This window comes from Callospermophilus lateralis, chromosome 1, assembly GCF_048772815.1.
Source record: "Callospermophilus lateralis isolate mCalLat2 chromosome 1, mCalLat2.hap1, whole genome shotgun sequence".
Taxonomy (NCBI): Eukaryota; Metazoa; Chordata; class Mammalia; order Rodentia; family Sciuridae; genus Callospermophilus; species Callospermophilus lateralis.
The window spans coordinates 150,085,050-150,369,191 of NC_135305.1; the positions used below are offsets into that span (position 1 = coordinate 150,085,050).

Consider the following 284,142-nt stretch of genomic DNA (forward strand, 5'->3'; position numbering starts at 1 on the left):
CCCATGCTCTGCTTCCTGACTCTTCTTCTCCCCAGGGGGGAGGTGACCCCTGTCCCTGTCCCCGAGTCCCCTGCCATGTGCCCTCCCCACAAGGTCCTGGGGCTGCTTCTCCACTGCCACGGGGCGGCTTCTTCTGCCCTGAGATGCCGCGGGTGGGTTTTCGGGACCAGCTGCCAGTGGCGGAGACGCAGGGCCGCCTGGAGAGTCGTTAGCAGATAATTAATATTTGCAGCACGAGCTGCAGCTGCAGGGCTGCTCCCGCCCACGGAGCCGGCCCAGCCCTTCCCTGGCCAAAGACCCCGGACCCTCAGGACAGCACCTCCTCGGGGCAGCAGGAGGGCCCTGGACGCAGGGGCCAGGGCACGGCCCGCTGGGGTCTGTCTTTGGGGCTCTGCCTCCAGCCAGCGGCTGCAGCCGGGGAGCTCAGGAGGCCGGAGGCTGGCACGTCATCAGGGCTGGTCACAGAGGGCACCAGGGCCAGGGCTCAAGGTGGACGTGGCTCCTTCCTCGCACCTGAGGCCAGCTGGCCTTTGGCGGTTGCCATGGTGATGGTTTTCCCCGGCATTTGGGCAAGGACAGTGCAGCCGCGGCCTCGGCCCCCTCCAGAGCTCCATCTGTGACGCCGGGCAGCTCACCGCCCCGGGTCCCCACGCTGGGCACCTGCCTTGCGCAGCCGGGCCGAGCTCTGAGCTCTCGGCTGACCGCACCCTGCCCCGGCCAGAGCCTGACACTCTCGGGGCACGAGCTCAGCGGCTGCAGGACCCCGGCCACGATCCACCTTCCTAGAGCCTCAGTGTCCAGGCCTGTGAAATGGGCCAACCCCGGGGGCGCGGGCTGCTCTCTCTGACAGCGGGTACCGGAGGTCTGGGAGGGAAGAGGCTTCTCCCTCCACGGCATGGATTCCCCTCACCTGTGGAGCGCCGACTGTATACCAACCCTGCGCTCAGAGGAGACGCACATTCCTTCATTCAGGGGCTCCTTTCTGGCCGCCCGACTCGCGGCCTGTTTCTTTCTCACGCGGTTCAGGCGAAGTTGGCCTCCTCGTCCCCACCAGGCAGACGGGAAACCAAGGCTCTGGAGGTCAAGCCCCCTGGATCCTGGGGTGCTCATGGCCAACGGGCTCACAGCCCAGACCTACCCTTGGTCCCTCCAGCTCATCCTCACTGGCCGCCCGCATTCCAGTCCTGAGTGCCCCCCGCAGCCTTGGGAGCCTGCAGGGCCTGCCATCCGGGTCCGTGTGCAGGGGAAACCGTCTGGGTTCAGGGCTGTGTCCAGCCCCAGCTCAGGCCCCACGTCAGCATGGGGCAGGCTGGGCATTCTGGGGTGTGGGCTGGCCTGTGTGGCCAGGGGACAAGCCCCACCGCGAGGCGGTGGCAGGAGGCCAGCGGTTCTGGGTTCTCAGTGGGCCTCTGACGCCCGCCCGCTCCGCCTCACAGCACTAGGCCGGGTGTGGGAGCGTGGAGGGCGGGGGAGCTCCCTTCCTGGGGCTGCCGTCTGTCGCTAGACAAACACACGCACAGCACCCACGCTCCTCGGAAATGGAGCGAGGCGTTAAATACAAGCAAGCGGCAGAGGCTGAGGCGCAAGGGCGCCTCCCTGGCCTTCCCCAGCCCAGCTGGCCGCTGCTCGGGAAGCCACTCACGTCCCCTGGTGCCTGTGCCACCCGGCAGGCTTCAGAGAGCAACCCGAGGTTCCTGTGGGCTGCACGGTTTGCCTGGCATCTGCTGCTGCCCAATTGGAGCATGGTGAGGGACCTCCCCGGGCATGGTGGGGGTCCCCGAGTCCAAGGGGTACCTCCAGGCACAGGACTGGCTTCTTTCTGTCTCCTGCTGCATGGCTTCCCAAGCACAGCTTTTGCCCCCCACGACCCAGGCTCCATCACAGTGCAGCCTGGGGAGAAGCAGGCTGTGCACCCCCACTCTGCCACTTGGATGCTGTGTGACCCTGGACAAGTCTCTTCACCTCTCTGAGCCTCCCAACTCTTCCCTCTGTTAAATGGCAGTGCCCTGGGGTGCTTTTCTCTGGCAGATTAAGGAGGATGGGCCTCATCAAGGGTATCAATTAGGATGGCCATTGTTTTTACTGTGTGATCTTACACAAGGGACCTCAATCTCACTTTCCAAATCTGACCCACGAAGGTAATCACACCCTTCCCTTGAGGGTGGTAAGAAGAAGAAATGGCCAGCCAGCGTTGCCCAATACATTTCATTCAATTGGCGCGTTGGGGAGCACCTGTACTGGCTTAGGCTTGCGTTATCCAAGAGGTATTTCTCCGGCTATTTGAATTAAAATGATATAAAATATAAAAACTCAGTTGTCTGATTTTAGTTTCTTAATTTCAAGTGGCCACGTGGGCTAGTGGCCAACAGGCAGGGTGGTGCTGGTGAGACACTTTTCTATGGTTCTAGAAAGTTCTTACGGATGTGCACAGGAGCCCTGGAGACTGGGGTCTGACGCAGATCTGGGTCAGGAGACCTGGGGTGGAGCCTGCAGCTCTGCAGGTTTGAATATCTTCCAAAGTCTGGGGACTATACCTTGAGTAGCACCAGTCTGGGGTGGGGCTACTACTGTGGTGGCCACCGATCACAGGACACTACGGGGCCCTGAAATGAGGTGAGTCCAAACTGAGATGCTCCTGCCTCAGCAGCAGCAGCCTGAGCCTGTGCTGGGGAGCACTCCCTCTTTCGCTCAGCCACGTGTCTTGAAGGGGGCTCGCCCTCCTGAGCGCTGTGATTGGCCGTGTGGTCTGGCCAATCAAGACATTCCATCCCTAGCTCGTTGATTGGGTCAGAGAGGAACATGTGATCTGAACCAGCCAATGAGAGGGTCTGATGCAGTCAATCTGTGAACTTTGTTGGCGGAGGAGCTTGTGGGACGGACTCGGGAGGATGGGGACCAGGCGTTCAGAGCCGCCCTGCTGCCTGGGAACTAGGACCCTCCACCGGGGAGAGCTAGGTGGAAAGAGGACTTCTGCCAACTCCTGAATCCTGCATCCAGCCCTCTGGGGCGTCTGGCTCCTTTCAGCCCCCAGGACACTGAACATCTATCATTGAAGAGAGCGGAGTGGGGTCTCTGCTGTTGGCCACCAGGAGGCTGCCTAGGTGCCCAGGAGGGATGTCCTTGAGCAAAATAAATGCTGCCCTTGCTCCGTACTCTTGCACTTGACCCAAGACCTTTGTCACATGGCCCCAGGGCCCGAGCAGTCCCTTCCCACCCTGGTCGCAACCAGGGATTGGCTAGTTTGCGGAGTCTTTTCTAAGTGTATGGCAGGTCCCCTTGGTCCCTTTGCGTGGCTTTTGTGTTCACCACCCACCGTGCACCCTATTTCCTGTCTCTAAATTATCCTTCCAGTTGCCTTCACATTTGAGCTAATGATGACCCTGTGGGTTGATTGTCCCTATTTGGCAGATGAGAAAACAGAGGCTAAGAGAGTGACAGAGGTCACTCTGTACCCTGCTGCCTCACCCTGGACCTAGCTGCGTCCTCCTGGGTCACCAGGCAAATCTTCTGGCCTGCCCCTTCCCAGCTCTTGTCCCAGTGGCTAATGAAGCTCTCTCCCTGCAGGGTCCCTCCCACTGTCAGCTGCTCTGCACAAACCAGCTCCCTGTTATGGCCCCCAGCCTACCCCCCCCCCACCCTGCGGTCCAACTCCAGGCTCTGATGTCCTGACACATAGCTCCACCCCAACAACGGACATAGTAGGTGCTCAATTCACCGACTTGGAACACACCACCTGACCTCTCTCCCTGTGAGGAGAGCAGCTGGGGCTGGATGGGCTGCAGGATGGAGGAGGGAGTATGTAAGCACCCCCCAAACATGGTTCATACTTGGGCACCTATTAGTCAGAGGCAGAGGCATGGAAAGAATGGCCCCGGGCCTTTCTTCTTCAAGTTCAGAGCCTCCATGTGTGGGAGGCAAGGACCATCCAGGGAGTCTCAGGATGAGACCTTTAAGGCCAGTGGCCTCCTGGCAGCCGGGGACATTTCCAGGTGTTGCTGACGTGCGTGGTCGGCCGGGCCAGCTCCGCGGCAGCTGCTGGAGCTGCAGGAGGACAGGTCTCAATGTCCCTCATTATCCCTGGAACATTGAGTGCTTCTGGAGTGGAGGGCGAGGCTGGCCCATCAGACAGCCGCGAGCCTGGGAGGCTTGGCCACCTGAGACCCTGGCTGATGAGGCCCTGTGGGCGGCACTGACGTCCCCTGACTTACCTCCCGATGGCCTCCCGATGGCCTCGGCCGCCCCCTCCTCGCCCCTCCCCAGCTTCTCGCATTTCCGTGCTCACCACGACCCTCCCAGAGGCCAGCTGAGTGCCCGGCTGGCGAAGGTCTTGGTGACCCAGGCTCGGTCCACGCCAGGCCTCCTACGTGTCCCCCTCAGGCAGGTGCGGTGGGCTTTGGCGGAGGCCACCAAGCCCAGGACTTTCCCGAGTCAGAGCTGGTCACACGTGTGCCTGGCGTGACCCTGGGCAAGTGACCTCCCTCTCATCTCTAAAAGGGGTCGTCACAGCACAGGGCGGAGGGTCCTTTGGAAGATTGTCCTGGGAGACCCCTGGAAGCAGAGCCTGGGACAGGGACGAGTGCCTGGGATCTACCAGGGGACTGAGCTCAGGACAGCCTCGAGGGGAGGGTGAGTCCCTGGTTGTGGCCTGGCCCCGAGGGCTCTGGGGCTGACCCGCTCTGCGGGGGCCGAGGGTCAGCTGGCTGCCCAGGGAGGAGTGGGCCGTAAGGGACCAAGAGTTGGGTCCTGGCTGTGAGGATGATTCTCTGAGAAGGGGGTGGCCCCCCTGCATGTCCACCATGATGGAGCAGCACTGTCCCCTGGGTGCCCAGCACCTGGCCAGCACCCTGCCACCGAGGCTCCGGTGGGGTTAGCCCACAGCGAGTTCTCAGCCCAGAAAGACGCCTGAGACCGCGGGCGGGTCCTCACCTCATGTCCCCGTGTCCGTGTCCCTCCCCTGCCCAGTCCCCTGAGGTCTGGATTCTCCATCAGAGCCCAGGAGCCCAGCATGGCCCTGTCCCCTCGGGGTCACATGCTGGGAACTGGGGTAGTCTAGCCAATAGGATGGGATGGGGACACCCTGGTCCCCCCACATGCACCCCACGGACTCCTCCGTGGCTCTCCTTTGTCTCTGGGCACTGGTCATCGAGCCTCTAATGGACTCCCTGACACCACAGCTCAGGGCCTTCGCCTGGATGTCACAGGGGACAGTGGTTTGCTGGCCATTCCCCGGGAAGGTGGGGCCCGTTTGCCATGAGGCGAGAACCTGGGAGCGGAACCTGAGTTCCCGTCAGCTCCATCATCCTGTGCAGCATCAGGGGCAGGACGACTTCTCTGGGCCTCCATATCCTCGTCTGCCAAATGGCCCCAGGTGACAGGGGTAGAATGAAGTCCTTGCCATGGCCCCTGCCAGCCTTGAGCAGCGGCTTCTTTTGCAGCTGGTTCACACCCTCCTGTTTGGGTTTGGAATGTCCCTAAAGGCTTGGTCCCTAAGGTAGCAATGTTTGGAGGGGGGGCTCTCCTGAAGTGTTTGGGGCGCGCGGAGTTCTGACCTCATAGCAGATTACGCCATTGCTGAGTTCATGGATGGTGACGTGGTGAGGGGTGGTGGGGTCTGGGGGGTGGGCTGGGCCTTGTTGGAGGGCGTGGGTCCTGTCCCCAACCCCTCCTCCATCCTTCTTGGACACCCTAAGGTGAGGCTTTGCTCTGCCACACCCTGTCATCGTGTTCTGCCTCCCCACAAGCCCACAGCAATGGGGCCCAGGCCACTAAGCACTGAACCTCCGAAACCATGAGCCAAAATCAACCTTTCGTCTTTTCGGCTGATTGTCTCGGGTGTGTTGTCACAGTGACGAAAGCTAACCAACACACCGCCCGGAATCCTACAGAAACAGATAGGAGAGCTGCCGGCCCATTTTGTGGGTGAAAAACTGAGGCTCAGTTTTTCATGTTTGTGCAGCTGTCCCAAGGCCATCTGGAGATCATTCCCCAAGGACCTAAGGAATCCTGAATTTAAATTCTGCTCTGCCCTGGGCCCATAACTATCGGGTTCTCCAAACATCAGTCACCAGCCCAACACAGGAGCCATCACAACACTCTCTGAGAGGGGTCTGGTGTTCATTTCTCATCAAGAAATTGAAGCCCAGAGAGGCAGAGTGATTTTCCCAACGTCACACACCCTTACCCCAACTTCTCCAGCAACATCCCCCTTACCACAGTCCCCGCAGGGCTGCTAGGTCAACGAGGACAACGAGGATGGGAAACTGGGTTTTTATTCAGTGTCCAGCCTGTGCTTGGAGTCCCCTCTCTCCAGCTCGGTGACGGCCCTCAATAGCGACGTGATTGCCTGGGATGGGGTCAAGAGGAAGTGCCCGGGGCAGAGAGGGACAGTGTTTTGGTGTCCTCTCATTTCTACCCCCGGTGGCTGCAGATGCTGCCATGAAGCACTCACTCCGACCATGTCTCTTGGTGGGTTGAGCTTGGGTGACCGGAGCTGCCTGTCCCCGTGTCCCCGATGGTGGCCTGCAGAGATCTCCCTGGTTCCTCAGTGGTAGAGTCCGGGGTGCAGTTCAAGCCTCAGGACTCCCTGGGGTCAGGCTGGGACCAACTCTACCTGCACCCCATCCTCCCCGGGCTCCTCCCCTACCCGGTCCTGCCCCTTAGTCCCTGTCTGGGTCACCCAGAGCCTTTTCTGGGTAAGAATCCCCCTCACAGACTCCCTTTCTGGGGTGCTGGTCCAAGATTCCCTGAGTCCTTCTGCAAACCCTTGCAACAGAGATGACAGTCGGGCGCCGGGGGTCTCATGGCCGTGCTGACCCTTCTGTCATTGCAAGAAGCCCGGAGAGGTTTGGAGGCTCGGAAGCAGCCGTCCGTTGGAACCTGGCGGGGAGAGGGGTGTGCGGTCAGTATTTGTCTAGTAAAAGCCCCGGATGCACGAACAGTGCGGGTGCCCGGGGCCGGGCTCCGGAAAGATCAGGAGCGTGAGCGGCCAGCGCCGGTGGATGCCCAGCCTTGGGGATGCTCAGGCTCGGCAGGGCGGCGGGGCCTGTTGGTGGGGCCTGTTGGTGGGGGGTCAGCTGCTTGGATATTCATAGCAGCGGCCGAGGTTTAGCCTGAGAGGCCCCGGGGAGCCGAGCAGCCGTGATCACAGCGGAGATTACAGCTTGTTAATCAGAATGGCCCCAGGCAGATGGTCAGCCCCCAGGGCCCCCGGGAAGGAAAGCCCCTGCCCACCGGGAGTCCCGCCGCCTCCGAGCCCGAGCCCGGAGGACACTGCCCTCCGTGTCCACATCGGCCACAGTGAAGCCACCAGACGTCTCCTGGGCCCTTGGGCCACCTCCACTCCCACGCGCCCTGCACCCACCACGCTCCTGAGCTCTGAGGAGGGGTCACCAACTGGCCTGGTCACCCTGGCTGCGTTCACACCCCTTTGCCGGGTGACTTGGGAGATCTCAGCCCCCACGTGGGGAGGTCACCGGCTTTGGCCAAGGGACTCTCGGTTGGTCCATGTGACACACAGAGAAGCTGGAAAATAGTTTGCACAAGTGCACTTGACCTTTGGCTGGAGGAACAGGGCCGAGTCACCCTGTCACCCAAGACCCGTACCCCCCCCCTGCCATGCAGAAGGGCCCCGGGAAGAGGCACAGGGCTGGCCGGCCACCACCCTGACGTCCGTGTTTGTTACACAGCAGGCCGTGGCTGTGGGCAGCTGGTACACGTGGGATGCCCTGTCCCTGAAGTTCAAGGTCATAATCCGTTTTGGCTCCACAGAAAGCCCTGAAACGGGGGTGGGGGCGCTCCTCTTCCTGCCACGTGGGTCTTTTCCATTCTTTGATGTTTCTATTTACACCACTTCTTCAAAATTAGTCACTCAGTGATTTCTCCAGACCCCAACTTCTCCAGCAACGCCCCCCTTACCACAGTCCCCGCAGGGCTGCTAGGTCAACGAGGACAAAAACTGATACTGCCAGTTAGCGCTGACCATGTGCCGGGCACTGCTAACCCTTCTACCAGCCCCATCTCATTTAATCAGCACGGGTCCCTGTAAGCCAGGTGCTCATGTTGCCATCTCCAGGGTACAGATCGGAGGCTGACCCCAGAGAGGGTGAGACGGTTGCTCAAGGTCACACAGCAAGCACTCTCCAGGGCTAGGATTCAACCCCCTGTGCTCCTGATGGCTCTCCAGATTCCGGGCTGCAGGGAACCGTCCTGCTTGTCCAGGGTCACCTGGCGAGTCCCCGAGTGGGTGTGGAACTCGGGCTCTCCACTAACTCTTCTCTGTCCCAGACTCACACATCCCACCTGGTCCAGGGGAGGGTCTTTCCATGCCCCATCCCGCCAGCCCCTGTGGTGCGCGAGGTTCCTTCCATGCAGAGCGGACGTTTGGGAGAGGACAAGTGTCCCTGGGCTCCTGGGCTCTGAGTCCTCCCTCCTTCTCCCCCTGCCCGGGCCCCCTCTGCCGGTGAAGCAGGAAGGACGCGCTCTGGACCTCGACTCTGATCTCCTGCAGCTCAGGAGGACGGGGCTTCACTAACCGTCCAGGTGACCAGCTCCCCATGCTGGGGTCGGGCTACCGAATGACCAGAGCCGTGTCGGACTGGACCTGGAACCAGGGCTTCGCGGCTTCACTGGCCGTGTCTTTGAGGGGCCGGGGCCGGGAGCACCACCAGAGTTGGCCTGGAGCACCGGGGCTCCCACCCCGGGGACCTGACGCGATTGCACCGCTTCTGCAACTGCTAGGAGGCTGTGAGGGAGCTTCTGGCTAGACACAGGGGACACAAGGACACAGGGGGCACAGGGGACACGCTGGGTGAGGAACCCAGCCTGGGGAGGGCAGGGCTGGGGGCAGCACCTGCCGCTGTGTGGCATGATCCCCCCTCTGCTGGGCCCACACAGAGCCCCTTCTTCAATGCTGATGCGGGGGAGGCTTCCTGTGGTGACAAGGACACGGTGCAGAGCATCCCACTGTCCCAGCTTCTTTCTATGGGACCAACCAGTGCACTCCAAGTCTGATTTTTCCACATTTATCAGACGTGCATCTCTTTGACAAGGTGGTACTCTTCAACCTTGAAGAGTTTCCTGCTGTCCATTTACTGTGTGACCTTGGGCTGGTTCCTTGACCTCTCTGAGCCTCCCTTTCTGGATGAGGACCAGCTAGAGCCACAGGGCTCCTGTGGGGACGGCGTGAGAGACCCCTTCCTTCTCATCCCTGTTTCTGTCCCTCCCTCCCCTTCCCTCGCTCCCTGGTCAAATCCTGGGCCACGAGACCCGGCTGTTTTGTAGGCACCACAGTTATTTTAAGAACCCAGGGTGCCATGTGGGCACGGGCTTTCCAGCCTCAAGGCGAATGTGTCCCAGGGACGAGGTGCCAACTCCACACTGTGGCCTGTGGACACTTCTGAGCTCATTCTCAACTGGGGTCATTCACGTAGAGCCGGGGCCAGGATCTCCACCCGTGCACCTGTCCCCTGGTAACCCGATCCTCGCTGTCTCCGTGGCCTGTGGATGCCACCAAGGTCCCGGTGACAATCTGCTGTGGCCACGCACCACGCACGCTGTGCCTTGTTCTGTGTCGTGTTTGAATTGCTCTTTTCCTGAACCTTAAATTCAGCTTTAATCTAAAGAATCCGATCCAGGGAGCCAAGGTCCAGCTGATCCGCCACAGAGCCCTCCCTCGGCTCTGAAATGTGACCTTAGGATGTTTGCAGGTGACATCAGAGCGCCGATCACTCGTTCTGCCCCAGCCACGTCCACACACGCCAGAGCTCTTCCCCACCCTTTGTCTGAGAACCTTATTTCTCCCCAGCCTTCATTATTTGGCCCCGAGCTCGCCGATCCCAGGTACAGAGTCCCAGGTTCAGTGGCTCTAGATTTCTTTTCCGCACACATTCAAGTGACCACGAGGTTTGACCACGGGCCACCCAAACGCATCACCGGGTCCACCTCAGTCTCACGGCAGCTGGCCGGTCCACCTGCTCTTTGATGGACAGCTTCACACTTACCGACTGCTGTTTCCCAAGTCTTCCGGTCACCTACAGGCGCAGAGAGGTCAGCGCCCTGTCCAGAGGGACTCTCAGACCCAGCCCCTTCCCTGTACGGGGCTTGAGCTTGGGGGCCCCCTGCCTTTCCCTGGGCCTCTCCTCTCCTGGCTCTGGGAGGCACACCAATGGTTAACACCCCTCCCCCATCTTCCTGCCACACCCCACCCTGGGTCCCGCATCACCGCCAGCTTCCCTTGAGCAGTGACCTTGCCCCCCACCGCGGGGGCCACCAAGAGACAGATATAAACACCTCCCAGTTCCCAGCTAGAGGCCTTAATTGGCACCTTTCTGTTCTGCTTTAAATTAATCAAAGCCAGTCCGATATTAATACTGTAGGGGGAATTAAAATCATGCAACGCATTAAAGATGTAATTTAAAATTAATAACTCATAATTATTTATCATGGCGTATCAGCGGAGCTATGAATTTTCCCTTCTAACCCGGCACACACTCCCCTGGCTCTGCTTTTAATAGCATCTGGACCATTACCGTGCCCAGCCTCGGTTCCCGCAGACACCCAACCTGAGAGACGTAATTCATTTAATTTAATTTTGGGGGGGCTTAATTGTGGTAAATCACTACTTAAGAAAAGACATCTATTTGAAAGGACAAATTGGGATAATTTAATAAAAGCTGAAATGAAGAAGCCCAAGGACTTAATGATGCGCTCTGGGTTTTGACCACAGAAACCCCCTCCTCTTTTGACTCATTTATCGGGAGATGCCGAATTCTATGGCAACGTCTTTAAAACAATGGCAGCACCCGAAAAGGTTTCACAAACAACGGAAGTGACCCACCTGTCCACCAATGTGAGATCCAGAAAATAAGCTATGTCTTTTCCGTCCAGGGGAATACTATACAGTCATATAAAAGAATGAAGGCAGACTGTGTGTATTCGTACAGAAGAATCAGCAGGATGCTTCCAGTGAAACAGAGCAAAACAAAAGCAGCGATGATGTTTGCTATTATGACAAAATTCACATACATAGATTTATGTCCCTTACATAACATGGTCTAATAGTTGCGTACAATCCATGCATATCCTCCATGTACTTTCAATATTTCTAGATGACTTATCATAACTACAGTGTTGACACAATGTAAACTGTTGTTATACTGCATTGTTTAGGGAAGAACCACCAGGGAAAGTTGGTATGTGCTCAGTTCAAGTGCCATTTCCCCCAGACACTTCCGCACGCCACTCATGGGGAGCAACATTGGCCAGGGTTTCTTTTCATGTTTTAAATAATATTTCAAACTGCAAAGAACACAGATCCCAAGTTGGCCACCTGAGGAAGCTGAATTCCTGCAATACAAAGTCCCATAGCAAGGCAGAACATTTCCATCTCCCAGGAAACGGCCTCGTTCCCCTTCCGAGTCAATCCCTGAAACCCTCAGAGGCAACAATTCTATTTTTTTTTTTTCTACCGGAGATGAGTTAGACCATTGTCAGACTTCATAGAGGTGGAAGATCTGTCGTGACGTTTCCTACACCACGGGTCTGTTTCTTTTGATCGCCGAGTGGCCGCCCACTGAATGGACATACCACAATGTGTTTATCTGCGTGGTGGACTGCTCAGGTTGCTTTATGTACTTGTCAACATTTGGTATTGTCCGTCTCAGATTCTAGGCATTCTAGGCAGGCAACAGTATCTCTCTGCAGTTTTAACCGGCACGAATGACTGGCAGAGTTGAGTGACTCCATGGGCAAGGTCAGAAAATGGAGGCTCAGAGAGGTGAAGTAATTGGCTCAAGGCTGCACAGATTGAAGAGTCAGAGCTCAAACCCAGTGCTATGGTAGGAATATTTGTGTCAAAACCTAACCCCCACTGAAATGGGGTTGGGAGGTGAGGTCTTCAGGGAACTTAGTCAGGAGGGCGGAGGTCTCCTCAATGGTATTTGTGCCCTTATAAAAGAGGTCCGGAGAGGTCCCTCACCCTGTCCTCTGGGTAAAGGAAGGGGCCATCTATGAACTAGACAGCGGGTCCTCACCAGACACCAAATCTGCCAATGCTTTGCTCTTGGGCTGCAGTGCCCAGAACTGAGAAATGAATTTCTGTTGCTGGTAAGCCACCCGGCTTGGAGTGTCTTGTTATAGCAACCCGAGTCAACCAATATGCGCCCTGCTCTTGGCTTTGAAACCACTTAGCTCAAAACCATACAGCGGAGCTGGGTGACTCCTCCAGGGGCCGGTGGGAACTCTCTAAGACATTTCTAACACCATAACAATGATGAACAAACGAACAAACAGAAACAAGGCAAAAAGAAAAAAAAAAAAAGACAAGAGTCATCCCCCGCCCTTTTTAAATCTTTTATTTAGAGACAGGGTCTCACTGAGTTGCTCAGGGCCTCGCTAAGTTGCTGGGGCTGGCTTTGAACTCGCGACGATCCTCCTGCCTCAGCCTCCCGAGCCATCTTCCTGGCCTCTATGCAAGTTCTTGACTGCGGCTGTATTCTGTGGCGCATCCCATGTGGTTTGGGGGTGCTTCTTGGCCCCACTTGGAGGTAGAGGGCCGGTTTGGATGACCTCCTGAGCCCCTCCTGGCCGGGCAGGGACTGCATTGCGTCACGGTCGCTGGCTCTGCAGCTTGCAGGATGCAGGGCGCCCTCCCCTCGGAGCACCCTCCTTGCTGTTGCATTTCCGTGGCGGGTTCAAACCTGGCAGGGCCCCAGATGGCCTTGGGGCTGATGGCTGAGCTCCGACTTCGCAAAGCTGTGTTCCTGGCGCAGCCTGTGTTTGCAAACAACCCAAGCTGTGCTGCCAAGTGTTCCCACCCTTCAGGCATCCTGCGACCTCCGGGCTCTGACTCAGGAAAATCAGCAATTGCAAAACTTCGCGGGGCAATTCAAAGTGTCCCCAGAGCGTCGCTGGCCAGACGTGGCCGGGGACCCACATTCCTGTTTCGCGGACACACTTCTCTGCCCGTCTTCCCCGGGAGGACCCTCCTTCCTCCCAGCTCCGCGGTTCAGGTGCAGCTGCCCATCAGTGCCAGGGGCGGGCCGAGACCAGCCTCGTCCAATCAGAGCACTTCATATCTCATCCTGTAGTGATTGGCTAAAGGATCCACACGTGACCCATCTGAGCCAATGAGATTCCACTCTGCTACTCCAAGAAGGGGCCTCTGGCTGTTGGTTGGCTAAACCGGGAGGACGTGGGTTTGAAGCTCTGGGTGGCCATTCTTGCCATCAGGGTGTGCAGTAGGTGCCCAGACAATGCTGCAGGCAAGAAAGACAGACGTAGCCAAGTGGGTGCCGGGAGGGGCTGGTCCATCACTCTGCAGAGCCCCAGGGTGCCCGTGCCAGGCAGCCAGGTCCCCGGAGCCTGATTCGCCCTCCGAGTCTCTTAGGCGACATGGACGCGCTGTGTCCTCTCGACGCCCACTGACCGCGGCTGGAGGTGGAGAAATCGATGTAAAGATCGGCCTCGGAGGCGAGGAAAGGAAGGAAGCCCTCTCTCCTCCACTGAGCCGGCTGCCGCGGGAGGGTGGGGGTGCCCGGCCGGTGGCAGGGTTCAGCCCGGCCTTCCCAGCCCTGTCCCCTGAGCCCCGGGACAGAGTCCCATTCCCAGACCTCGTCCAAGGGGTGCTCAGCTCCCAAGGCCTGTGGAGTTTCTCCAAGGCCACATTTTCTCTGCACAGAATTTAGGATGTATCACAGGCAAGAATGTGTCATGGTCACCGAACAGGTCGGGGTGAGGGAGACAACACCCCTGCCCCCATGGGACAGACACCCAGGACAGAGCCGGCCAAGGAGACCAACACTTCACAGTTGCATGTGTTTGGTGGCTGAAAACATGGAGGAGATAGACAGACCAGGAAGGGACAAGAGAGGTTGGTGTGGAACTGCAACAGGCGGCATTTTGGGATGGAGAAGGCTTCATGGTTTTCTTGAGAAGGAGCCCGCGGGGAGATAGAGCAGCTTCTGCAAAGGCCCTGGGGCAGAAACAAATCCTGAAGGACATTTTGGTTAATGACAGACAGCACATGTCATGATGGTCCTAGACCACAAGGAAGCTCAAGGATTCCCATCCGCTAGAAACACGGTAGCCATAGTAACAGCACAGCACAGACTCAGGTGGGTGATGAGCAGCCAGCTGGCTTCAAACTCACGTCTCACATTTTGGAGCATGAAGAAATTAAAACTCGGCAAAGGGGATCAGGGTCACCACGGATGAGAAGCAAAGAGATGCCAGGGTGGCTTTCAGTGAGGCTCTGGGACAGAAGGAAGGGTCCAGACATGGGCCTGGGGTGGTGTTTTGTCTTGTTGGGTGCTGGATGGAGCCCAGGGCCTCGCACAGGCCAGGCAGGTGCCCTACCTCTGAGCTGCACCCCAACCCCAGGCCTGGTCTTGATGTTGACAGAGGAGGCCCCAGAAACCACAAAAACGCATGGACTGTCCACTCAGTGGCAAGCTGGGTATCCAAGAGGGACCAGCAGTGAATCCCTACCTCACACCAACATGCTCACCAATTCTAGGCAGGTGAAGAAAAAAGCGAGACGTTGACATTTAGGACTTCTATGCCACCAAAGATACCACGGGTGACATCAACAGAGTGAAAACACAAGCTTCAGACTCGGATGCACGTAGTGACAGTGTAGGATGCAGGTGCTTCTGGGTTGGGATGCAGAATAAAAAGAATCACATGCCGATAAAAGAGAAAAAAGAATAAAAAATCAACTCAATAGAGAAGTGGTCACAAACAGGCAATTTTCAGAAGAATCCCGGGCAGTCCACACTGTGAAAAAGATGCTTCATCCCCTTGGTAGGCAGGGTGGGTGCCGATTCAAAGAGGGAGGTACAGTTTCCTCCCCCATCCGATTGGCTAAAATGAAAATGTTGACAATACCAAGTGTTGGTGAGGAACGGAGCCAGGTTGGCAGATGGGAGTATGAACCGGCAGATCCACGTTGGGGAAGATCTCATCAGCGTCTAGTAAGACTGCAGATGCTCATACCTACACCCAGCAATCCCCGCCTGGAGAGTCTGAGAAAACCTCACACTTACCAGGCATTTGGGGTAGTTGATCACAGCAGGGTTGTTATATTCTAAACACTAGCAACACTGTAGCATGCACCAAAAGAAGGGTAGATATGATGTATTACATTATGTCATCCTTGGGCAACAGAATGTCTACATCGGCAATGAACAGACTACAAGTAACCGCTTTATCATGAATAAATCCCTTTTTCCACATTTTTCATTGGTGCATTATAGTCGTACATAAGGCTGGGATTTGTTGCTACCCCTTTTTATGTGTGTACGATAGAACAAGATAATTTGGCCAGAATCACTCCCCAGCATGTCCCCCCTCCCATCCGCTGGCCCCTTTCCTCTAGTGATCTCCCTTTGATTTTTAAGAGTTGCACCCCCATTTTCCTCTCTAGCTTCCACATATGGGAGAAAATATATGACCCTTGACCTTCTAAGTTTGACTTATTTTACTCTAGTTCCATCCGTTTCCCTGCAGATGACAGAATTTCGTTATTCATTTATGGCTCAATAAAACTCCACAGTGTATATATACCACGTGTTCTTGATCCACTCATCGGCTGGTGGACGCCCAGGCTGGTCCCGTAGTTTGGCTGTTGTGACTTGTGCTGCTATACACGTGGGTTTGCATGTGTCCCTGTGGTATGATGACTTGGATTCCGCAGGGTAAATACCAGGGAGCCGTGCAGCGGGGTCCCACAGTGGACCATGCCTGGTCTTTGAGGAACCTCCATATTGATTTCGATAGTGGTTAGACTGACTTTTAGTCCCACCAACAGTGTGGAAGTGTTTCTTTTCCCGCAGCCTCTCCAACTTGATTATTATTTGAATTCCTGATGACGGCCTCTCTGACCGATGGGACAGGAGAGCTCTGTGTAACTTGGATCTGCGTTTCCTTTCTTGCTAATGATATCGAACATGTCTCACATATTCGCTGCCCATTTGTATTTCTTCTTTTGAGAAGTGTCTTTAATTCCTTGGCTGGTTCATTAACTGGGTTATTTGGTGTTGGAGGCATGGAGTTTTTTGAGTTCTTTATCTACGCTAGATGCTAACCCTCTCTCAGGATAGCAGCTAGGCAAGGTTCTCCCCCAGTCTGCAGGTCTGCACTTCACATTCCTAATTGTTTCCTTTGCTCTGCAGAAGCTTTTTAATCCGATACCATCCCATTGATTAACCCTTGGTGTTATTTCCAGAGCTTTAAGGTCCTGTTGAGAGAGCCATTGCTGGAGTGTGACCCCACGTATCTTCTAGGAGTCGCCTAGTTTCTAATTCCGAGGTCTTTGATGCATCTGGAGTTGATTTTTGTGCAGGATGAGAAGGAAGAGTTGAATCTCATTCCAGCACCATGTCTTAAAGAGGCTGCCTTTTCTTTAATGTAGGTTTTTGCTCCTTTGTCCAGGGTCAGATGACTGTACCTGAGTGGGTTTGTCTGTTTCTTCCATTCCACTCTGTTGGTCTATGTGGCTGTTTCTAATGCCGGTGCCATGCTGTCTGTGCTACTGTAGCTCTGTCGTATAATTCAGAGTCTGTTCTTGCAATGTCCCCTGCATTGCTCTTTGGGCTTAGAATTACTTGGGCTCTTCTGGATCTTTTATTCTTCCAAATGAATTTTAGGACCATTTTTTTCCAGTTCTGTGAAGAGTGTCCTTGGTATTTTGGTGGGGACTGCATTGAATCTACAGATTGCCTTTGGTGGTGTGGTCGTTTGAACAATATGGATCCTGCCTATCCATGAACATGGGACGTCTTTCCATAATCTGAGGTCTTCTTCAATTTCTCTCCGCAGTGCTCTATAGTTTTTGTAGTAGAGGTCTTTCACCTCCTTGGTTAGATTTAATCCTATGGATTTTTTGTTGTTGGGTTCTATTTATTTATTTATTTTTTTGAGGGTATTGCGAATGGAATTGTTTTCTTAATTTCTTCAACAGATTCCTTGTTGGATCTAGGGAAGCTGTTGGTCTTTATATGCTGATCTTTGATGATGCTGAAGTAGGTTCCTCTCGTCCCTCGTTTCTTTAGTGTCTTTATCACATGCTGAGTTTTGCCAAAGTCCATTTCTGCATCTGCTGAGAGGACTCAGTGATTTTTGTCCCTCGTCTGTTTATGTCCTGAGTCACGCTGATGGGCGTGCGTGTGCTAAGGCACCCTGATGTTTCTGGAACCAAACCGAGTCAGTCCTCATATGTCATGTGCTGATACGAAGAATTTTGACATCGAAGTTCATCAGGGTCGTCATTTTCCTTCCTTGATGTGTCCTCGTCTGGTTTGGGTACGATGAATGAACCCTAAATATGTCACACTGAGGAGACAGAGAAACCGCAGGACAGAGCTGTGGCCCTTCTACTGATCAGAGGCCACTGGAAGATGAACGTTGTGGTGGCCAAGGGCACGAGCTCTGGGACCGAGTGCGCCCCCTTCTCCCGCCTCTCCCAGGCTGTGTGTCTTTGGGCAAGTGAGGGACCTTCTCTGGGCCATGCATTCTTGCTGTAGATGGGCATCATGGGGGTGCCCTCTTCCAGGGGCATCCCTATTTGGAGGTGCCTTTAGCATATTCAACTCCTGGGATCTCTTACAGAAAATAAAATGGAATCATGGACACAGCCCAGGTACAGAAGTGAGTGTTTATTTAAAAGAGCCGAGCGGAGCCCTGAAGTTCAAGTTTGGGAGGCGTCATGGTCAATGCTGCGGGCTCAGTGCTGCCCACCTCACAGGGTCGGAGGGAGGAGTCTTAAAAATCCAGAGACAGGGTCTCACTGAGCTGCTCAGGGCCTCGCTGTTGCTGAGGCTGGTCTTGAACTCAAAATCCTCCTGCCTCAGCCTCCCGAGCTGCTGGGATGAGAGGTGCGCCTCTGCGCCCAGTAGGCACACTGCCTTACCCACCTCCCCTGCCTGCTGGGCCTGCAGCTGGTCCTCAATAGGCAGTAAACTGCTCCGGGTGGCAAAACAGCAGCAATAATAATAACAGCAATCCTGACTCTGAGCCCGAGGGGGCGCGGTGGTCTCCACGGAGACTCCAGCTGTGGACTCCTGGGCTCGGGGTCAGATTCTGGCCCTGGCACCTGGGCATGCTGGGCGCCACAGGGAATCCACTGTCCTGCTCTGTGCAGATCACTTGTCATTGCTGTAGAATGTCTGAGTGGCTTTTGAAATAGACCAGGCGCAGTCACGAAGTCCTTTGTCCCCTCCAGGCGCTGGCTCTGGCTTTCCTGGGACCGCTGGTCTCTCGGGCTCCCTCCTGGGTTTCGGCAGCACTGAGTGTCCCCAGCAGAGCCCGTGATGCTTTCTGTGGTGGCTTGGCTTGGCTCGCGGGTCCCATGGGCCTGAGGCAGCTCTGCGCCCTGACATTCAATCTTCCTGCTGCATTCATGCACCCAAGAAACGATTATTGAGCACCAACGGTGTGCCTGGCCCAGCTGGGGGGAGGGCATCAGTCCCTCTGTGGTCTGCTGGTGTGTCCCTGAGGAGAAGCGGGGTCAGAAGTGGAGTCCCCCGCTCTGCTTTTTCTCAGCCTCTGGTAACCACGACCATGACCCAGAAATGACATCCTGTGATTCCAGAAGCTGGGTCCTAAACTGGATCCTATGCTGACGTTCAGAGATGTACAGTCATTTCCCTGAGGTCACACAGCAAGCAGGTGGCAGACCCAGGATGCGCACGACTCCAGGTTCTTTAAGCTTTCTCTCTCTGCTTCTTTGCTGGTTCTGTCTGTGGGACCCGAGAACCAGGACGGGAGAGACCCCAGCCCACGTGGGCAGGGGAGGATGGAGGCCAAGCTCTGGTCGGAGGGGAAGGTACTTCTCAGGTTGGTGAAGGCAGCAGATGAAGGGACGGTTGGAAAAGTCTCTCCAGGGCAGAGAGGTGGCGGGAAGGCCGGTTAGCAGGCAGCGCCCTCCCGAGCTGACCTACTTCCTGCACAGAGGGACCACGTGCAGGGCTCTCGCCGTGCGGAGAAAAGCTCATCAACGACGAGCATCGAGCTTCTCAGGAGCTGCGTCCCCTGGGGGCCCAGCGACCAGCGGTGGAGCCCTCGGTGGAACCCGCCACCTTCTGCATGGGACAGGGCCGGCGTCCCAGGGTGCCCGCTGCAGCCATGGCCAGGTGGGCGCCTGCCGCAGGCCAGAGCTCCGCCCTCATGTGCGAGCCCAGGTGCTCTCTGCTGCCTCCTCTGGGCTCGGCCACCGGCCCTGCACCCACCGCTTACAGGCTGTCCTCCGAGGATGTGCCCCTGCCCTCATCTGCGGGGGAGCTCATGCGGGCAGTGGTTTGGCAGAGTGGCCCCAGCCCTTGCCCCCCGTATCTCACTTAATCCCAGCAACACCCCCACAGCAGCGGTGACCTCGGACACCCGTCCAGTTGCCGCTCCTGGCTGGGTGCGTTCACAGCACCGGCCGTTCTGAGAACATTCATGGGAGGTGTCGGAGAGTCCTCGCCCTTCCCATTTTGCAAGATGTGGGAGGGAAGTTGTGTGGCTAAGAAGTGGGCTACAACGGCAGCGTGTGGCATTCAGGTTAGCTTCAAGAAGGACTTCCTGAGAATCTCATGGGTCCTGAGGAGCGTTTCAGGGGTGTCCCTGGAAGAGTCAGGCTGCTCATTCTGGGCCAGCTTGAAGGCAGGGAGACCACCTCTGTCCTCTTGTTTGTGTGTGTCTTGTGTGGGCCGAGCCTTACGCCTCACGTTCCTCCCCTTGTTCCTCTGAGGTCTGCTGGAGTCCTGTCTGGCTTTCTCTCTATGGGGGCTTGAGGCTGGCCCGGCCCTCTCCCCAGGCCACACCTCTCTGTGCCCCTCATGCGTCCCCTCTCCTCTCCACCTCCCAGGGAGCTGCCCATCCCACCCCCACCTCAGAACACTCCTGGCACCCAGGGCCAGGTGCGGCTCCGGGAAGGTCTTCAAAAAGAAACTTTAAAGAACGGAATGAGGTCAGCCTCAAAGGTCCCTTAGTCATTCAACCAACACTCTTAATGGAGAATCTGCCAAGATCAGGATGCGGGCCCTGGAGTGCCCAGGGAGCTGGCTGCGTCTCTACGCACAGGTCAGGGCCACCACCGAGGCACGGCAGGAGTTCAGCCTGTTGGTGAGTTTGCGCTGAGGGAGGAAGGGAGCAGCCAGGGCAAAGGCCCCGGGTGGGGAGAGGAGCAGCCAGGCAGCTGGAGGCAGGGGTGGAGGGGGAGGGGAAGAGTCAGGGGGCCAGCAGCAGAGGACCAGGGCCCTGTGAGACACGGAGGGGCTTGGCTGCCTCTGGGAGCCTCCGGAGAACTCTGTGCTCTTAGTAGTTTGGCAGGAGCCCTCTGGTGGCGGTGGGGAGAATGGCCAGAAGGGGCCATGGTGGGAACCCTGGGACCCACCAGGAGGCTACTGCAATGGTCCAAGCTGCGTGGACCAAGGCGGCGAGGAGTGGGCCTCACCGGTCGGTTGGGATGGTCCCTGGCTCCTCATCTGCTCATCCCGTTCTCCAGACAACCCATGTGTGCGTTTGGAGGATCGAGTCTTTGCCGGAGGTCGGAGCCACCCAGCGCCAGGTGACGCACACCCAGACCCTGCTCAGACCAGGGGGAGGTTTGGTGGGGACAGAGATTAATTCAATAAGCACCAAATGAGCATTTCCTTTACACACTGCAAGAAGCACCAGAAGGGACGGGAGCAGGGGGCCAGGACAAGACTGTCATCACAAGGCGCACAGAGGACATGACCGGTTCAAGGTCGCACCGCAAGTTCCCGGCAGAGTTAGGAAAAGAACCCAGCCCGCATCTCCTCGCCCTGGGCCTCCCCGACGGTGGCCTTCAGTCCCCATCACGGATCCTCCAGCCTGGGCCTCCCCCGCTGCAGCCACCCGTGGTGTATGACCCCCGGGGGCTTCTCCAAGTGTCTCATCAGCGAGGCCCTGGGCCACAGGGCCAGGCGGGTCCCCGCTCGGGCCCAGGCGGCAGCGGATCGATTGTGCGTGTGCCGCCCCTGATACTCCATCTCATTAGGCCCCGGTTTTCATCTCCCGGCTTCCTGGCAGCCTTCAAATTATCCCATAAAATTTATTTACTATTTCATGAATACATAAGCAGCACAGGCAGCTCTTTATATATTTACACTGTATATATTTCACGGGAGACTTATAGCTGTCTCCAAGGCAGAGCGGGGAGCGCGCGCCAGCAGACGGAGCAGCAGCTGGCGGGGAGGCAGGGGGCGGGAGGCAGGCGCTGTGGCGCAGCCACAGAGCCCACGGCCATGGCCACCCGGCTGGGCTGACCCCAAGCAGCTGCGGGCGGAGGGAGGGAGGCTGCGCTTTGGGACAGACCCATCCTGGGAAGCCAAGCCAGGCATGAGCCAGGCTCTGGGGGTTGGGGCCGACTGGATGCTCTGGGTCAGTGGTCCTGGGTGGAGCAGCCTGGGAAGTGTGTCCTGAGGGGTAACAGGGGACTTCTGACCCTGGCCTATGGCTGGAACCTCATCCTGGCTCTAAAGCAAGCCCTGACTCTACTGCAGCCTGAGCCCAGATCCCAGTCAAAGCCTGAAACTCTGACCCTTGTTAAGGCCTGAGCCCTGAGTAGTCATAGATTAAACCATTACAACCTGAGCCCTGAGCCTGATCACAGACTGAGCCCTGATCCGGGTTACAGACTGAGCCCTGAGCCTGGTCATAGGCTGATCCCAGATCCCAGTTACAGACTGAACCCAGATCCAGTTACAGACTGAGCCCTGAGCCTTGGTCACAGACTGATCCCTGATCCTGGTGACAGATTGAGCCCTGATCCCAGTTACAGACTGAGCCCTGAGCGTGGTCATAGACTGAGCTCAGATCCCAGTTACAGAGCCTGGCCGCAGAAGCCCAGAGACTGGTCACAGTCTGATCCCTGATCCCAGTGACAGACTGAGCCCTGATCCCAGTGACAGGCTGAGCCCTGAGCCCAGATCCCAGTTACAGACTGATCCTTCACCATAATCCCAGACTAAGCCCCAAATAGAGTCAAAGATTGAGTGCTGACCCTCATCACATGCTGAAGACTGACCCTTGTCCCAAGCAAGCCCTAACTATGGTACAGACTGAGCTCCGACCCTCATCCCAGATTAAAGCCCAGCTCTGCTCACAGACTGAGCCTTGACCCTGATCCCAACCCTAGACTGAGCCTCAACCCAGCCCCGCCTGCCCCCAGCTGGGCCTGCCATCTCTTAAAGTTCTGCTGTGTGCACAGCAGCCCCATCTCTGCCCCATGGGTCTGCACGGTGGCCTCAGGGTAGGACTGCCTTCCCCATCCTTGTCCCTGGGCCTGGCTCCGTGCTTTGCTTTGGCCAATGGAGGTGAGCAGAAGTGAAGCCTGGCAGTGCCAGGTGGGTACCCTACAAGTGTGCTCCTCCACCCCCGACCCCTGCCAGAGTGACCAGTGCTGTTCCATAGGGCGAAGCCTCCATCAGCCTGAGCCCTGAGGAGTCGCCCTCACCAACCACACTGGACACACAGCCTGGCCCCTCTGTCCACCTCTCAGGTGCTGAGATTTGGGGGCTGCTTATTATTGCGGCACAACCTGACTGATACACCAAACCCCCCACCCCCAGGAAGGCAGACCCAGCCCTCAAGGGTCTTGCCTTCTGGCTCCTTGTGAGATCAGGCTGGTCCTACCCTCCACCACTGATGGGTGTCCCGTTCACCGGGCTGGTGTCCCCGTGTGGTGTCATCATCACTGCTAACGTGCTGGGCACGTGCTGGGCACCAGGCCCACACCATCCCTCGCCTTCACCCCTGATGAGCCTCTGAGGTCACTCCTACCCTTTCCTCTGGTTGGGGCGTCCTGCAGCCCTTCAGCCCCTCAGCCATCTCATCTATCCCTGGCTGCCTGCCCTCTCCCCCACTCTCCCTTCCTCCCTGCCATTCATCCAACAGGCAGTCCCCAGGTGGTCGGGGAGGAGTGCTCAGGGCCTGGACGGTCCTGCCTCCGATCCCAGCTCCATCCTTGCTAACTACTGGGTGGCCCTGGACACGTCCATCAGCCCCTCCGCTCTGGTCCCTGCAGCTGACAAATAGAGAATCACGAGTTTTTCCCTCCAAGGTCCGCGCAAACATGCAAAGACACTTCAGGTCCCGCTTGGCACAGAGGAGCCAGCCACGCCCGCCCGGCATAGTCAGAGTCACCGACTTAACCCTCAGGTACCAAGCTTCTGTGTGCTGGCCTCCAGGTGTCGTCAGTGACAGGAAAGACACGGGAGGTGGATAATGACGATGGACGCAGGAAGGTCACATGGGCAAGGCACCGGGCACTCGATTCAGTCCTCTCAAAATCCCCATGAGGCGTACACTACTGTTATCATTTTGCAGATGAGTGAATTGAGACCCAGAGAGGTTAAGTGACTCATCTGAGGACACACAGCTCATGGGAGGTAAAGTGCCGATTGGAACCCAGGCGGCCCGGCCGTGGAGCATTCATGCTAACCCACAGCCCCACGTGCAGAGAGGTGCCCTATAACTGTGCAGGGCTGGACCTGTGGGCAACATGGCCACCTGGCCACTGCCCACAAGACCTGGGCTCCTGGGCAGGCATGGCTTCCTTGAATCTACTTCACCCAGTAACATTTATTATTAGTGATAATAATAGTTATAATTAATATCAATCTTATTGATCTCTCCCGGTGTTCCCAGCACGCCACCCAGCCCTGAATTTGGGTCACTGACCAGCAGACTTACAAAGCTAATAGCCCCAGAAATGCATTGCACACAGCTGGTGCTCAATAGAGACCCAGTCATGTGACCCAGTCTGCACACTCAGTCCCAGCTTGCCATAGATGCACACGCTGCCGCAGTCGGTGCCAGACACACGGCCACCCCGGTCAGCCGCCCAGCGTCCGTCTCTGACCCAAAGGAAATTATCACTTGCTTCATTCTTTCAGCATTTGCCTTGGACCAAGAAAGTGCTGAGGTGGAATGTAAGTGAGATAAAAGGAAGACTAGGAGCCGGGCGCGGTGGCTCACGCCTGTGATCCCAGTGGCTCGGAGGCTGAGGCAGGAGGATCGCGAGTTCAAAGCCAGCCTCAGCCAAAGTGAGGTGCTAAGCCACTCAGGGAGACCCTGTCTCTAAAAAAAATACAAAATAGGGCTGGGGATGTGACTCAGGGGTGGACCGGCTCAGTGCCCCAGGATTGTCAGGGACAGTGCTTCTCAACCTTGAGCTCGCCATGTCCTGGCACCTCGCTGGACGAGACTCCAATTAAGGAGATCTGGGGCCTGAGTCTCTGCATGTATTTTATTTTTATTTTTTGTTTTGGCTCTGGGGATTGAACCTGGGGGCACTCTACCACTGAGCCACACCCTAGCCCCTCATATTTTTTATTTTGAGACAACACCTCTCTAAACAGCTGAGATTGGTCTCAGACTCTTGATCCTCCTGCCTCAGCCTCCCAAGTAGCTGGGATGACAGGTGTGGCCAGTGTGCCCAGCAAAATACATTTCGGACAAGCTCTGGCAGACGCTGAGGCTGTGGGTCTTCAGGCAATGCCCTGAGTGGTGGGATCTAGTTGAGGACTAACAACGTTCACCTGCAAAATAAATGAAGGTCATGAGGGGCAGAGGGAGAGGTGGGGCTCGGCACAGGTTTCGGAGTTTGGTGATTTGACTAGATATTTTGCTGTGTGGCTTTAGTCAAGGGATGTTACCTCTCTGAGCCTCAGTTTCCTTGTCTTTAGAAAACGTGGATGATGTTACCTATTGCAAAGCGTTTAATGAGATAATGGATGTGGAAGCGCCCTGCACAGGGAGATACTTCAGACTCTCTCCTCCCTCCCTCCCTTCTGTCTGTGTCTCCCCACAGTTCTGTTCAGCACATGTCACTTAAAACCATTAAAATGTTTCAAATCCTGGCCATTTTTTAAAGGGACGGTGGAGCTGAGGGGGATGGTTTGGAAGGACAGGTCTGGCCGGGGTTGGCAGGAGCAGCCGGGAGGACACCATTGGAGACCGCGGCAGAGGCTGGGATGTCCCTGCCCGACCACCGAGCTCGGAATTCAGAATTCACCTGCAGCACCACGGACCTAGAAGTCCCTGAGCTGCCCGCTGCCCCCCGACCCCAGTGAGCGTCCGCGACACCCCGCTTCTCCCCAGGACGGCTTTCTCCAAAGTGCGCACAGGGACGCCAGGAAATGCCGCAGATGGGCCACCCCCGGGGGCCAAGGACGGGAGGTGCAGAGAGGCATCCCAACCTCAGTGGCCCTCAGAGGGCGGTTCTGAGGCAGGTCCTGTGAGGGTCCAGAGGGTCCCTCGGGACGAGCCCCCACTCCCCAGGCCATCACTGCTCTGCCACAGGAACATTGCTGCCTTTCCTCCTTCTCTGCCCTGCTCCCCTCCTCCAGGGGAGACCACTGCACCAGCGCCCGTCTCAGGTCTGCTCGGGGGGGACCCCAAAAGGTAGACCTGGTGGGCAGAGGGCAGGCTCCAAGGGCTCAGGGCAGAGAGCACCATGGCTGATCTGGCCACGGCTCGCTCTCCCTGGTGCTGATAATGTGGGGCCTCTGTCCCCTTCTGTCCTCTCTCTCTCCCTCCCTCCCTCCTTCTCTCTCCCTCTCTCTCTACTCCCTCTCTCTCTCCCTCTCCCTCCCTCTCTCTCTCTCCCTCTCTCTCTTTCTCTCTCCCTCCATCTCTCCCTCCTTCTCCCTCCCTTTCTCCCTCCCTCTCTTCCCCCCTCTCCCTTTCCCTCTGCCTCTCTCTCTCCCCCCTCCCTCTCTCTCCCTCTCTCTCTCTCCATCTCTCTCCCTCTCTCTCTTTCTCTCTCCCTCCATCTCTCCCTCCTTCTCCCTCCCTCTCTCCCTCCCTCTCTTCCCCCCTCTCCCTTTCCCTCTGCCTCTCTCTCCCCCCCTCCATCTCTCTCCCTCTCTCTCTTTCTCTCTCCCTCCATCTCTCCCTCCTTCTCCCTCCCTCTCTCTCTCCCTCTCTCTCTCTCCCTTTCTCTCTCTCCCTCTCTCTCTCTCCCTCTCTCTCTTTCTCTCTCCCTCCATCTCTCCCTCCTTCTCCCTCCCTCTCTCCCTCCCTCTCTTCCCCCCTCTCCCTTTCCCTCTGCCTCTCTCTCTCCCCCCTCCCTCTCTCTCCCTCTCTCTCTCTCTCCATCTCTCTCTCTCTCCCTCCATCTCTCCCTCCTTCTCCCTCCCTCTCTCCCTCCCTCTCTTCCCCCCTCTCCCTTTCCCTCTGCCTCTCTCTCCCCCCCTCCATCTCTCTCCCTCTCTCTCTTTCTCTCTCCCTCCATCTCTCCCTCCTTCTCCCTCCCTCTCTCTCTCCCTCTCTCTCTCTCCCTTTCTCTCTCTCCCTCTCTCTCTCTCCCTCTCTCTCTTTCTCTCTCCCTCCATCTCTCCCTCCTTCTCCCTCCCTCTCTCCCTCCCTCTCTTCCCCCCTCTCCCTTTCCCTCTGCCTCTCTCTCCCCCCCTCCATCTCTCTCCCTCTCTCTCTTTCTCTCTCCCTCCATCTCTCCCTCCTTCTCCCTCCCTCTCTCTCTCTCTCCCTCTCTCTCCCCCCCTCTCCCTCTCTCTCCCCCCTCTCTCTCTCCCCCCTCCCTCTCTCTCTCTCTCTCTCTCCCTCTCTTTCCCTCCCGTCTCACAGATGTGCCAACTGAGCCCTGGAACAGCTTGGCTCGCTTGGGGTCTCCTTCAACCAGTGCGTATTGGGGGCTGCTGTGTGCCAGGCACTGTGTTGGACGGTGCCTTGGACGGGGCTCCGGGCTCCTCCAGCGTTTCTTGGACATCACTGGGCACCTTGGTCCCTCTGGGGCTTGTGGAAGGGCATATCCCCAGCTTCATCCCCCAAGATGGGGTTTCAGTGGGGGCAGTTTGGGAGAATCCCGTGTCTCCAGAACAAGCCCCCAAGAGCGGCAGGTGGCTCCGGGCCAAGGGTCTCCCGGTCACACCAGGAGAAACAGATTCAGAAGGTTGGGTCTGGCCAGCGGAGGAGGCGCAGGACCGGCTGCTTTGGGGCGCTGGTGCCCTGGCCGCGGGCTCCTGGCCTCCCACCACAGGGAGCTCAAGGCCCTTGGTTGCCAGCTGCGGGGAGGAGGCCTGGCGGGGACCCAGGCCCGGTGAGGACCCAGGCCCATCTGTGCATTGTTGTAGCTCCTTCTCCAGTGGACAGCACTCTACAGTTTACAAAGTGCTTGCCATGTTTTGAGCAGCATGTGACGGACTTTCCGGAGCTCCTCGTCCCCACCGCCCCTCAGCACAGGCTCGTCCTCCTCGCCCTTCTCCGGCTGAGGGCGGAGTCGAAGGCCCCGGCCCAAGTCCCCACAAGTCAGCTGAGCCCAGCGCCCTGTGCTGCACGTCCACGCCCAGGGCCCTCGTATCAGGAGACCCCCGAGGGCGGGGAGTAGCTCAGCTTCTAACCCCCGAGGACCAAGCCTGCCACCGCTGCGGGGAATGTCCCATCCCGCTGTGACCTCCTCTCACCCAGGGTCCTCTATGCCTGGCACAATGGGTCCCGGTCACTAGATGAGGCCAGCGGCCCGCATGTCCTCCCCAGTAAGTCTCCCTCCACCCTCAGACAGCTCCACTAGCGCTGACGCCTCCCCTCCGCTTTCACAGAAGGGAAAACAGAGGGCCCAGGAGGTCCCCGCCTGAGCTCACTCCTGCTAAACCGGTGTGACAGACTTGAATCAGGTCTTCCTAAGTCCTGCCTCCGTGCTCCCTGCGGCTGGGCTGTGGTCTCTGCCATGTCCTCGGAGCCTGGAGCCCTCCCACATCCTCGGTGGGCAGACACCCGCAGGCCCTCGTCCACCCTGTCCCCAGAGCAGAGGGAGGGGCTGCGTCTCATTATTCAGACTGCCACCTGGTGGATCCCACCTTGCTGGGAGTTTGGGGACTTGTCACTGCCGAGTCCTCTCATGATGACTTGCCCAGGTACACAGGGGGAGGGGGACGGAGGAGGAAGAGACCCAGAGACAGGCAGGGACAGGGACAGGGCGGGGTGGCTAGCCCAAGAGCCCTTTGCAAGATCCTGCGTTGGCACCAGGGGAGACGGGACCCTCCAACCTGCTGGGCCCATGCTCAAGAAATGGCCGTAGATAATCCTGGAGGTCCGCTGGGGACCCATCAGATGCCCAAGGCCACCAGCGGCTCTGAGCCAGTCCTGGGGGTCAGACGAGGCTGCCATGTGCAGAGGGGCCTCGGGCCCTGCAGAGAAGGGCCAGGTGAAGGGGACTCCAGCAAGGCTCTGGCCACACACACCTGTAAGATGGGGCACAGAGTGTCCTGTGGGCTGATGAGGGTCCCGGTTCAGAGCGGGGCAGGACCCTGTGACCAGCAAGGGATGGGGGCTCCCCCGGAGCCAGCAGGAGTCTGCACAGGCTCAGCCTTCCCAAGGACAGGGGAGCCCGGCCTCCCCCCAGGGAGGACACAGACCACCAGGGGAGGCCACGGTGGCCACGTTTCCTAAACAGTCGCATCAGCTTAAAGGTCTAGACAAGCCACTCTTGCCAGGCGGAGGCCGGTTATTGGCTTGATTTTCTTCTTTTGGAACGAGGCTGCCCTTCCCTCAGTCTTGATGGGGGTGATGTTTGAAGCGGATTTTATTTGCATTGGAGATTTTCCTTTGGAGGCTCAGAGTGTAGTGAAGCAAGTCTTCCCAAGCCTCTGGCTGCTTGAAATCCATCCCTTCATCCTTCCATCCATCCTTCAGTCTATCCATCTGTCCCTCGTCCGTCCATCCATCCATCCATCTATCCATCATCCATCACCTATCCATCTCTCTGTCCATCTATCCATCCATCATCCATCCATCACCTGTCTATCCATCCATCATTCATCTATCACCTATCTATCCATCTGTCTGTCCATCCATCCAACACCTGTCTATCCATCCATCCATCCATCCATCCATCCATCACCTGTCCATCCATCCATCCATACATACATCATCCATCCACCCATCTACCCATCTATCCATTATCCATCATCTTTCCACCCACCATTCATCCATTACCCATCCATCCATCCATCATCCATCCATCCATCTGTCCATCCATCCATCTATCCATCATCCATCCATCATTCATCCACTCATCTATCCATCTACCCACCATCCATCCATCCATCCATCATCCATCCACCCACTTGTCTATCCATCCATTCATCATCCACTCACTAACCTATCCATCCGTCCACCATCTATCCACCCATCTATCTATCCATCCATCCATCCATCTTCCACCATCCGCCATCCATCCATCCGTCCATCCAACAAACACATTCATCCATCCATTGACTTAACCCTAACCCAGTGAGCCCCCCACTGTGCCCCAGGCCCCTCTTGTCACTGGGGATCCAGGGTCGGACCCCTGCCCTTCAGGGGCTGCCATACCCACGGGGAAGGACAAACCAACTTGGTCCACACCAATGACCACAGCCCAGGTACCGTGAGGGGCTTGGAGGGCATGCCTGTGCACGGCGCCCGTGTGGCCAGGGAGTGTCTCCGAGGGAGCGACTCCGACATGGGACCTGCATGACAAGCAGGACCTTCCGTGGAGGTGGTCAGCCCACGTCCGAGGGGGACAATATGGTGCTTCAGCACGACCAGCATCAAAGCCCAGGAGACCTGGAGGTGTTCACAGCCGGCTCTTGAGGGTTGGGAGGTCAGCCTTGCAAGGTGACAGGGAATCCTGCCTGTTCTTTGGTGACCTCCTTGAGCTGACATCAGAAGACATGTATCCATCATATAGACGACCCTCACATCCTCTGTCGGAGGGGTGGGGGACAGTGCCATGGGAGGGTCGAGGGGACCGCCTCCCTCAGCTGCTCTCACTTCCAATCCCTTCCTTTCAAGCTCCAGGCCCTTGGAGATCTGAGCAATGGTTCTAGCTCTGCCATCTGGAAGCTGTGTGACCTTGGGCGAGTTACATGGCCTCTCTGAGCCCCATTTCCTCATTTGAAATGGAAACTTCCCTGTGTCCTTGATTGTAAAACATGTACAGCCCACCCACCCCGGGTCCCCGTGTATTTTAATGACTCGGACATCATCAAGGTTTTGTGATCCGGCCTCATGCACTTCAGCATGCACAAAAATCCCCCCGGGGTGGGGAGGTGGTTAAAATGCAGGGTCCGGCTCTGCACTGCCCCCACTCTCAGGTGGTAGTCCGCCGACCACCCTTTGAGTAGCTGAGAAGCTGTCGACTTACACGTTTCACGTGGCTGTTACCAAATCGAGGGGAAAAAAAGAAAAAGCTCCGGTTATTGGAATTTTCGATTTCAGGAAATCACTGGTCAGTGCATTTCTTTCCTTCCCCCAGAGTCACCTCATAAAAATGTTGGTGGAACGCCGGCCCGCGGCCCGGCCCGGCCCAGCCCGCTGAAAACGTTAATAGATGTGGGCTCGCTGCTTTGGAAAGCTCCGGAGCCCGCGCAGGATGTGAAGGCGGATGCTGGACTTTGAGGTCCATCTATAATTGAATGCGATCCCCATGAGGCCACAGGCAGGAGGGGGCGGGAGAAATGTTAATTCCTCTCTCCATCCTGGTCCCCAGTCCCCAGCTCGGGGACGTGTTTGATCAGGCCTGCATCAAACGACACGTTTGCACCAAGACAAAACCCATGCAGGGGACAGGAGCCTGTTTGAAAGGCTCCCACCCATCCCCCCCTTGTTCCCCCTTGCCCCCCCGGCCCCACCCACTTCTGATAGACACGTGCCAAGTGCCTGTTCCAAGCCACAAAAAAAAAAAAGGGACAAGCACCCACAGTCCTGCCTGCTGTAGGAGCAGAGAGGCGGGCGCGGGAGAAGGGAGGCTGGGTTTCATGGAGGAAGGAGCCTCACCAACAGCACAGTGTGGTCTGCACCTAGCGATTGTTCCTCCGCCTGACCTGGGCCGCTGCACCAGGAAGAGGTCGTTGGGGACACTTTTTATCTTTTAGTTTTCAGCAGAGGCCACTGGGACTTGGGGACCTGTGTGGCATTACCTGCTGGCGGTAATGCCACACAGGTCCCCAGGTAGAGGCCGGGTTTGGTAGAGGCAGGTGTCTGGGTGAAAGCCTGAGACCCCACGCAAATGAATCAAACTCTTAACAAGAGGAGTTAGGCTCCTGCACAAGGAAGCAGCCTCCGTTTAGGGGAGGAAGGTAACGTGCAGAGTGGCCATGACCAAGACACCATCATGGGTGTGGCAGAGGCAGGATGTTGGTGGCCAGGCTTGGTACCACACTCCCATCCCTCCTGGGGGTCTGAGAACAGGTTGCCCCATATGCCTATAAATGTGGTGAGAAAGCCAGGCCCAGCTTTCTCACCACATGCCTGTAATCCCAGCTCCTCGGGAGGCTGAGGCAGGAGGATTGCAAGTTGGAGGCCAGTCTCAGCCACTTTAATTAGAGAGACCCTGTCTCTCAGTTAAAACATAAAAAAGAGCTGGGGATGTAATTCAGTGGTAGAGCACCCCTGGGATCAATCCCCAGTGAGGAGGAGGAGGAGGAGGAGGAGGAGGAGGAGGAGGAGGAGATCAGCCCCAACTACAGCATGGATAATGAATACATGTTTCTGGTGTATCTTCAAAACTTTGAAACATACCTGTACGAAAACAAATAAATGCATTCATTGTCTAAATTTGAACTTGGCCCTGTCCGTCACCTGGCAACCGTCCCTGAGCAGCTTTAGAAAATACCATGGCCAAGCCCCACCCACGGAAAGTCCCAAGGGGTTTTGGTGGGCAGCCAGGAGTGGAAATCTGCTGATTTGAAGGAAACCAAAGATACGAAATCGACAGAAAGGGCCTGCATCACTTCTGTGACTCCTGTGTTCCATTTTTTAAAAAAATATTTTTTATTTGTTATTGATGGGCCTTTATTTTATTTACTTATCTTGAGCTGAGAATCGAACCCAGTGCCTCACGCCTACCAGGCATGCGCTCTACCCCTGAGCCCCAGCCCCAGCCCCTGTGTTCCATTTTTAAGTGGTTCTGGGGTTAAATCTCTTTAGCCCTTTGCTGCTCCTTCATAAGAACTTCTGCTGGGTGCCACCTGTGTCCAACAGCCACCAACGCCCAGGTCCATATCCATGCCATTATTATAGCTAGTATTTGTTGAGTCCCTCCTCTGTGCCAGGTACTGTGTTGGGCACTTGTAGAACATGTTGGCAGTTTGTGGATCCACCTCCCAGCAATCTTGTAAGATCACCTCAATTACAACGACCCTTTCATAAATGAAATGACAGCCCAGAGGGGTTAAGTCCCGCACCAGAGGTCACACAGGTGTGAACATCCTTCCTGGGACAGCCCTACATGGCGGTGTGGTGGGAATCTAAGGGGAGGGAGGCATGTGAGTGAAGTTGATCTACCAGTCTTAAAGTTGCGATGGCTGACCCTCGACGTGGGGTTTCAGTCCTTCCATTTTATATCTTACTTGATTTCCTTTTTATTACCATCACCGTATCGTTATTTACATAATTTTAAAATAATAAAGGTGTCTCAGGTGACAAATCACGTTTTAAAGATTGTTTTAATGAAAGACGATTCGATTCCCCACCGCTGACTTCCACGAGAGGCTCTAATTGGCTCATCTTGGGTCAGGTGCTCCACCTGGATCCAATCGGCTTTGGAGGCAGGGTCACATGACACCAGAGATTAACAGAATGAGAAGCTCTCGGAGAAGGGAGGTCAATTACGCAAAAGTACCAATCACGCCATGTTTGGGGTCTGTGAGAGAAGACCTGAGTGTGGGTGATGATCACAGTCTGACCCCAACTTGCCCATGAGAGGGGAGGGCCTCGGCCTTGGGTCTCCGAGGGCTGCTGAGATGACCAAAAGGGTGCCCGGGAGGGGTGCAGCTAAGGCAGCGTGGGGAAGGGTAGGAGGAGACTGGAGATGAGGACAAAAAGAGGGACGAGAAGGACCAGGAGGGACACTGACAGGCAACAGGGGAAACAGGCCAGAGCCAAAGAGAAGGGGAGGGGCAGCTGTGCCCTGAGCCAGGTCTCCGGAGATGTTCAGTCCACCCACGTCCTGGCCAGGACTGGGCACCAGGCTCCCTCCTGCAGAGGCTCAGAGCCGTGAGGGTCAGAAGGACCGTGTCCAGCCCTGCTGTGCCTTACCAGTGGGTGACCCTGACCGAGTCATTTAGCCTCTGAGCCTCAGCTTCAAAGTGGGGACAAGGGCGATTGCCTCCAGGGGCCCTTGGAGGAATGGGGAGAGGACATAAAGCACTTAAAAGTCAGGAAATACCAACAGGTCATTGTCACCCCCTTCTGAATGGCGGGGACACAGAGCTACACAGATGCGTCATTGACTAAAGATCATGGGACAGGTCCTGACCATGACAGGCACCCCACGGAGGCCCTGGGTCCTGGATATCACGGGAAGAGGGAGGGGAGGGAGGGGGGGAGCTAGGAGAAACAGCAGGACGGAAAGACACTCCTGGGGCAAATCAGGAGGGAGGGATGGGGAAGGAGGAAAGGGCAGAGAGAGAGAGGAAGGCGGAGGAGCAGGGTGGGAGAGTCAGCAGAAGCCCCAGGAGCAAGAAAGGGGGACAGATTGCTAAGGAGACAGAAAGAGACCAGGGCAGAGGGGACAGGAGCCGGGTCGGAGCTCTGTTCCTCCCCCTGGCCTCTGCCCAAGCTGTTCCCTGAACCTTTAATGCGCCTCCTCACCCTCCACCCGCGCCCTCCACCCCAGGCCAGGTGCCCGCTGCCCAGCGTGGCCCCTACCTGCAGCCCAGGCCTCTGCCGCCATCTGTCTCTGAGCCATCCAGATCCTAATGACCCTAAGTACCGTCAGCCATGCCGACCTGTCCACTGGCCCCGCCAGCCTCCTCCCGGTCCCCCCTATCGGCCCATCAGAACTATAAATGTCCTGCTGTCACCGGCTATCTGTCCACCGCCCCTCCTGCCTGGGCCCAGGACAGCTGGGACCGCAAAAGGAGACTCACACAGTAAGATCCGATCCCTAAACCGGAGCCGTCCCTGTCCATCTGCCGAGGGGAGAGTGGGCAGGAGTTCTGCTGCAGCCCCCGGGCTCCGCTGTGGCCCCCGCTCCCGGGCAGTGGTGACGCAGGGCGATCTACACAGCGCAGCTCGATACTCCTCCAAGTGGATCCATCCGCGCCGGGTGATGTATAGGTCCATGAAGGCGCCACTGGAGTGAAGACTGGGCCACCTCCTCCCCCTGGCCCTGGCCCCTCTGGCAGGAGGGAGCGTGTCAATCCGGCCAAACAGCTTCACTAGCCTCTGCCCTCCAGCGCCCCTGCCCGGGACCTCAGCTCAGCTGTGGCCGTCACGGGAGGAAAGTCTCCCAGGCCCGCCCCTGGCCACTGGGCCGTGCACACGCAGGAGGGCTTGCAGGGGAGCTCAGGAGACACGCGCACCTACGGTCTGCCGGCACTGCTGTGGGTGGGGACCCAGGGATCAACCAGACACGGTGGCCGGCTGCGAGGAACCCGTGTGTCCCAAAGCCAGTCAAGATGCAGGCAGAGCGAAGCGAGGGTCCCCTCGCAGGCCATCACCCTTCAAATATACAGTACGGAATGGCCATGGTGACTTCTGTGCTAACCCACTGACCGCTGGGGAGAGGGACTGGGCAAACCGGGCCGAGCCTGGTGCCTGGGGGCTCCTGCAGTGAGAACCGCCGACTGGAGCAAAGTGGTCGCGTGCACGACCCCGTGGACCTTGGGCAAGTGCTTCCTGCCATTTACTTCGGCTTCCTCACCTGCAAAATGGGCAGAAGGCAGGACGCCCTGACCAGGTCCCAGTTCTTAGGTGAGTAGGTGCAAGCCCCGGCACCTGCGTCCTGCCCAGCCAGAGGGTGGGAGGGCACGCTCTAACCCTGGGCCTGGGAAGTGGCACAACCGCAGGCCCCTCCTGGGGCGGAAGGAAAGAGACGCCCTCTCACGGGCTCAGGCTGGGCTTGGTGCTCAGCAGGCACTAGATGTCCTCTGGGGACAAACGCAGGTGTCAAGGTGTCACTCATGTCTGCAACCCAAAGCTGACATTGGCCGTAATGAAGGTTTGACTTCCCGACCTCCAGGGGAGCTTCATCGGGTCGCCTTTCAGCTGTGGCCACCTAAAAAGCAGGCAGTGGGCTCCTCCAGCCCTATGTGTGTCTCCTCTTGGGGTGGAGGGGACTTCCGCACCCGGCAAGCCTCCTCTCCTTGTGTCCGTTTCCTGGTGAGCCCCAAATGACAGAAATATATGCTCCCACAGTTCTGGAGGGTACAACTCCAAAGTCAGGGTGTCAGATTACTTGGCTCCTTCTGGAAGCTCTGAGGGAAAATCTGTCCCCTGCTCTTTTCAATCTCTTTTTGACATCTTTTCTTATTTCCTGCTTTCTTCCTTTCTCTTCGTTTCTGTATTCATTAAGACTCAATCCATCTCACATTCGAAAGGGTATTTGTAGGCTCAAGTAAGTGCCAAGTCCAGAGGACTGCTTCAGGGACAGCTGGATCCAGGGGCTCAAATGATCTTTTCAGGTATCTGCTCTCCCCGTCTCTCAGTTCTGCTCTCCTCTGATGGGCCTCAGTTCAGGCAGGACCCGCCGCCAAGGGACCTCTTTCAGAATAGATTCAGGCAAAGCCCTGGATGTCCCCCATGGGTCTGGCTGGAGTCACAGGCCCCAAACTGCACCACTCACTGTGTGTTGGGTAGCCCAGGCAGGGGACCCGCATTCACTCAGTCATGTGGCTGGGGGTAGGGACATAGGGGTGACAGGGAGTTCGTTTTCTGGTCTCCACTCCCCTGCGAACTGGCATCATCTGATGGGCGCCTGTTCTGCAGCACCCAAGCCTTGCCTGCAGGAGGCGCTGTTCCAGAGAAGGGGCGCTATTGTGGAGGGTCCCTGGCCAAAGGGGAGGCACTTTCCAGGCAGAGGAGGAGGGAATCCTGTGCAGCCTCCGATTGACTGAGGAGGAAGTACGTTCCACTCCTGGGCAGAGACGGCAGAAGCTGCTAGAATGTCCAGGACTGAGGCCAGGAGGGCCTGAGTGGGGGGTAGAAGGGGACCGGGAGTCACAGTGCTCAGGAGCCGCCTGGAAACGCAGGTGTCCAGCTGGGCAGTGTGCACCTGCCCCAGGTAAAGGGAACCCAGGTGGCGAGTGAAAGCACGGGTGTCCCTGTGTCCAGAGTCACCACGTTGTGCCTCCTGGATGCCCAAGATCTTCAGCTGTCAATCCCAGCAACGAAGCTGGGAAGATCAGTGACACACTGGAGGGTAAATCCCAAGCCCCCGGGGCCTGTCCATTTGGGGCACCCACTGGGGATGGCAAAGCTGGTGGACAGAGGGAGACCTGGGAACTGGGGCAGTCCCTTCAAGTGGGGTGACATTCTCTACCGTCCCTCTGACCTCCACGCCCAGCCCGGCATCCTGGAGTCCATGGAAGGAGGCCAGGCCCCACCCACAGGGCAGTGACCGCAGGACCCCCTGGCTGAGCATGGCCTCAAAGCCCTCCCAGTGCCTGGTCTCTGGGGCTGGGTTGTCACCCCTGTGTCCCAGCCTGGCCTGCCTGGAGGGGCACCTGCCACATTTGCTTCCAAGCACCCTTGCTTGGTCCATCTTCTCCCCCCACCTCCCCGCAGGGCGGGTGCTGGGATTCAGACCTGGGTGCACAGGTGTCCTTACCTGCAGCAAATCCCCGACTCCCAAACAGGAGGCTGGTTCTCCTCTCCCACCTGAGCCAAGGGGCAGCATCCCTGCCGGGGGCTCCGGGAGCTGCCTGTGCCCTGTGGGTAACAGCGACGTCCCCAGTGGGGCCTGGGACCTCCCCTGGCCACGGGAGCTTCCCCTGCACCCCACAGAGCCTGCGCTTCCCTCCGCCCGGATCGCCAGTCCCGGGTGCCTCCTGCGCCCTCCCCTTCTCACCCCTGAGGTCCCTGCCACCTGCTCAGTGCCGCCCTCGCCTCTGTTCCCACGGTTGGCACAGCCCCACAGGCTGCCTTTGGGTCCCATTTTTCCCATTTGTCTAGAAAACAGGGACAACGATGGCCCCTGGGGATTCCAGACAAGAACGTGATGGAACCTAGAGATGCTCCTTCCAGCTGCGTGGGGACCCAAGCCAGGACCGCGGGAGCCAGGGGTCCCTTCCCTCTCCACGCCTCTAAGCCTCTCTGCCAGCTGTGCCCCAGGGGTGCGTGGAGCCGCTGACAGTGTGGTTTATGACACCCGTTCGCCCGGGGTCGAATCAAGCTTCTTCCTGGTCATAAAACCCTGGGACGTCAGAGCTGGCGGGCTCCTGGGGCCGCTGGGGCCCCGAGGCCTGGCTGAACGGCGTCCAGACGCAGCTCCCCAGAGCCCACCGACCACCTGGGCCAAGTGGGCTCTGGGAAACAGAGGCTGAGACAGGCCTGGGAGTGCAAAGGACCCCACACCCGGGAAAAGAAGAAAGAGGGAGCAGGAGCGGGCAGGGATGCCGTGGGCCTCAGTGCCCATCAGACCGTCCTCTGCCAGCCATGGGGACTGCAAACACAGGAATCCTGAGCTGGGCAGGAGTGACCATGGCCTTGTCCTGCTGACAACCTGGGAAGAGCAGGACCTGCAGAGGCAAACTTGAGTCACCCTGAGCCCCAGCCTTGCCACCTGAAGATGCGTTAGGGCTCCTGACCAAGGACAGCTGTGTCCCCAGGAGACATTTTGGTGGTCACAGCTGGAGCAAGATGTGCCTCTATCATCTAGCAGGTGGTGGCCAGGGTGCAGCTATGCCCTCTGCAAGGTACAGGACAGCCCACCACAAAGAATCCACAGCCCAGTGTCCTCAGGGCCCAGCTGGGAAGCGCTGCCCGGGGACTCTCGGGACCGTGGCCGTGGGATGTGGTGGTGGGTGTAACTTTTTGACTATGAGCTGTGACCCGGCCTGGGCCAGGGACCTCTGTTCTCCGCTCTGGCCTGAAGGAGCCTTCCGCCGCCCGAGCGCGCTGTCCCGCTCCCCGGCCTTTGCACTAGCTGTTCCTTCCTGGGATGCCTTACCACCGCTGGCGCCAGCCTGGCTCTGAAGTGATCGTGGCTATTAATTTAGAGACGTGGGAACAGAAGCACAGAAGGGTCATGCGACTTGCCCAGGGTCACACAGGGAAGGACAGAGCCAGAAGCCCAGCTTGGGCAGGCCCTGGAGCTCACGGGAGGAATGTCCTGCCCCTCAGCAGTGGCCTGCCTTTGTCCGTCAACACCCCCCGCTGGGCTCTGGGTTCTGGGCTCACAGACTTGGTGCCTGGCCCAGCCCCTGCCTCAGAAATGAGCCAGGACTGACCATCGGGCTCCTGAGCCCCATTGGGTTGAGACGGGAGACGGATGCATTGGAAGACATCTGCGCTAAGCCGGGCCGAAGTCACAAACCTGTGTGTGTCACTGTGACTTGACGTCTCATAGCCCCGGAGGCCGGAAGTCCACAGTCAAGGTGACCTCAGGACAACCCCCTCCCAGGCTCTGCGGACAGTGCTCCCTTGTCTCTTCCCGTTTCTGGTGAGTCCTGACGCTCCTGGACCTGTGGCTGTGTCCCTCCCCCTCTGCCCCGCCCTGGCCTCCTCGGTTTCTCTCTTACAAGGACCCTCATCGCTGGACTTAGGGGCCACCTGGTCCTAGGATGATCTCATCTTGAAACCCTTAATTATATCTGCAAAGAACCTGTTTCCAAACAAGTTAGGCTCCCAGGTCCCAGGGCTGAGGACTTAGATGTGTCTTTTGGGGGCCACCATTCAACCGAGGGCCGTGGTCAGCAAGAGCGCTGACCCTAGAACCCACTCACTCCCTTCCCTCCGGTCCCCAGGTCACCCAACTCACTGAGGACCCTTCCCAGACCATCTTATGTGATCCTCCGCCAACCCTGGCTCTGCCCCCGGGGGACGGAGTGGACTCTACCCACTGCCTCGGTTTCCAGACCTACCCGTGCCTCTCGCTGAGGGCGGGAGCCATGGACCAGCTCCTTATCCACAGAAGGCCCCGGGGTGAACCCGGGATCGGCGTCTTCTTCAAGTTCCCAGAGGGGGTTCGGCCCAGTGAGTCTGCGAACATGCACCGGTTCCCAAAGCCTTAGTGGCTTAAGACACCCACTGAATTTTGCTTTTGTGGGTTGGGAATCTGGGAAGTGCCCCTTTGGATCGTTCTCCCTTGGGGGCCTCATGCGGTGGCCGTCACGGCTGGTTGGGGGACAGTTGTGGAGGCTGAGCAGGGCTGGCTCACCTCTGTGCCTGTAGGTGATCTGCCCCTGCTCTGAGGCTAAGACCATCCGCCCACAGCCTCTTGGGCAGGGTGGACTCTGGGTCATCGGACACCCCAGACACATGCCCAGGGACCCCGGCATGAGGCCACACGCCACTGTCTGCTCCACCTTCTCGGTTATAACAGAGGTGTGAGTCCCCCAGACTCAAGGAGATATAGCGCCCACTCCCAGCCTGGCCACGTGCTGCCCCCCCATGCCCCTTTCATCTGGCTGAATGTCCCTTACGGCAGGTTCTGTCAAGATGGAAATCTGCCTGGGGAAGGGAGAGCAAATCCTGTGCAAAGACCCCCATCCTGTCCTGCCCTGTCCCACCAGGTCCCCACCCCCACAAGATTAGAGAAATGTCCCTTAGTCCCCAGGGATGGGGCAAAAGGAAGAGGGAAGCCTTCTATGCCAGCCCTGACCCTCTCCTCCCCGTCCCACCCACGCCGTCTGCTCTGGTCTGAAAGCCTTGTTCCGATGCTGAAATCGCAGCCTCTAACATGATGGCATCAGGCGGCAGGGATTTGGGGGTGATTAGGCCATGAGTGTGGGGTTGTCTTGAATGGGGTCCGTGGCCTATAGAAGAGTCCCCTTGTCCCTTACACTCTGTGTAGACACAGCTAGAAGGCGTCGTCTGTGAACCAGAAGCAGCTGCACCAGACGCTCAATCTGCGGGCATCTTGACCTTGGGCTTCCCAGCCTCTGACTGTGAGCAATAAACTCCTGTGGTTGATAAGCCACCCGGCCTCTGGCGCTTTGTTACAGCGATCCCCACGGACTGTCACCACCTCTCACTATGGGAGACGGAGGAAAGGGGGTGGCTCAGAGGACTAGGATGAGTCAGCTCCAAGAGGGACCATGGCATCTGGCTCTCAGAATAATGACAGGGCTGCTGCCGCCTGCTCCTTGCCCTCCACAGACAGCCCTCCCCCACTCCAGCTTGCCAATCCACCTTGCCTGAGGCTGCCCCTCAGCCTCAGTTTCTGTACTGCAAAGTGGCCAGACTGCTGCACAGTGGTCAACTTGCCAACGATGACGTGTCCCCTTCAATGTCTTTAATCTGAGTGGGCCACCATGTTTAAAGACCCCAGGGATTTCACCTGGAAGTCAAGTCTGGATTTCGGCATCTCTGAGAGGAGTGGGTGTCTGCTGCCTTGAGGTGGTAAGCTCGGCTGCCATGGTCAGCTGCCAGCCAGCTCACACTGCTACGAGGATCTGAATGAACCCAGGGGTGAAGCAGCCCATGGCACAGGGATATGTCCCAATTCTGCCATTCACTAGCTGTGTGACCTTGGGTAAGTGACTGCACCTCTCTGAGCATCAGTATTTTCATCTCTAAGTTGCCACCCAAACGGGTGCTTACCTCAAAGGGGCGTCATGAGACAGTGGTACACAAGCCCAACACACAGTAGGCCTCGTGAATGTCAGCTGGACACTGGGCCCCCGTGGGCTGCAGGGGGGCCCGGGGGGGTTGGGAACTCCTCCCACTGTGAGGTGGAGTCTGTTTTCCCACAGTCTGGCCCAGGCTGTGTCTGGCTTCATCTCTCAGTACGCGGGGGACAGGCTGTTGTCCCAGCCGTAGCGTCCTTGAGTGAGGAAGCCTGAGGCAGCCATGGAAAAGAGTATCCCTGTCTCCTGCTGTCAGCCAGCCAGCCACCAGGGGGGCGAGCGAGGCTGAGATCACCGGCCGCCATGCAGCCCGCGCTGCCTACAGACACAGGAACAAGCCCAGCTGGGTCCAACCGGGTCCAGCCAGGTCCAGCAGAGTCCAGCCGGGCTAGGCCCTGCCAGAGCCTCACCAGCCGACTGACTCATCATGAGCAAGATCATCAGAGGCTCTTTGAGCCCTAACTTTTGAGTGTCTCGTAGTGCAGTAAACACCAACGGCCCCTCACCTCCGGTAGGCCAGGCTCCTTCCTGGGGTCCAGCTCAGCCTCCCACAAGTGGCCACATCCTGACCCCCCGGACCTGTGAATCTGTCCTCACCTGAGGTGCCAGGGACTTTGCAGATTAAGACCCTCGAGATGGGGTGACTCTCTTGGGTTATCTGAGTGTGTCATCGTCACAAGGGTCCTTAAAGGAGGAAGTCAGAGGAAGGAGGCGTGGAGAGATGGGGGTGTGTGGGTGGCCTCCAACAGCTGGAAAAGGCACAGAAACAGACTCACCCAGGAAGCTCCAGGTGTAAAGGAATAGATGTGTGTTCTTCTAAGCCACTGAGTGTGTGGTCGTGTGTTGTAGCAGCAGGAAGAGACTGATACTGCCTATCAGGTCTCCCACTGGGCATGAAAAGCAAGCTGGGGAGTCTTTCCCTCGTGACAGATGACCATGCCAGGTGACAAGTGTGAGGAGTCACAGTGAAAATATCAATCCTAATTAATGATCATAGCGAAGGAGCCCTTAACAGGCACCAAGCGCCTCAGGCTAAGGGTGTCCTACTTGCTATTTCATGGTATCTTCACAAAAGGCAGAAGAGAGAGCCCTCTTCTCATCCTCGTGACACAGACAAGAAACCTGAGGCTCCGAGACTTTACAGAATGTGCCCAAGGGACACCACTCGACTGGAGCAGGGCTGCCATTCACATCCAGGTCTGTGTGGTCCCCCACAATCGATGTCACTCAGACCTTCCCCGGGCTCAGCTCCTGCAGATGGAACCCCCTTGACTCTCCCCACTTCTGTTTTGCTCCTTTCCCAGGGGCCCCCAGCCCCCTCTCCTTCTCCCCAGGCCTCCACAAAAGGCGCTTTCTCCTCCGGGCGCCGCGATGCGCACGGCACAGACGGGCTGGCGACTCTGAAAGGAACTGGGTTTCCGTTTGGCTCCCCCCCAGCTCTGCAGCAAAGAAAACTGAAATTGCAAACATATAGACAAGTTATCCCGAGAATTCCCTCCAGCCAGGACGGGCTGGCACGGCTGACTGGCACCCCGCCTGGCTGTCCCTCCTCCAGCTCCAGGGCCCCCCTCACTGGGAGGCATCTTGTCCCCCATCCTTGGAGAGATTCACATAAAATTAACAGCACGTGATGGACTCACTGCTGGAGGATGCCTGTGCTTTTCCTGTGGCCCCTTCCCTTGTGAAAGCACCCCGATATTCTTTAGGGGAGTCACAGTCCCCCCCCCACCTCATGCCCTTAATGAGGCTGGTCCCGCCCCCAGCTCATAGGACAGGAAGTGACCAAAGGCAGGCCAGTGAGAACACCATATCCCCTCCCTCCAAGGTGATTGGTTCAGGCAAAGGCAATTGACAGGAGATGAACCAATCAGAGCTAGGGAGCGAGGATACCTGGTGCTTTCGCTGGCTACTGGGTAAAGGCCACTCTCATTCTTTTTGCGGTGGTTAAAGCCATCTTTGCCAATGTATGAGGAGAGGCTGCCTGAGGATGAAGCCAACCCAGAGGAAAGCACAGCTGAGATTTCAAAAGAGAAAAATCCTTGATTGGCTTTGCTTGAGAACCTGGATCCAGCTGCTCCTGAAGTCCTAGATGTGACTAGGAACTTTTCCATCAATAAGAAAATAAATTGGTTTCTTTTTTGCTTAAGCCACTTTGCTCCAGGTATCTCTCCCACTTAGCTCCACCGGTGTAATAGGTGACATTGATTGAGGACTGTCTCGGTTTGGATCTCTTGAAAGCGGAGCCTGAGACAAAGTTGGGTACAGGTAACTTATTTGACAGGTGATCTCTGAGCAGGAGGCAGGCTGGGAGGAAAAGCGATGTAAGGGCTCATCGCTTCCCTTGCCACCACACACTGGATGTCCCTGGAACCTCTGAGCATAGAGAACGTTTTTCCAGAATTGCCTACTGCATACCGGGAGGCAGCGTTGCTATCCACTGGCACATGCCCTCCACGGCTTAAAACAGTGACCCTGGTGGCAGGTGGAATAAGAGCCCAAAGCTGTCCGAGTTTTAATCCTGGAGACTGGGGAACACTAGCCACAGGGCAAAGGGGAATCCAGGTGGCAGCTGGAGATCAGGTTGCTACCAGCTGGCCCCCGGTTAGGGAGGTGATCCTGGATTCCCCGGCGGGTCCCACGCACCACGAGAGCTCTCTCAAGTGGGAGAGAGGGGGGTCCAGAGGTGGCAACAGGAGAAAGATACAGCCCAACCCTGCTGGCTCTGAGATGGAGGAAGGGACCGTGAGCCAAGGAAGGTGGGCAGCTTCCAGGATCTGGAAAAGGCCAAGAAGTACGCCCGCCCTAAGCCTATAGAATGCATGCGGCTCTTGATCTTAGCCGGCGAGACCCGCATTCCAGTTCTGACCTCTGGAGCTGAAAGGTATCAGTGCAGGTCTAGGTACTGGTGTCTACCCCTCCCTAATCACACTAGCTCTTCTTCCTGTACTCATTAAACCTCTATTGAGCACTTCCTGTATGTCTGAGGGGGACTGTAGTTTGCTCAGACTCTGGGGTCACCGGCACACTCAGCACCCAACACGGTGATGACTAAGGGGTGAGGTCTGTAAGCCATCTGTTAGCAGATTACTAGAGCCATAAGGACCCGGAGGTTATCTGCAGAGTCTGAAAGTTGCAGCGCCCACAGTGGCCAGGCAGGAGCCATGAGCAGACATGAGACAGTAGGGAGTGGTGGGGACTGCGGTGGACCAGAGCCCTCACACTCTGCCTAAAGGAGGGACCGCTGTGCGACCTCCAGCAGGTGGTTGACCTGAAACAGCGGTCCAGCCGTCCAGCATTTCTATTTTTAAAGAAGAAACTCTGAAATTAACCAGGTCTGTGACGTGTTCTGATTTTTTTTAACGTTGGCAGCTAAATTGCCTGAAAAATAAAAACTGAACAGGGAAGACAGCTCGTCACCCACAGACAGAGCTGACTCGGAGGTCGCTTTCTGCAGGTGGGGGAACCTGGGCGCTGGCAGCCAAGAGGCTGGCCTGAGATTTTAGGTGGAAGCTCTCGGCTCAGCCTATTTTCTTTGGGATGGGAAGCCAGGGTCACCTCTTCTCCAGGGTCACCAACACCTGCCTTGGAGCTCCAGGCAGGGACACCCCTGGGGGAAGCCAGCGCATTCTCCAAGTGTGGGGAGCATCTTGGGGACCATATTCATTCCTGGGGTGCTTTTCAGAGGGTGGGAAATGATTTGGAGGTGTGGGTGCTGGGACCCTCATCTGCCTCTGTCTCTGCATCTCTCGGGCTCTCCTGCTCTCTCTCTCTCTCTCTTTCTCTCTCTCTCCACCCCCCCCCCTCCGTTTTTGACTCTTGGTTCTTTCTCTTGGTCTCTCTTTGTTTCCTCTCTGCAGCCCCCTTTCCTTGGTCCCCGTCTTCCTCGCTCTGTTTCCTACCCCCCCAGACCCCTCTTTCTCTCTCCTTCTCTCCCCGTCTCTGTCCCCCACCCCTCCCGTCTCTGCCACTCTCCCTCTGTCCCCTCCCACGCCTGGTCCCCCCAGGCCTCTCCTCTCGTGCCCTCTGAGTCCCTCTGGCCACCGCAGAAAGGTTACAGTAAACGGGAATGAAGCCGAGGGCAAAAGTAATCAACCCCGGGGCGCCCGCGCGGGGTGGCCAGGCTGGCGCGCGGGGGTCGCCCGGGCTGTCGCAGGCCGCGCCTGGCCCCTCCCCCGCCGCGCGCCCCTCCCTCCCCACCCCCAGGTCCCCTCGCTGACAAAAGGCCTATCTTCTCTCTGCCTAAATGATTTAAATTCTAATCAAACATCATTTATAGTACATCTCGGAGCCGTCTCCTGGGAGCTGCTCCCACAGGAGGCGTTGCCATGGCAACCGGGGGTCTTGCTTCAGAAATGTCAGATTGTATTATTGTCTTCACACTTCTCTGATAACCTGGTGTCTCTCCCGCTCTCTCCCGCTCCCTGGCTCTCACCACCATCCCGGGGATGCGATTCCCCGGGCTCGCTCCCCTCCTGCCCGACCCTCCATCCCGCCCCCGGGACTCTTCCCAGGACCCCCGCCACCTCCGGCCCCCGGGGAGGCGCCCTGATGGGCTTGGTCCCCACCTCTCGGCGGCCCTCGTCCCCTCGCCAGGGTCCGGGCCTGGGGCCTCCCCGCCTTGGGAAAGGGGTCTCCCCCCTGCCACCCCTCGTCTTCCGCAGACACACTCCCCCTGGGGCTTGCTGGAGGCGTCTGGTGTCATTTTATTTTGCTAGATATGAAAATGAGACATAGATTTTTCCCGGCGATGCGTGTGTGAGGGTCTAATCCGGCTTCTCAGATTTTTTTTTTTTTTTTTTCCCTTTTCGGGGACGGGGGAGTGAGTGGTGGCAGAAGCCAGGCTCCTGGCAGGACGCAGCCCGAGAGCTGAGCGCAGGGCCAAAGGCACGGTGTGCGCTCAGGTGCGCCCAGGACTGTGCGTGTGCTGACGTGTGCCTGATGCAGGTGATGCCTGCCCCAGCCTGGTTGGTGACGCCGAATGGGTGGCCCTGACAATCTGGGTACCTCCTTGTTCCTCCTAAACACAAACGGGGACTTGGGCCATGATGGGGTGCTCTGCAGGGCTTCCCATGGCCCTCACCGGGCACCTCCAGGTCCGAGTCTGAACGTCCCTGCTGCGGAGATGCAGTAGCCCCGCCAATAGCCCAGAGAGGAGTTCTTCCTGGAACCCTCTCCCCATTCCACAGATGAGCAAGCTGTAGCTCCACCAGGCTCTTTTGGACAGCATAAGGCTCATGGTGAGCCAGCCACTGCTCAGGGCATACAAGGATTATGTCACCGAACTCTCAAAACCACAGGGGGAGAATTGTCATTATCCCCATTTTGCAGATGAGAAAACTGACACAGGAGCAGCCCAAGTCTGTAGGACCAGTAAACAGGAGAGGCAGGATTTGAACCAACCCTGTGACCCCCAAGTCCACCTATTCCATCACCTGCCCCCAGCACTAGAAGATGGATTTGTCCCTGGGACTCAGAGGATCCTGCCACAGGAGGCAGAAGCAGCAGTGTGAGGGGAGGACCCAGGGTTCAGCAACCAGACAGCTAGATTGACGTGTCCCAGGCTCAGGGAGGGTCAGGGACTTTAATGGACGCGGTGACTGAGTGGTGGTTCCTCCTGTGTGACGGGGCGCTAGGATACTCAGTTGACATCCCAGCTCTGCCCCCCACTGGCTGAGCGGCCCTGAGATCGTGGCCTGACTTGCTGGAACCTCAGTTTCCCCATCTGGGGATCAAAGTCCATCCTAGCTTCCCGCCTGGGGGTCCCTGGAGTGAGTCCCCATGAGGTGCCTGGCAGGTGGCAGCCCCGGGTGAGGCTCTGGGTGCCGTGACCACTCTGCAGCAGCAGCCCCTGCTCAGCCCAGACTCGGCCTCCCCTGGGGTTCCTTTCTTTCCAGCTGCTGCATCTGGCCAGAGACCACTGCCCCCCAGGAGTCCCCAACACTGGTGCCCCGGCCCTTCAGGCATGTGGGGTGACATCCTTAGGAGATGCCAGTGTTGACCCTTTCCTTTTATTTGCCCATCTCCCCAGCCAAGCGGCCCAGGAAGAGCAGGGGTCCTCTGCAGGGCTTCCCATGGCCCTGGCCCGCACCTCGGTGAGAGCTACACACTAGCCAGAGAGGGACATGGCTCTCTGTGGCCGCAGGGCCCTGGGGATGCAGGAATTGGGGGATTCCTAATCTTTTGAACAAGGAACCCCACATTGCCATTTTTCCTTGGGTCTCAAATGCATGTACTGCACCCTGTCCAGACCGAGATGAGCTAGAGGTGCAGAAAGACAGCGGGTGTTCTCTCTGGTCACTCTCCCTGCTTTCCTGGGGCTGTCTCTGTTTCTCTGTGTCCCTCTCCCTACCCCTCGTCTCTCTGGTCACTGACTCCCGGGGCCTGCCTCTCCGTCTCTCTGGGCATTGGACCGACTCTCAGGGAGAGAGAGAGAGAGAGAGAGAGAGAGAGAGAGAGAGAGAGAGAGAGAGAGAGAGACCCGGGGCCCAGGCCCAGCCAGCGAGTCAGGGGCACCGGCTGCCACCTCGACGCTGTTTGTCCAGCGCCCGGCGATCGATCTGCGCCGCCCGAGAAGTCCCGGCCGCGGTAATGAACCTCCCGCTCGACGCTCGCAAAGCACACAGCAGCCCTGGCCCCAGCGGTTAATATTTAACTGAATAAGGGCCATAAATATGGAAAATGGGACTTTTAATTAAATAAGCAGCTTTTAAAAGGGCCCTTGGGCGGGAGAGGCTTTTGTTTAAATATGATTGATTGGACGTGTCCTCTCGCTCTCCAGCTCCCTTCCCACGTTAACTCTTGGCCCCGGCCCCGAGCAAGTGGGCGAGGCCAGGCCCTGTCCTGCTGGAGGAGGGGCTCCCCGCGGAGGGCGCATGCGCAGGGGTGGCCAGGGGGTGCCCAGGGACCGGGGCTAGAAACCCTGCTGCGGGGCCTTTCTTAGGGGTGCCCCCTGAAGCCCCCGCCGGGGACAGGCAGTCTCATCCTTCTGAAGGACTGGTGAGATGCCACCCGAGCTCAGGGTGCGGGGCCTCTGCAGAACCACGACACCCAGCTGTGTGTCCTCTCTTTGGAAGTCCAGTGGCTGCTGCTCTCTCGGTGCCTCGGTTTCCTCGTGTGTCACTTTCCAAACTTCAAAACAAAGAGAAACCCGATTGTTGTGTATTTAATAATTAGGAAGCACGTCCTAGTTCATGATTCCACGCACGCCTGACCTCGGAGCCCCCGTGTCCTCCCCACTTACTGGGAGAAGAACCTGATGCTCAGAGAGGTCAAGTAATCAGCCTGGTGTTGCCCAGCTAGGGAGCAGCCTCTTTGCCCCCAGCACCTGTGTCTCAAGCCCCACATAGTCCTAGACTGTCCAGGCCTAGGTCCTGTGTCTGCTCTTGTCCTGGAGCCTGTTAAAGGAGGGTGGAGTCACCTCCCGTCACCTGGAGGGAGGAAGAGCCTCCTCATTTAGCAAGACTCCGCCCCCTGCACTTCTTCCTGCAGGCCGCCTCTTACGGGAAGCCTTCCCAGATGCACTCTGCCTGAGGGCAGCACTGGCCGCCAGAGGGAGGGTCTTCCTGTTCTCCATAGCGTCACTCCGCAATGGCTCATCTCTTCATCATTTACACCATTGATGACCGCTTATTGATGACCTATTGCTCCAATTTTAAGACCAACTCTTTTTTCTTTTCTTTTTAACATTTTGATTATGTGAATAACACCCACTTTTATTTGTTAGAAATACTACGACCAAACAGATGAGGGTGCCTTTTACAATCGATGACATTTCCAGACCGTGGAAATGAGAGTTTGGGCCCAGCCCCTGTGTGCCCAGTGTCCGGGAAGGCTGGGGTGAGCACCCCTTTTTCTAATTCCCCAAATATCCAATCCTGACACTCTTTGACAATTTGACTAAACTCTGAAAGTCTCCGTGGCCAGAACTCTGTCCCTCTCTGCCCAGGAAGGGGAGATGTAGGTGAAGGGAGTGTCCATGGGCATTGTACCAGGTGCTGTTCTAAGGAGTCCCGTGTATTATCTCATCTAATCCTCACTCAGGAAGCCAAGTGCCGAGGCTCAATGCCTGTTTGAAGAAGAGCACGTGAGACCCAGAGATGTCCAGTGACTGACTCAAAATCACACAGCCAGCGTGTGTCAGGGCCAGTCCCATCCAGGTGGTCTGGCTCCAGACTTCGTTCTTTTGACCCTTCCTTCCCCAAGCCCACCCTTGAGCCCAGGCTGGTCATGGAACATAGCTTCAGCCAGGGGTCAGTCAGGGCTCCCAGCCTCACCACCCTCCCAGCAGCAGAAGGAGGAGCCCAAGGAAAACAGTAAGGGGACATCTCCCAGAGGGACTGCACCCGCAGGGGTCACGTGGAGAACCAAGAGATCCGGCCAGAGGTGAACTGGCCTTTGGTGGCACGTCAAGAGCCAAGTGCCCCAGCGCCAGCCCCGAGCTGCTGCCAGTTCCTGCCCCCTCCTCCAGGGTCAGCCGGGGGCTGGGCACTGGTCAGCAGGGCTCTCTCTCTGCACCAGCAAATGTGTTGCCATGGCAACTCCTCCCAGGCATCCCCTGGTTCGGGGTCTGAGCTGGACTGAGCTCAACCCTGGGGGACACATGGGGCTCAGACCGGTGCTGGTTTGGGGAGGATACAGTGGGCCAAAGCCACCGATTCCAGTCGTGGGGAGGTGACAGGGTCCCCAGACTCACTCACTCCTTGTGAGCCCAGCGCAGTGGGTCAGATCCCCACCTGAGCTCTCCTTGTCCCCCCCGCCCCCCGCTCCTCCATCCCCTCCCGGTCTCCCCCGTGGCCCCACTTCCTGCCTGTCCCAGCCCCGCTCCCTCCTGGGCGTCCACTGTGAGCTTTCCTCCCTCAGAAGCCGGCTGCCTGGCCTGGCCCATCCTGACCGCTCTCGGCCGCCCCGCCCTGGGTCCAGGCCACATGACATCCATCAGGCCCAGGGAAGGCGGAAATCCAGGAGGCAGGGAGCAGAGGTCAGGGGGAGGCCGGCTGCTTCTCGTGTCAAAGGAGATTACGCGTCCGGCTCTCAGGGCTGAGGCCGGGGCCAAAATGAGCCTGTGATCCCAAGTGAGGCGGGGTCAGAGGTCGCCAGCTGGCTCCTTTGTGTGTCAATATTAACACAAGAGCCACCTAATTGGGGTGGGTCAGCCGGTGGCCCAGCCAGGACACACCATTGAAAGGGGGGTGAGGCTCCCTCGTGCACGGTGCCAGGCACTTGGCGGTCCCCTCGGACATCACGTTAACGTCCCTGCTGATGACACTGATGCAGAAGCCACAGAAGAACAGCAGCCGCCACAGATCAGCGCCAGGGGATGGTGGCCTGGCTGTTGGCATCTGGTTCACCAGGCAGGCTCAGCCTCCGGGATCCACCTCATCCCGCAGCAAGAAAGCCAGGCACAGGGGGCAGGGTCACGGGTCCCTGGAGGAGCGGGCCTTGCACTCAGTCAGTCTGTCTTCTCCCAGTGCCGGGAGCAGAGATGACCATCTCTGTTTTATTAATGGGCTCAGAGAAGCATCAAACCTGTCCAAAGCCACACAGCACGTCCAGGCAGAGCTGAGTTATAGACGCAGGGTTCTCTGCCGCAGAACCCAGGACAGCACAACTTCTCTGAATTTTTAATCTCATCCTTTCCAGGGGTTCTTTGAAGTCCCCTTCTCCATGTATCATCAGTCCTGTCTTCCTGGACCCAATGAACAATGACCTTTCCCTGTCTAATGGACATGCAGCTGCCGCCATTTACTTGGCTCAGACTAACCCTGTAGAGACTGCGGTTTGGCTCAAATGAACCCACATGGACATGCATCAGAATCCTAGAGCCATAGTCTAGGTCTGTGTGTTAAAGACTTGGACCCCAGATCTTGGCATTATTGGGAGGTGGTGGCACTTTAAAAGGCGGGGCCTCTTGGGAGGACTTTAGGCCATTGGGGGGTGTGGCCACAAAGGGGATCCTAGCCCCGCCTCTTCCTCCCTTCCCTCCTGCTCTGCCACACCCTGCAGTCCAGGCTGCCCACCACAGGCCCCAACCTACTGGGCCACCTGATCATGGACCCGAGCCTCCAAAACCACAAGCCCAACAAACCTTTCCTCTCAAAGAGCTGATTTATCTCGGGAACTTGTTATAGCGATGGAAAGCTGACAAACCCACACAGCGCCCCAGAAACTTCACACCCTCGCACAGGTCCCAGAACTTTGCGGTGAGTAAAATCCAACACTTCTCTCCACCCCCAGAACCTATGCTCCAGGGTGAGAGGTGGACAGTAATCAAATAACCCTGCCTGTCATAACTCTGGAGTGACAGGCCTTGGCCAGCAAGGTCTGGAGCGCTGACAAAAGCACCCTTACCTTGGAAAAGATGAGCGCAGGCAGAGTCAGCACAGAGCCAGGAAGGGTGTTCCTGGGGGAGGAACAGCACATGCTAAGGCTTGGCGTGCATCTTCCCATTGCATCACAGTGAGAGGGAGGTGGAAACCCCATTTTACGGATGAGGTAGCTGAGGCTTTGGGAGGTAAAATCCCTTGCCCCAGGGTCTTGGGTAAGTAGGGAGGGGCAGGGCCTTGATCCCAGCCCAGGCCTGTCTGACATCATGCTTGAGGATCTTTCTGCTCTCCTGCATGGTGCTTGGAAATGCATCACATGGTGACAGAAAGAAAGCGTCCCCTAGGAAAACTGCAACTGAACCTGAGGTTTGTGTCAGACAGAGGTTTTCAGTTGCAGCGGTAGAAACTCAGCCCGCACCAAATGCAGCAAAAAAGGAAACTCATTATTTCAAGTAATGAAAATCCAGGAGTGGATGGCTTCAGGCTCAGCTGGATCCAGAGGCTGAAATTGTGCGTGCGTGTGTGTGTGTGTGTGTGTCTCCTTCCCTGATGCTGCTTCCTGGGCATGGACTTCATTCTCAGGCTCTGCACCAGAGCCCCCCAAAGTCCCCCACTCTTCCTTCCTCCCTGTCACAGAATAATGAGAGACTTCTCTCCACCAATCACATCAGAAGCATGGCTCTCAGTTAGTTCTAATTGGACCAGCCTGGTCACGTGCCCATCTCAGAACCAATCAGAGTATCTAGGGGCTGAAATATTCTGATTGGCCAAATCCAGGCCAAATGCCCCTCCTGGAACCAATCAATGATGCCAGGGGATGGAATACTTTGCTAGAACATGGAGATGAATTTACCAAAAAGGCAAAAAAGCTCCATGCTGGATCCCCAAAAGAGCCCCAGAAAGAAACAAAAGAAACAGCCTTCCTCACTGCTTCAAAGGCAGCTGGGTTTTGAGATTTTTCCTTTTGGCTGCTTGGCCCAATTCACGGACTGGGATGAGTTTATACACATCTTATTCTATCACAGTACAGATCAGAAGCTTCCTCACACGTGGCCTCGTCCAGCCCTTGACAAGCAGAGGAAATGTGTTCATCATACGTGAGAATCAGACTCATCAGGCCCAATAGGTATCAGTCTGTTCTGTGTGGCTGTAAGAGAATGCCTGAGGCTGGGTACTTGATAAAGAGGTTTATCAAGCTTTCAGAGCAAGGTCCATCACGTGGCAGGCATGAGTACAAGAGAGGACTGTGCCAACCAGTCCAGTCCCAAGTGCCCTCGCGACCTAATTTCCACCTGCCAGGCCCCATCTCTTAAAGATCTCACTTTGCAACACTGCCACACTGGGGACCAAGGAAGGGACAAATCATATGGAAACCATCGCAGGCACCTCCTATGGATCAAGCCCAGGAATGACACCCCAGTCCTCGAGCAGCCTGTGAGGATGCTGAGGTCATGCCCATGTTGGAGAGGAGGAGGGCAATCTCAGAAGAGAGAGTCACACCCAAAGCCACAGGTGAGTGGCAGAGCCAGGATCTGAACTCAGGTCTGTCCCCACTGGACTCTCCATGACCACGGTCCTCTCTGGCTGTCTTGGCACAACGGACAGTGGGTGGATTCAACGAGCCTTTATTGAGCATCTAAGATCTTCATTAGACCTTGTAGGCAGAGCCTGAGACCAGGGGTCACCCCAAGTCTTTGAGGGTGACCGCGTGTGCAGGGGAGGCATCTGGTCTCCTCCAGGTCCAGCCTCAGCCTGGTGCGTCATGGGGACGGGGCACTGCTGCCCTGAGGACGGGGCTGGCCTTTGGACCCTGTGTCTACCAGGCAAGGTGACCTGCTCCCGGCAGTGCCCGTGAGCAGAGCTGACCGCTCCCGTGGTTGGACGGGGTGAGCCAGCAGTCCCTGCCCGCCCCTGTGGCCCTGCTCCCCCGGGGAAGCCCCATGCACAGGGACAGGCTGTCGCAAACCTCCTGGCGAGAGGCCGAGCTGGGGGTGGTCGGCCTGGAGCTTGTGCAGCCCAGAGCCCAGCTCCTGGCCCCCACCTGATCCCAGCCCACGGGCTCCTCCCACCCCCCTTTGGAGAAGGTCAGCAGAGAGGTGGGACCCACGGCCAGCAGAGGAGAGAGTTAATGGCCCCGGCACTGTCTGACATTTGGGCTTCTCTCTGTGGGAAGTGCACTAATTACTCCCGATCACTCAGAACCTGGCTTAACTACCACTTGGATTTTATGGAGTGCTTTGGGGCTGCCATTTCTGGGTGACCTCTCGAGACCACAGTGGCAGAAGCCAAACCCTCTGGTCTTCCGCTGGCGCTTGGTGAGGCTGCTCTGCCCACACGCTGTGCCTGACAGTCACCCACAGACAGCTGCTCCATCCTCCTGGCCCCGCAGGGAGGCACCACAGGTCCTTCCTACCTGGCAGATGAGAAAACAGAGGTTCTGGGAGGCTCCTAGGCCAGGAAGACTGATGCAAGAGCAGGGGCCACCGTGAAGCTGGACTCTGGTTTGAGACCAGCTCCCAGCTGCACATGGCCTGTGGGTGACCTTTTCCTCACCTGTCAGGGGTGACACCAGGTGCTGAGGTCACCAAGGGGTGAACAGGAAGCGCTGGTACCTGCTGGTGACTACAGGGACTCCAGGGTCATTAAAGGGCACACTGGCAGGTCCCCACCCCACAGGCTCTGCCCCTCCCCAGTTCCAAGGCTTTACCCCAAGCAGCCCCTGCCCTTCAGAAGCCTTCACTTCCTCAGGGCTGGGGACCACTGAGACCGCTCCTTAGGGACAACATCAGGCCAACACAGGTAAAGTCCTGGAAGGCACCTGGGGTGCCCCCAACCTGGCCCGTGTCTAAGACCAGCCTTGCTTCCAAGGAATTCAGGGATGAGGGCCCGGCACCCAGACAGTTATCCCTGCGGTAAGTGTAAGAATTACAGATGAAACGGAGGCCCAGAGAGGTGAAGTCACATGCCTGAAGTCACACAGGAGATGGTTGATATGATACAGAATCCAAACTTAAGCTCCACCTATCCAGAACCCTGCGCCTGGGTGAGGGACAGTCCACCTCCGCCCTCTGCCCCTGGCAGGCAGGGAGTGTGGGGGCAGGGAATGTGGGGTGCCCGGAGGCTTTCACTCTGGAATGTGGTGCCCGGATGGGCAGCAGCCAAAGTCCACCCCAGCCTGAAGCTTCTTAGCGGACCCCCCACCCCCTCCCGGGATGGAATTGAAGCCCAGCTCGGGCCTTTGTGTGACCTCTGAAAAGAGGGCATCCCGGCCCTGGGGAAGCCGGCCTTAGGCTCCACCCCTCCCTTTCGTGGATTCCGCTTTCAGGCCCCGCTTGGCCCTCCGGGTTTGTAGGCCGGTCCTCCCCTGTGGTCAGCCGGGGCAGTGATAACAGGACTAGCCCGGGAGGTAGATCTCTTAATTAAACTTGGAGAGCGAGGCCCGTCTCTCCTCGGTGGGGAGGACAGGGGGTCCTAATGGGCCCGCAGAGGGACCACGGCCCCCTGCAGTCCACTCTGCTCAGCCCAAGGCGTCCGCCACCATCCTGCCCCGTTGCATAGGCCATCAGAGACTGAGCTCCTGGCTTGTGTGATTGCCCAGGAGCCCAGGAGGAGGGACAGACTGGCCCCTTTTCCACCCTTGCCTGCCAGTTCTTGTCCCCTCATCTGTCCTACGTGGTGCCCAGAGACCTGGCATCTGTGGCTGCAGCGCTGACCCTTGCTGGGCCGCCCCTTTTGCACATGGCCTTTGCAGCCCCTCCCACTGAAAGCTGGACTTGCTTCCCAGCTTTGAGTCTGAGCTGCTCTCCTGACTTGACTCGGTCAATAGGATGTTGGTGACTAGTTTGAAGCCACAAAGTATCGGGGTGTTTTGTTTCCCAGCATGACCTGGGCATTTGCTGACTGATACAGCTTCCAGGGGCTTCCCTATGACGTCCAGCTCCCTCTGGATCACCATCACCTGCCTCTCTTCCCATGGCCCCCTCCCTTTGCCTCCTTGCCTTTATTCCCTTAGGAAGGCCTCAGTGGTCACCTGCTCCTGGGTCCTCCCAGCCATCCAGCCGGGCACATGGCAGGTCCTCACTAAACACTTGCTGAATGCATGAGTCAGAGGAGGGATGAACACACACAGCCCTCTCTGCTCTCATGGAGGAGACGATGGGGAGCCGCAGCTCAGTCTGGTTTCAAGGAGAGAATCGAAGGAAGGGGCAGCAGCGTTAGGAGACGTCCAGGAAGTGACCCCCGAGCTGAGACGCCAGGGTGAGCAGACATCGGTTAGGGGGGGAGGGCAGGGAAGGGCATTTCAGGAAGAGGGAACAGCAGATGCTAAGCTCCTACAGGAGGCCTTTGGAGCCCCGTGGGGGTCGCCCCCTTCTCTTTCACACCCCGCCCCTGAGAAGATGGCAGCTGCGCCTTCCCACTCTTCCTGGCCCACGTGGGGAGCGGGTTCTGAAGATCCTGGTCACCGCCTCCACCTCCGCAGCTTCTCTGGATTTGCAGGACCCACCCTGTTCCACTGAGCGCAGAGCTTCCCAAGGAGGCCATTAGGAGCCCAAGGTGGAGCCAGTGGCCACGAGAGCCCCCATTTCTGGAGCTCTTGGCAAGTTCCTGGCGTGGTGACAGGATTTTGGAGACACTTTGTCTCAGACCTCAGGACTCCTGCAGAAAACAGCCCCGGAGCAGCCATCCTCTCTCCCTGTCCAGCCTGGATGGCAGCTAGCTTTCGTCGCCAGAGCCACTCAGCCTGACCGAGTGGCCGCCTAAGTGGGGAGATGGTCCTGATGGACTAGTGATGTCTGCCTCGGCACAGGAGTGGACCTGGGGGACGCGGGCTCTCTGTATCTGCCACTGTGCTTTAGGTAGCTCTCTGGTCGTTCTTGGTGTTTGCGCCGACTCTTGAAGGTCAACTCCAAACTGTCCAGCCAGGAAAACAGGCAGAGCTTTCTCCCCAGGAATGACATCAAGGGACAAAGTTCTGGGGGGGTCACAGAGCCCAGCCAGGAGGTGGGGCCTCAGATGGGTGCCTGGAGACAGGTCATGGAGGACTCCAGTGCCAGCCTGAGGAGAGGGGACGGGACCTCCTTCCCCAGGCCCAATGCTGCAGCGTCCAGGGGCGAGGCTGGCTCCCACGTGCTGCTGGGGTGGCCTCCTCCTGCTCCCTTAGGCCACGGGCCCCTGTCACCATAGCTCACTTTTGTGACCCAATGTCCTCAGGACAGGGGACACCACTTGTTTATGTCTTGTCCACGGCTGCCTAACTCCTTGGCCCCCAAACTAGACATTTTCACACGGAGCCCTTGGTTGAAGGAGCCTGGGGTACCTGTGATCCCTGTCCTGGGCAGGTCACACGTGGGGACTCCAATCCCAGCAGCCTGAAGAGCTGTCACAACCTGCTCTGTACAGATGGCCCAACTGAGGCCGGCACAGGGGTGTGAGTGGCCCCAGCCCTCCTAGGCACAGCCCTGGATTTGAGCCCTGGCTTGTTGGGGCGTCCAGCCTGCTGGCCTCCTGAGTCTTGGTGACCAAGGACGCAGTTCCTGCACTGCCCACTCTCCTGGCCCGGGCCCTGCAGCTTCCTTGGGTGCAGGTGGCCTGCAGAGGAGTGAGCTCTTACCTGTCTCCTTGATTGAGACACTGAGCCCGAGTGGGAAGTGGGCGTGTCCGGCTGTTCGTGGGAGGGACGGTGGCCCCCCAAGGGGTGCGGGGACAGTGATGGCCTGGGCTGCCGGCCCTCAGCCCACCTGGCACCTCGCGCTCCCTCCCCACTTCTCCTGCCCACCGATGACAAGTGAGAATGTCGCGACCTGGAGAAATCACCTCCAGTCCCTTCACAGCACAGCCCCTCCCCATCTGGACAAGCTGGTGACTCTCAGCTACAAAAAAAGGGGTGGAATTGTCATTCAGGGAAAAAGTAGACCGCAGACAGGCTGTCTCCCGGGTGAAAATGAGAATCTCCATCTTGTGAACTCGGGGGACGGGGGTGGGGGTGGGGGGGCTCGCACCCACTGGAGGGTGGCGAGCGCCAGAGGGGGGCCGTGCCCTGCCTAGCCAGCTCCGGGGCTGGAGGCTCCCATCAGAGATTTTTTTTTCCATGGGGGGGAGTGTTCCTAAGGTCCCCACCTGTGGGTGCCCACCTAGAGGATCCTGGGACAGAGGCAGGTACCCAACACCCCCTGGCTCTGTTCCCCGGGGAGCTCTTGGCGCCCAGTCTGTGACTTTCTGGAAGTTTCCGTCCCCTCCCCCTTCACACAGGCATGTCCAGAGCCTTCCACAGGTTGGCAAAGCAGAGGTCTGTTTTGATCTACTTTCTCTTTCTGATTTAAGATTTCAAACGTTACAAGAAGTGGTTCACCCAGGACAGACCCAGCTATCTTCCCCGCTCTCTAGGTAACCACTGCTGAGGGGGTTTGGTCTCCAATTTCCCAGAAGTTTCCATGCAAAACCAAAATTTTAAAAATGCACATGCGCGCGTGCGCGCACACACACACCCTCAGCTGTTTGATCCTCACCCAGCACCACATTTATTATATGGCCTTAGGCAAGTTCATTAACTCTCTCTCTCTCTCTCTCTCTCTCTCTCTCTCTCTCTCTCTCTCTCTCTCTCTCTCGGAACTGGGGATTGAACTCAGGGAAACTCGACCACTGAGCCCCATCCCCCAGTCCTATTTTGTATTTTATTTACACACAGGGTCTCACTAAGTTGCTTAGGGCCTCACTGAGTAACTGAGGCTGGCTTTGAATTCTTGATCCTCCTGCCTCAGCCTCCCGAGTCGCTGGGATTTCCTTGTCTGAAGGATGAGCTCAGTTAACCTATTGCAGCCTGCAATAAAAATCATATAAATTAGCAAAGAGTGCAATGTATCCACAGAGAGTCCAGAACACATCAGCTATTAGTTTTTGAGTAACAGACTATGAAGTGGGGTCTCTGTTTGATTGGGGACCTCGGGTGGAGGAGAGTGAGGGTTGGCATGCACCCTTCCTACCCCAGCATTTAATCAGACCAGGATCCTGGGCTTCACATCTTGTGAGTTGTTTGGGAAAACAATTCTCCTGCTTAAAACAAAACGTACCCACACACCAGTTTTAAGCCACGAGCTCTGGAGTCTGGGCAAGGCTGGTGTTCCCAGCAAGTCCCCTACAGAGCGGATATGCTGCAGTTCATGGCAGAGCCGCTGAACATGGCCACTAGGGGGCGCTCCTTCCTGCCACCCTCCAAGGGAGCGGATTCCTTTAGTGGATCTTTTTGCACCAAAGAGAGGCACCAAATTATGGGTTTATACTGGGCAGAAAACTGGGCTGATTACAAAGGGAGAAAATGTAGACGCATGTGGGACCAGTAACGAGGCAAATAATGGCTCCTGGGCAGGAAAGAACCTCATTGTCATCAGAGTGAGCTTGTGACATTGTTAAGACGAGAGGTCCCAAGGGAGAGCAGAGATGCCCCATGAGGAAAAGATGCCAGAACCGTCCTCAGGGGCCACAGGAAGACGAATACGAGTCTCCGTGGGAGGCAGTGGCCGTGGGAGAGGCGGGTTCCTAGTGCAGATGCAGCCAAGGATCCTGGGGCTCCCCTGTGCTGGGCCCCAGGGCTGTAAGGCCGTTGGACACAGAGGGATGAGCAAGCCACACAGGGCTCCAGCCTCCAGCGGGAAGGGCAACCATCAGAGGCCTCTGAGGATGGCTCCCAACCCTCAGCCCTTGCTTCCAGAACATTCCAGAACATTCCTGTGTTGCGATCTGTGCACAGTGACTGAATCTCCACCGGGAAGGACTGGTATTGAGGGTTTGATGAAGGGATGAACGTGTGCGTCCAGAGACCCCAAAGAGCAGAGCGCAGCACCTTGGGGGCTGGCGACAGCTGGAGCCATCGCTGTCTCTGCCTGGAAGAGGCCTGGGTGGGGGACAGAGCTCATGCCTTCTCAGTGGGGTGGACCCCACCCCTGCAGGGGGCAAAAACTGCCTCCTGGAGATGAGGCCAGCCTTGCTCCTTTTATGTATGAAGCGCAAATGCAAACAGAACATAGTAGGTGTTCAGGGTCTCTGTGGCATTAGGTTCACAGGGGAAAGGGATTAGGAAGAAACAATCCGAAAAACCTCCTTGAGGGACAGAGTCAAGAAGAAGTCTGAGAAACTTCGCTGCGGTGCAAACCGGTGGTCGGGAGCCCTGGCCTCAGCCAGGGAACTAGGGTGCAGGGCGCACTACCGCGTGTCACCAGCAGGGGCCGCACCAGCTTCTTCCGCTCGCCAGCGCCTCCTGCTGGTCACACAGGCTGAAGTTGAAAGGGCAGCGAGCAGGTGCACAGGCAGGAAAGTAGAGCCCCAGGGGCCTCCCTCCACCCAAGTGAGGTTTGAAAGTGATGTCAATCGTGATATTTGGGGAGCTTAAGGTTGAACTAGAAGGCGGACATGCAGAGTGCAGTTGATAGTTGGGGGACCTATAAAGATTGTGTGACGTCAGGAAGAGGTAGTAGATGGTCCAGGGAGGGGTCCCCCTGGGGCTGGGCTAGGCCCAGAGAGATGGCTAGCGCCCTTTGCGCCACTGAGCCCGCTTGCCTCTGTGCCTCCGTTCCTGCCATTCCATGCCAGATTGCTTATCCTTCCCCTCTCCACTTGATTAAGCTGGAGGTCCACCTCCTCCAAAACATGCCTTTTCTTCCCTGAATGAGGTCTATACCGACTTTTTTCTTGACATTTCTTAGCGCTAGAGATGCTGTCAAGTGGGACGGTGACATTACTAACTTCTGTGGCCTGGGCCACTGCATGGAGGGGACCACGCTGTGCTTTACACAAAACACACATGGGTTTGCCACAGAGCAGCCCTGGCCACCCCCTTCACCCCGGCAGCTCCTGGCTGCAGGCCTCCCTCTCAGGACACCTCCCTGAGGAGGTCATTTCCACCAGTCCTTCCTCTTTGCCAGCTCGGGACGTCTCTCTCCCAAACCCCTGCAAACCCTCCTTTACTCCATTTTTGCCTCTGGAATATTCTGGGCTTGGAGCGCGTCAGTTACACAGGAAGGAAGAACCGAGGGGTTGGGAGTGTGTGGAGCGATAAGTGGGGGCCAGTCTCTGCAAAGGTGCTGTGCGGATCCCCTCCAGGGCCTCTGGGCAAAGCCCACGCAGTTCTCCACCCTGTTTCCTCCTGGGATACCCCAAGCAGCAGGCTGGTGTCCTTCCTGTCTATGCACAAGGACCCACCAGCCTTCTCCTCTTGGTGATGCAAGATCGGTGGACCCAGGCATTTAACCCCGGGTACTCGACCCCTGAGCCGTATCCCCAGCCCTGTTTTGGATTTTATTTGGAGACAGGGTCTCACTGAGTTGCTTAGGGTCTGGCTTTGCTGAGGCTGGCTTTGAACTCTCGATCCTCCTGCCTCAGCCCCCTCAGCCGCTGGGATCACAGGTGTGCACCAACACGCCCAGCTCACGCTTGCTCCTCGGAAGCCGGTCCTCATCCAGGTTCTTCTCCAGCCCCACCTCTGAGCCTCCAGGAGGTCCTGGCCACCTCCATCCCCTGGGGGTGGGGAGTCTCTGGGTGCAGAGGGCAGCTGTCAGGCACTGCAGACACTGCCTGCTCTGCACAAGGGCGGGATCCGCCTCTGCAGCAGGTCTGGTGGCCCCAGGGGACACCCGTGGGTGATGGGTGATGCCTGGGCGCACCAGCTCCGGGGATCCATCCTGGCCTCGGCCAGAGCCTGGGAAGCCAGAGCCTTTTCTCCTCAGTGGTGCGACCTCAAGACCAAAGAAAGAATCTGAAGAAGAGGAGCCAGGACCAGCGCCTCCCCCACTGTCGACAGGAGACGCGTCCGCGGTGGTCGCTGTGGTACAACCTGTTCCTGTAAGAGAGGGTCCTTGGGGAGAGGGGCCGGCGGTTTATCAGCCTCCTACACGTGTAAGCAAGTTAGCTGAAAGGCAGGGCCCACTCCCGGGCAGGGCGGGGGAGGTGGGCGGGACCTCGTCTCCCAGGGTCAACTCAGGGAGGCACAGGGACGGGGACCTCAGACCCATCAGCAGGAAAGGCCTCGTGGGGGACGGTCTGGGTACAGAGCTTAGAAGGAATTTTTTTTTTTTTTTTTTTTTTTTTTTTAGCATTTAGAAATAGGAATTGGATCTACACACAATAGCTTAGAGATGAACAGGGAAGAGTTGAAGCCATGCAGGAATGGGTGACTCCAGAGAGGGGACCCACGTTTCTCACCCAAGGGCCACTTCCCACTTGGGGCTTGGAGATCATTCTGCTTCTGCAGGATCCTGGCAGGTCTGGCTTCCTCTGGGCTGAAGACCCCTTGTCCTCCTTGGGGTGGGAGGGCCGGCGGCTGTGTCAGTGTTCCATGTGCAAACTCGTCTCGGCTCTGGGCAGCCTTCTTCAGGGACCTAAAGTATGGAGGGGCCAAACATTCGCTGTCCCCAAGAGTGGAGTGATGTCCCTGGCCTTGCAGATAGTCACCAGCCCGCCTGCCCAGGGACAGTGACCACCAGCCAGGTGGGTCCTGCAGGAGGGGGCTGACTGGTGTACCTTGCTTGGGACACTGGTTGGGGACAATGTGCAGGGGGCGGGGGGACACCAGCTGTACACGGGGTGCAGGAGAGAGGCCTTCTGCAGGCTCCTGGTCCGAGAGTACGTGGCCAAAGGCAGTGGCCCTGTGGTCAGATGGACAGAGGGGACTTTGCAACAGCTCTGCCCAACTCCTGGGTCCTGTAAGTTCACTCAGAAGTTTGTGAGACCAAAAAAATAGAAAAAAGAAAGAGAGAGAGAGAGAGAGAGAGAGAGAGAGAGAGAGAGAGAGAGAGAGAAGGAGGGAGGGAGGGTCGGAGAGAGGAGGAGAGGAGAGAGGTGAGAACGCGGGAGCCCATCTGGGCCCTGCATCACATTGAAATTGCCCCGCATTAAAAATTCACCAGCCAGTGAATTTCCAAGGGATTTGTAGTAATTAGATGACAAAATGCTGGAAATCTCGAGCTTGCCAAAGATGTTACTCGGGGGTCAGAGACTCGACACTTTCGGCTGGGTAATTTGTAAGTGTCAATCACTGGGGCCATCAGAGAGAAGGCAGGATCTCAGCCTGCCTTCCACAAAGCCAGGCCCTGCCGCCAGCGCAGCCCAGGCCCTCTGGCCACTGGCCCTTCCTGCGCAGCGTGGGCGGTGGCCAGGGACCCTGCCAGCAGCGCAGCCCACCCCAACTTCTGCCCAACTTTCTTCCCTTTAATCTTGTTTTGCAGGCAATGCTTCCTGCCACTCTCCAGCTGTCCCTCCTTCCTGGAGGATGGCCCTGTCATGCCAGGGGCCCTGGGGGCTCTGTGCAAGGTGTCCCTTGTGGTGGACGCTTGGTCCTCCACCCTGCTGACCGAGGGGTGCTGGGCCCGTTGGGCCTCGGTGTTCTCCTCTGTGAAGTGGGGGCAAGATGACGCCCCTCAAGGGCTCTGGTGGCCCAGGGTGGGGAGCGTGGGCTCTGTCACTCTGAGTCTGGGTCAGCCATGACCAAGGTAACACACCACCCTCATGGAACCTTCTAGCTGGGGGAGGGATGAAGGGACCATAAACAAATCAACACAGAGGACTCTGGGGGGTGCGTGCTGGGGAGGAGATGGGGCGTGAGGGAGCCTACTGAGGAGGAAGCCGCGGGTTCTGCAGAGTCTCGGTGCCTTTGATCTGAGGCTCCCAGGAGCTGGGCTTGGTCAGGCCAAGGAGCCCCAGAGGGAAGGGGAAGCACCCAGAGGGGCCACCCACAGGCTGGGTGGGGCAGGACCTCTCTCCTGATCCTGGTGCTGATTGACAGCAGAGGGGCTGGAGAGCCCAAGGGAAGCTGACGTCACAACTGCCACAGCTCATCAGAGAACCTTCTGGAAAGAGCACTGGCTTTGTGATCAGACAGATTTAGAGCCTGAAATCTGCCATTTGGGGCTGTCTGACGCTGGGCAAGTCACCACCCCTCTCTGAGCCTCAGTTTTGATCCTGGAGAACGGGCACAGAGCCACCCACATGTCACGGATGGGCATTGTCCCCGGGGAATTCGGGCAAGGGAGGCTCCAGGTCTCCCATAGCCCTGAGGGGAAAGGTGACCAGACTCGGGCGGGGGCCTGGGAGTACCCCAGAGGACAAAGGAACTCCAAGGCTGAACACACCCCACATTTCAGGGAACCGACCCGGGGACAGACCTCTGTGGGAACAGGGCGTCTGTGCAGTTTGCTGCCCCATTTCCCAGACAGGAGTCTCGGGGGGCTGCTGGGGCTGTGTGTCCCTGTGTTTGGTGACACTCCTCCCGGCTCCCAGGCCATAGCCAGGGCCAGCGTGGCAAACCCACCCTTTCTCTGGTGGGGGCAGGGCGGGGAGGGTCCGGGTCCCCTCTGCTCCTGGGGCCTGCTCTCATCCTGGGCCCTCGCTGCGGGTTGAAGGGGCCGTGAAACCACTCGAGGGGAAAATGAGAAACTGCCCGCTGTCACACAGGCAGCCCCAGCTCAGTGGGCAACCTTCACCGTTCACGGCCACAGAACGTGACCAGGGGACATGGAGGGGAACAGGACCAGACTAGCAGGCAGGGGGTGGTGCCCGGGGTCCTGGCTGAGCTTCCCCAGGGCACGGGGCCATAGTCCCCTGGAGGTCACGTCCACAGGAGCAGGAGCAGCAGGTGCCTCGAGGGTGCCCAGGGCCTCAGAGCTGCCACCTTGGCCATCCTGCCTGGTGCCTCTGTCTGACCCAGCGCCAGCCTAAGCACCAATGGGAGAACACAGAACAGCGCCAATAGACCCCCTGCACAGGCTGCGTGTAGTAAGCACTTACTGTGTGCACGCTCCGTGTGGATAGGCCCAGGCAAGCTTCCTCTTGGCTTGTCCTTACAGAGCACAATGACATTGGTGGCACGACTGTCCCCACACCAGCGAGGCTGTCCTGGTCTTGCTCCAGTGTCCAGAGCCTCTCTCAGCCTCATCACGTAGATCTTACTGGGTGTCTGCCTCTTTACTGGATGTTTGTCACACTGGGGTGTGACAGGGACCTGCTCTGTCCCCACTGCCTGGTGGCCCTCAGTTCTCACTAAGTCAACGGATCCCCACTCTTCAGAGGCTGGACATGGTCACCAGCTCCCAGGGGCGGGCGGGGCAGGCCGCAGCCAGGTCCTCGGGCTTCCCTGCTGAGCTTGGCCTGTCCCTCCATGTTTACATTTGGTCAGGAAAGAGGACACTGGCCCACGTCCTTCCCCCGAGATGGAGCCGGCCCCTCTGGCCAGCTCATCCTTCCGGAGTGGGAACCTGGCTGCGGCCTGCGTGAGCTCAGATGAGATGCTTCCCAGTGTGTCGGGAGCCTGCTGTCCCTCTTGTTCCAGGGTGGACCTCAGGCCGCTCTACCTCTGAGCCACACCCTGGCCCTTTCTGTCTTTTGAGACAGGGTCTTGCTGAGGCTGGCCTCAAACGTGCAATCCTCCTGCCTCAAGCTCCTGGGTGGCTGGAATTACAGATCTGTGCCATGTCATCCAACTGAATCCTATTACTTGATGGGCTCTAGAACCAAGGGACAGATCAGGGCTCCCTTGGGAGCATGCACAGGCGTGTGATGCCACACCAGTGTCACCATGCGGTGGTCCAGGGCAGGGGCTTGGGAGTGACTTCTCCAGCTCTAATCCCCATTCTGCCCAGGGAAGCTGTGTGGTCTTGGAAGTGGCACAGCACCTCTCTGTGCCATCTCTCTGTCTGGGACACCACCATCTGCCTCCCACGGTGGTGGTGACAGTAGATGGGTCCATCTCTGTGAAGGGAGCACAGGCCCAGAGTGTCCTCACAGGGTGAAGGAGATGCCACTCCATGGTGCAGGAGGGAGAGGCTGGGCCACCTGAGCTGACCCCAGCATGACCTGGGCCCCAAACACCGGCCTCACCTGAGTCCAAATACCACTGTGGCATTTCCCAGGGGCCACTAGTGGGGTCACACCTGGCCCACTGTGTGACCACCCTCCCACACATGGAAACCTAGCTCAGAGAAGCACAGCGTCTGGCCGGGGCCACACAGCCACGTAGTCATCCCAGTGACTCCTGAGATGGCTGTTGCCCAACTCATTGTACATACGGGGAAACTGAGGCACGGTAGCTCTCAGAGGTCACAGAGCTGGTGAGCAGCAGTGCTGGGGTCCAGCTGTCTGTCAGCTGCCCTCGGGTCCCCTGCGGTCCTGGCTGTGGGGAGGATGAGGGTGCCCAGGGTCCTGGCCCTCCCGGGGCAGAGTGCCCAGGCAGCCCACCTCTCCTGGGATGGCGGGTCGGGTGAGCAGCTGTGGTCAGGAGGAGCTTGGAGAGGTGGCCCTGGCCCTTGGCTGGGGTGGGGAGGACCCTGCAGGGCTCCCCCATGGCACACGCCAGCCGGACCCCAGGGTGGGCACCAAGCATCCCCCAGAGGTCGCACCCCGCCACTGTCCAGATGGCCTGCCCTTCCCCCCAGGAACCCCATGCCCTCCGTCCCCCTCACAGGTAGGACTGAGTTGAAGGCTTCCCTTGGCTCTGCCTGCCTGAGGGACCCTGCTCCCCAAGCTGCCTGGTGGTCCCCAGGCAAGTACGGGCATGGGCACGGGCCTCCTTGTGGCGAGCAGCTCCCAGGAGTCTTCCCATTCTGGTCACGTCGTGCCCACACCTGGCGACTGCCCGGCGCTGCTGCTACCCCTCCCCAGACCCAGTTTGGGGTGAAAGCTTTGCTTATTAGTCAGTCTGGGTCCCCTGGCGGGGCATGGCGGCCTGATGGATTTCAGGAGTGGATTCAGCCAAGCCCCAGTCGACTGCACGTGAGCGTCCCCGCCTCGGGATGCTGGCCCAGGACAGGGGACAAGCAGCCTCACACACGGCCTGGGGCCTCAGGGGGTCTCAAAGGTGGCCTGGGAGCAGCCCTGGCTGATGGCGCTCCTCCCCTGCAGGTGCCAGCAGGGTTCTGCCGCGGGGTGGGGAGAGAGAAGAGGGGCTGGGGCTCCTGGCCATGTCCCCTGCAGGGACTGCGTTTCCCCCGCAGCCAGAACATTGCTTCCCGGAGCTTCCTCATCACCTGCTCTGGAGGAGGCCTGGCCCCTCCTCCACGGCACACAGCGCTGTCCCTCCACACCACACAGTGTCACCACTGGTCTGGGGATGGGTCCACGGCGCCTGGACTTCAGCAAGTCCATGGGACAGGGGTTCAGATGCTCCCCACGGAGCTCAGTGCACAGCCCTGGGTCCTTGTCAAGGCCCCAGGAGGCCAGTGTCATTCCCAGGTGCAAAGACTCGTGGGAACCCAGGGGCCAGATCCCAGGCAGGCAGAGTTCCCAGCCTGTGCTTCCGGGTTGAAGGGCAGAGCCTCATCTCTCACTTGGGGACTTGGGTTCCTCAGGGGTGATCTTGTCTGGGGGCTGCTGGCTTTGGCTCTAGAAGCAAGATTCTCAGATGAGACGCGACCCAAGCATCTGGGGTCAACTGTGAAATGTCGGCTCTGGCTGGGCCCCGTCTCCTGACCCCTCTGCATTGGAACTCGGCTGGGGCCAGCAGAGGCAGGAGAGAACGGGCGTGCACAGGCCCCAGACGGCCCTCCTGAGTCAGGGGAGCGACTGGGAATTGGGGCTGCTTTTCAGACACTGGAGGCTGGCGGCTTCTGGGGGCTGGAATGAGGAGGAGCTGGTATTCCCAGGTCCCCCCAGGAAGGAGGCAGCCAGGCAGCTACCGCTGGGGGTGGGGGCCAGGCAGGGCGGTGGGCCTCCCTGATTTAGCACTCAGAGCGAGGGCAGCCGGCCTGGGGGACTGGAGAGGAACCAGGACGCTGAGAAATGAGGCTAAATCCCAAAATCAGATTTCTCAATTCAAAGGTTTCCCAGGGAAAATGGGGTTTGAAACGACGGAGTCGAGAGGATTGGGATGAACCAGATCCAGCTGTTGTGGAACCCTGGGGCACCTCTTAAGCTGGGGACAGGCACCGTATCCAGTCCGCAGCGAATCGGGGCAGGCTGGGGTGGGGAGGCGAGTGGGCAGGAGCACATGGGCTGCCCGGGGTCACCGACTGGCCTGGCCACTGCCTGCCAGAGGGACTCTGTGACCTGCAGGTAGTTCCAGGTCCACTCAGCAGCAGTAACCAAGCAGGGTGGCCAGAGAGCAGAGGTCCTTCTGCCTTCATGTCACGGTCACTCTGAGGAACACCATCTGGGTCACCTGGCACTATGCATGCTCCTGCAGACGACAGGTCACGGGGGAGGCTGGGCTTTCTCTCACCCAGAATCTTCCTGGTTTTGGGGACAAAAAGCCTCTGAATGCCTTGTTTCTCAAGGGGACAGGTGAGGGCTATCAAGGGGCCAGCAAAGACAGGCCCCTGGCCTCCAGGAGCAGATAGCTGGTGACAGTCCAGAGGCCACAGTGCAGGGAGGAGGTGCCTTGTGGTGCCAGACCCGGCAGAGACCAGAGGGCGGGCACCTGGGTCTTGGGGGTCCAATGGAGACCACTCAGAGTGGGGTTGAGACCTGATGGGCCAACAGGCGGTAACTAGAGGAGAGGGGCAGGGAAGCACCCTCTAGGTGACAGGTGCTGCCAGGTCATCAGAGTAGCCCTGAGATGGCTGCCTCATTAGCCCAAGGCCGAAGCATGAGTGGCCAAGCTGGGGACTCCACCCACCTCCACAGTCCTGACTGAACACAGCCTGGAACCACAGGGTGCGATTTTTAAGCAACACTATTGTGGCAACACATAACACAGAAGATGAACTGGAAGTCTCAGGTAGATATTTAAGGGACTATGAATTTCCCTCTAGGCATAGCTTTGGCTACTCTCCAAAGCATCGGTGCCGGCCTTAGCCTCTTGAACAGCTGGGATTAGATGTGCATCCCTGCACCTGACTTCAGGGTTTATTTATTGTGTTACCATTTTTCTATTTTTAATTTTTCCACATTTTTAAATTGGCACATTAGAATTATACATCATAGTGGAAACCTGTTGTTAATTTCACTTTTTGACTCAAAATTTTTGAGGAAAATGTTTCTACGATGACTATTTTGAAGTAAGTATATTCAATGCTTACAGCAAACAGTTCAATGACCTAAGGCAGAACATACACGTCTGCTTCATAAAAGTGTACCCAAAACCAGGACACAAAGACCAGGGGTGGGGACAGGAATGGGACGCTTGGTTCCATGCAGCATTTTGTCTTGAATCTATCAAAACAAATCTAGCTGGCACATGTGGCCTGGTGTCTGTACCTGGGCAAGGTCACCACCTCTCTGAGCCTGTTTCCTCCTCTGTCACATGGGGATATCAGCCCATGGCTTCCAGCTGTTGTGAGGGCCACCTTGTTTCTGATGTCTGGTTCAAGCACGTCTCCTAACAGTGACAGTCACTGTGGGGATGGATTCCTGTGTTTCCTCTGGTGCAGACGCTGGAACCAGTCCCCTGCTGGAGAAGCAGACACCTAACTTTCTGTCTCTCACTACATAACTAGAAGTGACAGTACAAGTGAGCGCCACGCCCCCTCAGTCCTGCAGGTCAAGGCCTCCCTAGTTTGCACACTGATCACTTAGGCTCAAACATTAGGCAAGGATTCTGCAGCTCAGACTGGCCAGGGCTGTGCTCTGCCAGGCGGGGTCCCTGCTGAGGGCTCCCCACGGTGGGTGGGAGGAGCGCCCTTGGACGTCAGGGTGCGGGGCAGGAGGCACAGTCCCTGTAAGCTGGACACTGCTGCTCTCCTGCCTGTGGACCTTAGGGGGCTCCCGCTGCCCTGGGGTAAAGCTGTCCCTCAGTGTGGCCACTACTGACCTACTGGGACTTGGTGTAGAAGTCACCTGAGAAGCCCTCCCTGACCTTCCTTGGGATCTACAGCCACTGGCACGTCCCTCTCCTCTTGGCACCCTCATCACCTGGTCCTTGACCAGCCCCTGGGTGGGCTGTGCACCATGAGGCAGGGGCCACTCTGCTGTGCCCATCACCATTCCCTAGCCACTGGCTCAGGACTGGCGGACAGGAGCCCCTGCAGGATGCCCAGCAAGCCCAGGGTGACCACAGTGGCTGGAATGATGACCCCTCCAGAGACATGGACCTTTACCAAATCGTCTTATTTGGAGAATGAAAGCGTCTCCTTTGATGAGATCAAGTCAAGGCCCTGGGTCACGGTGCCTCCTGGGGTGAGGCACGTCCTTACTAGGGGAAGGTGAGGGAGGTGGAGGGACGCGTGGGGGCCACAGAAGACAGAGCCGGGGCGGGAGCAGTGTGCGCACAGGCCAAGGGACACCTGGGGCGGAGGAGGCAGCTCACCTCCGACTGTCACCTGGGGGAGGACCCCTACCCTGTGAACACCCCCTGACGTTGGGGTCTGCACAGGGGGGAAGAGGCAGGGCGGGTCCTCCCTGGAGCCCTCTGACGACCTGACTCCACACTTCTGGCCTCCTGACCGGGAGAGAATTTCTGTTGTTTGAAGTCACTGGGGTGGAGTCATTTGTTCCCGTGGTCACAGAAGACGGACACACACACCTAGTGCAGGCCCTTCTGATCATCCAAGGACAGCAAAGGCTGTGCAGGGGACACCCTGAGGTGCACTGGCCGCTGTGATGGAACCAGCAGCGCAGGTGAACTTGGGTCTTGCTCCCCAGCCCTCGGGGGACCCCTGGCTCCCTGTGTCCCCACACGCCCTGGGGTTCGCCCTGGATCAGCTCTGGCTCTGGGGGGTCAGAGGGTTGGGAAATGCTGACTGCATTGGACTTCTAGAACCTGCTTCTGTGGCTAAATCCTGAAGTCGGCTCAAGAGGTGGAAATCAAGGTCAGGTTGACTTTGAAAGCACCCAGAAGAGCCCAGGCAGTGGAGGGGGCCCGCCCCAACGCTGCTCTCCTGCTCGCTCTTTAGCCCCAGGAGCTCCTGACAGCGGACCCACGGCCTCCGGGTGTCGTCTCCACTTCCCACGTGAGGATGTCCCTGCTGTGTCCCGAAAGCTACGGCTCATGTCCCTCCCCCTGGTGCTGGATGGCAGGCAGCCTCTGGGTCGTGTAGGGAGACCAACTTTTGTGTCCCATGACACAGCCCCGTCAGACCAGGCACGTTCCCCTCCTGAGTGTCCCCTGGGGGAGAACCCCCCACCCCGTGCACACCCCCTGGGTCTGCACAGCAGCTGACCACACTCTGACCTATGTGCTGTCTCCCTGGGGGCCACCACCCAGGGTCCCCGGCTCAGAGCAACCCGCTGTTGTCAGAGACCTGCCTTCTGGTTGCATTTTCTGGGACCTTGGTCCGGGGGACTGCTCATTTCCCGGAGCCTCAGTTTCCTCACCTGTGCAAGGGAGAGTCAGCCCCGTCTCACGACCTTGCCAAGACTTAACTGAGGGAGGGACTGCCGAGGGGCTGCTTTGTGTGGCGGGTGCGGGGCGCCACGTGGGACCCCAAGGCCCGACAGTTCCCAGGATGCACGAGCAGCTGCTGCCTGAAAATCTGTGCAGGAGGAGGAAGATCTGCTGCTGGCGCGAGCCCAGGGCTGGGGCTAGGGCGCAGCAGCCCCGACGGATCGTTTTCATGAAAGCTGCAATTAGGGGAAGTGGGGTTCATTAAGGGAGCGGGAGGGACGAGGCCCTGGCTGCTGGCGAGGCCATAATGAGATGCAGTCTCTTCTGTTGGGCTGCATATTCAGAAGACCCTGGCCTGGGGCTTGAGCTGGATGTTCCAGCCTCCCAGGGGCCGGAGGGGGGGGGGGATGAGGAGAGTCTGCCTGGAGGTGGGGCACAGCCTTGGTGCGGGGGTGTGGGTGACAGCAGCCCAGTAGAGCTCCCGTGTGGCAGGGACCTCCAGGTCCTCGGTGTCCCACCCACTCAATGCCCCAACCCCAGTGCACCACAGAGAGGACCTAGGCACAGAGAGGTCCTGGAGCAGGTCAAGGTCAGGCTGCAGAGTGGCCCTGCTGGTGGGTGAGCAGCGAGGAGGCCTGAGGCGAGAGCCAGAGAGAAGCTCAGCTGCAGTGACCTCGGACAGGCAACTGATATTTCGGGGTCTGGATTTCCAATCTGTCAAACTGGAGGCTGAGACAGGGCCCAACCTTGGATTCAAAGGGCCAGGGGGGATGTCTGGCAGGCTGTGCGTCCTGCCTCTGCTGGACCATTCGATCCGCCATGCGGCAACCTGCCTCAGACAGTGTGTCACCAATAAGCACGGCTGCATCCCAACAAGTCACAAAGACTGCAGCTCCTCTGGCCCGTGGCTCGTGCTTGCTGCCCCAGGACTTCAGTCAGGCTCCTTTGTTCCTTTGTCTGGTTATAGTCACATTCCTAATGTTCCCCCCAGTTCAACTGGCACTCCCTGGAGCGGGTGACGGCCACGGACCGGACGAGCCAGCCATGGATCTGCACTTGGGGCAATTGGGAAAACGAGCTCCTATATGACTTTCTGTTTTGAAAAAGGGCTCGAAGTCCCTCCAAGGGCTTGGAGGCTGGGGTGCAGCTCAGAGGCAGGGTGCTCGGCATGTACGAGACGCCGCCCCTCCATCCCCAGCGCTGCAAAAAACACCAGCAAACAAACCCAGAAGACCTTGAAACCCAGCTGGGTGGCCTACGAGGGCCGAGTCCCCCACTCCGCCTCTTAGTTCTTAAAGCAGAGGGACAGCTTCCCCTTGTGCCCTCTGTCTAGGCCCTGCACCTGACTCTCACCTGCCCAGGGGTCTCCTCCTGATGGCCCTGGTCGCCTCCAACCCACAGTAGTTAAAGCCCAGAGCTAGCCTCCAGCGCCGCCTGGTGCTGCTCCCCAGCGCTCTCTGAGTGGGGGTGCTGGCCTCGGCCCTGCTCCCCTGGCCCAGCCTTCAACCCACGCCCTAGGCTCCTCTTCCTCTGTCCAGGTCTGCCCACCCCTCGCCCACAGGCACCTCCTCAAGAACCACTGCCGTCCAGTTCTCTCCTGGTTCCTGCAGGTGGAAGCTGTCTCCTGCCACAGGCCACAGGCCCAGCACCCATGGCGGAGCCTGCATAGGGGACCCCCTGCCAGCACCAGGTCTGCCCTCTGCGGCGTTGGGTGGGAAGACCACCACCTCTCAAGGCTGCTCTACCTGTCCAACCGACTTGCCCCCCTTAGCTCCTGGAAGACGGGACCTGCACAGTCACGGGCACTGCCGTGCCAGGGCCTATCTACATCAGGGGGATGGGACAGATGATATAACAGGGCCTGGAGGTAGCAAGGGGGTACCAGGTATCACCAAAGCATCTAAGGGGCCAGGCATGTCCCATGCGGAGCTTGGGAAGATCACCTGCAGTGAGGCGCCCGCTTCAACATCCAGGGCAGTGTGGGGGACAGGCCACCAGGAAGAAAGGCTGTGCCAGGCTTTCATCACAGATGTGGCTGGAAGACGACCAGATGCTCTAAGTGGATCCCAGCAGGCAGACGGACGGAGTGCCCACGGGAAGGAGGGGCGCGCCTTTCCCACAAGGCACACCAAAGGGTTAAAGTCGTTTTCATTAAAATTTAAATTTCAGCAGGCGCCCTCTCCCTTCTCTGCTTTGAAGGTCTGACTGGCAGCCATTTCCTATTCCACTCTCGGCAGAACAAATTGAATTAGGTGCTGAAACCGAGCTCAGCTCTGCTCACCAAGGCCTGCGTACCCAGCCTGGGTAATCTGTCCCCTCCTGACGCTGCTGAGCGAGGGCCGCTGAGGACAGCTCCCGCCTGACTCATTGGGGACCTGCAGCCAAGACGGCCTCCCTCCTGGAGGTCACAGGCCCCTGACGGAGGAACGACCCTCTCCTGCCCTGCACTGGTCACCTCGGGCTCAGGAGGCCCCGCAGCTGCTCCAGCCCAGCCCTGCCCAGCTGCCACCCTGGGCTTCACCTCAGGGCTTTCTCCCTCCGCTGTCCCCCTGTCCCTCCAACTCCACCCAGCCCCCCTGGGAGACTCCCTGACCTGCTCCCAGGGACAGCAGTACTGACCCCTCCTGCCACATGGCTGAGCCTCCCCACCCAAACAGCACCCACTGGACGAGGCAGGCTCCTGGCCTTGGCCCCTTGGGAGGGTGAGGAAGCCCCTCCTCTTGGCAAAGGGAACCCAGCCCGGCTCCCCCTCACACTGGCTCCGCGACTCCATTCCAGTGACCCCGGCAATGGGGACAAAAGCCACAACCATCCGGGGCTTCCTAATTGCCCGAGCACGTGTTTCAGGGCCCGGGCCCAGGGTCACTCGGGCCCCTGTTCAGAATCAAGGCTGTCCCCGGCACAGAGAGCTGTGGCTTGGGAACCAGGCCCAGGGACAGAGGCAGGGCTGAGGCTGGGCGGGAGGGGCTATCCGTGCAGGTGGTATTTAGACGGGCTCGGGGGAACAGGAACAACGCGGGTGGGTAGGGACCCCAGGCAGGGCCTGAGCCTGGGCCGGAGGTGACCTCACTCGTGGGGGGAGGTCAGACTGAGTTGGCCTGGTCCAGAGCGCGGTGCCAGCAGGTCACACTGGCCGCCTGCAGAGGGGGGTCTGCGTGGGTGACAGAGGCCGGGGGCTCGGCAGCCTGGGGCCTCCGTGGGGAGTGAGTTCCTGTTTGTCTAGGGGTCTGTCCCCTCTGGCAAAGTGAGGTCGGGAGGCAGGGCCTGGGCCAGGCCGAGGACAGTGTCCAGCATGCCCACTGCCCCTGTGGCTCTGAGCAGGCCTGGTCGGGGCCGCACTCTCCTTGCTCTGCTCCTGTCTCGGGGTCACTCAGGCCTGGCCTGCGTCCTGCCAGCAGCCCTCACTCGCACTGGGACCCCAGACAGGTGCCCGGCACTCTCTGGCCTCCACAACGGGGCTGCCGTCCCCATCGTCCTGCTTCAGCAGCGAGGAGGGGACAAGGGGGCCGTGGCGCTGGGTGGGAGCCGCCCTGGGTTCAGTGCCCCGTTGCACTCAGGGCCGAGCCAGGCTACTGAGCAGAACCCACGCCCACGAAGCGAGATGAGCGCTGGGGAGCCCTCCTCGGGACCCAGCCACCTTGGACACTGGACAAGGACCAGAATCTCATCCCCACAAACGTACAGAGCGAGCTGATGAGAGCCCAAGGGGCCCTGGGCTCACCCGGGTCCTCGCCCAACGGCCCCAGTTAGGAAGCAGACGGAAGTGCGGGAACGTCCTGAGCTTTACTCCTGGGCTCACTGACTGTGGTCACCCCCAATGACAGAGCAATGACCATGACTCCAGGGTGCCCGGGCCTGTGGTCGCGGGCCAGGGTGGCTGCTGTGACTCAGGTGCAGGCTGCAGCCTGGCCGTCTCTGCTGGGCAGCGTCTTGCCCGCTGGCCGGGACTGGTGTGGCCCCACCACGGGAGCTCCCCTCAGGCTGCAGCGGGAGCGGACGCGCTACACGCAGGTGCCCGGCTCTGGGCAAAGCCTGGGGTCGCTTCTGGCCAGGAGTGAGGTTTGTGATGTGTCCACAGCCCTGCTTGGGAGTGGACGCTGCTGGCGTTGGTGATAGGCTCGGCTTGGAGCCCGAGGCCTCAGTAGCTGCTCGGAGATGTCCCTGGAGGAATCCAGGGTTCCTGGTCCCACAGACGTGGACAGCTCTGGGCTGCCTGCTGCTTCTGCTAGTCTAACTGCTCACTGGACAGACACAGGTGGGGATTCTCGCACAGCTGCCCTGGCGGGAGGAAGGACAGAGGCTCCTACCTGTTCAGCCCGTGGCTGACCCTTTCATGGGCCGCCACCAGGAAGCGAGGTGGCATAGGGGTCAGGGGGGCGAGGGAACTAGGAGGGGTCCTCCAAACTGAGCTGGGGGTGCAGGGTCCTGGCTTCGTGTGGCTGTGACCCCTGCATGGCTGCTTCCGCCCCTGCACCCGAGGCACAGTGTAGCTGTGGGCTCAGTGTCACCCGCGAGGCACCTGCCACCAGGATACCCAGGTGTGGGCATTAGGCCCTGGCCCGAGGCTTCATCCCCCTCCACCCTGGACCTGTGAGGAGGGGCACAAAGGGGTGGGGACGCTGTCCCAGCCCAGCCCCTGACCACCTACCTCTGTGCCAGCTCACAGCTGAAGTGTCTGCTCCTCGCCGTCATGGTCACTGTCCTCCAGCTGCTCCAGGATCCCGTCCAACACCACAGACCGCTTCTTCTTCGGGGGCTCTGTGGGAGCCCAGATGGTGCAAGAGGAGGATGCGGGGGCGGGGAGACGCAGGTCCAGGAGGGCGAGAGACATGCGCAGGGAGGAGCAGGGGAGGCGAGGTAGGGGACATGGGGAGGGAAGGAGGGGAGAGGGAAGGAGGCGTGAGGAGAAGGAAGGGCAGGCGGCCTCTGGCTCTAGCCTCCTTGGCCTCCACCGCCTCCCCGCCCCCCCCCCCCCCCCGCGTGGGCCTCCTCCCCTCCCCGCAGGTCCCAGGCCAGCCAAGCACGCGCCAGGGCTGAGGAGACGAGCAGAAGCCACTCTTCTGACTGGAGGCCAGACGCCAATGGCATAGGAAGTGTCTGGCACACAGTAGGAGCTCAATAAATGCTGGGTGCACAGCTGTAGAACCCAGGGACCCCAGGGACCCCAAGGGCAGTGCAGAGTGACAATGAGGAGCGGCTTTGGAGAAGCGGGAACATCTGGCTTGGGCTTTGATGCAGGCTCCCCCTGATGGAGCACCTACTGTGTGCCATGGCCCTGCTCCTCTCAAAGGCCCACAGTAGGTGTGTGTGTGGGGGAGAGTGAACCAGACGGGAGAACTAAGGCTGTCCTGCTAGGAAGTGGCAGAGCATGGACCTGACCTCCAGTCACACTTAAGTCACATCCTCTCTGCTTCTCACGACTCTGGTGCTGGCCAGAGAAGAGCCGCAGCCGGAGCAGGGGTGCTGGTTCCCTGGCCCTCCAGTTAGGAAACGGGTCAGGGAAGCTGGGCTCTGGGGTTCTTACTCTGTTAGTCCTTCTGCTAGTCTAACCACTCATTAGTGGCAGCCTCACTCAATTTAAGGCTTTCTTTGTACAGAGGCAGCCTGAAGAACCTCATGTGCTCCCACTCCTCCTCCTCCTCCTCTTGAGTCTGCAGGGGCCTCGTCCCCCCAGAGCCCTGGCCTCCTTCCTTACTGGCCTGGGGACTCCCCAAGGGTGGTATCACAGTGCTTGGCCCAGGTGGAACGTCTCGGTGCCCTTCCAGGGGCCCAGGGGCACTGACTGAGCCACCTCCCCCGTTTTACTGTCTGTCACTAAAGGGGACGTGGCCCTTCCTGTCCACTCCACACTTAAGCTCCTGTCACCTTCTCTCTGGGAACCCCAACCTCCTGGGACCCCTCTGAACATGTGCCCCAGGCATCTGTGACCTAAGAGACCCCACGTCCTCTGGGCATCGCCTGAGCTGGCCCAGGCTGCAGCAGGTGCCCACCTGGGGCCCTCGCCCAGCTCCCTGCCCACCCTGCCCAGCCCGCCCACCAATGCGACGGCCTCCTTTGTCCTGTGCACCTCTGCGTCCCCAGCCAGCACCTGGCACTGGGTAGGCTCCCGAGTTCCCTGGGGTGAGTGAGTGGGCTCAGGTGGGGACACGCTGAGCTGCCCATGGAGAGGCAGAGGAGGGCCCAGTGGCTGCACCGTCACTGTTGGCCAAGGAGAGGGAGAGGGGACAGGATGCGGGGCTGGCGGCCTCCTCCCACTCCCTGCCGCTGCTCAAGGCCGGGGCCCCGCTGATCACCAGCCTTCGAGGTGCACAATGGCCTCTGAGATTGGATCCGTGGGCAGGTAACGGGCACCAGGAAATGGAAGGTGATGACACAGACTGCGGCTGCCGCCCACGCTCGTGGCTGCCGGGGGCCGAGGGTGCCCGGGGCCTGCTCTCCTGGCCAGGCCTGGCCAGGGGTCCCAGAGCTGCAGAAGTGGGCACCGACTTCGCCTCCCCAGTGTCTTCTGTTCTCTCGGCCTGAGCCCGGCAGTAGTGGCAGGGACAGTCCCCTCTGTGCGTCAGCTCCTTCCCCCCCGCAGCCCTGATCCAGCAGGGTTCCTCTGCTGTACCAGCCCAGGGGGCGAGGCAGGGGAGGTGGCGGGGCCAGACTTCAGGCTGGGACATGCACCCCAGTCCTCAGACTCAGGGGCCTGCCATCCTGACTATGGGGGCCATCGGTAGCCTGCAATCCCTGCCCCTGGGGAAACTGGGCACCGGGACATGAGGTGTGGTGCTGTGGGCCAGGCACCCATGCTGTCTGGTCAGGAGGCTGGCTGGCCACCCCTCAGTGCGGTGCTCTGCCAGGTCCCTCCCTGGTTCAACCCTGCAGCCCCCCTAGGCGGGTCCTCCAGGGGCTCCTGGAGCAGGTTCCTGTCTGTTCAGGGGACAGCACCTGCTCTGCTGGTCTCCCGGGCCTCCTGGGTCCCCTTTAGTCCGCCACGGCAGGCATTTTATTTTTGAGCACTTGCTGAGTACCAGGCTCATGCTGGGGACAGGGCAGGGAGCAAGTGGAACCACTGGCCTGGGGCCATGCAGGGGCTCAGGGAGCTGGCGGAGGGCAGCTGAGCTCTGCCCCCTGGTGGTCCCTATCTTTTCTGCCCCACCTGGATGACTCCTGCAGTGATGGACCCCTAACAACACTGCCTACAGAGGACTCAATGACAGGTGGAAAGGCCCTGAGGCCAGGGCAGCTCCAGGAGGTGCTGAGGAAATGTTAAATGTAAAACCAAGGGGACCTGCAAGGCCACTTAGGGGTTATGCAGCACCCAGCAAGGGACCCAGCTGCCCAAATTAAGGCTGCAGGGTGCAGAACAGGACCAAGCCCCCAGGTACCCGCGGGCTCTGTGTGAGTTTCCTGTAGAAATCCCATGAGCTGGTGACTACTTTTCAGATAAGGAGGCAGTGCTCTAGGCTCTGGGGAAGTCATGTGACTGCAGGCCCTTCTCCCCCACCAAGCCCAAGGATGTGCCCTGTGGCGGGCTGCACCAGCCTCACTCCCTCAGGAAGGGGGACGCCACAGGAAAGGTGCAGGACAGACCAGGTGGTGGCTGCACCCGCACGGGGTGGAGTCAGCGGGGAGCCAGGCTGCCTGCGTCCTGATCCTGGGGGTGGGCAATGGGGGTCACGAGGCCACAAACACGGCCATTGCTACCTGGGTGTGAGGGGCTCTGGCTCCTCGGCCCAGCATGGCCTGGTGAGCTTACTTGGGACATCCTGGGAAGCAGGGGTTTGGGACGCTGGACTGGCCACCAAGAGACCGGTGCTCAAGGGTGGGTGGAGGCACCCAGCCTGGATCACCAAGAGCTTATCCAGAGGCAGGGCAGGGGGTGCGGGCCAAGCCTGGGGCCTTCGGGCTTGGTCCCCTGGGCATTCGCAACAGCGACAGGGCTGGGAGCTTCCCTATGACGGGCGCTTGTGCAGGGGGCAAGGAAGGTGGGCCAGGAGAGGTTGGAGGGCACCCACCATCTGCTCAGGCCTTGTGGTCCTTCAGGGCTCAGGGCTCATCAGCCTGGGTCAACGTCTGCTGCCTCTGCAGGCCCTGGGTGGGGGCAGGAGATGGCAGATCTCCCTGGGGGCCAGGTGGTGGGGTGGTGGAGTCAGACAGCCCGGGGCGGCTACAGAGAGGACTGAGGACTGAGGCCAAGGGGAGGCTCTTGCCTTCCACCAATGGGGGCCCCTCTGCAGGCCGAGTGCCCTATGGAGGACCAGGTGGCCAGACTCGATTTTCCAATACAGGCCAGAACCTTGGTTTTCAGACCAAATCTCTCAAGAGTAAAACACTGGTCATTAATTCAAAGTCTTTCTGGCTTTCCTACCTGTAGGTGAGATTCAGATTTGTGGGGGCCCTCGGCTGGGACCATCCGGCAGCCCCTGACCCGGAAGGTCACTACGTAGTCATAAAACCCGTTTTCTGTGGTTTTGTCCATCCTGGCCTGGCCAGCTAGCAGTCCAGATCCCTGCCCCCACCCCCAGTGACCAAACCTCCTTCCCACTCCTTTTCCAGCATTCTGGTCCCCAGGCTCCCAAACCCCCGTCCAATCCTGGCCGGGCCCCTGCCCCTCCCGGCCGCCCGCAGTCCTCCTGTCAGTTTAATTCTGTGATCGATGAGGAGGAGCAGAAGAGATGGCCCGGCACAGCTGGCTTCCCCGTTAGCCCTAGCAGGGACCCTGGCCTCGCCGGCGACGGCTGAGTGAAATGTTTGCGGAGCGCAGAGAACACAAGTCAATAACAATTTAGCTGGATTGGGAGCAGGCACCTCGCCGCACGGACAGGAGCTCCCGGGGGAGGGCGGAGCGTGCCCAGGATACTGCAGAAGCGCCTGGAAATATTTCCCAAACACCACCCAGCGAGGCTCAGGGCTGGGGGTGGGTGGCTGTGCGCACCTGCTCCAGCTGGCCTCTGGGCCCCCAAAGTCCCCACGGCCAGCCAGACACCCTGCCTAGGCGCTGCCTCGACCCAAACAATTCCTCTCTGATTTTCCTGATTCTGCCTCCAGCGGCCGCGGTGGCCACAGGAGTGGGGACAGCCCAGGTCTCCTATGGTCTCGCCCTCCTTGCCTGGGAGGGTCCCCTCTGCCCTCCTTCTGCGGGGCTGCGCCAAGGCCTGAAAGCGGCGGCTCTCAGGAAGCCTGTCCCCAGGTGGCTGGGTGAGCCACGACACAGGGATCTTTTGAATAATAAATTCTGTGACTTCACATACTTGCTAGAAATTTCCTGACCCTGATTTTAAAGCCAGATGATTATGTCTCCATGGTCAAGATCAAGGAGGCCTATCTGCGAGGGCTGGCGTGAGGACACCAGGCTCTCTTGGTCCTGGTCTTCTGAAAGCGAGCTGTCCCGTGGGTGACCGGATCTGGGAGGGCGTGCGGGAGCCACTGGGGCTCCATGCTGTTGGCTCCACATTCATCCCTCAGCCCCGACTTCCTGTGAGCTCCGACTCGCATGTCTCTGGTGAGACCCAATGTGGCCAAACAGGTGCCTGGAACCCAGCTGGCTCAGAAACCCACCACACACCTGTTCTTCCCAGCTTCCCAGGGGCTCCTCTCGTGGGCCCATAGGGGACTCGGAGCCAAGAACCGGGCATGGCCTTTGCTCTCCCTCTTGCCCTAGGAGCCTGTCAGCGATGCTACCTTCTCCAGAAACGCACAGTCCACCTGCTTCTCCTGACCCCCCGCCCTGCTCTGGTTACTGTCCTCACTCCGACCTGCACCCTGTGCCTCTCTAATACCACCCCACACAGCAGCGAGGAGGAGGTCCGTGTGAGCCTGGCCCTGGTACACGCCTCCCTTCTCAGACCTTCCCACTGCACCCTGAATGAAAGCCAGGCCATTCCTACCACTTCCCACGCTGGGCCTGCTTTCTAGCTACTAAGGCCTGCTTTGAACAGGCTCCTGCCTCAGGGCCTTTGCACCTGTGGTTCCCTATGCCTGGCATGCTTCTTGCCCCCAGATCTCTGCTGCCTGGTCCCTTCCAATCAGAGAAATGGTGCCCCCCTGGAAGGTTTCTGTAAGCCCCCCAGGGAACAGAGTGAATCATGCCGTCTGTCTACCCTTTCTATTTCCTGCACAGGACTTGGTCACTATGGTAATCACATCTCTCTGTCCTGCTCCAGGGTCAGGTCTGTGCCCACAAGTACCGGGACAACCAGGTGGGTAGAGCGAGAAGCAGAGCCAGGGGCCTGGGGCTGGGCAGGGGAGGCAGGTAGGAGGCTCCAGAATTACACGTGGAGGAAGGACGGTCATTTTAGGAGGAATTGGCCACCAGGGGCCTTTGGATAAAGCAAGGGCAGCCAGCCCACAAAGTCTCGGGGCTGCAAACTTCCAGTGAGGGGCCAGGCAGCAAGGACCCAAGGCTTCGTGGGCAACAGGTCTCTGCCACAATTGCTCACTGCCCCTGCAGTTGAGAGCACTGATGTGCAGGGCTGCCTTCCAATAAAACTTTATTGGAAGGGGAGCCAAACTCTCAACTGCTTCCCTACTGGACTGGGAGCCCGGGTTTGCCAGAGCAGGGCACTTGGAATTTAAGGCATGCTGAGAAGGATTATCTGCTCCACTGGGTCCAGAGCTGTATGCCCTCAGCAAGCCGGGAGACCTCTCTGGGCCTCAGTTTGCACCTATGTAAAACTGGAACAGCACCTCTCTCTAGGGAGTTGTGAGGCTCACATCTGAGATGCAGAATGTAAAACCGCTGTGGGTTCCTCTCTGCACACAGTAGGTCCTTGACAAAGGCCTCTACTAAGAAGTCACACGCGCATGCCAGTAATCCCAGTGCCTTGGGAGGTGGAGGCAGGACTGTAAGGTCAAGACCAGCCTGGACAAGAGGCCGAGAGACCCCATCTCCAGAGAGCAATGGGAAGCGCTGGGGACACAGCTGAATGGTACACAGAGCTCCGGGTTCAATGCCCAGGACGAGAGCGAACGGAAACAGAATGTCCGGTGGCCACCTCTGTTCAGGTCGGTGCAGCTTCAAGGCACAGGCAGGAGCACATGGCTTCAGCCCAAACAGCTCCAGTGCCAGCTGTGAGGCCGAGGGAGCTCGGGCTGGGTGCCCCTGGCACGAGGGGGGCATCACTGGGTGGTGCCAGCACAAGCCAGTGCTGGACTTAGTTGCCCCGCGCTGGCCTGGTGCCCGTCCACCCCACGCCAGCAGCCCTGCAGCACGGGAGCTGTGCTGGACACAGGGCCCACAGGCCCACAGAAAGGGCCTCGTCCCCAGAGGGAGTGCAGACTGGGACGCTGGGGGACTATGAGGCTGGTGTGGGAGTCCCCTCCCTGGCTCTGTGCTGGAGGCCAAGGCCTGGCCAGGACAGCCTCCCCAGTGCCCCGGGGAAGCGCTGGGTCTCCAGCCTGGCTGGCCCAGCCTGCTCGGGCGGGCGGGGAGGCACTGGCCACTTGCCACCTGGGTCATGTCTGTGCTCCTGGCTCTGGAGGGAAAGGCACAGTGCTGACCGCAGCCCATCGGTCTCCCCAGTTGGAGTAAGACAACTCGGAGGCCCAGCCTCACTCCTGGCCCAATAAAAGCCTGTTTGCCTCCCCAGCTGGGGTGTCCCCCACCATTATGTCATCTTGCAGGTACCGTGGCCCACGGAGGGAGGCCCTGGAAGCTTCTAGATGCCGCAACCCTGCTGGCTTGGGACACACTTGGGAAGAAAAGGACGCAGCGGTGACGGGCTCTCCTATGACTGCCTCCCTGCCCCCACCCCCGCCCCTGAGGCCTGAAGAGCCGCACTTCACCCAGTGGGTGAGAGGCCGGGTGGGGGGGAAGAGGGAGACAGGGGAGAGGGGGCAGGACAGGGGGGACGTCCAGGGCTGTCCCTTCCCTTAGCTCTGCTGTTCAGGTCAAGGTCTTGGCCTACGCGGGGCACCTTTCAAAGTGACCTCCAGGACCTGCCCCTACTGTTGGGACTTCACAGATGCGAGGGGGGCTCCCACACCTGCGGGGACAGGGACGGTGGTGAGGCGGGGTGTTCCTGGAAGGGCGGGTCGGGTGGAAACTGGCCCCCCTGGTACCCACAGGCAGCCTGGTCTGAGCTCTGGGTCCCCCAAGCTGATGACGAGGCAGGACAGCGGCCGCTCCACCTGACCAGTCCTGCTGTGTACGGAGCTCCTACTATGTGCCAGGCTCGGCTGCTGGCTCCACGCAGGTGACCAGGTGGAGCGCCAGCCTGGGCACCACTCCCTGCTGTCTACCCCGCTGCCCTCCAGGTGAGGACGCAGGACTCCTCCCACACTCTGCCCACAGTCAGCCTGGCCTGGCCGGGTGGGAGGTGGGGAAAGCGGGAGTGGCCATGAGGGGAGCAGCGCAGCTGAGCGTCCTCACCCTCCCAAGCCCCCGGCGAGGGCCACCTACGCCCTTACACAGACAGCAAAGATGAGCACGCTGGGTCAGGGGACAGGCATGAGGACCGCGACCAAGGCTCAGTCAGCAGGTGGCTCAAAGCCAGGCTTGAATCCTGACTGCCATCAGCTGCTGGGGGCCCTGAGCAAGCGACTTGCCCTCTCTGTGCCTTGGCTTCCCCACCTTACACGGGAAACACCAGGGTCGTGAGGGCTGATGCCTGTGGAGGCACACAGCCAGCCCCTGGCCCACATCAGGCCTGACAGGCCAGTTGCCCAGCAGTGACCACGAGCATCACACAGCTTGCCAATCATGTGCCGGCCTTCACCTGGGCTCCTTGGGGACCAGGGAGGCTGGTCAGGAGGGGCTGCATGCTCCGGGCCCTCAGGTTTTCTGTCCCCACAACGCCACCCAGGTCAGCGGCTGGGCTGAGAAACGGAAGCCCAGGGCAGGGAAGACTCGGGTGCCTCAGGCTAGCCGCATGGGCTGCAGTGAGGACCCCACTCGTCTGCTCTGGCCACCCACTGTCCCCGAGGACTGCTTGCTGGCCCCAGTGTCAGTGCTGCGCCCACTGCCAGGACCTGGGGCACGGCTAAGACGCCTGCCTTCCGCTCCCTCCACGGGAGTCCTCTGTCCAGCCTCTGCTCGGCAGCCTCCCCCTGAGCTCTGAGTACCTTCCTGGCAGACCTCAGGCCAAAGCCAGGGCCAGGGCCAGGGCCAGGGTCAGGGAGGGAACTGGGCACGGATCCCACCTGCCCAGAGCCTGCCAGAGCCTGCAGGCTCCGAACAATGTGACTTTGACACAATGAGCTGGGTACTTTTCCCCACAGGAAAGGGCACAGAGGGAACATGGCCCTGCCGGGAGGGCAGAGGCCTGCAGCCCCGTCCGCACAGGCCAGCTGCCGCGGGTGCCTCTGGGGCCCCGAGAGGGGAGGGCTGTCACCAGGCTCCACACAGCACACACCCTGCCTGGCGGTGGCCTGTGCCTGGGACCCCAGTGCCCGAGTCGGGCGGGGAACTGAAGGTCCCAGGGGTCACAGTCACCTCGCGGGTGGGTGACCCCAGTTTTCCCATCTGCAAAACTGGCTGAGCTCGCCCATTTCAGAGGCCGTGGAGGGCGGCAGGGGTTCACGGCAGGGCTGTGACCGGCCCCTTTGGCTAAGCCACCCCCAGGGCTGATCCCAGGGGCGCTTCCAGCAGAGCCTTCCACTGGGGAGGGGGCTCAGCTTACTAACCGGGCTTCTCTCCCACCAGGGCAATAGTGGGGGCAGGGGAGGGACAGTCCCTTAAACAAACATTTGCCGACGGTGCATTTGGGCCTGTCAATGCCTGTCGATAGGGACGCGTTCCTTTTCTGCACGTCAGGACTTGGGGACTTACTGAGATCGAGGTTATCTGCTGGCCTCTGTGTCTCTGGTTTCACATTCGCCCTGGCTCAAATGTCCCCAGCCTCGGCGAGGGCCTGGCCTGCATCAGGGATCCAGAGGGGAACCCGAGATCCACAAAGATGGGCACAACAGCCCCATGTGGGCGGCGTGGGTTCCGTGAGGACAATGAACCACAGAGGCCACCACAACAGGGCGAGAGACAAGAGTGACGGGGAGGACAGGCGTCCAGGAAAAGAGGGACCAAGGGGCAAGATACCATGGTACAGAGGACAGAGCGGCACAGATAGGCCCTGCCCGGGTCTGGGAAACAGCGTGGGGGAGCAGTGGAGCAGGGCAGCCAGGGTTGGGCAGGGTGGCCTCTGTAGGCCTGGTAGGTGGGCCACACCCGAGGCCTCTGGCTACCGCTGGGTTTCGAGGACATTCTGGGGTCTAGCGGGCTATCAGAGGCCCTGCTCTCCAGCCCCAGCTTCCCTGGCCAGCAGCAAACAACTGCTCCTGGCGCCAGGTCCCCTTGGCCCTCAGCTGCCCCCAGGATGGGCCTGAACGACAGGCAGAGTCACAGGAAGGCACATGCCCCAGGACAAGGAGGAAGACTGCAGGCACCTCAGCACCATGGTCGGCCACAGGAGGGACTGTCCTGGCCCCATCCTGGAGCCTGGCTCCCCAGGCAGACGGGAGAGGGTCTGCACTCCCTGCCAGATGACCCGTTTAACAGACCAGAAGGGGAGAGAGAGCTGGCACCTGTCCTCTGTCACCTGGCCCCAAAGCGAAGGCACCCGAGAGGGAAGGGAGGCCTCCAGGGGCCAGCCTCCTGCCACGGAGACAGGAGGGTGCTGCCCGGCACTGGGTGTGGGGGACCTTGGTGGTGCTCTTGGGGCCCAGCCCCTCCTGCCTTCCAGGAAGCCCCGGTTGAGGCCCAGTCCCCACGCCCTCCTACCGTGGAAGTGCTCGGCCGTCTTCCGCCGCAGGGCCTGCAGGGTCACCTCGGAGTCTGCCCACTCCAGGACCAGCCTTCGGCCGTACAAGTGGGTGCTGTGACACAGGGCATTGAAGGCTCTCTGCAAGGGGACAAGAGACAAGGCAGTGCTTGAGACTGAGGCCTGATGATGCGGGGCTTGGGGCCGGTCTGTCCGTGAGTCGTTGTTTACAGGGACGCTGCGAAGGCCGCACCATCAGAGCCTGCGTGGGCCGCCTGGCGCCTGGCTAGGGCCTCGCTCCTGCGTTACGCCCCCTATGCACAAGGTGCTCCATTAGCAGGCTCCCTGCACCCCCCCCCCCCCCGCCCGCCGCCCATCAGCCACAGGAAGCCCAACTCCATCTTTCCCCCGCATGACAACTGTGCAGCCCTGTGTCACTTGGTGCCACTCTCCTTTGCTGGCCCCAGTGGCCCTGTCTTCTACATTGTTCTTCAGTAAGTCCCCTGTGGTTTCTGCTGACTCCCTGTGAGTCCCCTGCCCTTCTGCTGCCCGTGTCCAGCCCTGGCCCTGCAGCTGGGGGCCTGGCACACGCTCTTCCTCTTCCTCCTTGCTGTTCGGACCTCCATACTCGGCCCAATTCCTTGTCTTTACGTGCAGGACCGCATCAGGAAGGCTTCCTGTAGGGTTTCTGCTTTTTGGGTCTTGGGAACTGAACCTAGGGGTGCTTCACCACTGAGCCCCGGCCCTGTTGACTTTTTATTGTGAGACAGGGTCTCATTAAGTTGCTCAGGGCCTCGCTAAATTGTGAGGCTGGCCGTGAACTTGTGATTCTCCTGCCTCAGCCTCCAGAGCTGCTGGGACTGCAGGCGAGCCATAGCTTCATGATCCGGGCGATCGAATCCCTGTCTCTGGATGGGAACGTCAGTGTGAGCCAGTGCGGGGCTTGGGGGAGACAGAAGAGGTGACGTGAACAGTCCCAGGACAGGGTGGAGCTCACAGGGGTGGTCCCAGGGCCAGTTCTCTGTGCCACTGATGTCACCTCACCCTTTTCTTGGCAGAGATAAGGGAGGTGCTGGGTTTGAAGAGGCCCAGGCCCAGGTGTCCCCGACAGGGTTGGAGAGTGAGAGGGGCCTGTGCTCTGCACTGGGTCCTGGACAGCAGCCCTGGGACCAGACGAGGAGCGGGTTCTGTCCCTCCTGCTTCCCTGAGCCGAGACGCCTGGAAGCTGGGAAAGCCTTGGCTCTTACCCATGAGGAGTCTGGACAGTTGACTTGTGTCGGGGCCATCCCAGGGCTCAGGTGACTGAACTAGGAGGAGGCAGCCCGGGTGAGGGGACAGTGGAGGAGGGTGGGCGCACATCCGGCAGGAGCCGTGCCACCAGGGGTCCGCTGCATGGAGACAGGCTGAGTGACGAGGCCACAAGCTGAGGACACCAGGCACTGTGGCTGTCGTGGAGGTCCTCCAAGGACCGGCCCTGCTGACCTCCACTGTGGACACACAGCCTCTGGGGCCCACAAAGGGTGCCCTGAGGTTGCTGGAACTGCCTGGGGCAGGCACCTCGTCCCACAGTCCCAGGAAGCAAGTGGTGACACCACCGGACCTCGCCCCGCCCTGGTTACCTGGTCACCTCTGTGAAGGGGCTGAGGGCAGAACTCACCCAGGACACCCAGTGCCTACCCGGGAGAGGGAGGGACGGGAGGGGCGGAATGTAGTCCTGAGCACAAGTGGCCAACGGAGGGATCGTGCGGCTCTGAAGAGGGCCAGGTGCGGGGAACTGCGTCTTCCCTTTTTTTTAACTTTAATTTTAAAAACCCTCCTGGCAGCCAGCAGAGCCTCTGCGCTTTTTCCAGGCGGATATAAAAATGCATCTGGACTCGGAGCCGAAATGGCCCATTCCGAGCTCTAAACACACGCGCTCTCAGCTGGCGAGGAAGAGAAACGGCCTGGTGGGGGAGCGGGGCTTGGAGGGGGGAGAGGAGCTGGTGGGGAGCCTGGTGTGGTGGCAGTGCCATCCTGGTGCCAGCGTCGCTGAGGAGCGCGTCCGGGATATGGGGGTGGGGGTGGCCGAGAGCAGCATCTGCTGGATTCTCGGCCTCAACCTGGAAGAAGGCGAGGAAGCCGGGGAGGCGGCCCCCACCGGCCCAGCCTCTGTCTCCTGTGGCCTCCCGTGTGTGCGCCTTACCCTGGGAAACAGTTCTCATTCCTGGGCCTAGAGGATTGGTTTGGGTCCCTAAACCGTCTCCTGGCTCTCCGATGTTGCCCCTGACTGTTTCCATCTCCTCTGAGCTCCTCCGACACTTAATAATGGCCTCTCTTTGAAAGGCTTTCAGGCTAACGGAGGGGTGGCGGTCAGCCTGGGATGGGCTCTGTGGCTGGCTAGCTGGGTTCAAATCCCTGTTCACTGTGTGATGTTGGGCAAACTGCTTAACGTCTCTGAGCCTCAGCTTCTGCCCGTGGAAAGGAAAGGCAGCAGCACTGAACAGGGAGGGTCCTGCTGCGGGCCACTGTTGTTGTGCGTTGGACTTTTCACTCCCACCACAGAGCAGGGGCAATGGTAGGCTGACACACAGCTCTGTGTGACAGTTACCACACAGTATGTGGCTCTCCAAAAATAGCAGAACCACCCTCCAGTTCCATCCCCGCAGGTTAATGGGAAGTCAGGCTGTGTTCCTGGGTGCCCACAGCCTTGGTGGCTAGAATCTGGTGGCCTCAAAATGTCGCAGGCAGCGGGGAAGACACTGATTCCAGGCTAAATCTGGCCTTGGATAATCCAGAGTGACTGGGCTTCATTGAAAAAGCGTAATGAGAACGTGTTGGGTGGCAGCTTGCGGGGGTGAGGGTGGGCACGGAGGAAGAAGATGGCCCAGGCTCCAGGGGACACCGAGGCGCAGGAAGGTGCCAGACAGGGTGGGGGAGTGCAGGTCCCCTGTGACAGGCCAGGTCTGCCAGCTGCTTCCTCCTAGGCTGAGCCCACTGGGCCACGGCCACGTCCCCACCTTCCTAGGGTCAGCTCAGGGTGGCCTGTGCCCAGCAGCCTTGGTCCCTTGCAGGGCTCGGTGCTCCTGTGGCTCAGCCCCACTGAAGACCCCACGGGCTGCCTCTCGCCCTGGGCTGACAATCTCCTGGTGTCACCATCTCCTGGCTTCGAGGAACTGTGAGCACTCGGCCCCCAGCTCAGAGAGGACTCTGTCCTTCCGTCGCAGCGAAGGGAGGGACAAAGGGGCCGGGCCCACACAGGGCCCACACAGGCCGGCTTCCTCCTTCCTTGGGTTTCGGTGGCTCCACGTCCCACCCCTGGCTCAAGCCCTGGAAGCCGCCCCCACGCACACACCTGCCGCGGCCCAGGAAGGCCCCGCCCTTCTCCCAGGGGCTGCAGTAGATGCCTGCCCAGTGCTGCTGGCCTCCTCCCAGCAGCTGCTCCCGGGCCTGGCCTTAACCCCTACAGGGAAGGCGCTGTGTCCCTGCCACCTCAGTGGTGCACTGTGCGCAGAAAATAAATACCCAGAGAGACCGTGGCTTCTCCTCACTGAGGGTCTCTTGCTGGCTCCCTTGCAGCCCTGCCCCTCAGCCCGCCAAGACAGGACAGGCCAGGAGCATGTCAGGACTGGGGAGCGAGTCTGGGACCCTGACTGGACACATAGCCCTGGTCTGGCACTGCACCCAACGTGCGCCAACTGTGGCGGGGACTGTGACCCATGCTGCAGGATCGAGAGACCGACCCCCCGCTGGCTTGCTAGGCAAGACTAAGGTCCAGGATGGAGCTCTGAGTCCGTATCGTCGGCAAAGAGAAGGCCACGGGGGGGCCACCCTGTCCCTGGGAGCCCCTTCCTGTGGTTTTCTGACAGCGGATGCTGGCCATTCCCAATTACCCCATGCCCCGTAGGAGGTGACTACTGGGCCCCACGGCAGGGCTCATACACGCGGGTTTCTGCTCAGGTGAAGTGATGGGGGCCCAGCTCAGAGGTGAGACGAGGTGGGCACTCCTTGCTCTCGGCCCTCACCTTTCCTCCAAGCGTCCTTTGCCTAAGTGAGGTGACAGTTCTCCACTGTCACTGGTCCCTGGTGAGTCCCTCAGCCCTATTGGGCCCCCACACCTGTCTGCCTTTGAACTGCAGCCATGTGCGTGCTTGCGTGCTCTGACCTTGACCCTGGACCTTGACTCCCTGGGCGCCTGAGCTCCTGGAGGGCAGGTGGGGCTCCTCTCCAGGCAGCAACTTGAGCCCTGGGAAAACGGCAGCCCCTGGGCACACTGACCGCAGCTGCCCAGAAATCCTGGCTTTGGCTCTCCTCTGAGTGGGGCATGGCCCACAGGTCTGGGGAACCAAGTCTCCTGCCACCTTGTCTGAACCCCACGACGTCAGTGGTGTGGGGTGACGGTGCAGGTGGACTATGGCCATCTTGAAGAGCAGGAGGCCCTGGAAGCTGCCAGTGCCGCGGGCCTGACCTTTCCATAGCCTCCCTGGGGACACTCTCCTCCTCCCAGCAACAAAAGCCTACTGCACGCCCTTGGCAGGACTTCAGTCCCACGGGGCTGCGAGGGCTGCCTGGCTCCTGGGCAGAGCCGGGCATGGATCCTGTCCCGATGACCAGGGTGCCCTCCAGGCCCCTCCAGCTCCCTGGGGAGCTGTCCTGGTAGAGCCCGAGGGAACACAGGCCACGCCAACGTGCCCCCAGCCAGCAGTGACCTGCCCCTGAGCTGGCTAAGGATCAGCCCAGGGCCACCGACTTCTGGGGGACGTTCTGATGTCGCCCCCCACAGTGGGTATGGTGGGTGCTCCGGGACAGACCCGTGTCCCACACGCCAGGTCCCGAGAGCCACCTCTCAGCAACCCTGCAACCCCTGCCAATCGCTCCTGGCCTGCGTGGAGGGAGAAATATCTCCTGGTTTGTGGGGTCTGTGCACAACAAAGAGTGACTACGGGCCCTTCTGAGAAATGACACCATGTGGCGGAGTGTGCTTCTGAGACAGATACCCACAGGCCTGTCCCCAGCCTGTGGCTCCCAAACCATCTCCCTCCCACAGTGGACTCTAAGGTGACCAGGGCTGGGAGAAGCCTGCTCCAAGCTCCCTCGGACGGGGGCAGGAGTGGGGCCTGTGCCCTGTGGCTCCCTTGGTGCCCACCCCTGGCTCTGGGGGGGGGGAGGCGGTGAGAGTGCGGGAGCCGCCAGCTGGAGGACCCCACAGTCGGCCGCGCGCAGTCTTCCACAGCGAGAGGAGGCGGCTGCCAGCGCCTGCCGCCATGGCGCTCGGCTCCCCCGCGTGTTTATTTAAGCCGACACATTGCTCTGCTAATTGGATAACATTCCATGTGAAAATAGACCTTTTAAAACAACAGCAGCGGCGGCAAATAAAAACAGCTGCAGCCGCAGAAGTACAAAGGCGCGGCCGGGGAGGAGGAGGAACCGCGAGCAGCTCGCTCTTCCCCAGGCCGCCCTCCCCGTGGCCCTTTCTTCCTTCCTCCATGACTGCTTGGGGGACGGGGGCTTCTAAGAGGAATCCCAGTGGCCATTGGTGGCCACTTAGCCAATGGGGACTGGTTGGGAGCCCTAGTACATGTGGGTTGGTTCCTGGGCTGGCCTCAGGCTTGGCCAGGGGGAGGCAGGGAGGTTGAGCCTCTGCAGGGAGGCATGAGGAATGCCACCCCTTCTCTGGGGGCTGGAGAGGCTGTTCTTAGAGATGCTCCCAGGGACAGCCTCTGGCCTCTGTCAAGGTGTCCCTAAGAGATGGCACAGAGATGGCACTGGGTTAGGGGACCCCACAGATGAGGCGGGAGGGACCACTGTGCCCAGCTGGTGAGCCCTGGCTGTGGGCCTGTGAGCAGGACGCAGGCCTCGGGGCCTCCGTGTCTCCAGGCGCAGAGGCCTCCTGCCCCGTCCCGAGTCCTGCCAGGATCAAAATACGACGCTTGTGGTATCCAGCGTGTCCTGCTGAATGCAGGACTCTGGAAGCCCACCAGTGTTTTCCATCAGAGACCTCCCCGTGCCTGGGGAGGCCCCTGCATTCAGGTCCAGGTGCGTCCTGGGCATCCTGTGATGCCCCCTTGGCCCCTCTGCCCCCGTGTCCTGCTCTTGGCATGACGTGGGGAGGATCTTTAAAAACACTGGGTCTTCACACCTGGAGGTCTAGCTGACACCAGCGTTGTTGGGGGACTGGCATTCACCACTGGGGACATCAGGGCTCCTAAGATGTCCTGGACTGGGAGGATCTGCCAGCTCGCCATCCGCTTCCTGCGGGAAGGGCTCTGGTCACCAAGCCTGTGACAAGGGCAGATGGCCCGGGCCTGCCCGTGGCAGGGCATCAAGCAGCGGGCTGGGGCTGGGCTGCCCATCGGCCCCCAGGCTCCATGGGGCGGCTGAGCTCGGCTCGAGCTCCCAGGAGACAGGGCAGGACCTGGGGGAGGAGGTCGCTGCTAAGAGACACCCCTGGGGTCCCAGGCGCCCTGCGTCAGGGGCCACGTCTCGTGCCGAGGTGGCACCCACAGGTGCCTGTCTTTCCCAGCTGCCTGGGTGCTCTGAGCTCAGCCCCTGCAGCCTTCAGGGGGCCCCTCCCCAGGGTTCTGTCCAGTCTGGGGCGTGCCTGATGGGGGAGGGGCCAACAGATCTGAGTCCCCTCGTGTGTGAAGTGGGACTGGGTCTCTGGAGAAGGGACAGAGGACTCAGAGTCCTTTCCTTGTTTAGGGATGACAAAGGCAGCACGTGCTCAGGGCCACTGTGGAGACTGATGTGGAGGGGAAGGGACGCTGTGGGACTTGCCTGGGGCAGGTGAGTGGACGGGCAGCTGCTGGGGGAGCGCTGACCTGGAGCTGACCCCTGGTCCCCGACAAGCCTGAGAGCTCCATGGCCTTGGCTCCAGCCCTTGTGCCCACTTGTACTGGGGCTCCCAGCCAGGTCCCCATTGGCTGAGTGGTCACTAATGGCCACTGGGATTCCTCTTAGAAGCCCCTGTTCCCCGGGCCTGTCATGGAGGAAGAAAGAAAGTCCTGGCTTGCCCTTCCCTTCCCTCTTCTCTGATCCTCTCCCCCTGTCCAAAAATCGCTTGCGACTAGCCTCTTGACACAAGAAGTGGCAAATGCCCAGTGACCACCTGCTGCCCCTCACGAAGGGCACCCGAGCCGTGCAAGCTGCAGAGGGCATGCAGTCAGGGCCTGCACACTGGCGGGGCTTCTGCAGCAGGACTGGCCCCAGGGCTTCTGCTGGGCGGGCAGCTCAGGCAGTGTGGCCAGGGCGGGGCCAGGAGGCTGCTCTCGGGAGGTGACAGGGTACCTGGCTCCGAGGGCCCAGAGCTGCTCCCCTTCCTCAGGCCCATGCCCGTGAGCGGGCCTGGTGTTCGGAGCATCCAGAGCAGGAGTCACTCGCCCACTACAGAGCACGGTCCCTGGGTCGGGGTGGGGTGTCCGCCTGGGCTGCAGACAGGCCAGGAGGACGGAGGAGCGAGGCGGCTGTCCCCGCGAGGCAGACAGAGTGGCTGTGTCTTAAGAGTTGTGGCTGGCACTTTCTGGAAGTGGCTCATTAGGTGTGGGGACGGTGAGGGCCTGTGCCAGCGCAGGGAGGGAAGGGCTACAGGCCCATGGGGGTCAGAAGAAGCTGCCCGGCGGAGGAGAGGGTGGGTCGAGCCACCCCCGAGGGCCGGGGGGCCTCCCTCCTTCTTCCAGGAACCAGGAATGGAGGCAGGGAAGGGACGGTAGGGAGCAGCCGCCACCTCCAGACCCGAATGCCGTGTCACGGTGACCCCAGCTCAGGCTAGAAGGGGGCGTCTTGCTCCCTGCCCTTCCCCACGCCTCTCCCTGGGTCACCCCATTGTAGCCACCCCTGCATCACCCTCATAGCCAACAGGAGGCCGGGCTGGCCTGTTCCTGGAACACCCGGCACCCAGGCCCCAGGCCACTCTGCAAGGAACTGCCACCATGCCACAGGGGAAGGAGGCACAAAGGGGGCCGCTGGCCCACGTTCACATGGCAGGCGACACAGCACTGGGATGCTGACTGGCAGTCTGGCCTCGTGGTTTGTGTGCCAACCTTCTGTGCTGGCCACAGCCTGCTGGGGTGTTTCCCAGGCCCACTCGCCCTGTACGAGCAGTGGTGGAGCCACACCTATGCCCAGCACCGGGCTCCACAGAGGAAACCCACCCACAGTCCCCAGGCAGGGTGGGCGTGGCCATCCATGAGCCCGCCGGGCCGCACAACTGCCCTCTGCCGCCTCCTGTGCTGCCCTGGGCCTGCTGCCTGCAGGGCTGCACCTCAGACCCCGACGGGAGGCACGGAAAGGCTGCCAGCCCAGGAGCGAGGAGCAGGCGTCCAGACGAGCGTGGCCACAGCCCAGGCACCTGGTGCAAGGCGTGGGGACAAAGGCTGGCAGGACCCTCTGGGGTGTTTCCAGGCTCTACAGGGGCTGAGCAGTGATCTGGAGCTGCACCTTGGGCTCCGTGCCAGCTGACCCCTCACTGGGACCCTTGTGACGCTGTGGTGCGTTCAAGAAGCTCCTGCTTTCCTGAAGGACTCCCTGCCAGGGCGGAGGGCACAGGGCCACCAGCACGGCCTCCCTGTGGATTCCCTTCACCTCGAGGGGGCTGAGGCCAGAGCTCCCAGAGGGAAGTCCATGGCCATGGCCCCGCAGGCACCTTTCTTCTGGAGCTCGGGGCTGAGGGTGCAGTGACCAAGGACACAGCGGGGACGCCTGCTGGTGGCAGGTGAGAACCTGGCACCCACAGCAGGGTCAATTTGTTGTACCCAAATTCAGAGCAGAGGCCCCACTTCAGAAGGCCAGGGCTGGGCTCAGCGGCAGAGCCCTGCTGGCCCGTGCGAGGCCCTGGGTCGGGCCCTCAGCACCACAAACCTCTGACCAGCTAACCAAGCCTGGCGGGACGGCCAAAGGGACACGCACAGTGTGCATGTGGGGCCACTGGGGCTGCCTCCCACGCACAACCAGCACCAGCCACAGCCTGGCTGGGGCATGAAGGTGATGGGGAGACGTGTCCCCACGGGCCGCCCCTGGCACCTTCTGCTCTTCTCTCTGAGTGCCTTTCCACACAGCACATTGCCCATCTTGGGGACAGCTAGACGGCAGAGCCCTCTCTGGTGTGCAGAGGCCTGGGAAACCCGCAGCCCTGTTTCATGTCACAGACCCAAACCCAGAGTGTTCCCTCCAGAAGTGCAGCATGAATTAGCACGGCCAGGAAAAGGGACACAAGCTCGGGAGTGGCGTGCGCTGCACTGGAGAGGCCTCGAGCCTTCCCCAGGTTCTCACCTTGGCATCCTGCTTTGTGAGGAAGTCCACGAAGCCGAAGCCCCTGTGCGTGCCTGTCCCGGTCATCTTCTTGGGCAAGCGGACCGTCTTCAGCTCTCCGAAGGTGCTGTGGACAGAAGCAGATGGGGTCTGAGCGCAGGGGCCTGCAGAGGGTGGGGCGGCTGGAGGACGGTCACACGTGCACCCAGGCAAACGCGGCACACCCATCAGGCCCAGGGTGGCTCACAAGGGGAGGTCATTTTCAGCTCCACTCCAAGAAGCTGCTGGCTGGGGCGCCCTGTCCTCCCCTTCCTGATGGGGAAGCCAGTCCCAGGGGAACCCAGGCTTGTGCCTGGGTAGCCAGGCCAGAGAGGCCCCGGGTTCTGGGCGTGGGGCCTGGTCCACGTCCAGGTTCAGCTGGCTGCACGGGAGCCCCAGGCTGAGCAGGTGAGCAGGAGCGGCAGCTCCCAGGACTGGCACCTAGGAGTTGCCTTCAGAGCTTGCGCTGGATCGACACAAAGCTCCTTCCTCCACACCACGTCCCCTCCCCTGAGCTGTCCTTTGATATCTGTGAGCCAAAGCCAGGCAGCGATCTGCTGAGAACACGGCCCTCCTGTCGCAGGGATCACACAGGTGACACGCCAACCCTGAGGCCTGCTCCCCCCAGAGACGCAGGACAAAAGGACCAAGCTTCCTCGGGGCCTCCCTGGCCCTCTCCTCGCCTGCCCACCCCCAGCCCCCTCCTAGTGTCCGTTTATCAACTACAGACGCACAAATTGCTGCCGATAAATATTTAACGCGCGGCTCTGCAGAGAGGGCTGGCGCATTTGAAAATCTACACACACCCACGGCCCCCGGCTCCCACATGCCCCCGACGGTCCAGGATGCTTCAGGGCCAAAGACCGACCAGGGACCAACACAGGGAAGGCCGTCAGCCCTCCTCAAACGACATAAGCTGAATCTGAGGTGTTAACCCGCGGCCGCCGGCATGACCAGGCATCTGCCAGCCCGATTTCTGCCGGCAGGACAGCGTGCAGATGCCGCCTTATGAGGCCTCAAAATGAATCCGCACGTCTCCTCGCAGCTCCCCGGAGCCCGGCCCCTCCTGGCACCTCCTCTGTGCAGACGAGGAATGGCACTGGACACAAGGCCAGCCTCCCGGGGACAGGAGGAGCCAGAATGAAGCCTGTCTGTCTTCCCACTGTGAGGAGGTTCCTGTCCCTCTGGAGGGGGCGAGGGCCGGGGACACAGGCCAGGCAGGTGGGACAAGAAGGTGAGTGTGGAGCACAAACAGTGCAGTCCCCAAAACCTGCTTTATCCTGCCACCTAAAGGCCAACGTGTCCCATGACAGCCAGGCGGCCCCTCAGGTCCGTGCCTCGCATGGGGCTGGTGAGGAGCTCTCTGCTGGGCCCCTTCAGATACCTGACCCTCTGGCTCCAGTTCTTCAGAGAGGCACAGGGACCCCAGGGATGACATGTGTGGTGGCCACAGGACTGGGGTCTGTGGGCAAGCCTGCAGGTCCAGCACTGGAGGGCCCGGTCCCTCGACCCAGCCATAGTCCCCATTAGCTCACAGCAGCCCTTTCTGATGTCCCCAAGACATGACTGGAAGCCACCTGCAAGGCCAGGGCTCGCTGTAGGGTGGATGCCTGTCTGTCTTCGGCCTCCCCGGGGCTGGAGGTCAGCCCTGTGCGGTGGGAACCACAGCATCTGCAGCGAGCTCCGCAGGGACACCTGGAGACAACCTGAGCCAACCAACAGGCGACAGCAGCCTCCCCTCCCAGGCAGGGGACAAGGGGCACGTGCAGACACGCTCATCAGCAGCCCGTCCCCAGGGTGGCAGAGCTGGAGAACGAGCGTCCAGGCCTGGACTCTGGGCCAGACAGTGTGGCCACCCTGCCAGCCACTGTCAGGAGCCGACCTGGCCAGGTTGACATGAGCAGGAGGCCCACGAGGGGGCCAGGAAAGCCCCCCACAGTTCAGAGATTGCTCAACACCAGGGGGCAAGAGGGGGGACAGCCTGAGCCTTCTGCCCTCCGGTGCCAACCCCGACTTGTGCCTGTGGGGCCCACAGCCTTCTGCCCTGTGCAGCCTCATCCTCTGCCCAGGTCTTTCAGCCCTCGTTTCTGATGAGCCAGCCTGTGAGTGAGTGAGTGTGAGAGAGAGAGAGAGAAAGAGAGAGGGGAGTGGGGGATACACAGAGGGGGAGAGGGGGGTGGAAGGAAGGAGGGAGAGAGATAGACAGGGGAAGGGAGGGGGACAGAGAGAGGGAGGGGGAGAGGGGAGAAAGAAAGAGGGAGCAATGGGGGAAGGGAGAGGGAAAGAGAGAGGGAGAGGAGAGGTGGGAGAGAGGAGAGGTAGGAGAGAGATGGAGGGAGAGACGAAGGGAGAGAAAGAGAGGGAGAGAAGGAGAAGGGAGGGCGGAGGAGGGAGCCTGCGGCGCTCGCCGCCCCCTACAGCCCAGTGGCAGCTGGACGCCTCGTGCATGGCAAGCAGCCGGGGGTCTGGAGAGGGTGAGAGATGGAGAGAACAGGCTGGCAGAGCTAGGCTTCTGTGGCCAGTGGAAGAGGTGCTGCAGAGCTCGGCAGGGGGAACTGTGACAGAGGGACACTCTGGGTCCACCACAGAACTCAGCTGGGGGCCTCAGGGAGTCCTGGCCTGGGGCTTCCACACGGACCTCTGCAGGCCAATGGAAGCTGTGTCTGAAAATCCTGGCAGCTTCAGGGAAGTGGCTCTGGTGAGCAGATTCTTTCTTCTACTAACAGGACGAGAGGGAGCGGGCTAAGGTAGAGCTGGAGGATTGGAGTTAGATCTTGGAACTTTTTGAAATCTGCAGACACTTCCAGAAATGTCTGGCTTCAGCACCAAATATACTGAGGCTTCAGCATGCCATCACTGCTGCCTCGGTGCCAGCCATCAAGGAGTACCTGCCAGGGCTGGTCTTTGAAACATACCATCTTCAGGGGTAAGGGCAACTGGGGACAAGAGTGACACCACCTATTGGTTTACAAAAAAAACCAAGGGCAAAAGAGAAGGCTGTTGGCCAAGTCCTCAGGACCTGGGACCCGAAGCCCAGGACCACTCCTGTCCTGGAACAACGCAGGGACAGCAAATGGCCCCGGGCACTCGTGTGACCCTGTGGGATATCCTAAGGCCAATGCTAATGATCACAGAGATATCGAAAGAGAATTAAAAAGAGAGAAGAAAGGTCAGGGAGAAAAATCGATGAGGCACCTTTAGCTCTGGGGAGAGAAGTGGGACGCGAACACAGGCCATTCTGAGGCTCTGGCCTGACGCCAGGTCCCAAGCCCTTGGAAGGAGCTTTAGAAGGAAGTTCTGCAGGAACCTGCCTCCCAGGGCCAAGGCCACCACTGGGGACAGGCTGGGCAGGGCCAGGTCCCAGGGGGAGGGACCTGGCAGGGCCCCCGGCCTCCTCCCCAGCCAGCCTGCTCCCCACTGTGAAGATAATAGAAACCACAAAATAGCAATTATTGTATCCGAAGCTGTGAATGAAGAGGACAGGCCGGGCCTTTAAACACGGCCTCCCTCCCCCAGCCCTCCTCCGCGCTCACACTTCGGTAACAAACTCACACCTCACTTTTCCAATTATTTCATTCACCTCAGGTTCACCAATTACTCCCCCACGCGCACACCACCCCCTCCGCCATGCGGGGGACGCGTGATTGGTGGCGGTTCGTGGGTCTGCGACAACGGAGTTTGTTGCCACGTTCCTAATTTCTTGTGGGGTGTGTGGGGTGGGAGGGGCCCAGGACTGGTAAAAAGCTGGTGTGCACAACGTTTGCACACTGGCCCCGAGGCGCACACAGGTGCGTGCGCCCTGCCACAGTGGTGTGGGTTCCCCTCTGCAAGCTGCAGCCCTGACCTGCCCTGCAGCCCAGGTGCCAGTGAAGAGGGCCGAATCACCAGAGCCGCTGTACCATCTTTCCCTGCTCTGCTGCTGCTGAAGGCCAAGCGGGCAGGCGTCAGGCAGGCCCAACTGCCTCTCCCCGTGTGCATGTGGCACTGAGCAGGGGCGCATCCCAAGGAGCCTGGGCCCTGACTCAGGACAGGTGTCCTGATCTCCCGCTGGATCTGCTGGCAGAACCGGAGCTGAGCGCGAGTCACGTGGGTTGCGGGTGCCCGCTCCCCACCTGCGCCAAGGCACTGTTGCGGAACAAGTTTGGGCCACCCAAGGCAGGGCAGGGAGGTGGGGTAAGGAACAGGCCGCAGGGGAGAAACCCTGGCCAGACCTCCAGGCATTAAAAGCCCTTCAAATATGCCACGGCTGCCATCTCCCAGCACACCAGAGGCACACACGACCACGCAGGCTGCCCGGCTTGTCCCCTGAGCCCTGTGTGGGCCAGTGCCCGGTGGCTATGCACTGGACCCTCCTGAGTGTGGCACCATGCCCATTTCCAGGTGGAGAAAACTAAGGCAGAAGGAAGCCACATCACTGGGGAGCTGCCACTGGTCTCAGGGATGCAGACTCGCCCGAGGACCACGTGCAGCAGTGAGCAGAGCTGGGCCCAAGGTGAGTGGCTGTCGCCAGGCCCGTGCACCTGCTCCCTGGGTTTAGAGGCTGCCCAAGAGCGCCAGGTGCCAGGACAAAGTCAACAGAGGGTCAGTGCCTAGACTGGTCCCTAGGGACCCTGCGTCTGGGGGAGAGCTGCCGGCCAGACATGCTCGAGGACCCAGGTGCCCCCAATCCCACTGCCAGGGTCTAGAGTGGAGGGTTCCTGACCCTTGCTGGCCACTCCCTGTCCCCGAGAACTCGTGGGTCAATAGAAAGCTCCCCTGGGTAATGGAAGTGGTAAGCTGGCCCTTGGCAGCGTCCCGTCTTGGGGCCCCCTTTCCTTAAGGAGCCCCTATGCGGCTTGGGGCCTGGTTGGGGCAGGCAGGGAGACAGGCCAACGGGACACCTGGAGGCAAACCCACCCCTTCACCCCAGCAGGTAGCTTCTGCTGCCCTCACCCCCACCATGGGCTCCAAGGGCTGTGCTACCTGGGCCTCCTACACTTGGGCCAGTCACCACCCAGGCTGCCCGGCTCCCAGGCCTCCTGCGCCCTTGGTGATCTCGAACTTGTCTCTTGGGACGCGGTGGTACCTGAGGTGCCCTGCCTTCTTCTCTGCCACCTCGCTCCCTCCCCTCTCACTGCGAGGACCACGGTGATCCTCCTCCTCGGGGCCCTTCACCTGCTCTGCCCCTGACCGGGGCCTCCTTGCAGGGGCACCCCAGGGACAGCTCCTTGCCACCCCACACTGCCTCCGTCCCGCCAGCCACCTTGTCATGTGTGATGGCTGCCTGAGCGAATTTCCCCCTCCTTCTGCCATAGAGAGGACCTCGCTGACGGCAGGGCTCCTCTACTGCTGTGGCCGCGGTACCCGGGGCTGCCCGGCTCTCAGACACTCTCGGACTTCCCTAGTCATGGAGCCGGGCCTGGGGTTCTCCCAAAGCATCGGGTCCCCGTCCTCTGTGCACCGCCTCATCAGGCCACGCGCTGTGGAGCAGGCAGGGTCACTCTAGGGGGCAGGCTGTCCAGACCTGTGTCGAGGAGGATGCTCTCTCATGGATGTGACCCACAAGCTGCTACGAGGACCTCCCCAAAGCGCCTGCCTTTACTCCTCCAGTCAGAGCAAATCTCAGCAAGAATAAAGGGGCCCCCTCGAGCTTTCACCAGGAACTGAGAACCGTGCCCGTCTGGTGGCAGAGGACGTGGCCCATGCACACAGCCCTGGCCTCGTGTGCACAGGGCCGCTGACAGCCCCGATAAAGAGGCGGCTCCTGCCCTGGTCCTGCTTGCCCCCTCCCGGGAAGAGCCCCTCTGAGGCTCAGTCCTCCTTCACCCACTGCTTGTGCCAGGGAGAGCCCTGCGCAGGGCCACCTGGCCACCTTCAGCCATGTTCCCTCTCATCTTTGCCTCTTGGAGGCTGAAAACGGCCTGGTTTCTGGGAAAGTGAGAGAGAGATGCAGAGGAGAGTCTTCAGCTTCCCTCAATAGCCTTTCCCAGGGTCCTCGCCAGGCAAGCGTGACCCTCTCGTTTTCTAGATGAGAAGTCCCAGGGGTGAGAGTGAAACAGAATCTCTGAATCGGAGCCAGGGCTGTGTTTCAGACAGACTGAGGCTCTGGTGGAGGGGACCTGGCACTGGAAGGCGAGGCTCCTTGCCTGGCTCTGTCCAGCACCAGCTGGGTGACCCTGGGGCAGTTCTGGGTCAAGAGAAAGACAGATGTGCACAGTGGTGCATGCCTGTGATCCCAGTGACTCGGAGGCTGAAGCAGGAGGATCACAAGTTTGAGGCCAGCCACAGCAACTTAGTGAGGCCCCAAACAACTTGGAGAGAGACCCTAAAATACAAAGGGTTGGGGATGTAGCTCAGCTCCCTAGTACAGAGCCCCTGGGTTCAGACCCCAGCCCCAGGGACAACAGAGAAAGAACAGAGTGTGGAAGGACACTGGGCTGTGCCAGAGCAGCGAGAGGCTGGCCTTGTCCAAGGTCGAGGATCCAAGGCCTGAGGGAAGATGAGGTGAGCCGAAGGGGACAGGGCAGGGACATGCAGGGGACAAGCCAACAACACGAACAGCTCCCGGGGGCTCATCTGAGACGTGCCACCCCAGCCCAGCTGCTCTGCATCAGCAGCTCTGGGGTGGCAATAGGCCCCAGTTGAGGGCCAGTCTCAAGGGCTACTGATTCTCCAGGATGGGCAGGGGCCACAGGGGCTCTGGAACAGCCCCTTTTCAGAAGCCACCTGCAACCCAGCCTCTTTCTGGCGAGATCTCAGATGGCCACCAAGAACCACGCCATCAAAACATGGTGTCACCAAACACAAGAAGCTACCTGCCACGTCCATGTCCAAGCTCCATTCTCATGTGGCTTCTCAAGGGTTCTAAGCTCCATGAAGACACGCAGGGCCCTGCCACAGAGACCTTCTGCACAGCGCTCACACCTCTGTGGCCGGGCCTGGCTCGCACAGCAGGGACAGTGTGGTCTGGGGACTGTGGACCCTGCATGCGCCTGGCAAATACCCCAGAGCAAACCCCGTGAGCCGGCACCAAGCTCTGTGCTGGCAAGGACAATGGGGGGCCCTGCGGGATTGGCTGAGAGCCAGTGGCCTCCGTTTCCCGCGCGGCTGGGTGCCCTCCTGGTGAGGCCGCTCAGGGCACGCGGCTCCCCAAGGCAGACGCCTTCACAAACGTCCCATGTGCGTGCAGCTGGCTCCCTGTCTACGCACGTCTTTAAATGTTTAGAATTAGCAGATTTAAAGGATGAGATAAAAACCTGAACAGAAATGGAAACCCTAATATCCTCCCCTGCTGCCAACTGGCTCTGCTGAGGACCTTCTCTGGAGCTGCCCTTTGGCTCCCTAAGGGCACATGTTGGGCAGGCACCCTGCCAGGTGTACCCAAGCACACTCTCAAGCCGTCCCCAGCCATCGGGAGGGAGGCCGGGGCCCATTTGGTGCATAGAAAAGCCACGGCTTAGGCTGCTTAATAGGTCTGCCAGGTGCAGGCTGCTGGGTGGTGACCCCAGCGCGCCACAGCCTGTACTCCAGGGGAAGAGCCCAGCCCGGGCAGAGGGTCTAGCAGCAGTGAAGGCTGAGAGCACTGTCTGCTGAAGCCGAGCGCAGCCCTTGTGTGAAGACGAGCATAAACAGTGGGTTTTGAAAATCAAAGATGATTCTTTTAAACCAGTGCTTCTCAGGCCCTCCCTGAAGGGAGTTGGCTGACCACCTGGGAAGCGGTCAGCATGGCTGACGTCAGGCTCTGCGCGCGTCTCTGCCGCCCTCATCAGTCCTTCTGGCTGTGAGCAGCTGGGGTCCCCCTGGAGCAGCGAGAGGAGACGCAGCGCTCCTCAAGCTCGGCTGGCCGCAGAGCCCCACTGCCCAGAACCCCCAGCACCTCTCAGGGTACCACAGGCCCCAGGACCCAGCTTGGGGCATGTGGGAGGTAGGAAGAAGATTGATGGCCATTCTGGCAGGCACACACAACATGCAAAGGGGACAGGTCTTGGTGTGGGTGGCTTTTGCAGGAGTCTGATTCTGACCCTGAGGGGCGAGTCCCGGCAGCACCAAAAGCCCCAGAGTCTGCAGGCAACCCAGCTGCTGCCACCCCTCGGAGGCTCAGTTTCAATCACCTGTGAAAGGGGAATTGTCACCTCACTGCACCCAGCCTCTGTTCCCTGTCAGGAGTCATGTTAGTGGGCACTGTTGTGACTGATGCCCTTAACCCTGGAAAGGTCCTGGTGCCGAGCAAGTGATACCTCCCAGGTCCTTCTGGGCACAGGTGACCCCTCCTGGTGACCTCCAGGGGAGGAGCTGAGATAGAAGAGGGACACAGGCTCAAGAGGGCAAATGCGGCGACGTGACTTCTGGTCTGCTGCAGAGGGGACAGCTTTCCATCTCACACACATGTCCTATGATTAGCAGGAACTGTCCCCAGGAGGCATGCCGTGGCCCGACTCAGTGCTGAGCCAGGTCTGGGAACAGCTCCAGCTCCCTTGCTTTCCCTGGGGCAGAAGGAGACCCCTGGGGCGCCCTCTCTTGTTGGTTCACCTCCGTGGCTTGAGTCAGTGAGACCCACACTGTCTCCCACACCGTACGTCTTCAGGTGCCTCCAGCAGGGCTGATCCCATCACAAGAAATTAAAGTGGATGGTTCAGGCTACTGGGGCCGTCGCAAGAACGTGGCCGGCAGAGGTGGCCATTCAGGCTGTTGTTACCCACCACAAGTGTCTGGGAGGAGGAAGGACAGAGATGACAAGGAAAGGTGAGAAAACTCGGCCCCTTTCTTGTTAGCTTAACCAGCTCGGGGCCTCATCGCGGCAGACGGGCCACTTCCTGTCGTCTCCACTATGCGTGGCACCTCCAGGACAATCCCAGGGACCGCGAAAGACCGGGATGTCACCAGCTGTGGCTACAACTGTCTCCACTGTGCTCCCTGCTGCTTGGCCCGTCCCCCTTCTGTTGCCCCTGGGAGAACCTCCGAGGGCTGAGCCCCTGGGCCCAAGGCTGTTCCACCCCCCCCACACCCGAAGGCCCTGACACTCGTTAGGCTGTCCTGAGGGTTGCTGCCACGAAGCGGGTCCCAGGAACGTGGAACCATGTGGTGGGTGGCAGGAGAAATGGGGTGAGCTCCCCCCAGAACAGCAGGTGGCTGCATGGAGACCGTCCGGTTTGGCCCAAACAGCGGGGCGCCTGCCCCCGGCCCCCACATCTCAGCCTGAGCCAGGCTCCCCAGGAAGGCTGGATTAGGACGGCCACACTGCCTCCGGGAATCGGCAAGCTCTGCTGGGCTCCCACTCTCTGCCTGGCACAAAGACAAAGGGCTCCTCCATTTCTCCTCTTTGGGATCCATTTCAATGCACAAAACTTGAATATGGACCTCACGTCACTGTGGTACCACGCTGCTCCCCGTGGGCCTTACCCCTGAACTAGGCACGGCCCGTCCTGACTCCAGCTAAGGACATGGGTCTTCCCATAACCTAGATCTTCCCAACCAGGGAGTCCAGCTGGCCTGTGGATGAGTGAGGAAGATGGGAAGGGAAGTAGCCAGAGCTACAGAGGCCGAGAGCACTCTGGGAAGCATACAGAGTGTTGTAGAGTTTCTTTTTTTGGTACCAGGGTTGAACCCTGGGGCCCTCCACCACTGAGCCAAGCCCCAGCCCTTTGGAGTTTTATTTAGAGACAGGGTCTCACTGAGCTGCTAGGGCCTCGCTAAGTGCTGAGGCTGGCTTTGAACTTGTGATCCTCCTGCCCCAGCCTCCCGAAGCATTGGGATCACAGGCGTGCATTGCAGGGAACTTGAAGGACACGTATGGGCAGGCAAAGTCCCTGTCACTGACACCACCTTGCACTTCCTCTTCAGGAGGAAGGCACCTGGGAGCCCAGGGAGCCCTGACAACAGCACACACCTGCTGAGGTGCTGTCCTCTCTGCTGCACAGCAAGTGACACCCCAGCATTTAGACTAATCTGCAGGGCTTCCCAGAACCCAGGGGGCAGGCTGTGGAGCAAGGCAGTCACACTGTCATCTCATGAGCTCCCACTGCCTGCCCATGTGTGGCCATTGCCACCCCTAGGAGCAAAGTAACCCGGAAGGACAGAAAGGGTGACCCTGTACCAAGTCCCACACCAACTTCTGCCTGTCCCTTGCAGGGAAGCCCTGACCCTGCCCACCCCAGGCGAAAGTCCAGTTCCTGGTCCCTGTAGCGGGTTAACGTGGCAGGCAGTGGAAAGCTTCAAGAAGGGGTGACCGGCAGCCACCAGGAGACCCAGGCACACACTTTTCCATCAAGAGTGGGACTGCAGCGAGTTTTGGCTTTGCAACTGCTCAGCGCTGCCACCACAGCAGGACAGTGGCCAGAGGCACTATGTACATGAATGGACATGGCTGTGTGCCAATAAAACTCCATTTATAAAAACAGGTGAACGGCACATAAGCTACAGACTGCTGACCACTAAATTAGACCAAAAAAAAAAAAGAAAAGAAAACAAACCCCAAAACACGATATGAAGGTACCTGGGAAAGCCCGGCAGCCCAGGGACACTGGTCCAGGGACAGGCAGGGGCCACCTCAACATTCTGACAATGCGCCTGTCCTGCAGCCTGGCCGGGTGTCCCTGCACAGGCAGGAAGGGCACTGAGCACTCTAGGGGGATTTCCACTGAACAGTTGCCGTTGTCAGTGGGGACTGAGGCCTAGCAGCAAAAGTGACAAGTCACTCATGGGGGAATGTGTCCTTCAGTGGTGGGAGACGAGACACGGTGGGGACAGCAGGGCTGCCTGTGCCAGAGCCAGGGCTACACCCCTGCCCCAGGCTGGGAGACTCGCACTGAGGGGTGCAGGCGGAGGTCGCCCCCTCAGGCAGCCACCTGCACAGGACATGCTCTATGCCGTCCTCTCTGCTTCTCCCTCAATGCCCTCAACCTGTGCTCTACTGCGTGTTGTCCTATCACCCACCGTACATCTCCCCTGGGCTACTGCGGGGCCAGTGCCCAAAACAGAGCCCATGGTGCCTGGCACGCGGCAGGTGCGGTGAGAACACCTGTCAGCATGAATGGACAGAGCAACTGAAGGCTGCTGGTCTTTCCTGGTCCCTCAGGCCCAGGTCCTCAAGGCCAGAGACGGGCGTGGGGCGCAGGGAGCGGGTGCTGTGCCTGGCACGCTGCACTGGGTGTGCTGTCTCCTGCCTCCGTGGGGCCCAGAGTCTCCTGGGGAGGCACCAAAGGGTCTCCTCCAAGGTTGGGGCTAGAGAAGTCTCCTGGAACCTACTTTGTGCCAGTGAGCAAGTCACTGCTTTCTTCCCTTGAACTAGTGCCTTGGTCTGGTGGGAGCTGCCAGCCACTGGGAGCTGCCAGGCAAACGGCGGCGGAGGTGGGAGAGGAGAGGAGGACACACGGAGGCAGCCTCTGAGGAGCTGGCTCCTGCCAACGGCTGCCGTTAGGAGAGCATGCAGCCGCCCAGGCCCTGGATGTCCCCACCTTCACCATGTGGGTCCCAGGTGGCCATCTGGCTCTGCTCACGGCTGGGAAAGGCTCACGGCCTCCAGATCTTGGTGGGAAGTCCCAGGACAGGGGTGGCCGCTTTTCCAGTCCCGTGGGGTGCAGCCTGGGGGCTGTCTCAGGTGCCTGGGAGGCCGCGACCCTCGAGCTTCCAGAGAGCCGGCCTGCTGCTGAGCAGGCGGTCAGGGAAGGCCTGGAGGCCCTCCTGGGGGCTCTCCGGGCGGCATGCAGCGTGATTCATGCTGCTGAGCCTGCCAAGACGGCGGGCGGAGGGCAGCCCTCCCCGCTGGGGACAAATGTTATTTTTGAAAGTCTGGGAAGGAAAACAACAATAAAACAAGCAGGGCTGGGGATGGCTGGCCAGGCCTAAGGTGAGTGGAGAGGTGGAGATGGATTTGTGGGGTGGGACACTTGTTTGGGGCCAAACCAACCGACGCAGGACTGGATTCAATGACCCCAGGGGAAAGCGGGGTCCAGGGCTGCACGGTTGGCAGAGCAGAGAGCAAAGGGCTCTTCCACCCGGCCTGTGGCAGTTTGGGTTGTGGGACAGAGGAGTGGGGCCCTGGGACCCCAGGGGTTTGAGGAGGAGGTGAGGGCACTCCCTGGACAGCCAGGGTGGCCATGGCTGCACAGGTGGGGCCTTGTTTTTGACAGAAAACCCACTTGGGGCCAGGTAGGGCTTGGGGTATGGAGACCAAGGTACCGAGGTGGAGTGCAGGGAAGGTCAGCAGCGAGCGGGTTCCCTCATGGCCCTGGTGGGGCTCGAGCACCCTGGACAGAAGCTCTGGCCCAGATGTGGTGCCTGTGACCTCCATGGGAGGCACTGCTTTGACAGTGGGGCCCAGCCTGACACCTACTGGCTGGGCACACACAGGGCCAGTGGCCTACAGGAGGAACAGCCAGCCACCCTGCCTCGCTTGGCCTCGGCCTGCCCATCTGGGAGGAGGACCGTGGTGTCCACGCTCTGGATGTGCTCAGCACAATTGGCCCAGAGGGAGCACAGGCAGGCACATGGGCCACTGAAGGGGGTGGGGCGGGGACCCATGTGGCAAGGGGCGGCATTTCCTGGGTTCTGCCTGGCCCAGCTCCTCTGCCCACACGGTCAGCACTGCGGTGGCGACTACCATCTCACACAAGGAGGAGTGAGAAGGAGCAAGCCGCTCTCAGACCAGGGCTGGCAAACCGAGGCCAAGTCGACCCACTAAGCATGCCAGGCACATAAAATTTTACAGAGGCCTCTTTCTGTCTGTGGCTGCTCTGGGCGGTGGTGGCAGAGCATCTGGGACAGAGGCCATGTGGCCACGAAGCGGAGCATTATCCCCTGTCCTTGCAGAAACCATGTCCACCCTGTCCTAGCTCATCTTCTTGCTGCTCGCTCCCACTGGACCCCGGGGCGATGCACCGACCCCGCCCACCTGCCCAACACCCTGTGTCCTGATCCTGCTCGTGGAACCCTGGAACCCAGGTGGCCTCGGCTCCTCACTCCTGAGCAGTCACCTTCGCCTAATCGGGTACTTAGGGGGCACTGGGGAGAGATGGACACTTAGGGAGGCCCACAGAGAGCCTCGCCAGGCCCTTCGGCCTCACCCTCCCATGGTGTCATGTACCTGGGGGTCTTGAGAGGACGGGTCGGCGCTGAGCCTGGCATGGCCCACAGTGCGCCCCCACCGGACGGCTTTTCTCCAGTGGTGGGGAGCAGGGACTCTGACCTCACCCTGCCCTGTGAGTGACCAGACAGCCCAGGGTTTGGAAAGAGGGGCCCCTTGTCCCTGCCACATGTGCACACCCCATGGGGGGAGAAGACACTTCCAAGAAACTGCTCCCCAGAGAGAGTATCACCGAGACATGTGACACAGGGTAAAAAGAAAAAGAAAGCCAGGTGCCAGAAAGTCACCAAGGGTGTTTGGGGGCAGGGACGAACTTGAGGTGTGGGCTATCCTGTGAGGAGCTGAGGGAAGGACCCACGTGCCCCCCTCGGGCTGGACCTTGGTGCAGTGTTGCAAGGTCAGCCTCCCTGTCCCCACCTGCTCTGCTCTCCTGCCCAGAGCTGGCTCAGTCCAGGGCAGGGCAGGGCAGGGCAGGCCTCAGGGATGATTCCCGGCTGAGCTGCCAGGGCACGGGCTTGGGACAATACTGGGTGGCATTTCTCAAATGTGCTGGCCTCCACACACACCTGAGTGAGACCTCCTTCCCAGTCCTGCTCTCCCCGCACCCTGGGGTCTCCTGCCAGGAAGCCATCTGTCCCTAAGTGAACCCCTCAAGCTCCAGGTCCTGGAGACCCGGGAAGACGAACACTGAGTGCTCACTCCACAGCCCCCCTGTTCTGCACTAGGTCCCGCCTTGGGTAGAATTACCACCTATATTGTGGCATTTTAGAAGAGAGAAAAAGATGCACTGAAGCCCCAAACACCGGGTCCCCTTCAACCCTGTTCGTGGGCTAGTCTGTCCTTTGTCCTAGAGGGCACTGCCAAGAACCACGTTCTGCCTGAACCCAGAATCCACGGCGCCCAGAACCACTTGCTTCCCTATTCCTTGGGATGCCAGGGAGCTCAGCCATACCCAGAGGAGCCATTGCTGGTCAGTTTTCTGGCACAAATCCTGATCCCTCACGCCCCACCCCCCACTCACCCCGACTGCATTTGCCCTGCACCCTGACCCCCAGGTAGTGCCACACCGAGACCATGTGGGCAGGCTGCAGGGGAGCAGAGGGGAGCTGGGGGACTTCTTCCCAGGACCTCTTGCTTTGGGGCTCCCAGTAGCCCCTCCTCTGTGATAATGGTGGTTCTGACCCATAACCCCATTGTGCCCCCCACCCCTCAGGTGCCAAAGGTAGTGGCAAGGGCCACCCAATAGCATCCGAGAGGCCCAGCTGAGGCTGAGCCTCTGATGAAGGACGAGGAGCAAAGCTCCCACTCTGTAGGGGACACTGCCCTACAGCTGGCTGTCCCCTGCTCTTCCTGGCTCTCAGGGACCCTGTGGCTGCTGGCCTCCGGGGCCCGGGGCTCGTCCTGCCCGCACCTGCAGGGTGAGCATCCTGTTGCCCGAGGCTCCAGACTTGGGGGGCAGGAAGTTGTGGCTGCTGCAAGTGGCTCCACGGTGCCACACTCACCCAGGGCTGGCCGCAAGGTCCCCTGTGTGGCTCTGCAGGTATCAGATCAAAGGCCCCTCCTGGGCAGCCTCCCCACCCGCCGAGCTACACGCCCAACATCAGGATCCGGTGATGAGCCTGTGCACTGTGACGGTCCCTGTCCCCAAATGGATGCCAGTTTTGTGACAGCAGGGCCACCAACACATCCCCTAGGGCCCTACCCTGCGGTCAGTAGTCCAAGAAATGAACGGAAGAGGGTACAAATCAGGAGGGCAGAAAGACAGGAACCCTCTAGGCTTCGTCCCTTTCCGAAACCTCCACCCTCAACAAGTGTCCCTGACTCTGTGGACGCCAGTGGGCTGTGGGCCACACACACACACACACGCACCCCTATCACGCATTCACTGCCTGACCCTGATCTACCTGTCACCCAGGCTCCTGCCCAGGGCACTGCCTAATGGGCCTGGGGGCAGGAGAGGCTTGACAGCACTCCCGTCCAGATCTGCCTGCCCCATAATGACTTCTCTGGAGCAAGTTCCTGCAGGCTGCGGTAGCACGGGAGAGTGACAGGAGCCAGGACAGGTATGGTTGCCATGATACGGCTGTCGTGGTAATTTAGCTTCAGAACTCTGCGTCCCCAGAAAAACTGAATGATCTGTCATGGGAAGGGAGGAAGGAGACAGAGCGTCCTGTGGCCTGATGTCCCCACCTCCAAAAACCCAGGTCTAAATTCCCGTGGCCGAGGAGGCCCAGCTGGGGTGGTGGAAGGCAGATCCGGGTGAAAAGCCATGTCTGTTCCGTGGAAGGGAAACGGTGAGTCAGAGAAGCTGTGGGACAGCCATGGGGAACCAGCCTTTCTCCGGCCACCAGACCCTTTCTGTAAGGGACAGCCTGCCAGAGCCTGTGGCTGGCTCCCCTTCCCTCCCAGCCCTGCGTGGACAAAACGCAGCCTCCACTGCTGAAAACGGCCAGAGGGTGGGGGGGACGGGAGGGAGCCCTGGCCAGGACCACGGAGCCCATGTCCTGGGCGTCAGGAGGCTGCTCCTCCAGGCTGGGCATGCGCCCCACCACCTCTTGGGAACAACTGGAGACGGGAGGCCCTGCTGTCCCATGCGGCAGAGGCGCCACTTTGGGCACCGGATGTGGCCACATTGCCTCTGGTGGGAGGCAGGTGCATGGTGTGTCCCTGGGGATGCTGCTTGGCTCCCAGCAACTGGGCCCTCCCACCTCAGCGTCCAAATCAGAACCCCCAGGCCCCCAGGGGCCTGGCACAGACTGCTGCTGGCCTCTGTCCTCTGGGAGCCACACCTCGGATCCCCTGGGGAACCTGCTCTCCCATCTCAGGGGGACAAGTGTGGGCAGCTGGGAGGAGCAGCCAGCACATGCCCCCCCACTCTGCACTGCCCGGGGACTGGGCCACCCAAGGAGGTCCTGGCTCTCCACGTCCAATGAGGCTCAGAGCTGCCTCTGTACCCTGCACTGGGGCTCTGGCCTTGCGCAAGTCACTGACCCACAGGGCCTAGCCACTCCACGGGGTGCAGGACGGGCGGACAGCAAAACACCCCACTCTTGCTAATTCTTTGCTATAGCAACACCCGCCCCCCCACCCTCAGAGGTGAAGAACAGAACGTTTCAAAGGCGCTCTGGGCGGCTCTAGGAGGAGTCTCAAGACAGAGGTCTGCAGCAGCCTGGGGAGGCCTGGGGCTGGGGAGTGGCAGAGGCTGTGAGAGGGGGAGGCCTGCGGCCAGGGGGGCTCCAGGAGCAAGCCTGGGGTACCTGGGCCCCGACAACCTCCGGGGAAGCACGTGCTTACTGACAAACGCAGCTCCCAGGAGGAACCTCAGACACCCCACCTCCCAGTGACACCCGGGGCCACACTAAGGGGCCTAACACGGCACCCAAGACCCGCCTGGCTCCCGCCCGAGACCCCAGGGTGGTCACACACCCTACCTACGCGGCTCTCCTTCACTGGACAGAGAGTTAGGTGGAGCATGAAGTCCCTGGAGGACAGCGAGCCCAACAGACATTGGAAAAGGAGAAAGGAGGGATGGAGAGGGTGGGGGATGGAGGAGGTGGGGGGACGGAGGGGAGGAAGAGTGAGCGAGGACTTTGAGGACCAGAAAACGAAAGACAAGGGACCCCCCCTCCCCGCCAAAGAACACTGTGCCCAGACACCCAGAGATGTCAAAGAGGCTCCTGAGGCTGCAAAAGCCACCAATGGTGCCCGTGATGCTGTTCTGGACGGAGCCAGCCTAGGAGGGGGTGCTGTCCTGCTCAGGCAGCGCCCAGGAGAGAGGGCCACCAGGAGGGGCGCCTGCCAGGCAGGCCAGCTGCGCTGCTGCAGGAGGGCTGGCAGAATGTCCCTTTACTGTTGGGCGAAGCCACTCTCAATTTAGCAAACACATAATAAAACTGACTAAAAAAAAAATGGGAAGGAACAACCCCTCTGGTCCCCGTGTGGTGGGGTCCAGGGTCACCATGTCACTGGGCTGAGACTCACCTCGGCTCTCACGACAGATGCGCGAGGCAGGCACAAGTGTGCCTGAGGTTAGGACTGGAGATGGCAGAGCCAGCGTCCCAACAGCCTGTCTGATCCTGACCTCAGTCCTCCACCTCCAGGAGGGTCGAGGTGCCCCCACGTCACCCAGGAGGAGACAAAGCACCCCAGGCCGGCAGCCAACAGGGCCATGCGCCCGGCAAGGTTGAGCGGGGATCTGGACCCAGGTCTGTCTGGTTTGAGCCTCTGCCCTCCCAGGATGCCCCTGCTGTCTGCAAGTCACCAGCTCTGGTCCAGCTGGGTCCTGGGCACGCCTGGCCAGCGCTCACAGAAACAGCTTTTCCAGAACCTCTGCTTGTCCTTCCATGGGGGAGATTACAAGTCCGCTTCTCAAACTGGCCTTTATGAGGCGGAAGGAGGGGCAGGCTCACGGGAGGCTGGGAGGTTCCCCTGGAGGCCTGGGCATCTCAGACGGGACCTGGAGGAGGGAAGGGTCTGGGCCATGGTACATCCTAAACAGGACGCAGGCTTGGGGGGACTCAGGAGAGCCACCAGGAGCATGGCCAGGTCAAGCAGGGGTGCCCCTGGGAGCGACCAGTGCAGAGGGAGTGGTTCACTTTGGCTCACAGGTGGGGAGGCTTCAGTTGGAGGCTTCTGGGTGACACACGTGGTGGACAAAGCCACTCATCCCACAGGGAGGCAAACGAGAGGCCAGGGTGCCAAGGCACCCTTGCAGGGCACACACCCTGGTGGCTTCCACCGCCCGAGGCCCTACCCCTCAGGGTTTCTGCCACCTCCTCACCTGGGGCCATGGCCTGGGGACCTCGCCTGTAACACAGGGGCCCTTGGGGCCACTTCAGATCCATACCACGGCACTCATTTTCAATGCCCACCTTCTATGTGCCAGGCATGGTGCTGGGGACGTGATGGTGTAAAGGACAGACAGGTCACCACTCTCAATGGAACCTGCAGCCTCGTGTCTTTGTTGGGAACTGAGGTTTTTACAAGAGGCGTGGGCCAAGAAACCCAGCGTCCCAAGTTCACTGCCGACGGGCAACCAGTTCTGAGAACATCTGCACACCAGGGCGGAGCAGGGCAGTGCACAGAGGATGCGCCACAGAGACGGGACTCTCCCTGACAGGGATGGGCAGGTGGGGGGAGAACCTCTGGCAACCCTGGAATGAACTGGAGGAGCCAGCGGGGCCCCCGGCTTTAATACAGAGCCACCAACACACAGTGCGTCCACACACCCCGCACATGTGCACACACATGAACCCCCCTGCATGCTTTGCACACGTGTGCACACACATGAACCCTCCGCACACCCCGCACACACGTTTACACACATGAACCCTCTCCCAGGACTGTCCGCTAACAGTGTCTGGTTCTCAACCAAGGGGGCTCTGTCCCATCCCCAGCTCCATCCCCCAGGACACCTGGCAATGTCTGCAGATGTTTCTGGTCATCATGACTGGGTAAGAGATACAGGTGGCATTCAAGGGACACAGGAGGACACACTTGTCTGGGGCCGCAACACAGCTTCTTTCAGTATTCTCTGCAATTTTTCTTTGTTTTTTTAGGTTTTTCAGAAACATTCACCACCCGATGCCCTTGCCCCAGCTCTGCCATCTCAACTACTGACAGACCTGGACAGGTTTGGACAGGCACAGAGTCCTTACAGGACTTAAAATACTTACAGGACTCATCAAGCGCTGAGCAGGGGCCTTTCTGCCCCAGCACCGAGAGCCCCGGCCCCCTTGGGCCTCACCACAGTGGCTCACAGCGGCTCACGGGGTCAGCACATTCATCACTGCTGCCCCAGACCCTCCTTTGTCTTGTGTCAAGCACAGATGTCACGTTCCTCTGGTGGAGGCCCCATCAGGTTGGGCTAGGACGCCAGCTCTCAAGGCGAGGAACCCCAGGGGGTCCCTCTGTCCCTGCACTCAGCGTCACCCCTTGAGCCCACAGCATGTTCCTACCACGTGCCGAGCACCATCTGGGGAGGAGGGACGGCAGAGGAGCCCTGCAGGCCCACAGGGGACCCTGGGCCTCAGACTCTTCATCAGCCCGGGGGTGAGAGCAGGAGGACACTTCCCCGCAGGGGAGGCTCACGGTGCCTTTTCAGTGGTGGCCTCACTGAGGAGGGGACATCTGAAGAGACCAAAAAGGCTGGGGAGGGGGACGCAAGTGTATCTGCATGGAAGAGATGGTTCCAGGCACAGGGAGGTGACAACTCAGGGGCACGTGGCCAGGAGGCCCGGTGGCTGGGGTGTCCTCTGATATGAGTAGAGAGGGACGAGCATCAGCCAGGGCCACAAAGCCCAAGGCTGGAGGTGACTGGATGGAAACACGCAGGGCTCAGGGCAGGACGCCTGCTTTCCTCCGAGAACCCCGTTCTGCGCTGGACGGGACAGGACGGGGCGCATGTGCGGATCACACGCAGCGGACACTGCCCAGCCCGCCTCGGCACAGCCTGGGGGGAGAGGGCGTTCACGTTTTAATGGCTGCAGAATCCCAAGAACAGCATTTTGTGACACAAGAAGATGACATGGCTGAAGGCAGAGAGGGCTGGAGCTGCCCGGCCACTTGCTCGCCCACCGTCTTGGGTTCTGAGTGCACAGCATGGAGCTGGGCAGCCTGGCACTGCCACCCATCACTCGGAACCTCGCCACCTGCCCTCCGCGGAGCAGTGGCCCATCCTTGGCTGTGACGTGCCTGCGTGGGTCAGTGGGGCACTGAGCGCCTAAGAAACGCCAACACCCAGGGGTTCTGATTGGGCTGGTCTGGTGGCACCGGAGCCCAACTTTTTACAAGTCCCTGAGGCCACCTTGACGCCCAGCCAGGCTCCGAGAGACGGGGGCTGGAGGGGCGTACAGGAGGAACTGTGCTGAGACTCGGGGCTTCACCGTCAGGCTGGAGGCCTTCTGTAAGACCCGACCGTGACAGAAGACTGGGTTTGCAACCATGTTATGTCCCCAGCGTGTTCAGTGACACGGCAAGCAGCGCCCACCGCGTCAGTCCAAGGACATCTGCCTCCGCTCTGCAACCCTAGATGTCAGCCCACACCCAGCCAGGCCTGGAGCCTCGATCTACCAAGTCCCCGACCCCATGGCAGCTAAGCCCATGGAAGGTGACCACAGCTTTTCACTACGCGCGAGGGTTTGAGCTCTTCCAGGTACGACACCTTCACAACTTCCTCGTGCCGACACCTCCCCTGGTCAGACCTCCTTCACTTGCACACGAGACATGTGTGGAACAGCAGGATGGGTATCGGGCCCCACGACAGATAAGGAAACCCGGGCTCCCGGGGGATCAGCCACCAACAGGGACGTCACCTCTGTAAGCTTCTCTTCTCCGTCTCTTAAGTGGAGGTAAACTTCCACCTGGGGGGACTGACACTTACACATAAAAAGGGATGCATGGGAACTTGGCCTGGCGTTTAAAACAGAGTTTCCCCGGAAGAAAAAATAAATAAAGGTGGCAGGTCTTACAGGGTGGCACTGCCGGCGGGGTGGTCCTGTGGGGCCAGTTTTGGTTGTTGCAATGACCAGGAGTACTCCTGGGTTTACTGGGCAGCAGCCGTTCCCCTCAGATGCCCTAGATGGCCCATGCCATCCGTACCCCACTGGGAACCTCAGAGCCTCAAAGCTCGCTGCTGTCCCCTCCTCTGACAAAGCCCCTTTCTACAGACTCGAGCGCCAACTTCAGCTGTCCTGCATGTCGAAGGACATTCAGCAGCACCCCGGCTCCTGCCTAGAGTCCAGTATCCACCCCTCAAACCATGACAACCCCAATCGTCACCACATGTCCCCTGACAAGTGGCCCGGCTGACCACCCGGTTGACAGTGTCCCCCTTTGGCTCTCTGGTACTGACAGGAAGGAAGACCCAGGCCCAGCCCTCCCAGGCAGAGGGACTTCAGATGGCTAAGGGACGGAGCTGCTGCTGGGGGGGGACGGAGCTGCTGCTGGGGGGGACGGAGCTGCTGCTGGGGGGGACGGAGCTGCTGCTGGGGACCTTCTGGGTGGAAACAAGAGCGACACATGGTCTCCTCGTGCCGTGCCGACATTCTCCGGCTGCATGTGCGCGGTAAAGCACCCCCACGGGCCCTCGGTCGAGGCAGAGTGTGCCCCCATCACCAGGCAGCTGCCTTCTGGTGTCGTTGACAGTTTTTTTCATACTTAAAAACAGAATGAAACCAACCAACCAAACAACGAATTTTAAGCCTCTTAGGTGAAAGGCAGCGATTCCCAGCGCCCCACAGGCCCCTGCCTGGGCGCATAGTGGCACCGTGTCTGGCAAAACGCACGAGGACGATTTATGTTATGGATAGAGAAGAATCTTCAGGGAAGGAGGGAGCAAGTGTGTCCCTCTGCACTTCAGTTAAGAAGGGGGGAGAGGGAGAAAGGAGATGAGGGGGGGGAGGGGGAGAGAGAGAAAGAGAGAGGGGCATCACTGATCGGAGCGCCCCAGCGCTCCTGCATCCTGTTTCCCTGTCCTGAGCACCCGCTCCAGCATCCAAGATCCTTCAACAGCGCCCAGCTCCCGCCCTGGGGGCTGCAGCCAGGCAGCTGGGAGCCCTGAGCGGTCACCTCGCTAATTCAATAAATGAACTCTGACAAGCCTAAATGGTTGTTTGGATGGATCCTCTCCCCTCCCACCTCCCCGGCTGCCCGAAACCTCAAATAAAATAAATTAAATAAAACACAAGACACAATCCCAGTCTTTTCTGCTGCCTTCTCTACTGGAAGTCAGAAAAATGCTAATGACGCTGGGCTGGGCAGCCTGAGCTGTTTTCTTTCCCTCCCGCCTCCTCCCCCTGGCGGCAGGCTGGCCTGGCCATTATTCCTCTGGCTGCCATAGGTGTCTTCAGCCAATCGGAGGCGATGGCAGTCGCTTGCACCTTGCTGACAGCTGCTGTCAAAACACTCTCACAAGCGGCAGCTCGATAATAACTCGAAAATGAGATACAAATGAGCGGCTCCTCCTGAGTGGCCGCGCCGTCCTGCAGCCCTCTGGCTCTGGGTGCGGCGGGGACCTCGGGGATGCGCAGAGAGGCTGCAGCAACCCTGGGGACACGGGTTGAAAACCCACAGACCAACTGGCCAGATGTGGACTACTCTGCCAGGAAGATGCCTTGTCCCTTTGAGGGGACGCCGGGACTTGGGGGCTGGTCTGAGGTCATCCCCCAAGGGATGTGGCCACCCCAGGATGTAGCTGCTGAGATGAAACCTTTGCCAGGAAACAGCTGTGGGAACCCCTGAGAGCCAGCATGGGAGGCCCTGCCCAGGACACCCTGGCCCCGCCTGCCCTTCCCACCGCCCACTGCGGGCTGTTTCCTGTCAAGCCAACTCTTTTCCAGAGTCTTAGGCTGTTTCTCCCCAAGGGAGGTCCACACTGGCACACCGTGTTCCCAAAGGCACAAAGCAGCCCCGGGAGCACGGAGCCAGCGCGTCAGCACTCCTCTGCGGTTCCGGGATGGAGAGGGCTGGGCAGCGGGGACTCGGGCTCAAGTCATGGCTGGGCCAGGAGTGTCCGCTGGAGAGGGACGGAAGGCACAGTCCCCTGCAAACAGCAGTGCGCACTCCACACGTGCACACAGCGCCCATCCAATTTAAGGGACGCTAAAAAAGTCCACTGGTGCTTTTCTCCTCTGATACGCAGACTGCTCAGGGCTGGAGATGCTGCTGAGCCAAGGTGGTGACTCAGGCCGGGGTGGAAAGCCACAAAGGGATGTCATGCACATTTCAGGCCACAGAGCGTAACCGTCCCAGGCTCCTGGGGCTATATCTCTTCAAAGGCCTCCCTCTTGCTCCCCCATGGCCTCCCTGCAGGGAGCCTCGACCCCTCCATCTGTGGGTTGGGTCAACATTCAGCTTACCTGGTTTGCGAGTGACAATGTGCATGCTGAGTGACCGGGCCTACGTCACTGAGTCTACTTTACACAGTGAGCTTCCCTAAAGGACGCTGCAGGCCACAGAAGCTCACTCCAGAGCTGAGCTGGCAGTCCAGTGCTGCAGGGGAAGGGCCAGAGCCCCTTGCAGCCTGCGGCCAGGGGAGAGGTCAGCTGCGTGGAGACCCCCCTCCTGAGCCAGGGCAGGAATGCAGAGTGCAGCCTGGCATAGGCTGGGCTCTCACCTCACCAGCTAGGAAACCCCCGAGACCTCCGGCAAGTCACCTCCCTCTCCCAGTGCTGTCTCCAATCTGTGAGGTGGTGACACTGTCCCTGCTCCCCATGGAAAGCAGGTGGGCGGGAAGCGGGTGCTGCGCCTGCTGGGGCTGGGAGCAGCACGGGTCCTTGTTCAACTTCCCAAACTCTCCAGCATGAGACTAGTTCCAGGAGCAGCAGAAAGGGTTTTAAAGAGCAAAACTGACTTGCTAACAGGGAAAGACTCAGGGCTCTGCCGTGAGCCAGAGAGCCCTGGAATGACGGAAAGTGCTGGGCCAAGTCCCACCAGCGCTGTCCTGTTCATCCTGGATGCCTATAAAGGGCCGGCTTGGAGCTGGAGGCTGGGCTGCACGACTGGGGAGAGGACACCAGGCGTGGAGCAGGGGTGAGAGCCAGCCACTGGGTCTGAGCCTGCACCACACAGTTCAGGACACACGCCCACCCTGGTCACCATGCTCAGGTGACACACAGCTGTCCTGCCGGGAAGAAATGCTCTCCTTCTGGTTCGCATGCGCGTCCTTGTACTTAGGAGCAGTACAGGGCAGGCGAAGGGGCCCATGTGGGCCATCACTGGGGAGCACTTCCCACTGGCCTCATTCCCCCAGGTGTGCTCACCTGGTGGGCACCTCCACCACCCGGTTCCTGCCCTGTCCCCTCTGCTGGATGGAAGCCTCTCCCCTCCTGTCACCCCACCTGAGTTACTCAGCCCCTCTGCCTCCGCGGTTGAGCACTTATGGCGTCCCCTTCCCTGTCACAAAGAGCCCTTCAGGCAAGATCCCTGCATGTGAAAAAGGCGGCCACGTCTTACTCAAGGACAAAACTCTACAAGCAGGTGCCAGATCAGAGCATATGGGCGGCTCAAAGGGGCTTGCTGTGCTGAGGTCAGCCCCTGCCTTGCGGCCTTGGCTATGGGAATGGGGTAGCTTGTGCCCTAAGGTTCAGGTGCTGGGTGCTTGGTCATAAGGTCACAGTACTGAAAGGTTGGGACTGTGAGGAGAGACTGAGTGCAGGTGACCAGGTCACAACCACCCTGGGGAAGGACGGAGGCAGGTCTGTGGGGCGGGGGTCTTGGGAGCAGGTCACTGTCCTGGAGAGCAGGTTGACGCGAGAGGGAGCCTGGCTCCTCCCCATGCTCTTGCGTCCTCTCACATGTGTGCGCCTCCTGACAGTGCCCTCTCCACCCTCTGCCACGCTGGGACGTAGCCAGATGGCTCTCACCAGCATGCTGGCTGGCACCATGCTATTTGGGCCCTATAGCCACCAGAATCATGAGCCACATAAACCTCTTTACTTTATCAAGTTATCCAGCCTTGGGTATTTTGTTATAGCAATACACAGAGCAGTAGAGAGACTCTTTAAACTCAAACTAAATTAAAACTCAGTTCCTCAGGCATAGTTGCCACATTTCAAATGCTCACGAGGCATAAGGGGTCAGTGGCCCACTGTACTGGACAGCGCAGACAGGGCCTCTCTCTAGTCACAGAGTTCTCAAGGGGCTTCTTGGTACACATAGCAGAACCTGAGAATGGGGGAGGTCAGCTCAGCCTTGATGACTGGCACTGGTAATCCCACCTGCACCCAACCTGGAGCCCCCACCCTTCTCAAGCCCCCTCTTCCACCACCAGACAGACAGACATACGTATACATGCAGATACGTGTGTCTTCAGCTTCCTACGTGACCCTGTCCACGGCTCTCCATGTTCACACCTGCATGTCCACGGGGGTATGTGGAGAGAGGGAGAAAGCAGAGTGCGAAAACCTGTGTGGGCCAGGGACATGGCAGGGCTTCAGTACAGGGTGCAGTCACGATCGGGTTGAGCTAAAGTGCTGTTTCTGCAGTTTGGCCGCACAAGGCGGGTTCCAGAGCCCACACCTGCCACACCTGCCGGATGGAACATTCCCACCCCCAAGGTGGCCCAGGCGACAGAAGGAGACTGGGAATCCAAACAGCTAGATTGTGGGCTTGGGCCACCGCCTCCACGGAACAGGCTTCGCAGCTCACCCAGTGCAAGGAAGGCCAGGGGCCTTCAGGAGATGGGCCAACCACGCGCACCTCTAAGGGGCCGGGGGTGTCATGGAGGGAACTGTCTGCCTCACAGGCTTAGGCCACTCAGGCTGTGGCCCCTGCAGGGGAGGAGCTGCATCCCGCCCTGGCCCTCAGGCACATGTGAGCATTCCAGCAAGTCACAGAACAGTTTGTGGCCTCCTGTCAGGGAGGTCCCCAACACCCCAGAGGCACCTGCAGGAAGCCTGCCGGAAATCCGCCTTCTGACAGGTTGGAGATGCTTTTACAAGAGAAGGGAGGTGAAGGGCCGGTGGGAGGAACAGGAGGAACCTGGTCACCGACGGGGACGCAGCAGCAGCACGGACGTCCTTCCCTGTTTATGGAGCGCTGATGTGCGTCCAGCGCTAGGCCGAGGCCCCACGCCTGCTCCGTGCGTGGAGGTACTCTCGGCATCAGGGCAGCCTCCCATGGCGTCCCTCAGCCAGAGGAACACCAGCGGTATGTGGCAGTCACAGCACCTGGAGAGATGTGGCTGTTTCCAGCATCTGAAGCGCTTGCTGCGTGGCTGTCTGGTTCTCTGCACCCAAGGTGCCGGGGCACTGAGTTTGAGAACCACAGCAACAGCTAATGGCGAACCACTTAATTTTTTACTCTCTCTTTTTTTTTTTTTTTTCATTTTTTTAATGACCTTATTGCATCCTGCAAGCACTTATTGGGGGTGCCGCTTTACAGATGCAGACACTACGAGTCAGTGTTTCGAGACTTGTCTGCCCGTGACAGCTGCAGGAGGCAAGATTCAAAACCACTGATCTGACGAACTCCCAGGGCCGCTGTGTTTGGTCATGTGGGTTGATCACTGCACAATTCCGGAGGCTGCCACTCCCACAGATGACAGCACGGAATCACCAGCTAACAGCTGGTGTTTGATTTAGCACAAAGCCTGCAGCTTTAACAGCTCCTCTCTCCAGTGAGCAACCTCTTCCTTCAATTCCTGTGATTGCACTACCAGAGCCCCTGGCCACATCCCATTGCAGGCAAACAGACTTGACAGGACATGCTAAAGAGTGCCAGAAGCTTCGTTTAACCTTCGTGGCCAACGAGCAATTTGACCAATTCCAATAGGTGAACTGCATCAGGACCGGCAGCGTTTCAACCACAAGTGGGCTTGGTGGCAAAAAAGATCTACAGGTCTAAGTGGACCTAACAAGCATCTTGGACCCAGAATCTGGACTAAGGTAGAGCCAGCCTAATAGCACAGCTTCTCTAATTAGGGCCTGCTGCCTCTCAGACACATTGGCGCACTTTGATGACATGTGTGTGAAGGTCATGGTGGGTGGGGCTCGGGATTTGCTATTTATGGTAGGTCAATTTAAAGTTCTCCATGTTTCTTTACACAGTCCAGTTTTTAACATGCATACACGTGCGTGTGTTAAGACCACACTGTGAGATTTCAGTGTCTCTGCTGGGCTTGGGGAGGAGAGGGATGTCCCAGCACTCTGGGCTTCAGGGCCCCTGCCACTGTGAAGACAGAGCAGTGCTGGGAATGTGAGAGCCCGGCCGAGTCACAGGCACGCTGACCTGGAGAGTATGGTGGGCCAGCCAAGCACGTGGAGCCTGTCTTAAGGGGGATCAGCTCGCAACAAGATCAACCAGACGGTGGACAATGGAGTACTTCACCCCCCATCCCAAAGGTAGTCGCTGCCCACTCGCAGGAGCTGCCAAGTGCTGACTTGTATTTTAAGGGATCAAGATGGTCGTGTGGAGCCGGCGATGGGCCAAGACTGAGAAGAGAGGGGCCTGGTCATGCCGCCCTGGCCAGAAAGCCTCCGGCCGGTGGCACTGCCTCCCCCAGGGCTCGCTTCCCCACGCACAGACCCCGTTGGTGTCACCCATGAAAATCCCCCACCAGAGGATGGACCTGGACCTGAGGCCACGTTCCTGATACCACAGCCCACACCCGGAGTTGAGCTTCTGCAGAACAACATTGTCTGTCATGCTAAAATAATGCCGTTAATTTGAATTTTATTGATTTTAAATTCTGTTTATATTTAACTTAAAAATGTGTTTTGCGATTATAGTCCTCAAAGAACCAAGAGCTCGGGCTGCCAGTGGACTCCGAGTTCCACATTTCTCCATGGGTGAGTAACGCCATGACAAGAATATTGACACTGTCACCTTGGGGTGGACCCCCGATGGTCCTTTCCTTTAAAGGGCTCTTTCCACACTGCTCGCTGAGCTGGCCGTGGCCACAGGAGGTGCCCCAGCTCAAGTGGAACTCCCTCCTGGAGGGACAGGAAAGCAAGGGGACTCCTGGGGGCACCCGGCCTCACTAAGGGGTGGCAAGGCTTGGCCCTGGTGCCTTCTAGAAGCGGGAGCAGCGAGCTGTGCTCTGTCCCCTTGGACCTCATGGTAGCCAGACTCGGCCGCTCACCACACCACAGTCCCCAGGGAGGACTAAGTGGTGCTGACCACCTGCCCGGCCCTTGGAGTCTTGTCGAGGTGAGCTCCACCCAGCACCCACCAAGACGGCCCCTTCCCTTCCTGGAGTCCCTCCTGCTCCTGTGACCCTGCGCTGGCCCAGGCACCGTGTTAGAGATGCTCGTGAGCCTGGCTCAGTGAGGAGTTCCTCTGTGGGTAAAAGGCCGAGGGTGGAGATCGCCTTGCCTTGGGAACCTCGAAGATGTGGGGGAGACCACGCTACTGCCACAGAGACCTCTGCTGGCTGTCCTGAGTGCCGCTGCCTTCCAGCACCCAGGAGATGGGGACAGGCCACAATGATCTGCTCCAACAACGAGTTGCCAGCAGCCCGACAAAGCAGAGGCCTTGTACTGGAATGGGGAGGGGACAGGTGTGAGAGCCGCAGGAGCTGGAGCCGGAAAGAAGGGCAGGTGCACATGCCACCCCAGCCCTGGGGACTGCACGTCTCCCAGGTGTCCCTTCCACTGTCTGCTGCCCACCTGGAATCAGTCTAGGCATGGAGTCTAGGGAACGTTGGCTGCAGGGAGAAAGGCTGCCAGTTCTCCAAGGGAGAAGGGGACCAATGGCTACCGTCCTTCTCCACTCCTGGGATCCGTTACCTGTTTTTCCAGGAGGGGAGCCAGGTTCTGCACCGACCCTGTTGGACTTGCCCCCGAAGTCAGTCTGCAGAAAACAGCCTCACCGCAGGGAAATAACCATATTCCTAGGCCAATACCGGGGCTGCTCCCCTAAGATGCGGCTCCTGTGGTCGTGAAGACATCACTGACCAATTACAATGCCACCTCCTGTTGCAGTGGGAAAAGCCTCAGGATTCCCCAACACAGGATTCCAGGCAGCCACGAGTGGTCGGTTTGCGCTGGTTTAGGAGACAGAAGCTATCCACCATGGCTGGCCTAGCTCAACCCTTTCCTATTCACTCAATGAACAGGCCCAGAGAGGTCATATTACTGCCTGGGGACACACAGTAGAGGCAGGGCAGAGCTGGGCTAGAATTCCGCCTCCTGCCTCGCTTGGCTGGTGCACAAGTCACTGGGAAAATCACACTGGCTTCCTTCCAAGCCAACAGCCAGCGTTTGATGACTGAAGGACAAGGATAGCAAGAGAAATGGTGACTCAGATGACCCGGGTATCCTCCCTCAACAAGCGGTACATGTCACGGCTGGGCAGCAGGGACTGTGCCACCCCTGACCTTGGTGGGGACGTCCGTAGGGAGAGGCAGGATCATTAAAAAGCAGCGCAAAGACCTGAAATAGACTCACTTGAGCCAACCCATGGAAGGAGTGGTCATTCAGCGTGTCCCTAACATGCAGGGCTGTGTCCTGCATCCTAAATGTAGAGGCACAGTAGAGGTGGGCTTGTGTGTGCCCACCCAGTGAACCCGGGCCAGGTTCTGGAAACAGCCACACTACTGTCCTCACACTGAGCCCAGGCGGAGCTCGGTGTCCTGCCACTGCTCTGCTGCCCCAGGCCCACGCACACCCACCAGGTGACACCAGATCCCGGGGGCAACTCACTCACGCTGAGGTCGGCCTGCTACTTCCCCGCGTGGTGAGTCGGTGTCGCGGTGACAACCCGTGCAGGCTGTTTTTGTGCCCACGTGGGCGAGCGGGGTGATCTGCCCTCTGGCCTCAGTCCGCCGTCCAACTCTGGTGGCAGACGCATGTCCTCCTGACCTAGAGCTAAGCACCTGTGCTGCCCTGGGAGCCGAGAGTCCTCCCTTCCCCAAACCCACAGCAACGTGCTCCGTCGGGGCAGCGCCTCGCCCCTCACGTAGGGGACACCTCCTTGGGGATCCCCAGCAGACAGCTGTCCCCCGCTGCCCTGTCCTCCCTGCCCAGCAGCTCACCTGCAATCTTACAGTCTGGGACATTAACTTTTCTAACCTTCTTTTGGTGACACTGGGGATTAACCCTGGGGCACGCTGCCACCGGGCTCCCTCCCCAGCCCTTTCCTACTTTTCTATTTTGAGTCGGGGTCTCGCCACGTTGCCCAGGATGACCTCAAATTTGCAGTCTCCTTGCCTCAGCCTCTCAGGTCACTGAAACATGGCGTGCCCCAGGGCCCCTGGCCTGAAGCCTGTACTCTTGGGTGACCACAGACTTACAGGAGATGTAGGGAGGAGACCCCTCCCAGCTTCCTGAAGAGACAAGACCAAAGTTCAACCTGACCACAGGAAGGTGGCCAGAGCCCCCACAATCCCAAACCCCCAGTCCTACAGGCGCCCTGCAGACCACGACACTTTCCCACAAGTCGGCCTGGAGCAGACGGAGGGCCGTCATCAACGGGTGCCTCCTTGCCTTGGCACCCACGGATCTGTCCATCTTCTCTCTGGCCACTTAGAGAGCTTTAGCCGAAGGACCCTCCAGCATGCCCCCGGCTGGGATGGGTGCTTCTACTCTGGGTGATTCTCGGGGAGCTCCCAGGCTGCTGTGGGGCGCAAGGGCTGGCTCCTCCCCGGCTGAGCAGCACCTGTGTCTTCAGACGCACTCTTGACAACACACCTCGGTTGCTTCCGACTCTGGGCTGCTGTGGACAGGGGGCGCATTCCTGCTTCCTCTATGGGCACCACTACTCCTAAGGCAGGAGCCGCCCCTCGTACAGTCCACGCACACAGTGTGCCCGCGAGCTTCCAGAGTGCTTGGCCTTCACCACAGCCCACCACCTCCAAACCAACTCTGAACCCTCAGCTGTCCCCCAGTGTCATCTGCCCAGCTCGGAGCACCATTGAGCCATGTCCGGGCTCCAGGACTGCCTGCTCTAGACCTTTCTTTAAACGAGACCGTGTAGCTGGGTCTATGTGGCTCGCGCTCACCCGCTTCCAGGCTTGACGAGCTTTCAGCACCTCTTGGTTCCCGTGTATGGGTGGCCATGATCATTACCCACTCGTTGACTGGAGGACATGCTCCTTGTCTCCGTGGGCATGCCAGGGATCACTTCTTTGGCACCGACTCTGAGACAGCAACCCCAGGTCCTGCGGTTGGGCATGGTCACTCCCTTCCTGAATGGTTGTGCCAATTTCAATTCCCACCAGCACCGTGCGAGGACCCAGCTCCGGCACGTCCTAGGCATGTTCCCATCCCACTGACTTGTGTCCCAGACATTGCAGGGCGGGAATGTGCGTGTCACTCCCCAGCGCCAAGCTGGCTCCAGGCAGCGTCTGCCGAGTCAGTTGGGCAGCCCCTCGGACACCTTTGGCAGGGTGTCCAGCCCAGGTCCTCACTGCGGATGCCACCTGGTCAGTCCCTGTTCCCCCTGCATGAGGAGCTGGCCCCCGGCATAGTGGCCAGGAGGGAGGTGAGGAGTGGGATTCTGCCCAGCTGCACTGCACAGCTGGCTAATGGGAACCGGGGCGGCCTGAACTCCCGGCCTTCTTCCAAATAAAAACATGCTGGGCATGGACTTGTCCCTCTGTCCTGGGCCCTGTCCTTAGAGGCACTGTGTGGCTGCCCTGCAATGCGCTTCCCTTCCCGGTGGCCGTCCTGTCCTCAGACTGCTCTGATCCTGCCGGCAGGAGGGACGCTGTGGGCCGGCAGGGCTGAGTTCCCAGTAAGCAGAGCGTGGTCAGCATCGTGGCCTGGCCTTGGTAAGCTCTGTGTCCAGCTGAGCCTCAGGGGATGGCTGAAGACAGGCACGTTCAGGTGGTGGACAGGTGCCACCTGGCATGTGGAGTGGTGAGGACAGAGCCTTTCTCAGGGCTGAGGAGTGGGGAGGCCACCTGACCCGTGGGCCCTGGGTCCTTAGGTTCCATGGGAGAGCACATGGAATCCTGAGCACACACCCCAGGGGCCGCGGCAAGAGCAGGGCAGGGGCTGCGCACACAGGGACTGTCACACAGGCAGGATACGCCAATGAGGACGAGGAGCATCGGCAGTGCTCCAGGGGACACGGCGGGCCTGGCAGAGGTGCCTAGCAGCCCAGACAAAGGCACATGGTGCAGAGTGCAGCCCTGGCACCGTAACCATGGCTGGTGCTGTCTGGGGGTCTTACGATAGGGAGAGGGCGTATGTGGGGACAGGGACTGAGCAGCTCGTGTCCTTCATGCTGACGCCTCCCTGGGGCTGTCCCATCCACTCATGGCACATCACCCTGCTGACTGCACAGGATATGGCATCACCCCGGTTCCTCTCCCCACCACAGCCTGGCTGAAGCCATCTGCAAATATGTCCCCAAAGTGCCTGGTACCCCCGTACACAGCTACGACCGGCCAAGGACACCGTCAGCTCGGCCAGCTACTGAGGCTCTCAGGGACTGTCCTCCAGCGCTCTTGCTGACCCTAGGGGTGAGGCTGAAGGATGACGGGAAGTGCAAAGGGTCACCGATGCCGTGACCAACATGAGGACCATGCCAGGCGCCAGCCACTGTAGAGCCAGAACAGAGGCAGGACGCAGGCCCGCACCCGCAGCCACGTGGCCCCCTCCTGCAGCCACCTGACCCCTGCCACAGTCAATGCTGCAGGGTAGGGGAAGGTGACTTGGGAAAAATGACGTTGGGCCGAGTGACTGCCACATGGAAAAGAATTGCCTCTGACCTCAGCTCTGCCACTCACCAGGATCCACTCAGGACGGACAGTGCAGTCACGTGGGAAGGGCCTGGGGTCTGCGGCTGCCTCCCAACCAGGAGACGAAATGACAGTGATGAAGTTAAAATGAAGAGTCTCCTCATCAAAGGACACCTGGTAGCAGAAGCTGCCCACGGGATGGGACCCACGGCCTACATCCCCGGGACTGGGACCGAGCACACGTAAATCACCTTGGTAATGAGAAGATCCGAAGGAAAATGAACCAGAAAAGTGAACTCTAAAAACTGGGCGAAGGGCTTGCAAGTGTTCCACAGACCCGACGCAGGGTCCACGTGGCTCACGGCATCTGGAAACCTCGCGAGTCACTGGCCCTCACAGAGGCATAAGCCGAGAACCACGAGTGATAAAGCTGTGCCCCCCATGCCTGGGCCAGCCTGACCCTGCACCCCTAGGACTTCTCCCCTTCCCATACCTGCCTGGCGACGCCCGAGCCGAAGGTGCGACGGAGACCCACACATGGGCCAGGCACACTTGCCCCTGTCATCTGTTCTCGCTCCGAAATAGCCAGAAACGTGAGAGGCCAAAATGCTAGCAATGGAGACCAGAGAGGAACCCCTGGGGCAGGGCCGAGGGCCCCTCAGACGAGAGATGACCCACTTATGAATCACACAGACGCAGGCAAGAAGCTGGAGATCAGCCACAGCGGACACCCAGCGTCGAGGTAGACACTGGCTACACCCATGCAGAATGCACACTGACTGGCGCTCACACCTGCACCCCCTGCAGCTGTGTCAGGCGTCAACGTGGAGGGCCCAGCCATGCCCGCCTCGGGACAGTGCTTCCCAAGAGAGACCACAGGTCTTGGGGACCTAATGCCCGACCTCTGTGGGGCACTGCATGACCCAAGAGCCCTGTGTTCTGTGGCTTCTCCCAGGAGGATGGGCAGGGAGAGGGGCCAGTTCAAGAGAAATCGAGGCTAAAGGACTTAGACATGGCGGACCAGACAGGGACGTCTGTACCAAACCTACTTTCTTATTTAGCCTTGTTCTGGGTCTACAGGGCTCCAGAAAAGCCCAGGTACCTGGGCTCCTGCTGTGGTCCTACAGTGACCAGCTGGTGACCAGGGAACCCAGAGTGCCCAGGCCTCAGCCTCCACATCTGTAAAATGACAGGGAAGAACACGGGAAGGACAGCAGCTGTCACCTGGCCCTTCCAATGCGGAACATTCTATAGCACCCACAACCCCACCGAGAATGCTGCCCCCTCCCAGATGCCCACAGCAAGCTGCTCCTCAGGGGTGGCCACCTGCAGCCAGCCGAAAGCCGTGTGCTGGGCTCTGGGACTGGTCTGCAGGCGGCGGCCCACGCCGGGTCTCTGCCTCCTGCTCTAGGAATGCTCCCCCTCCCTCTTCACACAGGAGACCAAGGCCCTGAGAGCTGGAAACACTGCCCAGGGCAGAGGGAGCAGCCGGGGCTGGGAGCCGCGATCCTTCCAGGGCCAAAGGCAGAGGTGACCAAGGGACCTATGGAGCCTGGTGCACAGCCAGGCCCTGGTTCAAAAACGGAGGATTCCATGACGGCCGGAGCAGAACCCTAACCACGGCCTGTGTGGCCGTGCAGACACCTGCCCAGGGGCCAGCTGTGTCCCAGAACCTCCTTCCTAGAAGAGGGAGACCACTGCCTTCCAGAAACCAGGACTCAAAGCAAGGCCACGCTAAGGAAGGCCACTGACATGGGATTGAGGCCACTAGGGACCTTTGCTGGCGCCAGGGCCTCGGCCAGAACTAGTGTCCAACAGCGCTCCTAGCACACTGGGCTGCAGGGACAATGAACGAGAGCATGGGGACATGCCCAGCCCAGCCCCGAGGCCTCCCAAGTGCCCTCAGTCCTGGCCACCTCTGTCCCAGCACTGTCCCCACAAGTGCCCTGGCATGGAAGGCCATCATGTGAAACATGGGCATAAGTGAGACCTGTCCAGCGAGTCCTTCAGCTCTGCGCACAGGGGCTGGTGCCCAAGGGCAGAGGCCCCAGAGCCTGCCCTGCATGCCCCCAGCCCACAGCCTCTCCGCCCGGGGGACTTTCAGGTGGAGACTAGGGAAGGGCACATGGCGGACCAGACAGGGACGTCTGGACCAAACCTCCTTTCTTATTTAGGAATCTGAAGCAACATAGGTCTCTGGGCACCTGCTGGGGGTGCCGAAGCCCCTTCTGCCCTGCCCCTGCTGTTGGGTGGAGTCTGCTGGAGCCACTGTGCACTGGGGCCCTGCAGAGTCTGGGGCCCCCAGCTTGACCACAGTGCCTTTGAGCAGGTGGCAGGGGCAGCAGAACTGGGGGCAGGTTCCCTAGAGCCTGGCCCAAGGCAGCTCGGGAGGCTAGGAGGGTGGGATGTGACTAGAGAGGGAGGCAAGTGGGAAGGACTTGGTCTTGCCACCGACGGCTCTGCCCTGGGTGACACTGTTGTCAGGTCCTGCCAGGTGCCTGATCTCACCTCAACCTCTGAACAGCTCCTGGGAGGGCGGCCATGCAGTGAGGGAAGGAGCAGGGTGACAGTCTGAGGTGCCTGAGGACTGAGGGGGCAGGGCTTGGGCTCAGGAACTGGTTTCCCTACTGGGAAATGGGGCTGAGGACAAATCCCAGGCTCTGATGACCACAGAACCCGAGGACGGAAACAGCCCAGTCCCCTAGCCTGGCCCAGCACACAGGACCACCAGATCGCCCCTGCGCCATCGGGAACCACGGCGCCTGTGTCATGAGCTCTGCACGGTCTGAAGCCAGGAGAAACCGAGGCCCAGGAAGCCAGTGGCCGGGCAGGGGGTGGGGCCGCTCTGCCCAGCCTGCGCCACGGTGTGTGGACTCTGAGCCGCCCACAGCAGTCCCTGAGCCGCCCACAATGACCCCAAGGAAGTGAGGGTCCACAGGGCCTCTGGCGCCCGTCTGGGCATCACCAAGGCTGGACTACTCATGGGTGGGAGCACAGCATGGTCAACTGCAGAGGGCAGAGCCCCTGGGGGGCCCAGCCGAGGCCTTTGGGGCCGGGGAGCCTGCTGCATGGGCTCCCTCCCGAGTCCATAGGCTCTGGGCCGTGGAGGGCCTGGGGCTGCCTGAAACAGTGGCACGTGCTGCCCCACATGGCACCTGATAAAAACGACACACTGGCGGAGGCACAGCGTCCTCACTCAGACCAACCAGGGGACGACAGGCCCTTCCAGATCCAGGGGGAAGACAAAGGATGGCAGAGAGGAGCCTTCCCAGCCCGGCTCTGGGTCAGACCAGCTGAAACCCTCAGCCATCATGGTGGTGGGGTCCCAGGCAGGACTGCCCTCCTCGTCTTTAGTCTCCCTGCGGGTGTAGGGGACGGTGGCCGCTCCTCGCTCACTGGGCTGCGTGTGGCACAGGGGACAGGTGCACAGAAGGTGTTGGGCACAGACACAATACCGAGAGTGTGCCACACGGGGGCTGGTGGTTCTTCCTACACCTGGGAGGGCAGCCTGCGGAACCAGCCTGACGCAGAGCACCAGACTGTCCCCCACCCCTGAGGTCCTCCCCTGGCAGGTGACCTTTGCTGGCTGGTGGCTTTGTCTGAAATCTGGGGCTTCCCTGGAGGAGCCTCAGTCCTTGAGCAGGCTCACAGCGACCCCTGCTGTCCGCCACTGAGAACTGCCTCAAACCATCAGCCAGTGCCACCCAGGAGGACTGGAGAGGGAGCAGGGAGAGGGAAGGGACTGGTTCCCAGGTCTGGGAAACTCCTCCAGGACAATGCAGGGAGGGGACCCTGTAATTATGTTCAGGGGACACTAAGTCCTGGTCTCCTACAATAGACATGGAGCTTGAGATCAAAGAAGTCCTTCCGCCCTCGCCACCCATCTTTGTTCCCCTGGATAAGTGTCACCTAGATGCACTACGGAGCCAAGAGGAACTGTGTTTCCCAGGGACGTTATTTTCTGATCAACACATGCTGTTCTCAGCAGCCTGTGCTGATCTGGCGGGTCTTAAATTGGACTCTTTAAGCAGCAGAAGCAGTGGAGACATGCAGATGCACCGCCACGCCCTCACCATACCCACAACCTCAAGCTCCTTCCACATGCAGGGAAATTATCCTCCAGATCGTGACCCCATCCTGCCAGGCAGGGCACCAGGACCATGGGAGACCAGCTGCCCAGACCAGCTCCAGCCAGCAGAGCCTGGAGGTGAGGGAGGGTGGGCGGGAGCAGGAGTGGATCCCCACCCACAGCGGGCCCCGAGGGCACAGTCACACAGGTCATTCCTTGTCTCCTCTTGCACATGGTCTGCCTTGCCAGACACTAACTGGTGATTCTAGGAACTTTGCTCTCCTATCTTCATGCAGAATGTGACCAACAGAGGCTGAAAGACAGATGCCTGGGAGGAACCCTACATGGTCACATTCATGGTGCAGACCCCAAGCGCTCTTAGACCCCAGCCAAGTCTGGACTCAGGGTGCACAGTGGTCACTCTCGCAGATGGCTCTGCTCTGTGCAGCATGGAGCTAGCTGCTAGATCCCCATAAGACTGGACAGCCGGGTCCTCCTTCCAAATGCGACAGGACCTGGTCTGAAATCCAGACTCCTGTGTGGCATCAGTATGGGCCACCAGCATCCCCTCAGCCCCCACCCACCTGGCCGCTGTCTCCTCCCCGCCTGGCTCTGTGCTAGCAGGAGGCATGTGGTCTGCTGCCTTTCTGGTGGGCATCCTGTGAGGACCCACTGAGCCCAGGGGTCCACTCCCGGCTAGACAGGAGGACGCCTTGAGAGTTCTGGTCAAGAGGCCGGTGTCTGGTGACCCAGCTCCGGGCAAAGCCTCAGCAGAGGTGCCTGGGGTCACCAGTGATGCTGGACCTGCCCCCTGTAGCTGTGGGATGGCCAGGGGGACACTGGCTTGCCCCCCCACCCAGGAGAGCTGTTTTGACTTTTCCGAGGTCACAGGACATGAATCAAGGCACTCCAGAAGATGACCTCTGAACCTCACAGTGCTGGCCTGCAGGGACAGCCCAGTCGGCAGCCGCCCTGCTCAGCTGGCCACGACCCTGCTGCGGAGCCGCTCACCTGAAGAGCTCGCGGATCTCTTTGCGGTCAGCCTGGAAGGGGATGTTCCGCACCAGGATCTTGGATGAGGTCTGCTTCCGGGGAAGCTGCTTCTTCCGGGCAGAGGTCAGGGCTGGTCTGAAGGGGAGGGGAAGGTACAGGTCACCTGGGGCCAACCCTCTAGCTCTCTCCTGGACCTTGTCCTGGGGAAGATGGTCACCATGTTGGAGGAACACTCGAGCTGTCCAGGGCAGAAGCCCCAGGTGAGGGCCTGGGCCCTGTCCATGGCCCTGTGTGCACCACCTCAGAGGCCAAGTCCTGAGTGCTAGTGGGCCTTCCAGGGGCTGCGACCCAGGTGGCACCTACTGCAGCCCCTGCAGAGACCTGAGCCAGAATCCAACAGGGCTGCCGAGCTCCGACCACAGAACCTGCTACTGCAAAAGCTGCAGGTCCCAGGGTCCGTCATGCAGCAAGGATGACCAGTGTACTTCGCCATGCGCCACGCGTGGCAAATGACTCCAGGCCAGACACAGGACTTGGGGCACCTCCAAGGCAGGAGGTTCTAGCAGCAGCGTCCCCAGGATGCAAATCCCACAAACAAACGCCACCCAGGGTCTACAGTGTCTGGGGAACAGGGCTCAACACATCTTAGAATAAAAATGACTGTGAACATCGGCCAGGTTGCAGCAGCTGGCGAGGCTGCCTCGGGCTGGCCCTGGGGATGAGGCACTGGGTGGATGGCCACCCGGCTGGGTGCTCACAGGCAAGGTGCGTGCTGGAAGCGCCACCTGGGGGTATCATGTTGTACTCTACAGGCCAAGTCCCCTACCCATGTAGCAGGTCCCTGGATAAGAACCTGAGGCTCTGGGCTCCAGGTCTGGGTTCCCACGTCCCCCTCAGGAACCCTGCGAGCCTCCTGGGCCCCATCCCAACCCTCCTCTGGCTAAGGAGGCCCAGCACAGGCGTCCACAATAAACGACCAACTTGCTGGAAATCACCAAATAAATGCCTTCCCCAGCTCCAGACTGCTCGCAGCAGTAGGTTTTACACTGGAGGCAGGTGGGTGACACTGACAGATGATAAAGGCTCGCAGGGGCACATGACACGTGCCACCTCCGTTAGGAGCCACAGAGCACGCTGGCTCACTAGGACATATTCCCAGGACGCCTAGGAGCAGACCTCGCACTCTGGACACCTGGGTCGCTGGACCAACCCGTCTGTCTCCACCTGCCACCTGCTGAACTGCTGAGGCCTCTCTGGCACCGCTGTCCAGCCCGAGGAAGGCCACCCCAGAGCACAGAACGGGGAGGGCCACAGCCTCCAGAGGGTTCAGCCAACCTCCAGCGGCGCGTAATCCCTGGGGTTCAAAGAAGGTGCATGAAACATCACCCAAGTCACCAGCACTGCCCCAGCTCAGCAGGGAGCAGGTGTGGCAATGACCGCCATCTCCAATCAGGAAGAACCCTAGAGGGCGGGGGGGGGGGTGGCAGGAGGAAGGGACATGGGACGTGGAAGGGACGTGGGACGTGGAAGGGCTGAGACACCCTCGGGGGGCCAGCTCCAGGGACAGAAAGAACAGGGGCGTCATAGGAAAGGGGAGGTGCTGAAGACTCACTTGGTGGCTCGTTCTGAGATCCGCACTTCCACCTTATGGCCGTCCACGATGTGACCCTGGAGAGGAGACAGCACGGCTCACCCCCATCCGTCCTCAGTACTCACCGTGTCCTTGCCTGTCCCCAAAGCAGGCCGTGGCTAGAGGGTGGGAGACTGCCTGCTCCCTGGCAGAGGGGTGGGGACAGCAGGCACAGAGGGGCCTCCCCAAAATGGCTCAGCAGCTGGCGGCCACAGAGACCCAGGCTCATGATGTCTCTCGTGCCGAGTGGCAACCTGACCTTTACAGCACTCAAGGGCACAGGGCCTATCCGCTCGCTGTGTCCACAGCCCTGAGAACCCAGCCCCAGCGCCTGCACCTGAAGCAGTGCGGCTTTCATCCCTGAAGGCGGAGCTGGCGCCTGAGCAAGACCACCCTGCAAGGCCTCAAGTCTCCCAGGAAACAGCCCACACAGCTCTGTGGACATGATCCCCGGTGGCCAGGTACACACGTGTGCTCACGGCTGGGGCCGAGCAGTGTGCGTCTGTGGGCCACGGAGCCGAGCAGGAACTACGAGAGGAAGAAGGACCTGGGTCTGAGGCGCCGAGTCCAAGGTAAGACAAGGCGGGTGCTCCCTGTCCCAAACAAGGAGCAGGACAAGGGCCAGGAAGTGCTGTTCCGGGTCCCCGGTCCTGGCACGTGGGCTTCAGTGAAGAAGCTGTGGTCACTGCCAGTGAGAGGGGCTCCCCTGGGGGTGGCAGAGATCCCAGGCCATGTGCTCTCTGCGGCCACAGCTCCCTCCTCCTGCCAAGGGTTCCATTTACCCCAGGACTTGGGCCCAGGCAGTGGCACAGGATGTGGATCTGTCCAAACTCTCTCAGCCCCTTCCACCACCTTTGCTCCCACCACCCTGGTCCAGGCTACAGAGCTCTAGTAACCACAGGGTTGCCTACTCCCCTTCTTCTCATCCCATCTGCACACAGTAGCTGGAGACCGTCCTAGAGGACAAACGAGACCCTTCTCCATGTGCTCCAAACCCTCCAGAGTCTTGCTCAGCCTTCAGGTTGGATTCCAGTCCTTTAAGAAGGCCTGTGAACCTAGTCCTGGACACCTCTCACCTCATCTGACCCCACCACACACTCTGCCTACTCTAACCTCAGAGTCCCGGCCACAAGCCATTTGCACTTGCTGTTCTCGGCTCCTACACAGCTTTCCCTCCAGGTCTCTGTGCAGTTGACTTCATGTCAGTAGGGTCAGCTCAACCATCTGCTCCTCAGAGAGGCCCCCTTCGCCCACACGACCTTAGGTAGCCCCACTTCTCAAGTTATTTTTATCCAAGCCTTTTGTGTGTGGTGCTGGGAATTGAACCCAGGGCTTTGTGCATGCGAGGCAAGCACTCTACCAACTGAGCATGTCCCCAGCCCCCGTATCCAAGCTTTTGTCACGATCTGGTCTTTTGTTTTTGTTCATGGCTCCACTGACCGTCTCCCCCCAGAAAGAGGAGGGTCTCTCCGGGCCTAGCCTGGTACCTGTCAGAAACCAGGCCCGCAGGGAAGGAGTGTGAGTGGAATAGATGAAGGACAGTGACCCTGGAGGGTGAGAGGCTGTTCATTCTCTTGGGCGTGGTCCCTGGAGAGGCCAGAAGGATGGGCCAGCAGGACGTGAGTGCCCACGATACCCCAGCAGCAGAGGCCAACAGCCCGAGCCGCCTGCCGAGGCCCCCGTGGACTGTGACTTGGAGTCCCACTTACCTGCAGCTGTTTGAGGGCTCTCTGGGCTTGCTCCGGCTTCCGGTACTCCACAAATCCAAACCCCATGGAAAGCAGCGCCCCTGAAAGAGGGGGAGCCCCCAGCCAGTGGGGCACAGAGTGAGCCCAGGACCTCCACTCCCCCCCGCCGCCCCGGGGCTCCGCTCCTGGCCCGCCATCCGATTAGCCGTCCCACTGAGCCCGCCACCTGAGGCTCAGGACTGTTAATTAACCGATGATTGACGTGAGGATTAACTTCATCATAGAATCCCACCTTCAGGAGGGAGTAGGACTGACAGGGATGACCACCACGGTGACCAGGGGGCCCTCCACCAGGACAGCCCCACCACACCTAGTGCACGGGATGAGCCCACACGCTGTCGGGCACCCAGGGCTGCCTCCTGGCAGGGATTCCGGACCCTCCCATCTGGCTCCAGGTCTCAGATAGAAAGTCCCCCTGGGGAGGGCCAAGAGCCATGGCTCCACTTGGCTCCCCACTCCAAGGTGGGAGGGCAGGAGCGCCAGCAGCCCATCCCAGGGGCGTCTGCTCTGACTGTGTGTCTGTGTGTGTGACACACCATGTGGGGGCAGGGGTCCCAAGGGCACTGAAGTACAAGGTGTCCCACTGCCCCTTGACCTTCTGACACACTCCCTGCGTCTTTGCCCCCCTCCTCCCTGCACTTCACAGGGTGCTTTGTTCTTTGCACACTGCACTCTGTGGGCTGGGGCACTCTGGTGGGTCCCAAAAGGCTGGGACTCCCTGAGCCTGGCTGGCCAGTTCCCACCTCGACCTCTGCTGCACTGAGACCTGTGCCTGCACTGGCATCCAGAGGGCCAGCAACCGAGGGCAGGGCGCTCTAGGGGACGGCAAGAACTGCCCCAATGTGGCTCAGAACCGCGGGGACAGGCAGTGTCCCTGCAGCCTGCACAGAGCGGAAGGCGCGTCCAGCCTGATCTACCTGCTGCACTTCAGGGACGACTCCTCTCCTGGAATCCCCAGGCCTCGACCCTCCTACCACTAATGTGGCACTTAGCTGCCCTTCCTCGTGTCCCAAACTGGTCTGAAGTGCTCAAGAACAGGGACGACAGGGGCAGAGCCGTGGGCCCCTGGGTCTTGCACTGGAGGCCTGACCCAGGTCTCAGAATCTCACTTGAGATCAGCTCTCTGCATCAATAATCAAGTCAATCGAGGTCACTGGGGTGGGCCCTAAGCCAGTGTGACTGGTACCCTTTAAAAGGTGTGTGGGGATGGAACCTAGGACAGGCCTACGCAGGAAAGCCCCCTGTGGGTGCAGGGACGCCATCACAGCCAAGGAGGGCTTGACAGGCCGCCCCTCCCCTCCCAGCCCTCGGAAGGAGCCACTGCTGCCAATGCCTGGCCTTGGGCTTCTGGCCTCCAGAACCCTAAGGCAGGCTGTCTTTGCCGATGAAGGCCCCGGGCGTGGGCCTCTGCTCCAGCAGCCTGAGCAGATGGAGGCAAGGGACTCTAACTTCTATGCCACAGAAGTGTCTGCTAAAACTCTCGGTGGCTGCCCAGCAGGCCACAGTCCAAACCTCTGCCAGGCACAGAAGCCACTTCTCAACGGGGGTCTGCCTCCCTTTCCAGGGCACCTCCCGCCTCAGCCTCGGCCACCAGGCTGCTTGGCCTCCTTGCCTCCAGGCCCCAGTCTGACTTGGAGACCATGGCCCTCATGGTATAGCCTCCTGTGCTGAAGCCACCAGCTCACATGTCCCCCGGCTTCTGTGGGTGCCTAGGGATAGGGACCACATCTCCTCTAGTCTACTGTCCTAGGTGCCCACTGCCTGGTGGCTCAGGGCCTATTGGGAATGAAGGAGCAGCAGACACTGTGGCCACACGCACAGGCACCCAGGACGGTATCGGGCTGACTCACACTGCACCCCACCAATTCTGCACCCACCAATTCTGCAAGGCCAAGGGCTGCTGGGCAGGACTGCATGGCTGTGAAAAGGACAAAGGACCGTCCCTGCTCATGCTCTGAAGACTCAGGGCTGGACAACACATGGGCAGAGGACAACTGCATCAGGACAAGTTCCAGGGCTGACAGAGGGGCCAGGCGGCCTGTGCCTGCCCACTACCTACTGGCCAGAGAGATGCAGGATTACCGACGTGGTGGAATGTTCTAGAAGTTCCACATCGGGGTCATTTCCCTTAGAACTATGGGGTAAGCCCACAATCCATCCTTTTTGCTACGCCTGAGTATTTCCTGGGTTCCAAGGTGTGGGAACAAGAGAGGCCTTGGGTGCTGATGGGTGCTGCAGCTGCCCACCATGCACACAGCTCAGGACCACCTGAGGGCCTGTGAAGGCTCTGACTCAGAGCCTGGGCCAGGGACCTCTCCAACAAGCACGGCCGGGGTCTCCAGGAGAGGAGGGGCTGTTCTGCACAAGCCTGGACCCCCCAGGTGTGGTCTCCCCAGAACCGCGTCCTTCCATGAGAACAGGTACCTGCTTTGTTCTTCTTCCTGGAGACGGAGCAGCTCCTCACGGCCCCCACTTTGGAGAACACCTGGAAAGAGGAACATGCAGCCCCTGCACTTCTAGGCCCTCCCGCCACCTGCGCAGGCGCAGCTCCTTATGGGCTGCACGCCCACCACAGGAACAGGGAGCAGGGGGCATGCAGACTGCCACCAGGTGCTGCTCCAGGTGCGCTGGCCTGTGCCAGGCCTCTACGCCACCCACCCATCCAGTGACCCCGATGGCACATTCAGATGGGTGGCTGAGGGCCTGGGGACCTCGGCTGCCAGCTAGGCTCTAAGCCACCACGCAGCCCTGCCCAACACTGTCCCCCCAAGTTTGCCCTGTGGAGACCTGGGTCACTCTGAGGGGGTGAGTGATGGCCAGTCCCCCAGGCCTCCCGAGGCGGCAGCTAGGCTGGTTCTTGCTCCACTTATAGAAGGAAGAACTGGGGCACGGAGCCGTTGAGGGGTTCGCTGCAGAAGCCGGGTGTCAGTCTGGATACATGGAGCCTACTGACCCCAGGCCTGACCTCACTGCCCTCAGTGCTTAAAGCCAAAATAATTAAAAAACAACAACAACAAAAAAACAAAACAACAACAACAACAATAAAAACCCTCTAAGTCACATCCCACCCTGTATTTCCCTTTCCCTTCTGTCTCCCTGGGGCCCGGCTGGGGACAGCTCCATGTGGCTCTGTCTGCATCTTGAGGACCAAAGACAGGCAGGTGCTCAGTACCGTCCAACAGGCGAGCGACGGGGAGCAGGAGGAGTGGGGACCCCAATGCACACACTCGCAGCAGGCAGGTGCGTCAAGCATGGGACCCTGTACTGCAGGGTCTCACTGTCCCAGTCAGACCGTCAAACCACCCAACAGGAACTTTCTACTCATGTCTCATGACCTAGGCACAGACAGGCTACAGGACTCACCCACTTCAGGAGTGAGGCCAGGATCCAGACCCAAGAGGACTGACCCCAATCACGGCTCTACACTCAGGTGCTGGGACAGGAGTCCTGTGCGCTGGGTGTGCTTCTAATGTGCTGTGTGACCTCAGGACAGTGAAGCAGCCTCTCTGAAGCTCAGTCTCCAATCTGAACTAGATGGTCCTGGCTGGGCCTTCAGCTCCAGGGCCTTTACTCCTGAGGATGCTCTTGAGCTGCTGTTTGCACATCACTGAGAAACGCTGATCCCTGATGTCCCACACCACGCCAGGAGTGACCGTGACACCACAAGGACCACAGCTGGCCCGAGAGACTCAAGGCCACCTGCCTGAGACACTGCTAGCTGCACCTCTAGAGGCCAAGCCAGGCGTGGATGTCGGTGGCTGAGAGGCGGATTGCGGCCCCTCTGATGCTGCCTGCTTAGGCCTGGCCTCTCTGCCGCCATGGCTGACCTAATTGGCCCAGGGACAGTCACGGCAGGAGGCTGACCTGGTGGACATTGCTTAACCCTCCACAGATTTCATAGCTCAAAGGACCTTTTGAAAGGAACAGAACCAATTATCTCCATCCTCTGGCCAACATCCTTTCCAGGACAAGTTCCCAGCTGTGAGCCGGCTTGTCAGCCGTTCCTTAAAGGGAATCTGGGGAGTGTCTGCCCTGTGCCAGGTGCGGTTTGCCAGGGTGGCATGCAGAAGGGCTGGCGTCCCGCCCCTAGTGCTGTGCCTACAGCAGGATGGACGCAGTGCCTGCATCTGCAGATGGGAGCTGCTCACCACCCGCTTCCGCCCTTGCCCGGCACACACTCACTTGCTGCAGTGTCTCCTCCGTGGTACTGAAATTGAGGTTTTTAATGAACAGAGTGCACCCTGGAAGGCTCTCCTCGTCCTCCTCTTCCTCGTCCGCCTCCTCCTCTTCTTCTGACTTGGCTGTGGGGGCCTCTGTTCCTTCCTCCGCTGGCTTCTCACCGTCTGGGGCCTCACCATCAGCCACTGACCCCAACAACAAACAAACAGCCCAGTGAGCCACGTCTGCCCCGCAGAGCCAGGGCCAGAGCACAGGACCTGTTGGACCAAGGGGTAGTGCTCCGTGGGCGCTGCAGGAGGGACTGTGCCAGTTTCAGCAATGAGAGTGCGAGGGGAAACAATGTCCTGTGTCTGCCCTGTTTCATTTTATTACTTTGTGGATACTGGGGATTGAACTCAGGGGTACTCGACCACTGAGCCACATCCCCAACACGTTTTTTTGTATTTCATTTAGAGACAGAGTCTCACTGAATTGCTCAGGGCCTCACTAAGTTGCTGAGGCTGGCTTTGAACTTGAGATCCTCCTGCCTCAGCCTCTCAAGCCACTGGGGTCACAGGCGTGCACCGCCGCACTTGGCTCCTGTCCATTTTAAAGAGAATATGAAACGCAAATCCAAAACTATGAGTCCTAGATAGGACTAGGCCACCCTAACTAGAACTTCAAAATATACTGTTATGGAAAGTATATTCTTGAACCATGAACCTAATCAAGATGTTATTTTTACTTTAAAAAACAGCACCTAGTGAACTTTCAAACTAAACTGCATCTTGAAGCTTTTCAAGAATTACAGAATGGGAAACTCAGAGGATTCTAAAACCCCTTGAAAGTGGGTTTAAAATACCCCTTGATCATACACGCGCCTAAAAAGGGTTTCATCTATATGCGAGGAATTCAGAGTACTTTGTGATTGTGAAAAACAGGAGGGCCCACTACACAGTCACAAACAGGACACTACTAAGGCCACCAGAGGCTGGGATAATATGTCATCATTTAAAACCATGTTGCTGAGGATGCTGAAGGACACGGAAGATGCCTGTGACCTAAAAATCAAGACAATAGAGAAGGCACAGCGTGATCCCAGTCAGATCTGTCCAGTGCTGACGAGAACACCCGTGAGCTCGCGCAGACGCACGCGCAGAAGCAGGGTCAGACTCCAGAACGGCTGCTGGTCACCACAGCACCAGATTCTGGGTGGCTGTCGCCTGGGCCTGTCACCACTGCCCTTCTTGGCAATTGCCAGCTTGTGCCACCTGGGGAGGTCAACTCAGTACAGCTGAGGCTCAGACTTTCCAAGAGAAGTGGAAAGTTCAGAATAACATGGAAAACCCGGTGTGCGATCTTGGCCACCCAATGGCACATGGCTTCCGTACCAGGCAGGAGCTGGTGCCTTCTCTGCTCAGAGACCTCGGCAAAGACTCATGACCCTTCCCCCTCTGTTCTAGGGGCCTGCCTGGTTCCAGGCACTGGGAGCCTCACAGGGATAACTTGAGGAGCCCAGGGTCCTGGGCACAGCCGAGTAGACTCCTCCTGAGGACTGGCCCAGGAGGACCAGCTGGTCGGCTTCTAAGAGCTCAGCGAGATGGTCACAGGCACCGCCCGGGGCATGATGCTAGGGTTTAGTGACAGAGCTGAGATGCAGGCTGGGTTCAGCACCTCAGGAAGGGACACTCAGGAATGGTCCCTCCCCTGGCAGGTCAGCTGCCCTCGACCCCAGCCCAGGAGGGGACTCTGAGGCTGGCTGTTGTCTGCCCCCTGGGCCAGTGCGGCTCGCCTGGCCTGGGCCTCCACCACCTTCCAAAAAGTGGACCAACACCCCTGCCTGACCCTGGGAAGAGCAGCTGGTGGGAGATGAAGGCCAGCCTCCACATGCGCAGTCTTTCCCAACACACAGGCCCAGCCAGTTCCAGGGATGTCCACTCCCTCCCTGAACCTTCAAGCCCACAATGACATTCCTGCCGATGGAACTGCCCCAGAGCCTGGAAGAGCTACAAGAGCGCCTCACAGTCTTTAGAGATCTGCTGAAAAAGAGAGCCTAGAAAGGAGGAGGCGGGGCCTAGAGACAGCAGGGGTGGGGCCTAAAGAGGAGGCGGGACCTAGAGAGGAGGTGGGACGGCAGGGGCTGGCAAGGCAAGCAGGGAAGAAAGCACAGTGAGCCGCACTGACCACACCCTGCTGTCACTACCTGCACAGCCTGGGCTGGTGGTGGAGCTGTGCTGCCTTCGCACCCTTTCCTGTAACTTGGAGTAGAAGCACACACTCACACACATGCATGTACACACACACACACACACACACACACACACACACACATACTCACTAACATACCCCTGCAGTATGCTGAGCTGTTAAATACAAGTGTCCACTACTTCACTCTCATGTCTGGCTACAATCACCTGCCAATGGACAACAGAGTGGCTTCCTTGACAGTGGACCCTCAGTCCTGCTCCTTGAACCTCATCCCTGACTCATCTCCTCTGCCCCACTCTATATCGACCTCATTGGCCTCTACCGATTGCCAAGCCTGCCAGACCCATGCCGACCACAGGGCCTTTGCATTCGCTCCCTCTGTCCTTCCAGGCCTAGTTCCTGCTTGCCAGGTACCAGCCCAAACATCCTGCCCTCAGACAGCTCTTCCTGGGCACACTAGTTCAAGTAGCCACCATGGCCCCCTGGAGTCCTCTTTCCAGAGCCCCTAGCCTATCCCGAAACCACTTTCCTTACTGGTTGCATCTGGGTCTCCAACTATAAGGGAAGCTCACTGAAGGTAGGACCCAGTCTGACCCAGTCACCCGTGCCGCCCCAGGACTGGCTCAGAGTGGACACTCCTCACGCCGCAGGGCTCAGAGCGTTGCGGCACATCCCGGCTGTCTCCATGGGCTTGGCTTTGGGAGGTGACTAACCTCTGGGTTTCCTTTCTCCACATATGAATGAGGCCAGCCCCAAGTGCCTGCTCGCAGGATGACCATCAGCACTAATATGGAGGCCACTACGACAGCACCTGGACCTGAGTGACACCTGAGAAGTGACGCTCCATCGTGAACATCACCCCTTCTGCCCTCATTGCGAGCCAGGGGAAACTGCACTCCCCGACTCTGAGTGGCAATTCGGCGGGGAGCCATGCCCCCCTCCCCTGCAGGCCAGCAACCCTGCCCTCTGTATGCTGTGAACAGTGGCCCTGTTGGCCACCTGTGGTTCCCGAGCCACCAGGCCAAACCCTACTGCAGGCCACACTGGGGTCCAAGGAGGTACAGAGATGGCCCAGGGCCGAGCACGAAGCCCAAGGTCTTTGAACAAAGCACTTCTGCTCCTGGCCTCGAGCAAGAGATGGAAGAAAAGATCCAGGGCTCAGGCTTCATTACAATCAGGCGGAATGTGCGCGCTGCCCCCTCCGGGCTCCCGCAGCCGACAGCAGGGCTGTTATCAGTCGCGAGCAGCTTTCCAGGACCCCCCCACCCAGAGCCCTTTATCTGGAGGTGCGGGTCTTGGTGGTGGGGAGATAACACGGCCACCCCCCCAGGAGACCAGAACAGAGAGCGGAGCAGAGCTGAGACAGCTGCCCTCTTGCCCCGCCCAGCCCAAGACATGGCACCAGGTCCCCCTCCTGTCATCCTGGGGAAGATGACATCTGGAATAACAGGCAGAGAGCGGGGTTGGGAGCGGCAAGGAAGAAGGCACAGCTCAGGGGACCAGGACGGGGGGTTGTGTAGGCAACATGGTCAGAAGAGAAAGACGGGCTCAGGGCGCTGACCCAGGAGGTTACGTGAGCCCAGCGGGTGGACGTCACACCACGTCCTGGAGCAGATCCAGGCTGAGGCCTCCTCTGTCAGCCAGTGAGCAGAAGCCAGCCCCTCCAATGGCTGGACACTGTCAGGACACTCAACACCGACTTGAGGACAGGGGACAGGGCCTCAAAACCAACTGGGGGACCAGGGACAGAGGAGCATTCTGACAGGGTCCAGACACGGGTGCCAAGAAGCCATTGTTCATGCTCTAGAGCCCGCATGCCCCCAGGGCCCACCTCTGACATCACCTGTGACCAACTGAGAGATGCTGGGGACAGTCGTGCCACGCCTGTCTTGGTCACCCTGGGCAGCAGCCACCGGTTAGACAGGTGTTCCCACCATGTCTGCATCTCCCGCATCCTCAGAAGGGTGCCTGGGCACCACTCTCTCTGTCAGGGTCAGTAACAGCCTGAGAGGAGACAGCTGGCTCAGTCCCAGAGCGGGGGCTGAGGACGGCACTGCCCACGTCACCAGCATGGCGGCCAGTTCCCCAGCAGTGGCTCCTGAGTGGAAGGACATGGAGGGCAGGCCAGCAGGCAGGGAGCAGGTGCCACTCTGCCTTCTGTCACTCCCAGGGTCTGGCACTCTGCAGGGTGCTGTGGTCAGCAAGGCAGATGCTGCTGTGGAGTGGACCCTCTGGTGGGAACAAACTCAGGCAGCAGCCAGCCGTGAGGGGCGGTCACCTCACGCGGCACAGACGGCCAGTCCTGAAGACCCCCAGGGAGCGGACATGAGCCACGGGCATGCGGAAGGCCTGTGCTCAGAGAAGGCTGCGGAATCCAACCGACACTGGCTGACCAGAGACGACCTCCTCTACTTTTTTTTTTAAAACCGTTAAACACTTTAATTTTTTGTAAATATATGGGAACAACGAGGGTGGTAAACAAGAGACGGTCTATCTTTAAGAGGAAAATCCTCATCTTAGTAAACTGAGCAACTGGAAGCCCTGTGTGTGGGGGGGGTGGGCAGAAGGTAAAATCTTAACATCTGGGTCAAACAACCCAATACTCAGAACCTCCCTCCAGGTGTCTATTCTAAGACGTGGTCGTGGTCTCCAGACTACGTGGTTCCATGGGAAGCTGCCTGGCTCCTAGGGGCAGCTGGGGGACGGGGAGGGTCTCAGGTTTTGGCATCCTGACGGGGCGAGGGCCGGGGCCCAGCCATGACCTGCAGTGTGCCCCACAGTCCTGAAGGACATCCTCATCCTGCCTCAAATGCCCCACTGTGAGGGCTACCCAGGGGGCTGGCACCCCTGAGGCTGGGGACACACATTGGTCTTTCCTTTCCTGCCTGGGCAGTCGCTGGACACCAGAGGGCGCTGAGCCACTCCAAGAACACACCCCCCAGCCCCTCAGCCACCTATGGAGCTCTGGGCTTTCATGGGCTCTTCTGGGTATGAAGAGATCTAGGTTTTCTTCCCTTAACCGTTAGCTGACAAACTAAAAATATGCTACATTACGTTGCACTCGTAATTCTGATCTCTTTTTTTTTAGTACCAGGAACTGCAATCAGGGGTGCTTCACCACTGAGCCCCAGCCCAGCCCTATTTTGTATTGTATTTAGAGACAGGGTCTCACGGAGGCTGCCTTTGAACTCAGGATCCTCCTGCCTCAGCCTCCTGAGCTGCTGGGGTGACAGGCGTGGGCCTCATCACCCGGCTCTGATGCTGTTTTTCAGGGATGTTTTAACACCTGCATAATCAGAGACCCAGACCCGCTGATCTGCGGATTAACAAAGCCGTAAAGCAGTGGTCTCCTGAATAGCTCCTGGCTCTCTACCCACCCCTCACCCGCCTGCCCATGACATTGACCTGTTCTTACCGGTTTCTGGCTCCACCATGTTCTTTTCTGCAGATGCTTCTTGAGGCTCTTTCCCCTGTGGGGCTGTGCTGGAGAAGACGCCAACTGGAGCCCACTCAAGATACAGGGGGACATGGTGGAACTGCAGAGGCAAAGGTGCCAACACTGTTGGTCCCTGTGATGGGACACAGCTGAGAGGGACTCAGTCCCATGTGCAGATGACGCGCCCCAGGGTCGAGAAGATGGGTGCTCGGAAGGGCAGAGGAGCCAGGAGACTCGCAGCCCAGAACCCCAAGTGCTCTGGGTGCCTGAGGAAAACACTGGGGCCCAGGCTGAGAGGCAAAGGCCACGTCTCTGTGGCCTTGACCTGCGGTGGGTTCCTGGTGCCCTGTGCGCTTTCTCTAGTCAGAGGATGAAATGTGACAAGGGGAGGAACTGCTGGCACAGGGCAGCTCCAGGGGAAGTAAGTGGGTCGCAAAGCCAAGAGCGTTCGTGTTGCCGTTCAGAGGCGACCTGTGTGCCAGGGGTTTCCTAAAAAAGGTTGAGACAGCCACTGCTAATAGCCACCTCAGTAGAAGGCCCCTGGGTAGCTACAGGGCAGGGTGGGAGGGAGACTTGTCAACTTACACCCTTTGGGACTCTTCAAATTTCATACTGCATTCAAGCCTCAAAGATTAATTATGTCCAGGAAAAAAAAAAGCAAGCAGCCAGGCGCGGTGGCGCACACCTGTAATCCCAGCGGCTTGGGAGGCTGAGGCAGGAGGATAGCAAGTTTGAGGTTAGCAAGATCGAGGCCACCCTCTGCAACTTGATGAGGCCTTAAGCAACTTAGTGAGACCCTGTCTCAAAATAAAATATAAAAAAGGGCTGGGGACGTAGCTCAGTGGGTAAACACCCCTGGATTCAATCCCTGGTATAAAAAGAAAAAAGAAAAACAAAAAAAATGTGCTCGGGAGGGAGAGGGAGCAGCCTGGGGGTCGGACAGTTGGTGGTGCCACTTAGCAGCTGGGGGTCACTGGGCCTCAGTCGAGGCTGCTGACGGGAGCGGTCAGTGAAAAAAACACTTCTCAGAGTCAAAGGAGAGGCTGTGCCTGGACAGTGCCTTCGCCATCGTCCACTCTGGTGATGGGGACTCCTTCCTGAAGCAGCGGGGAAGGAAGGGGCAGCTGCAGTCCAGGCACGGCTACTGGCGGGGCCACCAGAGACACCGCGGTCTCGCGGGCCAGCCTTTACCAAGCCCTGATGGTGCAGTGGGCAGGGCCCCAGGTGGGAACCCCCCAGGGCTGGAGGGGGCCAGGAAGGCCTGCCTGCGGGTGACTGGGGACCATGGCCTGCAAAGCACTAAGGGGCCTGGCAGACAAATGACCTGTGGTGGGTGAAAGGTGGCTCCCCAAGAGATGGCCATCTAGGCCCCCAAGACCTATCAGTGCATCCCCTGCAAGTACCATCAAGTCCCCGAGATGGTCCGGGGTTATCTGAGTGGGCTGTAAGCCCAGGAGAGGGATCTGGGACCAAGAAGAAGGCTACGTAAAGACGGGGCAGGGACGGGAGTGGCGCAGGGAGCTGACGGACGCCGGGAGCCCAGCAGTGGGCAAAGGCAGGACAGGTCCTCCCCAGAGCCCTTGGAAGCCTTGGCCACACCTTGCTCTTGGACGCCTGCCTGCCTGCCAGCTCTGCGACAGGTGATTGTATGGTCTTTGGCCACCTGTTATGGTGCTACAGAGCCTCCACCCCCACTCCCCGCCGCAGATGCATGTGTGTGCACACACGTTTGGCCCTGCAGCAGGACCGGCCGCAGCTCACCACAGGCAAGGACGGTACCACAGCTAAGTCGGGGCAGGAAAGGAAGGCCGAGGATGGCCGGAGCTGGGCAGGGGCCAAGGGTGCTTCCTGCAGTGCCCTCAGGGAGGGTCGGGGGAGGGGGGCTGGCGAGACCAGCACCAAGGTGGAGCCAGGCAGAGCCCATGCTGGGCAGTGGGCACACCAGCTCCCGGGCCCTTTCCCTGCAGCAGCTCCCAGCGGCCCACCTTGGAATAGGCCAGGTGTCGGAAGGCCTTGCGGGCCTCCAGGGGCTCCAGGAACTCCACGATGGCAGTGACGCCACCCTCGGGCAGCAGCACTCGGCCCAGGCTCCCGAAACGGCCGAAGGTCTCCTGCAGCTCGGCCGCCAGGGTGCCTGCCGGGAGGTTCTTGGCCAGAATCACAGTCTTGCTTCGTTCTGCTGCCGCCTGCAGGGAGGAGAGGCCACGTGAGGGACAGCAGCAGGGCTCTTCAGCTGGACACTGGCACTGACCTGGTGGCCTCTAGTCAAGATGTGCACCTGGGGGCTCAGTGGCCAGGCACCTGGGAGGACCCAGGAGGCGCCACCCGCTGGCTCCACAGCCAACAGGCAGCTCCGCTGAGGGCGAAGGCCCAGGGCACCTGGTGAGACCCCCAAGGTCGAATCCCAACCCCACCTGAGTCACCAGATCCTGACAGTGACTGACCAGAGCCCCGCTGGACCTCCCAGGCGCCCTGGCACTGGGCAGTAATCGAGATCGGCACCTCAGTGTAGAGGGCTCTTCCTGGCACTGCGGACCACCTGTGGACACAGGCCTGGGAAGCAGAAGCAGCGAGGAGCCCTTGCCCCCAGGAGCAGCCCACCGCCCCCAGGAGCTGGCTGTCCCTGTCCTTTGGAGGGGCAACTCTGAGGTTGAGCCCTAGGTTTGGTTCCAGTAACCACAGGACCCCTCCATACCACCAGCCTCCCCTGATGCCGTCCCCAGCTTTGGAGCAGCAGCGGTCGACTCCCCAGAGGTGGGGGCAGTGGGGCAGCAGGCACCCACCTGGCTGAAAGAGTCCAGGCTGACGCCATTGTCGATGAGGAAGCGCCGCACTTCTTGGACCAACTGAGTCTCCCCGAGGGCCACGCGCACGGCTACGCTGCCCTTGGTCTCCTGTGGGGAGAGGAGAGGAGGCCGGGCCCGTCAGGCGGGGTATAGCCAGCCAGGCAGGCGCAGCGAAGAGAGGATTCAGGGTGCTGTCGCCCATCCACACTGAGATGGGGCGCATGCTCTGGCACTACAGCAGCTCTCTGCCCTCCGCAGCCATGCATCCCCTCGCACCCTGGGGCTCTTCCCTTCCCACAGTGGGCAGGTCTGTGTGTGGCTCCTCTTGCAGCCCTGGGGCTTCTGCATGCGCTGACCTTGACCCTGTTACAGTAGTCCTTGCTTCTGTCACCTCCCCACCCGCGCACTTTCCTGCCACAGCTTCCCCAAACCCTCCTCTCTTCCCCTGCCTCCTCTAGGTGGCACTACAAGGTGGGACCTCTGTCCAGCTGCTGCTGAGCCTCAGTGCTCAGAGGGCATGGGCGGGGCCTGAGACCCTCTGGCTATCCATCCAACTCAGGCCAAGCTGCCCTCCCTAGCCCACAAACCACAAGCCACCATACGACCGGGCACCTGAAGTGTGGCATGTTAAGATCCAGGTCGTGCTACCCACAAAATACAGTGGATTGGTGGAAAGAAGGAAGGAACCACAGTGTGGCTTTTTACGTTGCTCACGTCAAAGTGATGACATCAAGTTAAAGGCAGTGTCTTGTTAAGACTAGTTTTGCCTGTTTCTTTGTACACTCGTGGCCACTGAGGCGCTCACAATTATAAGTGGGGCCGGTCTTCTACCTCCAACGGACAGCGCTGACCCAAGTGCCGTGAGGGAGGGTAAAGGACAATGGAGAAAGCAGCTAATGGGCAGAACCAAGGGACATCCTTTGCCAAGTGGCTGAAAAACACTCTGGGGTTTGCTTGAATCGACCCCAGCAGAGGGCGATGGTGGACAGCATTTGGAAGGAAGTCTGTGGACTCAACGCGCGCAAGACACTTGGGCTCACTCACGTGGTCGAACACTTGGCTCTTGGTGGCACTGTACTTTTGCGCGATGGCATCGGCCACGGCATTGGGCCCCATGAACAGTGTGTTCCAGTTGTGGGAGCTGAGGGCAGGGGCAGACAGAACGGGTCAGGCTGGGACCAACAGAGGTCTTTCGCAGACACCAAAACTGCCATGAGCCTCGCCGGTCTTCCCTGCCCGCCCCCCGCCAGCTCTCCTGTTCTGTGCGAGCACCCGGCCTGCAGTGAGGCCGCAAACCCAAGCCCTGACAAGTGTTGGCATCTGCCCTGTGCCAGGGACCCAGCCCTTGGTGACACCTCAGAACCTATGCTGGCACAGTCCCGCTCTCCCAATGTGCAGCGGGGACACTGAGGCCCTGAAGGCCCCACCCTACAGAGGGAAATGGCCCGGGCCGCAGAGCCTGGACGGGTGCAGAGGCCATGCAGGGCGGACAAGGACCTGGAGCTACGGGCTTTGTCCTCGGACGCCTTCTTCTTCTTGTAGGAGGAGCCAGGGACGTCCGCGTCCTCACTGGCTTCCTTCCTGATGGTGGACGGCAGCACGTGCAGCATCCTGCCCTGAGGAGACAGAGCAGGAGGTGAGTGGAGCCCCACCCTCCATCGTGTCCCCTCGTCATAAGCCAGCTGGACTCAGCACTGAGCCCTGATGGGAGACAGGGACGGCAGGCAGAAAGCCACGTGGTCACTCTCCGTCCAGCTGACGCTGGGGGTACCCGACACAGCTATGCCAAGGGGACTGTACCCCTCTGTAAGCACCCCATGGCCCCTGACTCCCCCAGCGGACCCTGCACAGGTGTCACTGTGAGCTACACACGGCGGGGGCCAGTCTGGCCAGGTGCCTGCGAGACCAATATGCCATGAGCAGATGGATGAAGGAGCACTGGAGGTGGCCTTGCTCGGGCCTGGGCACACCGCATGGGGACACTGGGAGAGCAGCAGCTTCCTGGTTCCTCGGGGCCACCCACACACCCCAGCAAGCTCCCCTCTCACAGTCGTCCCTTCAAGTAGCTCACTGGAGACGACCACATGGCTGGCCACCATCGGTCCTAGGACCCAGATGTGGATGCGCATCTGCTCATACAGCCACCTGGCGTGGCCTTCTCTGTCGCCAGGCTCAGTGACCCGGTGCCCACAAGCCACCTCACCTGGAACACCTGTCCGTCCACGGCCGCGTAGGCCTTTACCGCGTGCTCAGGGAACATGAAGGTGACAAAGGCGAAGCCCTTGGGCTTCTTGGTCAGGCTGTCGATGGGGTAGTGGAGCTCCGTCAGGGGACCTGAGGACAGGGGAGTCATCAGCCTGCTGGAGCTGGAGCTGGGCCTGAGCTCAGGGTGAGAAAGGGCCGGGCACTAAGGGGTCGGCCACACGAACACAGAACAGCTGCGCTGTGCCAGCCACCAGGCCCAAGGTCAAGGGCGTCATTTCACAGTCCCTTGTGTCTACTAAGAGAAGTCGGGTAGGGGGCACCTGGCTCCATCACCTTCTCATGCAGCCTGCCCTGGGCTGGTCACCTCACCCACTCAGGCCTCCTCCTCTCGCCTGTGAATGGCACAACAGTCCCCAAGCAAAGGGTGGCCTTGAAGGTTCAAGAGTCAGTGTGTGGTTACTACCCAGCACCGGCTACACTTAGTGCTGCAAAAGTGTTTGTGACTCTGTCCTACTCAGAGGACACTGTCTGCGGTGGACACTCTGAACACCAGGGTGTGACCACATCCCCTCTGTGGGTTTTCCTCTTCCCAAATGGGCACTTGGAGCTTATGGACATTCCTCTCAATTTAGGGGCCTGCATTTAGATGAGTTTTTTTATTTATTTTTTTTATTTGGTTCCTATGGACAATCCTCCTCCTGTCCTGCGCAGCACTGCTGTGTAGCCAGGGCACCAGCCTATGTGAGAGGACCTGGGGAGGAGGACAGCATGGCCAGACCTTCAGGTCCCATGTGGGACCTCTGTGGACGTCACACTGTCTCTGATGCTCCACGTGTAGGTCAGCCTCCCAAGAGACAGGGGCTCGGGCAGCACCTCCAGACTCAGCCCCATGTGGCTGAGAGCAACTACAGGCCTGCAAGTTCCCAGTCCAAGAAGTAACGACCGAGGCAAGAACAAAGGGCCCTGGCTGTGGCCTCCTCTCTGAAGCTTGTTTGGATGGAAGACGAGAAAGGACAGCCTTCCCAGGCAGAGGAGCACTGCGGGCACTGGAGGCTGTGCGGTCGCTGGATCCCAACACCAAGCAGCCAAGGAAGCCCAGGAAAACGCCTCCACCTCTCCAGCTCGGTGCTTGGAGAGAGAGTGAGAATCCCAGCTCTGCGGGCGTCCCGGCTTTGCCTGTAATCCCAGCGGCTTGGGAGGCTGAGGCAGGAGGATCAAGGCTAGCCTCGTTGACCTACCAAGACCCCATCTCAAAGTAAAAAATGAAAAGGACTGGGATGCAGCTCAGTGGTACAATGACCCTTGGTCCAATCCCCAGAACCATTTAAAAAAAAAAAAAGAAAGGAGAGAAAATCCAAGTTCAAGTTCAGAGAGCAAAAGATGCCACTGCATCTGCAGCAGGGAGGGTCAGCAAGCCCTGTTCTAAGATGAGGAGACCCCAGCTGGGGCCACTGTTCAAGGCCAAGAACTAGGGGGCTGCCCAGGGCCGGGGGCTGCACAGGAGCAGGTCCTACCATAGGTGGAGAAGAGCTTCTCCAGGTCCTCCTCGGTGCTCGTGTAGGGCAGGTTACGCACAAAAAGTCTTCCGGAGTCGGCCAAGTCCTCCTCCTCTTCATTTTCCCCGAGTGTCCGGCCTTGCCAGGGCTGTGTGCTCTTCTGCAGGGGCCCCTTGGCTGTGGGGACTTGCTTCTCCCTGAACACCTCGATGTAGCGTCCACCTGCACGAGCGGAGGGGTCAGGGCTCTGGGGAGGCCCAGACCTTGCCAGAGGACTGGCTGGTGACCTAGGCCTCTCACTGCTGCCCACCAGAAGCTCCGGCTGAGGAGGGCCACGGCCAACAGCATACTCTGGGGCCCTGTGTGGCCTGCCACGTGGCTTTGGCCCTCGGGAGCCTCAGGGACACATCCTCTGGGCTCTGGCCTACTCTCAGGCACTACTGGCTTGAGAAAGGCTCCTGTGACAGCCACCCTGGACGATTACCTGCTCGCATGCCTCCCAAGGGCTCAGGGGTCACCTGCCTCTGCCTGCACCACAGCACTCAGTCAATACCTTCCGCCTGACTCGCTGGCAGGACTCCTGGGGACCCCTGCCTTCCCCACACTCTTGTCCCGCTAGGTGTGCATGCCACAGATGGGTTGAGGACCACGTCCCAGCTCAGGGACGGCGCACCTGCTGCACCTCCACCAACCCTGCGCCCTAGGCAGGCCTGCTGCTTCCCCCAGGCTGCACGTGCCCCTGAGGCCCAGGGGCCACCCTGGGGAAGACCTGCCTCCTCCTCCTTGGCCCTCGCCTTGTACCCTGCCTCCCAGTGCTGTCCAAGGGCCATGTGCCCCTCACCTGCTCCAGCACTGCCTGCCTCTCTGCAGCCTGTCTGTTTGCTGCTGGACCTCTGTGCCCAGAGCGTGTGGCAGGAGGGGATGCTCAGCACAAGCACCTAAGCCAGGGCCCACGTGGGAGCCAGGGAGCCTGGGACGCAGCGCCGCGTCTCCTTACCCATGTACTCCCGGTTGCACTTCAGGGCTCTCTTCACCTCCTCTTCACTGCTGAAATCCACGAAGACATACCCTGAGAGGGGATCACGACAAAGTAACTGCCAGCCCTGCCAATGCTCGGAGTCAGAGGACGTGGGCACCTGGCTAGGTGCAGAAAGCAGGAGCCACCATGGCACAGGCTGACCTCCCACCTGGCCACCCTTTGGAGGAGCACTCAGCACCCGCCTGGCATTGCGGGTGAAGGCGCAAAAACCAGGCCCCTTCTGCCTCCCTCCCAGTCTCACCCCTTCCCTGATCATGTTCTGCAGTGAAGAAACGCTCACGATGGCCGCTGTGACCCAGCCCAGCACTGGAGGGTCACCTCCACACCACCCTGCCTGCAGCTCCAGAGGCCGTGACTACACAGCAACAAGCAGGTGCGGAGGCCTCCACAGCCTCAACCTCACTGGGCCTCGACCTGTAAAGCCGCCAAGCAGCACCCCGTCTACACCACCACAGTCTCCCCCAGCCTCCCCCAGCCTCCCCCACCAGCCCACACAAGCAAAAGCCTCCCGGCTGCCAGCGGCCCTCCCTGCACTGGCCAGCGGGCCTTTCTAAACCCGAGGCTGTCCTAAGCCCTGAGCCACCACTGGGCCCAGGCTTCCCCCCACTTACTGCAGCCCCAGGGCCCGGCCCAGCTTCCGCCCCCATACTTCCACCTGGGTCGTTTGCTGCCCTCAACAGCGTCATGCTCAGGTGCTGGCTCTCTCCAGTGCCAGGGCCTCCAAGATGCTGTCCCTGAGCCCCAACAAGGCAGGTACCTTCCTCCTGAACTCCCTGCCTGGTCTCTGAGGCGCCATGAACCAGTGGCCCCGCCACCAGCACCAACACCAACAGCTGCACTCTGAGCGTGCCCAGTGCTCACAGTGTCCGGGGCTGACCCTGACCCCTCCCAACTGCAAGACAGGTCTGACCCCTTATGCAGGAAAGGAGGCTGAGTTCCTGTCCCAGGTCACAGGGCTCCTAAGTGGCTGGCTGGGCTGTGAACCTGGGCAGGGGCTCTGTCCCCCGCCCCTCACACTGCCCTCTGCTGAGCTCCAGGAGTAAGGCTGCCTGAACCATCAGCCTGGTGAGCTGGGCGGGAGAGCTGGGGAGGGACGAGACCCGAAACAGCAAGGGCACTGGACCACCCCGACGCAGGAGCACCTTTCTCCTTGGGTGCCAGCTCGGCCAGACCTGATCACTCTGCCCAGGTGGCCTCTTCCTGCCAAGGCACTCCCAACCCCAGGGTCCAGACACCCAGTGGCCACAGAGCCTTAGTATGGTTCTCTGAGATGCGGCTATTCTGCCACTGGTCTCCTATGGCTTTCTGGCCTAGCTAGCCACTGGGCTGGGCAGGTGCCCACCTCTCCCAGATCCACCATCCTTCCAGCCATGCTCACTGCCTCCAGGCAGCCAGACCCAGGGCTCCAAGGCCAGGGGAGGAGGCTCACAGCTCGGAGCAGACACCTGGGGAGATGTGGTCTGGGGCAACACCAAGCATGTGCAGAGAGGTAGGGGACTGCCCGCCGGCAGAGCTGCCCATGGACTTAGCCCAGCAAACCCAGACCTGCGGGCATCTACCTGAACAGAACAGGGGAACCTAATAGAACAGTGGAGGAGAGAATTCTGACACTATACGCCAGGCTCCAGAGGCAAGGATGACACAGATCCGTGTCTTGAACAGTTAGCCACATCCACAGAACTGAGGACCCCAAGGAGGATAAGGGACAAGGCTGCCTTGGGATCCCCAACCATGTGGTCAGCCCTCCCCTGCACATCCACCCAGCTCCCAGGCCTTACCTGTCTTGTTCCCATGCGCATTTCTCACTATTCGAATGGCCACTGGTTTCAGGGGCGCCAGGAATTCCAGGACATTTTTCTGCAAGGACATGTTTTTGCCTCTTATCAGTCCCCCAAGAAACCTTGCAACCCGATAAAGAGATAAGGAGCAAAGTGTTGGATCAGAAAAGATAACGAAGTGATCACAGTTTTTCTCCTTTCTTTAACACACTCATCTCTCCTCCACCATAACTAAGAAAAACTGGGAAATAGAAACTGAAGAATAAATAATGTAATTATAAAATAATAATATTAGCAGCAGCGATTTAAGGCATTACATCTGCTCTTTTGTTCCTAAGGAGTTGTTTTTTTGTTTTATGCTTTTTTAAATACTTGTGGTTAAAGCTGGCTTTCCTCGCTTCTCTTTAAAGCAGGGATATTTGTCTACGTTAATCACAGTGACAAACCTAAAGTTCCATTGTAGGGAGGCCCCCAACCTTCTTAACTACTCCCTTCTCTGGACATGTGTGAGATTTAAACAGATTTTTAAAAATATGTGAATATTCAGGGTGTGAAATTATAACAAATACTAAAAAGTACAAATCAGGAAACCAAACTGGTTCTTAATTCCGAGGCCAGCTCACTCTTCCTGGCTCCTTCTGCAAATTAAAAGCCGCAGATCCATTTCCCAACTGGGCACTGGGGTAAGCCCTTGAGGCCCCGCCCTGATGTAGCTTGCCCTACAAGGTGACAGAAGGACATAAGGACACATTGGGCGCTCCAGGTTAGTGCAAGAAGCCCAGCCAAGTTCTGAGCTTTCACGTTACTGCATCCAAGTTTGCAATTACCAGATTCTTTCCAAACTTTCCCCTGCCCAGAGGAAAGCCAGTATGGTGGGTCACACACAGCTAGGTTCCTCTGGGGATGAAGCCATGTTCTGCTCCACACCTGGCCTTTTCTACTGGTCACTGCACCTTGGGGGTCTTCCCTGTCATCATGTTCTTTTCTTTTCTGTGATACGTCATCTTACACCATTTTCACATATCCCTGTGAGTTAACCCAGGTTTAACCTGGCACTGGTGACATTTGTGGGCTAGTGACTCTTTGTTGAGGGGGCTGTCCTGTGTGTGGCAGGGCTCAGGCAGCACACCTGGTCTCTGCCCACTAGAGGCCAGCAGCCCCCCCCAGATGTTACCGTCAAGAGCACCTCTGACCAAGGTCAGATGTTGTGCAGGGGCAGACCACTCCCCTCTGAGAACCACGGACACACCACTTCCCCAGAAATGGAGCTTCAGGGTTGATTTGGGTTTTTGTTCTTATCAATGACTGCAAATCAGCATGTTGAGTTATAACTAATAACAGGAAGGCTGCAAGAACGTTCCGGTATCTAGGCTCTGATGTGCCGGGATTCACCTGGGGGCAAAGCCCTGGCCAGGCACCAGCTCCGCAAAGGCCTGGATGTCCGTAATGTTGCCAGGCAGCTCCATGCAGCCCTCTAAAAGGCAAGAAAATGTTTATTGCCAAACATGAACAATGCGTACCATTTTGGCAAGTGAAAAATGTGAACTCCAGTTTTGATTTTGTTTTGTGATAATCATGACAGAATTCAAACATGTGCACTGGCCACCCGAGTTCTTGTTCTTTGAAAACCTTCTGTTCTTTGTGTTATTTTTCTGTTGGGTCATAAATCCTTCATAAAAATCTCTCTGTAAATTAGAGACACTAGACTCCTGCCTCTGTTAGGCTATGAACCACTGTGACTTCACGACAGCTGCTGGCTTCCAGAGCTTTGGGCTGGTAGGTAGGTAATCAACCCATTTTCTTCCCCCCACGAAACTTTACAAATTGCTTAGAAAGAAACTTTTTCAGCTCAAATCCTTGATGTATCTGAAACTGATTTTTATCAGGAGGAATAAGTCAGGGGTTCATTTTTTCTTCAAAAAAAGTTAACTAGGCCAGGCACAGTGGGCAGGCCAGTAATCCCAGTGCCTCTGGAGGCTGAGGTAGGAGAATCACAAGTTCAAAGCCAGCCTCAGCGACTTAGTGAGACCCTATCTCAAAACATAAAAAGGTGGTTATGTGGTGCCTTGGGGTTCAATATTGGTACCCCCCACCCCCCCAAAAATCTGACCCTAATCACAAGTAATTGCTTCAGTATTTCTAACAGCACCAAATTGTAAGACGCTCCCATGTCCACTTTAGGAGATCAGGAAAGTCTATCAAAGCGTCTCCTGAGTAAGGAAGACTACACAACAAGGCAGTGGTGGGAAGCAAGCACGTTCCTGCTGTAGGGACGCTGCAAACCAAAATGGGAATGAGAAATCAGACCAGTGTCAGTACACAGGAAAAAACATCTAAGAAGGCTTGTCCCCAAAGTACCAGTGGTTGCCACTGCGTGGGACACAGGAATGCTGAGCAGGGTTGCCCACTGTGCCAAGGAGAGTTGGCACCTCCAGCTCTAGTCTTTAGACCTGTAGTAACCTACCTGCACCCTGGCACCCCACCTGGCTATACCCCAGCTCGCAGCTCAGTGTGGACGATAACCCACGTGGTCATCCCAGTTGTAGGTGACTTTTAGGTTCTAGTCACGTAGCTGTGTCCTTTAGAATTTCCTGTAGTGAGCTTCTCTGACCGTCACAGGAGGAAAATGAAGACAGGGTCCTCTGCTGGCGCAGACCTAGAGCAGGCTAGCTGCAGCCCGTGCTCCGTCTGGCCTGCAGCTTGTTTCTGAAAATAGTGTTGAGCCGGGCTGCAGCAATACCTACGCACTCACCTGTGTCTGAGACGGCTGCCCCTACAGGAGCAGAGTGAGGACTCCCAACAGAGACCACACTGATCACTTGGCCTTCCCCTGGCCCAAGCTCCTGTAGCGTTTTTTTTTTTTTTTTAGCTCTAGGCAGCCATCTTGTTTCCTTCCTTGAGGATGCCCAAGACATCATCTGTCAGCCCTCTGGGCTTCCAATCCCTTCTCAATCTCGACCCTAATGGCCTCAGGCAACAGAAGCTCCCCACCCACCCTAGTCTGCTCCCACAGGTGATCTTCCCATCCTCAGAGCACCTACCTCTGTGACACTGAACGGGGCTCCCCGTAGCTTCACGGTGTGGGCCGTGGTGGGTTCCTTCTGGTTTGCTGGTTTCTCTGTCTGAACAAAGAGAAATGGCTACAGTGGATTCCCTGGGGCAGTGGTGGCAGGGGATAGACTGGGACATGGCTGCTCTAGGAGTGGAGGCTACAGGGTAGCACGAGAGTGCCGCATCTGTGCCTGCAACGGGTCAGGGTCCAGGCAGAGGTGCAGGTGGCAGCTGTGGGGTCTCCATTTGCCTCTGAGGGCTGCAGCCAAGGCTCAGGGCACCGTGGCCAAGAGAGCAGCGCCCCAGGCCATTGAAGGCCAGGGGAGAAGGGAGGAGCCCCGGGGCAGAGACCCTTGCTACCACTCATGTCCACTTGCCCGGTGATGGACATGGGCTCTGAGAGGAGGTCCCTTCCAGGTGAGAGTCAGAGAGGCCTGTGGGCCCAGCAGTCACACAGGGTCAGAGCTGAAAGCTGAACCCCTCACCCTCTGACCTCCCTAGACAGGGACAGGGTGGGCATTAGAAAGGAGGGCAGAGAAGAGCAAGGGGAAGAGGAGGTGGCAGACGGAGCCCCTTCCTCTTGTTGGAGCTTCCACCGAAGGGACTGGGATGCACGCATGTCCAAACTCTGTGTCCGGAGGAGTGGACTCCGGGTGGGAGACAAGGTGGCCGTCCTCAAGGGTCGCGTCCACCTTTACAATCTCAACCTCAGAGCCGGGCAGACCCAGGCCTGGGGCCTGACCTGTCACTTCCCTTCTCTGGGCCTCAGTATTCTTATCTATAAAATGGAGGCAGGAACATGCCAGACGAGCGACTGTGACAGCATCCAGTGACAGCAGGTTTGTCCATCAACGAGGAGCCCACCCACACCTGCCTGCTTTGTGACTGAACACCAAGTAACCCAGCCGTCACCGCCTCACTTGGGCCCAGAGCCCTGGCAGGCCACCCCTCCCATGTAGCAGGTAATGAGCCCAGAGGATCGGGGAGTGCATGGCGGGCTGCTGGGCTCTCTCCTCTGCGTCACACCCCCAGCCAGGCACACAACCCCCATCGTCCCTCCTGCAGGCACATACCTGGGCTCTGGGCTCCTGTGGCCTCCCCATCCCAGGCAGGGCCCCTGGGCTCCCTCGCTCCGGCTGGTCGGGGGTGGCAGGGGACTCCTCTTCCTCGCTGCCTCCATCACAGTTTACGGCTTCGTCCTCGCTTTCCTCCTCCTCTGAGGAAGAGGACTCGGCTGCCACCACCTTGGACTTCAGGTACTCCATGTCCGACATGCCCCGCTGGGCAGCCGCCTTAGCTTCCAGGCCTTGCTCTGCTGAGACGGCAGGGGGCGGGGAGGAGGTCACCTTCCTGAGCAGCCAGAGAGACTCCGGCAGCACAGGGCTGGAAACCTGGGGGGTGGCCTGAGGCCACACTCACCACAACCAGGGTCCTGGTGCCCACTGCCCCAATAAACCCTCTGATGGGCACCGCGAGAGGGCGAAGCTCCCGCACCACACACACAGCTCCATGGATCCCTGCCACCTGCCAGGCTCTCCCCTGGATGGCCCCTCCCAGTCATCAGTCACCTTCCCAATTGTGTCATGTACACTAAGGGGCTTCACGTGCCACAGAAAGCACTTACACAGCGGAACCATTTCTACAGTGAACCCTTTACAGCACCCACCCATCATCTCAAAACCCACCCACATAACCCCAGTGGGAGCCATGCTCGATCATCTACTTAGGCAGCAAACACCCCAAACATTAGGACCTCACCCCAGCCCAGCTCCAGTGCTGGGCCCCTGGCTTCCTCACCTGCTATCTGCTACCCTGCGGGAAGCATACAGGTGTGAACGGCTTACAGGGGACACCTGGTGATATGCTGGCTCTTGTGGGGTGCTACAGAGACAGCCAAGAGGGAGGAGTGTGCCTGCGCGGCTGTCACGACTGTCCTTCTAGCCTCACACCCCCACCTGTGAGTTCTGGACGCTGAGGATGGAGCCCCAGCCTCTCCGCTTCAGGCCTGTGCCAGCTCTGTGGGCCCCACCCTCCCTGCTCCAGTGCCCAGAGCCAGTCTGCCCTGCAGCCGCGCTTTCCCGTCCTGAGTCCTTGTGATGTTGTGCCCTGGTCTGCGACCCCCTCTCTGCCCCTGGTTACGTGTCCCACCATGTCCCACAAGTCCTCCAGATCCCAGCTTAGCACAGAAACCCTGCCAGGCACACAGGTGACGCTACATACATATCCTCTGCCTTCGGCCAGCCCGACCGACCCCCAACCAGAGCTGCCACCCTGTGCTGCAGCCGGTCACTGGCCACCAACTGCCCCAGCACTCTGAGCCTGAGAGGACAAAGACTCACCCACCCTGCAAGGCCTTACCAGGCAGCTCCCTCCCAAGCTCTCCTGCTTTCTCTCCGTAGCGGCTGTGACCCCATGATGTGTCCCCGGGTGATCACCTGTTTACTGCTCTCCTCTCACCACAATGACAGCTGATAGCGCCATGGGGCAGGATTCCTATCTACGGCTCAGCACTACATCCCCAGAGCCCAGCACGCAGCATGCACTCGGTGAATACTGCTGGCAAGCCAATGACCAGGACAGTCACGGCAGACCTGCCTGCAAGTGACCTCATCCCCCCACTAGAAAGCTCCTGAGTTGTGTCTGGGCAGCCCCAGGCCTGGTATCTGAAGGAGGGGCACCCAGTGCCTGCCAGCAGGTGTCGGTGGGCCACAGGGCTGCAGCTGAGGGACACAGGTGCACAGGCACAGCGCCCAAGCCTCACCTCCTGGCTCCTCCTCGGCGGCCTCCTCCTCACTCTCCTGCCCAGAATCAGAGTCAAAGTTCAAATAGTCGCTGGTCGGCTTGCTCTTCCCTTTTGGGAGCTCAGTGTCCAGGGCATCATTTGCCCAAGTGGCCACCTGTGTCCGCTTCTGGTGAACTGACAGGAACTCCTGGAACTCGGTATCTTCCTTCAGCTGGGGGCACCGGAGGTGGGCAGCAGGGACACAGGAGAAGAGGCAGAGGGGACTCAGGGGGGCTCAGTCTTGCGAACTGCCGGCAGGGTGAGCATCGTCCTCATCTCTAGTGGACCCCGAGTCCACGGGAACCCGGCAGGACACTCGAGGTGTGGGCTCTGCTTTCTGGACCAGCCTGCACCCCTCCGACCGGCTGCCCCCGCCCTCTCGGTCAACAGGACAGACTCACCTGCTCCAGTTCACGTGGGGCCTTTTTCTTCTTGTCATCCTAAAAACAGAGGCAGAGGATGAGGGCCACACGGGACGGGAAGAACAGATGGAACTGCAGACCCTTCCAGAGTCACCGCCTCCCCACACAGGCCTGGTGCTGGCGCGGTCACCTGCATACCTTCTTAATTTCTGGGGGGACGGAGACTTGTGAGGGCTGCTCGGGCTGCCTTGGTCTCTGGGCATGTTTGCTCCAGGCTCGAGGCTTTGTTGGGTCCCCAAAGGACTTGCAGAACTCTACCTGCATGAGAAAGGGCGATTGTCACACCTGCTGTGACAGCCATAGTCCAGAGTGTTCTGCCTTTCAGCACCTGGGAACCTGTGCTTTACAGTCAGGCAGCTGCCACTAGTAGAGCAGAAGCAGAGGACTACCACCCCATCTTGGCTTTGTGCTCCGTGACATCACCACACTAGCTATCGTTTCCTAGGGAGTTCCATGCAGCACCCGAGTGCCCCGCGAGGACTGTGGACACGCCGAGCCTCCGGACAGTGGTAGTGAAGCCACAACTCTCCCTAATTCAAGACCAGAAAACTGGAGCAGAGAGATGTGAAGCAATTTGCCCCAGATGACCCAGGCCCTCAGGGACAGAGACTGGAGACTCAGGAACATCCATGCAAAATGGTGGCTCTGAGGACGGAATGAGATGATGTAGGCCAGTGATCAGCAAGGGCGCGTGCAGGGAACGCCTGTGCTCCTAGGATCACAGGTGACCAAGAGGCAAGCTCCGCTGGTCTGGGAGAACCTCCCAGGTAACGAGAGATGGGGTGGCCCCGGGGCCAGGAGTGTGCTGAGGATGAAGCCTGAGCCAGACCCCTCCAGACCAAAGCCTCCAATGCACTCTCAGAAATGACTCTGGTGAGGGCTGGTCCTGCTGGGAGCCTGGAGTGACAACTCCCAGACAGTTAAGGATGCCCTGGTCACCCACCACCCTCCCCAAAGAAAGAGCCTGCCATTTGGTCACATCCTGGCTGCGTGGACTTCCACAGCAGTCCCTTAAGTCTATGATGAAGGTCAAAAAGCTGTGACTCCAACTCCTGTCACCAAAGATGAACCACCAGAGCCTGGGTGACCCCGCAGGCCACCACGCCCACACCACACAGAGAGGGAGGCGTCGCCTCGGGCTCTATGCTGCTCCATCGTAGCCTTTTCCTTCTTGGCAAAGGGCTGGGGACATTTTATCATGTCAATGAACACCTGTGGGTGACCCTTGTGGGACCTCCTCCTCCAGGAAACTTTCCTGACCCCTCCCTGGCCAGAGTGGGTGCTGTTCAGTTCTCCCAGGGTCCCTGACCCAATGTCCGCCTGAACTCAGCACCTGCGTCTGCCAGCGCTCCTGAGGACAGGGACTGGTGGCTCCTGAGCACCTGCTGTCGGGCAGTGAAGGATGCACACCTGTGGCTCAAGTGGCCTCCTGGCCGGCAGCACAGGTGCCATTGAGGCTCCAGAGGCCTGTTCTTCCACGTGACTCCCGCACTGAGCCAGGGCCCAGGGCAGGCCCAGCAGCAGTCTGACTGGCTCCCTGGAGAGTCTTACACACAGAAGAGCGGGAACTGCTGAGGCAGGCCAAAGGCCTCAGGGCCTAAAAAGGACAGCCTTGGGACCCAAGTGTCGCTGACAGGTGACACTCTGGACAGGCACGCAGGGGTCCACTCACTGTGATCCGGGACGTGTCGATAAAGCTCTTGTTGAAGTGGTTCAGTGCAGCCTGGGCCTCCTCCTCGGACTTGAAGCCGATGAAGCCAAACTTGCGGAACTTGCCATCTTTGGTGAACTTGAGGCTGCAGTCGGTCAGCGTGCCGAAGGCGGTGAAGAGTTGCCTGAATCGCTCCTCCTTCATCTGGAACAGAAGGTGGGAGGAGCTGGTGAGTCCTTCAGCAAAGGAACAAATGGCTAGAAACCCGGGGCTCCAGGACTCTAGGGGTGACCAGAGATGAGGAGGTGGCAGTGTGCTGTGCCAGTCAGGTCAGGTCCCTGAAAGAACGAACAAGGCTCATTGTTGAAGAAGGAACAGCTCTGCATATTTATAGAGCTGGGGGTGGTTTGACAGATATGACAGTTTAAAGGTTGAAGGGTTTTACAGTTGGCATGGGGTGCTTTCTAATTGGTGGGTAAGGATCATGTGAGCCAGCAGGGCTCACCATTGAACAACTCTTGTTAGGGGATGGGGAAGTTCTTTGGAGCCAGGGCAACTCCCAACATTCCCCCACTTTGTTATTAAATGAGAGTGGGCGTTGACTCATTCTGGCTGTTTCCTGCTGAGATGGGGCGGTGTGAGAGAATCAGAGAGGAGGGAAGTAAGGTGCCCCCCCAGGAGGGCAGAGAGAACTGGTATAACTTCAGGAACCAGATCAAGGAAGGTTCCTTGACACCACAGATCCATGATGATGTCAGTCCATTTGGCATAGATCTCCACTAGAAGTATCATCAGTAGCCAGGAGTTGGTAGTTCCTGAGGAGAAGCTGGTTAAAAGCTGGATTAGAAATTTTTTACCCACCTGAGTCTGAATGAACTTTATGATAGAGGGAAGGAACAGGCACAGGGAGTTTTTATAGCCCAAATCTAATGGGGTCTCTGGGTCTGCAAGCTGCCTTGTTGGCACAAGGGGGGTTAAATGTTCAGCCTTGAGCGGGGGCTTGGGCATTTGGCCTTGAAACAAACAGGTGATAAAAAACCAGTCAGAGAGTTTGAGAAGCCAGGTCATCCTGCAGGTAACTTTGTTTGGCATGCCCTGCAGACCAGCCTGTCCTGCACCTAACACCGTCAATTCCACTCTTCTTTCCTAGTCCAATCTAGCTCCCCCACCCCCTCTCTATTAAGGCTGCTCTTCAAACTCTCTCCTACCTGGGTGTCTCTGAAATCAGCTTAAGTCTCTCTTTACCTTTCTCGAAATATCCCAGCTTTCCAAACCAGCTTGCTTCTCTCACTTATCACTGTTCCCAGCTTTCCCCAGTCACACCAAGAAAGCACAGGCTTTGTAATAAAGAAGGCACCTTCTCCCAAGCTCTGAACGAAGGTGGCCAAGGGAGGACTGTGGCCCATTGTTACCAGATTTCCCTTTGACAGCAGTCAGATCTCTCCAGGTTGAATGCGAAACACCTCAACTTTAAATACTGATACTTGAAATTCTTACAAAACTGGGAGGGTAAACAAAACACCCATGTTCCTCCTTAGGCCCAGAAGGCAACTGGTAAAGTGCTCTCTTATGATAAAGGTAGGTCACACTTACTCAGGGGTCACCATGCTCCAGACACCTAAGTGGTTTGTCAGAAGGACAACACACAATGGTCCCACTACCGGCCAGATCCAAGCAAGTGGTGGGGTCTGTAGTAAGGAAGAGAAGGGGGTCTGGCTGAAGGCCCTTAGGGTCACCTGCTTTGAATCTCCAGACATAGGGAGAAGAGAGGACCCAAGAGGGGCCAGAAATGAGGGGGAGCATTAGGTATTGGGCTAAGAACGGAGACACAGGAGAGGTGAAGCTTGAGGGAATCTATAAGGAGGGATGACAAGAGTACTAAATAACAGGTGATGATCGTTGGCTCTTAAAACGGTGTAGGAGCACCGGGCTTAAGCCTGGACATGTGAATCTATGGGGAAAGTTGGTTATTAGACAGCTTGAGTTGGCCGCCAAGGGAGTACACATAATCACCTGAGCAGGGCCCTTCCATTTTGGTTTTAAAGGGGGCTTTTCCCCTGGTGGGCAATAGTAAACAACTTGTTTACTATTGTTAAGGTGTTAAGGAGGTAGGGTTTTGAGAGACACTAAGGTTGGGAAGGAGCCAGTCTTGATAGCACCAGAGTTCAGAGCACAGATGGAACAGGAGGGGCAGGGCATAGGTTTCGGAGGGTAGGGGTTCTGTAGGCAATCTGGAAGGAACGAGGGGACAGCCATACATGACTTCGAAAGGTGAGAGATTAGAAGGCTTCTTTGGTAAGGTACTTATGCGGAATAAAGCCAAGGGGAGCATTTTTACCAAGTCCAGGCTTAATTCCATGGTGAGCTTGGTGAGGGTCTCTTTAAGGGACCCATTGGTCCTTTCAACCTTTCCAGAAGCCTGGGGGCGGTAAGGGCAATGGAAATGCCAGGGAGTGATGGTGCACGAGCCAGTCCCTGAGTTATCTGCGAGGTGAATTCTGGGCCACTGTCTGATTGGATAGACGTGGGCATCCCAAAACGGGCATTATGTGAGTAAGCAACAGATCAACTACCATAGAGGCCCACTTGTTAGAAGTGGGAAAGGCTTCAACTCATCCCGAAAAAGTATATGACTGTGGGCCTGATGAGAAGGGAAAGGTTTAGGTTTTAATGGAGTATTGGTATTAGTTTTCTGGCAGATCTGACTAGCAGAAGTGATCTGTTGTAGGAGGGTCTTATCACGTGGGGAAAGGGTGAAAAAGGAGTGAAAGAAAGTAGTGAGACTCTGTGGACTATAATGGAATAGACAGTGAAGAAACTGGAAGAGTTGTTGGGGATCTTTGGGCTGATCCCCGGTGGTAAGGAAGAGTAGCGGAGAGGAGGTAAAGCTCTGTAGGTCGGCTGATGGAGCCACTTGATTGGCCTTGGAATTCCCATAGTAGTAAGGGAGGAGTCAGTTTGGTGGGCCTTGCAATGGATTATTCCCAGTTGGGAAGGCAGCTTGGAGGCTCGTAGGAGGCCAGAAATAAGTGTGGAATTAATGACTGCTGTCCCTCTGGTGGTCAATAGCCCCCTTTCTTCCAAATGGCTGCATGGGAGATCTGTATATAGGGAGAGGGTTTTCCCTCTGCTAGCTCGCAGGCCCTTGAGGCAGCTATGAGTTCAGCTTGTTGGTTGGTGGTATTGGGTGGGAGAGGTTTTGCCTCTGTGATGGATGAGAGGGAAACGACAGCATACCCTGCCACTTTAACCCCTTCATGTGAGGGAGAAGATGGGAGGAGGGAGGCAGGGTTTAATGGAGAGCAGGACTGAAAAGAGATGGAAGGATTTTCAAGGAGAGACAAGGAGGGATAGAACCCTGGAAGGAGGAAGTGACTGTCATCTTTGGTCTTTGGTGTAGGTATAGATACAATAAGCTGTTTTCTGTCTATTGTAATGGCCTTTTCCCTTGAGTGATATGTGACCTCTTTACATGCTATTTGGGCCTTTTGTGGAGAGGCCCGATATCCCTTTAAGGCCAAGAAAGTAGGAGAACTGTGTCATCTGTTGAGCGCCCTTTGGAAGGGCTAGAAGAATCTTGAACGCTCACAGTAATTATAGAGATCCCTTAGAATGGAGGGATCCAAGGACCCAAAAAGGGGCCATCTACTTTGGTTGTCTAAGGGATGAGTGGGCCAGGCCTGGGTGCTATATTTGATCCAAGAGACATTGTAGGAGAGAGTCGACCGGCAGAGAGGACACATTACCCATTTAAGGAGGAGGGAAGAGGATGCAGAGAAGGAGGAAACGGATTTATTGGCAAAAAGGGCGTCCCTGCTAGAGCCAAAAAAATCAGGATTGCCTAAGTGGCAGGTTCGAGCGGCACAGATTGGTCGTCACCGAATCCTGACAGTCGAAGCTCTCGTCCTGGATAGAGCCCGGAGCCATGGGAGACCTTGGCCAAGGCTTTTCAGAACCCTTCCTGGAGAGGCCGAATACTCCCAGGGCCGGAAAGAGGGGAGAGGCAGGGCAAGAGAGAGGAAGGGGAGGGTAAGCATCTCTCTAGCGGCCGAGTCTTAAAGGTGAGAGGACTAGGACTTTAGGAATCTGCCCAAGGAAGGAGTCCCTGAGGGCCACCGTAGCCTTAAAGGCTGTGGTGGGGTGCTTTCCTCCCCGCAGGTGGGCAAAGAGATTTGCTGGATGATATTGCAAGAGGGTGGATTCGGGGCACTGGGGGTGAAAAGATTGGAGGTCGGAGGCCAAGGTTTGTGTCCAAAGAGGTGTGGACTATCTCGAAATCCCTGGGGAAGGACAGTCCAGGTTAGTTGTCGAGAATGTCTGGTGGTGGGATCTGTCCAGGTAAAGGCAAAAAGATCTTGTGATTCGGGGGCAAGGGGAATGGGGAAGAAAGCATCATTTAAATCTATGACCGAGAAGTGGGTGGCAGCATGGGGGATCTGAGACAGCAGAGTGTAAGGGCCTAACAGAGGTGTTGATGAGTTGTAGGTCCTGAACTAAGTGATAGGACCCGTTGGGCTTTTTTATCGCTAGTATGGGAGTATTGTAAGGGGAATGAGCAGGACAGAGGTACCCCTTGCTAAGAAGGTCCTGAATAATAGGTTGTAGGCCTAGAAGACCTTTTGTGGACAGGGGGTACTGAGTCTGATTGGGGAAGGTGTTAGGATCTTTGAGATGAACGTTAACTGGTGGGCAGGAAATGGTGGAGGGGGTGTGGTATCCCACACAATCGGGTCAACCAGGTTAGTATGGTATTTCACGTCAGCCTCACAAGTGGAGCAGAATGGCCAGTCTTCTGCCAAAAGGGCCAGCAAAAATGAACAGGCAGATTCTGGGGCCTGACTGATGCCAGGAGCCCGGATGTTGATTGTTGTTGATGTTGTTGTTCAAGTGTGGCAAGAAGAGACATTGGGCCAGGGCATTTAGAGAGAATATCTCGGCCGAGCAAAGGAAATGGACATTGGGGCATAACTAGGAACGTCTGAGAGAATGGGAAGTTGTCTATGGAACAGAGAAATAGGGGAGTCTTTTTAGGATAGATGGTCTTTCCTCCTACCCCAACAATAGGAGAGGTGAACGGCACTGTTTGCCCCCAGAATTCTGTCAGGACTGAGAAGGTAGCCCCGGTGTCAAAGAGAAAGTCAACCTGGCACCTATCCACCTAAATCTGCATCTTAGGTCCCTGTCTATTGATCGTTACGGCCGGGGACATGGACCCAAGGCTCCGTCAATCTTCGATTGCCATGCCCAGAAGGTCGGAGGGTCCCCTGGCCATAGGCCTTCTACAGGATCTAGGATAGTCAGAGCCCCAATGACCTTGTTGTTGACATTTAGGGCATGGGATACGTGGAGTGTGTGGTGCGGGGCATGCCCTGGCTCTATGTCTCTCCTTGCCACACTTGAAGCAGGCACCCCGGATGGGGGGGATTACAGTGATGGGCAGTGACCCTAGGAAGCACCCTGCAGGGCCTGGTCAAGCATCTGAAATTTCTCAGTCTGGAGGGTGGCAGGGCCTTGTTCGAGCTTAGAATCAGTCCCTACTCTGTATGCCATCTTGTGTATAATCCCTGTAGGGAGTTTGATCTGGGGCAGCAAGTGGCCCCCGAGGGTGATTGGGATTAACTCAGTGACTTTCATCAGCATGGGCTCTGGCAAGTTCCCAGACTCTGGTACGTTCCTCAAGAAGGAGAGTATTAACCAATAACATATAAGTGAGGCTATAAGCCTGGAGGGCCCACTGAAACTCTCTTCTGTGGTGAATGAGCCCAACCTTTGCTTGAGTAGCGTGAGGTCATTCATAGAGAATGGGACATGTACCCGGATAATGCCCTCAGGTCCAGCAACCTCTCTTAAGGGGGCCGTGGTTTGTGGGACTAGGGAGCGGGATCTAGTTCGGGGCATCTAAAGGTGTCAGCCAAGTCAGGGGGAGCACCTGAGGGGCTGGATGGAGCTGATGGGGCAGTCTGTAGGGAGGGGGTTCATCTGCCAGTCAGGTCAGGGTGAGAACGAAGAAGAGAAAAAGCCTCAACATAGGGGATCTCCTTCCACTTTTTCGAGCGTTCGCAGAAGTTAAACAGATCTCTGAGAATTGCGGGATCTAGGGATCCTCCTGGCGGCCATTGACTTTGATTGTCTAATTGATAGTAAGGCCAATCTTGTGTGCAGAATTTAATAAGGGGGAGTCTGCAGGGAGGGAAGAAGAGGCCCTCATACAAGGGTGGTTATTGAGAGAGAGAGAGAAAAAGAAAGAGGGGGGGACAAGGAGGGAGGGAGGGGAGTGCCTGTTCTTCCCGCTCATGAATCGGGTTCCAGAGAGTCCACTGTAACCATGAAGGTCGTGGTGGGGTGCGTTCTCTCCTCCAGACTAGGCGTCAGAGGTTTGCTGGATGATCACGGTCAAAGCCCCTGCATAGCCTGTCTGAAGTTGGATCCCAATAGGGGAACTCACCTACTGAAGAGCTGGTGTTGTGTGAGTAGCAACGCTGGAAAGAGAGGACAAGGACGGCAAGCCTTGAGAGAGGGGGCCCTCGAGCAGCGAGGAATTCCCCCTCCGGGGCTTCCACACCAATAAAAGAACGAACAAGGCTCCTCATCAGAGAAAATGCCTGTTTACTGAGGAATAGCTCTGCATATTTATAGAGCCAGGGGTGGTTTGACAGTTATGACAGTTTAACGGTTGAAGGGTTTGACAGTTGGCATAGGGTGCTTTCTGATTGGTGGGTAAGGATCATGTGAGCCAGCAGGGCTAGTCTGATTGGTGGGTAAGGATCATGTGAGTCAGCAGGGCTAGTCTGATTGGTGGGAAAGGATCATGTGAGCCAGCAGGGCTAGTCTGATTGGTGGGTAAGGATCATGTGAACCAGCAGGACTCACCATTGGACGGCTCTTCTGGGAGGGGGATGGGGAAGTTCTTTGGAGCCTAGGCGACTCCTAATAGTCCCTGCTCTGACACTTGAGCTATGCCCTCAGGCAAGCCCTCCTCACTTCACTGGTGAAGAAATGAGACTCACGAGGGCCACAGGATGTCTTGGTGCTCTATGTGGCTGCTACAAGGTTAGGACCAAGGACAGAATTATCGTCATGCCGCTGCCCAGTAGCCACTTCAAAAGGCTGGGCAGAAAGAGCGCCAGATGGAGTACGCATGCTCTGTTGTTTACAGTCTCCCCAAGGATGCCAGTACCCTAGCCCCCCAGACGCTGGTTACACACCAGATATGGCACATGGGATTTTCCATGTGATTCGATTAGGAACCCTGAGATGGGGAGAGGACCCTGCATTACCCAGGTCCTAAGTAATCAGGAAGATCAGAGTCAGAGAAGGAGATGTAAAGAGAAGGAGAGAAACCGGAAGATGCTCTGCAGCACTCTGCAGACTGAAGTTGAAGGGTGTGGCCTGGAGCCAAGCAGGGCAGGCAGCCTCCAGAAGCTGAAAAAGTTAAGGAACAGATTCTCCCCTGCAGCCTCCGGAAGGATGGCAGCCCTGCTGACACCTTAATATCTCTGACCTCCAAAACTGTGGGAATAAATACGCACTGTCTCACCTCAGGAAGTGTGGCCACCTTTTATGGCAGCCATGGAAACATGACAGAACTTAATGCCACCATCCCCATGGCCCCAGGACCACCCTCACAGCTCAGCAACTTTTCCCAGCAGAGGAGAGATTCGTGTGTCTGGTAGGGGGACCAAGGGACACCGGGGCAGCCACAAACAACCACACAAGCTTGGAAATAAGAGGAACCAATAGGCGTTGGCTGCCCAGCAGGAAGAAATCTCCAGAGGAGCTGGATAATAACTCCGAGCTCATTCAAATCTCACAATCACCAAGTTAGGGACTTTTATGCACATTTTAGAGAGGAGAAAATGGGATCCTCAGAGGATAAATGACCTGCCCAAGGTCTACAGAATTGAGGGCTCTGTCAGCTCAGATTACAAAAGTGAACTTGCTCCCCCACTGCACAGGGACACCTCGCTGAAGTCTGACCCATCATTCTGCTGCTGCGGGGCGCCCCTTCACTCTCAGGGCGCTCCTCTGCCGCCTCCCACAGGAAGCCTCTCCAAGACCCTGCAGCCTCCGGAAGGATGGCAGCCCCACTGACCCTGTGGGTCAGTAACCAAAGCCCCCTGTGCTCCCGCAGTACCGATTCACACTTCAATCCCTGCATCTTGATATGTTTCCCCTGCAAACTCCATGAAAGCAGAGACCAAGTCTTGTACACTTCGGTCTACACTGTCAGCAACCCCAGAAGTACTCAGGACCCAATGTTTATCTGTTGGAAGATAATTAAGACAAGGGCACGCAATCATGCTAAGCGAGACGGGAAGTGCAGTGGTCAGAACTGCTCATTCCAGACAGACGCCTCAATTCTGTCACTGTTGTATAAGTTATCACACGTGAGTGACTTCAGGCCGATAACTTTACCTTGATGTGCCCTGGTTTCTTCACTTTTAAAATGGGTATAGAAGTTGACTTGCAGGGTTGTGTGAGGAGTAAATGAATTACTTCACCTAACACATCTAAACAGCACCTAGCACACAGTAAACTCTCCAAGGGCTCACTACTATTGTTAATGCTTGTTGTTAATTCTTTCATTCATCAGGCAAGATGAATGATGAAAACATCTCCAGCAATTAGAGAAATGCAAATCTAAACCACTCTAAGACTTCATTTCGCTTGAGTCAGAATGGCTGCTATTAAGAATACAAACAACAATAAGTGTTGGTGAGGATGTGGTGGAAAAGGCATTCTCATACATTGCTGGTGGAACTGCAAATTGGTGCAGCCAATATGGAGAGCAGTGTGGATATTCCGGAAAACTTGGAATGGAACCACTATTTGACCTAGCTATCCCACTCCTTGGTCTATACCCAAAGAACTTAAAAATATCATACTACAGGGACACAGCCACATCAATGTTTATAGCAGCACAATTCACTATAGCTAAACTGTGGACCCAACCTAGATGCCCTTCAACAGATAAACAGATAAAGAAAATGTGTTACATATACGCAATGGAATATTACCCAGCAATAAAAGAGAATAAAATCATGGTATTTACAGGAATATGGATGGAGTTGGAGAATATCATGCTAAGTGAAGTTAGCCAATACCAAAAAAAAAAAAAAAAAAAAAAAAAATGCCGAATGTTTTCTCTGATATAAGGCGGCTGATTCATAGTGGAGTAGGGAGAAGGAGCATGGGAGGATTAGATGAACTCTAGATAGGGCAAAGGGGTGGGGGGAGGGGGCATTGGCTTAGAAATGATGGTGGAATGTGATGGATATCATTATATAAAATACAGGTATGAAGACACCAATGGTGTGAATATACTTTGTATACAACCAGAGATGTAAAAAATTGGGCCTATATGTGTAATATGAATTGTGATGCATTCTGCTGTCACATGTAACAAATTAGAATAAAAAGAAGAACAATGGGAGAGGAAGCCACACTGAGATGCAAAATGAAACTAGGAGGGAAAAGAAGGGTGGCCATGCTGAAACTCTCATCCAACTAAGTGAAACATCAGGAGACACTGTTTAGAGCTAATGGATGGCTGGGAGCCAGCACACACCTGTAATCCCAGCGGCATGGAAGGCTGAGGCAGGAGGATCCAGAGTTCAAAGCTAGCCTCAGCAATTTAGTGAGGCGCTAAGCAACTCAGTGGGACCCTGTCTCTAAATGAAATACAAAATAGTGCTGGCGATGGGTTCAGTGGTCCAGTGCCCCTGAGTTCAATCCCTGGTACCATCAAAAAGCTGATAGATGGATCAATAATACATATCTTAAAAGTATACCACTTCAGGTAAAGAGCAGGATATTTAAAAACAACAATATTCAGATGAATCGATTATGTAAAGTCCTCATCTTTCATAGTAGAGGGAATCAGCAGATGGTCTCTGGGATAAACTATAGGGGTGAGCAAAGTACCTGGGTATGTAGAGAAGCCTCTGGGGAATCCTTCTAAAAACAAACCACTTGAAGATGGGTACTTTCAGAGAGACGGAGAATAGGATGTAGCAAAAAGATTTTGCTTCTCATTTTACATACCACAGTCCAGTTTTGATTTTTTAAATTGTGTGGCATAAACGCCTCCCACATGACAAAGAGAAAAAAACAAAACTTAAAAAAAAAGAAAAAAACCACACAATAAAAACAAAACAGCTCCTAACATTCTCTGCCTAGAGAAAGAGACACCCGAGGATGGAGGCACAAGTTCAGAAGACACTCTCACACCATCCAAAAGGCTGGCTTGGTATTTGGGGCATGCTTTCCTCTCTATCCCAGAAAAACGACAAGGAAACAGGAATGACAACCCACTTGGGTACACCGCAGCCAGAACCATCACTACAACCATCCACCCGTTTCTTCACTCACTAATCAGGCGCGATTTCGCTAGGAGCCTACCATGGGCTGGGTTCTGTGCTAGGCCGGGACAAAGGGCTTAAAGGATCGCATTTTCAGATTCCCAACACCAGGCTCTCTCCTCACCCCATTTGGGAGGTTCTTCACGATCAGTCGCGACATGGCACCAGGTTCCTCTGTTCTGATTCCAGCACCTGTGGATAGCGACTGCCCAGGACAACTTTCACGCTGCTGCTGTGGGCGCTGCCATCTTGAGCAAGTCGGAACAAAGTCACGTGGTCCTGCTCTCGGCCCGCCCACACGGAAGTGGGCGTGGCTAAAGCCGGGCCTGCCGGAGCAGGTCACACCCCTAAGAGGCGGCCCTGAGTGGTTGCATTCTGCGCAGGCGCAGGTTCTGAAGCAGCTCCGGGAGAGCTCAATGCCGAGGTCCAGTCGGCAGGGGGCGCCGGATTCCAACCTCTGCGGGGAGGGTGGGGGGTGTTGCGCGGGATCTGCTCTACTTGGAGTGCTAAGCAGGGGATGTGGTTTTGTGTCCCTTTCTTATTGTACTTTACCATGGATTCCTAAGACAGCCCTGAGAATGAGGGCTAGACTAGGGATCCCTGCCTCCCTTTGGGAGGTGGAGAAACAGCCTTACTAAGCATTGCAGGGTCAGTGGTAGAATGTGCATTTTGGGAACAGTCCCATTTTGCAGGCAGGACACGGGGACCTGAGGAGTGAAGCTACTACACAGAAAATCGGAGATTTGGTTGTGATTGTTGTTGACAGCTTTATTGAGGTACAATGCACACTCCCTACAATTCACCCACTTAACATGTACAACTCAATGGTCTTTAGTATAATTTGCCAAGTTTTGCAGCCACTACCATCACTGACAATATTAAAATGTCTGTATCCCCTCCCCCCCAGAGGAAACCTGCACCCCTTAGTTGTCACAGGCCAATTCCTCCTCCCTCCAGGCCCTGGCAACCACGGATCGACTTTCTGTCTCCCCCGAGTTGCCCCCCCTGGACATTTCATGCAAATGGAATCTGGCAACACTGGACACAAAACCACATCCCCTGCTTAGTGCTCCAAGTAGAGCAGATCCTGTGCAACCCCCCGCAGAGGTTTGTGACAGGCTTCCTTCATTTAGCATCCTGCTTTCGAGGTTCATCCTGAGCAAGGTGAGTTGGTGCTTCCCTCTGATGCCTGCTGGGTAATATCTCATGGGCGGATAAAGAGCATTTCATCACCCAGTCCTCCGCTGATGGACATCTGGGCTGTTTCCACCTGTGGCTATTGTGGATAACACTGCTATGAGCTTTCAAGTGTTTGTGTGCAAGTGTGTCTTCGTTTCTCAGGGGTGTATTCCTGGGAGGGGCATCGCTGAGCCACACAGCAGCTGCACCGTGTGACCTCCCTATCAGTGGCATTTGAAGGTTCCCGTTTCCCATCTCTTCTGGCTTCTTACTAGGTCTCCACCCATTCTGGCCACCTTAGTGGGGGTAAAGCCACGTCTCCCTGTGGTTTGGGTTTGCAGGTCCCTGTTGACTCCTGTTCTTGAGCATCTATTTGGGAACTTTGAGCCATTTGTGTATCTTTCTGAAGCAACCCCTGTCCCCATTCTCCAAGACCAGCTCAGGCGCAGTGTCCTTGAACCCATCTCTTCCTCCCTGAGTCCCAGATGCACAGAGCTCCTGCATCTGCCATAGCATAAGCACACAGACATCGCTACCAAGAACATACTTAGCTGATTCCAGGGTACAGATGGGACCATGTGGTCTTCCCACCTCAAGGTGCCCAAGGGGCCCGAGCAGATCTGTCTTTGCAAAATGCTGCAGCAGGCACCAGGAGAAGGTGTCCCTTCCAAAGATACCTCCTCATCCTGGCCCCTGGCAACTGTGACTCTCACCTTGTTTGGAAGAAGAGTCTTTGTCCATGTGATGAAGGGTCTCAAAATGAGAGGATCCTGTGTCATCGGAGTGGACGTTGATCTAGTGACAAGTGTCGCTATGAGAGACACAAGAAGTCAGTTGTGCAAAGACAGAAGCAGAGGTATGGGAGTCCCAGAAGGGTATGGGAGTCCCCTGCCCCGTCCTGTTTTCCTCTTACTTCCTGTTTCCTGTTGCGGCCTCCCATAGGCTGAGCCAGCCAGAGACCAGAGACATCGTCGGAGCGCCAGGCGCACACAGGTAGCTCGTGGGTGCAGAGCAGGGTGGAGGAGCAGGTCAGTGCTCGGGAGACTGACCACTAGAGAGTGAGCAGCACCCAGGGTGGCCTTGAAGCCAAGTGCTAACTAGTGTGTGACTAGTGCTGTCACTCAGGTGGACAGAGGAGCATGGGGTGCAGTCCCCCCTGTTCCCCCCGTTCCTGTGAGCTAGGGCCCCCGTGCACTTAGGAACAGTCCTCGGTGGGTGGAGGTTGGGAGGTCGGATCCTCCTGTGTCCTGCAAGGGCGCATCTGCCCCTCCCCTCCCCTCCTTTCTGGGTGACCTTTGGTGTGGCCTGGGTGGTGGGTTCATCGCCCCATCTCAGCCTCGTCTCGTGCTCACAGAAGCCCCATCAAGATGGTGGCCATGTCACCATGGTGGCTAGTATGGTCCTAATGAGCACATTTTAACCTGACCATCCAGTCTCCAAATGGAGTCGTTCCCACGACTGTCCTACTCAAAAGTAGAGTTTGCACGACGTTTTTAGAAGATATTTTAAATGCAGGGAAGGAGGGGCGCAGGCGGTCTGTGGGCCTAGACGTGGACGGACCCCCAGGAGCGCTCTGCGTGGCCATGGGGGCGGGCTCTGCACCTCGCCTTAGCTTGTTTACTGACTGGTTGGCTGATGAGTCTTTGGCTGTGATGTCAACTTGTCCCCAACGACAAACTGCATGACTTTAAGGGGTGTCTGCCGGGGCTCTCTTAGGCCAACAACTTCCCAGGTGGCCAGGGGAACTTACACAGGAGACCAGGTGTGACCCATCTCGGCCACACTTGTGTGATCAGGAGGCAGCTGAGCCTTGACCTCCCCATAGGCGCAGCCGGGGCTGAACCATGGAGATGTGGGGGCCCCTCCTGATCATGGCAGGAAACCATAAATGTCCACCAGGAACTGCAGAAACCACAGACCGTCCATCACACAGGGTGGGGCTGGGGAAAGGCCAACTCATTCTCTCTCTCGCTCTCTCTCTCTCTCTCTCTCTCTCTCTCTCTTTTTTTTTTTTTTTGTGGTACCAGGGACTGAACCCAGGGGTGCTCCACCACTGAACCACATCCCCGGCCCTTTTCATTTTTTTAAAAAAAATTTGAGAAATAGGTTCTTATCAGGATGCTTAAAGCCTCGCTAAATTGCTGAGGCTGGCTTTGAACCTGCGATCCTCCTGCCTCAGCCTCCTGAGCTGCAGGGATTGCGGGTGTGCACCGCTGCGTCCCGCTAAGCCAAACTCATTCAAAGACAATGAGCTGGTTGCGTCTTGTCCTGGGCTCTGGAGGCTGCAAATCCCCGGGCGTCTGTGACCCTGGCTGCCTGTGATGAGTCCATTTCTTGATTGTAGCTGTCCTCCACCTACTCCACAGATCCTGCCCACGGGCCGCAGCTTCCTCTTAAGTTATTTGAGCCCTAGGTCCTCAGACCACAGAGCGGCCCTTGGTGGAAAATGTCCCCTTAAGACCATCACCACCTTCACACGTGGGCAAATCTGCTCATTCATTCGGGTGACTGTGGAGAACCTGTCCTGTGCCAGCCACGGCCAGCCACTGAGCACGAGGTGGCGATTGGAGAGACAAGTCCCTGCCTCCGTGGAATCCTATCTAGTGGATGAGACTGAAGTTAAGACACACCCTTAAGGTTGTCACTGAACACATTCCCTGTGGGGCAAGCGCTTTGCCATCGTGGGCACCATGTTAGAAGAGAAGGCGGCTGAGACGTCAAGGGTACATCTAAGGTCTGTTCCTAGATGTACCCTCCTGCCCCCTGACTTTTCTTTAAGAATAAATAGTGCCACCATCTACCCGCCTGTCCTCTCCCCTTGTGCTGGCCGAGGTGAACCCTGGAACACCGTGATGTGAACTAGCTAATCCTGAGATCCTCAGGGATAGGGAGCCCTGGAAAGGATGTGGGTAGACATAGGAAGTGGGGAGATCTGGGTTCCAATTCCAATGCTGACATTTCATGCTGTGGGACTTGGGTAAGTCAGTCACCTTCTCTGAACCTCTTGCCTCATTTGTAAAGCAGAACCACTGACACCCACTTTCGGGGTGGTGGCGAGGATTAGAGATGATATATTCGTATCGTCCAGTACAGTACCCATAACAGCAACCACAAAATCATATTTTGTTGGGTCACAAAAAACCCTCAAAACAACCCAGTGATATAGGGACAATTATTACTGATGAAGACACTCAGCAGAGAGATGAAGTGACTTCCCTGAGCTCATGGAGCTGGGAGTAGGAGGCGAGGGTTTGGAGCCTGCATCCTAGCTGCTATGGACCGGGTCAGCTCGATGCCTCTTTGCTTGCTTTAGGTTTTGGTTTCCACTGTCCCCAACTCATTTTCCCTGCTGCTTAGTGACCAGGAGGCATCTGGGCTCAGATCGCCTTTGCGCATGCTTGAAAATTGCCCGCAGTTCTACATATTGGCCAGAAGGTGGCGCGAGAGGACCACGGATAAGCCAGGGTGCAGAACAGGGAGGCTCCCTGAGGCTGAGCCTCCTTCCCAACCTGGCCAGGTGCACAGTGGTGAGGTTTATTCCGGATTTTGCCGCTCCAGGGAGACAGAACCCTGCTTTCTCGCCAGAAGGACCCAGCTCAACGCAGCGCCAGGCTATAGAGTTGGTCAACATTTCTGCGTCCACACATAGATTTGATCCTGTAAGTTGGAGGAGCCAAAGGCGGCTAAGTGCAGGGGGCTCCAGAGGGAGGTCCAGCTGGGGAGGGAGACAGGGGAGGTGCTGGGCAGGGTCCCAGGCAGGGAAGCGGCCCCTGGGGCTCTTCAGTGACTTGGCTGGGGAGATGGCCCCCAGAGGTGCAGGCAGCCTAAGGGAAAGCCAAGGCCCTGCAATGGGGGAGCCCCAGAAGTGGCCCCCATAGGTTGTCCACACCCTAAAAATTGTGGTGTCAAGAAGCCAAGGGTCCTGAGTTGGGATCCTCCTGGATCTCCCAGGTGGGCCCTGGGATTGGCCCACACAGAGGAGTGGGGGATGGGGTGATGGGAACAGAGCCCCATGGATGGCGGGAGCCCCTCGAAATGGGAAGACGCAAAGGATGGTCCCTCCTGAGGCCTTCAGAGGAAGCGTAGCCCTGTGAGCTGTAAAACTGAGAGCGCCCAGGGCCAAGGGACGGTCCCAGGGAAGTGCAGTGGCCATCTCTAGTGCTGAAGAGGGGAGGGGAGGGCCTGGCTCCCGAGCCCAGAGGGGGCGTGTACAGGGCCCTATCTGGCGCAGCTGGGACCCTCAGGGATGCCACCAGCCTGAGGTGGCCCTGCAGGGGAGACGTGCAACAAACATCCCAACCCAAGGGGCTTCCCGTCCTGTGACCCCATGTGGGGGTCTCCTTTTGGTTGTGCCCACCTGGACGCCAGAGGACAGAGCCACCCTGGCATCTACTGGGTGCCATGCCGGATGGAGAAGATTCAGGAGGGAGGGCAGGGCACGGAAGGGGAAAGGGTGCTGCTGTCCCCCACCCCTCTCTTTGGTGTCACTCCACCTCTCTGAGCCTTGGTTTGATCACCCACAAAATGCACTACCTACCGTGACCATTTGTGTAGGGGGTTGAACTGTGTTCTCCCCAGAGAGACCTGGCAGTCCTGACTCACAGTATCTGTGGATTTGTCCTGATCGAGAAATAGGGTCTTTGCAGATGTAGTCAAATTCAGATAGGTTGGTATTGGATGAAGGGGGTTCTAGTCCAAAATGGCTGCTGTTCTCATAAGAGACGCTCAGGGGGACACCTTGTGGCAGCAGAGGCGTGGAGTGGAGCCATGCATTCATGCCCTTGGCGAGGAGGGTCAAGGACCACCAGCAACCGAGGAAATGGAGAAAGACACAGAACAGATCCTCCCCGGAGCCTTCAGAGGGAGCAGGTTCTGCTGACTCCTTGGTTTTGGACTTCAGGCCCCCAGAACCGTGGGAGAATACATTTCCATTGTTTAAGTCCCCTAGATTGTGGTACTTTCTTTAAAGCAGCCCTAAAGAGAGAACGCCTGGTGGTTCTACTTACAAAGGCTGTGTGAGGAATTATCCCCAAAGCCATGGCTTCAGTCAGCTTTCTGATGCTGTGACAAGATACCTGAGAAAAGCCACTTAGAGGAGGAAAGGTGGATTTTGTCTCATGGGTTCAAAGGTTTCAGTTCCACATTCGGCCCTGGCTCCATTGCTTCCCGACTGCAGAGAAGCAGAGCATCATGGAGGAAGGGCAAGGGGGAAGAAGGCTGCTTACCTCTAGGCAGCCGAGAGCAGAGAGTGAAAGAAAGGGGCGAGGGACAAGATACAGCCCCAAGGCCATGTCCCCAGGGACCCACCCACTCCTAGCTAGGTCCACTGGGGAGGACAGACCTCATGATCCAGTCACACCCACAGCCCCACCTCTGAACACTGCGGCATTGGGGACCACAGGAGCCTCAGGGGACAGTCTGGATCCCGATGGTGACCCTGGCTCAAGCATCCATTTGTATGCTCACAGATGCACTTGGGCAGAGGTGGTCCCGGGGTCTCCAGAGCAGACGCCCTTGGTCAGGTGTCCTGATGTCCTGATGACTTCTCCACGTGGTTTCCTTGGGCTCCCAGGGCAGGAGCTGGCCTCCAGGGAGCAGGTGCGAGGAGAGCAGCGAGGGGGGGATGGGTGGCCTGGCCCTAGGAGCGCCAGCGTCCCGCCCCCTCGGGGTTCAGCAGATTTCCTTCCTGCTCAATGTTCCTATGTGCTGTTCTTGGGGGGGCGGGGGGCATTCATAAGCATCATTTTTTTTTTCTTGGTTAAGCTGTGGGATTTGAGTTTCTGGGAACTTGGGCATGTTCAGAGGGGGAGGGGACGCGGACACCCCCTCTCCCTCCCCTCCAGCCAGGTACTTCTTGTAGGGGGTGGGAGGCCAGCCTCTGTCCACAGCCTCCCTGGCTTCTCTCTGGCCGCAGGAGTATGCCACCAACATGCCAGCCATGCTGTGGAGGTACGGGTCCAACTGTCTGCCTGAGAGGGGACAGCAGGGAGTGAACTGTGTCCCCACTGCATTCCTAGTGGTCCCCAGTGTGACTGTATTAGGGACTTTATGGAGGTAATGAAGGTGAAATGAGGACATAAGTCCTGATCCAGTAGGACTGGTGTCCTCATAAGAGGGGGAGAGACACAGGGTGGTTCATGATGGAGGACACTCTGTGCTGCTCCAGTCAACTTCTCCACATTGCAGATGGGAAGGAGGAGGCAAGGAGTAGGAGCAGGCGCCCTTGTTGCTGGTCAGACACCCACAGAGGCATCTTTAGGGTCCCAGCGAAGTATACCTGCTTACCATTGGCCAGGACTCAGCCACATGACCCTCTAGCTGCAAGGCATGCTGGGAAATGTAGTTCCCCAGGCAGACAGAGAGGGCTCCCCCCACCCTGACCTCAGGATCTGAAGGAGGAGGCCTTGCAGGTCTTTATGGTTATGGAGGAGGCTGCCACAGGCTACTCCACGAAACGGGGATACAGTCGAGGAGGCCGGGAGGAAAAGGGGACTTTGTCCACCCACTGCCTTCGGGGCCACACCCAATGCTATGTCAGAATTACTAGGTGGGAGAAAGCATCTGGGGTGCCAGGTGGGAAACTGAGGCAAAGGTGGCACCATCTGTCCTTGGGTGACCCTAATGTGTGGCTGTCATTCCCCCCGCCCCCCCCCCCCCCCCACCGCCACGCGCTGTGATCTCATTTCATGACTTCCTCAACTCTACCCTGCAGGAAAGCTTACCCTTTTTCTTCTTTGTTATTTTTATGACTACCCTTTTCTGATAAGAAGCTGTTCAGAGAGGTAAGGGCAATACCTGTGGTCATACTTTGGTCTCCAAGCGTGGCATGCTCGAGTGAGGCCTGGGGTGAGGTGCCAAGCCCAGAGGGCATGAGAGAGAGCCCAACCTGCCTCCTTCCCAGGTCCTCTCTGCCCTGGGACTCGGCCTCACTCACAGGTACACAGCTGCCAGGGATCAAAGTCCTCTCCAAGATGTATTTGCTGTGAGTTCTAAACAAACGGGTGTTACCATGTAGCTAAGAGAAACACTGGAGGACACCGTGTCCAAACGCCAGCAGTCCTTTAAAGTCCTGTGATTGATCAGCCCCTCCCTGGTCTCATGCTCTCAGGGGCCATGGTGGAGGGAGGGAGTGGGGAGGCCGCAGCTCGGGAGCATGGAGGCAGGGCTGTGGGCCACTCAGGGGGCGCCTCCAGATGCCCCACCACCTCTCCCGCATCCCTCTGTGCGGAGAGAACAGCCCTGCTGACCACGAGCCATAACCCCCAACACACACACAAGTGACAAGCAAGTGCTGTCTGGAGTGGTCACATGGGGAGCTCACGGGCACTGCCCTTTAAGCCAAGCCACCCCTTTGAGGGCACAGAGATGGCAACCAGGGGAGCTGGGTCTGTTCAGCACTCAGCAAATGCGGATAGATCAGGGCGGTGGGCAGTTACTGTGTGAGGAAGGCATGGGCAGGCAGAGGGGAGACTCAGCTGGTGTGGGACGGAGACCAGATCTTTGTGGGGAGGGTCCCTCTGATTGTGTTAAAGTTGGTTTGGGGGGTATTGCTCCGGCCTGCTGGCAGACAGACTGCTGACTGCCAGGATTGGTGTTTACATGACGGTTTCAAGACAGAGAGTGACAGAAGAGAAACCAGGGTATCTATGAATTGGGCTTTCTTTTTTCTTTGCTCTTCTATTCCAAAGGCTTGGAATGGTTTGTGTAATGTTTGACTGGGGGAAATAGAAAAATAAAGTGGGTTTTCTTCAGCATATTTCAATGTCCAAGCATCTATGGTGGGAAGAGATGGGATAATTACCGTGAAGCACTTGCCCAAGTATGCACAAGTATGCACCCCAGTATGCACAAGTGCTCAGTAAGTACTGTCAGGATTCTCAGCCACCAGGTGTAGCTCTCAGCTGTGGACCCCAGGAAGCCGGTATGCACACCCCATTCAGGGCTAAAGTCAGGGTTGGGACCCTTGTCTGTACTTCTGGATGTAGTGGTGCACTCCTGTAATCCCAGTGGCCCAGGAGGCTGAGGCAGGAGCATCGCAAGTTTGAGGCCAGCCTCGGCAACTTAGTGAGACCCTGTCTCAAAATAAAATATAAAAAAGGCTTGGGGCACAGCTCCATGGTAGGGCACCCCTGGGTTCAACACCCCAGTGCTGGGAAGGGGGAGTTTGTAGGTGTCCATGAGATTGTGCTTGTCATTCTGGGCTGTCTAGATTGTCAACTCATGTCCCACATCTTCAAGACGTTCAATTTTTATTTGACAATTTTAAAGGAAGCTAAGCATGAAGGAGGAGTGAATGTATTTTGAATTCTGTCCTCACCATTCTATCCCCAATTTTTTTTTTTTTTTTTTTTGGTACCAGGGTTTGAGCTCAGGGGCACTCAGCCACTGAGCCACGTCCCCAGCCCTATTTTGTATTTTATTTAGAGACAGGGTCTCCCTGAGTTGCTTAGTGCCTTGCCCTTGCTGAGGCTGGCTTTGAACTCGTGATCCTCCTGTCTCAGCTGGTAAATGTTTAACATGGTTTTCCATGGGACAGAGTATGTTGTGGGGAGAGGGAATTCCTGCTGTATTAGTTGTTTTTTTTTTTTTTTTTTTTTTTTTTTTTTTTTTTTTTTGCTTCTGTGACCAAAAGACCCTACAAGAACAACTTAGAGGAGGAAAAGTTTATTTGGGGCTCATGGTTTTCAGAGGTCTCAGTCAATAGACAGCCGACTCCATTGCTCTGTGCCCGGGGAGGAGTTTGGCGGAGGAGAACAGCTCAGGACATGACAGTCGAGGGGCAGAGAGAGCTCTGCTCAACAAGGACACTATCCCCTCCACAGACAACCCCGGGGATCTGCCTCCTCCAGCCACACCCGCCCTGCCTAGGTGACCCCAGCTAATCCATGCCACTGGATTCACAGGCTGACTAGGTTAAGGCTCTCGGAACCCCATCATTTCACCTCTGAACCTTCTGGGGGGACACCTCACTTCTGAACCACAACACCTGCTGTATAGCGATCGCCAGTTTCCAGGGTACCAACGCTCCTGCTAGGGCCAGTTTCCTGCCTGTGCGAGGCAGGTGCCCAACCACGAAGCTGCAATCTTTTGCCTTAATGGATAATTTTTATAATCGTGGCCACATTCAGCCACTGACTCTGGAAATTTCTGAGCAATGATCTGCAGGGAGAAGCTGGTGTGTGCGTGTTCCAGCACCCACAGTTCCTGGTTCTTCTTGCCTCCATTTCTGTACCCGGCAAACCCAGGACAATCCCACTTTCCACAACTCTTGTTGCAAATAACACTGCAAAGAGCTGGGCAGAGAGCACGCACCCCAGCAAGGCGGCCGCATGATCCCAGGGCTGGTGGGGTGGGGGAAGACCAGCCCTTCAGCACACCATAAATCCCCCTTTTGCCCATGGGGAGGAGAGACAAGGTGGGGTTTCCACCCACCAGTCAGGTTGCAGGTGAAGGGCTCCTGGCATGTGCCAGCTTTGTATCTGGCGATCTGTCACCTCCAGGAGTGTTTACCGGGTTACATCACATCTGTTGGAAAGTGGGTATCCAAGTAGGCACGCTTTTACATTTTTCTCAAATTAAAAAAATATATTAATAAAAATCACATACGTTAATTGTCCAAAATTGAGGTAAACCTGTGTCTGGAAACCAGGAAACATTGAATACATCTTATGTGTTGTGATTTGAGAGTCTGCTTATAAATTGAGTCAAATTAACGAACGACAGATCGACCACTGTATTCACCCCCACTGTATCTGTTTTTCTCTGCTCTCTGTTCTTCTGTATTTTAAAAATAAAAGCTCACTAGGTATCTTTTTTATATTGTTGCATGTTCTGCTTTTTTTTTTTTTAAATTTAATTTAGTTGTAGCAGGAAATTTGTCTCTGGAGCACCTGTGAGATTCTGGGGTCACATCAACGGTGGGAATCATCCCCAGGAGCCAGGCTGCCGCCCACCTCCTCGTTCACCTCTGACATGGTGCTGCATGACCTGACGTGAGGCCAGGGCCCCTGGATCTAGCTGCAGCATGTCCTGGGCTGAGCACCCATTTCTCTGCCATGACCCGGTCCTCCTGAGACATGCAGCGTCCTGGAAGGGCCCAGAGCCCACCTAGCTCCGTGGAACCACCCAGAGGAGCCCCGCCCATCAAGGCTCCTTGTCACATCCTGCATCTGTCCCACCAGGCTCCTGCCCTCTCCAAGAGCATCCATAATGGTGCGCTCTGGGGAGGGTCCAGGCAGCAGCTGCCTTTGATCAGCCCAACATCTGGGCTGCCTGGTGATCAAAGATGGGAACGCTGTGACAGCCCAGACTTGGCAAGGACCCAGCCTGGCTAAAAGCACTGGCGGGGGAGGGGAGAGAGGGCAGGGGTGAGGGCGGGGAGGAAACGGATGGAGGGCTGGGGCCCCCTGGGAAGGGCAGCCGTCAGGAGCACAGGCTGTGTTTGGGTGACCTTGACTCTATGGGCCTCGGTGTCCCTCTCTGTAAAATGGGGATAACTGGGAGAGGTCCCCAGCATGTGACCTGGGCTCTTGCTCAGGGGTGTCGAGTGACCAGGGCCCAGGCAAGGCCCCTGGGGTCCTGGCATCAGCCAAGAGCACCTCCAGCTTCTCCCATAGCTTGGAATGAATGACATCACTAACAGCAGCAGCAGCAGGTAATATTTTATTTCGTGTTTGAAAGTTCTTATTAAAGAACCACAGACGTCCTCAGTGGTCACCCACCAGATCCCCCCAGAGAGCAGCACCCTTGATGCAGAGGCAGAACACTCGCAGCCCCCTGCCACTCCCCGGGGCTCCCCTGAGGTCACTGCCCTCCACATTGTTAGGACGCCCATTGCACAGAGCAGAATACCAAGGTGCAGACAGCAGAAGCCACTGGCCCATGGCTCCTCGTGGGAAGATGAGGCTTCAAAGCTTCAAGTCCTGGCCACAGTCCAGAGCCCTGCTGAGACCTGTTCCACAACCCCAGGGGTGCCATGTTTACAGGGTGGGGCTCCTGGGAGGGGGAGGGGGAGGGGATGGGGGATGGGGCTCCTGGGAGGGGGAGGGGATGGGGGGATGGGGCTCCTGGGAGGGTGGCTTTATATATTTTTTTGGAGGACCAGCCCACTTCCAAATACTAGCTGCAGAAAGCCTCAGGGCTCTTGGGAATAGAGCTACTCAGTGGCCCAGGGGATTCCCTCAAGCCCCTAGCCCATCTCAGCTCACAGGAAGGAGAAGGTGTCCCAGCCCCTCCCACCCCTCTCCTCACCCTCCCAATGCTGTCCCCTGAAAGCTTTCTTTGTCCCCATGGGAGGGGGTTGGAGGAGGTGGGATGTGCTGTTGGCACCAGGCAGAAGCCCACTCCCTTTTGTGGAAGTGCCCAGAAGGTCTTGGCCTGAGTCTGAGAGCAGAGCCGGAGGCAAGGTTCATGCACAGAGAGCAAACGTAGGACCTGACCCCACGGAGAAGGACAAAGATCAGGGCAGGAGCCGGAGGACCTTGCCACATCATAGGCGTCCGGTGCCTCTTCTGCTGGACCCAAGGAGTCCTATGAAACGCATCTCAGAAGTGTCTGCCAGGGCCCCAGGACGGGAGCACTTATCAGTTGGCTCCCACCTCTGTTGGTCAAGGTGCCTGTGGCCTAGGAGGAGTGATGTCCAGGGCCTCGCCTTGCCCAGGGTATCCACAAACCTTGGGACAGAGTCTTCAGAGAGAGTGTCCACGACACGGTCAGGGTGTTACCTGCAGCAAGCTGGTGGCCGCTGACCTGGAACTGGGGCCAATGTGTGTGTGTGTGTGTGTGTGTGTGTGTGTGTGTGTGTCCCAGTGGGGGGAGGAAACACGTGGGGGTGAAAGGCAGGTGTGGGCAGATAGGAAGAGGTGCACAGAGGGTGTGGAGGCACTGGTGCCACCGGGAGGCTCGGCAGAGGCTGTGGGCCAAGGCTGGCTCATTGTCACCATAGTTGACCTGTCTGTCACCCCGGCCATCTTCCCTTCCTCTGTCCTGTGAACACTCCCCTCCTCCCTTCACTCCAACATCGTCCCGACAACACGGGATGGCAGCCCGTCCTGCCGTGAGACGCCTGTAGGAGACGGAGTTGCATTTCCCAAATACTCACCTGTTGAAGCCTAAACTCCAGGGCCTCACAACAGGGTCCGTGAAGACGTCGGACCACATTAGAGGAGGGGGTCCCGAATTCAATATGGTGGGTGTCTCATCAAAAGGAGAAATTTGGGCACAGACATGTGCACACAAGGAGACCCCCACATCAAGGTGAAGACAGAGGTGGGGCACATGGTCTGTAACCCAAGTCTGCCAACCAAAGGCAGGGGCGAGGCGTGGAACAGATGTGCCTTGTGTTAGGTGCAGGGCAGGCTGAATAAGCTGTCTGCAGGGCAGGCCAAACAAAGTTAGCTGCAGGATGACCTGGCCGCTTAAACCCTCTGTCTGGTTCTTTATCACCTGTTTGCTTCAAGCCCAAACGCCCAAGCCCCCATTCAAGGCTGAACACGTAGCCCGCTGCTCAAGGCCAAGCACTTAACCCCCTTGTGTGCCATCAAGGCAGCTTGCAAACCCAGAGACCCTGTTAGATTTATGCAGCACAGCAGAAGGGCTATAAAAGCCTTCCCCAGCTGCCCCTCCCACTTCTTTCTTTCTTTCTTTTCTCTTTGTTGCACTGCTGCAATAAAGATCTCTTGGTTGCTCCGAGTGTTGTGGTCATTTTCCTTTCACCTCGTGGCTCTCAGGAGGAGCCAGCCTTGCCCATGCTGTGATCCCACACGTCCATCTTCCAGAATGGCGAGGCAATACTTTCAGTGGCATGAGCCGTCCACTGTGGTACACTATCGAAGCATCCCTTGCCAAGGAGGAGACCTAAGGATACGGCAATTCCATGGCACCAAGGAGAGGTGCTCGGTTTTGGCACTTGCCTGGGGCCCGGGTCCTCCTGGGTAATCCCACGGAACGGGAAATTCGCCCTGCCGAGAATGAAGGTCCGCAGCCAATTTTGGAAAGAAAATTCCGACCTCTGAAGCATCCTCCAGCTCACGCGTGGCTTCAAGAACATTCTGAAGATGGTTCTTTGGAGGTAGGGCTGTCTGCCAGGGAGTGGAGAGGGCTCAGCTGATGAAGCCCGGTGGATTTGATGCGCAGATGTGCTTCCTTTAATGAACAACCTTGGTGACAAACAAATCACAAGCAGGGAGAGACGTCTGCAGCCTCTTAGGAGGCGAGGGGAAGGCATGGCAGACACCGGTGGCGAGGGCGTCACACCAAGCTACCCACTCATCACATGGGTGCTCAACCCACTATGGCTGTCTGCTGGCTCCTGGGGAGGAGGGACACATGTGCAGAATCGGGCACTTTGCAGATCAGAAGTGGGTGATTGGTTTTAACCGGGTCACCTGGGTTTCAGCAGATTTGCACTGTTGGAGCTCCATCCGGAGTCCCTGTCTCTTACCCCTCCTGGGATAACGTCCTCAGCTCTATGACCTCATGCTTCCTGTGGCTGCAGCTGTGACTGTCTTTGGAGGTCTGCTCAGAGGATACAGGATGCTTTGCCTGCAAGTCCAGGAGCTGATGGCCCCTCAATGGGGGACAGCATTGAGCATCTGAGCCCAGCACTGCTTTTGTAGGAAGCTCAGCCATGGCGGGTCAGCACCGGAGCCCCCGCTACTTTGCCTCAAATGTTGGGCCCCGCTTTGAGCTATAATTTACACAGCAAGGCTCCCCCGCAGGATCAGGCTAAGCAGAGGCTTTGCTGAGGTCTCACCCTGGCTGGGCGTCTTCTTCCCTCATCCTCCTCTGGTTTCTCCTGGTGCATTTCCTTAATCAATCACTCTGGGAGACTCCTCCTGTCAGCCGCTGCTCCTGCGAACCTGACAGGAGGCAGGGGGTTTAATCCCTCAGGAGCAGCCCAAGTCTCTTCTCAAATATCCTGGGCTGTCTTCTCGGGTCCAAACCGCACTTGCATGGTCTGAGGAGGGAGGATTGAGATTCATGGGAGGGCAGCAAGAGGGAAGGCGTCTGTCAATCAGGCGACAGAGAAGTTGATGCCATATTGCACCGGGGTTTCTCCACCTTGGAACTAGTGACACTTGGGGGATAACCTGGGCACCAAAGGAGACTCAGAGAATCCCTGACCTCTGTCCACCTGAGTTCAGTAGCATGCCCCCAGTCACGACAACCAAAATTGTCTCTAGACGTGCCCCGTGTCACCTGGCTGAGAACCATTGCATTCAACCGAGGCCTGGGACCCTGCAGGCCCCGTCTCCAGCTGGTTAGCTTGATGCAGCCCGGGTCAGTTCTCCAGGAAGGTCCATGTCAGTTTCCTGCATGAGGCATGGGCAGCAGCTAAGGGGTGGGTGCACTGGGAGGTGGGGCAGGACATCAGCATCGACGACACGCGTGGACCACGTTGATGGGCTCAGCATGGTGCTAGGCAGCCACAGTGGGAATGGGACTTATTTGGGCAACGGAATCATCAATGTGCTTGAAAAGATCCAGGGTGAGCTCTGTGTATAGTCAATTGTTTTTTGGGGAAAGAAGTAGAATAAAGTTTTTGAAATATCATCACTGAATGCTTCCAAGAAGACTCAGAACCCTGAGCAGAGAGGGAGGTGGGGTTGCTTCCCCAACTTCCCCATGCTTTACCAACCAAAATGTTTTTCCAAGGATGGACAGATTTTTTCCCAGGATGCAGGACATCAGAGGCTGAAAGCCAGCAGAGTTCCAGGCAAGCTGGGGCTGTGTTCCCCTCTGAGAGGAATCCGGCTCACACCAGCTGATATGCAAGCATCCTGATGCCAAGCGTCACCTCCAGGTGGTGGGTGGCATGCTTCGCCAGGTCACGTCCTGGTATTTCTGTGGTGGTGATCAGGCCCACTGAATGAGCATGCACCTAGGTTCCTCCTAAGGGTATTGGAAAATGTCGGTCAGTGACAGTTGACCTAAGCCTGGGTTGGCTTTCTGTGCCTGGGTCACATGGGGCAAGCATGGAGGCTGCTGCCCTCCTCCCTCTGTTGTCTGATGGCTCAAGAGGTGCAGAAACCTGGCCCCCAGCCCTCCCACTTTCCCATCTCCCTACCCCATAATCTCTCTCTCCATGTTTCCAATCCCTACAGGCTCCAGCCCTCTCGGAGTCCACGCTGGCTTTCTTCTGCATAAGCACAGGAGATGCAAACACCCTTCTTATAAACGGACTATCTCCCGGACCCTCCTCACCGGCTCTGCCAAGACACACGCTGTCTCCAACCTTTCCTCCGAGCCCGGTGCCCAGCTGTCTGGGAGAGAACAAGCCACTTGTGAGCCCTGCGGAGCAGCCCTGCCCAGGGTGGTCCCCTGGCATCTCTGCAAGATGACCTCCTCTGCCCTGGGCGTGGCCAGCCCCATCCAGAACTGGCCAGACTGTCCTGGACTCCCTGTGGCTCCTACCCCGGGAAGCAACCCCACCTCCCTCTCTGCTCAGGGTTCTGAGTCTTCTTGGAAGCATTCAGTGATGATATTTAATTATTCTACTTCTTTCCCCCCAAAACAGCCTATAAAACAGAGGAAATGCATATTGGTTGGGGACTTCCCAGGTAAGGGCAAGCTGACACATGCCGCAGTCCGGCTGCAGCAAAATAACCAGGGGATGACGAAAAACTTGTGTACGTTGATACAGCAGGAATGGGAGCCGTTTACTGTAGGACAGGAGCAGTATTTATACATTCCACACAGCTTATCTAATTAACATAAACTCGATACAACAGTCAACCAATAAGAAATCTCCATACTTAATGGCTCGTTGGCTCCACCTCACAAACCATTCCCCCTGGCATTTTGCCAGGCACCATCCAGACTTGTTTACAGACTCTAACAGACACGGAGTGATCTCCCCCACCCCCATGCTTGTAGAGACTCGTGGCAACTTGATTTTCTGTTCCCAACTTCTAGGGAAGATTATTATTATTCTTAACTGTGTCGCTTAGTGACCTCTGGAACCTGGGAATATCCATTTAGCCCCCTCCTCTTGTCCCCATAAGATTCTGTAAAGGCCACTCCCTTTCCAGTGGGATGTGGGGAGGAGGAGTTGGCCATATCCACTGTCTCATGCCCAGGCTGGCACAGGGCTCGGTCCCAAGGAGCTCTGACCCAGGCCCTGGGATGTCCAGAACCACTGGCTATTTCTTTGCCTATTTGAGAAGGGACAGGAGCAGGGGGGCTTCTTCAGCTTCACAGGAAGGCTGCAAAGTGCAGGATAGCTCAGGAAGCAGCGGGGACTGTCCTTTCCAGGCATCAGCAATGTGACCAGGACAAACCCAGCCAAGCATCACCCCAGGAAAAAGCCCCAGCCCTCTCTGCCGTGGTGGCAGGCACCTTGGACTGGGCTCCTCAGAACCAGGTCTGGAGATGATGGAGGAGGGGAAGTGTTTGCTTGGGACGTGAGCCCAGGGAGCACTGGGGAGGGAGGAGGTGAGTTCCTGAGGCCCAGTCCTCTGCAGGAAGTCGTTTTAGGTCTCCTTAGGTTCAGGTGTGACTGGTGCATGGGTGACGTGACACCGTGGGCTGTGGATCCTGAAGGCTCCCAGTGGCACAACCCCCAGTGACTCCCATTAGCACCAGGTCAAGGTGCAGCCAGCCGAGTGCATCGCAGTTTGAGGCTGATCAATTAAAAAAAAAAATAAAGGAGAGAGTTTCCCCTGCTACTCTCCAGTGGGCTGCACGTCAGGGAAGGCTTGTCCACCAGGGCCCAACGGAATCAGGGCACCATCTGACTCTAGACAGAACAGAGGCTGAGTGAATGAGCGCACAGGGCTAGACACCCCTTTTGGCACCCCAGAACCCACCGCCTGGGTCAGGGAACCGAGGGCCACATTGCATATGTGATGTGGAGGATTTTTTTTAAAAAGAGAGGTGTCATGGTTTGGATATGAGGTGTCCCCCGAGGTCTCCCGTGTGAGACTCTGCTAGAACATTCATAGGTGAAATGACTGGACTTTAAGAGCTGATGCCTACCCAGTGGATTAATCCTCTGATATGGAGTAACTGGGTGGTGGCTGGAGGCAGGCAGGGTGTGGCTGGAGGAGGTGGGTCACTGGAGGAGTGCCTTTGGGGTTTGTAGTTTGTCCCTGGTGAGTGTGTCCTGGTTCCCGGGTCCTGAGCCGCTTCCCTCCTCCATGCCCGTCCGCCATGATGACCTGCCTCACCTTGGCCCAGAGCGGTGGAGTTGGCCAACCGTGGACTGGACCTCGGAAACCAGGAGCCAACCTTCTCCGAGTCGTTTTTGTCAGGTCTTTTGGTCACAGCCATAAAAAGCAGACTGAAATGGTCCATTAGGGCTCCCATAGAAAGCCACAAGCTGGGTGGCTTGTGAACCACCCTGTAGTGCTCACGGTTCTGGAGCTGGAAGTCTAAGACCAAGGTGCCAGTAGATCTGGGCCAGGTGAGGGCTGCTTCCTGGTTCACAGATGGTGTCTTCTGGCTCTGTCCCCATGTGGGGGAGTGAGGGAGGGATCTCTCTGGAGGGCCTTCCTGACCAATCACCTTCCACAGGCCCCCTCCTCACGCCATCACTGGGGGGCAGGGTTTCAACCAGGGCAGGGAGCCCTCCCCCTTCCTGGGCCCCCAGATTTGCAGCCTTGAATTCCCCAGTGCATTTATATCATTCTAGATCGGATCCCACTAAGGAAACACAGTCCCTAAATTCACACTAAAGGGTTAGTGGCTGATAGACAAAAAAGATCCTTCATAGTCTAAGTGAAATTTTGTCCCTTTGCGTTGAGAGATTGAACAACCAGTTTGATGCTAAAAATTTCCCATAATTACAGGGGTTGGGGGGAAGCCGGTGTGGGGGTCAGGAAGCAGCCCTGGCTCTCGCCCAACTCTACCGTCTACATTCGGTGGCCTTCTCAATGCCACTGCTTCTCCGGGGCCTCCCTGAAGCAAACCCTCATTTCATCGATGGGAATTTATGGTTGTCCTCCCAGTGAGCATGCGCTCCCCTGCAGGGCCTCTCCTTGGCTGAAGGATGGCTGTTGGGTGCAGAGCAGGCTGAACTGTGTTGTCTGCAGGGCAGGCTGAACAGATGTTGGCTGCAAGATAGCCCACACACTCAAACCCCCCTCTATCTGGTCCTTTATCACCTGTTTGTGTCATGTCCTGCTCAAGGCTGAGCACCCAACCCCCCTTGGGCCAACAAGGCAGCTTGCAGACCCAGAGGCCCCATTAGATTTGGGCTATAAAAACTCCCTCCTGCCAGGCCCTGCTCTCTGTTGCTCTCTCTCTCTCTCTCTTGCTCTCTCTCTCTCTCTTGCTCCCCTCTCTCTTGCTATCTCTCTTGCTTTCTCTGTCTCTCCTGCATGCGCTTCCTCTCTCTTTCTCACTCTCTCTCTCTTTCCTTCTTTCTTTTCTCTCTGTTGCACTGCTGCAATAAAGATCTTTTGGTTGCTCCGAGTGTTGTGGTCACTTTCCTTTCATTGGTGCCGAAACCTGGGAGAGGTTTAAAACCCACTTTTGGGTCCCTCTTCCTTCGGAAGTGCCACTCACCGGATGGCCTGAACCCAGGCCTGAACCCATTTTCTCGACTGCCAGAACTCCATCCACCACCGGCCTTCGATTGGTGAGTTTCCCCTTCCTGGAGTCCTAAACCCAAAGGTGGTGTCAGGAGGATTTGGCCGTTGATTGTCTGGCAAACCTCTTTGCCCACCTGCGGGGAGGAAAACACCCCACCACAGCCTTTAAGGCTACGGTGGCCCTCAGGGACTCCTTCCTAGGGCAGAATAGACTCCTGGGTTCAAAATTATTCCCTTCCCTTCCCAGCTGTTAGCTACCAGCATTGGCTTTGTAGGTCTCCCTCAAAGGACTGTGTAACCTCCAGGGACATAACAGAGAACTGAACATCACAGTCCACCCAGACCTTCACCATCTCTGTGGCTGTCCTAAAATCCTAGTCCTCACACCTTCAAGACTCGGCTGCTAGAGAGAACCTTACCCTCCCCTTCCTCCCTCTTCCCCTGTCTCTCTCTTTCCCCTCTTTCCGGCCCTGCAAGTCTCCAGCCTCTCCAGGAGGGGTCCCAAAAAGAAAAGCCTTGGCCAAGGTCTCCCACGGCTCCAGCTCCGTCCAGGACGAGAGCTTCGACTGTCAGGATTCGGTGACGACCAATCTCTGCAGCTCGAACCTGCCACTAAGGCACTCCTGATTTTTGGCTCTAGTGGGGACACCCCTTTTGCCAATAAATCAGTTTTCTCCTTCTCTCTTATACTACGGTTGCATCTCCTTCCTTCTCCTCTAAACTGTTTGTGTCCCCTTCCCTCCTCCTTATATTACTTTTCGACATGGGTAATGTGTCCTCTCTGCCGGTCGACTCTCCCCTACAATGCCTCTTGGATAACCTCAAAACCCTCTCCTTGACACCAGACATCAAACCCCCAAAATTGATCAAATATAGCACCCAGGCCTGGCCCACTTATCCCTTAGTCAACCAAAGCAGATGGCCCCCCTTTTGGGTCCCTGGATCCCTCCATTCTAAGGGATCTCTACGATTACTGTGAGCATTCGAAAAAATGGGTAAAAAGCTGCTACATCAAATCTTTCTTCTTGCTTGTGCTCTCTGCACCTCTTGCAGACCTCTGCACATTTTTCTAGCTTGCAAACCAACACCCACAACCACTGATCCCCAATCTTCTCCTCCTCCGGACTCATCCACTACTTTTGACCCTACTGATGAATTTCCACCCTATTGCCCAGCTCAAATAGGTCCTCACCCTCAACCTTCTGCCCCAGCCCCTCCACTGTCTCCCCCACCTGAACAACCTGACTTCTCCTCTCCACTCACTAGACCAAAAACCTAAACAACCGCCTTTCCTCAAACCATTGCCTCTTTCCTGAGGTAGCAGGTACTGAAGGAATCCCTTCACCCACTCACTCCTCTCTTCTCCTGTCAGCACCCACACCAGGTCTCACCAGGTCCTCTTACCAGCTAACCCAAAGCTCAAACAAGCTGAGGAGAGCCCTTGGACCCCTATCAGAGATCTGGTGAAAATGGCCTTTAAAGTTGCTTTGTCATCACTGAAAACAGGTCACTAAGAATTGTCCCTTACAGGCTTTTTGGGATATTCACTCCCATCCTCCCCTCTGCTCTACCTGTTCCACTGCTCAAGTTTTCCTTGCTAGGGAAAATCCTATTCTTTTACATCTCTCCTTCCTCATTCTCAGATCCACAGCTGCTCTCAACCCCGCCTTCCTGTCTTCCCCTCCTTACCCAGGCCCACAGAAAAGGCTTAACTGACCTTCTCAAGAAATCTTCACCATGGCTGATTTTAGGACTTTCAGCAAAAAATCTCTACAAAAAAATTTAATGTAGATAAACTTCCTATTTTCCTGTTGCCCCGTTTTACTTGCCCACTGGCTGGAAAAATCAGCATTCAAAAAGCCAGACACCACCTTACTAATTTTTCACAAAATATGTGAACAAGGCCTCTGGCTTTGAGCTGGGGCTTCACAGAGAAGGCTACATGTCTAAGATAAGGAAGTTACCAACTGGGCTCCATGATAACAGCTGGTGGGGGTGGAGGGTGGAGGAAGAGGAGAGAAAGGGAAGAAAAAGCTCTCCCCATCCCAAGTGTCCTTGAAGGGTTAACTTGCCCAGAACAGAGAAAAAAACAAAAACAAAAACAAAAACAAAAAACCCCTGCTTTTGGTGAACTTCTGCAGACTGTGAACTTCTGAGCCCCTTCCCTTACATGTTGGGTACAAAATTCTGAAACAACCTAAACTTGGGGTTCAGGGGATTAATTGATTATAACAGAAGCAGTGCCCTCTGAATCCGGTTACAACCAAATAAAACTGTTTCCCTATCTTCATTGCTATCTTAGGTGCCTTGCCTTGTCTGTCCCTACAACAGTATAATTCTATATACTTAAACATTTTTCATGTTTTCATGAAATGGTCAACAGATGTGATTAATTGTGTGCTGCAAATAACAAAATATCTCTTATTAAAACGGAACAATTTGCCTAAATTCAGAAATTTACAAGGATTGTTTCAAAGTGTGAATAAAGAAAGAGTTAACAGATAGGAAAGAGAAATTAGAAGGTTCTAGGTATAGATTTAATAGAAGGAAAATGTGTTTCTGGATAAGAGAGTCTATTAAGTAAATAAGAGGGTTTAAGTAAGTGCTAAAGAAGGTCTGTATATACAACTATGGTTAAACAACAACTGTTATTTTGCAATATTATAATATGTTATTTCTTTAAAAGCTAAACTTAATTAATATAAAAACATCAATAATAATTGTGGTACTATTACTCTTCTTTGTATATTAAATGCATTCATATTTTCCAGGTATATGTCATTAAGATAGAAGCTTTAAAAAGGTATATCAAGTTGGTGTTCTCCAAAAGGTTGCATGGTTATTTTAGACTTATAAAAATAACATATTGGAGATTTATTTATAACATTTAATGTTCTATAACTGGACCTGTTATCAATAAGATTAATATAAAGTTCTATACACTGGGTACAATTTAAATGTAATATAGTATATTACCTAGTATTCATGTTACATCAAGAAACAACATATTTAAACTTTATAAAATGATATTTAAAAACAAAGATCAGTTCAATAGTAGAACACTTCATAAATTTATAAGATTTATAAATCTTAGCCTTACCTGAGATAAGGCTATGCCTCCCATCTTACTACATGTAAGAATGACTCCAAAGTAGGCCAAACTTCAGCTAAAGCCCAATACTCTTAATTTAGGGTAAAACTGACTTTGCTGGATGTTTATGATCAAGACTTAAAGTTAAATTAAAATGGCCAAGAAAACTAATATTTGGCTCTGGCCCTCTGAGTCAGTCTGAATCCAGGGAACAGGGAACTTCTCTAAAGAGCTTTGCAACTCTGGGCCACATAACCTCCTGATCAGGGAGATTATTGAGACCACTGGAGAATGAAAAGCCAATCAGTGCACTTGCTGTGAGTAGGAGGGTCATTGGAGACAGGAGACATCCCTGATGCTTCCAAGGGAAGCCACATGGTCAAGCAAGACCTGGACCCATCCTAGCACAAATGGCACTAGCAGAACTAAGAAGCTGCTCTCAGGTTCCCCCACGAGCGACCCCTATGGGAACTCGGCTGACTCTTAACAATAGATAGAAACAAAGTCAATTTTGACCAACTTGATCTTAAACACCTACCAAAAACAGTTAAGCCAAAACACAGTCATTCCTGGGAGTAATAAAGGACAAGAACAGCTAGAAAAGAGGAGACAGCAACTAAGCCAACAGGCTCCATGGGGAATGTTCAGTTAAGTATGGCCTTGGCTCCTCCCCCTCACAGGACCCCCATTAGTCCTCTCTATGTTTCTCCTAATAGGACCATGTCTGTTAAATTGCCTACAGAAGTTCATGCAAGATCAGATACACAAATTCACCAACAAGCTGGTCAATCAACTACTTCTTTAAGACTACCAGCCCTGATGCCCAAGATGGACACCTACGACTCATGACCAACTCCTCTGGCTCCAGAGACTCTGTGCCCATCTAAAACCCTCTCTGACCCCTTTTTCCAATTTTCACAACCCCCTTTTCACTTCCTAGGAATGAGAACTACTCTCCAGCATGTCCACTCTGCTTATTCTGTCTGCTCTACAGTATCCCCACAAGGAAGCATCAAACGTAAATTCCCCTGGTACCATGTCTCCCACCTTAAAAAGGCACTTGTTCCAAATGTCCAGTCCTGGACTTCCACCATGCCCACCAAACTCAAAATTTCTCGCCAACCCTCTTCTTCTTTTACTAATCATTATTCTCTGTCAAGTTTTTATCTCAAACCACAGATACCACTTCTACAACCAAGCGACATGACACCAGGATAACACCACCCACTCTCAGTTTATGGGTCAAGGCGATTGCCCTTCCACTGGCTGCAACCAGGCTGTCACCCTTAACATTACTGGATTCAACCAAGCCACCTCCAATACTTCCTAGAGTCCCTGTTACAGGACCAGTGGCTGATACCAAGAATCTCCTGCATCCAGGACTGGTTTGATGCCATCGAGGACTTGTGGCTTCAAGAAACTTTTATGGACTTTACCCCTACCACAGTAGTTGTCTGTAGCCACTGAGTGTTATTTCTGGCTGCCCTGGTGTTCTCAAACCTGTCCCCTGAACATTCCTCCACTTCCCCTTCTAGGTCCAATGCCGCCCACCATTAAGCAGGAAGTAGCCAGAGAACTTTACGCTGTCCCCCATGTCACTTAGAAAAACAAAAAGGGAGGAATGTTGGGTGCAGAGCAGGCTGAACTGTGTTGTCTGCAGGGCAGGCTGAACAGATGTTGGCTGCAAGATAGCCCACGCACTCAAACCCCCCTCTATCTGGTCCTTTATCACCTGTTTGTGTCATGTCCTGCTCAAGGCTGAGCACTCAACCCCCCTTGGGCCAACAAGGCAGCTTGCAGACCCAGAGGCCCCATTAGATTTGGGCTATAAAAACTCCCTCCTGCCAGGCCCTGCTCTCTATTGCTCTCTCTCTCTCTCTCTCTTGCTCTCTCTCTTGCTCTCTCTCTCTCTCTCTCTTGCTCTCTCTCTTGCTTTCTCTGTCTCTCCTGCATGCGCTTCCTCTCTCTTTCTCACTCTCTCTCTCTTTCCCTTTCTTTTCTCTCTGTTGCACTGCTGCAATAAAGATCTTTTGGTTGCTCCGAGTGTTGTGGTCACTTTCCTTTCAATGGCCGTCTTCAAGTTTATATGGCCTCCTTCTCTGAAGGTCCTCATCTCCTCTTCTTCCAAGGAAGCCAGTCCTACTGGGTTAGGGCCCACACTGATGACCCCTCTTTAAAGACATCCCAAGATACTTGGGGTAAGAACGTGAACACATGAATTTTGAGGGGACACTTACAAATCAGCCCATAACCCATGATACTGGTCAAAATGCTTACAAAGTAAAAAAAAAAAAGTAAATCTACCTGAAGGAGGAAAATTTTAAGGAAATGATAATAAGGTGGTATGGCAAAATGAGGAAAGTGGTGATCAGTCTGTCTATTCTATGGGTGTGTAAAAAACTACCCTCCAAATGTGGCAGCTTCGAACAGTTATTTTAATTTGCTCATGATTTTCTGGGACAACAGTTTAAGGAGGACTCAGCTGGGTGGTTTCTCTTTGACCCACCAGGGGTCTACTAGGACAGCAGGATCCACTTCCAAGATGGCTTCTTCACGCACCTACCTGGGGCCTGGGTGCTCCTAGGCCTTCTTTATTCTTTGCGTGGCACCTTCTTCTCAAGGACCTCTCCAAGAAGCTTGGTCTTCCTCACAGCCTGTGCCATCAGATGGGTAGGATTCTTACAAGGCAGCTGACTTGAAGCAAGTTTTCAGGGGACCCGGATGCAAAGGTTCAAGACTCTTATGATCAAGACTCAGCTGTCCCCACATGTCACTTCTCCATGTTCTACTGGTCAAGTTAATCAAGGTTCAAGAGGGGGAGCTGTCGGTGCTCTGTGAAGTCTCTCTAGAGGGTGTTCTTTGGCATCTCTGTGCTGCGAGTCCCACCACCATTTAAATTCAGTCTTTGTGCCTTGACGTCTTTGGGTCGTGCCAATGTTTAGGTGGCCAGGCCCTCGTGGGTGGATTCTAAGGGCTCCTTGCCAGGCTCTGAGGAGGGCAGTCCCCTGCTGACAGGCATCTTCTTGGTGAATGGAGGGGGCCTGGCGTCACCTCCAGGTAAAATCTCCCCCCTCTTCTTGCCCTCACTGTGAGTACTGAGTGATTCTCACAAGTAAAAGCTTTCCTGCCCCCCACTCAGCGCACATTTAGATTTCTGGGCTGTTCAGGCAGAAAAATGGCCCTGGAATCAGGCAAGCAGAAACCGTTAGCTGGCAGGAGAGCAGGGTGGAGGTGAGGGCACAGGAGTTCCAGTGTGGGGAGGCCCTGGTGGGAGGCCCAGGTGGGAGGCCCAGGTGGGAGGACCAGTCATGACTCCATGGAGCCTCGGAGGCCCCTGGGAAGCTCTTTTCAGCCCCCCATCCCCAGGCAGCTCACCCTGCACCTGATAGCCGCCCCCCCCGCCCCCCCTTGGAAACAACACCATTAAGAAAGAAAGCAATAGAGTCAGGAGACCTGAGTTCCAGCCCCGACTCTGGCTGCTCCACCAACGTGGTTTCCCAGTGCTCTGGGTAATAGGGACAGGGATGATCAGTGTGAGGCGGGTCTCTTACTATGACGATGCCTAAGTGCTTCGCAAGTGTGACTTCACCTCGTCCTCATGGGACATCTGGGGGGTGGGCAGGCCACTCTTAGCTTGGGATTGTAAAATGGAGAAAAGTGTCAGAGGTGTGTGTGTGTGTGTGTGTGTGTGTGTGTGTGTGTGTGTGTGTAGAGGGAGGGAGAGGCATGGCATTTGGAAGGAACCTGCTGCCCTCTGGCTGACTATGGGCTGAAGAGCTCCATCCATCCCTCTTTCTTGGGGGACAGCTGAGTCTGGCACATCAGGGAGAGGAGTGCCAGGGGCCAGGTGTTCTCAGGGGACAGCGCACCAAGCCAGAAGGATGGACGTGGCAAGGGGTGAGTTTATCCAGCTTCAGGATGACCGCACGGCCTAGGGTGAGCTGCTAACCCCACTGCACCTTGCCTCTTGTTAGCAGAAGGGTGCCCGTTTTCAGGACCTTGCAGCAGCATCTGCTGGGGAGTCTGGGAATGTGTCGCTTTGGATTTGGGGGCAGGGTGTGCAGGGGACGTAGCACCAGGGCCTACCCTGTTCGTGTCCACGGCTAAAAGCATTCAAACCTGGGACCAGCTGCAGGGGAGAGCTGAGGGCAGAGCGCCTGGGGAGGGGGCAGTACCAGGACACCCGCCCCCCCCCCCGAACCTTTTAAAGCACACCAGGTGCCCTCCCCCGGCTGCCCGGGCACCTGTTCCTCTCGGTCCTGCGTTCGGGGCAGAGCACGGCAGATGAATCCAGGGGGAAGCAGCCATGGGGTCCAGGTGGGCCTGGGGTCAGCCTCCCCTCTGCCATGTGGCAGTGTGAGACCTTGGGTGTGGCACTGTCCCCCTCAGAGCCCCCGTTTCTTCCCCACTACAATGAGGGGCCCCAAGAAGGGCCTATGATCCTGCCAGCTGGGGCGAGAACGCGGTTTCTAACCCCAACATGCGAGCTTCACCCCCAACTCACACGAGTCCCATGAAAAATTCACTGATGGATTTTAAGAGGATCCTGCACAGAGAGGTGGAGGCCAGAGCAGTCGAAAGCCAACCCAGTGATCTGGAAAATGATCAGAAAGATGCCCAAGTGTGGGGGAGGGGCTTGCCAGCTGGCCCTGGATGGGGAGGGAGCGAGGAAGGGCTGGAATCCCAGAACACCTGCAGAGCCCCTGCAAGGATCATGGATCCAGTGGCTGCAAGCTGCCAGTTCTATTTGTACTTAAGACCTCCTTGTCATAGGCTCCTGGGAGGAAAGCTTCTGATTTTTAAATCATGGTATTCCAAACTCACCTCATTTCACACAGCAGGAGGCTGGGTTCATAAGGAGAGTACTGGGTCCCAGGGTAGGACAATGGTGCCCAGGAGAAGGGGCATCCTCTGGGAGTTTGCCTGTGGGATATTGAAGGTTGCTCTGGACTCCTTTGCTGACAGACGTATATGGAACCTCGAGTTGTCCTGGGCTGACCCCCAGGCAGTGACCAATTGATGGGGACCACAGCAGTCCAAGTCCTTGCCTGGAGACCAGATAATCCAGGGGCCCATTCCTATCCCAGAGTTCCCCCCAGGATCCAGCCGAGGCTGGGACTTTCTGAAGTCACCCCTCTGCTGGGCTTCTCCCTCTCCATTACCTGTTTCTCCTGGGGACGGTCTGTCAACACAGCCCATGCATCCACATCCTGGTCTCAGGCCAAGTTCTTCCAGAACACACCCAAGGTACCATGGAGGATGGCCAGGCAGTGCCCTCCTGGATGGACGTGTCTTCATTAGCAGTCACCCAAGGGCAGCCAAGGGCCCTGTAACCCCCTCGCATGCTGCAGAGAAGCTTGCCGGCTTCCTGCAGGAGATTTTCAGCATTGACCTGAAAGCTTGGGGTCTTGTCATCCAGAAATGTAACCTGAAATAATAGTCCCCACCGTCACTATACACGGCTGGGTATCTTGTAGATCTTCTCTAGACACCTTGGTTTCCTCGTCTGTGCACTAAACAATCAGTACCTGCATCGTAAGGCAGTGAGAGTGAGGTACTGCTTTCCATGCTTAGTCCTGTGGTGCTTGAGCTGAAATACGAGGTCTGATCACCACACTCCATTGTGCTGTCCGTGTGACCTTCAACAGCTGAGCTTCATTGTTAGGGTCTGTAAACAAGTCTGGATGGCGCCTGGCAAAATGCCAGAGGGAGTGGTTTGTGAAGTAACGCCAGCGAGCCATTAAGTGTGGAGATTCCTTATTGGTTGACTGCTGTATCTAGTTTATGTTAATTAGATAAGCTGTTTGGAATGTATAAATATGTCTGTTGTCCTACAATAAACCGCTCCTACTCCTGCTGTATCAATGTACACAAGTTGCTTGTCACCCCCCCCCCCCCCCCCCGGCTATTTTGCTGCAGCCAGACTGTGGCGATTGGTGGCCCGTACGGGGAGTTCTGGGACACTCGGGGGTAAGTGACGAAAAAAAGCTGCCTGTCCCTAGAAAGATAGGACGGGAGCAAATCTGCTCATCCCTAAGCAGACAGGGTGAAAGAAAGAATGGCCATTTTGAGAAAATGGAGAAGATTGATACAGTATGTTTGTGTCTTGTTTTGTCTCTGTGTATTGTATTGTCTTTGTGATGAAAATATGGAAGGGGTAAGAAGTAAATTACTAAGGGAAGGAGGCACCCCAGTGGAACCAAGAGCAGTTAGGGCATGTGTTGATGGAAGCCCAGGAACTCTAGTCAAAAAGTAAAAGATAGTTCAAAAGAAGAAGAATTATCAGAAAAAAGTTGCTGCAAAAGGCTATTACTAAATACTTTTTGTTACTGGAGGGAGGGTGCATGAATTGGTGCTACGGCGGCTGCCACATGCGCGAGCCGGTCATGGCACAGCAAGGATTTTCCAAGCGGCAGTTGCCGGCTCTTCCCTGCCCCCCCTGCCCGGGGGAGCAGGACGCCACTGCTGGGAGTCCAAATCTAGACCTGACCCGGAGGCACAGTCTCTCAGGCTCTTGCTCCCTGTGCCTGGTGGCAGTTTGAGTCCGGGACACTCCCCAGGGCCATCTGGGGCTGCCTGGGACACCACAGCTGGCAGAAGATGCTACCGGTGTCCCTGAAGTTTGATCATTTCCAAGGCCAGTAACTACAATGGTTCTCCCACACCTGGAGGCTAATGAGTAATGAGCACTCAAATGTAAAAAACCTTGAGATAATATATTAAGTTGTTCAGAAGGTTGTTTTCTTGGTGAAATGCTACAGGATTTTGTTTAGCCATCCAGAGTTCCTGCCTTCATCCCAGTGCCAATGAGAACGAAAGTGGAAGAATTTCCAGTGTTGCTGAAAACTGGACGAGACTTCAGATCAAGCTAGCTGCCTGCAGAACTTACCTGGACTGTGATTTTACCTGGACTGTGAGTTAATCTACTGAAACACTGCTTTACCTGGACTGAGACAACAAACTGTAATCTACAACAAATTGTAACTCGATATCTTTGCTAACGGTGTCATTGCTGGTATAATTTTTCCAAGGGCTTCTTGCATGGAGCCATCAATTGGCTTGGTATTGTGGCATTTTGTATCCTCCCCTTCTGCTTGTAGCAGCTTATTTATGATGTTTGTGTAAAAACCACTATGGTAGTTATTTAAATTAAACAAAAGGGGGAATTGTTAGAGTCTGTAAACAAGTCTGGATGGTGCCTGGCAAAATGCCAGAGGGAGTGGTTTGTGAAGTAATGCCAGCGAGCCATTAAGTGTGGAGATTCCTTATTGGTTGACTGCTGTATGTTAATTAGATATGGTATGTGGAATGTATAAATACCTCTGTTGTCCTACAATAAACGGCTCCCATTCCTGCTGTATCAATCTACACAAGTTGTTCATCATCCCCCGGTTAGTTTGCTGCAGCCGGACTGCGGCACTTCATTTTCCCCCTCTGCAGCTGGGGACAGCTACTTCTCTTGGGACTGACACAAAGATTTAGTGTCAGGTCACGCTCACGGCCATGCATAGCAAAGGCCCTGATCTGACTCACTTGGGGCCATAGCCAAGCTAGGAGGATGAGTCAGACATGCTTGGTGCTGGACCAGGAGAGAGAATTTGTGAATTCAGCAAGATGATGTTCATTGTGTAGCCTCCCTCCACTATTTGTACAACTAAAATACGAATAAAGAAAAGTCTTTGGTCCTCCCCGGAGATGACCACATGGGTTTATTCCTCTATTATCCAGTATGTTTGTTTCAAACATTTACATCTGGATGTTTTGGAAAAAGACGATCATTTTCTACATATTAGAATAATAATTATTACATAGATGTCTCAGAACGGGGTCGTGTGTCTTTAGCCTTGGTGAGCATGCTCACCTGCCCAGTCTCAGGAGTTCTATTTGGCTGCTCCCACCTTGCTGGACACCCAGATTACTACCACTTTGCCACAAGCCCTTCTGCGCATGCCCATCTTTGTGCTTATTTATCTTTGCACATGGGCAATAGTGCTTCTACAGTTGTGGCTTGATCTCTGGGGTGGAGGGATGTGCACTTCCTGGACCCGCATGGAGGCCCAAGTCCTGGCATGGAATGGGATAGTGTTTCCATAGATCCCACATTTCCCCTCCCTTTATTATGTAGAATTTGTCAGGCATTAAAGTAAGTTATTAATTTGATTGCAACTTGCAAGAAGAAGTCTGTATGTTCTATGTATTTTTCCCCCTATATGGTTTTGATCTGGGGCTGGTTGAGTCAACAGATGCGAAACCCGCAGGTCCACAGGGCTGACTGTTCACGCTACCCCTGCCGACCCTTCAGAAGGGCCAGCAGAGAAAACTTGCAAGTCAGGAGGGAGAGGTTATTAGACTTGCGGTCAGGAGTGCCTCCTTTCCCTAAGGAAGTAGGACAGCGTCTTCACTGGGTTTAAGGGCACAGATTGAGGGCTTGGGGTGGAATTCAGAAGGCAGGTGCCCACCCTGCTCTGGCATTACCAAGATGAGGACTTGGAATCTTGAGGAGTCATTAGTCTCAACAAGCAGGTCATGAGCCTCCTCTTCTAGGGACAAATATTCTGATTAAAGCAGCAACGTTCAACACTGGGACTGAGACGTAGGTTGGTTTCAATTTTTTTTTTTTAATTAATTTTTATTGTAGGTTGTTCAAAACATTACATAGTTCTTGATATATCATATTTCACACTTTGATTCAAGTGGGATATGAACTCCCATTTTTACCCCATATACAGATTGCAGAATCACTTCAGTTGCACAACCATTGATTTACATATTGCCATTCTGGAGTCTGTTGTATTTTGCTGCCTTTCCTATCCTCTACTATCCCCCCTCCCCCCACCCCTCCCCTCTTCTCTCTCTACCCCCTCTACTGTAATTCATTTCTCCCCCTTATAATTTCCCTCCTTTCCCCTCACTTCCTCTTGTATGTAATTTTGTATACCCCTGAGGGTCTCCTTCCATTTACATGCAAATTCCCTTCTCTCTCCCTTTCCCTCCCACCTCTCATCCCTGTTTAATGTTAATCTTCTTCTCATGCTCTTCTTCCCTACTCTGTTCTTAGTTACTCTCCTTATATCAAAGAAGACATTTGGCATTTGTTTTTAAGGGATTGGCTAGCTTCACTTAGCATAATCTGCTCTAATGCCATCCATTTCCCTCCAAATTCTATGATTTTGTCATTTCTTAATGCAGAGTAATACTCCATTGTGTATAAATGCCACATTTTTTTTATCCATTCGTCTATTGAAGGGCATCTAGGTTGGTTCCACAGTCTTGCTATTGTGAATTGTGCTGCTATGAACATGGATGTAGCAGTGTCCCTATAGTGTGCTCTTTTTAGGTCTTTAGGGAATAGACCGAGTAGTGGAATAGCTGGATCAAATGGTGGTTCCATTCCGAGCTTTCCAAGAAATCTCCATACTGCTTTCCAAATTGGCCGCACCAATTTGCAGTCCCACCAGCAATGTACAAGAGTACCCTTTTCCCCACATCCTCGCCAGCACTTGTTGCTGTTTGACTTCCTAATGGCTGCCAATCTTACTGGAGTGAGATGGTATCTTAGGGTGGTTTTGATTTGCATTTCTCTGACTGCTAGAGATGGTGAGCATTTTTTCATATACTTGTTGATTGATTGTATGTCCTCCTCTGAGAAATTTCTGTTCAGGTCCTTGGCCCATTTGTTGATTGGGTTATTCGTTATCTCATTGTCTAATTTTTTTAGTTCTTTGTATATTCTGGATATTAGGGCTCTGTCTGAAGTGTGAGGAGTAAAGATTTGTTCCCAGGACGTAGGCTCCCTATTTACCTCTCTTATTGTTTCTTTTGCTGAGAAAAAACTTTTTAGTTTGAGTAAGTCCCATTTATTGATTCTAGTTATTAACTGTTGTGCTATGGGTGTCCTATTGAGGAATTTGGAGCCCGACCCCACAGTATGTAGATCATAGCCAACTTTTTCTTCTATCAGATGCCATGTCTCTGATTTGATATCAAGTTCCTTGATCCACTTTGAGTTAACTTTTGTGCATGGCGAGAGAAAGGGATTCAGTTTCATTTTGTTGCATATGGATTTCCAGTTTTCCCAACACCATTTGTTGAAGATGCTATCCTTCTTCCATTTCATGCTTTTAGCCCCTTTATCAAATATAAGATAGTTGTAGTTTTGTGGATTGGTTTCTGTGTCCTCTATTCTGTACCATTGGTCCACCTGCCTGTTTTGGTACCAGTACCATGCTGTTTTTGTTACTATTGCTCTGTAGTATAGTTTGAAGTCTGGTATAGCTATACCGCCTGATTCACATTTCCTGCTTAGAATTGTTTTTGCTATTCTGGGTCTTTTATTTTTCCATATGAATTTCATGATTGCTTTCTCTATTTCTACAAGAAATGCCGTTGGGATTTTGATTGGCATTGCATTAAACCTATAGAGAACTTTTGGTAATATCGCCATTTTGATGATGTTACTTCTACCTATCCATGAACAGGGTATATTTTTCCATCTTCTAAGATCTTCTTCTATTTCTCTCTTTAGGGTTCTGTAGTTTTCATTGTATAAGTCTTTCACCTCTTTTGTTAGGTTGATTCCCAAGTATTTTATTTTCTTTGAGGATATTGTGAATGGGGTGGTTGTCCTCATTTCCATTTCAGAGGATTTGTTGCTGATATACAGGAATGCCTTTGATTTATGCGTGTTGATTTTATAGCCTGCCACTTTGCTGAATTCATTTATTAGCTCTAATAGTTTCTTTGTAGACCCTTTTGGGTCTGCTAGGTATAGAATCATGTCATCTGCAAATAGTGATAATTTGAGTTCTTCTTTTCCTATTTTTATGCCTTTAATTTCTTTCGTCTGTCTAATTGCTCTGGCCAGTGATTCGAGAACTATGTTGAACAGAAGTGGTGAGAGAGGGCATCCCTGTCTTGTTCCAGATTTTAGAGGGAATGCCTTCAGTTTTTCTCCATTCAGAATGATGCTAGCCTGAGGCTTAGCATAGATTGCTTTTACAATGTTGAGGTATGTTCCTGTTATCCCTAGTTTTTCTAGAGTTTTGAACATAAAGGGATGCTGTACTTTGTCGAATGCTTTTTCCGCATCTATCGAGATGACCATATGGTTCTTATTTTTAAGCCTGTTGATGTGGTGAATAACATTTATTGATTTCCGTATATTGAACCAACCTTGCATCCCAGGGATAAATCCTACCTGATCATGGTGCACAATTTTTTTGATATGTTTTTGTATCCGGTTCGCCAGAAGTTTATTGAGGATTTTTGCATCTAGGTTCATTAGAGATATTGGTCTGTAGTTTTCTTTCTTTGAAGTGTCTTTGTCTGGTTTAGGAATCAGGGTGATGTTGGCCTCATAGAATGAATTTGGAAGTTCTCCCTCTTTTTCTATTTCCTGAAATAGCTTGAAAAGTATTGGTGTTAATTCCTCTTTAAAGGTTTTGAAAAACTCTGCTGTATACCCATCCGGTCCTGGGCTTTTCTTAGTTGGTAGTCTTTTGATGGTATCTTCTATTTCCTCAATTGATATTGGTCTGTTTAGGTTGTCAATATCCTCCTGACTCAATCTGGGCAAATCATATGACTTAAGAAATTTATCGATGCCTTCACTATCTTCTATTTTATTGGAGTATAAGGATTCAAAATAATTTCTGATAATCTTCTGTATTTCTGAAGTGTCTGTTGTGATATTGCCTTTTTCATCCCGTATGCTGGTAATTTGAGTTCTCTCTCTTCTTCTCTTTGTTAGCGTGGCTAAGGGTCTGTAGATTTTATTTATTTTTTCAAAGAACCAACTTTTAGTTTTGTCAATTTTTTCAATTGTTTCTTTCGTTTCGATTTCATTAATTTCAGCTCTGATTTTAATTATTTCTTGTCTTCTACTTCTTTTGCTGTTGTTTTGCTCTTCTTTTTCTAGGATTTTGAGTTGAAGTATTAGATCATTTATTTGTTGGTTTTTTCTTTTTTTAAGGAATGAACTCCAAGCAATAAATTTTCCTCTTAGAACTGCTTTCAATGTGTCCCATAGATTCCGATATGTTGTGTCTGTGTTTTCATTTATCTCTAAGAATTTTTTAATTTCCTCCTTGATGTCTTCTATAACCCATTGATCATTCAGTAACCTATTGTTCATTCTCCAAGTGATGCATGATTTTTCCTTACTTCTTTTATCGTTGATTTTCAATTTCATTCCATTATGATCAGATAATATGCATGGTATTATCTCTACTCCTTTATATTGTCTAATAGTTGCCCTGTGACATAATATATGATCTATTTTTGAGAAGGATCCATGTGCTGCTGAGAAAAAAGTGTAACTGCTTGATGTTGGGTGGTATATTCTATATATGTCAATTAAGTCTAGGTTATTAATTGTGTTATTGAGCTCTATAGTTTCCTTATTCAACTTTTGTTTGGAAGATCTGTCCAGTGGTGAGAGAGGTGTGTTGAAGTCTCCCATGATTATTGTATGGTGGTCTATTAGACTCTTGAACTTGAGAAGAGTTTGTTTGATGAACATAGCTGCACCATTGTTTGGGGCATATATATTTATGATTGTTATGTCTTGTTGGTGTATGGTTCCCTTGAGAAGTATGTAGTGTCCCTCTTCATCCCTTTTGATTAACTTTGGCTTGAAATCTATTTTATTTGAAATGAGTATGGACACTCCTGCTTGTTTCCGAAGTCCATATGAGTGATATGATTTTTCCCAACCTTTCACCTTCAGTCTATGTATGTCTTTTCCTATCAAATGCGTCTCCTGAAGGCAGCATATTGTTGGGTCTTGTTTAGTGATCCATTCTGCTAGCCTGTGTCTCTTAATTGGTGAGTTTAAGCCATTAACATTTAGAGTTATTATTGAGATATGGGTTGTTCTTCCAGCCATATTTGTTTATTTATGTTACTAAACATGGTTTGTTTTCCTCTTTGATTATTCCCCCCCACCTTTACTGTACTACCTCCCGCTGTTGGTTTTCATTGATATTTTCCATTTCCTCTTCCTGTAATATTTTGCCGAGGATGTTTTGAAGAGCTGGTTTTCTAGCTGCAAATTCTTTTAACTTTTGTTTATCATGGAAGGTTTTAATTTCATCTTCCATCCTGAAGCTTAATTTCGCGGGATACACAATTCTTGGTTGGAACCCCTTTTCTTTCAGTGTTTGAAATATGTTATTCCAGGATCTTCTAGCTTTCAGAGTCTGTGTTGAAAGATCAGCTGTTATCCTGATTGGTTTACCCCTAAATGTAATCTGCTTCCTTTCTCTTGTAGCTTTTAAAATTCTCTCCTTATTCTGTATGTTGGGCATCTTCATTATAATGTGTCTAGGTGTGGATCTCTTATGATTTTGCACATTCGGCATCCTGTAGGCTTCTAGGATTTGGGATTCTGTCTCATTCTTCAAGTCTGGGAAGTTTTCTTGTATTATTTCGTTGAATAGATTGCTCATTCCTTTGGTTTGGACCTCAATACCTTCCTGTATCCCCATGACCCTTAAGTTGGGTCTCTTTATGTTATCCCATATTTCTTGAATGTTCTGCTCATGGTTTCTTAACAGCTTTGCTGAGCTGTCTATGTTCTTCTCCAGTTGAAATACTTTGTCTTCATTGTCTGATGTTCTATCTTCTAAGTGTTCTACTCTTCTGGTAGTATTCTCAATTGAGTTTTTAAGTTGGTTTATTGTTTCCTGCATTTCCAGGATTTCTGTTTGTTTGTTTTTTATAACCTCTATCTCCCTGTATAATTGATCTTTTGCTTCTTGGATTTGTTTATGTAATTTATTGTCAAAGTGGTCGAAGTGGTCTTTCATTGTCTGATTTTGCTGTCTAATGTCTTCCTTGAGACTCCAGATCATCTGAAGCATGTATATCCTGAATTCTTTATCTGACATTCCATCTGCTGCAGATATTACCTCTTCTAAAGTTGAGTTGACCTGCATTGCTTGTGGTCCTTTCTTTCCTTGTCTTTTCATACTGATCGCGTTTCTTTCTGCTTGGTGAAACTGTTGTGTTATTGATTTTTCCCCCTATATATTTATATTGCTCTTGTATAGCTGCAAAGTCTCCCTCGCAGGCTTTGGCGGTGGCTCTGCCCCTCCTCCAATTGAGGCAATGTGCCTTCCACGCCAGGAGGCCGCTGTACCTGTACTTTCGATGGGCCTATTCTTTCGGTGGTCACAGGTCCGCCTACCTTGCAGGCGTGAGCAGCGGCTTTGCCCCTCCGCTGGCCACTAGGCCTGTTCTGTCTGTCGGTTGCAGATCTGTCTACCTAAAAGGCGCTGGTGGCGGCTCTGCCCCTCCCCCGACTGGGGCGATGTATCTGGCGGGCCACTGGGCCTGTTTTGTTGGTGGTCACGGTTCCGCCTACCTTGCACACGCGTGGAGCAGCTGTTTCATTAGTGCCTGGGCACACACTCCTTGTTTGCCTCCCTCAGGCCCTAAGTTTGTAGAGCTTGGGGCTGAGAACCCCCAGCAAATTTGCTTACCTTCTGTTAGCCACGCCCCCTATCTGGTGCAAGAGACCTCAGTTGTCAGCACTGGTGGGAGCTGTAGCTGGGAGACCTGCGCCGCGCGGCTCCCGCCGGCTCCTGTGTCAGCGCCGCCTCAGCTCCCGCCGGTTCCCGTGCCGCTGCCGCGGTTCCCGCCAGCTCCGGCCGGCTCCCTCGCCGCTCCTGCTAATTTAGAATCCGCTGGGAAGGAATCTCTTTGGCCGATCTTTGGTGACTTCCCCTCTCTGCTATGGCGGGCCCCTGGCTCCTTGCAGGAGTGACCGAAGGGAGAGGTGGAACTGGCTTGTCTCTGGTCTGACACAATCTCTGGTTTTAGATCCCAGTTCGCTAATTCATAGAGGCTTGGTTAGATTTCCTTCCCATCCTCTCAAGGGGGGGAGCCCTTTCCCGGGTGGGCAGGGCCGTTAGCAGAGCCGGAAGGGCACGTGCCTTCTGTCGGGCCAGGCGGGGACCCTTCTGGCTGCGCTGGGCCGCCGGGGGCGCCCACAGAGCCAGGCAGATGGCGCCCGCGTGGCTAAGAGCCGGGCGGGGTTACCCTTCGCAGAGCGGGCGGGCCGCCAGGAGTGCCGGGATGGTGGGAGCTGTCTGCCGGCCGGGCAGGGACCCTTCTCGACGAGCAGGGCCGCTGGGGGCGCTTGTAAAGCCGGGCGGCTGCAGCCTCGTGGCTAAGAACCAGGCGGGCGGGGTGGCTGTTTGCAGAGCAAGAGCGGAATGGCGGGAGCTGTCTGCCGGCAGGGCGGGGACCCTTCTCGCCGAGCAGGGCCGCCGGGGGCGTGGTTTCAATTTTCAACAATTAAAAGTTGAATTTTCAGGTCCACAGTTATTACTGTTTAGAATTCCCTGCATAGAGCAACAATAAGCAGATTGATAATCATTTAATAGTTCTTTACAGATCATGCCCCCTCCTGGTATCTGGGTGGACCGCCACATCCCTTCTGCTCCCCACCATATTTTGCTCATTATATGGACTTATTTTGGAGGAGAGTTGGCAGGAGACAGTAGAATTTCAAACAGTGCTAATTCCTTCCTGTCATCTCATACTCCAAGAGGCCCCTTGTGCAATTCTTGTTCCAAGTCATATTCTCAACCACAATTACTTAGTATCCTTTTTATTTGGGAATTATTTTAGATTTACAGACAATACAGAGTCCTCAATAGCCCTCACCCCTAGTGTTAACATCTTTCACGGAACCGTCACCAAAACCAAGACCAACCACGGTACGTTCCCGTTAACAGTTGGACGCACGACGTTTTACACCTGTGTTCTGTCTTTTCTGTAAGGTCTCTTCTAGGACTCCTGTGTCAGTCAGCTTTTCATTGTTATGACAAAACACCTGAGAAAAAAAGCTTAGAAGAATAATGGGCTCACAGTTTGAGGTTTTTGTCCACAGTCCACTGGCTCATGGCTGTGGGTTCGTGGTGAGGCAGCTCATCCTGGCAGAGCAGCAGGGTGGAGCAGAGCTGCTTAGCTCATGGCAGCCAGCAAGCAGAGAGGGCCAGGGACAAGATACAGTCCCCCAAGGCATACTCCCAAGCCCCACGACCTCCAGCCAGGTTCCACCTCCTACAGTTCCCCTGGGGAAAAAAGCCCGTAACACACTGGGGGACAATCCAGATCCAGACCACAACCACCCCACATGGTACTCAGTCATGTCCCTTGGTCAGGGATTTTGCAGGAGACCCTTTGTTGGGGTTGATGTGATGTTTACTCATGAGACAGGGGCAATGGGTTACCGGGAAGGTGGGGGGCGATGACTCTCAGTCACCTGCCCTCACAGGAAGAAAGTGGTTGCCACCACCCATTGTTAAGGTTGCAGGGAGCGAAAGAAGGGGAGACTGAGCTCTACCCCTGGGTGGGGGGAAGCCGACTCAGGTTATTTGGGCTTCTTTTGTAAAGAGTCTCAACCTCCATTAAGATATGCATCTTTCTCCAAGATGGATGAGGAGGCGAAACCCAGGATGACCCCACCCGCCATGATCATCTTCCCTGAGAGGCCCCAGAAGTTCCCACACAGGATCCTCTGTCAGATAAGCCCTTCTCAGAGTCCTCCAAAGTCCTCCTTTGTACCAGGGAGAGGGGAACTGGGCGGTGTCCCAGGTGTGGCTTCTCAGTGTGGTCCCCGGCCAGCAGCACCACCCGGGAGCTGCTAGAAGTGCAGGATCCCAGGCCCCACCTGGGCCTCCCAAGATGGACTCCCCAGTTTGGCCAGGCCCCAGCCCAGTGGGTCCCAGGCCTGTCTGGGTTTGAGGAGCATCGTCTTGGACTCTCGCAGAGTCAGGGGTTGGCAGCTCCTGCGGTCAGTCTCCTCCCTGCCGCCAGGGCACTTGCTTTGTTCTGTCTCGTGCATCTTGTGCAGTTGGAGGATGACGAGGGAGGACAGAAGTGAGGGGCGTGGAGGGAGGTGGCGCGGCAGCAGGTGGCTCCCAGAGGAGTAGTGGGCTGGGAGAAGTGGGCGAGGAGGGGCAGTGTCAGCACAGCTGACAGAGGAGCAGGCTCTGCTGGCCTGGAAGATGGATGAGAGCGGGGATGGAGGGATGGATGGACGCTGGACAGCTGCAGGGAGCAAAGGGCTCAGTCTGCGTGGACCTGCGGGCCGTGGGTGGCAGCAAAGCCCGACAGCCCCCCACAAGGAGGTCCTTGATGCAGTGCTCGCCCCATGTTCTCAACTCTTCCATCCTGTTAAACATGGTCCCGTGGCCTCAGGATGTTCACACTGGTGCACGACCCTTATGGCGGCCATCCTTCTCCAGAGCTCTTGGTCCTGCAAAATGGAGGGGCAGGGGCTCCTGCGACCCCTCCTCCCAGGCCATTCCACGTTCTTCCACCGTGGCTAATGTTGCTCCTCGCAGGAGGCAGCTTACACACTACTTGGCTTCCCCCATCGTCTCTTCAGCTTCTGATGTAGGGGAGCGACAGTCCAGCTCCACCTAGAGAGGAGGTGGCAGATGACTTGCCCAGGGCGGGGGAGGAGCACGCTCCCTGGGGAGAGCAGGAGAGCTTCCAGGGTCCCCTGCAGAACACTCTTCCTTTCCTCCCAACACTGTATTGAAAAGAGGTGGGGGCTTAGGCTGGGGAAGAAAGGAACAGGACTAAAGGGGCCCAGGTGGTGGGAAGGGAGCCAGCTGAGGTTCAGATTCAGAACCAGAGGAACCAGTGATTGTCATCTCCAAGTGTCCCCAGCATGTACCTGGGTACCCACCATAACAAGATGGTAGAATGTTCATTGAATGAACGAACTTGGACTAGTTTGTTCCCAGTTTGTTTTTGAAAAGAACTGGGGAATCCGTAAAAGGAAGCTTTGAAATAAAAATTTGGCTTTAGTTTAGGAAAAAAAAAAGAATCATCCACTGAAAATATAAAGACATTCTCTTTGAACACCCAGGATTGAGTATCACTGTGCAACAAGTGGATGGCAGGGTTACCTGTGCCTTGACTGACATTTTGGAGGTAGGGTCCAAGTTGCTGAGGCTGGCCTTGAACTTGCTGTCCTCTGGCCTCAGCCTCCTGAGTAGCTGAGCGCATATTATAAACCAAACCTCCGAGAGCACTTCTCTCCAACACTTGTCACTTTGTGCTCTGATTAACTAAACAGGTGTGCCCCGATTCCTGCAGGGACCCCGACGTTAGAATTAAAACAAAACCCAGGCTTGGCAGGAAACAATCCTCCCACAATGTACTTAATCAATTTGGAGGCCAAATGAAGCAGCCAAGGAGTGTGGTGAACAGGCTTCAAGAAGGTCCCTGGTGGCACTCATGTCCTTGTAATTCCTTTCCTCGTTGAGTAGAGTAGGACCTGAGATTTACTTCTCACCAACAGCACATGGCCAAGAGATTGGGCACGACTACATTACAGATGACAATGACGTCCATTTGCCAGCAGACTCTCCCCCTTGATGGCTTTGATGAAGCTGGTTTGCGACATTCATGTATCAGGGACGCAAGGGCAGCCTCCACCCAGCAGTCAGCAGGAAACTGAAGGTTCCCAGTTTAAAACCTGCGAGAGACAATCCTGCCAATCGACTCAGGAGCTTGGAGCAGTTATGCACAAAGGTTGTTTTTTTTTTTTTTTTTTTCAAAGAGGGTACTGGGAATTGAACCCAGGGGTATTTGACCACTGAACCACATCCCCATCCCTATTTTGTATTTTATTTAGAGACAGGGTCTCACTGAGTTGCTTAGGGTCTCGCTTTTGCTGAGGCTGGCTTTGAACTTACAATGCTCCTGCCTCAGCCTCCCGAGCCACTGAGATTGCAGGCATGTGCCACCGCGCCTGGCATAGTGGAACCTTCTGATGAGCCCCCAGCCAGCACCTTGAGTCCAGCTTCCCGAGACCCTGGAGACCCTGTTCCAGAGGCTTGGCTAACCAACGCTCATGGTCTGACCTACAGAAAAACGTGGGCTGTTGTGAACAGAGCGTGGTGATCCATTGAGGAGAATTAGCAAGACAGCAAGATATTTACCTCTACTTTACAGAGGAGGAAAGTGAAGTTCAGAGAGGTGTGCAGCCTTCCTGAGCGGTACCCTAGGCCACGGAGGCATGACCCCACCATGGCCATCAGGCCTGGAACGCACTGTCCTCTGGGCTGAGTCCGCCTGCACACGCCCACTTGGGTTTCCATCCTTGGAGAATGGCCTCACGTTCCTGCTCTACCCAGCATCCCCGGGGGCTCGGTGGGAGCCGGGGTTTGTAAAACAGTGTCCAGCTGTCAGTACTGGCATTTGTCAAAGGAAGTGGCTGCTCTCGGGCCCCACCACCCTTCCCAAAGTGGACACTGCTTGGGAAAAGTGCGAACTAGGAGCCTGTCAGCCCAGCCTGGGGGAGGGGTTGGAACAGAGCTCCAACACGGGGAGATAAGGGAGGCCACTGCTGCGGGAGGCTGGGCATCTTGCTCCTTGCCCACGGCCAGAGCTGGCGAGCGAGGCAGGGGGTTATAGGGAAGGGGGAGCACAAAACACCCTCCATGATGCCCAGCCACACAGGGGCCAGATGTGGCTAGAATAGCTGCTCGTCCAAGCAGAAGCTGAAGGGTTCCTGCTGCAGGGAGGGGATAAGAATGCATCTCCCAACTGAAAGAACACTAGCCAGAGCTTGGGAGAGATGGAGACCCCTTGAAAAGGGGGCCTTCCCTGGTTAGGAGTGGGGATGTTCCAGGTCACCTGGTCTGCAGCACTGTTGCTGCCCCCGATTATTCTGGAATAGATAACTCCAGACAAAATTCAAGAACACAGGTTGTCTCCAAGCCACAGGGGGGCTGTGACTTTGGTGGAGAGGCTCCCACACCTGTGTGAATGGCTGTCACCATCTCTGACCATTACCGAGGGCCAGGTAGACCAGGCTAGCTCAGGGACATGGTGGATCAATTCAGAAGAAACCCTCACGTGACGGAGCTTACCTCCTGCGAGAGGAGCAGAATGATTGCTGCATAACAATGTGCCCCAGAACAGTGGGTGAAGACAACAGTGACCATGTGTTTCTCATGGGGTGAGGGTCTGGCATTGGGCGGGGTTCTGCTGTGTGGTTGTTCTGTTCCAGGAGATTGTCAGCTAGAGTCCTTTGCCTGCATATTTTTTAGATGGCGATTCAGATGCAGGGTCTCTGCCTGGACCCTCCTCAGAGTGGCCTGGGCTTCCTTACAACATGGCATCTGGGTTTCTAGAAGGCACAGCTGCCAAGTTCTCTTAAGGGCTCAGGACATCTCCCCCCCCCCCACATACCCTATTGATTCAAGCAAGGCCCAGGATCAGCCCTGACTTTAGAGGGGAGCATATCTCCTCCCCTTGCTCGGAGAGCAGGTGCATACAGGAGGCTATTGTGGACAGCAATATGCTCAGCAGTGGACACTAGACTGGGTAGACAGATGATCGTTCAGAAGGTGAGCAATGCAGTATTGCAGTTGTGGCATGGGTGGGTTTCCCCGTTTGGATAGAAGTTGGTATTTTGAAATGACATTTATAGGATTATTTCATCCTCATGGATTGAGGACCGTCTGCAAACTTGATGTTCAAAAAGATTTCTTTTTTTTTAAACCAAGAAAACATAAGACTTGCGAAACCCGTGTCTGGTCTAGGAAATGGAACAGAGAAACTTGTTATGTGAATGCCCCTCCCCCCTGCCTCCAAGGGATAAAGGTCAGAGAATTTCCAGAATCTCTGTCCAGAGAATGTTTCAGGCATGAGCCACACTCTGGACGGTGGGCTGCAGCCAATAAACCTGCTTCCAGAAAGTTCCTCAGGTGTTCAGCCTCTTCTGTCCTTCAGCAGGGCCGAGATCTAGAACCAGGTTGTGACTTCACTCAGCTGTTTTTCCAATGGTGCCTCAGATATAAACCTGGGATTTGATCAAGGCCTCCTCCGTTTCTCCATGAATCAACCCAGGAATCTAAAAGGGACAGGCTTACCACCCCTCCTATGACCCCTAAGCCTCTAATCTGCAGGTAAAGGTTTGATTGTCCCATGCCAAAGGATTGACACCTTTAAAAGCATCCTCTGGGTACTAAAGATCTACAAGACACGTGAAGCTCCACGCACCCATTTCTAGGGCTGGAGTCATCCTACATTGGCTTGATCCGCAATAGTCATCCTCGCTTTCCAATAACCACTGCATTCTGACCCCCAGATATCACAAGTTTATGTCAATTTTTGACAAGTGTTCAGAGTCAAAGGACAGTTTTCACTCATGGCACAGTGAAAAATGTAAGCAGCATAGTGTGAATGTTTCTCTTGCATCCCAAGCCCCCCCAAGAGTGACCTTGAGCAACCCAGGGGAACTCTGCCCATGTGGCAGTTTTGCATCCCAGCTGAGAAACCGGTGCTTGGCAGCCTGACAAAGCCCACGAGGCACCAATCACACTGGAAACCTCCAAAGCCAAGTCAAAATACATGAGCCTCCAAGTTGATTGTCACAGGTGGACATTACAGAATGACTAACAGGTTGACCTGCCGCATCTGCTTTCTCGATACCTCAGAGCTACCCAGTGAGGTGGCTGTTACCACCAGGCCCCTTTACATGGGAGTTTAGGGAAATGAAGCAACTTGTCTGAGGTCACAGTGGCCGAGCAGGGATTCCCACCCAGGCCGACTAGGGCCTGTGAGTCCTCCGCATAGAATCAGCGGGCGTCAGTGCTGCCGGTTGTCCCCCTTTCTATCAAGTACAAAGACCAAAGTTAGATGATGCCAGGAGGGGCCGACTCCCTGGTGACATCACTCCCCGGCTGGACGGCACTTTTTCGGAGGCCAAGTCCACATGTCACGTCTCAGCCACATGAGAAGCCTTTATGCCAACAAGAAAAACCAGGAGGTGCAGAACTTGGTGGCACCCTGCCCGATTGGACAACCCACCCCTTCTGTACACCCGGGGATGGGGAGGGGCTCGACTCCACCGGCCATTTCTAGAGGCCCTTCATGGGGATGTAAGGGCCGAGACAGGGAGCAGCAACGGGTAGCCATCGGGAGCAGAGGCTTGGGGCAAGGTCGAGCCGAAGCTCCCCAGCTGTGGGTGGCACAGCTGGGAATCAACATCTCTGACTATCGACATGCGACATCTGACCAGAGTGTCCATCACTAACTCAGCCGCTTTAAGGATTGAGACGAGGCCCACACGTGGCTTAGTGGTTCAGGCCACGTTTCGTGGGCATGTTTTCAAAGCTTGGCATCCTTCTCAGACTCCTGGTGGGTCCTCTTACCTCTGGCGCTCACGGGGTCCCCAGTGGCCCAGATGGCCTGCCACACACAGGGGCAAAGCCGTTGGCAAATGTCCCGTGGCCCTACTGCTGTGTGCATTCCGGGGAACGTACACATCTAGACGTGACTGGTTGCCAGTGTCCCTCAGCTCCCGAGGGAAGGAGTAGCCCCAATCAGGGTCAGCAGAGCCCTGGACGGACTCTATGCCCCAGACACACATTCTCATCTGCTGTCAGCAGGGAGGAGAGCGCTGGCTTTGCCCCTGAAAGTGGGTTCTTCCAGGGAGGGACACTGTCCCCAGACTCTGACACCTTGTGGGTTCTGCAAAGGAGCCTGGGGACGGCCAGCTTCAGGAGAGGCCCCTCCCTCGGCTCACAGGCCTCTCACCTGTGGGAGTCACATCTGGGCCTCCTCTCGGGCCTCCTCTCCTTTGGTCTCATCTGTTCCTGACACTCCCTCCTTCCGGCTGGCGGCCCTGCAGTCTGTCTGGGGTGGGACGGCCAACCTCAGAGCCGAGTGACCTTTCAAAGACACCAGGAGTTGTTTAATTTTCAGAATTCACCCCGTCCTCCTTATCAGAGGCAGGAGGCCCCTGCTGGGGAGGCCTTTGGCATCTTTCCCTGAATTTGAAAACAGATGGGCCGGGCCTCCTCCAATGGGTCCTTTCTTCACCAGGGGATGGAAAGGAAGGAGAAACAGGGTGGGATCTGAAGGGGGCGGAGAAGTCACCTGGAGGGAGGGGGAGAGGTGCCAATGTGCCCATCACTAACTCAGCTGCTTTAGGGATTGGCCCATAATCCTGGACTCTCATTACAACCTGGTTCTTCGTCACATCTCAGTGGTGTTTCTGCACACTATAGCAACTTGTGCCTATAGTCCCCATCGCAGTCCTGGCATTCCAGGTGCATGGCTCATCTGAGACTCACAGGGAGGGCTTTGTGTCACCTCCCTCCTACAGGGAAGGGAACAGCAGCAAAGCAAGTCAGCATTGCCCAGAGCCACACCCTGCAGCAAGGACGAGAACTGACCCAGCTCCCAGGACAGACGTCTTTGCGTGAAGCAGCATGGGGTCTATGTTGACCTCATCTGGTCCTCATGGTAGCCTTGGGGACAACACATCTCCCCTTCATGTGTGATTGCGTAATTCCCTTTCATGTCCAAGTCCACTGCCAGCAGATGGTGGCCACAGGAGAGAAAATGATAGCAACCAGTTGTAAGCAGTGTCATGTGAGGTCCAAGTCCTTGGTCATCTGAAGTTACTAAATCCCAACAGTCCTTGAAAGGGGACTACGATCACCATCTCACGGGAGAGGAAGGATGAGGCTCAGGGAGAGATGTTCAGGAGGAGTTCTGCAGGAGAAGACAGTTGTAGGCCACAGTTCACTTCCTCGACTGTGCAGACCAGTGAGCTGGACCCCGACAGAGGTCGCTCTGGCCGTCCCCTGCACAATTCCCGATGCTCCAAGGGGTCAGACCCCAGGGAATCCCATGTTCCATAACTGCTTCCTTTTCCAAAAGTCTAGACACCCTCCAGGTTCCCCTAGAAACCTCAGGGGCACTTTGAGCCTGGTGCAAACTGGCCCGAGAGGAAACCACACTCAGTAACTACAGGACAGTGGTGGCCCCACTACCCGAGCCAGGGAGGGAGAGGGGCTTCTCCCACAGGAAGCCACACCAGGGAGTGCCGGGAGCTAACCTGTCTGTGCTCTTGACAGAGCGTGCTGAGGGGAGTCGGAGCTTGGCCTTGGGCTCAGTCTGAAGCCCCAAGGGCAGAGTGGCACGGGGGGTCCCTGCTCAGGTATAAGCTAGAATGGTGACTGGGGGGCCTCTTGCCGAGATCTCCCGTCTTGGCCTCTGGCTCCCTTAGTACCAAGACACCCAGCCCTTTGCACCTAGGGGATCAGCTAGGAGCAAAGAGGAAGAGACTGCTATCAATATCCTTCATCTTAGCCAGTTTTAGGTTTGGCCTTCCAACCCTACTTTGTGGTGAGCTGCTTCACCCACTTTCTCGACCTCACGTCCCCGTTTACATCTTCAAGTGGGCCTTCCATAGGCTCGCATGCTGTAGCGGGTCCATTTGGGGTTCAGTGTCTGGTGGAATCCATTGTAGGAAAAGGAAGTGGGCTTCGAGGGCGCACCCTGCGTGTGAGCTGTGCTGGGACTGGGGGTACAGCCTGCAGAAGTCCACCTGTCCTTCCTTCTGCCCCTGGAGGGTTCCCAAGCCTATGTCCACTGCTAAGGTGCAGAGCACCAGCTAAGGAGCCCAGGGCTCCTGGGAGCACGTAGCCAGCGTCTTGAGTCAGCTATGGAGTGGCTTCACACTGAGGATCTATCTTGTCCTTGGATTGGATTATCATCCATTTGGGATTTGATTCTTGCCTGATGCACTGGCAGGCAGGAAGTGTGGATTCCAGAGCCACCGAGACAGGGACAGGCCACGCTCTAAGTGGTCCCTTAGCCGCCTCCCCACGCAGAGTCTTCAACCTTCGGGCTATGGATGTCTGAGTTAAACAGAACAACAATTCGTGAGTCTCTGCATCTTTCTGTTGGAACTAGATTTCCTAGATGTGTTCTGTTTCTTGGGGTGGTGGCAGATGGAGATATTTCTGCGTGTTCTAGAAGTCCTAATAGAGGGGTCAGATGCCATGTGTCATGAGCTCATCCCATCTTCCCCAGAGCTCCAGTCAAGTGCTCTCTGTTCCCATCTTCAGAGGGACCAAAACAGGCTCAGCAAGGTCGAGAGATGTTCCCTGAGTGACAGCAGTGGACCACTGGGTCCCATTCTAAGGTGTAAGCAGCCTGTACCCTTAAGTTGGAGGCTGACCTCAGAACTGTCTGGAATTATAGAAACCACATGGCCACGAGCTTTTAGGATGGAGTCCAACTGCTACAGGGAAAGCTATTCCCCACCTGGGGCAGGTGCCGCTCTGTGCTGCAGCGGGGAGGGGAAGCCTCACAGACAGTGGAGGAAATTCTGATCTTGGAGGTAATGTGCTACCAAGTTCAGAGGAGACAAGGTCTGGAACGGCCCCGTCCCACGGATGTGACTTATGTGAGCCTAAGTTTGCTTATCCACAAAGCACGGGTGTCCCACCACCCTCTCCCCTCAAGGGATAAGTTTGAGGATCAAATGAACATGAAAGAACTTAAGGAACTTTAGAACATTCTGGAAAGTGGAAACAAGCCATTCCTAGGTAGGCAGATCTTAAGAGGTGTGGCCCTGCAGGGGTCTTCGGGCACTCTTGTTGACAACATCTACACCACTCAGACCAGGTCGATGACAGTCCCCGAGATCAACGTGAAGCTCTCCACACCTCGGGCTGCAATTCCACCCCCTGCACCACAGACATGGCCGTGGATGAGCTCAGCAGCTTTGCTCCTTGTAATCACAAGCTGGAAACCACCAAGTCCAAGGTCGAAGGACGCGTCCTGGCCCATTCTTAGGATAGGGTAAGAATCCAGTTAGAAGAATCAAACTACATGGCCTGCTCAATTCTGGATCAGGGAAGGCCACAGTGGAGGAGGATTGAAGGGCTAGCAAGCCCAGCAGAGTGACCGAGACCAAGACGGACAAGGGGGTTCCATGGTTGCTGCGTCCTAGAGGATCACCAACACCTCCATCCTGTGGTTAACAAGTCACTCAGGTAAAGCCCCCATCTGAGGCAAGAGTCTTCAGCAGCCTTCCCAGGAAGCCATGCCTGATGCCAGTCCCTGTCCTCGGATCCCATCCAGTGTGTCTCGCCGCCAACCCATGTGAGTCCAATAGTGAGAAGCTTAAAATCTTCACCAGTGTGGGTGGCAAAGACCTTCCCAGGGGACCTCTGCCCAGGGCCACTCTAGTTCTGCTTCTCTGGAGCCCCATGGGAAGCTTTGAAGGGTTTGTAAGATGGCAGTCCTGGGTCAGATGGCCAGGTACAGACGTGACCACCTGTCCTTGGACAGGTGAGAACCACCTTCAGAGGGTGGTGTTGGGGATTAAAATTGGGTCGTCATCTCTTTGGCCCACCATCTGACCCTTGAGAGTTTTTAAATAGTGCTGCCCAACAACCCCAACAATTCATCAGGGGACGTCAGGCTTCCAGAGCTGTTTGGGACATAAAAACCTTTCCTCCTCCTCTGTTTGATTTAAGAGAAGGTTTAAGGGAAGGTAGCGAGGAAAGAAAAATCAGGGAAGGGGTGAGGGAAGAGCAATGGGGGCGGGTGAGATCAAAGGAGAAACTTGGTCAGAGATAAGCGAATTATTCATTTTTCTTGCTCTCGGTCTCTGGGCTTTTGAGGGCTCCACGCTGATGTATTTGGACGGCTTGGGCCGCCTGCTGCAGAGGCCACCCCAGCCTCCGCCCTGGCCAGCCCCCAGCACACTGGTTCCATCACCAGCAGCTGCCCCTCCTCGAGGCCCAGGAGACTTTTGAAGTGGGTCCTGCTGGTGTCCGTACCCCTCCTGGAGGGGCATGCACATGGGGCTGGCAGGACAGCTGCCCGGGTGGGGGCAGGAGCTGAGGGTCCCCTCATCACTCATGAGTCTGTTTATTTGGGAACCAGAGTCCCCCCTTCTCTGGTTATTACTGAAGTCCCCTACCCATGACACTGCACCATTCCAGGGGGTGGGGCAAGAATCACACACTGCCACTTCTGCAGGAGGTGCCCATCCTGCCTGGCCTCACGTGCACTTGGCTTTCAGAGGACAGATGGAGGTGGAGGGCCTGAGGATGCGTGTCCCCAGAGGGCTTAGGACAAGGTGGCTGGAGGCATCGCCCACGGCCAGACACCAGAGCTCAGACTCTAGCTCTGCCTCCGCCACTGCGTGGCCCTCACAGGCAGGAGGACTCCAGATGCTCAAGTCCATTCTGTGCCCACTTTACATATGGAGAAGCTGAGGCTCAGAGAGGCTAATATCCGTCAACAGGCCGAGGCACCTGCCACTCAGTAAATCCAACACCTGTTCCTGTGATGGTTGGTGACTGGCTAAGGGCTCCTGGGATCAACTCTCCCCTGGGTTTTCTAGTTATCAGAAGAGCTTAGGGTACTGGGCCACCCATCTTCATAGACCAGCTAGTTGTGTGCTAATAAGTGAGTTGTCATCCAAATGGGTTCCGTTAAAATCGTGGATAGCCTTGCTGTTGACCAAGAAGCGTCACCTTCAAAGATGATGGCCATCGTGTCCCCAGCGACTATCAGATCAGCTACCACCACATTCAACTCGGTACCAATGCCAAGACTGGAGTCCAAATGCCTAGGCTGACAATCCAGACTGCACTTGCTGTGACCCTGAAGCATGGGGACCAGCGGCCCTGCTTCCTTTTCAGCCAGCAGTTGGCACTGAATAGATCCTTCCTCCAGGAGACCTTTGATGACTCTGTGGGACCTCGAGGAAAACTTCTGTGACAGGACGTGCCAGGTGCTGTTCTCAGAGCCCGACACATCCTGGCTCATTTGACCCTTAGAACAAGCCCATGAGATACATACCAGTGCCCCCATTTTACAGGGGGTAGAAATGAGGCTCAGAGGCGAACAAAGGTATGTAAGCCTGTTTCTAGGGGCTGTAATAGGTCTCCAGAAATAGGTCGCTATTAAGTCTCTGCATTTCTAGGACTTTAAACCTAGTTCCCAATTGCAAAGCTGCCCTATGTATACCCTCTGGGGAAGGGCACTTTGGGATGCAAATGAGCAGGATTGAGGCATCTCACCTGGAGACACCCAACTAGAATAGGAAGTGTTCAGGCAGTAGGACCTCCACGAACAGTTACCCAGTCCCTTTTAGGGAGACCCCAGGTCCTGCAGGGCTGGGGCGAGGGCTGGGGCGAGGGCTGGGGCGAGGTGCTGATGCCATTCAGGTTTGAGTGAATGGCACTGTGGTCCATGGCCCACCCTTCTGGGAGCCACCTCCCTCCCCTGACACCAGATCCTAGGACACCAGGCCTCATCAGCACAAAGGCAGCTGGGTGGACGTTGAGTCCATTTTATTTTATTTTTTAAGCAGGGTCAAGTTTCTATTCTCCTCGAGGACCATTCCACAAAAGCACAGCAGCACCCGCTTCTCAAATTGGTGCTTCTTACACCTTCCCTTCATCTGGTCTGGGACTTGGGATACTGTCACCAGGCTGTCAGAACAGGCCGCTACTCAGAGCACTTAGGAATCAGACCCCAGACAGAGATTTCAGATGACCGTTTCCTGCTGGGACCTCCAGGACTTAGCGATACTCAAGCCCAAAGGGAGAGGCACCAAAAGGTACCATGGGTGTCCGCAACTGGGGACTTCCCAGAAGATGTGAGTCAGGAATCTTTGGCGCCCTGGGTAGGAGGGTGGGAGTCAGGAAATGTCAGCCGTCATGAAGTATCAGGTCTCACTTGATGTTTTGAGTTTTAAGACCACTCAATTCTTACTGATTCTCAGAATCGGCGGATAAACAGGCTCAGAACAACTCATGAGAAAGGATTCCCCCAAGTGCTTATAGTGAGGACACAAAAACAGAGATAGGACACAATCCGGGTTCCCCAGGCTCCATGGTGCTCTATGGGGCTCTATAAGGGCAGTGACCTTGGCCAGCTCCCACCCAGTAGAACAGTCGGGTGCATGTCAGAAGCCCTCGGTCCCACTTGGCAAAATCCCGGCCTCTAAGCTCAGGGTGGGGAGTTTCTGCGTTTTTTTTTTTGCAGTTAAAAATGGAAGTAGGGAAACCTCTTTGGCCTCCCAAGGCAAGGAGGTTCTGGGAAGGACACATGGGCCAAGGTGGCAGGTGGCTCTTGCCCGTGGGTTTTCATAGAGATACTAGAAGGGGCCTCAGGCTCCAGAGTCTCTGCCACCCTTCAACAGAACGCAGCTGGGTCTCTGACCCACCCTGCTCCTATGGGCTCGGCCTTCCCATCCCCATGGAGGTTCCCACATGTGGAGCCCAGAGCCAGCCAGCGCTTCTGGAGAATATTTCTAATACAATACAGGGTTTTATTTCTTAAGCCAGGCCTCAAAAAATAGTTCCCCCTGGCTGTCCATCCTCTGCCGCCTTCTGGACCTGCCTCCCTACACCACCCAATTTGGCACCTGTCAGGTGGCAGCGCAGTTTCAATGTCAGTGAGCCGCAAGAGAAGCATTGGGTTCCTCAGTGACACTGGCTACACTTTGAGCACTCACTTGTCCACATTGCTAGTGGCCACAGCTCTGGATAGCAGACTGCCATCTCCCCTGTTCTAGACCTCTGTTTCCTACAGATATGTAAATACACACCTTCGATTGCCTTGCATTTGTCGGGAGGCTGTAGCCCATCCTGCATGCAGACATTTACCCAGAGTGTTACAGAGCTCAGTCCACACGGGCACCTGTCCAGCCTCATTCACTGGCTGGGTGCCAGCCGTTGGGGGTGGACCCCTAAGTCACCCCCTCTTGATGGGCACTTATGTCATCCCCAATTCATTCCTGTCATAGGAAAGTTTACATGGAATGTCTGTATCCATCCCGAGAAAGCCCAGGGTTGATTTAACTTGGGGGTAGAGTAGCTGAGGCCAGCACCCACACTCAGGGGCAAGACTGCAGCCCTGGGGTGCAAGCAAGATGCCTGGTCTGCCCACGTGTTTTGAGCCCCTTTAGAAAGCAGTGGGCTAGACATCCACTGGCCCCCTGCAGGCAGAACAGGGTGATGATCAGGCTATCAAATTGCAATGAATTGTCCCGAGGGGACAGTTGGGTGGTTTGAGTGGCAGGTCCTGATTGTACAGTGCAGCCTCCCATTTCTATTTACCACATGAAGCCTCTGTCATGCATCTAGTCCTTAACAGCTCACTGGCTGGTTCCACCAAACCCATGTCACAGATGGGGGAGTTGAGGTGAAGGGTTAGGGAACTTCACCCTGTTCTCTTAAAACATCCAGCTGCTCAGTGGCAAAGCGGGGACGTGAAATTGGCTGGAAGTCCACAATCCTAGCACATGGCCCAGCCCATCTGCCACAGGCCTGCATTCAGATGGTACAGAAGTTCCCCTTGTGTCCCCCGGTTTGCATCTTACCACGGAATCTTAAGAAGTTAACCTTCCTACGTCACTGTTAGGTAAACCCCTGGATCTAGCCCTTCTACCTAGACCCCTGTTCTTAATGCCCGTGGCAGAAATTCAGCCTCATTTCTGTGGGAACCAGCTCAGGGAGATTGTGTTCTCCGACCCAGGCTTGTCCCAAACCAGGCTGCACTGTCCCCACGTGTGATCTTGGGCAGGTGGTACTTGGTCCATCTTCTTGTTTGCTGATGTGAACACTCGCAGACAGCTATGTTCTAGACACAGAAAGCACCAAGTAACTGAGGAGTCCCAGGCCAGACTCTGGGCCCCCCACCTCCTCTTGGTGTTTCTGATCAAATTCATCCATTTGGCTCAGAGGTGGGGTCTGCAGCCCTGGTGAGGCAGGTCTGCTGTTGCTGGCCGTGCAGCAAGGTGCAGGGTCCCTCCATGCAGGGTCCAACCTGAGACAGGTCTCCCCTGATAGCACAAGCCATGAGTCTCACCTGTAAACTTCTGTCACAAGCCCCCTCAGCATTTTGTCATGGAGCATCACGGCTTCAGTTCTCTCCCGTTTATCACAGAGGGTCCCACAGTGGGCTTTTGCAGAAAGTGGACTGAGAGAAACAGGGCAACATGACAGCAGAATCCCTTGGGTCTTTTGTGTGTATGTCTAGAGGCCCAGGGCCCAACTTCCAGTCCACTGAAATCAGCCCCAGCCACAAGGCGCAGGCCTCTGGTCTCTAGGTCTCCAGAGGTTGGATCAAAGTCCCATGAAGGAGGCATAATCCTGACCCCGCTTCCCGCCATTCTACAGGCACCTTTTTAAGGAGCCGTTTATAAACCGAGACATCCTGTAGAATTGCTGAGTGTTACATACAGATATGACCTGTCATTTTTCTATCCTGGTGATGTCAACTCCCCCTGAGTGCATCCCTAGTAGAGAGAGAGACCAGGACACTCCCCTTACTGGGGGGATGAACACGTATATCCCAGATCCTGAGAAAATAGGATGGATACTTTCTGCAGAGTATGGGATTCTAGGTTGCCAAAGCTCCTCTACCCAAATTAAGCCTCAGTCAAGTGCATGGTAAGAACCACCAGAGAAACGTGCACAATGATTTTGTTTCGTGTCAGAACAGGTTTACCCCCAGCACAAAAACCTCACGAGAGCCCTATACATACAGGGTTAGAGCTTCCAGAGGGAGTGATTGCTACGCAGACTTTGATCTTTAGATATCTCACTTTGCTTATATACTATCTGGTTATTAAATCAGGCTCCCAGTTTAATATGCTATGTTCCCTAAAGCCTGAAGACTCGCCCTGCAAACTAATCAAAGTTAACTCAATACAACTAACAAGAGCTCCCAGTCAGCCTGTTCTCTAATGCTGCTACCCAGAATGCCATTCTGGATTTTTAGTGTGGATATATCATTCTGTCACATGCGTATACCAGAGCACATTTAGGGAAAAATAATGACAACCTAATATTTACTCCGAAGGTAGGTCTTTGCACCCTTGACTAGCAAATCCTCAGTTCTGAGCGACTGCTGATGTGTTTTCCCCCATTTAAAAATTTGCAAGAGTTTTAGATCTACAAAAAACTGAAGCTAATTGAGTTCTCTCATGAACCTGTGCCTACTTTCCCTTACGATTAACATCTTCCATTGGAAGTGGGACCAAGGTTATAATAAGTGAGCCAGTAGTGACATAGTATTATTAACTGAAGTACACACTTTCTCCTATTTAACTTTTATATAATGTACTTTTTCTGTTCCAGGATCCCCGATATATTTCTTCTGAGGGATTTAATCCTGGAATAGTTCATGACTGTCACAGCCCAGGTCAGCAGACTACATGATTGTGCTAGTGCATGCACGTGTTCAAAGTCTGGACCATTTAGCCATCGGGGCCTTGGAGGGACTCTCTCAAAGTCAGGCTGCGTTGGGTGCATGGACTCCGGGAGATGGCTACTCCCTGGGTTGCAAGCCTGAAGCCCATGTGACTCATAGCTCTGAAATCCACCTCAGATGCCAGCGGAAAGTAGGCTTTGCATAATCAAATTGACAGATGAAGCTGGGCCTGCCCTGCCAGGGACAGGCTCATCCATATCCCAGTCTAAAAGAAATATTGCATTTTTGAAAGAGGAAAGAAACTTATTTAAGAGATAAAGAGAGGGGAAAGAGAAGAGTTTTCTGGTCATTAATTATAATAAAATGCAGAGGGAAAAATTCACTTTAAAGGCATACTAAAGCCCTGTAATCTTCAAAGAGATAGAGGAGGTTCAGCTGCCAGGGGAAGGGAAACCTTAACCAGGAGGCCCCAATTTCCAGCTGATTACAAGCAGCCATGGTGAGGCCCCAGGGGGTGGTGGGACATGTTGGGTTAGCAACAGGTTATTTTCCTGCTTGGCTAAGATCGGCTGCTCAAATCAAACTCTGCCGTGGAAGGTGCCGGTTTTCAGATCTACTACACCCACCATTGCTTTTGGAGGGTCCTCAAGTTCATCCTGCTGGTTGGGACCCTGTGACTTCAGGACAGGTTCTGGTTTCACTCTATCAGCTTATTGCAAGGTGAGAAGGAGGGCCTAGTGTTGCCAGAGTCTGGTCCATCCTAGAAGTTCTCATTCTAATGTCAAAAGTCTGTCTGCAAAAGCCAGATTGACATGCTTGCAGCTGATCATGGCCATTCTGTAGCCAAGTGGCCAAACGTTGGAGACCCTGGAAGTGTTGGCCCATCTAGAGCTGTGACATCCGTGAATGCCACTATTGGTGGCCGAGTATGGCTTTGTCCAGAGAGTTCCCAGCTTGCCTGCAATACCCACGGTGTCAGAACCCGGGAGTTTCTTTTAAGGGTTGGGGGATGGGTTAGGGCAGGACCTTGTTCATCCTCCCCACTTGCAAAAACACTTCTTAGGGCACCATAAGAGCACTTCAGTTAAGGGTTAATTCCCCTTTTAGAAACACATTGGGGATCCTAGAAGAGAAAAGGACATTATATAATGTCCCTGCCCCTAACACTGCCTCGTTCTAGCTCTCAGCTCCTGCCTTCACTAGTAAGGCAAGAAAGTAGACAGGTTGCTTCAAGATATTTTTGTTCCACTGACACGTGCGTGGGAAGGCTGGCCCAGGACAAGCGTTCTCCCAGAGTCAGCTCCTATTGATTAGGGATTTTGCAAATCTCTCGCTGAGTTCACATGCAGAGACTTCCAGATGGTAGTTGGGAGTTGCCATGGTAGGAATAATTTGCACCATGGAAGTTGGCTGACATGCAAATCAGGATTTCTCCCCGGAAAGCTGGTGGTTTTCATGGAAGTAGTGGCGTGCTGATAAATATTGAAGAGGCACAGGTGGAAGGCTGAGTTCGAGGTGGGACCTCAGGAACACAACCCATGTGGAATTGGAGGCAGAAGAGTGGGATACCCCTTGGAGAAACTAGAGGGTAATGCACCTGTCAGAGGCCTCTGCTGACCCATGGAGAGCTCTGGCCCAGGATGATCTCTCAGAACTAATCTAATTTTGAGGTGAGGGGAGGGGGGCTTCACACCTTTCCTAGACTAACCCTGGAATGGAGGTGGTCCTGGGAAGAGTTACATTGTTATCTGCATTGAGGGCAATTTCTGGGGAATAGATCCACAAGCCATCATCACCCCAAACTCACTTAGGGGTATGTTGGCTCATCTCTACGAGGTTGGGGCAGCACACTGTGGTGTCCCTCTACTTTAGACACAAGAGGAGAAAAAATAAGCTGTTCTCACGTGAAGCAGCTCAAGCTAGCCTGCTGAAGGGCGATGGGTCATGGGCCGTCTGTCCCCTCCAAGACCACCCTAGGTCAGTCTGTAGCAAGCTGATCCCCAGATGTGAGAGCACACATGCAGCCCAGGACTGTGTACCCAGCCCTTGCCAACTGGGGATGCATGAGTCCAGTCCAGACAGGAAGAGGCACTCCACTCTCAGGCTCCCTAGCAGCACATACTCTCCCTCAGCGACGGCTATGCTTGAGTGTGGTTGGTCCATTTCCAATGGTTCCCAAGGAAGCCTGGCATCCCGTGTGTGGTGATAGAACCCTCAGGGAAAGTGGTCTGGAGGAAGGCATTAGGTCACTGCCCTTTTAAGAGATGGACGCCATCTCATGGATCATTCTTAGAAAGCTCTAGAAGGTCAAGTCTGGCCTCTGATTCCTTTTCTGGCTTCCTACCTCGCCATGCCTTCTTCTCCCCCTCGCACATGCTCCTACCCTGGAGAGCAGGGGAGCCTGCGAAATCTACCCCTTTGAGTTGTCTCTTGGGTCCAGTGCCCACTGCTAGCCCCCTCCCTCTATGGTCACCAACTACTGTTGTGACAACCCAGAGCTTCTCTAGCTCCAACCTGGAGGTTCAAACTTGTGGGCTCTGGTGGTGCCACCTCTTTCCCCCACCAGCCTCAATGGTGGTGGCTTCTGGCTGTTGATAATCTCTGCGGGAGATGTGTGTGGGGTCTTCTTACCCGGTTTGCTCCAACATCTCTAAGGGCTTGGCTACCGCTTCTCCATATAAGTGGCCTTTATTGAGCTTCTTGGCATGTTCCTTTGATCTGGGGCCAGTGATTGACACCACCGGGCCTTCTGTGCCCACCTTGCACCAACCCAGGGCACCTCCCACATGGTATTCCCACTTTAAGGGATACGGGGTAAAAACAGTTTTGCATCAGATAGTCAATCAGCTGCTGGGGATTTAGCAGAGACAGATGCAGAATCCCAGCCCTTGTGGAGCTATGGATTCCAAGGGGGGAAGACAAAGAAATCCTCGTTGGGGTGGAGAAAATAAAGGAGGTGGGGGGCAGAGTTACAATGTTAATTATGATAGAGAAGGTCTCTTGAAGAAGGTGGCACATGAGTACAGACCTGAGGGATGAAGGGAGCCCTGCCACTCTGGGGAACCGCATCTAGGGGATTGAGAAAGGGCAAAGCTCCCTCTATTGGAGACTAGCTGTCCCACCACTCCCTCCCACCCTGAGGTCCTGCCTCATCTCTGCGGGCTGAACTCCATTGAAAGCGAGACACGGGCTATCTGGCACAGGCCAGAAGTAAAACAGATCTGGTCTAGGTAGGAGGGGAAGCCATGGAGACGGGGATTGACACCCTGTATTTTATAAATCCTAGTGATTGTGCCTTCTGTCCTCCCCTTGGAGGACATGAATTCCCCTCCCCCTCATACCCCCACCATGAAGTGTAGGAAGGCTGGTGTACAGCTACCCTCTTCTTAGTACACATGCTGGAGAGCAGTCAGGTGAACCTCCCAGTCCCCTCCCAAAGGGATCTCACATGTAGATCCTAAAAATGTTGAACTCAGAAGCAGGGTAGAATGGTAGCTAATGGGTGGGTGTGGTTGGAGGGATGTTGGTCAAATACAAAGTGTCAGATAAGAACAAGTTCAGGAGATCTGTTGTATCACATGAAAAAGTCTGTTAACAAAGTATCGCATTCTGGAAAATTGCCAAGAGTCGATTTTGCTTTCTTATCCCAGAAAACAAGAAAGCCAGAGAAATGCATTACCTTGAGACTGTCCCTCAGTGTACACATGTTTCAAGACATGTTTTTGGTCAATTATTTTTTCTTTAAAAAAAAATCATCTTTCTGTTTAGCTGCAGAAATGCCATTATCTGAGATTAAAGGGTCAATGTCTGTTTTCAGGCTGAGCTGGGCTCTTCCTGGGCAGCCCCAAGTCACAGGCTGAACATGGTGGGGCACTTCTCCCCCGTGCAGGACTCTTCCATAGAGAGGCACTCTCGGCTCTTAGCTACCCCGAGTTCATGGGGACCATCAGGTCTGCTTCCTGGGCGGAGGCTCTCTGCATCCTGCCCCCATCTCTTTTGCAGACACCTGTGGCGTGACAGCAACTTTTAACAACCTGCTCAGGTTATAGCATCTGACAGATTCTGTGGTGCAAACACTCTCATCGCAGCTGATCTCCCAAGACGAGGTCGCACTCAACACAGTTGGGTATTGTCTCCAACTGATCCCTGGGAATTGTCTCCAACAAGCCTCTTTCCCGTCTCCATCTCTGCATTTATTTCTTTAGGGACCCAACCAAGATCTGCCATGGCCACCTTAGGAAGTCTCCCTCTTTCCACATCCTGTCCATCAGCATGTCTATTAAGCTCTCAAACACCCTGAACCTGCCCACATTCCTCCTGTCCTACACACTAAGCATGGAGCCCAGTGGGCTTTCTTGCCAAGTGCCTTCTTGCAATTGGCTTAGGAGAGGCACCGATTTGTAGTAGTGCCTCAGCATGTATCGGCCGACCCAGGCCAAAGCTAGGAAGTGCGTAGCTAGAATCCAGGGCATGTCTTCCATCCTCCCAGCCCACTCAAGTCCACCTGTCCCTTCAGACAGTTCTTGTCCCTATGAGCATCATGCTAATAGCCTCAAAGTCAACCTGAGGTCTTTCTCCGATCACGTAGCATGCAAGAAGCACACAGAACCCGAAGTCCCCAGATATCCACACCCAGAGGTGCCCACCCCACCTGACCCATGAAAGATGGTTCAATACCCTGTGGCTTCCTCTTTGCCTGGATAACTGTCCTTAGAGCTTTCTTCTGGGCCACCCATCAAGTCGTCCCTGTCTTAGTCTGTTTGAGCTACTCTGACAAAAGGCCACAGACTGGGGTGGGGGTGGCTTAAACAAATCTCAGTCTGAGTGTCAAGATCAAGGTAGCAGCAGACTCAGCATCTGGTGAGGGCCTGTTTCCTAGTTCAGACCTTCTTGATGGGTCCCCCCTGGGAGGGGCCAGGCAGCTCTCTGGGGTCTTTCATGGGTGTAACGGTTCCTTCAGGAGGGCTGAGGGCACCCTACCCTCATGGGCCTAGTCATCTCCCAATGGCCCCCTCTTCCAACAGAGCCTCGGGTGGCAGGTCCTCAGCACGCGAGTTTTGGTTAGAAATATCCAGGCCATCTGTTTCCAACAGGATAAAGCCCCTCTGCTCAGAATGGTTCCTAATGGCCTCCTGTAATCCAGAGGTCCATCCCAGGAAGCAAGAGGGTGGGGAAAGGAGACAGGAAGTAAGTGGACTTTGTGCTACCCAAGCTCAGTCTGGGAACTTCCAAAAGCAGGCCTTGAGCTACATTGGCGAAGCAGGTCCTAGCAGGAACTGGGAAATTCATAAACTACCATGAAACCTCATCAGCGTTCATGTTGAGAGCCACTCAGTCCTTGAACTAGGTCGCTAGGCAGGGAATCAGGGAGCTGCACGGACCAACCAGGGGGAGCAGGTGTGCTGAGGAGCTCCCAGAGGTGATGGCCACCTTGATCCACTTAACGTGGGTCTTCTGGGCCAGAGATGATGGGACCTGCTCCTGCATGTGCGAGTTTTCAGAGGAAGTCTGTTGGGGAAGATTTAGAAGTCGCAATCTCCTGCCTTGATCCGGGCGGCTCCTTTCCCAAACCCTCCCCTCTCTGCATTCTCTACCTGCTCTGAAGTTACTGGAGCCTGGTGTGAATTTTGGGACAATAAAACCATCAAAGGGCTTGGTCCTGAGAACAATCAGTCAGGGAGTTTGCAATAAAAGAGCATCCTGCCCCGGGAAGGTGCGACTTCAAGGCAAGTTGATGAGAGACTTTGGGTGGGGCCTTTGGGAGAACTGGGGAAACTAGAGACCATTTTTTAAAATTTATCAGCTGTCTCATTGACCTCCCACCCCATGTCCCTTTTCCGTTCCCTGCAGTCACTCCAGCTGCCCGTTTCTAGTGTTTGAGCTTCTCTGTCACTTTGCCTGTGGTGAGTCAGAGCTCATAAGGCTCCTGGAAGCCCTGGGGGTAGGACACTCCTGAAGGCAGCCTTCCAACCCCCAGTGGCCTTTTCCCTTTATCTTTTGCTTTCTGGAATCCCATCAGGTAAACCACTTGCTCCCATGATTTTGGGTCTTCATCCAATGCAGACGCCCTGAGACATGAAGACTGGAGGGAATGCACAGCTTCCGGCCCTTCTGCTGAAGTCTACAGGGGGATGGGCCCATGCATTGAATAGTCCATTCAAGTCCCCTCGAGCTCCGACTGCCCCGAGGATCACAGAAAAGGCCCTGCCGCCAATTCCACAGACCGAGAAGATTCCCGAGAGTGACATGCGGGTTAAGTGGACATATCTGGATGCCTCACTCTCTCCAGTGAGCCTGGATTCTGAGGCAGGGAGGAAGATGTCCATGTGGCAGTCCCACAGGTCCCAGGCTTTTATTCAAAGAGAAAGTCACTATTCAATGGTTGTACTGCACCCGTCTACAGCACCTTTGCGATCTATTATATCATTGGCAGTGTCACCATGAGGTTCTCAGGTTACCCCAGCCCAGGGATGAGCACAGACGGGACATGGGGCCTGGCTCATTTGTGCCTAGTGTGGCATTGCTCAAATGAGCCTTGCTCTGGAGTGTCCCCCTGGGGTTTGCCCAGATATCCTGAGAATTGGATTATAATCCAAATCTCCCCTGTCCACATCCAGTTCACCCCTTTGACATTGTGGAGTACCTCAGCTCATGCACAGGGCACACGAGGGGGCAGGGCTCCGCACTGGCAGGTACCTTATATCATCCACAGTTGGCCCTCTCCTGCTTTCAGATCTCACCCACCTCTCAGACATGGCAGGGCTACTCAGGTGGCCACAGCTGCCCAGAGAGGTTCCACCTCGGCCCCTCCCAAGGATCTTTAAACCATAATTGCTGACCCAGGATGTGTTGGTGCTGAGTTTATCAAGAAGTTAAGTGCCAGCCTTCCTCCTTCAGCTCCAGAGCCAAGACTAATCTAAACACCCCACTCCCCATTCGTTACTCTAATTCCATCAGCAAGCTGACCAGGCCTGACCCTGCCTCTGATTTATGGCCTCGCCAACAGATGCAGCAGCTGAGGACCCGGCCGGGCATCTGGGTAGCTGGGAGGTGGGTGTGTCAGAAGATAGGGCAGCCCCCTCAGCCCTTCTGAAGGGGAAAGAGATGTAGGAATTTTGAGGTTTTGCTGGATGAATGCAGAGGGCAAGTTATCCATGCAGGGCAGAAAGATTCCTTTCTGCATCAGTGGCATGTGGTAGCATGTGCGGTCTGATCCCCTCTCCCATTCCTGTTGTTCTGTGATTAAAATGACCCAGGGCTCATGATAATTTTAGCAAATATATTGTGATAGGATCACGGGCAAGACCCGCAGGTCAGTTATTTATACTTTAGTGGCTTTACAATGTTTTTATTACATTTAGGAAGGTGCGAAGATCCCAAGTACGGTGCTTAGGGGGTGTTCACAGAGTGAATGTGTCTCTGCAGTTGTAATTAAGCAGAGCATCTTTATGTTGGTGTGTTCTTTTGAGAAATCTGCTTTTTGGAAGAAGGTACCCTAGGCCTCCTTCCTACACACAGGCAATCTCACTTGGTGCATCCATTTGGACAGATTCCTGCTCCCTGATGGGGAATGACCCCGGTCTGAGCTGGATACAGTCTGGGGCCATTTGGAATTGGCAGATGGTCAGGCTTCTAGCTGGAGAAGAAGTTTCTTTATTCCCTCTTCACTTCCATGTTTCATCCCGCAAGAGCCAACTCTGCTCTCAAACAGCACTGAACTATGGGTCTAGACCCATCTAGGCTCTAATCCCATCAAGGCCTGCTTTATCCCAAGTGCTGGCTTCCTGTAGAAAACTGAAGTTCAGTTTCATCTACTCCATTTCTACAAAGCTACGAGGTTTATTTGTTGCCATGAAATAAATGGGGAAGGCCACCTCAGTGGGTCCCCTGGCATCGACTCTGGAATTCAGTGCCAGACTACAAAGCACCCTTGGGATTTACCTGTAGGGATAATTCCACTCAAGGAAATGGGAGGCCAGAGGGTGGACAGATGCATTCCATCAAGAAAAGTCCAGAGGCAACCGCATCACTCCACCGCTGAGCTCTGGGGATGGAACAGCTGGTCTCTCCAGTGGGCTTCAGGGGCACGAGGGATGGGGGGGTGTGGATCAGTGCCTGGAGGAGGCAGAGGTATAGTCACCTCTGGTTCACACATTCAGCCCAAGTGGCCCAAGGTTCATCCTTTGACATTAGAGATTTGACTTTAAGATTACAAAAGCCTGAGGAACAAGTGCACATAGAGATGAACAGGGGGGCCCAGCAAGGACACGCTCCAGACGCTGAACACGTCAGGATGCCAGGTAATTCATTACCATTAGTGAAGAGGTGCTTCTGAGCACAGTCCAGGTCCCTAACCCTCCACCAGCCTTTTCAGCCACGAGTTACATGGGAGCCACTCTGCCGATTCTATTGCACAGACAACCAGGGTTGGAAGAATCTCGGTCTGGTGAACACTAAGGACCAGGAATGATTCCACTGCACAGACGACCATGCACCTGACTTCATTTCTACTGCTGCCAAGGGGCCTCCACCCAGCAGGGACAGGGGTGAGGAATCAGCGGTGGGAGAAGAGGTGGCATATTTGTGACAACCCGAGGAGCAGGAATTAGCCAACAGGGGTGACAATGATGGCAAGTTCCGAAAAGACAGCTGTAGTGGGGACAGCATGAAAACTCCTTTATAACTAGGTAAGGCAGGAGGACCACACTAAAAATGGCAGAGAGGCCATCCTAGTGTGGGGGACTCCAGTGGAAGAACGGACCATATACGATGTCAGCCACCATAAATGGTCATTCCTCATACTCGGGGATAAGCCTCAAGTAGGTTGACAGGACATCTCCACGTGGGTATGATTGTTTGGTTTGACTCCAAAGATCATGCTATACCCTGTCCTGTGCTCCATAGGAGTCATCTATTTGTATTCACGTGGAAGAATCTGGCCCCTGTCCTCAATGAACCGTGAGTGCCAATTTAAAGTTCCTCGCTGGCCATTTCTTGGATTTTGCTAACGAGATTGGGTTTTGGTGGCCTTGAAAATAATGGTACCTCTCGAATCCTATACTATGAGAGATTCTATCCCCAGGGACCAGAGGATGCCATCAAGAAAAATCCTCAGCAGAGCAAAAGGCAGTCTGGGGTATCTCGTTCTTTTCTTCCAAACCAGTGACTACATTCCCTTACCATTTTGGGCTTCCATGGCTACAAGCTCAGCTGGGCCCATGAGCACTGGTTCCTTCTCTGCTCTTTCAGTTCTAGGAGAAGTGGCAGGGGACACAGTCCCGAGACTACAGAGAGACCGTGACGAATGGGTCATCTTTTAGGCTGTGGACTTCATGCAGTGGTTTCCTGTCTGCCATCAGGGATTAACTGGGAATCAAAGTTCCTTCTCTCACTTGCCCAGGGTATAAAAGCTTTGGTTCACAGACACATTAGAGTCAGAGCCAGGGGAGGAGAGATTCTGTGTGTTAAATAAGCAGCATCTGCAAGGAGGACTTCTCTTCCTTAGGAGTTGGTTCAGGGAAGGGCTTATCCTCCCCAGGTGAGGGTTTCACATTCACTTCCATTTGCAAAGGCACATTGACCCCATCAGTGGAATCATTCCTGGTCCTTAGTGTTCACCAGACCTAGATTCCAGTAATCCCCTCTGGGAAGGTGGAGCCAAGGAACAGCCGAACCCACTTTGATTCACTGGTTTGATTCCTCAGCCCCACAGGTTAAGGGATGATTTCTCAGGTTCAGCAGAGGTGGGCAACCTCACCTCTAAGGTCAAGATCATCCTCTGCAAGGCCACAGTACTGGGGCATTTGGTTCCATGTCCCAGGAGAGCTTGTATCATAGCAAGCATGCAGGGATGACCACAAAACTCGGGTCTTTCTATCTAAAGTTCTTATTTCTCTTATCCTTCTGACTCTTCCCACTAGACTCCAGGAGCCAACAGTTTTCCTTCAAGGGAAGTCTGGATAGCCCTAGACTTTTGGAAAGTCCCACCACCCCCCACACAAACCTCTCATGCCATAGGATTCCAGAGACTACCATTATTTTCTTAGCCACCAAAACCCAACCTCATTAACAAAAGCCAAGAATGGGCCAGCGAGGAACTTGAAGTTGGCACTCCTGGTTCATTGAGGACAGAGGTCAGAGAGTTAGTGCCGAGTCCCTCACCTGTGGACCCCATGACGGCAGGCTTATCGTTATCATCCTGCATAAGAGAAAAATTCTCAAAGCCGCATGACTGCAAACCAAGGCAGGTCAAACGTCAGAGTTTCCCATTCTGTTTCTCTCTAGGTCTTGATGGCAAGTCCTATTCTCAGGTCCCAAGACTGCTTTCTGTTCTTTGATTTCAGACACAACTGACCTTTGGTCACTGATTGCGCCATGTATTCTGCCACATGAACCCTTATTTCCCTTTATACAGACAGCAATGGATGGCTGAGGCTCCGATGCTCCATGAGGACCGCTTTTTAATCCAAAGCCTCCTCAGCACAACCTTCAGGGAATGGCTTCTGAGGGGCGTTTCAGAGGCACACCATAGCATTCCTCCTCCTGCCCACGAAGGCCCATGTGCATCTTATAATGAGGACTGCATTAGTGATCTTCAGGAGTCTCCCAGAGCCTTGGCAGACCCAGCATTGCTTAGGAGTCCAAGTCCAAACTCATCTGGGCACCTCACGGCGAAATTTACCTGCAAGCCCTCAGTTAAAAGCCAAGAAACAAGTCACTTATTTCAAGATTCGATGGCTCAGGGTACACACCAATTAAGGCAGTAGGATGATAGGAAGGATCAGACCCAAAGAGACCAAAACCCAGCAGGGCAGACGTTAAATCCTATGGCTTCCTCCTGGGATCAGGGACACCAGGGGGAGGATGTGAGCATCAGAGGGTGCAGACGGGCTGGCTCTTCCTGAAGCTTCCTTCAGCAAATGCCCCCCGTTCTTGGCATCCCCAACTTTGAGGTCTCCATTCTAGCTTCAACTTCACCCCGCGTCACAGCCCACCCTCTGGTGACGCTTGGAGGGTTTCTGATGGCAACACGTTTCTGTCCTCCCAGGTTTGCCTTGACGCCAGCCCCACAGTTCTGACATCCAACAGAGCTTTCAAAGGATCACCACATGAGCAAGGCCAAGGTCTGCCCCTCGAGTGAGCCACACACAGGGACTCGCTCAGACCTTGGCTATGGTAGCCCGAGTGCCTGAACCCCACAGCACAGAGAAACAAACCCTGGGGACGTAGGACTCCTAGGTGGTCTTGAGCAAGTAGTGCATCCTGGGTCTCTCGGAAGTCTGAGCCTGGGAGGCTTTGAGTTTTGCTGGTTGCCAAGAATGCCCTTAATGGCCTTTTTCTACTTTCCTGGTCAAAGTAGGAAACCCAGGGCCTTGTGTGACCAAGGAAGTGCTCACCCACTTTTGGCTTATTAATGGCAATCACCTCATTAGCAACAAAACCGTCATTGGCTGAGGTTTTAAGTACACCCATTTTCTGCAGAACGGAAAGTTCAAGTCTTTCCACTGTGTTCTGCTCCGGACTCACTGGGATCTAGATAAAAGCAGACAGCAATGCCAGTGCTACCTAAATGCTCTTTGGACTTGAAGTTCTCTCCAGATAACTCTTCACCTTCAAACTTAGCCTCTCAAGTCTCAGAGGGACAAAGTAGAGCACATGTGGCAGCAGGTCCCCAGCTCCCCGAGATCCATTTTTCCATCTAAAGCCTCGTCAGCACAACCTTCTCTGTCTGCTTGCCTATGGGGGTTGTGGTCCTCTGAGGTCATGCTCATCCGTTAACTTGGCTTGGACCATCCTAGGCTGCCTCCAGCCCCACGCCTCTAGACTTAACTTGTGCCATAAGCCAATTCCAAAGTCTTCTAAAGTATACTGGGTGTCGTCACAGCAGTGGTCCCACTCCTGGTACCAGGTTTTGTTTAGTTTTCTATTGCCTTGGCAAAATACCCGAGATAGACAGTTTGTGAGGAGGAAAGGTGTTGACTTTTTGAGTTGTCAGGATTGGATGCTGCTGCCTGGGGTGGGTGGCTTTCCCTCAGTGTATGTCAGAGCTCCTTCCTCATGGAAGGACGGATCCGACCAGGAGAACCAGGCTGGGACACTGAGAACTCAGATCTCTTGGCATCTGCCAGCCATTCCAAGGTCAAAGACCATTTTCCCAAATCCCTGTTAACTGGAGCCCTGTTCTCCATGCTGCTTCTCATTCAGGGACTGGCTGAGCGGGGTTGGCCTCTATTTCTGTACGAAGCAGCTGGGGAAGGAGTCCTGGTCCACCCCCCAAATTCTGGGAAGCACAGCATGTATCAGAGGGACACGGGGAGAGGTACCAAGATGAAGATGTGGAGGGAACTAGGTTTGAAGTCCATTAACCTCCAGTCACTGGGAGCTAGAGCTCCGATCAGGAGCCAAGAAGTAGGTTTTTCCCCCCAGACTTCAGTGCTGACCCCACGTGGAGGAATGAATTCCCACAACAAAGGATAAGAAATAGGCAGAAATATACATTTGACGTTCACAGCCGAGCCCTCGGATTCCGAGTCAGTCTATGGCGATGACCAGGATGCTCAGGACTGTCACTATTTCATTTGAGCCAATTGCCCAAGGATAGACCACAGAATACATAAAAAAAAAAAAAAAAAAAAAAAAAAAAAGGCATGATGGTTCTTCGTGGAAGACCCTCAGCAATAAAAATTGTTTGCCCAACTCTTGGTCTGAAGGGCTTCTTCTCTGGCATGGAGAAATCCTAGGCGTGGCCCTTGATGCCGGCTGCCTGCTCCAGGAGCCGCTTCTAGGAGCTACAGAGGCTGTCTCCACCTGAAGGCTCTCCTATTATAATCCCACCCGAGTATTGTAATCTGATCTGAGATCTGTTGCCATCTTTCCAATGGCATTGGACAGGTGTCCCTCAGCCATCCTCTGTGAACCAACTTGTCTGGTTAAGTGATTGGCGATTCCTGTCTCGGGTCAGACTCACCGACTCTGCCAAAGTCATCGGGATTCTGCTGTGAGCATAAGGATTTGTTGGAATGAGAGTTTGGCAAGATAGTTTGGCACATCGATTCCCAAAGCAAGATTTATTTTTTAATCCTAATTAAGGGCAAGCATGTACCACTTTATGACATGCCTTCTCTCCCTTTCACATTTTTGGCAAAGGGACATTGACATAATGACAGGAAACTGTTAGTCATAATTGCCCCCCACCCCATACAATAATATCCAGGCATAAGTAGGTATGACTTAGTTTAGGTCCAACATAGCCATCAAGTTCCATTCTCTAAACACTTGAAGGAAAGGTTCGAACAAATCAGAACATGTCTGTGGTGCCATAATTGAAAATGGCATTGAGGCCATTGAGATGGTGAGACCCAGGAATCTAGCATAGACCACCACATCCAGTCCAGCTTCTATGGGAGTTGTATGGTGTCGGAGTCCAAGGGGCCCCGACGCTCAGGTGCCCAACCTTCAAGTTGTGTTGTCAACATACCTGGTCCTCACATCATGAGACATGAGACCAGAGACACGAGGCTCTTGTGCCAAACTTCAACCTAGGAAGTACCCCCACTTATCTTACCCTGTTCAGTTCTGGATCCCCAACACCCTTTCCCCCAATCACAATTGGAAGCCATCCAGACACCGCTGGGATGCTCCAAGAGGAACTGGGACTAGTTCCCAGCTTGGGCAGAGTACCGCCTACCACAGGCCTACAGCCAGGGTTACTCTAGAGAATGCTACCCATTCTCACCAAGGTCTTGACCCCAGCTCAAGACCACAGACTGTTTCCTGGGTCTAGAAGGGCAACTGTCAGGCACTTGTCCTGCTCTAAAGAAAAAGATGATCTACGCAGGGTAGATTGAAAGAAAAAGTAAAGAGGATCACCCTCTTACAAAGAAATCCATTACGTTTCCTTTCCTGTGGACTTTGAAGTCCGACATAAAGGTTCGTGGCATAGAATACTCAGTCAACAAGCAGAGTTGCTGCAATATCACTTTAGACCTTAACACTGACTAGGGTGGAGTTCCTGGTGGCTTTCCTCCAAGAAATAATTCTAAGCCACTTTGATATAAGCAATGCCCGAGAAGACTCATCTTTAGGGCTTTATCCAGATCTTTGCTGGCTATGTTCTGAGAGAATACTACCTTTGCCTCGGTGAAAACAGGTATTTCCTTTGGGGAAAGGGCTATGCATCAAGTTTCATGTAAGAAAAAAAAAAAAGATTATGAACAGCCACTGTGACTTCCATTTTCAGATTCCCTTAAGTCAACCTAAGATTTCAATCAAATTCAGGTCACAGGCAGAAGAGCAAAAGCCAATAGCAAATGAGTCTACAGATGACCAAATTCTGATCCTTCAGAATCCACACTGGGGAGGTCTCGAATTCCTCTTGTTGAACACGTCTGAACCCAAGACAAGTCCAGTGATTCAACTGCAAATGATATGGCGACTCCCTCGCTCAGAGCTTGTTACCACAACTGATGATTTCTGTCCATGAAAAACTTAAAACACTCTGCTTCGTGATGGTGTCCCAAAATAGAGGGGATATGTGTTTCCAGTAGGAAATGTGCACTATTAGATACAGGCAGTATTTCTAAAGTGTTAGATCTCAGCCAAACATGGGTCAAGAGGTGACCTCGTGTTGGGGGATCTACAGCTGACACGAACACACTAGTGGCAGTTACATGTCCTTCATAAAACTCCATTGAGGACGGAAGCTTTAGAACAATTGAGACAATGGCATTTTAGAGTATAAAACTGGAGTCCCCCAAACAATTCCTATTCCTGCTCCTATGTGTGCCCGGGTATCAGGAACCCACATGCTCATTGATAAGGTCTCACTTCCAGTAATGAGCTGCAGTGACCACAGCCACAGAATTTTATACTCCCAGCGAAGCTATCACCGAGTCTAGCCATTTGCAAATATATTCACATCTATGTGTAGGTAAGGCTATCGATCAAGCCAATTGTTTTTAGGTAGTACCGTACCCGGGGCTGAAAATGGAAATACTCAGAGTGCCAACATCTCAGCCCGTTCACGAAGGCCATCGTATTGGACCACATGCTAGTGAGATGGTTCAGGATGAGCTGGAGACCCAAGATACATTTCCCTGAATGATACTTTTATAAACCACCCCCTACCCTAGCACATCTAATTACCAAGATTTTGGTAAGATAGCTATAAAACATTTAACAAGTTTAGTCTATTAAACATTTAACATTTTTCCAGGGATGGCGTCAGTATTAGACGAGAGGACACATGCCAGTGTCTGTCAGAAGTGCTTGAATGATGCCCACTTCCCGCTTGGACTCCATTCTATGCCTTGGTTTACCTTGATCTGGCCTGCCTACCACAACCAACCTTCCACTCCTCCACTTTAAGCAGTATTGTTAGTAGATCCAAGGCCAAGGGCAAGCCACATTTCGACAGTTCAAGGTAATTTGAAAAGTCTCAAGCCAAGTGTGTTAGACGAGAAGCCATCTAACATCCACAAAGTGACCATGATTTTCATAAGTAGAAAATTTTATAGAAAATGAATTTTATAGAAGATGAATTTTCAGGGAAATTCACAGGAGTATATATAATCCAGCCCTGAGGTTAGCAAAACCACATTTAGCTGAATGAATACATAAGATTTGAGGTTGGGTAGGTGTCCCCTCAAACACATTTGAGCGCTAACACATGAACGTGCTGTGTGCCTCTGAACTAGACACAAGGAACACAGGTCAACGCATATTCTCAGAGTTAGGTCCACAGAGCTACCATGGAGCAGCAAGCTTAGCACACCAAGGTCAGAATACGGGTTCTTCGGGTGTACATCCTCAGCGTCCTGGGACCATCAGAACCTGGCCAATTGAGCCAAGATGCTCAGCAGACATTGCTATGGCAGTGGCAGATGAGGGGCAGTATCTGTGCTAGTCTAGGGGCCATGTGAGGGAATAGAACCCTCAGAGGGCAGGGTATAGATTTGTGCTTCCACTTCACGAGGTTGCTGGGGGAAGGAAGGCACGCTGCCCTCTGCCCCCAGCATGTGTACCCCACCCATATCTGGTTCCAGGCACGGAGGTATCTTGCCCTAATAGAAATCCTCCATGCTAAGGGGACAAGCTGATTTGCATCACAGCACTGGAGGCTGTAACGCAGCTGGATGCCTCTTGGCCCAAAATGCAATCCAGTTGTTCGCTACACACGTTTAGACGCTTGTAGTCTGCAAGCTAGTCATAAGGCTGCTTGGGGTACCAAGGCAATAGGGATTTAGTCCTTGTCCCTAAAGCTAGGCTTCATTACCATAATGCCTTTGAAGGCCTAAACCCTTTAAGAATGATATAAGGAAAGGTCTATCCCTCTTCCTAAGGATGGTGGGGACCAGGCGCTGGTGTGATCCCTGCCTTGCTCTCTGCTTTTGATACAGAAATAAGTCCAGCAGTGCCTCCAGTTGAGAGAGGTATTCCCTCCCCCATGAAGCATAAGCAGGTTGAGAAAATACCGCAGGAAGGGTTTAGATTCAACCTTTCCTTCTAAATTAGTTCATCTTTTTTTTTTTTTTTTTTAATATTTATTTTTTAGTTATCAGCGGACACAACATCTTTGTTTGTATGTGGTGCTGAGAATCGAACCCGGGCCGCACGCATGCCAGGTGAGCGCGCTACCGCTTGAGCCACATCCCCAGCCCTTAAATTAGTTCATCTTAATGTTCAGTTTTTTTTTTTTTAGACACTTTAGACAAATGACAAGTTCATGGTTTTTTTTTTTTTTTGGTGTCGGGGGAAGCACTAGGACATTTTATCTTCATTCTTTCCTGACAATGGAGATGCCAAGGGAAATAAAAGGATTCTGCAGAAAAGTCCAGTGAATGGGCGAATGCCAAGGTCCAAGGATGGTCAACAGCCACCCATGGAACAGTGGGTATGTGGTCAGCCAATCCTGACTGGTTCCTGCCACTGAGGTTATCTTGAAAGCAGATGGGAAAGCCTCCTTGCAGAGCAGGTCTCCCCCCTTTCACAGAGAGCAGAGAGAAACCAGAGCCCAGGACCTGGGGGAGCTGGCTCTTCATTGCGCTCTGGACCCAACTCACAGGGACACGGGGGTTGGCTTTGACTGACAGCACTATGCACACACGGAGACCAGAAACCAGGTGTGTCAATCACTCTGCCTAAGCTCGTGAGTCAAGAATATTTGACATAGTAAACGAGGCCAAGCTCAAGATGTCATTGAGTGGAAAACACAATTAGATGTGGACAAGGGTATGATGTCCCTGGAGTTCTGAGAACAGGACGTGGTTGGGTATAAAATTGAGCCTCCTGCATTAGTCCGTCCACCAGGACAGGGGTGGACTGGACGCCTGGGCCAGGATTCTAGCTCAGGTTGCAGGGGAGAAGACAGTGGAGTTGCTAACTGAGGCCTGGGGCCCAGCTGGACAGCCTCCCTGCAGACACAGAAGGCTGGGTCAGTGTTGGCCTCATACCACAGCAGCTGGGTTTCCAAAGATACAAGAGGAAATGCACTCTTCTTGCTTCCTGCCTGCAAATTGCCACCCCTGCTCCTGGATCCAGCGCAGCATGTGCCCTTGTGTGTTCACAGGAGCAAAGTCTTAATGTAGAGCTTCAAATAGCCTGGAGCAGGAGGCAAGGGGGGCTGGGGAGGATGGTCAGCTCCACCTGGCCACAGAAAGCTGGACTTTGGCTCTCCCCCACCATGCCTGCCTGCAAGCAGCCCATCAAAGTGGGAGGGCAGGTGGTGCCCCCAGCCCTAGGAGGGCCATCTGCTTCCTGTTGAACTGGGAGACTGGGAGATTCAAGACGCTAGAGAAGTCCATCTCCAGCTGCTCCATGGCTTGGGATACAAGCTGAGGGATTACTGTTATCTGGTGAAAGAGGGGACTTACTGAACTTTAGTATTGGACAGACTCAAATTTGGGAGCGTTGAACAGAGAACAAGAAAGTACATTGGGGTCAAGCCTGCTATGGCGGTGGCAGCAGTCACAGCACTGGTTGGCTGCAAAGGGGACATCTAGCATGGAAGAGCCTGTAGATGAAAAAAGCAGCCTGAACTTAGCAAAAATCAGAGGCTGCACAACACCCTGGTATTGAAAAGTGCTTTTTATTTCTCAACTGGCAAGTGGAGAGTGGAAGCAGAAGCCATGTTTAGGATGCCACCTTGTTCCAGCACATTCCTAGTACTCATCGTCTAAGGTGGACATAGACCATGTGTGAAATGGACACAGCAGATTGTACCCAGGGGATTCGAGTCAGAAAAGACAGGCGAGTGCAACACAGTCTCCCTCTGAGTCTGGCGGCTCATGGGATGGGCTAAGGAGGACTGGGAAATGAATCAGGCAGGTGTGAGTACACTCGGGGTATCCAACCCTGCCCACACTCTGCTGCCCGTGAATACAGACTCCCCAGGCTTAGTCCCCACCCCATGATGGGGATTCTTGGGAGGCTCCTAAGACCCAGGCTCCCAGCCCAGACTGGCATCTGTCTGGCCCCAGGAGTGGGCGATCTCTTCAGTGAAGCCCTTGAGGTCCAGCAAGTTCCAGAAACTGGAACATCCTTCGTAGAACCGTGGGAGCCCTACCCTGGGGGTGCATCCATATGATCTTGTCCAGACAGAATTTCCTTTGACAGTTATTCCATCTTACTGGTGAGAAGGGAAACAGCTATTTCAACCAGCTTTATTTTTGCCCACTCCAGCTACCAGCTCAGCAAGCAACACAAGAAAGTGGCCAATACCACCCAGCCCTTGCTTTCTTGGTACATAGCACTCCCTCCCGACCCCCAAAAATTAGAACAGTTGGACACAGCCAATGCTATCTGTTCTTGTGGACTGTTTGAGACTCAGTGGAGACAGTTTCATTAAGAATCTTCTTTCCTTAGTGCCAGATGCGGTTCCTGGTTATTTATTGGTTTAACTGCTGGCAACTGCTTCGCCCACCCTTCCTGTTTTTGTGCTAATTAGCGTTCTAGGTGTTGTAGTAGGCACCAGGTATTTAGGTGCTGTATTGGACTTTGCTTTCATCATCTTCCTTTCCCCTTTTCTGTGAGTGCTAGGGAGGGATCTAAAGAGAAACTAGGTTCACAGGGTGGGGATTCTGAACTAAAGCCACCAAAAGACACCAGACCTTCTCCACCAGTTAGCCACATTACGATGTCAGCTGTACTCTAATACAGAGAATAGGCGAGAGAAAACCTCCAACTGACAAGCAGCCATGGCTGGAGGGGGTCTCGGGTCCCACCACTGGACGCCCACTTCTATAGCAAGGATTAACAGAGGCTGTGGATACCACACGTAAAGGGGTCTCCATCTAGATCACTCTAGGACGGTTTAGCAACAAGGCTGTGTGCCCTAGGAAGCCTCACACATGAGAGTGGAAAAGAAATCCATCCCAACAGATGCAGAGAACCCGTCAGAGGACTATGACATGCACGAGGTAACTGGCTGCCTCCTCGAGGTCGTGATCCACCAGCAACTGACTCTTAAGGTATTTCCATTTCATCCACTTCAGTATTTGAAAGAGAAATGGTCTCTGAATTCCAAGGACACAAAGCACAATTGAGTTAAGGAAGTTGGCACAGGATCTGAGTGCCAAGTCAATAAGGAGACGAATGTTAAGAACCAAACAGGAATCTCAAACGAAAGATGGTGGTTAAGATATCCAGTTGTAGAGCTGGGGATGTGGCTCAAGCGGTAGGGCGCACACCTGGCATACGTGCTGCCCGGGTTCGATCATCAGCACCACATACAAACAAAGATGTTGTGTCTGCCGAAAACTAAAAAATAAATATTAAAAAATTCTCTCTTTCTCTTTAAAAAAAAAGATATCCAGTTGGAAGTCTAGAATAGACTATGCTGAAGCCAGAATCTCAGTCGGAAGACAAAGTGGCCAGCCTTGAACATTCAGATAGTATTAGAGAATATAAGTATGACCAGAAGATACAAGTAGTCTGGGACAACAGTAAGAATTTATAAATAGGATTTAAGTAATTGGAATTGAGTGTGGAAAGATGCAAGCTAATAGAATGAATAGCCTCTTCAGGGAAACAATTTTTAAGCCTCAAGCATGAGATTGACATCCAGGTACAGGAAACATTCAGAACCCCAGACAAAAAAGATTTAAAAACTCCATGAGATGTAGTAGTTTAAGTGTCTCATTGATCCTATCTTTTCAGACATTGATAAGCCCTTAAACCAATGGAAGAGGACCCAGATGAAGTTTGGAGTGAAAAAGGAGATCGCCACAGATGTTACAAAAATCCAGAGAGTTATGGACTATTTTGAAAGCAGACTAACAAGTTGGAAAACCTGGAAAACGTAGATCTTGGGAGGTTTATGCCCAAAGATTTATCTAGAGGAAATAGCCTAAGCAGGACTAGTAACTAGCAATGTGATAGAAGCAGTTATCAAATGCCTTCCAATAAACAGCCCAGGTTTGATGGATTCTCAGCTGAAATCCAGACATTTAAAAAATGAATGCCAATGTCCCTCAAGTTATTCCACAAGATAGAAAGTGGAACATTTACAGATCCATTCTAGGAATCCAGCATCATTCCATCTACAACTAGACAAGGAACCATCAAGAACTGCAGACTGATATTCCGGATGAACTCAGATACAAAAATCCTTAATATATTAGCCAGTTGTATTCAACAGATTAAGATCACACAGCATGACCAGCTTGCTTTAATCCCATGGATGCAGAGATGGTTTAACATGCATGTCAATGGTTTATCACGTTAAGTAGAGTTAAGGACAAAAGTTAGTTATGAAAAGAAAGTCTTTGACAATTCAGGATTCATAATGGAATCGCTGAAGAAAATAGGGATAGGAGCTACCACATCATAAAGCTTATGACAAAACTCAAGGCCATCATCATAGTGACTGGGGAAAACAAAGCATTTCCTTTAAAATCTGGAAGGCAAGAATGTCTACTCCATTCCTTTTCAATACAGTACTAGAAATACTCACCAGAGCAACGAGGAGAGGGAAGGAAATACACAGAGTAGGAAAGGAAGCAGACTCCGTTTGCAAGTATGATTCTGTATTCAGAAGATCAAAAAAAAAAAAAAAAAAAAACTACCAGAAGTCTGCTAGAGCTAATGTATTCAGCAAGATATCAGAGATACCTGAGACCCTGTTCATCCTGTTCAAATTTCAACTCAAAAAAAAAAAAATGTATCAGAGACCTAGAAATTAGACCAGAAACTACCCAAGTCCTAGAAAATGTAGGGTCAGTACTCCATCACACGGGCAGAGGCACTGAGTTTCCTCAATAAGATCCCTAAAACTCTTGCCATTATTTCCCGAGCTAGCAGCATGCCATCAAGTTAGAAAACTTCTGTACAGCAACAATGTTGAGAGAATCTTCAGAATGGAAGTCTTTGCTAGTTACTTTTAGGGTACTAGGAATTGAACTCCGAGGTGCCCAACCCCCAAGCCACATCCCTAGCCCTTAGTTTGACACAGGATCTTGTTAAGTTGCCTGGGGCCTTGCCAAGTCTCCGAGGCTGGCTTTGAGCTTGAAATCCTCCTGCGTCAGCTCTTACTCTTGTGATGGAGGATTAACATCCACAATCTATAGAGAACTCAAAACTTCACACCAGAAATAACGACCCAAACAACACAATGGGCCAATGAAGTAAACAGACACTTCAAAATACAAATTATTAGTAAGAAAAAAATGTTCAACATTCTTAGCAGTTAGGGAAATAAGCCCGATTTCTTGTCACTTCAGTTGGAATCTCATTAACAAATGCTGGAGAGAACGGAGAGGAAGGAACACACTGTTGAAGGGATTCTAAAGTAGCCAACTAGTAGTGGAGTCACCGTATGATCTAGCTGTGCCACTCTTTGGTATTTATCCTCAGGAATTAAAAGTCATAGTATAGACATACATGCATACCCATGTTTATAGTAGCACAATTCACAAGAGCCAAACTATGAAATCAGCCTTGGTTTCCATCAATGGATTAAAAAGAAAAGTGATGTCTATACACAATGGATTTTTATTTAGCCATAAAGAAATTTGCAGGAAAATAGATGGGACTTGAGAACATTATGTTAAGCAAAAAAACCAAACTTGGAAAGTCAAGGGTCATGTTATCTCATGTGGAAGCAAGAGGGGTAAAAGGTATGGGGAGGTCTTGTTTTAAGAGGAAGATCTGTAGAGAGGGAAGTTGCAGATACCTGTGGAATGATTGCTTTTGTCATCTTTTGCACCACTATGACCAAAAGACCTGACAAAGACAATTTTAGAGGGGAGAAAGTTTATTTGAGGGTGGACATCATGGTGGAAGAGGGTGGAGGAGGAAAGTGGCTCAGGACAAGAGTAGGAAGAAGAGATCTGTTTGACAAAGACTAAACCCCAGAGGTGCACCCCAAGGACCCACCTCTTCTAGCCACACCCTACCCGCCTACAGTTAGTACTCAGTTAATCCTCCTCAGGGGATTCAGATTGGGTGAAGGCTCTTGCAACCCAGTCACTTCCCCATTAGACCTTATGCTCTCTCATGCTTTTGGGGGGACACCTTACACTCAAACCCTAACATGATATTGGCCAAGTTACATTGCTACATTGCATGCAACAGCGAGTCCCAGAGAGGGGACCACTTCAGAGCTCGCTTCCTTCCAGCCAGTCCTGGGAAAAGTTGTTCATGCTTCCAGACGCGCCTTCTCTTTGAGAAGGAAAGGACTTCAACCGCTCTCAAGTGGGAGCTTCCTTGCAGCCGAGCCTCCTGGAGGTGGGGGCAACAGGAGTTTCCCTCTGGGTGGGGTTCCCTTGGGATACAGATTGGAGGACCTGCTGGGATCCAACTTTCAGCAACATGTAGCTGCAGGTGGAGGCGGCCATGCTCCCCCCTTTCAGGGCACAGAATTCTAGATACATAGAACATTGAAGGTTTTCTAATCAGAAGACTTCAATGGTTTGACAGTGGTTAAAAGCCAAGGCACTTTGCCAGCATTATCTCCAGTGGTAGCTTTTCCGTGTTGCTGGTTAAAGATGCTGAGGATGGATTCCCAGCTGTTAAGTGCTTAACATTGCATTTGTTTTAAGAAGAGAGGAGAGAGAGAATATATATTTTTTTTAAATAATTATCTTAGTTTTTGGTGGACTCAACATCTTTGTTTGTATGTGGTGCTGAGGATCAAACTCGGGCCGCACGCATGCCAGTTGAGCGCACTACCGCTTGAGCCACATCCCCAGCCCTTAACATTGCATTTTAAGTGTGTAGCTAAAGGTGTTCATGAGCTGTGTTGAGGGGAGCATTGTCATGGCATGCAAGTTTGTTTTCTTATAAGATTAAGCTAAAAATTGATCTCCCCTTTATATTCTTGCTGTGTTATGGTCATGCGTCAATGGGGTTCATTGTGATATGTTTGTACATGCACACGAGTGCCTTGTTAATTTCATTCTGCCCTTCTTTCTTTTTCCCATCCCTCCTCCTTGCCCCTTGCTCCCCTCATCCTCACTCCAGTTTCATTTTTTAAAAACCACCTTGATATGGTGGACATCAGAAAGCCATACATTGACTCATCATCTGATGAATTCGGTTTGTTTAAATTGCTGTACCGTGAGCCTCAGAAATCTGTATTTTTCATGCTGTACCAGTATTGTCTTAAGGCCATTTTCATCAGGAGAACCTTTTTTTAAACACATATAGCAAACATAATGTTTATTCCATTCTGCTGCCCTTCCTATCCCCACTACTCCTCCCCTCCCCTCCAATCTAATGTGACACACTTTTTTTTCTTTTTCTCATCACAACATCATACATGTATTCTGTATAACGATGTGTTTCTCCTTTCATTTTTCAACTGGAGAATCTTTAGTCAAATGAGCCATGCCCTGGAAGGAGGGGGAGAATTCAGAAGTTTGGAATCCTGATAACTTATGGGTTTGGCAATAATCCTCAAATGATATTAAAGAGAAGTTGTTCACAGAAGATTCTTCCATGGTCTTCCCTCCAATACCATCATTAATGGTCAGAGTTTGAGTGTTACGTGTCCTCACTAAAATAAAGCTCAGCTTGGGTTTTGTGCTTTCTTCCTGCAGAAGGTCTTGACATTATGGCACCATCAATTAAGTTGGGCAGAGAAGTTACTGGTGGTGCTGCATTCCATAGGTCTCAAAACGGCCTTCAGAAAACCTAGGACTCCCAGACTGTCATAGTGAGTGAAAACTGATCAGAAGAGTCCCCTTATGCCTACTTCACCAGTTGGGGGACTAGAAAGTTCTGTGGAGGCCATGGACTCAGGAAAGCAGACTGGTTATCGGGCCAGCTGGTCCATACAGACCAGCATTGGTTCTGAAGTGCCAGCCCCTCTGCTTGGTGAGCTCAGATATGCCCAAGGGGAAAAGCGGTGCCCCAAGTCTCACAGCGGAAGCAGACATCCAGCCAACATCAATGCAGAGTAGTTCATCTGCGAGTCCAACCCCGTGAGCTCCTCCTTAACGAGGACCCTGGGGCATGCTCCCCTTAGTTGAGCCCGTATCTGTTCTTCGGGTCCTAGGCTTGGTTTCCTGTTCTTGGCAAGTCAGGTAGAAGCCAGCTCTGCCCTTGGGAGCCTCAGCAGCCAGATGCTCAAAGGCCAAGTGAAGGTCTTCACCAGCGCCCCCTGGAGGCCGCTGCTTTGTCTCAGGAGGCTTGTGAGTGAAGGGGCAGATGGGGGAATTTGAAAGAAACTCGGTCCTTCTCAGTCTAGTTCTTTGGGAAGGAATTATTCATCGTGACTCTAATGGGTAGGACGTGGACCCACCTTAGGCTCTTCATTGGCTCCTGCTGTACAGTGCCAGCGTAACCTAGGACGTGAAATCCATGGTTCCCTTACCATTGGAGGGCAATTTCACTGCCAAGTCCTTCTCAACCCAAAGGTTTTATCCCCACGTCCCCTCTCTGGGGACAGAAAAAGCTCAGCCCCCACCTTTACCCGCAGGGGTGGCTTGTCTTTCAGTAAACATGTACCTCTAAGGGCCACAGGTGCCCTTACTTGTCCTTTAGAAGTTCTCGCTTGAGACACAGGAAAAGTCACAGGCTTCATGGGACACGGGGGTCTGATTGCAGACCCAAGATAAAAGGGAAGCCAGTTTTCCTTCAATGGGGACAGGAAATATCCTCAGCTATTGGACATGCTTCCAGGTCGTCTGCCCCTTCCAGTCAGGAAGTCCACGTGGGAAGAGGATGGCCCTGTTGACTTTCTGTCCGCTTCTCTGGGAGGATGCCCTTTTGGTCATTTGGTGGCAGATAGCCTGGGCTCCCGAGAAGCTGATACCCACAAGAATGGTCTTCAAGGGCAGTAGAGGAAGTGCCTTGCAAGCCAGAGCTACCAGCTGCCCCACAGCCAAGCCCTGGAGGCTGACCTATCCCACGTTTCCCTTGAAAGGCAGAAGTTATCCCAGTGTTCCAGGGAGCTAACAATGGCCCCCACACCAGCAGACCCAGAAGCATGTGTCACAACACCATGGCCAACAGGCACTTCGTATCCCTGGAGACGGTCACAGACAGGCTTCCTTCATGGCTCTGATGTTCACGTGCACTCATCCAGAGGGACATTTGAGGAACAGGAGTGGGGGTGAGGGATGTGCCTCTGTACATGCCAGACATTTCAACCCAGCGAGGGGCTTGTTCCCTGTGTTTGGAGACCACACTTGAATACAGCATCATCTCATTCTTGTGTTATGAACACATGGGCCACAGAGGAGGAAATAGTTATGTTCCTTCCAAGCAGTAGTTGGGATCCATCTGAAGCCTGCCTTGTCTGTTGACTCTCAGACGGTGACCAGAGAGGGACAACATTAGATCCGATGGCCAGTCACCTGGCCAGGCACCACACAGTTAGCTGCAGCCCCTTGGACGTGCACATTCCACTGGGCAGCTTGGGGGGCAGTAGGTACACAGGTCTCGTCCCTGACTGCAGGCTTCCTTTTGAGACCATCACCAAAGGCCAGGGCCTTTCCCCCAAGGACATTTCTGAGAAGAGAAAGTTCCGGCCCTTCCTGCAGCTAGTAAAGGTCACACTCTGGTCCAAGCCTCTCCCACCCGGGACTTGTGGCATGGAAATGGGCCCAAACTGAGGCAGAAGATGAAGACCTCCCCAGGATGACAGGAGGAAAGCCAGCCCTTCCTTGCAGGTGACCCACTTGGGGAATAAACGCACATTATATCGACTTCTGAGGGAGTCAAGTGTCTGAGACAAGCCTGTTAAGAGTCCTCAGACTTCTACTTTCACCACAGAGAATTCTAGAAACAGAGGGAAGCACCCTAGGTACGTCCACGAGGACCCCAATTCCAAGGGGCAGCATCTCTGCAGCAGGGGTGTTGTCTGTGGCCTACCAAGGACCCCAGGGGGAAAAAGGTGATGAAAGGTGACAGAGCCTTCCGTCCCGAGAGGGCACCAAGGAAGGGCCACTCCTCCCGGCCCCGAGTCTGCTCGGGACCCAGGTACAGAATGCAGAAGGCTACAGTCAAACCAGAGCACCAAGGGGCTGCGACCCCAGGGAAATACTGGGCTGTTCACCACCAGGGTCCCTCCAGGAGGACCCGCCTCAAGGCCCTCGGGAGGCCAAACGGCAAGATGGTCAAGGTGCAGGTGCCCAGAGCAGATCTGTTCCTGGGCCCACTTTGATATGCAACTGAGGAAAAGACACCACCCTCAGGGACATCTTTCCCAAGAGGCCTTTCTGTCCCCCTCAAAGTTCAGAACATGGGGGATGCAGAGATGGGACCTATTCCTTCAGTCCTGGGCCATCCGACAGTGTCACAGGACGTGAAGGGGGAGTTAGCGGTACGTCTGACAGAAGTGGAGCTGCGTAGTGTGTCCCGTGACCCCACCACGAGCCCAGTGGCAGGCACTGAAACCATATCTCCCTGCCCAGGTTCCAGGAGAGCCACATGGTGGTCCGACGTCTTTCTCCACTTCTCTCACAGAAGTTGAGCCAACAGACAGCCGAGGGACCACCCATCCCACTTCTGGACCTAATGGACGTGCACAGGAGGAAGGAGTCCAAGGGCATAGGAGGACCCGGGAGTGGGCTCCTCTGGTCAAGGTTGTTCCAGACTCCTCTCCTGATGTACCTGAGGTTTGGCTTTGCAAGGGACCCACAAGAGCCGACTGCAAACTCAGGGTTCCGCACAGGGAGGTGGCATGGGGAGGGGCCATTAAAGCTGTCCAAGGCTTCTGCCACAGACTGTCAAAAGTTCAAGCCACAAAGTGAGGAACCTGGGCCCCCTTCCTGCCGGCCAATGAGAATTGGGCACTGGGCCACATCCTGCCCAGGTGGGCTTTGGTTTTAGACATAGAGAAACTGTCATGAAATAACAACCTGTTTCTACTTACACCTCCTAGGTGGTCACCTCCTAGCAATCGTTTTTGGAAGAACTCAGGGATTCTTTAGGCAATAGCAGTTCTACACGTTTTCACCTTCCTCCTGACAGGAGAGTTGTTTACCACATGCCAATTTTCTTCAAAAGAAAATCATCTTGAAGACTTGGGATTCACAAGAGTCCTCGGTAACTTCTAGGAAACCCAAGAGACCAAAGCACCTCAGGCCATGTGGCTTTGACACAAACCCCAGGAAGTCTCTCTCCTGGGTTTCCTACCCCTCTCCCTCCTCTGAGTGAAGGAGGTAAGAGTCTATTTGAAGACTGGACTGCTGGCGATTTCTCCTCCTTGGAGAGGTTAGAGCATCTGCAGTTTTAAGTTCCCTGTGGAAACTGGTAAGAGGACCACCTTTGGTTTGCCTAAACTGCCCCCAGTGACCCTGCCCTTGACACAGGATGCCACTTCTCACCCACATCTTGTACACGTTCAGGGAGGAAGAGGGAACCTCCTCATTCAGAAAGAGGGATCTTTTCATCAAGCCGAGACCGTCTCTGGCTTACACCGATTCTAATTCCTCCCAATTCTAGAGGAATTTCAAAGAGTCGGTATGAGCCAGAGTTTACTACCCAAATCTGTTTCTGAAAGTCAAAGCAAGTGGCCCTGCTCGAGTACAGACAGCTCCCTCTATGAAAGAGGAAATCTTGCCCAGGCAATCTTTAGACACTAAAGTAGGCGACTTGACAAGACTCTGTGGCTTTTCTGGCCTAGGAGTGACACTCTAAGCTGTGGGTTTGCAAAGCTACAGAAGGGCATCAGATGGGCCTGGGTTCCGATCCATAACCTACGCCCTGGCTACTGTCATAGCTCTTGGTTTTCCATGTATCTTTGCATGCTAGTTCTGTCTGGTTTTGAACTTGTATTTTCAGAATCATTGTTCGAGGCTAGAGGATAATGGATCATTGGCTGTGTTTACATACCCCGTATCATGTTGGATTATTATTCTTTTATACCCATTCACTTGGGGTTTACCATGAGGGGATGCGGACTTTAAGGGAACCAATTTTCTGTCTCTATCGAGATGATTGGTGTTTGTCCTCGATTGCATGAGATGCATCCCATTTATCGACTCACATATGTCAAACAACCTTGCGTCTGCAGGTCAGAACCAGCTCCATCATGGTGCCAGGAACTTTGATGTGATTTGAACTTTACTGCAAGTTGAGGATTTTTGTATTTATGATGGTGTCACTTAGTGACATGTCTGCTCCCTTCAACACTTGACCCTGGCCAGCTGCATGGCTAGGGTCTCACACCACAGTTCTGCCTATCGCGTTGATCTGCTAGTGCCACAGTTTACACCAGTAACCAAGAGGGGGTTTGCCATTGCTCGGAAAGCACCCTCAGGGCAGTCACCCCCAGAAGGTTGAAGTGATCAGGAAGGTCTATTCTAAGCCACATTGGCTTCCATGTTTTGGCTACACCATATTCAGCCCCTGAGAATCAAAGACCAATGGCAGCCATGGAAACCAAAGTGAATAGAAACTCAGTTGAGAGCCACCGTCTAGAGGAGCTGGCAGAGCCGAGTTCCAGTATAGCTCCCTTTATTCCCTCACGGTCTCCATTCGAGGCCTCACCCCAGTCAACAGTAAAGAGAGCAGGCCTTGGGCAGCACCCACCTCAGGGGGAATTCCGTTTCTTCCACAGTTGGACATCTTTCCAGGTGCTGAGCCCTAGGCTTCCCGATATGGAACTTGGAACTCTTCCACACCAGCCATAAGGAATTAAGGGAGGCATTGGAAAGATCCACGGTAAATACCTAATATGTTTCTTGAGTAATGGAAGAAAGTTCTCTTCCAAAAATCCTACTGGATTTACAATAAGATGAGTGGATTTTGTTATGGCCCCAGAGACAGCATTGAGTAGAAGAAACCATGTCTTCAAGAATAACTTTACTCTCCATCATTGGAGAGTGGACAGTTCAGGCCAAGTTGGCATCACCTGCCCCAAGTGATCATCTCCTCCCTTGGGAGGAGCTAGCATGTCCTAGTATAGAGCCCAGATGAATTTGGGCCAAATCCGAGCCGTGTGGCCTGGTCAAATCCCTGCCCCAGCTGGATAAGATTTTGCTATCATGTCCCTTGAGTCTAAAAATAACAATTCAAAACAAGTTGACTTGCAGAATGGTACTTCCACACCAACCTTGGTCAAAAGTTAAGAGTGAACACCCTCGTCTGTTCCCGATTTCAGAGAAATTCTTTCTATCTCCTCCCATTTAGTCTGATATTGGCTATGTGATTTGTAGATATCCTGTGTTATTTGGGCTCCTTACCATTTTATACTTGTTTATTCAGGGTTTACCACAAAGGGATGCCAAGTTTAAGGGATGCCAAGTTCGAAGCAGCCAATTTTCTGTCTTTAGAGATGATTGTCTGGCGTTTATCCTTGGTTGCATGAAATGCATAGCGTTTATCGACTCGCATATGTTTATCAAACTTGCATCCTTAGAACAGAACCAACTTGATCATGGTGCACGAGATAGAAGTTCAAGTATTTTATTGAAGAGTTTCGCATTTCTGTTCATCAAGGACGTTCTCATCTAGTTTGTTGTATTTCCCTAAAAAAAAACAGCTATGAACACATCAATTCTCTTCAAACTCATGAAGGCAGTAAGTTCTTCAAAGGTCTGGAAAAGTTCAGCAACCGAATCCATTCAGTCCAGGGTGTTTCTCTGGGAACAGCTCATGACTGCTTCAGTGTCATTGCTAGTTACTGGTCTAGGCAGGATTTCAACCCAAGTTTGGTAAATCCTGTGAGTCTAGAAATTTGTTCATTTCTTCTGGATTTTCCAGTTTGGGGATATTTTGAGAAGTTGTACACACTCTCTGGATTTTGGCATTATCTGTAAAAACCTCCCCTCTTGCCAGCTTCTGTTGCATTTTTCCTCAGACAATTTAAAGGTTTGTGAATTTTGTGTATCTTGTCAGAGAATCAACTCTTTCCTTGGTCCTTTGCGTTGTATTTTTAGCTCCTTTACGATCTTCATTTCTCGTCTACCAATTTTTTGCTTTGGCTTATGCGGCCTTAGGCTATTTGAGGTCTGTCCTGCTGTGGACACTCACAGCTATGCAAGTCTAGTTTTACTGTGTCCCAAAGGATCTGGTTGGTCATTTCCAGTTTTCATACAATTCTAGGAATTTCTTGACTTCCATTTTAATGACCCACTGCTTGCTCAAAGCCTATTGCTTGATCCCTTTGTGATCACATATAATTTCCGCATCTCTTTTGCTGTTGACTGCCACGATTTTGTTATGGTTTGATAAAAATGCAAGGTATGTTCAGATTTGTGTTGCCAAGACTTGAAATATTTATGGCCTCAAATATGATCGTTAGAGAAAATTCTGCACGTTCATGAGAATCATGTATTCTGCAGTCTTTTCATGAATCATTCTGTAGGCCTGTTACATTCCAGTAGAGAACTAACAGATCACCCCAGGTGTCTAGGAGTAGCTTGGGTGGATCAAAGTCAGCATATGAAAGGTAACTGCACACCTGTTTACTGAAGCAGCACTATTTGCAATGGCATCAGCATCGACACCTGTGTCGAATGAATGGAGGCAGTGTGCTGTGTATAGAGTACCATTTAACCACAGAGTGAGATGCCCTCTGCAGGAAGACTGATGAGGCAGAGATCTTTGTGTTGAGCAAAATAAGCTAAACTCAAGACAAGTATTCCATGCTTTCTCTCATGTGGAGTCTCATATGAAATGAAAGGAGATTATTTTGGGGGGCCGGGAGAAGATGAAGGTGAAGGGGACTAGGGAGGAGTGGTAGAGGTTGCCAAGTGGGTGGCTGTAACCAGAGTTATAAGCATGTATACAAAGTCAATGAAATCCCTCGACTTGTACTAGCCCTAAGCACCCATTTAAGAGACATTTAGGATGTTACTGATTAGGTTGCCTCATGTAGTCAAAGAACCCGGCCCCTCCTCCAGGTTTCAGTTGATCTAGGATTTTAGTAGAAACCAATGTCAGAGGCCTACTCCTCGGCATAAGGTCAGGGCTCGCCTTGGGAGGTCTGCCTGCCGGACGATGCATCAAATGGCCAACCCTGAAGCCAATGTAGAGAAAACCCAACAAGCCTATTGGACTAGTCATTGATTGTACATGGCTGACCTTAATCCAGAGACAGGATGGGCTCGTGTCTAGGTCAAAAGGTTAGGCAAAGCCACAGGTAGTCCGGTGGACTCAGGAAAGTGGAGGGTGGGGAAGCTGAGGACGGTTTAATTGGAAGATGGTTTGACCTTCCCAGTGGAGGCTGACCACACTGGAACTACTGTCATTTTGGAGAAGTTAGGCTCTGCGTCACTTAGACTCATCCCAAGGGAAAGGGAACACATTAGGGTTCGGGGCCATCACCGTCATTGACGTTTGGCCCGATCCCCCTGCACAACTGGCAGGAGGAATCCATGGAACCCGAGTTGGAGAAGTCCAGATCTCTAGTTTCATGGGTGGCTGTGGAGACTGACATAGGTGGATTTTCAGAGAGAATTGCTCTGTGGATCTAGAGCTTCCAGACTTGAAGTATTTGGTCTTGTTCTTATGTCTCATCTAATTTTAGATGATATTTAGGTTAGGAGTGAGGAGCCAACACTGTGGAGAGTGCTTTGCCAATGTTTGGCTCTGTGCTGGTCAAACTGCACCCAGGAAGGTGCAGGCAGGATGACTGCTGTGTGATGGCTGAGCTAGCTTCCTCCCCAGGTCCCAATTCCCCAATTCCCCTGAGGACACCAGCAGCCAGATTCTCCTGCATTTATCAGGAATACTGCATTCTATGTCGGGAAATGGGAATTGCAGGATTAAGATGTAAATTTCTCACTCTGTGCAAGAGTATGTTTGGGAACCCATGATTTTCTGCTATTCCAATGCCCATGAAGACAGAAGTCACCGTAGTACGGTATTAAACTTACAATCTGGACTCGGTTCCAAGTATGACCACTATTAAATGGAACCAGAACATCTTGAAGTCCTACATGAACCAAGTCTCGTATGGCATTAGGAAGTGCTTGAAGACCAGCGACATAACTTTTAGAGGACGTAGTGGTCAGCTTGAAGCTGTTCCTTCTGGGGCTGGGGATGTAGCTCAGCGTTAGAGCACTTGCCTAGCATGCATGAGGCCCTGGGTTCAATTCCCAGCTCACAGGGCTCCTCCATGACCAGATTTTGCATAGTTTTAGAAGGAAAACACATCCTTTTGCCTTGGGATAACACTCTTGGGCTGGAGTGTCCCACAAGTGTTGTAAGCACAATCAAGTGAAAGACAAAGGTAACTAGCATTGAATGTTTTGACACACAACTACTTTCGACTAAGAAATGCAACTGAGGAAAACCACTCAGTAGTAGGATTTTGGTTTATCAGCTTCTGCCCTTCAAGGAACATATGGTCCCATGTCTTAGAAGATACCCCCCACTTATAACCAGATGCTTCAGTGGCCCCAGTATCTCCCCTTGTGAGCCTTACACCTAAAACCGAGGGGCACCTAGATGAGGTGGTGCATGCCTGCAATCCCAGCAACACAGGAGGCTAAGGCAGGAGGATCACAGGTTCGAGGCCAGCCTCGGCGATTTAACAAGACACTAAGAAACTTGAGAAAGTTATGAGGGCTGGATGTGGCTCCGTGGTAATGTGCCTCTGGGTTCAGTTCCCTGTACCTCTGTTCCCTAAAGCCAAACCACAAACCCCTGGCTAGTGCTGCATCTTGTTACAGTCGTCCTTGTTCTAGAACTGAGCATTGAGGAGGTGGTTAGCCAAGGATCAGAGCTGGTTAGTGAAGCAGTAGAACTAGTCGGTTCCTGCAGCTGAAGTCGGTTCCTGGTCCAGCCTGGCTCGAGCTTCTCGGCACAACAGAGCTAGACCTGGACCTTGAGAGGAGCATCACTTGGAAGTGAAAAGGCGAAGGCAGGTCTCGAGGAAGGCCAAATGGAGCCTTTGTTCTGTTCTTAAGAGTGTGTGGCTCGTTCTTAACTGTGTGTGTTCATGTCTTGGATTTTTAGGGGGAAAAGAGAAAAGATGACTTCAAGGTCACAGCTCCTTAAGAATTTTCTTGCTATCAGCCTCAAACTTTGAGAATGGAGGCTGCAAGCCTCCACAGGAGAACCCAGGGAAGAACACATGGACCCCCCCACCCTACCTTTAAAGCAAAGCTGGAAAATTTGGAGAACACCAGGCAGCCAATCGAGACCATCTGCCTTTCATGAGAACCAGTGATGGGCAAATACAGAAGAACTGGGGGAGGGCAGACATGCCAGTTTAAGGAGAGACATCGGAAGACGACCCAGCTCCCCATGGCCCTGACCTGCCTCACTGAGGTGCCGGGGTCAGTTTTGATTGGCAGCACTTTGCATGCCCAAATGCCAGGCGACCAGATACCAGCAAGTCACCTTCCTAAGAAAGTCCAGAGAACATTCCCGTCGTGGCCCAGGAGCCCAGATCTGGACATCATTAGAATCGATACTCCAAGGAGTCTAGAAAAGGGTCTTTGCTTCTGTATTATTCTGGTAGCTTCTACTTTGGTTTTATGAGTAGGGGTTTCCCCGACCAATGAAGATTTAATAAGACCTTCCCCCTCAGAGGTGGTAGAGTTCAGAAATTCGTAACCTGACAACTTACAGGTTTGAGCGAGTCAAAGAAATCGAGAAGTTAGGCATTACATTCTTAGGCCCTGTCCTGGAAGTTCTGAGAACAGGATTGTGTTGTGCAGTGGCTCCTCCACCTGGGCAGGGGTGACCTGCCCTTACCTGGAGCAGCTGCTGCAGCCCTGAAGACGGAGCCCACACTGACCTCCTGGGCCAGGATCCCAGCTCAGCTTGGGGAAGAGAAGAGCAGTTGACCTCGGAGGCCTGTGGCTCAGAGGGCCAGGATCTATGCTGACACCGAAGGCTGGGGTCAGCTTGGGCTGCATGGGCCTGGGTTCCCAGAGATAAAGGAGCAAGGACACTTCCTTACTCCAGACTGCAGATTTCCACCCCTGCTCCTAGAGAGCAGCATGTGCCCCTGACGTGTTCCCAGAAGCAAAGACTTAATGCAGACATGCTAACAGCCAGGAGCCCTAGGCAAGGGGGAACAGAGGGAGTGGTGGGAGAGCCTGACCATCCCCCTACAGTCAGCTCGAGTAGGCCATGGGCAACGGATCCCTGGTCCTCCCTACACCCTGCTGGCAGAGTCTGCCATTCGAGGTGGAGAATGCTGGAGATCGCCACTCATCCCAGTTAATCAGATGAAAAACTTCTATGTTCAGACTAAGTATCTGAAAGCAGGAGGGGCTATTCTCTTGCCCTTCCCCAAACATAGGTCTTGGAATATATAAAACATTCTTCAAAGTGTTAACAGGAGACCTTTGTGGTTTGACAATGGATTAAAACCCCAGGGCGCTCTGCCAGTATTATAATCCAGTGGTATCCATTCCCCGCATTTCCAAGTCACGAGTACGTAATTTGGGGCTGGGATGTGGCTCAGGGGTAGAGCCCTTGCCTAGCGTATGTGAGGCACTGGGATGGATTCCCAGTAGCACAGGTAAAGGTCCATTGATAATTTAAAAGTCAAGAAAGTGGGCACAATGCTTTGATTTTTAAGTGTGTACAGTTTTTCATCAAGCGTATTTAGGGCAAGCGCAGGTTGTCAATTTCCACGTGGGTTCTTCCTTTTCCTTTGGGCTTGTTTAGAAAAACTGATGGTATGATTGACATGTCAAAGTGATGCGTTTGTGATGTGATCAGCTGGTGGACTCAATTTTTAGTGTTGTGTACTTGATAGTGCTGTGAACCTTAGAAGTGATCCGTGGGTCACTTTTATGTTGTGCCGGCAGTTTCTGCCATGGTTTCATTGTGGGTGATGTATGCACTGAAAAGAGTGCTAGAATTCAGAAGTTTGGAACCATCCTGATGGCTTGGAGGCTTGCACAGCCATCCTCAGTAAGTGCTAAGAGGACAGGAAGCTCCTGGCAGAGGCTATTTCCATGGTCTCAATGCCCTCTCCAACCCTGCCACCATTAGGGGTCAGATTTTTAGTACCGTGTGTCCACAGTAAAGCTCAGCTCGTCTTTGTGCCATTATTCTTGCTGAAGGTCATGGCAATAGGGTGCCAAGTCAGCTTCAAGCTTTGCAAAGAAGTTACTGGTGGTATTGGGTTCACTAGGTTCCCCAAGGTGACTGCAGAAAAAGACTTTGAGAAACTGAGTCATACTGAAAAATAGACTGATCAGAAGCAGTCTTCTTACACCTTAACCAGTTTAGGTTCTAGAAAATTCCAGAGGCTATGGACTCAGGAGATGAAAGAAGTTATTAGGCAAGCTGGTCAATGTAGCTGGACCAGGATGGGGGTTCTGAACTGACAGCCCACTTGCTTGAAAAAGCTCAGTTATGCTCTAAGAGGCTCCAGTGCCCAAGGCCCTAGGGTGAAAGCAGACAGTCAATATCAATGCTGAATAAGAAGGTGACCATGATCCTAACCTGAGCTCATCCTTAAGGCTTACTTTTGAGAACTATAGACTTGATGCTCCTGGATTTTCAAGTCTTGAAACATTGTCCTTTGAAGAGATGCCACTCGGCCCCATTTGGAAATTGAAGTGTGTCGGGGGTCAACACTGAAGTTCTTTTGTACCCATTCCCATCCTAGGATCATCCCATGCCCTGGACAGGTTAGTTTGAGGCCCAGGTTTTGCCTTTCAGAATGGCCGTCATCAGCCCTATGAGCAAGGCCAGCCGTGAGTAAGTGGGAGATGCTGGCCAGGTTTGACATGTTCAAGTTTTTCTATGACAAACATTCCTGAACTATAACAAGAGCTCAAGTTCACTCCCATCAGGGCAGTTGGCCCCAACAGAGGTTCAGACATGACAGGAAAGGCAGAAGTATTTCTCGAGCCTTGTGCATGACACTCTAATGGGCACTTGCCCGTCTCTCTGGAGATGGTGTTCTTTACAGCGCTGACGTGAACATGTGTTCACCCAGGTGCAGGCTTTAAGGAGAGGAGGTGGGGAAGAAGGGTGTATCCCCTGTTCACGTTAGTAATCCTGAGCTGGCGAGGGGCACTCTGCAGGCTCATCCCCCTGTGGAGACTCAGAGCCTCAACCCATCGTAGGGCGATATTCCATGGGTGTTGTGGAGAACACAGTCAAGGTCAGTGAGATGCACACCCACGGACGAGGGCAAAACCCCCAGCCAGGAGAAGTTAACTCGGGTACAGATAGGGCTGGGTGAAGGCGGTGGTCCCTTTAGATCCAGACCCTTAGTCGCCCACCCCCAGACTATGTCAGGAAATGCCACTCAGACTCTGGGTGACCACACTTTCAGGATGGATACTTGATGTCCCTATGAGCAATAAAGTGGTGGCCACGCTGGAGAAGGACAACAGCATATTAGACAGAAAGTAGACCCTTCCCCATGGAGCAAGTCCCTAGCCTCCCATCATGAGGTGCATGCAGGGACAGCCCCAACTGGACACAAGCCACCACCCTAACAGGGTTCTGTTCAGTATCCAACTGCATTGTAGTCAGAGAAAGCAATGGCTTCCCAAGGGAACTGTCAGCCTGGCAAAGATTCGCAAATTCTCCAGATGGGCTAATGCAAAAGAGTGGGGAGCACGGATAACCCAAGATGACATTGGTGCCACTTTCAGGAATTTGCTGAAGAAGTTTGGCAAATGGCCATGTGAAGACCCTACGTGAAATCAGACACCATTTCCCACCCCCATCTCTCCTGGGTTCCAGACCCTGAATGTGTGGAGGGAAATTGGACAAAAGTCTTGGAAAAATTGCCTCTAAGAACCAGATGGGTACATCCCCTGAGCCCGTCTCATCCACTGACTAATGGGGTTGGTGACCAAGGAGTGACAGGACTAGACTCACTGGGCAGTTGGACCACCAGGTGCCACACAGTTGGCTACAGCCACTTGGGTGTGCATTTAAAGTTCCCCCCAGAGTGGCATGGGGTGGGGGTGGGGGGTGGGGGTCCCCAGGCAGTAGGTACACAGCCTTTGTCCCGACTGCAGACTTCATTCTGGAAATGTCACTGAAGGCCCTGGCTTTTCCCCACAATGACATTTCTAAAAAGGGAAAATTCTGGCCCTTCATGCAGTGAGGGAAGGTCACCATCTGGGCCCAAGTCCTGCCTGACCCACCTGCTACTTGTGGAGCAGGTCAGCCCAGCTGGACCCCGAGGGTCCAGGGCACACACATTTCCCGGGAGTCAGAAGGCAGAGATGGAGGTTTCAGAGTCAACCCCCAAAGAGCAGAAGGAATGCAGTCCTTCCTTCTAGGACCCACTTGAACATATTTTTAGTTTTCTGAAGTCAAAGAAAAACGTGACTTCAAGATCCAAGCTTTTTGGCAGGAAGTGCTTTCCTGTTTTGTCAGTCTCCACTTTGAGAATGGATATCTTAAGAGGCAAGGAGTGGGATACTAGGGAAGCCCAAGGCAGAATGTTCAGGGAGCCTGGAATATTCAGTAGTCAGCAGTCATCTTAGTAGTATGAAGAGCCTTGGTCACCCCTGGACCAAGTTTAGGGAGAGATCTGGTTACTGGCTCCAAGGAGTCCATGAACTCACTCAGATGTGAGGTTCTCATACAGAGGCAGGCAGCCATGGACAGGTGGTGCAGGTGTAGCACCATCGGTTCTGGGCCTGAGCAGGAAAGGGACACCCAGCGCTCCCTTCATGGGGGCTTGTACACAGGAGGCACCCGAGGACCTTTAGGGAGAAATTCCATGGACGTAGCTCTGCATGGTTTAGGTCCCTGAGGTGTTCCCACAGGGGAAGACTTTGCAGTGGCACAAACCTAAGTGCCAGGTCCTAAAGTCCCTTCAGGTGTAGTTGAGGGAGACAAGGTCAGTCCTATGACGAAGAAGGGCAGCCTCCAGTGTTTGGCTGAAATCCGGAAGTCACTCTCTTGGTGGCCACAGTCTTAGGATTGATGTTGCCTGTCATTCTCTGATGTGATTGCAGATTCTAGGTGACAGAGCGACACTTCTTGGAACTAAAGATGGAACGACGCTGGTGGAGCCCAATAAGGGCCACACAACTTGGGAAAGACAGGCTGGTCAGTTCCCTGTTTCATCCACAGAACTCATCATAATGACCGGTCATCTCAGATGCCTTCACCTTGCCATGATTGACATGAACACCATTAACAGGGGCTGCCCTTTGGGAATTCTTGTGAAATCATGGGAGAGCATGGTGGTCAGCTCCCTCCTGTTAGGCTCAGTTATGAAAAGTGTGGTCTACAGTATGGGAGACACTTATTCTGTAGGAACTTGAGAATAGCTGACAAAAAAAATCTCTTCTTTGAGAATATAGATCCCTTACATAGACCAAGCTCCAATTCCTGGAACCCCACATCATTTGGGGGTAATGACCTCAACCAACACCCACACCTTTACTAAATATTCCTAGTAAACATACACAGTATGTTCAATAGGAGTCCAAGTCTGTCAAGAAAGTTAAGGTGACCTTGACCATAGTTTGTCCAAAGAATGCAGGAAGAATAACTGCTCATAATCAACAGGGTTAGGGCCCGTTTGAAGAGGCTTTTGTTGTCTAGATAGCTGGAAAGGGTTATGTCAGTAACCCTCTAAAGGCCTGATTTCTACAACTATGGAAGGAAAACTCAGGAATTCCCTTGGTAAGTATGGAATGTATCTATAACATCTGATGGGAGCACAGACCCAAGGTTCAGATTCCACAGTTGAAATAGAAAGTCACTTTAAGGGATCTCAAACCTTTACCCCACATGAATCACAAGTCAAGGAGTCGACCTTTACAGAAGAAGGGCCATTGGACTTAACTGAGGAGAAATCTCGGCATCCTCAGAGGCAGAACACCATGGCGCATGCTTCAACATGTGACCCCAGACGAAGTGACCGCCACTTTCCTCGAACTCTTGCCAAGTATCCAAGCAGAGTGGAATCAGAAGGATCCAAATACAAGAGTCCAGGTTGTCTTGTAGGATACCCTCCATTCTGGATGAGCCCATCTAGAAAATTGACAGCCACATGGTTTTTTTAGGGTTAGACCATGGATGTCCTATCTAAGTGGGTGGCAAAAATGCTCAAAGGTGACCAGTGTTGGAAGTTGGAGTCAGGTCCTTCCATGTACACCGACTATTAGAACAAAGATGAACCCTTAGAACAAGGGTCTTGGATCTGGGAGTTTCACAGGGGTAGTTGTGCACCAAGGTTCAGCCGTCCAGCGATTCTCAGGGCTGGTGACCAGAGGGGATATAACCACATCCATCTGATTGACTGGCTGCAGTTTGTCCCTGTCCAAGCCTCTGATGCAACTCTTGGGTTAGAGGCTGGGATGGGACCTTACTAGGCAGGCAAGCACTAAAGGCGAAGCTTCAGTAGAAAGCTTTCTGCTGCTGCCGCCATCTTGTACCTTCTTCTAGACTCTTCCTTACGCCTTTCAGTATGTGTCTTTGAAAGTTATCAAGAACCCTTCCTTGCACTGCAGACTGTCCAACCTCCCATGGTAAAAGTTAATCCCAACCATCCCAAGTATCAGCAATATATCTTGTGTGGCCCTGGCAGGATAACTAGGAAGGCATTAAGGACTATGTTCCTGAATGTTCTTATCTTCTATGGCTGCCAGGAAGAGTGTCCAGCATTTTCCAACATCCATCACATCCCAATGGAGGGCAGATTCCACTTCTATGGTTAACAGGACAGAAAAATCATGGTCTCCCTTTACTGAGAATGTGGCAAGTAGTCAAAAGCCTCTACTTTGTAAGCAAAATACTCTTCCCACAAAATCCCTTGTCCGTTTGTCTCGATCAGCCACAGGATTATTTTTGCATGCATTCCTAGGTAACATGGTCACTCATGGAAAGAGTTGGTGATTGCCACTTGACCGTGTCTGTGGTGGGACATATGGCTTTGGGAAGATATGCATGTCAACACATTTTAAGGAGAGACCGAACACCAAGGATCCAGGCCCAATTCTTGATAGGCTGCACAAAGCAATGAGAAGCCAATGGCTGCCCAAGGTGGATGCTTCCTCTACTGGAGGGTGGCGTGAACGACTATTCACAGCAGTCCACCTGCACCATTCCCGTTCCACCCCAGGGAGGTTGAACACTGCAGTCGTCTGGATTGAAGTGGTGTTTGATATGTGGTAGATGTCTCCTGGGAGGCACTAGTTGGAGTGGGCTCCCGACTCTCAGGTATCCCAGCAGCTCGGCCTCCAGGGAGATCCAGCGTTCTCACCTTAAGTCCCCAGGTACAGTTTCCTCTCCCTACAACTCAGGCTAGTGTTGTGCTCTCAGGGTGGGAGATCAGATTTAAGGGTAAAGATTTCTGCATCCAGAAGGTGGAGAAAAAAGTTAACCAAAGGCTCTGCTCTTAGTAATTGAGATCATCTGTGCCCACAGAGGACCCTGCAGCTCATCCTGCAAGTCTGGCGCCCAGTGGCTGATGTCCTGTTCTCACCCCAGTTTCACATACAGTGGGAAACATTTTCTGCTTCCTAGATATAGGGTTCATCATCACTCCTGCTCCAAGATTTGGGAAGAGAAAAATCCCACATGGGCAGCTGGACACCCAGAGACAGAATGCTGGTGTGTACCAAGAAGTGAAGCTGCAACTTTAGCAGGACACATGAACAGAGCAAGAAGTGGTTATAGGCACCTTCTATCTGTAGGATATGAGCCATTACTTATGGCAAAAAAAAGTTATACCCAAAGGAAAGAAACATTTGAGCATGCTTGCAAAAACACCCAGTCACAAGCTTGGGCAACGGTTTGATTAGTTGGGAGAGAGGCATTATACCCCTTCCAGGAAGGTAAGACGTGCCCACTTACAGGTTCACCACCTCAGTGTTTTAATTAACATAGACAACTTGATTACAGTCACGTCTTTATGTAGAAAAGAGCTCCTCCGTTTCAGAGTGAATGCAGAAAAGCAGGACTCGAGTCGTTTCTGGACGTGAGTCTTGGGAAACTTGGATTACAACAGACTGTCCAACAACCATCAGTTTTCTAGATGAAAACTTGGTCCTAACCAGGCCAGGAGACCATGGCATCCTGGAGTCATTTTTCACGAGCCTATTGGTATGTCAAACTTTCTCAGGGTCCCAACTTGTATGTTGGGTACCTTGGCTCTAGGCAAGTGGCATCTTTTGGGTCTTCCAGGAATTTCATGTAGAATATCAACCTGGAACTCTAAGTGTCACCCTAGGACTCTGACATCTCCTTTCCTTCTGGGTTTTGCATGTACAACCGAGATTCACCACAAATGAGTGTGCGGACACCAACAAACCAAAGGCAAACCAAAGAGGGTCATTTCAGGAACATTCAGTTTCTGACCCATCCCTGGCAAAGAGTCTAGTGAAACTATAGGAGGGCTTCACTAGGACCCGGCAGGGTGCCATATCAATAGGGGCCTGGCCAACACAGCCAGGAGGCTCCGTCAAGTCAGTCCAAGGTAGATTCCAGAGTCAAAGCAAGGGGAATTTCTCCAAGGTACAGGGATAGGAGGGCTACACTGGTCTCAGCGTCACTGGTCATCTAAGGACCATGTTCAGTAGTTCAAGTTAGAAAGACCACAGGGGCCTAGGCCAGCTTTTTCTACTTCTGCACTGTGGGCTGTGGCTGGCTCTCCTGTTGGGGTCTCAGGCAGACCAACTCTGCCCATCTGAGTCTCAGCCTCTATTCCTTGATAGATACCAAAGTTGTTCAGAGTCATTACATTGAGGTCAGTCGTGTTCTCCAACAAACTGGTCAGGAGTCAACGAGCAGAGCTACTCTCACCGTGTTGTGGTTGCAAGAAGGCAAGGGAAGGTGGTAGTGGAGGAGCTGGAAGTGTCCAATGTTAACCATAGAATTAGAAATGCTGGATCATACTCCTTGTTCAACAAGTTAGTAGAATTCAGTGAACTAGAACAAGGATCTCATTTGTCCCCAGAAAATAACCACCCAGCAGGGAACAGAACCTTTATAAAGGGAGAAAAAAAATCTTAGATTTCACCAAGGAGTAATCTCAGTGTCCATAATGTGATACCGAACATGTGCCTCCAAGACAGGCTGCTACAAACGATCACCTTCATGGAAGTCTTTCCGAGTCATACTTGGGAAGCAAGACTTTGAGAAGGAACAAGAACTCCTTCAGCAGGACCTAGTGAAGGTCAGGTGGTCTCACCCATTACCCGACTGACTATTGACCTTTCCTTTGTGTCCAGGAACCCACACCTGGTACGACAGGGCAGTCAGGCTACTAGGTATCAGGCCAACAGGACAAGCTGTTCATCTGAGGAACTGTGGTAGGCAGTAGACTCGGGCGACTTCAGAGCCAAGTTCCCAAGCAGTACCGAAGACTCCGCAGGTCACTCCAGGCCTCACCTGGCAAGGCTGGTGCCTGTGACCATGCCCTCATTCCCCGACCCCAAGTGCCAGTGCCATAGGCAGAAAGGGACTTTCGAGGGGTTGTAGATTTGGGCACTATTCCTGCTCCAAGCTAAGAGAGCCTCAAAGAAAAAAGATGAACTAACAGCACACTCAGCTTCAGGAGTGGTGAGGAGCAGGCGTTGAGGACCATGAACAGGAACGTGAAGCCATGACAGGTACCGGGCACATCTGTAGGATATTGGCTGTCCAGTGTAGGACAAGCAGCCAGGGGACAAAAGGAACGATTCCATTTAGAGGGCTTGTGGTCTGCTAGCTACCAGCGTATGGACCACGTTTGGATCCTGACTTGAACAATGGAGGAAAAGCGGCCAACTCGGAGTGTGACTACTTATGGGTCATTTGGTACAGGAATTGGGTTTTTCTGAGAGTGTGTTAGAGACGTCAAGGTCTTCGTATACTGCAGTAGGCAGACCTAAGACCTAGGTTTAAGGGATGCTTGAGAGGTTGAGGGATAAGAAACAAGACCCAACCCATGTCATTGATGTGGTTATTGCTGAGAGGAAAGCCACATTGTGACTTTCTGATGCTTTCTATGACCATTTTAGAAATACCGAGGACTCTTTGCAGACCAAAAACCAGCATAAGCTGCATCCCACAGATTTATACAACCCCCTGCCAGTAGTTCTCCCTGTCCCATGGCCCTGACCAGTACATCATGTCCACTGGATTGAAGGATAATCATCTTGTTGCAAGAATTCTCTGTAATCGTCAAGAACTCGTTACCCTCTGGAGAACTGCATGCTTTTGCTAACATGAGCATATTTAAGTCTTAGTTAAAAATCTTCATGAGCCTGCATTTATACAGACTTCCTTAACATTCAGTATCAGGTCTGTTAAGATGTCAGTGGTAATGACATGGACTTCTCTTCCTGTTGGATAGGGGACTTGACATCAGGACAGTGTTGATACCAGCAAGGGACCTGCCCAGTGGCTAGGAGGCTCTACCGAGCTTGTGCACAATTATGTTAGAGCGAGGGAGAACTGCCCCAGAAACAACGGGGCCCAGGGGAACACACCTGAGGGACCCACTGGGAGCCCCACCCTCTCAGAGGTCTGGATTTACAGAGTTGCTAAATTTGGATCTCGAGTCAGGAATTATTTAGGGTTTTTCAGGATAGGAAAGTTGTGGGGAGAGCCGTCCTAAGCCTGCTCCAGCTTCTCTTCAAGGACTTTGAAGGTTCAGTTTTCAGCGTTGACATCAAGCAGATACCTTCCTGAGCCTCTGTGTCCCTCTGCTCAGAGCCCAAGTGTCGTTGTTCCCTGGCCTTTACTGAGGACACTTCTCTCTAAGGAGATCAAGAGTTAACGGGCAGAGAAGAGAGACGGGCAGGGAGTGTAACGAGGGAAAAATCATCATTGCTCCTACCTTGAGTAGACTCAAGTTAGGGTCCTCATAACTAGGGTACAGCTTTGGCAGTTCTGGAAGACATTGCTGGCCCTTCTCAAACCTTCCCAGGCTCCTACGGAGGAGCAGGAGAACTGGAAAGAAACTAGAGAAGTACGCTCTCTGACAGGTTCTCCATGTCAGAAGACCATCATTAATGTAGCTTTTCCTACGTCAAAGTCTTTTATGGTCAAAGTTTTTCTGAACCAAGAGTCTCAGCTGTACACAAGTAAAAGTCAGCACCCAAGGGTGGTAGGTGACCCTTGTCTTGCAACAAAAGGCAATACACACGTGCTTCAAGTGTCATTACCTGCCTTTCACGGGCTTACTCCAAACAAGATCCAGAGGTGTGGGGTGACCTTGGAGGTAGCACAGGGGGCAGAGTTCTCCTTCAATGAGGTCAGAAAACCCATTTGAGCCTTGGAGACTTTCCCAGACCATTTCCCCGCTACATTAAGAGCAATCCTTCCACGTCAGGTTACCCCATGCATAGACTTCAGAATCTTGTTGGAACACTATTTTGGTGGTCTATGGCACTAAAGGCTTGAGCTCATGAGAAGTTGACATCTCCCATCATCTCCAGAGATGACAGGACAGGTCATCCAGCAAGAACAGAAGCCAAGTCTCAGAGGTCTCAGCTCTATCGAAATTAACATGATATTGAATTCAGGGACACTTGAACGGAGCCACATCCCCAGCCATTTTATTTAGAGACGGGGTCTCACCAAGTTGCTTAGTGCCTCACTTTTGCTGAGGCTGGTTTTGAACTCCTGATTCTCCCTCAGCCTCCCAAGCTGCTAGGAGTACAGTCATGCACCAGCATGCCCGGCCCAAGATTCTCAAGAGTGGCTTCTTCCAGTGTTAAGCTAATGGTCCAGAAGTCCGGGAGACCCAGGCAAACCCCACTCCTAGTCTATAGGCATATGTCAAGTCCTTTCCATGAACCTTTGGTCATTCTAGGAAAGGGTCCAGCCTCTGGGGTCAATAGGAAGTCACTAGGCTTTAAGATCAGCATGCAGAATGAGGCGAGTGTGACCAAGTAGTAACCTGTCCACTAGACCCCAGCTTAAGTCAGTCAAAGACTCAGGTGTGCCACTGGTTGCCGAGAAGTGGAAAGGCCACATCTAGTGCTGCATTGTCACCAAGGAGAGTCAGCATGTGCTCTTGAGTGGGTAGTCAAGCACCTTCCCGAGTTTCGATGTCACCAAGACATGTTTTTGTCCCACTGGGGATTTCGTCCTTCCCACACAGGTGAATCAACAAAACACCAATTTCAAGTTGGTGGGGGAAGGCAAAGTTGATGACCGTCACATCCAGATTATTCAACTGAGACTTGAGACCCTCACCTGGTGCACATGCATAGGCACACACTAGGTGACTCATCAGCTAACCTATATCCAAGGTGATACTATAGCCCGAGGTTGGAGAGATCAATAAAGAAACAGTGACTAATAAAGAAAACAGTGACTGGGTTGGTAAATCCAGTGATCAAGTCACTGGAGGTAGCCAGGAGAGAAACTGATCTCACTGAACAGTTCCCATCTTTGTCCCCGTAAGACCTTGAATGGATGCCGACTGTGGGCTTGGAACTGAGGGACCTTGACAGCAGAGAATCTGCCATTTTATTTCAGTCTAGCAGAACTGAGCATCCCTAGGAGGTGGTGAGCAGTTGACCGAAGTGGTAAGAAAATTCTTTGGGGGAAGTGCCTAGTCTTGAAGAAACACCTCTGGTTCAATCAGAAGTGACTGTCACCACCACTCCATATGCTTAGTTTAGTTTAAAAACCAGGTCCTGGAGGAGTGAATCCAACCAGTGCTCATGGTTCCCAAATATACCCCTACTGGGAAGGGGCCAAAGACATTTAAACCAGAGGCCAGTTATGGGATGGAGGAGTAGAAACCCAAAGCATGGACAGTTATTCCAGAAAGTGAAGAGGTACCCCAGGGTCATGGGTAATGGTAGCCAGGCTAGAGAGATTTCTGGAAAGGGAAAGAGAAATGCTTAACATGGTCTGAATCTGATACGAAGCAGGAGGGGAGACACTGAGGATTCCCTTAAGGAGGGTACACAAGGGAAATTAGAGGTGTCTGACTCAGGGAAGAGTCAGGGCAACCTCAGGGAGGTCAGTAGGAGGGTGGAGACTGGTGGTGGAGGCTAGTGGGTGGGGAGTGTGAGAGGTGGCTCATCCGCTCCCGCTCATTAGAGCCCATGTGGGTAAGATGCAATGCCATTGATAAGGTCTCGTTTTATTCCTAGAAAGATGCCCGACTTTGCATGTCTCAATGAGGAAGAGACTTGGCTTTGTTTTTTGGGGAAATCTTGTCATTTGAGAAAGCAAGGCAACCTTCCCCTTGTCTGAAGTGGCTTGAGATAAGCCTCCAGAGTATCCTTCCAGGGCCATCCAGTTTGGGCAGCTGGACGGAAGGGCTGTGGTGGCCACAGCAGCAGCCATGGCCAGTGGCTTAAGCTGCTTCATGGGCTGTTACCTTCAAGTGCAGCGTCAAGCCCAGGGGCATTCCTCAGGGAGAGCAGTCATGGCGGGGAGGAGGGGGGACACAACATGGAGCAGGGTTCTCGTACAAGAACCCCAGCAAGAGCTGAAGTCAGTTCCAAGCATGCGGAGCCTCCACTACACGGGGAGGCACGTAGGGGAGCTCCCTCACCTCTAAACTGGAGCAATATTGGGGGTCTAGATCTTGACTAGACACTGGGTTAAAGAACAAGGATCAAAACAAGCCACCGACAACCTACGTGAGTTTTCACCTTTAGGAGATCTCTCCAGTCCAAGTGGGTCCAAGAGTCCACAAAACCCCCACGAACACATGGCCACAACAGGCCAGAGCATCTCAAGAACCACAAAGAACTGGCAGGGAGGCCACTTCGTCCCAGTCCTGGGGCACTCTAACCGGGATCTGAATCAAGGGACATCAGGTCACTGTGGTACTTGTGTTCCAGACAGCTGATGCCATCTGAAGATGTGGAAATGGTTAACAAAGAGGTTTCTCGGCCTTTTTGGCTACCAGCATTGATTGGCAGCCCCCCTTCCTGAATGTGGGGAGTGTAGACTCACAGCTCCACCTGGCAATTCTGCAAGAGCATGGGTGGGGACAGGCTCAGACATGGTGACTCCAGTCCTGGTCACAGCCGTATCAGGTGTCATGGTCCAGCCAGCTCCTGCATAACACTATTGTCCTCTCCCATGCAGAGTGACAACAGCCATAGCCATTACTGCTTAAAGTGCAGATCAGAGGTCCAGTGTCTTCCCCACCCAGTTCCCCCAATCCTGGCTGTCTACGTCCCCTTTCTCGATTATACCTGGTGCGTCAGCCACTTCCGGGAACAGCTGGGGTCTATGGGGATGGCTGGAAAAGGTACAGAGTGCTGCAGGTCCCACTGTTTCCCCAGCTACTATCGTGGTTTTGGGCAATGCCACCACGATCAGTTCCTTCCTGGAGCTGATAGCAAGTCTGTGATGGTCAACTTTCCCCTCTACCATGGCCATAAATCAAGTTCAAACTCAACCTTGGGATTCTTAAGGGTGGCAGTTTGTGCTAGCAAACTGCACTGTCTAGTTGGAGATACCCCGGGCACTCTAGGAAGCCAAGTCTTACTTCACTTACAGGACAGGTGGCTATTCAGGCTCGTTCTAGTTGACATGGGGGTTCCTGACCAGGAGAGCCTCATGGGTTTAAAGCTTGTAAGGCAAGGTCCCACTCTGGTTCCAGAGGGCCGAGAAACCCTCAGTCAGGGGAGCTGGGAGTGGAGAGCGAGTTTATAACTGGTGCCACCCATTTGCATTCACTTGGTTTTATTTAAGCCAAGATCCCAAATGAAGCTGATGCCTGGGTTACGCTTCAGGAAACAATGTCCAATACAAATTCTCAGGAACAACTTGAGCCACACTTCACTATAGTCTCAGAAGAGATTCTGACCAGAAACGATTTCTTACCAATTGAAGAAAGAGACATCGTTCGGCATCAATAGCCATGGTACAAATTAACACCTGGGTAGGGTGTCTGATACTTGAGGCTCCTCTTTTTTGGCCAAGAAACTGAGTTAAGCAGAATTGGGAAACGATATCCAGGAAACGGATAATGTGTTTATTCCTCAGGGACATTTGGATCTGATAAGATTCAGGAGAAGGGAGAGGTTCCCCCCAACAGATCAGGAAACTGCATGTGATTGGAGGTATTCTGGGGCTACCTGTACTCCCGAGTTACCCTTCTACCTGGAATTCCTCCCTGTCCCATGGGAAGGTGAGGATTCAGTTGCTTATCCATAATGCTGGATTTGGGTGGTCTGGGTGTACATAAGGTTTGTGCTCACAAGAGGTCATCTCCAGAGACAGAAGCCGGATCAGATCACCACCTCCCCCCACCCAGGACACCTGATCCAACTTCAGACAAGTCCTGGAACTATCCCAAGACTCCCCTCGAGCAGCAGCTCCGCGTTAGGAACCCCATGGTCCATACGTCCAGGAAACCAGGCAAATTCCATACCAGAGAGACTTGGTAAGCCTTTTCCACAAACCCCTGGTCAAGTTCAAGGAAAGGCCTGGGCTAGCCTTGAGGTTAAGAACCTTCACACCACTGAGGTCCCCAGAACAAGTGCAGAATGAAGGAGGTGACTGGGGTGTCTGTGTCCACACGGCTCTGAGCTCAAGTCAGACAAGGGACTTTCAGATATAGCTTTGGATGCTACAAGTGACAGGTCCAACATCCCCAGTGGCACTGTCACAAGATTTAAAAAAATATGTCAGTCCCTCTGCATACCCTTTCAGCATAGGCATGCATGATAACATCAGACAGCCCACCTGGTCACCCAGGCTACCCAGGGGCTTCGGATGGAGGGCCACATAGACAAAGTTTGGGAAACCCCAACAGATTTAAGTCACTTGATTGCACAAGATGATGGCTGAAGAGAAACTGCTCTTCCAACTGAAGATCTTCAATTCCTTGAGACCTCTAGTAGATGCATCAGCGAAGGGACTGGATTATCCATGGACTGGAGTAAGGGACACTCCTCACCATTGACCAGCAGGGCCTAAAGCTCACCTGGAAAGTGAGAGGAATGGACTGTCGGGATGTGGCAAGGAATCCAGGATTGAATTCCCCCTCAGTAGGACCATCAGTCCCATTTTAACTGCGAGAGTTCCATCTGCTGTGTGGTTTCTTCCAAAAATATAAATCCTGGGGCAGTGAACACTCAGTACCCATATGATTCCAAGTGGGACTCTCCAGGGAGGCCAGTTGTGTCTTTGAAACAGGTGAAGTCCAAGGTGAACCTTGAAAACATTGTTGCCAAAAGCAAGGGAGGACATAAGGAATGGTGGGCGACTGGTCAACTTGACAGGGCTCTTGAGCAAACCAGAAGAGCCACAGAAGCGGTTGTCTAATGTTCAAATCCCATGAGTTTTAGAAGATTGCTTCAGGGGAGTGTTATTATTGCCTAGATTCAGAGAAGGGTTAAAGAAGGACTGGGGGAGATCAGGCAAGTCATTTTACATATCAAACATTCATCCCACAGGAGGGTCACAAAGATGACTCACAGGGGTGATACCTCTAAGTCCAACCTTTGCCTCGCCAAGTGACACCTCCCATGTACACCCTAACTTGCTGCTGTCTAGTTTTATGCAAACTTGGGCAGTCAGGAACAGTGGCGGGGACAACTTTGGACACTGAACTAAGAACTTGATGCCCAGGAAAGCAGAGTCAAGCAATAACCCAGAAGGGTCCTACTTCGTAGTATCCTACTTCAAGTCCCTAGGTGCTCAGTTTGACAGGTCTGTGCTGGGTGTTTCTAGGGTTAGGTCCCCGTGTTATGGGGAGACCAGGAGTTAGGATCTGAGATGTTGCTTTTTCCTTTTCCTTTTCCCTTCCACATCTGTATTTCTACCCCTTCTCTGGCTAAGGCGAGTTTCCAGAGTCACCTTCTCATTTTGGTGTGTGTCATGAGCCCTCTACCCAAATTCAGAGATGGGCATTTAGCTCCATAGTCATTGTGTGGGGGGAGGGGTAGAGTGAAGAGTCAAGGTCATCAAGGTTAGCAACTGAGCTCACTGGACACTGGTGCCACAGGATATGGAGGATCAAGCTCAGGGCCTGGTCACCTGGTGGACAAGATAAAGGTTCAGTGTCCACCAATCTGCTGCATGTTCTAGGCCATGAGAACAAGACTCAGCCCTAGCTCTATTAGACTTTTAGAAGTTAGTGTTGTAGACTTGGATTCCTGGCCCCATTTTGGTGGCCAGCATAGACCACCTGAATTCTGAATGCTTGTCCCTTGGGAACCGATCAAGTCAAGGCATTATTTGATCTCTTCCTGTTCCCAGCTGATGCTGGACAGCCCAGGAGCTTCTACAGGGGTTCAGGTTGGGCCCAGAAAAAGACGTGGACACTATGGCCTGGTTCATCCTCTCCCAGCTGCCTCATTCCACTGGAAGCCTGTTCATGGGGGGTTCAAATGGCCATGGTCATGGTTTGTGTTCTCCTTAAGTTACTGAATTCAAGGACCAGGATCAAAGCCCAATGTGGACCATGGAAATGAAGGTGCAGCATCACCGTCGCCCGAGATGCTGGAGTGGTCAGAGCTCAAGAAGAGGGGCTGTCCCCAGTGGGACTACGAAAGTTGATATGTCACTTGTTCAACAACGACTTGACCTCGGCTGTTAGGTCACAGAGCATCTTTGGTTTCTCTCACAGCACATCCCCAGATGAGAACGCACCGCAGAGGGACCCACGGGGTTACGCTTTAGGAGAAGAGATGCAAGGACAGAAGCCAGAGGCATAAGCGCTCCTCCAAGTTTCTCTTGCACCCAGTAATGCCCTTCTTGTGAAGGGACTGGGGCAGGGGATGTCACTGGAGGCTTATTTCCTGCTCACTAGCAGGTTATCCAGAGCTCACATGTGTGCCACAGCAAATGTCTTAGCCTATGCCCTTTCCCAGGATGTCCAGCCCCTGTACAGCTGTAGTCAGGGCAGTGGCATCTCTAGCCAAGGTTCTGTCGTGTGTCACCTTTCAGTCTTAATTCACGTGACCCCTTCCTCAGCATGACCTATGTTTTTACGGAAGATCATTCTGAAAGTCACTTTTCAAAGCTTCACCGCCAATGTGAACCCATAGAACCTTAATCAAACTCTGGACAACTCTGACTGGCCGAGTCGACGGCCCCTTACAAGTATACTGGTCCTTGACCCCTCCACCCAGTTGAACCAACTTGGCTCAGGACATGCCAAGAGGATTTGGTCACCTCAGTCCTCCCAATATGAGTGTGACCAAACCATTCACTAGGAACTTGAAGGAATAGCCACGACTGTCACAGCACCAGGCTTCTAAATGCCACCTGATCACCACCTTATCTAGGACCCGAAGCAATGTAGGAAGTACTGGCCCTTCCTGACCAGTACATTCAGCTCTCAAAAGCTGCTTTCTGGGACAGAGCTTACTCTTGAAGACAAATGCCACAGGTACTAGTGCCCAGCCGGGCCACAAGAGGGCCACCTGACTAACCTCAGGCCTCCATGCAAAGAGGCAGCTCTAAGTCACAGAGCACAGATGAAGGATGGGGCAAGTTGACACTCTGGTTGCCGTGGCAGCTCATAAGGCCACTGAGCAAGGACTTAGCCACCATTAATCCCCCCATAGATCAGCACAGAAGAGGGAGGAATGAGAATGGAAGGGGTTGGGGAAATCGGTGCAAAGGAGAATACCACCCTCCAGTTGGCACCCACACTTGGGCTCTTTGGCCACACAGTGGACAAAGGATCTGTGGCCTTAAGAACCCAGCTGTAGGATGCCTCTAGGAGCTGGGGGAGGGGTGGGAACCTCTATCCAGGGTGTGTCCTAAAATGGGAGGCAAGATTTTTTCCTCCAAGTCAGGAGCTCTCAGTAAGAGCTCAGCTGCACTCATAAACCAAGATGGGGAAGTAGAGTGCTGTCCCATCCTCTTATCACCCAGCTGAGGGGACAGCAGGGGATTGAGGGTTGGTGAGCGCCACAAGATAGAAACTGTCCCTGAATTCAGGGGCCAAATGCACGCTCACCTGAAGTTCCAGGCATCTTGTTCATGGCTGGCAGGAGGCAAGACATAAGTGTTTGTATCAAGACAGGTAAAGAAACTCACTTCTGTTTACATGTGGGAGAGAAACAAGCCCCCAGCTGGATTTGCAGTCAAGCCTCAGAAGTAGATCTGCATTGAAGGCGTAGGAAGCCACATGGAGGGAGAAAAAGTTCCAGAAAGAAATAGCTCGAGCCACTCCCCACAACCTATAGCATAGGCTGGGGGAACAGAGGACCCCAGAGTGGGGTGACACATGGAAGCCCAGACATTGGTCCAAGAACGTGAGTGTGTGGGTTTGAACTGCCCCCGCCTGCTCTTTATGGAGCCCAGATGACAGCCCTGGGCACCCAAGCTGGGGAAGGACCCAGGCACGATGCAGCTGGAAAGGCTCCTACTAGCCTCTGCTCAGCTGTCCAGTCCTTACAGGGACCAGGGTTCAGGATCTGAGGCCCATCCGCTCAGATCAGCGGCAGGGGAGTGCGTCCTGTCTCTGCTCTCAGGGTCTCCCCTGTCTGATTGCCCTGGCATTTGACTTTAATCCTCTCTAAGTCAAGGCTAAACAAACACCGGGCTCCCTTTTCTTCTTCAGGGACAGGGACCCATCTGTGCCTCCCTAACAGTGGGGGAAACAGACTTCTGTCCTCTCGGGTCAGGGAGCAGATACTCTCCAGCCCCTGCCCTCCCGTCAGTCCCCAAGCCAGAGGCAGGAGACACTGTAACCTCATTACAGGGGCCCAGTACCCTTGCTTCCCTCCTTAAAAGGGCAGACACTGGACAATCACCTCCACAGGGTGCTGAGATAGGGGCAGGTGCCCTGGACCAACCAGTCAGGCTCATTAAGGTCAGAGTCAGGTGCTGAGAGCCATAGCCCAGCAGGAATGACACAGGCATTTTTGGTTGAAAGATGATGCCAGCAAGCCATTGAGATGATAATGGTTATGTTAAGATGTATATTCAATTGGATATTAGACCCCTGCTGTCCGCCTTGGCCTGCTACTTTGGAGCTCTCCCAGGGATTCCCTGAGAGTTCCCATTGGTTGGGGAAGTGCTGCAGGAAGGATTTCCAGAGAAGGGATTTCCGGTTGGGGTGGTGTGTACCAGAAGGTCGCGTGCATGGCGTTCATGGGAGCATTGGAAATAAAGTTTGTTCCTGCTTGAGTGGCTTGTGATTTTGTGCCCAGCCAGACTGCGGCAGCCAGGGATGTCGCTTGTCCCCATGCACATGAGCAGTCCTGACTAGCTTTGTTCTGGTGCCTATTGTGGCTGAGGAATGGGTCCATTGTACGTGTGGAGACTCCTCCTAAATACAGGGTCACCATAGAAGAGGACAGGAAACAATAAGCATCAAGTTTCTCCTCAAAGTGGCCTCTCCTAGAACTTAGTTTTGAGCTTCATTCCATTTAAGGTTTGTGGCCTGCTCAGCCTAATTGCAATAGGCCTGGAGAAGGTTTTGTCTAGATATGCCTGTCATTTAGGGTCATACTGTTCCAAGAATCATGCAGACAAGCAAGCTTGACATCACGAGCAGGGGTTCAGAGGGCACAGCTCACCGTGTTGGGTTGTTGGCATCAGGAGCCTGATACAGGCCGGTACTGAACACTTCTGGAGAAGAATGGCTCAGAAATCAATACAGTCACATTCCAAGAGCAGAAGATTCCAGAAAGGAGGTTTTCCATGAACCAAAAACACCAGCCAGTCAGCTCGTTAAAGCCAAGTCAAATCTGTCACCTTAGGAATCAGGAGAAGGCTGTGTTCCTTCCAACTTCACCAACAATGAAATTCTAGATTTGGGTAAAGGACCCAAGTTCCACAAAACATCCCAAGTATTTCAATGTGGCCCCCTCAACTGAGGTCTGTAGGAGTCTCAATGAGTGGGTATTTGCAATCAGTAAGTCAAGCCCCAGGAGGTACTGGGAGGTTCAGAAAAAGATGGCCAGTGTTCCTCCAGAGACCGGAGGCAAGAAATGCTTATGGTACTCAGGTGGCCAGCCGAGTTGGGCCACTACTCTAGATCCAGAGGCCGGGGCAACTGAGTTTTAATCTGTTTGCAAGTCTGGAACTGGTATAGGCTTTTGGTGTTCTCATGTGGACTTTGTCACGCATTTAATTTACTGACTTTTCTCCCGGTGTCCAGGACAGTTGGGCAGTTCAACCTTCAAGCATTTCCTGGTACATAATTGGGGAGCACTGCTGGGAGCCATCAGCCAAGTAGGTATGACAGTTTCCTTGCCAGCGTACCCCCATGCTGTCTAGTGGAAGGACTCCTGAAAGGTGACCTTGCTCAAGGACCAGGGCAGATCCGTGTTTAGGGTGTTCCTGGTTTAGCATAATAGGAGATTAGGGTGTTCCCCATTTAGAATAGGGCATATCCTGCTGCCTGAGTTCCTCTTGAGTTCTTAGGGTCAGACAGTATATTTGGGAGACAGAAGCCCAGTGGAGTGGTGGATTTGGGCAGAGAACGTGGATTCCCCCAGAACGTGTTTGTAGACGGCTGGTGTGAGTTCGGGAATAAAGAATTGCTGTTTGAATCTACAAGCTGTGTGGTGGCTGGTGATTTGTGCCCAGCCAGAGACTGCGGCATCTGGCGGCTCATAAGCGGAATGCCTGAAGCTTGGGGGTAAGTGAAATTGCTCGCCCCCGAGGGAAGGCGAGAGAATGGGTGACCATTTCAAAAAACAATGTGTTCTTCTTTTGATTTATTTTGTTTTTCTTTCAAGCTGCCTATCCCTAGAAATTTCTCAGGCAAACTGGAAAAAATGTTTGACTAAAGGTTTGAAGTTTGTCGGCCCTGAGGAAGAGAAAATTGATACAACGATTTTTTATTCCGTTTTTTGTTTCATTCAGTTTCGGTTTTGTTTTGTGTTATCTTATTGGGTTGCTTTATCTTTACAGTAGATTAAAACAAACTGAAAAGATGTTAAGTAAATTGTTAGAGGTTCAGAACATGGAGAAAGACATTTTAGATCAAGCAAAAGAGAAGGTCTCTCGAGCTAGTCAGACAGAGGAAGAAAATTTAAAGGAAAAGGGGTTGTTAGGAAAAAGGCCACAACAGGAGGCTGTTACTCCGTTTTATCACAAGAGGGCGTAATTCAACCAACAGCCCCACCGATAGAGACAGCTGAGTGGCCCTCAAACCCTGTAGTTGATAATTGGGATCCCGAGACAGGACCTCAAAGATTAGCATGCCCTGTACTTGAGCAGGCAGGAGGGCAGTGAATTCACCGTGCATTAGGTTTTAAAACAGTGAAGCCGTTAAAGGAGGCTGTAACAACCTATGGTCCCCAAGCTCCCTTCATGGTAAGCATGGTCGAGTCCATTACTAACTTGGACATGACGCCAGCAGATTGGGCTAGCATGTGTAAATCTGTGCTAAATGGAGGACAATATTTGTTATGGAAGGTTGCCAATGAGGAATTTTGTGCAGAGACAGCTAGGCGAAATGCAGCAGCCGGTTACCCTCAAAGAAATCTAGAAATGTTGTTAGGGAAAGGACCTTATGAGGGTCAGCGGCAACAAATTGAATATGATCCTGCTATATATGCACAAATTGCTGCAGACGCAGTTAGGGCATGGAAGACTTTACAAGGACACGGAGATTTACAAGGTCAGCTATCTAAGGTAATACAGAGAGCTAATGAACCTTACGCTGACTTTGTAGATAGGCTAATTCAAACGGCTGCCAAAATTTTTGGGGATACGGAACAAGCAATGCCATTGATAAAACAACTGGCTTATGACCAAGCAAATCGTTGCTGCAGAGAGGTTATTAGACCATGGAGACATGAAGATTTAAACACATATATTAAATTATGTAGAGATATTAATGAACAAGGGCAAGTCTTGGCAGCTGCACTACAACAGGCTTTAGATGCCAGGCCAAAAACATGCTATGACTGTGAACAAACAGGACATTTTAAAAGGAGTTGCCCCATAGAAGGAGGTTTTAACAAAACTAGGTATCAAAGAAATAGAATACCGGGTATTTGCCCACGATGCCGTAGAGGGAGACATTGGGCTAATGAATGCCGTTCTCAAACCACCATAGAGGGTACTCCCTTATCAAAAAACAGACAAGGACCAGGTATTTACCCACGATATTGTGGACAAAGGCATCAGGCTCCATTGCCAAAAAATGGACAAGGGGGCCCAATGCTCCGGGGCCCACAACCACAAATATACGGGACAGTGGAGGAACCCAGCAATACCATCAGGGTAGTGCCCAGGACACATTGTCCATTAAATCCCTCATCAGACAAACCCGAGGGAGCGCAGGGTTGGACATCTGCGCCTCTGCCAGAGCAATACTAACTCCAGAGATGGAAGTTCAAATCATTCCCACAGGAATAAAAGGACCTCTTCCCCAAGGGACAGTAGGCTTATTATTGGGACGTAGTTCATCTACATTAAAAGGACTTATGATAAGTCCTGGGGTAATTGATCCCGATTATGTAGGTGAAATAAAAATTATGGCTAGTTCTCCAAGAGGTATATCAGTAATTTCACCTGGAGATAGAATAGCACAGTTGTTAATAATACCCAGCCTACATAATAAATTTCCTAGTCATAGTGTAAAAAGAGGTTCCAGGGGATTAGGCTCCACAGGTGTAGATTGGGCTATGCTGTCTTTAAATTTAGATTCTCGCCCAATGTTAAAACTAAATATTCAAGGACACGACTTTAATGGGCTACTGGACACAGGTGCTGACTTTAGCATCATATCTAGTCAGGAATGGCCAAAACATTGGCCATTACAACAAGCCACTCAAATGCTTCGAGGCCTAGGAGTGGTGACTAATCCCCATAGAAGTGCAATGGTATTAGATTGGAAGGATCCTGAAGGATGTGAGGGAACTATACAGCCATATGTATTGGATCATCTTCCTATAAATTTATGGGGATGAGATGTCCTAGATCAATTAGGTTTGACGTTAACAAATAACATCAATCCTAATGCGCCCACTACTAGGGCTAGACAAGGTTTTAGGAAAGAAAAAAGATTAGGAAAACAAGGACAAGGTATAGCAGCACCAATTCAAATAGATCAAGGAACAGACAGACATGGGTTGGATTTTCAGAAAGTGCCACTGAGACAATAAAAATTACTTGGAAATC

General features: G+C 55.2%; 1 protein-coding gene across 5 annotated transcripts; it reads right to left on the reverse strand.

Moving 5' to 3' along the window:
- Positions 1-60,929: 60,929 nt before the first annotated feature.
- On the reverse strand, positions 60,930-172,289 carry Rbm19 (RNA binding motif protein 19). 5 transcript variants are annotated; one of them, XM_077108983.1, is made up of 25 exons: positions 172,142-172,289; positions 161,678-161,860; positions 160,144-160,263; positions 159,985-160,023; positions 159,563-159,755; positions 157,875-158,116; positions 156,792-156,872; positions 153,751-153,829; positions 151,931-152,002; positions 150,952-151,155; positions 149,436-149,566; positions 148,730-148,848; positions 148,277-148,373; positions 147,230-147,340; positions 146,432-146,632; positions 144,426-144,546; positions 138,827-139,008; positions 137,069-137,129; positions 134,606-134,685; positions 132,879-132,934; positions 131,285-131,401; positions 94,001-94,106; positions 84,778-84,898; positions 74,725-74,834; positions 60,930-61,206 (listed from the first exon to the last, which is right to left on the reverse strand). In XM_077108983.1, the coding sequence occupies exons 1-24, from the start codon at positions 172,175-172,177 to the stop codon at positions 74,737-74,739; spliced, it is 2,850 nt and encodes a 949-aa protein (XP_076965098.1). In that variant the 5' UTR covers positions 172,178-172,289; the 3' UTR covers positions 60,930-61,206; positions 74,725-74,736. The 5 variants fall into 5 exon arrangements, with proteins under 5 accessions (XP_076965098.1, XP_076965100.1, XP_076965099.1 ...); XM_077108985.1 differs by lacking the exon at positions 60,930-61,206 and adding an exon at positions 68,066-68,201; XM_077108984.1 differs by lacking the exon at positions 60,930-61,206 and adding an exon at positions 68,066-68,204.
- Between the last annotated feature and the right edge of the window lie 111,853 nt (positions 172,290-284,142).

Bases quoted from the DNA above. Each gene is read 5' to 3' on its own strand.
- Rbm19 (XM_077108983.1), bottom strand. From the start codon at position 172,177: ATGTCGCGACTGATCGTGAAGAACCTCCCAAATGGG. The intron at 152,003-153,750 runs GTAAGGCCTGGG...ATCCCCTCTCAG, and splicing joins TGCGCATGGGAACAAGACAG to GGTATGTCTTCGTGGATTTC. The intron at 146,633-147,229 runs GTGGGTGCCTGC...TCCTCCCTGCAG, and splicing joins GCCTGGACTCTTTCAGCCAG to GCGGCAGCAGAACGAAGCAA.